At 44.3% G+C, this 288,358-nt stretch overlaps 1 protein-coding gene across 2 annotated transcripts; it reads right to left on the bottom strand.

Annotated features, from left to right (window-relative positions):
• Positions 1-70,728: 70,728 nt before the first annotated feature.
• On the bottom strand, positions 70,729-260,372 carry NAMPT (nicotinamide phosphoribosyltransferase). Of its 2 annotated transcripts, XM_069229848.1 has the most exons (12): positions 260,220-260,339; positions 213,908-214,006; positions 200,447-200,603; positions 191,459-191,562; positions 156,378-156,506; positions 156,074-156,232; positions 154,514-154,650; positions 147,645-147,870; positions 106,198-106,317; positions 105,769-105,909; positions 105,525-105,659; positions 70,729-71,656 (listed from the first exon to the last, which is right to left on the bottom strand). In XM_069229848.1, exons 2-12 carry the CDS (start codon positions 213,923-213,925, stop codon positions 71,552-71,554), a joined length of 1,431 nt encoding a protein of 476 aa, XP_069085949.1. In that variant the 5' UTR covers positions 213,926-214,006; positions 260,220-260,339; the 3' UTR covers positions 70,729-71,551. The 2 variants fall into 2 exon arrangements, with proteins under 2 accessions (XP_069085949.1, XP_069085948.1); XM_069229847.1 differs by lacking the exon at positions 213,908-214,006 and having other exon boundaries at positions 260,220-260,372.
• Between the last annotated feature and the right edge of the window lie 27,986 nt (positions 260,373-288,358).

Genomic DNA, 288,358 nt, shown 5'->3' with positions numbered 1-288,358 from the left:
GAGTGTCTGTAACTTTAAAAGGAAGGGAGGGTCTGGGACATTCAGACTTTAATTTGTTTCTGGATGACTTGAAATAGAAGGAAACATAATCCGAAACATGGTCGGAGGGAAACCACTGTGAGGAATTGGGATGATGGATTGAAGTAGGGTTAAACATGGGGTCACCATCAGCATCAACAAGATCCTTGGGTACTAAGTGAGGGGAATTTTCCTGAGGAGAAATGTTATGCCTTTTCTCCGGAGGCCCATCATAAAAGTCATCATTTAGTGTGTCTTGTAAGACATCGTCCCCATTACTGTTCGTGTCCCGTAAATGAAGAATATTAAGAGGGGAGGAAGGGAGCCCGAAGAATTCGCCTCTCGCGTTGGAGGCCCAAACTTGGTAGAAACGCCTTTTGAAAGTTCATGTGAATGAGACACACGTTTCTTACCTCTCAAAGGAGGATTAGCCTTCGGTGCGTGAAGCATTTTAGAAATGGAGGCTTCTCAATTTTTTGAAATGTCCAACATAGACACTGAAACTGCGTGTTGGACTGATTCCTTAATAAAGGATTTCAAATTATCCTTAATGGATTGACTCTGGTCATCCTCTGACAATGGAGGGAAAAAATTTGGATTTGAGAGGAAAAATGGGTAAAAACTAATGTGAAAGTGAAAGAACAGGCTGCAATCCTGTTAAACGTGAGGAAACCGGTGAGGAAGGGGTTAAAATGCCGGTTGTGAGAAAAGGGGCGACTGCCTTGGAGAGGCTGGCCGGGGGTGTGTAGTGGGCGTGCCACCAACAACAAAACGAAGGGGAAAACCCACGCCGAACAGAAACGGAGGGTAAACATGCTTTAAAATGAAGTCAAGCGTGTGACTGAAATGAAGGAAAACATGTGTAAACAAAGCCGAGCGTGTGATTTGTATGAGTGGGTGAAGCGAAGTGAGAATACCTCAGGCGCCGCTCTCAGAACGTCAATTAGAACGTTCTGAAAGCTGGCCTAAGACCCGACAGCGCAAATGAGGACGCGCTAGCGTGCATAAAAGGGAATCACCGAGCACGATAGGAACAGCAATGTACACATAAAATATATAAAAATAAAACGTACTACACAGATAAATATCCGTAATTACACTAACAAATAGAAATATATAATTGGCGAGTAGGGTACTTATCTTGACTGCGAGCAGCAAGAAAAGAGGGCTTGGTGCTCTCAGTCACGATTGTTATTATGAGGCTCGTTGCGTGATTGGTTGGCCCCATTGTGATGCATTTTTGTAGTTTATTTTCCCAGGGATTCTGGGATTTGTAGTTCTTGGCTGCTGTTTAAATAAAGCATGAAAAGATAAGCATAATACGAGCCTCCTGTCTTGTAATAAAATTGTGGATTTGAGCATTTTTAAGCAACACATGAAATGTGCTTTGCTCTTGGTAACAATTTTTGTGTGTCTAACTTGTAGACCTTAGTGGCTTGTTTACTGTAGTTAGTCAGACCCCAAACATAATCCAGATTTTAGGCTGTTAATTCCTTCAGATAGGAAACTGGAGTCACAGGTTTAAGTAGTGGTCAGCTTTCATTTGTTAAATCACGTAATGATCTCAAATATACTTAAATAAGACCTGCTAAACATATGTGTGAGGTCTTAAGACCAATGTCACTTCTTGTGATGACACTTCCTGTGAGGTTGTGATGTTACTTCCTGTGATACCACACTTGATGTCACGTGCCATGATGCCACTTGCATATTGCTACTTGGTTAGTCCCCCCCACTTCTTTTTTTAGGACATATGCCCAACCAACTGGCTGCACACCACCCCTCACCATCCAATGCGCCCAAGATAAACCTATGTCAACCCACTATTATGCAAGGCAGGAACCGGTGTTGCCCCAAAAGGTTTGATGCAACGGCAGCACACGCAGTCCTCCATATTTATGAGATTCTGCATTTGCCTTAAATGCATCGTTTTTAAAGGCTTGTATTGGGCAAAAGCTGCACCTAGACCAGCTATTCCTGCGCCATGCAAGGTAGGTGTTCCCCAGCAAAATCTCACACAAATTTACAATAGTGATATTCATGGGTTTGACAATGTGTGACGCATTGTTTGGATGTGACACGCAAAGTCAGAAATGTGCCACAAAATCTGCGCATCAGAAACCCAGGCATAGGACATGACGAAGCGGTTGTGGTATAAAAACCCAAACATCCAAAAACATCAAAAAAATTATCAAGCTCAACTACTCCATAGAGGTTGTGGTCCTGCAGCACGGAGTCGCAAGTAGACCATCACAACCACCACCAGCACCATCTAGGCAGCAAAGGAGGAGGGAGCATGTGTTCTGGCAGCGCATCTCCCTCATCGACTTCAGGGAGGATGAGTCCATCAAAGTGTACAGTCTCAGCAGGGAGTCTATAATTGAATTGCTCCACAAGATTGGGCCAAGTCTCCTGCCACCAGTTCCTCCACAGGTTAAACTGATGTATGTGCTCCACATGCTTGCATCTAGTTCCCGCCAGGTCACAACAGCCAGAGTTGCAGGAACATGACAGGCATAATTTCCTGCCTACCTACCCTCTGTCTTGGATGCCATATGCCGGCTTACACCCCAGTACTGCCTCTTCCTCAAGACCCACATAACAACAGCTGGATTACACACATGTGCAATTGATTCCCCCTGCTGAAACATCCAAACTGTACACGAACCGGAAGCACACCTACTGCATCAACGTTCAGGCCATCGCAGATCATCTTGGGATGTTCACCAATGTGCTGGCCAACTACCCTGGAAGTGAGCGTGATGCCTACATCCGCCGGCACAGTATCTTCAATGGGCGCTTCCAGAATGGCCAATATGAGAATGGCCTACTGTAGGTTAGGAAGTGAGATACTACACATTAGTGAGTTTTGGGTTTATGTGAGTTTAATTTTCATTCAAGAGAAACATACTAATTCTTGGTTTTGGGATCCAAGTCTTCTCTCCTCCATGTTCCTTTTTGGAAGGAAAGATTGCACATGTAAGTTCTAGCCCTGTAGGTAAACTAACTATGTGGGTTGTGGGGTTAAATAATTGTGCTTTGGTCCTGGGTTAACTTACCAGCGTTCGTTCTGTGTGAGGTTAGTCACTCAGGCCGCACCACAGATTAATGGTAGTATTCTTTTTTTCTACTTCCCAGACCCTCTGGGTGAGAGGGTGACATGAATGTGACCAGAAAATGAATTAAAACTAACAAAAGAAACAATAGAAGGAACCACAAATTTTAAATTCCTCTTTCTGAGGGGAAAATGCTTCTTTTGACAAGGTCTTTCACCTCTAAACAAATTTGAGCTTTTCATTAGTGTTTGATCAGGCAGAACAAGAGGAATTCCTTCCCCGTGCATATAAGTAACTTAAAGCTTGTGCCACAGAGCCCAGCAGGCTAGCAGAAATGTTCTGATCCATGGCTCAGATGACCAGGAGTTGAAGGCATCTTTTGGAGTCTCTCTGGGGACATGCAAAGCCTCTTTGTATGGTTTGGAATGGCTTCCAAAATCAGGAGCAATGGAAAACAGCACCAAGGGCCAGATGTATCAAAGCTTTTTGCATTCGCAAACGGTGCAAATGCCCGTTTGCGAATGTAAAAAGCCATTTCAGAATGTATGAAAGGCATTCTGAATGCAATTTTAAGGAATCGCAAAAACAGCGATTCCTTAAAATTGCGACACTGTTTAGAGAGTCACAAATTGCGAGTCTCTAAATTAGAAATCGCAAACAAGAAATCCTTATTTGCGATTTCTAAAGCACATGTAAGAAGCAATTCCTTAATGCAAATTGGTCATTAAGGAATCGCTATTTACCACCAGGTCCTGGTGGTAACCATGTGCAAATTTTAAAAATGCATTTTTAAAATTTACATGTAAAGCACACATGCCCTTTTGGCATGTGTGCACCTTACATGTTGTAAAAAATTATTTTAGGGTGCAGCAGAGGGGGCCTTAGGCCCCCAGCACCCTGGGGTTTTGCATTTCCAAAATAGCGATTTCCAGTTGAGAAATCGCAATTTTGGAAATGCCAAAAATTCGCAGATATGGGCCTACAGGCCCATAGGTGCGAATGGGGCCGGTATCGCAATTTGCGATTCGGTAATAGCATTTGAGATTTTTAAGAAATCGCTATTACCGAATCGCAAATGTGATACATTGCATTTTGCGAATCAGAAATAGCGATTTCTTAAAAATCGCTATTTCAAAATCGCAAAAGGCGTTCTTGGTACATCTGGCCCCAAATGCTGAGTTGCATTACTGTATCTAAGGGAGGTATTCCATGGGCGTTGTGTGGGTGTATCCATGCCACTCCCAGGGTTGATGACGTATCTCATGTATACCAAACATGGTAAACATGGGAATGCATAAATTAAATATGCCTTCCCAGGTGATGCATAACAAAGATCAATGACGTAACTCATTCAAGTCACTACCGCTTCGTATGTATGCTGCTTTCTGTGGCACGCACAGATAAAGTAATATGCCTCTAAGGATTATTTATGTGCCAGAAGGTGCCCCTTCCTGCACTAAAACAATCATGCATGCAACACAGGCACCCTTGCACCAGAGTGCAAGAGTGCCTGTGTTTGCACTAGGCAGCTCATTGTGTGCCAATGCAGGGTGAAAGGACAGGAATGTACAGAGTGGCTCAAATACTGTGCATTCCTACCCTTTCTCCGTGACACAGATCAGCCCAGCGAGGTCACTAACTATGCTGCACTGTGCCACTTGGTCAGATATCTGGCCCCTGGTGTCATGTGCACATAGTGGGAACAACTTACTGCAACATGTAGGCAATGATTTACCATTCTGTCCTACCCTAACTAATCCTGCAACTGCAGTAGCAACAGAACATCTGTGCATTGTATTGTGTCATCTCACACTGTCTGAATGGACTGATCCACATTACCTTCACTGTTAACACATCAAGATAAAAACCATGTGGTACACAAGACAACTTAACATTAGTACAAAGTGCACATGATAGCTAGGTGTGAGATGAGTGTTTCTTCAATGGGGTAACGGATATCAGTTAAACTTCAAATACATTAATGGTGTGTGAACTAATCTTGTGTTCATGTGTAAGTGTGTCACACATGGCAGAAAACATGTATGTTGACTATAGTTCCTGGAGCAACAATAGAAGAAGTAGTTGTTAATTACATTTGTGTCATGTAATGTAAGTGTAGGCCCCATTCATGTGTAAGTCAATTTAGTGTGCCAATGTGACACCAGCATTATAAAACACACATATGTCTCAGCCATACTGACAGTTTAGGTACACATATGTACATACATATCAAGCCACATTGACATATGTAACCAATGTGATAGATCACCAGTATTGTTTTGTAACTATGCTGAATTCCCTGCATACAAATCCATGTTAAACTTACAAACTCAAACACAATACTGTCAAACACGTCATACACCAGTAACTATTATAGAATGAAATGCAACCAGGGCAAGGTATCACAATGTACCCAGGATCCCTATCTCGACATTCTCAAGCCACATCAATGATGACAGAATAAAGGCATTTAACTACAGAATGTCCTATAAGGTAGAATCACATACATACATGTGGAAAATTAAAGTATTGGTTCCACATCTGTAGTAAAAAGCTACTTGTGTCTAACATCAGTGTGTCTTACATAAAAATGGCCCACATTAACATATCTATGTGTCCATCTAAGTTCTGACAACAAGCATTAGCTGAAGGATGGCACCAAAATGTATAACTACCCATGTCATATATTGCAAATGCAGGCAAATACTTTGCTTCATGGATCCACCTGTGTTCAAAGAGAGCTTATAATCACACTTTGGCCAAAGCATCCCCTCGGCCCACTCACTTAACGGGCAGATACACACCAGGATCCAGCCTAAATGATATTACGAAGTAGTGAATACCAAGTAGGTATAATTACTTACCTGTATGTAGCATGTAGAGACTTTGAGTGTAGATAGAGGTAGATCCTTGGTCTTGATGAAAAGCACAGGGGAAGGCTTGAAACATGTCGACTTTTAGTAAGGTAAATACATAGTTATCCACCCTCATCTCTCCCTATTTTTAATCATACTGACTAGAGGCCCGATTAAATAATAGTTTTCCTATTAAGCAGGTATTTGTAAGGTTTCTTTCCACATATAGTAGAACCCCCACTCCTATTGTAATTTTACATCACCTTTGTACTTCTATAAGTGCTCCCACGTAATCCGTAGGTCGCAACACACCTTAATCCGCAATGGAATGGGATGGACTCTCTGATTAAACATGCCACCAAGAGAAAACAAGTGTTTTTGTCACTTTGTGGAGAGTTTTTATTAGTTTTGTAGCAAACTGACTGATTCCCAGTGTATGGTGACAGTTGTCATGGACAAAAGCCAAGTATGATGTGTACAGGTTAAAATATTATTTGTGAAGAAGGCATACATGCATGTGTGAGGATCCTCAAAACACTACACATGTGAGCCAATTTCTGGCCAGCTTGTATTATATACCACTTCTGGCCACAGTTGTCAAAAGGCACATTTAAAAGGCACAGCATAGCAATATGGTGAGACAAAAAGTGCTGAACAAATGACATTGCAATGTGTAGAATTATCCAGAGAAATAAGACAATTAAGATGTTTTTGCAAACGTCACAACAACTGAATACAGAGATGTCAAAAGTGTGAAGTGTCCATGTCAAAAGTCACACAAAAATGTATCTGTACATACACTAGCTCACTAAACATGGTGTGATGTGGAATTTGGATACGAACTTACCTCTGCATGGCAAGAGTAGGTTATCCCTGCCCAGAGTGTACAAGTGAATAGTTGAGGTGATCATAGATCTTGTATCATCCCAAAGGGGAAATTACATTTGAGTGTGTGCCATTACATAGGCTTGTGTCATGGTTAACAGTCTTCTTGGACCAGTAAGGCTGCACAAAGACCTACTCTCAGAGTAGATGTACTGCTACAGTCTTTGACAGGAGTAAGACAGAGCTCAAGTGAGTTTTGCTGCATGATGTTTATTGAACAGTAGTAGTCAACATGATCATGTGACCCTGGTTCACTGCAGTGAGCTCTATTGGTTCACTTACCTATTCAAAAGGTCTGTTGCTGTTTGTTACACCTGCCCAACATCATGTTGATCAAAATATGTGTGCATGGTAACACCATGTGACGAACACATGTATCTGTGCAACACTCACACAACACATAGGTTCCAATGTGGAAAAGTGTGCATATGGTGAACCTCTGTATGCTGGTAGAGTGTGTTCACCTTCAGGCACTCTAGTACAGACCAAAGGGAGTGTAGAACCAAACAATGTGCTATGACTGAGTGTGTGTGCTGCACTTCATGATGTTTGTGTTCAGCCGACACATGTGGATCACAGTATTGCTCCCCTAATGTCCTGTGACTGTAAGCAGAGGGGCACATAATGCCAGGTCTGTCAAGTACCAGGCAACACTAGGCACCCTAGCCCATTTGTGACAAACTGCCTGCATCATCGCAGCTACCTAAGGCCACCCAAGACTACTACAAACCACAAAAGGAACTAATTTTGAAAATTAGTCTCATCACATGACAATAATTACTTTGTTACCCTCACAATAAAGTGTCACCCAAGTAAGAAGTAAGAAGTTGAAATGTCACACATAAACACACTATGACCACTGTAATAGCACACATAGGCAAATTTAAAACTTGGCAACTATAAATCCAGAACCATTGAAAGTGTGCCTAAGGTGTGATTTCCTCCATTTCACAGTCCCCTACAGTAGATACCACACATTTAAGCCATTTGTGTGGGTCAGAACCGAAGCATCGCCCCTTTTGCACAGCACATTGCACCAGTTGCACCAGTCATAAGCCCCGTGCCAATGCCATTGCGTGGAAGTGATTGCAGAAGTGCTTATGCGCTGTGTAGGCACCGCACATTTGCCATTTCAGTAGCAATGCATCATAGAAAACTAAGCAAATCTCTGAAACAGGGGGATACACCCAAGAAATTATACAATGGGTGTGGCATCCTGCAAACTGGGAGCCTAAGAAGCCCTCGGACAGGGTGCTTTGGAATATGGCCAGGGTGTTTGGGGTAGAGCGCACCATCCACCAGCTGAATCATTGATGGGCTTCTTTGGTGTCCAGAGAGGCCGATTTGGTACATTACCTTGTATTAGAGATTGATGGCCCTGTTGGTATATATGTATGTACCACCTGCATGTAGTTTTGTAACTATCACATTTAAAAAAATTTAACCTTGTATGGGACAGATCATTTACGGTGGTCTTTACACAAATCCTAGGTAAATATGTGAAAACTACTATTTTCCTGCACCAGAGGTCTGTTAAATGTTATGTGGGTTTAATATTTAGTATGCATGCTTGTATTTTGAAAAAATGACTGGATTTCACATACATGTTTGTGAAGGGCATGATCCAAACACTTTAAAACCTGGCCCAGGTGATGTGTAAGGAGGAATGTAATGTTCAATCTCCTATGATGTTAACCTTCCCATTTGTGCTTTAGTGTTCATCACATCTAGACAGTTTAACATGGCCCTGGCAATTATATTTCATGAAGGTGGCCCTTACAGGACAGAGATGTTTACCATCTTCCAAGGCATGCACACTTGCACCATTTGGCAAGGTAGCATGCTTTGCTGCTAATCAACACTCTGAGCACCTGTGACATGAATAGTCTGATACGGTCCTTACAATGTCACATATGGGGTATACCTGTCGTTTTGCATCCCGGCACTACTTTGCCCGGCCCTGGGCCAATGGTTTTGCCTCTTTGTGTCATGGTGCAAAGGGCCCTGAGATGATGCTGCCCAGCAGTACATAAAACATTCACATGTCTGAGGCATGCTTCAGGCATGTGATGCGAGATATGTCGGAACAGCCCTGAGATGATGCTGCCCAGCAATCCACAAAACATGCATATGCCTGAGACATGCTTCAGGCATGTGATGTGAGATATGTCTGAACGTCAACATCCAGCCTCCTCTGCCATGTAAGGTGACTAGCTCACCTCTCATATCTTCATACGATGTAAACATTTATATGTGTGTCGAAAATGTCGAAAATGCCAACTCACTGGGGTGTCATAGTACTGTTCATGATAGTTAAACAGAGTCTATTTGCACTATTAACAATGCAATGTTCCAATTGTTGTCTTGTAGGTGGACCAGCAGCATACACCAGTGGGGAAGTTGCGACCTTCCGGAATCTCAACGCTACCAGTAAGTGTAATAAATACATGGGTGTAGCTCAGTAAGGATTATGTGTGATCCATGGTAGCAGTATCATTGCGATGTGTATGGCGATGTATCAATCACTTGCAAACATTTTGCACTTAGTGTACATGCACAAAAGAATTGTTCACAGAATAATGTTAAATGGGTAAGGATTTATGTCAATGTGCATGCAGGGACAATGTATCTAGGGCCACAGGAATCATTTATCTTTCCCTGCTGTGGTGATGTTTGCCCATCTTCTGGTTAGTTGCCTATAACACATGTATCATCATCTGTCACAAAATCTGCAGATGATCCAAAGAAGCAAAACGTGATGTGCAACACATGGCACAAACATTACAAACAATAGTTCCATAAATGTTGCAGAGTGAAATGAGTTAGGCTTAGCTTGTCTGGACATGGTATGCTTGGCTATATCCATATCTGAGTTTGACACTGGTGCTGATGAGGTGGAACACATTACCCAGATAGCATTACCCAGGGTAAACATTACGATCTTGTGTAATCTGAATTAGACTAAGTGACTATGCTCATACATGCTGTATACATTGAACCTCTCCTGCCACATAAGTTCAATGTGAAATACTATAGGCGTGGTCAGACATTCATACTGATCAACATTTAAGATGGTTTGTGGCACATACCTTTTCCTGTAGCTATGTTTGAATTCAAAAGACCAAAACGTACAAACTTGTTTGACCGTGTCTGCAGGTCAGCCATCACAAACAAGCAATTCTTCCTATGATAGATGCTGCTAATGTTGTTGGGATAGTGCAAACCTTTTCCTTTTATTAAGTCATGACAGAGGACATATGGTATTTCAAGAAGTGTAGCTATAAAGGTGTTATCAAATTATCAGTACTATCTTTGTTTCATCATTTGAAACCTTAATCTGAGGTATGGCTGCTGTATTCTGGCTTCAGGGGTACTCGGGCATCCCTCAGAGTAGTCCATGTTATCCATGTGTGAAACAAAGTGACAGAGAAACTTTTTATACAGATATCATGGAGCCTATAAGGATGTAGGCATGCAATTCTATTTGACCATGGTGTTGGACAAATAATTTGCGGACTGCCTGACTGATGCAGATTGTGAATGTAGATGTCCACATGGAAGGCTAAGGACATGTAGCTTGCAGGTCATGATAGGATGTCAGGAATACTACCTCAGTGCAAACAGAATTCTTTCGAGGATATTCAGTACAAGTCACCAGTCTGACCTTGGAATTGCATTGAGATGGCAAACTCATGGCCTCATATACTATATGTCCCATTTCTGGGAGACATTCATAAAATGCCAGATAGTTAGTGACTTTGCAGCAGCGTGTACAAGTCCACATGCAGGGATGCCCTGTGTCACTGACAGGTTGGATAACTTATACTGACCAGCACCAAAGCACCCACTCCTCACTCATGGTACAAGGTTCTCTGCATCATTACTTTTACAGCTGCAAATTCCAGCATGCATGCACACACTCCTGACATACGTTGCCTATATCATATTGTGCTGGGAGGAAAGCAGCCTTGGAAAATGTGTGTACAGAAACGTGTTTCTGTTAAGGTCATAGTATTACTATAGCTCCATAGCAGAAGCTAAATGTTAAATTTCCACAGTTTTTGCCTGAGTCTATATTGGTGAAGTGGGCAACAGTTATGTCTTACAGGAGGTGGCTACCCCTCTCCAACTATGTTTTTACTACCTGGCACAGAGTCAGCTAAGACAGCAATGTGTGTTGCCATGTGTATTTCCAGATGAGTAATGCAATGCAGAGGCACACATACTTGACTTGCTTAACCTAAATCATTTTACATATGTAAATGAGCAAATGACAAACCCAGTTGCATCATGCAACACCAACACCAAAGTATCCGTACCTGAACCACATGTCCAGTTTCATGATTACGACTCAGTGTCAGGAATGATATGGTTATAAGTAAATATGTGACTACACTTCCTTATTGTATACCTACACTACCAGCACTTGAGTCAGTTTGCCTTTTTGATTAAAAGATGTATTTGTACAGAAGGTATATATTGTTCATATTTCTTTCTCAGTGTTTGGGTCTGGGCTGGTCTGCCACATGTAATAGTATGACATTGTAAGCCTATTATTGCAGGCATCAACTTTAGCTGATACGTTATTCCTTTACATCCCTAGACAACATGACAGATGAAGAGGACAAACAATTTTACATCCGTTTGGAGTGATTCCGCCACATATGTCATGTCGCGAAGCCTACAAGAAGATCTGGGTCTTGTATGAAGCAATCAAGGCTGCAGAAACCTGAAATGCAGGCAGGTGGGAACACCAAAGACAGTCAAAGGCTAAAAAACGACAGGGGTGTACCAAGCAGCAGCCGGATGATCCTCAGCCATTCCAGGCCATCTTCTGCCCATCTGGTGCCAGCCACACAGGCCATAAACCCAACCCCTGCCACAGGGTCTTTATTTTTAGTACAAACCCCTGAAAAACGTATAGGAATTTAAAATCCACTCACAATACAGGAGGCCAGGGAGCTCATCAAATTTGAACTCTCCCTTGTACGTCTCCCTTTTCCCATTATTTTGCATGTTGATTAATAGTTATAGTAATTTGGGCATAGTGTAGGTTAGGACTTAGTATAGGAATAATTTAAGTAGTAGTTTTTAAGAGTGTTTTAGACTGGAAGATTTTTAAGTGGAGGGGGTTGATGTTTACTGTGTGTTATAAAAAACAAAAACAATATAAAAAACAAAATCCTAAAAATATGTATTTGTTTAGATTTACATGTATAGGTAGGGTATGTTTAGGATGTGGTTATTTTCTGTATTGTGCTGATGTATGTGTAATAAGGATAGGCGGTAGAAGTTTAACCTGTCATTTGTGTATAGTAGGTAAGATAGTTTAGGATAAGTTAAAGATATTGTAGGCTAGAGTTAAATTTAGATAGGATAGGTAGGTAGTTTAGGATAAGTTAGGATAGTGTAAGCTATTGTTAAGTTTAGTTAGTTTAGGCTAGATAGTTGTAGGTAGGTTAGATTTCATAAATTAAACGTTTTTAAATTTTCACCACTTTGTCATAATTTGCTATTTCTGTGTTCCTAGCATGGAGTACGTTGAGTACATGGTGTGCCTATTGACCTGCAGGCTTTGTCGGTAAATGTTGTTTTGTTAGAAGCATATGATGATTTGACAATCTACCTGACAACTGAGTCAAGTGTGAAGCCTTTTAAAACTTTAGCCAATGAAAGTTGGCCTCTGTTGGACATTTTACTCAGAGCACAACAGAGGCAGCATACTACTGTTGCACTCTGCGTGAAGGTGATAGTGCAAGTATAGTTGGTATAGTTTTGGGACAACAGATTACATATTCCAGACTGTGTTGAAACAACACTGATGTCTGCTAGTACCACACACACCCTTAACCATTGTGCAAATGGGTCAATATTGTTGGCTGCTTACAAATCATGAATTTATCCACACCTGCCTGAAGTACCTCCATCATCATTGATATTGACTACTTGCTAAGTGCGGCACTTCATGCATGTCACTTGGAGTACTTGCTAAGTTTCAACCACAAGAGTCTCCCATATCCTCTTCCCCTGTAGAAAGTGCTGCTTCGTTCCTGGTTCTGTGGTCTGGCCCCTATGCAGTAGTATGTGTGTACTTTGTGCAACAGATGTCATGTGTGGTTACACTCACCCTCAAGACATGTGACGTCTCTCAGGGACAGAGGAACACATTTACCCGACGTATCCCCGTGTAGCTTTTTACACCATTTATCAGTTGACTCAGAACCCTAACAGTAATCCCTTGCATTTCTTGCATACCGACATTCAAGGTATAGGACTGCCCTAGTACATCTCAGTATGGCACAGGTATGAGGAACGTTCAGAAGTCTGGGCATGAGTATCTGCATATTATCAGTGCAAGCATGATAATGTATGTACTTTAGGATCTTTTCAGTGTGAGCATTAAGGCTATCATATGTGTTTGATCATGTCGTCATGTTCACTGAGCAAGGTATATGTGAATAGCTGAAACAGTATTATTGGCTGACATGCCTCACAGTCCCCATTTTTAGAAGGATATGCATTTGTGTGTTTAGTAAGAGCTTTTCACTATGTACTAGTCAAATAACTGAAGCTTATTACCACATGTGGCTTACCAATGGAAATCTTTACATTCCACATAGTGCCATTGCAGTGGATGTACTTGATGCTGGTGCATATACAAAGAAAGCTGGTGGTAGTGACTTTAGCTCACTCTCCTTGAGATGCTCAGAAGTGGGCTTTGTTAATACACATCCACCGAGTTATAAGTTGTACTTTCTACAACAGACATAAAACACTCTGGTTTATAGGAGTGAATTTATTTGCACATGTGTGGGGGTCATCATGAGCATTTTTGCAGTCTTAATAGACCAACATTGATTGAGAGCAGAGGATGCCCAGACAGAGTCCACTTGGAAGCCATGTCATGAGACATGCAGAGGTGAGGAGAATTTCACTGAGGAGGTACAAATTACCATTAGGGAAGGAATGAGCGCATGAAAGTCCAAAGGTGGTCAAAATCAACAGGTGGCCTAACAAAGAGAACAATACTGGGCTTACAAAAGAGGTGGAATGATGTCAAACATGGGACCACTATGAAACTGGCCTGGAGGCACTGACAAATGTCATCAGGCAGATCTCTGCCGAAAACTGGTGAAGTCCACATCTTCATCCTGTGATGGGTGTTTTGCCTCTCCTGCATGTGATGGTGTTTGGATGGGACGCATCTGAGGGACACAGATATCAGGTGCCGAAGATGGGTCTCCCTTGTCCCCATGGGTATTCATCAGTGCCACTAAGGCAGCCCGGAAATCCCTGACAAGGGTCTGGTGACTTGCCAACAAGGCTACAACATTGTTACTGAGGTCACCCCTTTGTTGTTACATAGGAGTTCGACTTGCGCTTCATGGATTCCATGATGTTACGGATGGCCCCTAGCTGCGTGGCAACTTTACTGGTGTCAGAAGGCTGAAGTTGTTTTGTCTGCACCATGACACCAGCAATGTCAGCGAGGGTCTCAGCAATCAAATGGAGCCCAATGTAGGTAGGTGTCTGTAATAGCCTAAGCTGTACCCTTATTAGGTCTCAGACACCTATGGACTCCTTCTAGGGTTTCCGCTATGTTCTCCAGCCCCACCCACACCGCATTAGCCATTTGATGCTGAACTCCAACCATTGACCAATGAAACTCAACTTGGGGGTCCTCGGAGTCCTCATCTGAGATTGCACAGCTAGATGGGACCTGTCCTCTGGATAGCGTATCCTCTGGAGACCCTGCAAAGTCATCCTCACTTGGCAGACAGGAGGAGGAGATTCAATACAGTCCACGAGTTGTTGGAAGGTATCATCATCCATGTTGGGCAGGATGGTGTCCTCAACAGGCTGCTGTACAGGAGGTGTTGCTTGTCGCTCTGGAATGAGATAGGAATATATCACTATTGTTCCGTAATATATGTAGGCAAAAGCATTTTTTCTGAAATTCATACTGGTTATTTTCAGTTGTCAAATACACATGGATCAGTGGCACATATGCTGAAAAAAGTAGTTTATTCCATGTTAGACTATTGTTTCCTTACACATGGCAAACCTTAACATTGTTCAGACTAGCTCAGTATAAACAAGAGCTACCATTAGTTTAATAACACCCAACGCAACACAGCTTGTCAGCTTGCTGGCCTGCCCTGCACAACAGAGTGAGTGCAGGTAATGGGCCCTTTTTACAAAGAACATGATTTCTGTGGTTAGTGCCTACACTGATGTTTTCATTATGTTCTTAACCCCACTTCTAACACCATTGCAACGTCACCAGAGTGCCTGTATTCCTTATAGCCATGAGTTAGTACCAAAGTAGTGTCAAAGTCATGCTATTATGTTACGTTTAATTAATTATCCTGCACTCTGCCTTGCACACAGTATACCACAAACATATGCCTTTCTATACCGTCTTGCATGCAATTGTTAAAAAGCATGCCGCATAGGGGTCATATGTGTCACACATCCATGTAAGTCTACACAGCAAGCAAACTTCCTACATGGCAGGAATGGGTACGGACAGGTATACAGGATAATTCAATTTTATCCAGTAGTTTCCTAGCAGACACATTCACCTCCAGAGAACAGCACAGTAGACACTGATCCTTGTCTCTGAATGAGGTTAAGAACATCCAAATTTAAAATATGCAACATCTCAAGCTCAGTCCATTAATCTGGACCCTAGATGCTCATCTGCACAGGCCTATTAATCTCTTTACTCAGTTGTACTTCTACATGACTGTTTAGGCAATCATCGTTTAGACCAGACACTGTACTTAATCTCACATACTGATGACACCCATACCATACGATGATTCTCAGAAGACACAAACACCACCATTTGCTACATTATGCTCTTGTCCAGCATGCCTACCTGTATGTGAGAGTAATGGGTCATATTGAACTTCACTAGATGTTAGTGAGGAAAATCTGCAACATCTATCTACCCTGGTTGCACACATGATTCGGCCCAAACCCCTCACCCTCCAACCATCCTATACACTTAACCATTATCCAGGACAACTAGATCACCCATACACTTCACAAATTTCTGTTTCACCTCCACTTGCTATCACATATGTTGCAGTCAGACTTCTCTTCTTTTTTCCTACTGCCACATGGGACACCATCCCCCGGGCCCTAATCACATGTGGACTGTAGTGCACCAATTCCCTCTACCACAGAATCTCTGCACAGCTGCAACACAAGTGTTAAACTATCATACACAGTATTGCTGGAGTATTACTCAGCCTACCTTTGTGGCACACACATCACCCCTTGCATCCTTAAGCTACAATGTGCCCCTAGTCAGAGACAATGCCAGTTCAATCTGCTCCATCACACCTAAAAGGCACTACACTACTCGGGCACCACCTAGCGCACACCATCTATGCTCCCAGAAAAATATTATGGCCCTCTGCTGTGCATCACTTGCATTAACTCCTAGCCCCAATGTCCATTTGAGCAAGACAGAGTGTAGGGTTATCTCTCACATGGAAGCCAACACCTGTAAAAACCTCATCCAGCACATCAGGACAGCTGGGTGCGAAATGGTTTAGTCCAAATGACTGTACACATGGATCTTCAGCTGATTCTACTTAGTGAGCCAGAACAATCCCAGCACCGGAATACACTCTTGGATGAGAATATAGCACTCTGGCAAAGCGCAGTACTTTGTAGTCCATGTCCTTTGATGTTGTAGATTAGACCACAAGTCCCTTGATTAATTGGGCATCCTGTACTGTACTGTCCACTTGTGGAGAAGTGTGGCTCAATGGTTAGAGCGGCAGACCCTGAAGCAGAGATCTGGCTCAAGACCAGGGTTCAAGTCCTGCTTCGGCAGGTCTTGGGCTCAATTCCCCTTGACCAGATAATTCTCGCCTCGGTGCCTAATCTAATTCATGGGTCCCACTCTGCAACTCTGGGCAATAGCTTGCTTAATCTCCACAACGGCCCCAACAGCGCTTGGATGCCTGGCTTCACCCTGGGGGTGCTCAGGAGTGGGCACCTCACAGGGAAAAGCCAGGAGGGGTTCCATAGCGGTATGAGTACAGCGCCTTGAGACCCTAACGGGTGAGTAGTGCGCTATACAAGTGCTAATTTACATTTTTTTTTTTTACAAACACAACATGCATAGATGAGTGAAAGTTGGCAGAGCTGGTGATAAACATATTTGAAAGGGCAATTATTTCAGAGCTATGTGATGCATGAATTAATATGTGAGACATTACTGCTCTTTCACATGCACACAGTGCAGCACAGCAACATGACTTGCTGGACTGCGTTGTGTAACAAATCCTTTAATATGCCCCATGGTCCCTTGTTTTCTCTTACCCTGTAGTTGTTTCTGGTCTTCAAACGCAGAACCATCCTGTCCTTCAAATCCTGCCACCAACGCTGTTGGGATGAATGACACCACCTGCTCCTCCAATGTGTCCAAGTCCTCCTGGTCATCAGGTCCTCCTCCAGTCCTCATGACTGCCCTGAGATTCTTGGCCAGTTTCTCTTTAGTCCTGACCCTGTTTTTTCAACTCCAGCACTGTCCTCTTTGTGGGCCACACACTGTTGATTTTGTCCAGTGTGTATTTCCAAATGACTCCCTTCTTCCCTAATGGCAATTTGGAGGTGACAAAGAGAAGGTGTTCATTTTTGCTATAAGTATTTTGTTGTCCTCCTCACTGAAGTCGGTCCTCCTCCTCCTCCCCTGCTGCCTGGTCATCTTGGCTGGGGTTGGTATTTTTGCCCTCCTGACTTGTAAATGGTACTTCCTCATTTCCTGCATTTGTGTTGCTCTGTTGATAAAAATTTTGAAATGCGTTGGTTTTTTCATGCTTCTGTGACACAACGCACGCCTATGTGACACAATGTTAATTTGAGGCACTTACACGTTCTTTACGAAACACATCAGTTTTGCATCATGTAGGGGCCAGTTGCCTTATGCCACATTGCGTCATTTCTTTTGGAGATGCCTCAACATTTTTGACGAACCTTCAGACCGACATGGTGCGCAATTCAATAAACCTGGCACATCTATGTCACAAGGCAATGGCGCTCCACAGAGCACGTTTTTTTGATGCAACTCTGCCGCAACGCAGCATGGAAACACTTCTCATAAATATTGCCCTTAGTTTGGAAAAAAACACTGCCTGAACCATTAGACCAGCACTTGAGACAAAGGAGGCAGTCTCATACTTATCCTAGTATGAGAGCTGTGTGTTTTTTCCCACAAGTCTCCTGTATTTTACAATTATGTAGCAGCATGAGCATGCATATGCAAACTGGTGCTGCAGTTGTGTGTGTAAAGTGCTGTGGTCAGTTTGCAGGAAGGTGGCTGGGAAGTGCTAATTTGAGGCTTGGTTTGCGCGCAGCTATAAAGCTGAAGGAGGGATATTTGACCAAATGTTAATGTGGAAAATGTCAGTTTAAGGTACCCATTTTCTAAACTTTCATTACACGGTACAGAGAACCTTTCCACCAATGGAACTGAATGCATTGCGAAAAACAAGGAAAGAAACGTTAGAATTTTTTACACAGTGAATTACACTTGTTTGTAGAAAGATTAATGCTATGAAGCTTTTTTTATAGCAATACTAACGCTGAGAAGTCCGTTGAAGGCTGGTTGTGCAAGACAAATGCATGGAAATGATCAAACATCAGTGGAGGAAAGGCTTTATAATTGTATTACAGTCCCAAAAGGTAATTCGAATTACTTCAATAAAGAACCACTGTACAGGAATTGTTATGAAAATGAGATCAGTGTACAATCATCATTACTGTATGTTATGATTATTCCTGTAACAGTGATTTCCTCCTTTCTGAAGCACTGCTAGCTCACACTGGAATATGTTAATATACTACATGTTTTACCCAGTGCTTAATTTGTGCTTGTTGTTTCCGGTGCGGAGCACCGGCACTTATTTCTGAGGGCCGGCGCTTAGTTTTGTGTCTCAAGCATTTACTGCGAGCAAAAGACACGTGGGAAAGAAGGAGGAAGAGAAAAACGAAAAAGCGCCAGAAAAGGGAAAAGCAGGAAGCTGACAGAGTGAGCTGAAGGGGACAGGGAGTGGCTATAAATGGACTGAAGAGGCCCGAGGTGGCTTCAGGATTACGCTGCCTCAGTATTATGCGCTTTTAATTTCAGCAACCGCGTGTTTAAGAGGAGAGCTTTGAGCACCGGCACCTTTTTATTTACAAATTAAGGTTTTACCGCTTTCTACAAAGAACTTGTAATCAGACACAGAGATGCCCCTTGGATCATTATGCATGATGCTTGGGTTTTGCCTCATAACCGCAAATAGATTCCCTGGGTACCTGACGTTTCTTTCCATGCTTAAACTAGGAACAGATTGTCTGCTGCTGTTTTTCACAATCTCATAGGTTGCTACAGTTTAACAACAGCAAAAATACGTAACTGCTATCCTTTGATAATGTTTGTTGTTCATTAGGGTCGAGCCTGCGTTGCATGCGCTCACGCATGCGTTTCGCAGCGAGACTCTTTAGTATTTAGAAAAGGGCTCGGAGCCCTGTCAACTTCACGTCAGTGTTTTTGATTGGTTTGTGGGCTTCCCTAATAAAATCTGCTTGCTTTCATTAGTCGAAGGCACGCATATGTCATGCCTTTTCCGGTGGCTAGCCCTCCTCCAGCGAAGCGACCAAGTACAGAAAACATGCGAGGCTCGCTGTTTTCCATCGGGCTCGTGGACTTTTTTTTCTTTAATTTACGAGCCCGATCTCGCTTGGCAGAAGTCGAGCGCTTTACATACTTGATTTCACTTTTTCGGGTTATGTACATAAATGCACTTTTGACTGATAGGTGAAAAGTCGGGTTAGGAGTTTACAACGCGATCAGCTCTAACATGAGCAAACGCGAGACCCGATGCATTGTAAATGCTTGTTTTTCACACGCTCCCACCCATCGGCCTTAAAAGGGTTAGCGTCTGCGACCTATTCGCCTGCACGGATACGTTTTCGACTACTGCTTATTCTTGTCTGGCAACAATCCATCTTCTTAGACCCTTCTTATGTCTAGTCTGCACAGCTTCCAACAACCTGGAATTAGGGTGCCCACCCGTCCGTAAATTTCACGGACTGTCTGTAATTTCGCCCTGCCGTCCGTTGTCCGTGATGAAAGGCTTAACGGACGGCATTTGTCTGTAATTTTAGCCTTTCACCAGATGGACAAGGGAAGGTAGAGCGAAATTACGGGCCGATTAGTTTCCCCAGCAGGTTTCAAAGGCAGGGAGTCTCGCTTGCTCTGAGGGAAGGAGGGGCAGACAGATAAGAATCAGACCCTCTTGCTAGGGTGTCTCCTTACCTAAAGACATGCAAATGTGCATAACTGGTAAATCTGCAAATGCAAAGGGGCTTGAAAACCTGCATTGACTTTGCTAAAAGAAGTCACTTGAAGTTTTCTGGTGGCAAAGATATTTCTTTTAGAGAGGTATTGTAATGGTGTTCCAAGGTGAGCTGTGGAGTGTTTGGTTTTAATGGAGTGTTATAACATCTTTTAGTACTAGGTATAAACTGTATATTATTCAAATCTGTATTTGAGAAGCGCTTTTTTTTATTTAACTGAAATGTATTTGCAAATTTTTTGTAGCAGCTTTTATTATGATGTAATTGTATTTTTCACAGTTCTTTCAGCGACCTCAGTACCTCATAGTACTAATAAACATTGGCAAAGCCAACAGGTCTCGTCTACGAAAGAGTTATTGTCTTTGCTAGTGTGTTTTAGCCATTAGCCATGTTATACACCAGAGTAGCTGCTGTTCAGCATGGCTTAAGGTTAGTGGCATAGTTGTGTGGAGTGGAGTAGAGTGGCATAGGAGCAGTGGCGCAAGCCCAGTGGTGCAAAGTACAGTGCAGTGGGGTACAGTGCAGTTGTTTAGAGTGCAGTGGCATGGAGTAGCGTGGGACAGAGTAGAGTGGCATAAAGTGCAGTGGAGTAGAGTGGCATACAATAGAGTGGCAGAGAGAGCAATAGTGTAGAGTGGTACAGTGGCATAGATTGCAGAGTAGACTTGCGTTGCAGGGAGTGCAGTGGCGTAGTGTAGAGTGGTGCAGAGTAGAGTATAGTGCTGTAGAGTGGAGTGATGCAGAGTAGAGTGGCATAGAGTGCAGTGGCATAGAATGCAGTAATACATAGTAGATTGGTGTATAGTACAGTGGTGGAGAGTGCAACGCTGTAGAGTAGAGTGTCAGTGCAGTGATGTAGAGTGGCACAGAGTGGTGTAGAGTACAGTGGTACAGAGTAGAGGGCAGTGGAGTACAGTGCAGTTGTTTAGAGTGCATTGGCGCAGAGTGCAGTGGCATAGAGTGGCATGGGGTAGAGTTACATAGAGTGCAGTGGAGTAGCAGAGACTGCTGTAATGCAGAGTGGTGCAGTGTCAGAGTGCAGAGTAGACTCATGTGGCATAGAGTGCAGTGGTGTAGAGTGGTGCAGAAAGGAGTATTGTAGAGTGGTGTAGAGTAGAGTTTAGTGCCTAGCGTTCAGTGGCATGGAGTAGAGTGGTGTAGAGTGCAGAGTTGCAGAGTAGAGTGTCAGTGCAGTGGTGTAGAGTGGTACAGAGAACAGTGGCATAGAGTACAGTGGTTCAGCATAAAGGGCAGTGGCACACAGTGCAGTTGTTTAGAGTGCACTGGTGTAGAGTCCAGTTGCATAGAGTGGCATTGGGCAGGGTAGAGTAGCATAGAGTGCAGTAAAATAGAGTGTATTGGTGCAGAATGGACTAGTACAGAGCAGAGTGGTGTAGAGTACAGTGGCGACCAGTGCAGTGTGCGGGTGGGAAGGCTTAGCAAAGGTAGTGCAGGAGCACAGGGTTTCTTCGGGTCAGTGAGTTTACAGGTTCTGGCAGGGCAAGCGAAAGCTGTGCATGATAACCCCAGATGGTGATACATGGAATGGTCAGTAGGAAACAATGAGAAGTGTATTAAGCCTTCCTTAAAAGTATTTACTGGTAAACCCCATCTAATGCAGGTAAGGTGGGCAGAAAGCCAGTGAGCCACCCATTGGACCTGTGCAGCTGAATAATAGCATTCTAAGTCCAGAAGACCTAATCCACCCGCCGTCACAGGTAACTTTAGAGTGGAAAGAGCTACCTGATGGCACCGCAGCAACCAAATCAGATGTGTGGCCTGTCTGAAGAAGGAATGAAGGACGAGCAGGGGAAGGTTTGCAAAATAATACTATCCTTGGGGTAGCACACCATCTTTGCTAGTGCCACATGGCCCACTAAAGAAAGCAGAAGAGAAGACCAAAAAGCAAACTGGGCTTGGAGGGACCATTCGCTCTGCCGAGATTTTCATCCTGGAAATCAGTGTAAGAATGGTAGATCTTAATCACTAGATATCAAAAGGTAACTGGTTCCTAGTTCAATCTGAGATCTAATTGTATATAAAGGGGAAAACAGTGCCATATGTTTAAGAAACACTAATTACATTTTAAAATTTGTAGATTTTGTTTGTAAAATTTACATCCCAAATATTTTGAAGATTCTATGTGTACTTGACACTTAAGGATAAACCAGATCTCTAGTTTGGCTTTTGCTCAATTTCAAAACCATTTAAAGACATGGACAAAGCAGGCAATTGCCTTGCACAACCTTGCAAGGGGTCTGCCCCCTGCTCACCCTTCACAAGCACTAACAGCGGACCATTGCACCAGAAGAGTTTGGATGGGTGGATGGGTGTTGCTTGTTCGACCACTTGACAGTGCATCTTCTGTTTCGCTCCTGTGTGCAGAGACAACTCCCCAGGTACCCAATACCTTCGAATAGTCTTGGTGGACCCATCTTGTCTGACTTTAGGAATTGTCCCACCTTGTTCTTCTCTTCTTTATTTATCCAGTTGTTAGCAACAACGCTTTGAATTACTTGCTGAGGATCTCCCATTTGATCTCAATTTCATCCTCCTCTTTTATTATCTTTGATTGGTAGTCCAGTCTCCCATTTCTGAGATAAATGTAACGTCCCAGACATACACTCTAGTGCAGTGAGACTACAGACAGGTTATGGGTGCCTCACATCCTGACATTAGGTGTGAGACTGTCATCCACACCATCTACCCAGCCTCTTTAAAAAAAAAAGTTAGGTTGAAAGTCCATTGGCGGTTGGGGTAAGCCAGATGTTTTTGTTCAATTTGTTTAATTTAGCACAAGGTTAATTACCTTAATGTTTCTCATACTGTTTGCCAGGGGTTTTAAAATGTTCAGAAACATAATAAAAATGTTGCTGTTACTTTCTCTTCAAGAAAGATCGGGTAGATTTGGGTAGGGGGATGGGCTTTCCACAGTACTGAAGGGCATTAATTTACTACTGAACAAGGACGTAATGTGACACCTGAATGTAGCGTACCAGGAGGCAATCACAAAAAGACCACAGTGAATAAATAGTGCTATGTTAAAAAAGAGTAAATAAATGCACTGACAACATAGTGAGGCATGGCCTCTCTTGCGTGTGTCTGTAAAACTGACGTATGTTCTTGAATTTTTGTTCTGAATTTTGACCCTTTGTCCTGAATTTTTGTCCTGAATTTTGACCCTTTGTCCTGAATTTTTTACAGTCCTGTCCAGAATTTGCCTCAATCCCAGGTGGTCACCCTACCTGGAATCCGCAAGACATCCTTTCTGCAGGCAGCCTCAATCAGTCTAAAACAGGCACTGTTTGCATAGGACAACTGGGGGCGCTTTTTGTGGTAGTATTAAAACACATGTCTATTTAGGCCGTAGTCTCAAAAGTATATAATACATACAGCGTTTATATTACAGTAATGTTCAGCTAAAAAAACAACTAATAATCAACAGAGATCTTCAGCACATGCAGATAAAGCAAGTGTGATCTACAGCTAAAATTCATCACACTAACAGCCAACTAAAACCAGTAAAAACTGTTTTTAAAATGCATGGATCTACTTAAATCAATAGTACACCCAATTCTATCTATGTCGATGCTGCTAGTAAAAGAACTACCTAACGCGTAGGTTACATCCAAACATCGCAAATCATATGCCAATCTCAGGGCTTTAATTTGAGTCATTTGAAAATAACAGGTTTTAAAAATGTACATATTAATGTGATGAAATATATTTTTTAACCCACACTCGCAATTTCTGTCATCTATCACATCTTCCCCTAGTTTTGAACTGCATATATGGGGTTTAGGCCTACACAGAATTTCAGGAATGCTCTCCTCATCACAGGGTTCGACAGGCTTGGAAAATAGAAGTGCACCATGAAATTAATCCAGCAAGTTTTTAGTAAGCTTGTGGAGTACTTTGTGTTGAGATTGCTCAGATCCCTAACTCTTGATGCCACAATACTCCTTTCCTTTAATTCCTCTTTAGTCAGAGGCAGGGATACATCACTTTTAGAATTATCTAAATACAATACTGAGCCAAACTAGTAAGAAACTTCCTAACCTCCCTTGACCAGCATCAATCACTCTGGCAAATTTCCATCGCACACAGCATTGAAACTTTTGTTTGGGAACCAGTTAACTGTTTATGATAGAATCACACACTTACATTTGCCACTATGCTGTACCAAGAGTTCAACTTAGCTTCAATTTTTATTGCTTGAACCATGGATCATAAGCGAGGCATACTAGTTCCTTACGACATTTCCGCTCCAATTTCTCTCAATCATACATGGTGCTTAGGTGTAAAATTTCTGCCATGTGTAATATTTAAGGGGCGGAACCATAGCTTTGTATGCTATCAACACTGGTTCTGTTGAAGGCCTTTCGAAATCTATTTTACATTTTCTTTTACACCGACCCCCCCCACACACTCCCGCACACACACAGCTGCTAAAGCCCAGGGTTTTAGGGTAACCACATGCATTTTCCAAAGCAACTTTTCATTGATCAGCATACTAAGGTATTTTAGGAGAGGGCCTCTTCTACCATAAAACTCCCTGTAAACTACTTTAAGGCTTGCATTTTCTTCCCATTAGCACAGCGGCCGCAAAAGTCATAGAGGGCCAAGTGGAGGATGAAAGGGACGGGCAGGGGAAACAAAAAAAATAGAAAGAAACACTGTTATCATCGCTGCCGCCACCGCCACCTTGCTCCTCTTCTGGTGTCTCTAGCATGCACTGGGACACCAGCACAGGCTCCTCAGCAATCCTGGTGCTGCTTTCATGCTAAACCTAGCATGAAAACAGCACCAGGATTGTCCTGAGCCTCTTGGACTGCCGCTAGGATACTGCCCTGGGGTTTGTGCAGTTTCTCCAGCCCAGCTGTTCAACACAGCTGGGTTGGAGAAACCCAAGTGCACATGTGTGTTTGGCCAACCTAGGACGACTGGCCTGACACATATGCGTACTTAGGTGCACTCTCTCTTCCTCCCCCCCTACACCCCCTTCCCATGGAATAGCCACACCCATTTCTTCACACACTGGCTGTGCCATCAGATGAAGAATAAAACAATAGTAAGCTATTGTTTTATTTTTCATCTGCAGGCTCTCAGCCAGAGGGGCCATTGAGTTACCAGGATGTTCCTTTTCACCATTGTAGGAAATTAGGTTACTGATTAAGAGGGGTGAACCCCTTCTCAAGCAGCAACCACAATTCTTGTCAGGGTGAGCACAAGCAAACCCCATTGCGGAGGAGCCGCCCCTCCATTACCAGGATGTTTGTTTTCACCATTGTAGGAAATTAGAGGACTGGTTGAGAGGGGTGAATCCCTTCTCCAGCAGCAACCACAATTCTTGTCAGGGTGAGCCATGAGCAAACCCCAAATAAATCTGCGCTCAACCCTCTGGTAGCCTGGCAATGTGCAGTCAGGCTTAACTTAGAGGCAATGTGTACAGAATTTATGCAGCACTTCAAAACAGTATTAACATGAAAATACAGGAAACCCCCCCACACCAATTTAGAAAAATAGAGTACTTTTTAATAAAGAAAACAAGACCAAAATGACAAAACTCCAATTAGTAGAATTGGAGATATGACATTTTAAAGATTTCAGTGAAAATGGCACCAAAAAGCACAAAGAACCAACTGTGGAAACCTGGTTGCACTGCACACAGGACAACGTCACAAGTTCGGGCCGACTGCAATGGAGTGCAGGCCAGATAAGGGGCCTAGTTCAGCCCACTGAACAAGAATAGCTTAAATCCTGGTTTGTGGACCATTGCGATGTCGCACACCAAGAATATGTCGCATAGCCAAGGTGATGCATCAGTTCCAGGGAGCTGTAGAGCTGAGATGCAAGGCCCTCCATCGTCTTTGAGGATCGGTCAACCAGGGCTTGCAATGTGAAGTCCAGCGTCGAGGGTGCATCATGCAGTTGAAGTGCCAAATATGCTGAAATATGGGTTCCAGAAGGTAACCTGCGAGGGATATACAGAGGACAAGAACTTAGTGGCAGCTAGTGTAGTATAAGTGTTACCTGGGGAGGTATAATATGGCAGGCTGCTTACCCCAAGAGAGGAAAAGAAAGGCACCAATGTGTTCAAAACAATAATGTATACTCATGGGCTAGTACCTGAATTAGGATAAAAAAGAGGAAAGGGTCAGATTATCACAATATAGAAGAAATAGTAAGTAATAAGCGTTCAAAGATGCATTTACCCATGAATGCAGCCAGGGCTCCGAACTGAGGGGACCCATAGTGTGGCATATTTGGCAGGTCTGCAGACAGACTATGCACCCTTCTGCAAACAGTATGTATTCTTTGTTTTTTATCCAAATCCATCCCTTTACAAGGACCATTGGCTAATTATTTTTTTTCTATCAGTCCCCCAGGTTATTACAGTCCTGATGAGACCCTCATATCCTGCATAGGGTCGAAATGTGGTTGACACCAGCTACAGACAAACCTTGAATTTAAAACTAGACACTGGCAACACATACGATTGTACAAAGACATTATTATATATATATATATATATATATATATATATATATATATATACAATTGTACATAATATTATAGGTTGTCTGTGTGAAAACCAAAATATGATTATGTTTATCACTTAAACTGCTCACCTTTCTTTTGACTTTGGCTTCTTGGGGCTCTGGGCAGATACTATCTCACTTGATCATGTCATGTTGGCCTTAAATATGCTTTTGATGCTTACGTAAATGAAATGTTTTGGGTAGATTGATACTTCAACTTCATATTGGTTGTTCTTTATGATTTTTTAAGATTGAGTCTCAACAGTTCTCTCTGTTTTGATCAAATATGGGTTACTTATGATTCATTCCGTACCGGATTTCCTGCTTTATCACTTTATTTTTTTTAAATGAGTTCCATGTGAATTCTTGTTCTAACTTGAAACTTTCTAAAAGTGGCATTTTCAAAATTGTGACTTAAAATCTGACTTCACAATGAGAGAGGATTTTTCACTGCAAGTTCAAAGACACCAAACATAAATGGGTCACCTGCTCCCATTAGGAAATTATCACGTATTAGATGTTATAAGGTAACTCCAATGTTAGCCTATGGGAGAGGTAGATCCTGCAGCAGTGAAAAACAAATTTAGTAGTTTTACACTACCAGGACATGTAAAACTAAAACATACATGGCCACTTTTTAAATATACTGTACCCTGCCCTCTGGGCTGTCCAGGGCCTAACCTAGTAGTGACTTACGTATATTAATAAGCATTGGCAAAACCAGCAGGTCTTGCCTATGTGAGATGTATTGGTATGCTAATGTTTTTAAGCTATGTTGCAAACTGCATTGTCCACATTATACCACTTTTTTTCGGGTTATGGTACGCTGAAGCTAACGCTACTGTATAATATAGCTAAAAAAAACACTGACACAGCCAAAAAATCTCGCAAAGGTGAGACCTGTTGGCTTTGCCAATGCTTGGTATGAAATGCCATATGGTAAGTTATAAATATTTATATAGTGTTTACAATGGCTGAAGTGCAAATGTTATAGAATAGGGAATGCCCTTGCCAAGGTGTTATTGTGCCCAGGTTTAGAAGAACTTTAGGACCATACAAAAAACTGTCAAAATGTGCCATATAAATGCACCGAATGTAACATAAGTTGTAAGGTAGTCAGAAAAGTCCTATAGGTTACAGCTTTTATTACGGTGATGCTTTAGGTTATATGTTCCTTTGGGTGCAATGGTTACAAAAGACACAAAAACACTCCTCACTGCTTGTTAAGTAGTATAATGTAGCAATAATCTGTGTTCAGTGGGTTTCCTGGATCTTTTGGCCCCGGTACCACTGCACCTGCAGCACCATTCAAATCTTGCCACCCTAGAGCCAGTAAGGTAACTGCGCTTGTGACTGCTTGTTCAGAAGTAAAATATAGCAATAATAGGTGCTCAGTGGCTTCCTCAAGCTTTTGGCCTCTGTGCCACTGCACCTGCTTCACCATTCAAACCATGGCCCCTAATGCTTGCAAGGTAACTGCGTTGTGACTGCTTGTTCGGTGGCAGCATACAGCAATAATCAGTGCTCGGTGAGTTTCATAGAGCTTTTAGCCCCTATGCTACTGTACCTGCTGCCACCCTCAAATAATGGCCCCAGCACCTGGAAGGTGCTGCGCTTGTGACCGCTTGCCTAGTGGTAACATATACCAATAATCGGTGTGCAGTGGGTTTCCTAGAGCTTTTGGCCCCTGTGTCACTGCACCTGCTGCACCTTACAAATCATGGGCGTAGTGCCTGCAAGGTAACTGCACTTGGGACTCTTGTTCAGTGACAACATATAGCAATAATAGGCGCTCTGTGGGTTTCCCAGGGCTTTTGGCCCCTGTGCCACTGCACTTGCTGCACCACCCAAATCATGGCCCTTGTCCCTGCAAGGAAGCTGCACTTTTGAATGCTTGCTTAGTGGTAACCTATAGCAATAATCAATGTGTGTTGGGTTTCCTAGGGCTTTTGGCCCCTGTGCCACTGCACCTGCTGCACACATGGCCTTAGTGCATGCAAGGTAACTGCAGTTGTGACTGCTTGCCTAGTGGTAACATATAGCAATAATCAGTGTTTGGTGGGTTTCCTAGAGATTTTAGCCACTGTGCCCCTGCACCTGCTTCACCATCCAAATCGTAGCCTTTGGCAGCTGTGCCACTGCACCTGCTTCACCATCCAAATCATAGCCCTAGTGCCTGCAAGGTAACATGAGGAAATCATTTATATCCAGGAATGCCTGTGTTCTAAAAGAAGCACAGTTGCAGACTGAATACATAATAATTGTTTCATTAAGTCAACACAAAAGCTTTCATATAAAGTGCCTTTAAACTTATCCAACTCTCCAAAGTGAGTTGCCACAGATGTCATAAAAAAAAGCATATGCTTTACACATCAAAGTGAAAACCAAGCATTGTTAAATTATGTTACAATGTGGCTGGTTCCTTTCTGTGAAATGATTGTATCTTGTGCTTGACAGTAAATGGGCCATAAACAGTGTAAATTACCAAAAATCACCATATGTTAACCTGACGCTGAGACTGAAATGCTGTTTTGTACTTTGTTACTAAAAAGGCAGTTTCACAAATTAAATGGACTCAAAGAGGAAGACCTTTGCAAAAAATGTGCAAATGTTTTGTGCAGATGAAGCTAAAGATACCTTTTGAGATGGCTATGTCTAAAATAAAGTGAAAACAAAAGGCACCAGCAGGCTTCACGACAAAAGGGTAAGGGCTGTCACTATGAAGTCAACAGAAAGCAAAAAAAATAAATTAGGCTCCAACGAAAACATAGCTTGACATTTGACCGCAGTCTTTGCATGCTCAGCAAATGTGACAAATAAGAACAATTTAAAGGCCTGTTGACAGAAGTTTGTGGAAGTATTCAGTGAACACAGCTTCCTCATCGGTGGGGCAAACTGAACCTAAAGTGACTAAAAAAGATAAAGCCAGCAAATGGGAAGGAAAAAACATGAGTTACAAACCACAAAGCCAATGGCAAGTGACGGGCAGAATGCATCCCTAGGTCAACTTTCTGAAAAACCCCAAGATGGCTTTAGTAAACCAGATAGGCTGTAACCTTAAAAAGGACGGTTTGGGCCAGGCAAAAAAGTTTATTTTGAGAAGTCAACATGGCAGTTTAAAACGCACACACAGGCTGCAATGGCAGACCTGAGATATGTTTAAATTGCTACTTTAGTGTGTGGCACAATCAGTGCTGCAGGTCCACTAGTAGCATTTAATTTATGGGCCCTGGACACAGGTAGTACCACTTTACTAGGGTAGGGACTTACAAGTAAATTAAATATGCTAATTGGGTATCTGCCAATTCTACCATATTTTAAGAAGCACAAGCATTTTAGCAGTGGTTCGTAGTGGTAAAGCGTGCAGAGTCCGAAAGCCAGCAACAATGAAGTCAGTACAATGAGAGGGTTGAAGGCAAAAGGTTTGGGGGGAAAACGAAGCCAAGGATGCCGGGTCTAACAACCATATTTATTATGAAATAATTAGCTTTACAGTAATTGCTAAATGTTTGAAATTGTCCCTTCAAGCCTTACTTGCATGATATCCAGGATGAGATCAGCATAGTAGGCAGGTTATATTCCCTTTGCCCCTTCTTCGGTGAAAAGGAATGTGTGTTCTGTAAGGTCTTTGGCAGTTCCTTTAACACAGCTAACAAACTTGTGGGAATATTCACACCAACTAATTTTTCCCATAATAGCTATGTATTAACCATAGCAAAAGCAGATTGACAATCAACAAATCAGTAAAATGTTTTCCCTTGTATTTCTATTGCCTTTTGTCCTATCGCTCATAGACAACAATGATCGATAGTTGAGTGCTTCTCTTTAAAACTGCTGTGCTCAACTGGGATTAGATCATTGGTATCAATCCAGTCTTTCAGATATTGATCTGAGCCGATTTTAGATTATGTGCAAGCTGATTTTTATTTTGCATGCTGCAATTATCTACACAGCATCACAAACATGAATAAACAAGCATTTACAATGCAATAGGTCTCAGATTTACTTGAGTTGGAACTATTGGCATTGTAACTGCATAACTGGACTTTTTTTGCCACATTGATTAGTCAACCCTGCTCCATATTTTGGTTCTTTCTGCCACATAATTCCAGTGGCCCTGCATATAACTAAAGGGCTGGTAGGCCTACTGGAATATTATTTTTTAAGCAAGGTCCTTAAAACATAAACTACTCCCAGGTGCAAAACATAATTACTTGGCAGTTGGAACAGACGACATTGCCCGCGGGGCAATGAATAAATAATTGTACTCCAAGAATGCGTGCTTACTTGGATCACTGTCCCTTTACTGCAGTCAGGAGAGTCGAAAAAAATACCCATGATTTTTCACATGCTTGAGGGGAGCGATCTCACATGATATTAATGATCCTCAGTTAGTCTTGAACTGAAATATTAGTTATAACATATTGACCATTGTACAGCATAATCAACTGTAAGCTCTCCTCCAGGTTAGTTTAATAGATACACACACACACAAACACACAATTTCAAAGAGTCAAACGTGTGTAGTTCATCTAGTCAGGTTTCTGCTTTGCAATCACAGCTCGTATAACGTTATAAAAATAAAATTAAAAGTCCCAGAAAGCAAAGCAGAAAAATTAATTAAATGAGTGAATCACACATCGAACTAGGGAGCTGGACAACTCTACGAATACTACTCCAAGGGCCGGCTTTCAACTTTACGTTATTATAGTTGGAATGCACTCTTAAATAGTAGTGTTTCATAGTAAAAACATGGCAAAGCAAGGATTTGAGCACCTTACCTGACTTTACATCACGTATTGCAGCTACAGCTCATGAGCTGTGGATGGCTGCCTGCACAGGGTTTGGAAGTGGCCATACTGCACAAATATTGAAGGTATTTATTAAGGATTTTAGTAAAGTTGTAATATTGCAGTCAAACAAATAACTAATTATTCCTAAAGGCATAAAACAACAAAAATGTTCAAAGCAGAAAATAACTTTAAAGTGCTACGTAGTAACATGGCTGCTGCATTTAAATGTTAAGCACTAAATACTGAGGCAAAGTAATTTTAAAGCTATATCGGCCCTGTATATTCTATGTCCAGCCACTCCCGGCCCCTTCAGCTCAATGTTACAGCTGTTTTGTTTTCCATTTGTGATGTTTTTCTGTTTAGAGTGTATCTAATGTAAAACAAAATCAAAATAACCTTGGTGATTAATGTTCTTTCTGGAGAGAGAACATACTTTTGTCTAGTGAAAGCTTGGAGTCATCATGGGGTAGAGCAGAGGGTTAATGTGCCTGCTGCAAAGAACGTGTGCTAGGCAAAACACAAAGTGCATATAATGTAAACACGTCAAAATAACTCTGGAGATGTGTGTTCTTTCTGGAGCAAGAACATACTTTTGTTTAATGGAACTTGGACTCATGATAAGGTAGTGCACAGGGCAAATGTGCCTGCTGCAAAGATCGTGTAGTAGGCAGATCTCAAAGTGCATGTAATGTAAACATGTCAATATAACTCTGGCGATCAGTGTTCTTTCTGGAGAGCAAGCATTCTTTTGTTTAGGGGAAGTTTGTAGTCATCATAAAGCAGCACAGAGGGTTAATGTGCCTGCTGCAAAGACATTGCGCTAGGCAAAGCACAAAGTGCATATAATGTAAAAATGTCAAAATAACTCTGCCGATCTATGTTCTTTCTGGAGACAGAACGTACCTTTGTCTAATGGAAGCTTGGACTCATGATAAGGCAGCACACAGGGTTAATATACCTGCTGCAAAGAACGTGTACGAGGGAGATCACAAAGTGTATGTAATGTAAAACTGTCAAAATAACTATGGCGATCAATGTTGTTTCTGGAGAGAGAAAGTACTTTTGTCTAGTGGAACTTGGACTCATGGCGCCAATCAATTTCGTGCTCTGAGCGATGTGTGCGCTATGGCAATCACTGGAGGGCATACAAAAGAACAAATTGCTCTCTGATGAGCCTGGAAGCACTAGTGCTAATAAAAAACAAATACATAAATATTTACCATGCATTAACCAAGAAGGTAATCCGGTAACCTACAGATCACACAAATATAGTCCAAAAGCAAAAATGAAATGACTCTTATTTGGTAACAGTGTAAACAATTTGAGCAGCGCTCCAATACCACTGATCGAGTTCATGCGTTGAGTGCTGTGAGCGCCATGGCAGCCACGGAGTGCAGACAAAAGAAAAAAGTAGTTTACCCACGCTGAAGTATATTGACAATAATCCATGTAATAGGGTCAGTCTGCAAGGCGGTAAAAAAGCTGCCCCAAGGTGCGACAAACGTAAAGCATTTACCAATTACATCAAGTGATTTTTGAAAGGCAAGCCCAGGAATGAATGAAAGTGATGGGTGTGAGGTGGGCATGGTTAAAAGCCCACAATACTTACAACAGGTCAAAGCACTTGTATGCTCGACCTAAAAATTCAAAGCAACTAGCCTAACTATAGACTGCAATCCAATTATGTGAGAAGTGATGCGTTGTTTTTATTGTCTGTGAGCACGGCTCAGTTAGCTGTATGTTTGACCTGGAGATTAAGTGTTCGAATCACTGGTAAGGCAGACTCAGCAGTCTATCATTCCAAGGTCATTAAACTGGGTGATAGTAACATCTTATTTAGTTAGAAACAGCAGACTTTTCATATGAAGCTTTATATATGCCAGGTATTGTTATAGAAACTTGATAAATTATTATGTTTAATAAATATTTAACATGAAATGTTTTGGTCAGTCACCGCTGGTACACTGTATGTGTCCATGCAAAATGGAATGCACTTTAGGGAACTCATTCAATATTTTTTTAGGGAGGTGCTAATCGAGTTGCAAAGAGTGACCCATATGTGTGAATCCTCGCATAGTGATGGTCATCCACCCTTGCCCTGAGTGGTCCAGCTGTAAAGATGTCTGAATCCCTAATGATGATTTCACCGCAACTAACCCACAATGAAGAAAGAAAACACATATTACTAATCTACTAACTATTTAACGCTAATTTTGGGTTCTGTCATAGGAAGCCACTCACTGCAAAGTACCTCAATGCCTCATCTGGGTAGTAGGTGTTATATAACTGCAATTTACAATTATAATTTTTGTTGTTATGTGCGAACGTGGATCATGCATGTGCGCAATGACACAGGCCTGTCTCAGGGATTGTGGTCTTTTTGGACATGAGGGGCACCCAAAGCACTAGTGACAGGCTACTGCCCCTACCAGGGGTTAAGCAGCATGAGGTTCAGTAGGTGTGAACAGGCCCTCTTTACCCGTGTCAATGGAGTAAGGCATGCAGGGGGTCACTCAAAGTTCTTCTGCTGTGTGCTTCATTCATCTTAGGCCTACATCAGTTTGGTGTGGAGTGCTGCTTGGTCTATGTGTGCCTATGAATGGTACAATGCAGGGATAATGCAATGCTGTGCTGTTTGTTGTGTATATTACATGCATGTGCTGGGTGTATGTGTGCTTGTGAATGGGACACCAAATGGAATCTCTGGGTTTCTTTTTGGGAGACCCAGGACTGACTAGAGGAACATGAGAGGAGGTTGAGGAATCCCCCCAGATAGATTTATGTATTGCTGCATTCATGTAAGCTGGATCTTCAAAACACTTCAAAGGGTTTTATTCAGAAATAGGTCACTAGGGAATGTCACAGTGACAGAATGTGGCAGGGCACTAGGATCTCGCAGACACTGGTCCCTGCATTGGGCACTGGATGCAGCTTCCGGTCAGAAGGGGCAGAGCAGGAAGGACATGAGTCTCTCCTAAGGCGTACACGCACACACTCATGCAGCCACGGGGACACGTGGAGAGGCTGGGGCATCTTACATCCATGTACAAATCCTGACAATGCAAGAATAATTAATCATCTGTGTCAAGCAAATCATCTGTGTCTCCAAATGCTTGTTACTGGGCAAGAGACACAACATTTGGCTACATAGGTGAGCAAGTACCATACAGCCCAAGGAAAGAGAAGCACCGCTGCAGCCTGAACATGCGGCTGCCGATTCATTCCAAATAAGGGCTCATCCATTTCAGAGAAGAGCCCCAGAAGCCATAGAGCAGCACATTCATATACGACTGCCACCTGTCTGAGCCCAAGTGCCCCAGAAGCCGCAGCATGAGTGCAACTGTCAATTCCATTGAACAAAGGTACAAAAGTGCCCAGACGCCACAGTGGCTGCCCCCAGATGTCTGGGAAAGATCACATCACCTTGCAAGATCTCTGGGGGCCATATTGAAGTCAGGCAATGCCCCAATCAAAACAATGGGAGCAGCCATTTTGGAGTCACGCCACTCAGTGACTGCATAAGAAACAGCAAGGCAAGCCAATTTGAGGATGGGTGAGTAAAATTTTCCCATATAAGTCAATGGGAATCTACATTTCAAAGTCAGGCAAACAAAACCAACTAAGGCATCTGATAAAAATGGGATCTCTAGTTGGCAGCGGTTTGCACCATGTCCAAGTAGGGGCCCTCACTCTAGTCAGGGTAAGGAAGTCACACAGGTAAGATAACCCTTGGTCTTCCCCCTGGTAGCTTGGCACAAGCAGTCAGGCTTATCTCAGCGACAATGTGTGAAGTTTTTCTCCACCCACACAGAAACACAGTGAAAACACCAAAAAAGGACTCAATACCAGTTTAGAAAAATAGCCAATATTTATCTAGGTAAAACAAGGCCAAAACGACAAAAATCCAACATACACAAGTAAAGGTACCACTTTTTAAAGGTTTAAATGAGTCTTAATCCAGAGGAATTAATGGTTGTACCTTTTTAACACACAGTACCTAAGATGCCTCAAAAATAAAGTCAATGCAGGCCACAGAACAGGTGAGGTGCTGAAAAGCAAAGTGATGCGTCGGTTCCTCACTGCACAGGGGAGGTGATGTGTCAATTATTTTGTTGTAGGAGTGGAGATGCATCGGTTCCTTACTGGCAGGGGAGGTTATGCATCGATTCTTACTTTGCAGGAAAAGTGTGCTGATTTCCGGACACGCCGCCTCGGTTCCTTACTGGGGTGCTGGGTTGACAAGAAATTGTTGCACGGGTGGACGATGCATGAAAAGTCCAGACACACTGGACGCTATGGTGGAGCTATGGGGAAACAGGTGCTGCGACAGTTCTGCAGCCATGAGGCAGGTGCTGTGTCGATTCGTCAGCCACGGGACAGGCGCTGCATCGGGTTTTCTTTTGCACACGAGTGCGTGGATTTTCCTCTTCAGGTCACCCGCTTGCACTTCCAAGGGCCCAGGGACTGGAGTTGGCACCATTTGGCAAGTTAGGACTCTCAGCAGAAGAGCACAGGTACTGGAAGAAGAAGTCTTTGATGTCCCTGGGACTTCTTAACAGGAGGCAAACTCAGTCCAAGCCCTTGGAGAACCGTTGGAAGCAGAATGCAGAAAGCAAAGTGCAGTTCTTTCACTTCCAGGACAGAAGCGGCAAGCAGTAGGCCAGCACAGCAAAGCAACAGGCAGACTGGCAGTCCCTCCTACAGCATCCAGCTCTTCTTCCTGGCAGAATGTCCTCAGTCCAGAAGGATTCTAAAGTTGTGGTCTCAGAGGTCCAATACTTATACCCATTTCTGCCTTTGAAGTAGGTAAACTCCAAAGGAAAGTCTTTGTAGTGCACAAGACCTTCCCTTCCCTGACCTGGCCCCAGGCACACTTCAGGAGGTTGGATACTGTTTTGTGTGAGGATAGGCACAGCCCTATTCGGGTGCAAGTGTCAGCTCCTCCCACCACTCCAGCATCGGAAGACCCATCAGGAAATGCAGGGCACACCTCAGCCCCCTTTGTGTGACTATCTAGACTAAATTCACAAACAGCCCACCTGTCATTCTGACCCAGACGTGTATTCAGACAGGCAGAGGCACAGAATGGTTAAGCAAGAAAATGCCCATTTTCTAAAAGTGGCATTTTCAAACTTACACTTTTTTGGTGAAATTGGTTTTCAGATTGTATTTTTAAACTCCATTTCTCAATCTGCTCCCAATGAGAAATTACACTTAAAAGATATTTTGAGGCAATTCCCATGTTACCCTAGGGGAGAGATGAGAAACGAATTTAGCAGTATTTCACTATCAGGACATGTAGTACATGTCCTATCTTTTAATTGCACTGCACCCTGCACATGGGGTTGCCTTGGGCGTTCCTTAGGGGTGACTTACATGTAGTAAAAGGGGACATTTGGGCCTGGCAAGTGGGTGCACTTGCCAGGTCAAAATGACAGTTTAAAACTGCCAACACAGACATTGCAATGGCTGGTCTGAGACATGTTTACTTATGTGGGTGGCACTATCAGGGCTGCAGGCCCAGTAGTAGCATTTGACTTATAGGCCCTGGGCACACATGGTGCACTATACTAGGGACTTACTATTAAATCAAAATATGCCAATTATAGATAAACCAATCACCAATACATTTTAGACAGAGAACATATGCACTTTAGCACTGGATAGCAGTGGTAAAGTGCCCAGAGTCCTAAAGCCAACAATGAAGTCACACAAAATAGGAGGAAGAAGGCAAACGTTTGGGGATAACCCTGCAAATAGGGCCAGGCCCAACAGAATCAGTCAAATAAAAGGAAAAATAATTGAAAGCACAAAAGAGCCCAAGCAACTTGAATACACATAGACTATAGAGCTAGAAACATTACCATGTCTGAGGAAAGCATTCCAAGTTCTATATTTTGACACCCCCTACCATTTGACCTCACTGACTCTCAAATAAAAGTTGCTAGGTGAGAGAAATGGATGATGTGTTTCGACATTATCTATGAGCTATGTGCAAAAACTATTCGGATGAACAAGCTAGAGACCTGTTCCTTAATCTTGTAGGTGATAACGTGTAAAAACTGCTTGTAACTGTCCCATCTGAATCAATAACTACTTACAAGGGTTTGATCAAATGTCTTGCAGACAGTTTTGATCCACAGCGGAATGTTAGCTATGAACAGTACACATTCAACACAGCATGCCAGAGAGCAGATGAATCTCTTGACAACTTCACGACCCGACTGCAGAAACTGGTAACCTATTGTGAATTTGGCAAATTCAATACTGAAGAAGCAATCAGACTACGTACTATTGAAGGGTGTTACTCAGCTGGATTTCGAACAAAAATTCTAAAAGAAACCTACACAGTAGATAAAATACTAGTGCTGGCAAGAACATAAGCCAGAGCCAGATCATATGCCATCAATATGGAAAGTGGAAGACAACAAACACTGCAACAAGTTCACCGCATGGTGGGAGGCTGAAACAAACATGACAAACAGGCACCGGTACTGACCAAAAATGAGAAAATGTGCTATCGGCGAGGACTGGCATACCCACATGCTGGCACCTGCCCAGCTATGGGACAACCATGTCTATAGTACATCAGACAATCATTTTGCAAGTATTTGTAGGGGTGGATTTATAAGGCCAGAAAGGAGTTCGTCCGACAGGCCAAGGATCAACTCGAGTCATCATGCGAGACACATGGAAACATGCAATCACAGTCCTTCAACAGACTCTGACACCATCTCCGTCTGACAAAGTAATGAGTGCCTGTACCTCGTGGTGGAAGGGGCGGCGCCAGAAAGACAATCAGACGATCTACAACCAGCAGACAAAAAGGAAATAGAGAAAACAGCCATGGCAGACACCAGGGTAGGGGGGTCATACAGCTTTGTTTGTGCTGGACAGCAAAACCACATGCAACATTGTGTGTGTGTGGGAGTATGTTAAGATAAAATCCAAACACTATCGTCCTCCAAAGTTGATGTATTCACATGGGTTACTAAGAGGCCAATCAAGAACCTCAGCAAATTCATGGAGACACTCGCATACCATGACATATCAGTGCAGGAAGAGATACATGTCCTACGAGGAGACATCCCGGCATCATGCTTGTTCAGCAACATCACAGCACAACTCTTGGGAATTCTGGCCGTGACAAATGATGTGTCTGAGCACCACAACTTCTTGAATGAATACCGAGGGCTCTTCAAAGGCTGGAAAAGCTGAAAAACATTCTGGTCACCCTCCACATCAACAAAATACTCAAACCTGTAGCTTAGAATCATCGCTGGGTTCCAGTGCATCTTCAACCACAGGTGGAGAAAGAACTTAAGAGCTTACTAAACCAAGACATCATTGAACCGGCTTAAGGGCCTACTTCTTGGGAGTTTCCAATCGTTGCTGTGCCAAAGAAAAATACAAACATAATATGCATTTACGTAGATATGCATCTGTCGGACACAGCCATAGACACCCAGATCCCCACCTAGCAGTTAAAACGGAGACTGTGAGTTCTCAAAACTAGACCTCTTCAAAGACTATCACCAGATGGAACTTGACAGTCAGTCATGCTACACCACCACATTCTCCACTCACCTAGGGTTGTTCTGCTACAAACGCCTAAGCTTTGGTGTGTCATCTGCAGCTAAGATCTTTCAAGAGATGGTGAGGATAGTAATAAGGCCTATAAAACTGTCCGAACTACAGCAGCAATATTTTGCTATTAAGCTGCAGAAAAGCAGAGCATGACAAACCACCAAGGGAAGTATGCATTCAAATGGAGAAAGCTGGCCTGACACTGAATGAGGACACCTGGTCACATCTTTTTCCAGAAAGGAATGCAGCCAGATACGAGCAAAGTTGGAACTCTACACAAAACACAGGCCCTAGCTGATGTTGCAGAAGTGACGTCATTCCTAGGGCTAGCAAGCTACTCCACTAGATACATCAAAGACATTGCCACAGTTAGCACCCCACTTCGAGAACTCACCAAACAGGGCAATCATTCAACTGGACTCCAGAGTGTGAGAAGGCATTTGCGGAAATACGATCTGCTGTCACAGCTGTGGATCACCTCACTTACTTTGCTTCCCTGTGTACTGAACACACAGTGGATGCTAGCCCGGTGGGGTTGAGGGCTATTTTAGCCCAGCACAAGCCTGGTCAACATACCCAAGGCGCTTTGTTGCATATGCAAGCCAAAGCATAACAGACATGGAAAGGGCATATCCTCAACCAGGGAAAGAGAGCCCAGCCGTTGTGTGAGCGTGAACATTATCACATGTTTATTTATGGAAAGCCATCAAGCACTAATTATGACATATGGCAGCCAGAATGTGAAAAATATGCTACGCATTGAGAGGTGGGGGATACATCTGACGGACTATGACTTCATAATTGTTCACATGCCAGGGAAGAATCACAACCCTGCTGATTACATGTCAGGACATCCTCTGCTGAGTTCAAAACAGCCACCTTCCATGGCCAAAGAATACATACATTTTGGGCTGCAGCAAAATACTTAAACCTAGATTACTGTGGAAGAACTGGTCAAAAAACACATTGAGCGATGTCACGCTGGAAGCAGTGAAAAGTATCATGAAGCAACAGAGGTGGAGGAACATAAACTATAACAGCCAAGTCAGTGATGGAGTCAGCAAAGAAAATATCTTTGCATTCAAACATGTGCAAGAAGAGCTGTCTGAAAGAGAAGAGGGATACTTCTTTGAGGTACCAGGATAGTCATACCCAAGACTCTCCGCTGTCAGCCTCGCACATGAAATGCACAGAGGAGTGGTGGCAACAAAAACAAGCATTTTCAGTGCAACGGAGCTCGCATTTGCTCGAGTTGGAGGTATTTGCGTTGTAAACTCCTAACCTAACTTTTCTTGCCACACAAATTAAAAGAAAAAAGCACAGCGCGATCGTGCTATGTAAAATGCAGCGCGATCACGCTGAAATTTAAAACGAAAAAACTGAGACATGATCATGATTTGCCACCTCTGTCAGACCACTGGGAGGCCATCCAAGCAGGAGCAACTACACATGTCTGACCTCCCCGATGCCATGATGTCGACACTGACTGCGGACTTCTATGGGCTACTGGACACTAGTGAATACCTACTAGTCATCATCGATGAGTACTCTTGTTTCCCTCCAGAAACGCTGTGTCCTCCACCTCAGTTGCAGCCACACTACTTTTCCTGGATGAGATATTTGCAGCTCAGGACAATCCACTGATGCTCAAAACCAACAATGGACCCCACTTCTCAGGAGAAGAATTTCGCAGGACCAGGGTCTACTTAGGTATACATCATCGGAGGATAACGTCATTAAGGTTACAAGCCAACAGGATAGCAGAGAGTTATGGGAAACATAAGGAAGGCAGTCCAAAGAGCCAGGCTGTTGGAAAATTTCAGTTGACCAATCACGTGCCAAGAACTTTAGGACAACCGCAACACTTCACACAGCACAACAGGGCGATTCCCGTCAGAACTGGTGCTGGGAAGAAACAGCAGAACATGTTTGCCTCACCTGGAGGACAAGGCCCTGCCAGAACACTGCACCATGGTCGTGCATGACCAGGAGGCCAAGGGAAAGCTGCAATGGCAGGCAGACACACAACGTCAAGTGACCACTTCGAAGCTCAAGCCTGGAGACCTAGTCCTCGTGTGCCAGCGTCAAACACAGAAGTCAGACAGCGCCTTCTCAAGCCAGCCTCTGACAATAATGAACGTGAAGGGGACGATGATCATGGCAGCAGCAAGGCCCTACTCCAAAACCAGCTTTCACTTCAAGGAGTTTCTCATGTAGGATCATGATGAAGGAGAGGGGAGTAAGGACACTCAAAAGCCGATCTGGAGCAGTGCCACCCGAAGATCAGAAGTATTGGCTCCTCCCAGTGGTGATGGCTTGTCTCTTGTCGAAGAAGAAGTATTTGGGCCAGGCACCCAGCGTCACCCAACTCAAGAGAGCTCAAGCCCATTGCGGTTGATCTGGACGCCGGAACGACTGATTGAAGAAATATAATGTGCAGTGATAGGACATAACTGTCTATTTGGATAGCTACTGGTTCCATTTCTTTTCTTTCTCTCTCTCACCCTTCTTTCTTTTCTTTGGCAAAGTGGTAAGATGTCGCATTGACAGAATGTGGCAGTGCACCTGGACCCCGCACACACTAGTCACTGCATTGGACACTGGATGCTGCTTCCAATCAGGAGGTGCAGCGCAGGAAATACAGGGGTCTCTCCCTAAAGTGCGCACATACACGCAGCCACAGGGACAAGAGAAGAGGCTGGGGCCTCTTACATCCATGTATTGATTCCAAAAATGCAAGACTCAAGAATCATCTGTGCCAACCTTCCTGTCTCCGAGTGCTTCTTTCTGGGCAGAGGACAAGACAGGGAGGGTGTGAACCTCTAGGCACTTCCATGGCCTCTATTGTGGAGTTTCAGACTGCTTCTTGGAGAACAGGCAAAGGAGTGGGTCACTTTAAAAGGAGGCAGACCCTTACATAAACTTCAAAGACCTAGACCATAAATCACATTTGGTCTCTGGAAAAGGACAGTATGAAAGGGAGCTTGAGCATCAGAAACTTGTCAACTGCCATTCAGGGCAGTGCGGAGAACAGAAGCACTGCAAGACTTCTGCCTCTGACTAGGACTGGAGGCCAAGACCTGCTGGTCTCCCAACTGGGTGAGGGACATAGCAATGGCTTCTGCGCATTAGCAGGTTGTTCCACTGGACTCTGAGGAGACCTCCCTCCCCTTCCACAAGTGATGGTACTGAGCTGTATGTAGGTCCCACACCAGCTTCATAGTCAGTTTACCTTCAAACTTTTCAGCGCCATCAGGAGTGGATGATCTGTAACCAATTGGAAGAATGACAGGGTGTGAGATCTAACTTAGATCCTTTTCAGAAGCCTAAATATCATCTCAACAGAACATGGATGAGAGGGCAGGGAGGAATCTGCTCTTCGAATATTCACCAGAAAAAGTGTTAACAAAGGTAAGTTACTTGTTCTTATGATAGATACTTCTAACCAAATATTCTTTAAGTTTTGAATACATGCCAAAGCAGCCCTTCTAAAAAGGTGGAGGGTCTGAGGTATAGACTTACACCAAGAGTCCCTGGGTGAATTGACTCCTTAACTTTTTAATCCTGTCCACTGAAGACAACAATAAGACTTTAGTCTACCAAAAGGCAGTTTTTATTCTGGTTAATTTACCACTTACCTCTCTTCTGCGCCATTGATATATCTGACCCAATATATAACCTGGCAATCAAAATGATGGTAAAAAGGCCAAGCTGAAGGGGAGGGGACAAGCACAAGAAGAGAAAGGCAAGCAATTGAATAAGAAGCAAGCAAGTAAATGAGAGCGACAATAAAGCAAACAAACTTAACAATTGGTGAACCTTAATCCCAACGTCTCTAGTAGGCAAGTAACTTGCAAGCAAAGCCAGCCTTAAAGAGAGTGCAAGAGCCATACATTTTTATCTCATCACAGAGAAGGGAGTTTCACAAGGAATGAGTGCATAAAGAATTACATATAATTTCAGGATTTCCATTGGAAAGACATTAGAATATGAAAGGAAAATACTGTTTTGAAGCATTTACCATGTATGTATGCATGCTAGCCTAACCTGACAGCCAGAGAAACGAAAAGTAGTGATAGGTAAATAAATAATTCCATGCAATAAAAACTTAAATGGGACTCTGCAGGAGATAAGGGTATGCTCTCCATTCATTGACTTGAAATAAGACTGTAGACTGTTCCTTTTTTAAACCTAGTTTGCTGGCATGCAGTGAGATTATAAGGTGGAAAAAGAGAGGTCTCATTCATCAAAGGCGAAGGCACTATATAACAGTTAAGTGTTTGTAAGGCCCAACTAGATTGTGTTAAAGGACACATTTGAGTTTGTCCTTGCGGCAGAGTGCAATCCTTCATTTAGAATATTTAAAGCATAAGTAATAATGCAGACACTATAGACGTGTTTAGATAGAGCCTGGAAACCATTATCTATGACTTTAATTGTTTGCTCTATAATTCCCTTGAACACTTATCTCTTTCTTTAAGCTTGGTCTTTTTCCATGGCTGCACATATCAGTGTTCCATCAAACATTTTTCTCTGGAAGCATTAGTATCTGGAACTGAAAGTCACTCAAATCCATCTTGTCACTTATTTTCAACATGCACTGCTTCATAGAGCTGAGACTCGGTTTTGACAACCACTGCTGGTACAGCCAATGTACAGTATATGTGGTCTATGTAACAGGAGAATGATTAGAATAACAAGGGTCTGCAGCACCAGGCAAGAACGTTTGTATACACACATTATCATCCTGGACTAGTTCTCACATTTTTGGGAGCCAAAATAGGAAGCACTCAAGTCCAAACCTGTATATAAATAAAGTTCTGTATATAATCCGTAGTTTAATAGGTATATTCAGGTTCTTCTTTAATGTTTCATAGTATCATTCACTTCAAAGCCAGCCACTTCTAAGCCAACGCGTGTTTCGTCTGGGTAAACATCTCCCCAATGACTTCTTCAGGGCTTGTCACAGCTGTCATGTCAAACTCAGTATCTTGCCTCTACTTGTTGTATGTAATCCGCGTATCCTAAACTCCTTCGATTCACTATGTACATTTGTCTCGTATTCTGTAGTCCTTAGTCTTAGAGTAGATTTGATTGTGCCGACCGTATAACTTTTCCTCTCCTCGCGTACTCGGAACACTTTGTATGGAGTATGGCTATTTAGTACTAATCCAGGCAAGTAATTGGGTCTCTCTGAGCCCTGTATTGGTTACAGTATAATGACAAATCTGAATACAACACCTTAGCAGTCAAGGCTTGTTTAAGCATGGCTTTGTTGACTATTCTAGCCTACAGGGATACTATAATATCAGCTACAGGTCCATAGCAGACACAGCATCCACAAACATTTTAGCTGCAAACACAGGTCCATTGTCTGAATGAAAGGTATAAACTGCTCCCATCACTACAAAGCACTACAAGCCTTTTACAACTGCTAAAGCAGTGGCAACCTTTTTTTCGCCAAACCCACAGAAATCTGAGCAGGAATTAACAACAAGCAATATAGATTTGTATTGATTAACAGTTGTCAACGGGCAAACCCAGTTGAGGTACATGATACAGAGGGGTTTATCAGATATTGTAAGGGGCATTAGCACTGATCTTACAACACCGGAATGTTTCATCTTTAAATCTGTTTAGGTGCCAATACGGTAAGTCCACATTGTATCGCTGTACACAGAATGTGGAATCTATTGCAATGAGTGTGGAAACTATTGGTTCAGTCCTCTGAAAGTCTAGTGTGATTATGTAGTGCCTCAAAGATTTAATCTTGAATGTCTGCCAGCACTGATGAACAAAGCATGAAATATTTTTGTTTAGTGACAACTGCAGGCTGTGCAGAGCCTTCAGTATAGAACACGCTATTATACTTATGTACGGGTAATATAAGTCAAGTTGGAGGGATAGCCTGTGGATATTGTAGAAATGTCAGTGTTCTGAGTGTGGAATCAACTTAAATTTTATATCAGTGGAGTTTTGCATTGAGGTGCATTGCAACCAGTGCCAAGCATAGCATACTAGGGATACTTGCTTTAGTAGCTACTTTGAGTGTTGGTATAAAGGAAACTACTATATTCTGTTTTCCATGTGCCAGACCCAATTTTTTTAGCATGGCTGTCTGCACAGCCATGAGAACTCTCTTATTCCGTACTTATCGGTCCTGAAAAAGAGTGCTTCCTCAAATCATATAAGGGCTTGATTTGCTCTGCCGTATGCAAAAGACCTTACAAATTCAAGAACACAAAGGGCTTGTAATTTTTTCAATGTATTTGAAAGCAGTAATATGGCACATATTTCTAACAAATCTGGCACCTGCCCCTTACCTTCACATATGAATCAAAGACCTAAAAAGATTACATTGAGGCATGCTATTTTTGACATGAAAAACTTTATTTTACATCCATGTCCAGCTAGGATAATCATAATTTTGTTACCCTTGTCTAGGTCTGTATTTAAGAAATCATCAGTCACGTATCCTCATCAATGTATGACAACACATCAGGATCTTCTTGTAAACGTTTCATTATTCTTGCTGCAAAAAAAATATTTTATATTCCTGTAGGAATCTTGTATAATACTAATGAGTACTACCAAATGTAAAGGCAGTCAAATATTGCAATTTGGGAACTATATTTCAACTAACAAAATCCATATTGACTGACCAAAGTTGCTGTCTTAATTTTTTCAAACTAAATTTATCATCATCCCAGTGTTGTGTGCATTTTGCACTGCATGCATGCATACATTCAGAATTCTATAGTTGCGTATAATCATATAAGAGTTGTCTCCTGCCTCATTTCATCATCAGAAAAAGAGGAGTGTTCATGGTCGAGTGATATAGCACCATCACACCCTGGTATTGTAATTGGTCTGGCATGACACTTCTAATTTAATGGCTATTCAGCCTGTAACTGTGGTTCACTCCAAAAGGGAACATTTTTGGTACATAGTCTCTATTCCACCCACTTGATTTGTATATATTATAGGAGTCTGCTTTAAAGTCCACTTGTGTGCATACTTGTCCATGAGATTCACAGGCAATAAAGTGGAACATGCTTCATGTATTACTGTCTCTCTACTTGTCTACCCATTACAAAGGTTGGAAGCCAGTTATCCTAAGCAGGGATGATCTCAAAAGCATCTGATAAACGTGACTCTAATATGGCTTTTATTGTGTGCAATATATCATCCTCTATCTATATTTCCACACAATAAACTCAAACTAGGGAGTTTAAGTGCCCATCTTGAGCTTCTATCTGAATGTATTCTTCAGTTGGTGTCATGGACAGACGTTCTATGAGAATTTAGCAAACTATAGTTATTTCTGTAGTGCAGTCGAGAAGTGCTACTGCCCTTATGCTATTCTGTAAAATACTTGCTGTCCCTGAAAAGTTACTTCTTACCAAGTCAGCTGCTTTCTTCTTCTTACGAACTTTTGGTTCCGAACCTTTCTCTTCCTTCTTTATACTAGACTCAATGTCACAATTTTCTTTTCTCACTTCTGTCCTACCTACTCATCTTTCCTACAATACTCAATAAATCTGCTCCTTTCATCTTTTTCTATGTCCTTTTCCAGAATCATGCCAATAACAGAAAGAAAAGATATCAGTATACTGGTCCGTTTTTATAATTTTCCACGGTCCATGAAACTGTAAACCACCCCTTCCCGACACCAACAGTGAAGGGCAGCCAATCCTGCTTTGAATTTCAACTTTCTGCCTCTTCTTTGCTTTTGGAGCTTTCTCCTTTACCGTACCTAATGACTCAGTCTTAGATGTACGTAGCAGCTTTGAAGAGCAAATATATACGGTAGCTCAACATATGAATGTGTATATGTCTGAAATAATTTTAGGTAGTTCATGTACACAAATAGCATCCAGACACAAGTGTATGTACAACAAAGCCACCTTCCTCCCCTAACCCCCTGAAATGTTTCTAAGAACTATCAAAGAGGTGTCAAAGTTACCTATTAACATCATACCAAAATCAACTGCCGGAGCAGCACAATGGTTCATTTTGTATTTGTTTCAGAACATCCAGTAATACTGCCAAAGACTGTATGCCATGTGTATTACTGTATTTATACTAGCAAATATAGCTCTCGTCACCCCCATGCCCCATGTAGTGCAACTGTCTGCTTGTGGCACCATACTAAGTGGGAACACACAGGCCCTCATTATGGCCTTGGCGGGTGGCTGAAGCCGCCCGCCAAGATCGGACCGCCGGGCGGCCGCCAATGTCGCCGCACCACCACCGCGGCCATTTGGAGATCCCCGCTGGGCTGGTGGGCGGAAACCTAGTTTCCACCCGCCGGCCCAGCGGGTTTCTCGGCCACAACACAGGAGCCAGCTCCAAATGGAGCCGGCAGTGTTGCGGCTGTGCGACGGGTGTAGTTGCACCGTCGCGCTTTTCACTGTCTGTTATGCAGACAGTGAAAAGCAGCACGGGGCCCTGTTAGGGGGCCCCTGCACTGCCCATGCCAGTGGCATGGGCAATGCAGGGGCCCCGCGACTCCCAGTACCACCCGCCTTTTCCTGGCGGTTTGGCAGTAGGGAGACTCGTAATCCCCTGGGCATCGCTGCTAGCTAATCCATTGTGGCGGGAAAACGCCGGCCCCAGCGGTGCGACCGCGGCCCTTCCGCTGCGCTCGTAATGACCTGGGAAGCACCGCCAGCCTGTTGGCGGTGCTTCCGTCATATCAGCCCTGGCGGTCTTGTACCGCCAGGGTTGTAATGACCCCCATAGTCCAGATTCTTGGAGTTGTGTACAAAGATAGACTGTTTTTAACAGATTTGTTTTACGGGCAGTCCGAAATAAGAATCCATTTTGCTTAGAAGGCACTTTGTCTAGACCTTTGTTTGTAGCCTGCAGACTAATTCCTGCATTTGTGGCAGTGGCTGCACAACTGCGGGGCTATGTTAGCTCCTCATGTTAGTAATAAATACTGTCAAATTAATCTCTATTCAGTCACTAACTCATTAAATGACTGTCTCAATTAAGCTTGATTCAAGATTCTGGTGTCCACGTGTAGTGCATAATCAACCAATACTGGGCAGGTAGGTCCTGGAATGCTTAAATGACCCATTCTAAAAGACTCCACCACATGTAATTCTTCCCTTTCAAACCATAATGAGCATTTGTGCAAGCCCATGAGGATTTATGGTCTATCATAGGGTATTTGGTTTGCAGGAACTGGGAAAGCGTATGTGATAAACTGTGTGGTGCTTTGATCTGCTGGATCAAACTTTAGCCACGAGTAAAATATTTGAAAAGGGTAAGCTGGACTCCCTGTAACCACTAAAATTACTTCACCCCCTGCCTTAGGGAAACCTGAATGGACCTCTAAAGTATGTCATTATCCGAGCAGTTGACATTTTACTAAATATTCAGAATAAGATTCAAAATTCAGTCAGAAAAAAACCTTTTACTGATCAAGCACTGTCTAAAATTAGGGAGGAGATAAATACTAGAACTGATGCACAGGTTAATTATCTTCCGCAGCACCTTATCTGGAAGAGGCTCTATCTAGCAGACTGGAACAAAACGTTTGCAAGCATAACCCCTTCATGCCAGTAGATGGCGTCATACATCTCTGCATCATCGGGCACATTGGAAGGGACATATTCAGTGCCTCCATAGGTGCCACCACAGCGCACTATCAGTTCCTTCTTCACCACTTTCCACGTCAGGAACACAGAGCCATGATGAGGTCCTTAGAAGGGTGACCCTCCTACTAATCATTTTGTGAAGCGGGGAGGATCTGTAAGGACTCTGTGGCTAGACAGAGTCTCTGCCTGATAAGGGGTTACAAAAGGTAAGTAACTTGTTCATCTGATAGAGACTTCTCAACACAGATTCCTTACCTTATAATAAGTATCAAAGCAATGCCTCCCAGGGGTTGGGTCTGCAAAATCAATTTAAACCAGAAGTCCTGCAGGATTTTGAAAAGTGCCTGTCAGTATTCAGGCAGTAGTGCTTGGTGAACAAGTGCAGAGATGACTATGTTGCTGTCTGACAGATTTCCAGGACAGAGACACTTCATGCTATCTCAGTGGTCACAGCCTTAGCCCAGAACATTCAACCTCCCCTGGATGACCTATCATTTCCGGGATAGGCTCGGTCTTAGAATCATTATGTATTTTTTGTGATCATTTTTCACAACCAGTGGTACAAGAGACACCTACTTTCTTGAAAGATACTACTGCAGTCCTCAACCTCATCGATCAGATTAATGCTACTGAACAAGTCCAGGTCTTGATCAGTTTGGCTGTAGAATCCCTCTACACAAATATCCAGCAGGAAGCTACCTTGCAGGTTACAGAGGGTTTCCTATCAAGGCAGACTTCTACCCTTTCGACTCCGATCTCTTTCATTATGCAGTGTGCGTCTCTAGCTCTGACTGAGAATTATTTTAAATTCGAAGATCAACTCTATCATCAAATACGAGGTACCTCAATGGGAAGCACATTTGCGCCTAGCCGGTCTTTATATGCATCACTTTGAAGAATCATTTATACTTAGGGATTCTAATCCTTTTATGGACAACATCAAACTTTGGCATCGCTACATAGATGACATCCTTATCATCTGGCACGGCACCATTGATTTGGTGACAGACTTCATCACTTGGGTTAATACTCTTGACCCGTTTTTGAGATTTTCCTCCACTGTGTCCTCTAAACAACTCTCTTTTATGGACCTCTTGATTTCCATTCACAATGGTAAATTGGAGACAACGACCTTCCACAAGCATACAGACCGCAATAATTTACTTCTATATGACAGTCACCACCCAAAATCACTAAGGGATAATTTACCCTACGGGCAGTTCCTGAGGTTACGTCGTAACTGCAGCACGACATCACGTTTTGAAACACAAGCAGACGATTTATCTCGGAAACTGCGGAATAGACATTACCCTCCACGCATAATCAACTTAACCCACAAACGGGCCCAGAACAACCATAGGGAAGCCCTTCTGGCACCCACATCAAACCATTCAGACAGTCGCCTCACCTGTGTTTCCACTTATACCCCTATATCCAATACTATCAAGAAGCTGATTAATAAGCGATGGTCAATACTCTGTAGTGGCGGGCTCGACATTCCAAAACCTTATTTGCATTCAAACGCACTGATAACATCAAGCATATGGTAGTGCGTACCCGCCACTGAGTACAGACTCCGGAAAGGAGACAAACTACTCTATGGCAACTACTGCCAGTGAAGGGACATCATCCCTGTGGTAATTGCAATATCTGCACTTTAACTACACACACAGAGGTCTTTGATCTACAACCATTTGGATGGTGGTACCTCAAGAAACATACAAACTGTAACACTCGCAATTGTATCGATATGATTCAGTGCCTTTGCCAGTTACGTTATGTTGGGATGACAACATGCCCAGTCAAAGTTAGGATAAACGAACATCGAAGTAATGTCAGATGTGGACGCTTCACTACCAAATTAAGTACCCACTTTCATGAGTGCAAACTCAGACAAGATGAATTATGGTGGGTAGTACTGGAATCTCTCAGCAATATCAGTAACCCACTCAGACTTTTTGAGAGAGAGCGACATTGGGTATTTAGACTAGAGAGTGATACCCAAGGGCTAAATGATGATATCCCATGGACCTCGTTTTTTTTTTTTAAACTAGTGTTTGGGATGTCTCCTTCATTGAAGACAAACAATTTGACTGATATATAGCCATTTTTTTTCATTTTCGGCTTTAAAAAACAATAAACTAATTTTTTATTCTGTGATCAATTTTTCCTTGACATCTTGGCCTTTTTAAGGCCTTATTTTTATAATTGACAGCATCTTTTTCAGCTAATCACAAATTTTATTCCTTGTGATTATAAACATTGCACTCTAGCGAACTATGCAGAGACTTGATATCTCCAAAAACTTTATAACGTTCGTTTTCTTATTCCCTTTTTGGTCTCATAGGTTCAGTTGCATCTTTTGTTATTTATTTACATTAGCTGTTGATTTTATTTTCTACATGTGCTCTCTGTTATTTCTGTAATGTGTTTTCCTGTAATGTGTTGGCACGATTGTCTGGAACTGAGCATGGACATGCATATTGCAGTCCTTGTTCAACTCGTTTGTTCGGCCTTCCTTGTTCCCGCCCCAGTGATTTTCCTGTTTTCTATTGGTTCATGTACAGCCTTAGACGCCTTAACCGATGCATAGCTGTCCCGGTTACTACTTCCGGGACAGTGCGCACGGAGTAGGTGTCTGGCATCGGGAACTCTACGTACAAGTTAGTGGCAATATTGCCTGTAACGCACATTGATAACCGGCAATTGAGATCCTTTGATCGCCATTCACGCCGGATCATTATGTGAGTAGTACATATCCCGGTTTTGTGTTTTTTTTTTTTAAGCTTTTCTTTTTTTCATTATTGAATTGGTCCACGTACTTCCGTGAACCTTCTAATGTCACAGGATGTGTTTTTCTGACTTTTCCTGTTAGGATTACTTTGGCTAAGTAGGTAACCAGCAACTAGTGTTGAAGGAGCATATAGCTTGCTCTATTGTTGTTTTTGCCTGTTTCTAATGTGTGGTGCACTACCTCATGGTGAAAATCAGTAGCCACATATATGGTAACTTCGAAATAAGATAGGGCTCTGCCACTTTGGTGGAGTAGACTTGATTATCATTGCTTGGTTGTCTGTAGATACCATAACCCGGAGAGTCCGGGGTTACCAGACATTTTCCCGGTTGACATGTATATTTTTCTTTTCACCAGCATCTCTGCATTTTTTGTGTTCCTTTTTAGCTGGACTTTTGTAACTAATTTGACAGCTGACTTTTATTTGCTTCTCTTTCTCATTGTAATCTATTATTTGCCTGATGTACCCATGGCAGATTTCTTTCAAATAAAGGTTCTACACATGTTTAGTTCCAGATTTTGATATTGACCTGTTGTTGCATATGCTCTCTCATCTTTGTATTTAGAATTGTGATTCCCAAGGTCCGCTAGATCCCAAGGAACTCGTTCCCAAGGAAGGGAGGGTAAGGAGTTTGTTAATTTACCTAATAGTGCATGGTTTTGTTTAGCACACAACTATTACAAGGTTTTTCCACAATGTCACTGGTTGTTTTTCAATAGATGCGGACCAGTTTGCTCAAATAATGTCTAGATGTAACGTTTTCTTCTTTTTTTTGTTACACAGGTTCTTCCATTTAGGTTACTTACGATGTAGTGTTCATGTGAACATAATCTACACTTCGATCACTCTTAGGGGTAGGTAGTAACACTTAAAAAATTAAAAGTAACACTAGGAGGTCCTTGAGCCAATTTTATTCTGGATTTTGTTTTCTTCTGCTTTTTCCTTCAGGATAGCTCTAGATATAGTCCTAACCCTTACTTTTGACACATACTGTTGTTAAAGATCTCCAGCAGAACGCCCCCTGAGGGGGCCCATCAGACATTGCAGCCCCAGTCTGATGTGGAGCAGGCCCTATGATGAAGCATGCCATCCCATGGATGTGTGAGGGCTTGCTCCTTCCAGTATTTAAACTGTCGGTACTGAACCTGTGTCTTCACATTTAACATGTAGGAACGGTGTACTCTTTTTTGATACATTTAGTAATGTGGGAGACTGGACCTCTATTAATCTCCCTGTCTCCCCCACTTTTTTTGTTTTGCTAGACAGAGTCTCTGCCTGATAAAGGGTTACCAAAGGTAAGTAACTTGTTCATCTGATAGAGACTTCTCAACACAGATTCCTTACCTTATAAGTATCCAAGCAATGCCTCCCAGGGGTTGGGTCTGCAAAATCAATTTAAACCAGAGGTCCTGCAGGATTTTGAAAAGTGCCTGTCAGTATTCAGGAAGTAGTGCTTGGTGAACAAGTGCAGAGATGACTATGTTGCTGTCGGACAGATTTCCAGGACAGCGACGCTGCAAGCTATCTCAGTGGTCACAGCCTTAGCCCTGGTGGAATGAGCACACAGGCCCTCAGGGGGGTTGTTTCTTGGTCAATGTGTAGCAGATCGTTATGCAGAGTACTATCCATCTTGAGGTTTCCCATTTCAGCACAGCCTTCCCTTTCCTGGCCTGATGTACCCTATGAAGGACTGATCATTCACCAGGAACACTTTTGTGTAATCGCGGTAGAACGACAATTCTCTTTTTGGTTGAGAAAGTGGAGTCTCTCCTTTTTAAAAGGATGAGGTGGAGCAAAGAAGTTAGGGAATTATATGGAAAGAAGGCACAACCTTCAGGAGGAAGGAGGCATGTGTCAGGTGTGCCATATTTTCCGGGGAGAAGATGGCATAAGGAGGGTGCACAGAGTGTGCCTGCAATTCACTGAACCTCCTGGCCCATGTAATAGCCGCTAGAAAAGCAATCTTGATGGTTAATAACCTGACAATGCAGTTCTGTAGCAGCTCAAAGGAAGCAACCATCACAAAGGTCAGGACCAGGCTTAAGTCCCACAGGGGCATGATGAATGGCATTGGAGGAAACATGTAGTAAACCTTTGAGGAACCTAGATAAAACAGGTGACTGGGACGAAGAAGGTTGGGCAGGCAAACACAAAAATGCTGGAATGGCTGATAAATAGTCACTACCTGTGTCCAGATTAGAGCCATGCTGGGCCAAGGAACTTGAGAAAGGGGTGCAGAGAGAAGAATGATGTTCCTAGGTGCACACCATGCCACACATTTATCACAGTGGCAGGCACAAACAGACTTGTTGGAGGGATGACCAGACTGCCACAATAACATCATAGACTCCGCAGAAGGTTGAAATTGTCAACTATTTCCACTCAATGTACACATATGAAGGTGGAGGGTGCGCAGGTTCGGGTGCATCACACTCACTTGTTGCTGCGACAAAAGATCCTCCTGAAGAGGCAGCCTGATCGGAGAACCAATACTCATGCTTAACAGCTCAGGATACTATACACTCCGTGCCCAATTGGGAGTTACAAGAATGACTTGGGCCCAGCCGTTCTTGAACTTTTAGTGAACTCTGAGCAGGAGTGGTATTGGTAGAAGGGCATCCAGGACGCTAGAGCTCCACTTGAGACGATAAGAGTCCCAAGCAAGTGCAGCCTTGGAAACTCCAGCATGCAGAACTGATGACATTGTGTTTCCTGCAGTGGCAAATAGATCTAACGTAGGTTCTCCCCACTCTTGAAAGAGACCCTGCACCACCTCCGGATGGAGATGACATTCGAAATCTGCTAGACATCAATAGCTAAGTCTGTCCACCCTGTCGTTCAGAGAACCTGCCAGATGTTGAACCACAAAGGACATTACCTCACGTTCCAGACATGTCCAGAGGCACAGGGCCTCTTGACAAAGGGTCCAAAACCCCCACCCCGTCCGGTTTGTTGCAATACCACATGGCAGTGTCCATGAAAACCTGCACAAGCCTTCCCTTGTTCTAAGAAAGAAAGGCTTTTAATGCCAAGCTGATTACCCAAACATCTAACAGCTTGATATGAAGCCCCAACTACACCGGAGACCAGAGTCCTCTGCTGTTCATCACTCCCAAATGGCCAGCCCAGCCCAGGAGTGTTTGTCACTACAGCAAGCTCTAGGTGGGTAAGGGAGCACAATCTGTTGCTGACCCAGTTGCAGTTCGTTAGCCACCACTGCAGGTCTTTTACAGTTCACTCTGAGATCTGGACTATGTTGAAAAGGTTACCCTGATGCTTTGTCCATTGGAACTGCAGGTTGCACTGCAGAGCCTGCATATGCCAACTGGCATGTGCCACAAGCAGGATTCAGGAGACATGAAGCCCAACACCCTCAGTCAGTCTCACCGAAATTCAGGATAGTGGCTGAAACATCGCTATCATAGCCTGAATATCCTGGTCTCGTTGTTTGGGAGAATAGGCCCGAAACTGCAGTGGGTCCATGGAGCATTCTGAGAGGGAGTTAGATGTGACTTTGGCACATTGACAGTGAACCGCCAGGGAGTGCAGAAGGTCTGCCACAGTCTGGAGGTAGGAGACAACTGCCTGGAGACATGCCACCTTCTGCGTCACCGTTGAGGTAGACTGGAACCCCCAACCTGCACAGATGTGCTGCACTCACCACCGTCACCTTGGTGAACACCCCAGTGGTGCTGGTGAGGCCAAAGGGGAACACAGAAAAGTGCTTTTGGCTCACCTTGAACGCAGATAGCTCTTGTGGGCAGGCAGGCCAGGGATATGGAAATATGCATGTAATTCATATACGCATCAAATCCAAAGAATGGGCATAGTCACCACAGTTCTGTTCCAAAGTCAAGCAGTTCCCAACAAAGGGTGGTAGGGAACATGCCAAGATTGACTTCAGAGTTGGAGGCTTGCACCAGCAAGCTCTCCAGGGTGGAATGCTGGGTAGGAAACTGGGGTCCCAAGGAGCAGGGTGATGGTGGCGGGCAGTTGTCCTGCGCACAGAAGTCCTTGTGCACATCTGGTACCAGGACCCGAGTAGGGCCATCAACAAGGGCTCCATTAAAAGTGAGTAAAGGTTCAGAAGTGGAAACTCCTGGCTGAAACACCGATTTCAAGACATTCATCTTGGCTGCCACTGACTCTGGCCACCCTATGAGCCACCATAGTGAATGAGGCAGCCGTTTCCATAGTCACTGTAAGAGGAGAGACCAAGCCAGTGTCCAATAACTGGCATTTGCCCGTTCCTCATCCCAGTTGTCCTCAGTATCACCTACGGATGCTGGTATCCATAAGGGTCCTCAGAACACTCCCTTTCTTTTCCCTCTCCAGGTCTGTTGAATGTAAAGGAGCCAACTCCAACCCAAAGGGTATGGTCCTTGTGGCGCCAGAACCAGCAAACCATGCCTTTCCAGCTCAGTGTTGGAAATACCAACGGGTGTGACGCCACTGTGGGTCATTGGTTGCGCCAGCAGCATTGGTACTGGAGTGGGGACTGAAGAAGATCATGGTCTTGCAGGTGGAACTCCAGATCGAACAGGCCTGACTTGCATTGATTGAGAACTGTCAGGGTACTTCAGTTTGATTTCCTCAGGAGCAGAAGATAACTCCTCAGTCCCAAACCCAGACTGCACACACGTTTGAACCTTCATATTGAGCACCCTGGAAGGGGAATGGGATTTAGAGAGACTGCCTCAGAGATGATGTATGTCAATACTCAGTCTGCCTCCTCACATCTATGATTGGATGACGGCAACTGGAAAAAGTTACATTCACAATTACTAGGGACACACTATATCGGCTACTATGCTTTCTATTCTATTAACCTTTATTTTCTCTAATAATTGTTATTCTCACTTGCCCTGAGCTCCCTGAGGTCTTGCGTCTCTCTATTAGTGTATCTGATTATTATTCATTTGATAATGAACTTCATTGAATTGGTGTCCATTAAACACAAAGAGTTTCTCAGCACTTTCTTAATTAATTTGTTGGGTTGATATATATATATATATATATATATATATATATATATATATAAAGCGAGAGATAGTTACTTTTTGGTTGACTTAGAATTGATAAGGTATATTTTCTTTTGACTGTCTTATAAATGCTGTATTTGTAAATGCTTACTTGTTATAGTTTGTTTCTTCCATAAGCTCGATAGAGCTGTCAAGAACTTTTGTATTTGTAAATGCTCATTTGTTATAGTTTGTTTCTTCAATGAGATCGATGGAGCTGTCTGGGACTTTGGTATTGGTAAATGTTTATTCGTTATTGTTTGTTTCTTCAATAAGCTCGATAGAGCAGTCAAGTACTTTGGAGCCTGTAAATGCTTATCACTATTGTACGTTCCTGCCAAACACTCTCAATAGCTGCAATACTTGTTCTCCTCGGACTATACATATAGCGATTAACTGTAAAATTGCATTCGACATTTAGTTTTCCTCAAAAGACGCTTACCTTTAAAGTGCGCTCTCTCCACACAGCTGATTCCTGTCAAACATCAGTTGAAGTGTGAAGCTTCCAAGCGGCGACTGCGTATCCTACCAACTAAACTGAATGCAACACTAGTACTGCAACGTAACCTTCTGGACTCGCATCGGCCATCTTGGATTGCTCTCTTTGACTCTTTGCTTGTATTAAACGTAATACTGCTTGGCAAACCTTCTTCCAGTTAGGATCTCGCTGTCTCCACTGTGGATAACTTTTTGCCTGCATTCTTATTGCTTTTCTTAGACATTTCACTGATTCAGCATGGCAAGTTTGTGTGGTCATGACAGTACTTCCCCTCAAGGAACAGTTCTCCAATTTAGGTTTGTTTGGATAGGTTCTGTAAAAGTTTCTTATTAATCTTGAGGCATGTACGTAATGATGTGGCTCCCAAGATCGTTCCTCTGGACCATAACCTTTCCAATCAATTAGATAATATAGTTGGCCTTTACGTATTTTGTAATCTAGAATTTGATTGACCTCATACTCTTCTGCAGAGCTAATCTGAATAGGACTCGGAGGGGTGTTTCGATGTAAATTTGGAGGACTGTTTTTCAGTAAGGAAACATGGAAAACTAGATGTATCTTTAGATGTGATGGCAGCTGCAATTTAACTGCCACTGGATTAATCATCTTGTCTATTTTAAATGGGCCTATGAATCGTGGCTGAAATTTGCGGTTTCTTTTGAGGTGTAAATGACGAGTTGATAGCCAAACTTTGTCTCCTTTTGCAAAAATCAGACTTTCCCTTCTTTTCCTATCTGCCTGAGCCTTATATGAGTCTTTCACTTGGATGATGTTTCTTCTAGCGCTAACTAACATGGTCTGCAATCTCTTCACCCTCTCTTCTACTGCAGATATCGTCAATACCTAAAAATTACATTAGGATGCCTTCCTTGATTTATATAAAAGGGGGCGAACCCAGTGGTGAAATGAACAGCATTATTATAAACAAATTCAGCTGCCCAAACCAACTCTGGACATTCCTTCTCTTGATCAAATAAATAGAGTCTTAAATATTGTTCTAATTCTTGATTCACTCTCTCTGTTTGCCCCTGTCGGCGATGATAACCGATAGAGTACTTTGACTCAATTCCTAATTGCTTAGTAAAGGCCTTCCAAAAGCGAGAAACAAATTGGGACGCCCGGTCAGAAACAAGAATTTTTGAAATCCCATGAGCGCATATTGTATGCTGTGTAAACAACTGAGCAACTTGTGGGGCTCGAGGAATTTCTTTTAAAGGAATGAAATGTGCCATTTTAGTGAGAAAGTGTCCACAAAAACTAAGATAGTATTAAAACCTTGACTTGACCTTGACCCACTAAGGGAGATCCACTATGAGATCCATAGTAACAGTATGCCAAGGATGGGGTGCTGTGGGCAAGGGTCTTAAAAGACCTTATGGAACTGTTCTGCTGGATTTTCCTCTTAGACATTTGTCAAAAGTTGACACATATTGCCTTTTCTGAGTTTTCATTTGTGGCCACCAAAAATTAAATTGTATCAAATTCTGAGTCTTTTGAATTACTTTATGTCCAGCCAACCGGTCATCAGGACAGGCCTGAAGAATGTTTTCTTGCAGCTCCACAGTTGCCACATACAGTGCACCTTTATAATATGGCAAGCCATTCTTGATTTCTCTCTCCGGGTCTTCTTTGGACCACTTCAGCATTCCTTCAGGTGTTAAGTTTTCTTAGATTTCTTTGGTCAAATCTTCATACAGTATGGTTGATATAAACTTCTCTTGTGGAATGATCAGATCTTTTTTCTGGAAGCTCTTTAGATGTACCAATATCAATTTGAGAAAGAGCATCTGCCTTGCCATTTGCTTTTCCTGGTCTAAAGGTGATAAAATCGAAGTCTTCAAAATAAAGGGACCAACGCAGTGGTCTTGCTGTTAATGTTCGAGCTGATCTTAAAATTTTTAGATTTCAGTGGCCTGTGTAGACGGTCACTTTATGCTTAGCTCCCAAAATATAACGTCTCCACTCACGAAAGGTTCTTTGACTGCCAACAGCTCCTTATCTGCAATTGAATAGTTTATCTCTGGTGGAGTTCATTTTCATGAGAAATAAGCAACGGGATGTAATTGACCTATATCTTTCTGATGCTGAGAAAGAATATCTCCTGTGGCAGCGTCTGAAGCATCTGCCTCCACATAATAAGGCTCATCTGGATTGGGGTGGAGTAATATTGGAGCTGTGATGAAGGAGTTTTTCAAAAAATTAAAAGCATCATCTGCTTCTTTTGTCCACTCAAACTTCACTCCTTTCTTTAAGAAACAAGTAATGGGAGTAACTGTTTTAGAAAACTTTGATATGAATCTTCGATAAAAATAGGCAAACCCCAAGAAACTCTTGATTCCCTTGACTTTACAAGGAGAAGGCCAATTTTGTACTGCTATCTTAGCTGGGTCCATACTAAATCCTTCCGATGACAAAATGAATCCAAAGAACTCTACTCGTTCTACATGAAATGCACACTTCTCCAACTTCACATAAAGATGGTGCTCCTGTAGTCTTGTGAGGAGGGATTGAACATGGGAAACATGTTTCTTCTGATTGTCAGAAAAGATCAGAACATCATCAATAAATACCACAGCAATTCTCGTAATATGTCATTAAGGAAATGCTTGAAAGCTGTGGGAGCATTGCATAAACCATAAGGCATCACTTGATATTCAAATAATCCATATCAAGTCCGAAAGGCTGTTTTCCATTCATCTCCAGAAGCCACTCGTATCAAATGATATGCTCCTCGCAAATCCAATTTGGTGTAAATTTCAGCATTTTTTACTAGGTCTAATAGAACTGACACCAAAGTCAGCGGGTATCGATTCTTGATGGTAACCTGATTGAGGGCTCAGTAATCAATGCAAGTTTGAAGTCCCCATCCTTCTCAGCTATGAAAAATAGTGGGGATGAAAACAGGGATTGAGAAAGGCGAATAAACCCATTAGCAAGATATTGATCCAAATACTCCTTCAAATGTTGGTTCTCTGTTTCAGTCAATGCATATATTCGGCTACATGGCAATATTGCTCCCGGCTCTAGTTCAATCTTGCAGTCATAAGGTCAGTGTGGCGGCAATTTCTCAGCCTCTTTTTTGTCAAAGACTGCAACTAAACCTTCATATTCTTTCGGGATTTAGTTTGTTTCAAGTGTACAGATCATTGGAGAATGTGATGATAAGCAGGCCGCTTGGGACTTTGTGAACGCTTCTGCTTCACCATGAAAGCAATTCTCTTTACAATAGGAGGAATTCATTTCGATTGTTCTCTTACTCCAATCAATTTGAGGATTATATTCAGTAAGCCAGGGCAGACCCAGAATTAGTTGAAATTGTGGAGCATCTATTAAATTGCAAATTATCTGTTCCTGATGTCCACCAAAGCCTTGCAATTCAATTGGTTCGGTTTCATGAGTAACTGGACCTGAAGAAAGACTGTTACCATCCAAAGGTCTTACTATATCAATAGTTGATTTCTTAACTAATCGAATTCCCATCTTACGAGCGTATTTTATGTCACAAAAATTGCTGTAGCTCCAGAATCAATCATAACTGATATTCCCTAAATTTCCTTCTCAGGTGTCTTAACTGATACAGTTTGTACCAAATGTGGCGCTGCTGTCTGTAAGGTATTTGCCACTCGCTCTTCTGAGGGAGTTGTCTTGGGTTCTGCTTTCATCAGCGCAACTCCCCCTACTGATGAAGCTGGCCTTTTCCCGACTGAATAGTCTTTGGTTTCTTGGGACAGTTTTTAACAAAATGTCTGGATGCGCCACAGTATAAACAGTTGATTCATTCTTTTTTCTTTCTCTTCCTTAGATAACAGACCTCCAATAGAACTGATTTGCATAGGCTCTTCCACTGTTATCCCTTCTCCTACTCTCATATAATTTTTTACCTGATCAAATCTCGGAGGAAGAGGACAATAATCTCTTCTCTTTTCTGCTTTTCGTTCTGTTAACCGATGATCAACCTGCAGTTCAAGATCAATTCGCTCTTAGGTTTCAGTGGGTCTATTTTGAATTAGCGCCAAGGCATCTTTCAATTAATCCTTCAACACACAATAAAATATGGCAGCTCTATATGATTCTGGCCAAGCGGTTTCTACCATGAGTTTATTGAAGTGAGCCAGATAGGCTACTAGATCTTTATTACCTTGCCTTATTTCCAATAGCTCATTGTCAGTGGTCTGAGCTGCAGTTCGGCGATCAAATATTCTTAAGAATTCTTCTTTGAAATTTTGAAAATTATTTAAAACAGGATAATTTCTGGAAACTATTGGCATGGAACATGCAGCTGCATCATCTGTCAGATAAGAATATAAATGCCACCTTGGACTGGTCTTAGGAAAAAATGATGGGTCTACATAAAAAAAAAAATGCAATGAGCATTGAGTTAGAAATATTTGCGCCTTATTTGGATCTCCACCAAAACGCTCAGGTTGGGCCAGAGGAATAATAGGGGAAATAGCATGGATCACTTGAGTGGATGTACCTGTGGACTGTGAAGGGCTAGGTGTCTGAAAACACAGAATCACTAGACTTGGATGTGTTTCCTAACTCATTTATTCATTGTTTTATTTGGACTGTTTCTTCTATGGTTTTATTGAATTGTTTCTGCAGTCCTTCCAAAATAGTGGCTAATGCCTTTACAACAATTCCTTCTGCCATTCTTCTCAGGAGGACATCGGTTTCCCTAAAGTTAGGGTGGCACTTCAATCTGTCAGGGTACCTCAGTTTGATTTCCTCAGGAGCAGAAAATAACTCCTCAGTCCCAACCCAGACTACTCACAACAAGTTTGAACCTTCGTATTGAGCACCCTTGAAGGGGAATGGGATTTAGAGAGACTGCCTCAGAGATGATGTACGTCAATACTCAGTCTGCCTCCTCACGTCTATGACTGGATGACGGCACCTGAAAAAAGTAACATTCACAATTACTAGGGACACACTATTTCAGCTACTAAGCTTTCTATTCTATTGACCTTTATTTTCTCTAATAATTAATGTTATTCTCACTCACCCTGAGGTCTTGCTTCTCTCTAATGGTGTATTTGGATATTATTGATGTGATAATGAACTTTGTTGAATGGATGTCAATTAAACATGAAGAGCTTCTCAGCACTTTCTTCATTAATTTGTTGGATTGCTACATATATAATATATAGTTCTTTTTTGGTTGAGTTAGAATTGATAAGGTATATTTCCCCTTGACTGTCTTATAAGTGCTGTATTTGTAGATGCTTATTTGTTATAGTTAATTTCTTCCATAAGCTCGATAGCGCTGTCAAGACCTTTTGTATTAGTAAATGTTTATTCATTATTGTTCGTTTTTTCAATAAGCTTGATGGAGCGGTCTAGGACTTTGGTAAATGTTTATTCGTTATTGTTCGTTTCTTCAATAAGCTCGATAGAGCTGTGAAGGACTTTGGAGTCTGTAAATGCTTATTCGCTATTGTACATTCATGCCAAAAACTTAGTAGAATTTCCAACCCTCTCGATAGCTGCAATACTTGTTCTCCTTGGACTATACCTGTAGCGGTTAACTGTTATCTGTAAACTTGCATTCAACATTTGGTTTTCCTCAAAAAGATGTTTACCTCGAAAGCGCGCTCTCTCCATACAGCTGATTCCTGTCAAATCTCAGTTGAAGTTTGAAGCTTCCAAGCAGCATGCGCATATCCTAGCAACTAAACTGAATGCAACACTAGTACTGCAACTTAACCTTCTGGACTCGCGTCGGCCATCTTGGATTTCTCTCTTTGACTCTTTCCTTGTATTAAACGTAATACTGCTTGGCAAACCTTCTTCCAGCTAGGATGTCACTGTCTCCACTGTGGATACCTTTTTGCCTGCATTCTTATTGCTTTTCTTAGACGTTTCACTGATTCAGCATGGCAAGTTTGTGTGGTCATGACAAGAACCCACCAGCGGTTGGGGGGCCTCCTTCTGAGTGCCGAAGGCGCTCCAGAGGGGTCAGGCTACTCAAATGTGAGGTTATGGCCTCAAAGAATTGTTTCAGCTGAAAGGGGAATCACTTTGCTCAAGGAAAGTTAGGCAAGAGTGGAGTGGACCCTGTTTAAGGCTCTGCTGAAGTGCAGGGCTTAGATTGCTGATGCACCTGCATCTCGTCCAAGGATTTAGACAGGTAAGAAGTCGAAGATCTGACTTTTTGGACTTCCTACGGTGGGAAAAGCCTGATGACATCGATCATGATTAGGACTGAGAGGTGCAGCTGCACGGAGTCTTGGGATTTTCTGTGCGACGAGGATTGTGGGCATCACAGGGCCCTCTGATTCTGGTCAGCAAAGAGCTTGAGGGAATGCTTCGGGTGCACGGCGCAGCAGTCTTTACAAGTCTTGGAGGTGTGGTTCATCTCCAAGCTTCACAGACAAATGTGGCCCCTGTCATAGACATCTGCCTGGGACAGGCACCACATGGTTTGACGCCAGTAGGTTTCTATGGTGACAACCGCATTACACCAGGAGAGAAATCTCTAGAAAAAAAGTTCAACAAAATTAAAAAAGCGACTGATAGCTCTTCACAGATCAGCGCTATCTGGCTCAGAAAGAACTGAAGTCAGTGTGCCGGAGTGGTGCCTTTATAGGCACCGCACATATTACTTCCGGTGTGGCTGACGTAGAGCCAAACAACGTCACATAGAGGCAGGCAGGGGTACTGCTAAAAAATATCCAAATCCAGTCTGACGCCTGGTGAACATTGAGTTAAGGAATCTGCAGCTAGAAGTCTGTATCATATGTCTTTGCATTATGTTTTAATAATTGCTACATAGTTGTTTGTGACTTATAAGAATACAGGTCCACTGTGACGAAGTCCCAGTTCTACTTAACGAACGCCCCAAGAATTACCTGGCGATAATGCAAATCGAGTAATGATCAATACTGTCACAACCTGACAGGAACACATTTATAGAGTAGTGGGTTCTGAAACACTTATTCCCCCCCAAACGATGCACATACACATACACACATACACACACACACACACACACAAGAAAGCTGCACTATATCTTTTTAAAAGGCTTTATTAAATATTGAAGCCTATTTTGAATACAAAAAATATGAATGAACATTATGGTAGATATAAAAAATGATGGTGACAATAATACCTGCAATACACAAAAATACAATGAAAACAGGCACCATATTAGATGGCAATCAATGAATATATTTGCTCCAAAATGCTGCAACAAGTCACCTAGATGGTCTTTATCATGCATAGCTTTTGTACACAGTCAATAATTTCTGAGTCTGGCACCATGCATTTGGCAGTGTGGTAAGGATTTGTGGTTGTTATGATGTACTGCTCCTCTCTCTACTAAAATGCCAGTTTATCGGTACATACTGATTCCAACTATTATGACAAAAAAACCTACCTTCTAAGTTGTGAAAAGGAACATGTGAATTTTATTCCACATTTGCCGAAATCTACTACGTTTTTATCTTTAAATACTTTTATAGGAATATATAAAATAGTAACTAAGTTACTATTAACTTAGAGCAAAGCAACACCATACTGTAAAAACATGCATTTTAACAAGATAACGTATGTATGAATAACATAAGAGACTCTACTGTAGGAAAAATGCAAAGCATATGAAATTCACTTTTTAGAACTAGCAAAGCCAATAAAAAGTTGGTCATCCACTCAGTCCTCGTGTGTAGTCAATGTGAAAGCTAAGAACAGTTTTAAGGTCCAGTGGGTGAAGCCTCTCCTACTTCTAAAAGAGGGGAGGGAAAAAAAAAAAAGCAGGGACAGTGTTGGACTGTCCCACGTGAAAGGATGACAGCAATTTAGGCAAAAAGGAAGCACACGGTTACAGTACTAATGTATCCTGGAAACAAATGGTGTCAATTTTTTTGGTCAGTAATTTCAGGGAACAACCATGTGCAGGCTCGAAGTGCATGCACATTAAAAATGTAATTACCGAGCTCAGGTCCATCTGAGGCAGAATGAAAGATCCAGCTAGAATGTTTTGTGTCCCTTCAAAGAGCAAATCATAATTGGCGACTTAAATAATGTAGGGTGATCAGGCAAATGTATGGAGGCTGAGGCAGTTGCTGAGGAATAGATCCCCGGTAAAGTTCCCAGGAGTCAGGTGCGGGGCCAAAAAGGCTGTATCTTTAGGTGGAGGCCTATAATGTTTAGCCCTGGAAAATAAAGCACAGCTTAGACCAAGCTACCATCAATGTTTTTGGCAGTAATTACTCTAGTGTGAAAGCTCCAAGATGGCAAGATTTGTCAGTGGGTTCACCAATGTCTCAATTGTAGGTAACTGTAAATTCAACACTTCTGCTGCTCAGCAGACAACTATCATGAAAGACACCCTCTTTATTGGAAGACCCTGGTAGGGGATCTAACTCTGTCAGGGAGATGTACCTAAGACACTGGCATTCTGAAAATCAAAAGGGCAGCAACAGTGTAATGTGGGGTGGGAGGAGTAAATAGTAAATCTTATCATCACATTAATATTTTGATGCTCTATAAAGGTGTCTGGAAACAAGTTAAAAAGGTTTGCAGCCTATGATAGTGCTTTGGTTGAGGGAAAGGCTGGGAATCATCTTAAGCTGGAGACTGGGAATTAGTAACATCATAGTGAGCCACAGGCCTGGCACGAGCTGGGGTGGTTGGAATGGAAGAAGGTCCCGGGTGCATGATTGTAGGCACAGGTTGGTACTAGTAAGAAGTTGGGTGGCGGCCCAACAGGGTAAGACCTGCTTGTGTGAGTCCAGCTAGAGGCCCCTCATGGCTCCATGGCTCTCCAGAGCCTATACTCTGAAAAGTTGCAGCATGGTGTCCCGTTCTCCTAGTCGGGATTGACAACAGCCTGGAGGCCTCAGGAAGTGCCAAGACCAGTCTTGGAACAAGCTGCGAGTCGGGTCTTTTGAGTGCTCACTCCAAGACTTCTGGATCAGAAGTTGTAATACAGAGACGAGTACTGCTTGGACTTCCCAGAAGACTGCTACATGAAGCAAGATTGGGATCTTGACTGGGCCTAAGACTTAGAGTGGGTCTGCTGTTTTGAGCTCTACCCACCTCACTTTTGTGCTCAGTGACAGTTTATCTCCCAACTCCATGACTGCCTTCGGCAGCAGCAGATAACATATTTCATAGGACTCCAAGTGGTGTTCAGACCTCAGAAACTACAGGCATCATGTGGATCCTTGACTGACATCTGTTTCTTGTAGTCACGTCATGGTTTGAAACGTGGTTTTTGGAGGGGTAATTTTCCTAGAACACGGTCTTCTGTTGAAACAAAGGAGGGAGCTGAGTTTCAGATTAACATTGAAGGCTGTAGAAAAGAAGTCACTTGCAGGTGAACAAACAGAATTTTACTAGGGTGGCACCTATTTACAGCTCTGCGCTGACACTTCCGGTGGGGCCACTTGCAGGAGTTATTGCTATAAAAAGTTCTCGAACCAGTCTGGTACCTAAGGAAAATCAAAGGTTTTTCGTTGAGCTCAAAGAGGTCCTGTCCAGTCAAAGATTTATTTAAACAGGTATCTGGCACTTTAAACAAATAAGTGAAAATGAAGGTTACATCATGCAGATTCAAACATGAATAGACAAGCTCATCGAACAGACTAATGTGCATTCAAAAGGAAGATTGGTATAGATATAAGAAGCTTGGGTTTACAAGATGAGCTGCTAAGCAAGCAGTAGTTTCAGAAATTGCTTAAACAAGTGAATCTGTACATGGTTCCCCAAAGGCAGGAGAGGAGCTAGACAGATCAAAGATGCTGGAAGAATTGTCCATGCTGATACAGTGGATCCTGAGAAAGGTAACTTGCTAGAAATGCAGTTATATTTTGCCGCTCCCCGTAGAAAAATGTTTCTGCTTCTCAGACTTCTGGAACCTCCTGTGATCGTGAGCAATTTTGTGAGGTGTTGTGCATTCTTGATGTGTTGTACCCTGTGATCAATGACCCATTTGTTGAACTGAAATCTGTCCGAGATAGGTAGCCAGTGAAGGTCATGGTGAATAGGCGGAAATTTATATGATTTTTATGGGTTCCTTGTTGCCGATTTTAGGATTGGTTTGAATGGGTATACATGAAAGATGGCGGGTCTGCCGATCTTAAGTTACCAAAATGCAGCCTGGAAATGACAAGAGCATGCATCACTATTCTGGGTAGTTCAGTAGTGATGAGCTCTCAATTTTTCTCTTAGACAATGTAGATGAAAATGTGAAGATTTTATAACTCTATTAATTTGTGTCAGGAAAGTGAGTGCGGAGTCAATTCTAAAACCTAGGGATTTAGTAAACTGAACCAGAGAAGGAAGGGAGGCCGATAGATTTAGTGAGTTGAGAAGAACAACGTTGATTTTCCACTCTGGTGGGGTCAGAAGCTGAAACTTTGTGTCCTTCAAGCATAATACAGAAAGCTATCATTCAGCCGGTCTTGCAGGCAAAAGAGTCACTTTCTTAAGAAGGTCCTGAATGTTTTGGGTTTGTAGAAAGAATGGTGTATCATCTACATATTTGTGTGAAGCAATTCTAAGTCCACATCATTTTGTCTCTATGTTGAACAGAATTGGAATTAAAATTGAGCACTGAGGCACAAAGCAACTTTGATGTGTGCTCACACTTCTATCAGATGTTTGTCTTTAAGGAAAGAAGTGAACCACTTCAATACAGTGTCCCTGAAGCACATGTGATGGACCAGAATTAAGATTGTGTTGAAGGATGCAGGTAGGTCAATGAAAACTGCAAAACAAGTATCAATCACCTCTTGCAGAATCTAATGTACACTGTTAAAGTAAACTTGAAGTTGCTGCTTATTTGCAGAAACTGGCCCTCAAATCAGACTGATAACTCACTAAACTTCTTAATACACAGTTGTGAACTGAAGAGATCTACGGCTGAAAATCTTGTAAATTAATACAAAATACTGCCATGGTCATGCCTGGTGCAGCAGCTTTATGTCCATAGTCATAACTTTACTTTCCATCTCGTAAGGATATCATGCTGTAAGAGTATAGTACAACATGTTACTGAAGGAAAGCTGGAACATTCTTTTTCAAGTCTTTAGACAGCCTTTCCAGTGGTGTTGGTCTATTGCTTTAAGCGAGGTGGTTGAAAAGCATATTAAAATGGTTAAGGAAGTAGTGAAACCAGTTAAAGCAAATTGTGGTCTTGGCAGCATTGTTACACAGTAAATTACAATGAAGCAATTTAGTGCACATAAGGATCTGGTATCATTAAGCTAAAGCTTTATAAAAACAAATGTCAAGGTGATGTCAACTGTTGTTTAGTGGGTAGCACTTTGGCAAACATGTGGCTTTAGAAGGTGACTGTTTTGGGGGTTGTTGCAATGTATTGATAAAAGCAAGTTTTACGTTTAGTTGAAAAGGTTTTTTGCAGAAAAGTGCTGTTTGGAGTACAATAAAGCTGGCTGATTACAGCATATCGGTGTGTTGGTGTGTTTGGTGTTCTATTGTGTACTATCTGGGTTCTTGTGTATTATTCTTTGGATATGGATGATGTTTGCAGAACAGAAATATTATGATAATGTGGCAAATACTAGGCAACAGGGTTGTGGACATTTCTGCCATTTTGCTTTCCCTGCAGAGACCATGAATAATTTCTCTGCTGGATGAACTACCAGATTGAAGGATATGGTTAATACTCATTTCAGTTGATCATTTATTAAAATGTACCATTAGCATGAAATTATCACCAATATAACATATGATATATTAACATTTTTTGCTTTTATTTAATCACTGGCATTTGTACAGGAACACCATAGTAACTACGAAGATAATTTATTTGTTCGTACCCATCACTCTTTATGTTTGTGTTTAGTTCAGTGACTCATATTGATGTGTTGTTAATTTGACAGATGCGAGACAGGTTCAACCATGTAAGAAAAGAGGTAGGCAGTGATTAAAAAAAAAATACTATTTTTTAAATTATAGGCCACAGCTCGTTAATACCGTATTTACAACTGTACAAAAGCACTGCCTGAAAACATTTGAGCCACATGGATACTGTTGTCACCTATTTGAATAATATATTTGATTCACTTTTATTACAGTGTAATGATCATTATTCTGTACATACAATATAAGAGCAGGAAAGATGATGTCCAAGGCTAACAAAAACAGGGGTGTGTGCAGGTTTGATGACTACTTAATATGAGCTACCGTTAGGGAAAATATAAAACACATTTGAACTGTCGAGGACAGTCATTAAGGAGGCACACGGTTTTGATTTACAGAGGTTTTAGCAAGAGTCATTACAAGAAAAGCAAAAGCACGTAAAAAAAAGAATTTACAAAATATAGACACAGCATTTGAAAGCAAAGACAAGTAGCCACTGAGACTCAAATCAGCAGAAATAGTTTACTACGAAACTGAACAAACAAATTTATTAATGAAAAAAATCTAAATGTTTTAACAATCTTACATGTGCTTGTCTGTTACTGTGTGAAAGGGTTGGGATGTTGTGCAAGCACTTGAAGTCAAAGAATATTTTACAACAACAGTAAACAGTCTTCAAAGGTTAGTGAAAATGCACGTCTACAGAACAGCTTTTTGTGTTTGGCCTGTGGAGATGTTAAAGGTAATTATGAATGATTCAGAAATAAAGACTTCTGGAAAGCGGTATAGAAACTGAATTCAATCAAAATTAACAAAAATAATGACAAACAATCATTAAATTAATTGGATACAAAGAAACCGAACTGCATTTACACTCGAATTGGTTTGGAATTGAAATACAAAAATGAGTTACATGAAGTTAACAGCCATCATATCTGTTGGTACTTGACCTCCACTTTACAATAGTTTTTAAACACCAATCACAAAATGTTGCAAATATACACTTTAAGAATTAAAATAGATTTTCTCTGCATTATCTAGTTTTTTTTTTGAGTCAATGAGAACTTTATATTTATACATATATATATATATTAATTATATATTCTATGATACAACTCAATATTTTACTATTGACTGTTCGCCCTACACAAAAAACAATCCAAGGGTGAACAGAAATGCCTTACATGAAATACAGTTATGTTGATTTCCATAAAAAATGTAATCTGATTAGGGAAATCTACAATACAAACTCCTGTTCAAGTGAAAGAGAAAAACACATTTGATGGTTCAAAATGAAATATTAATTGCAATAACAACCACAATTGTCAGTTGCTTATAAATTTCAAATGTATCCCCGATTATAGTTCTTAACTATTGGTTATCAGATTTCTACTGAAAAGGATGTGTGTTAAAGTAGGTTTTCCACAAAGTGCTTTCTAGAGTTCAATAGGAACATTACATATTAAGGCATCCTAATGTCCTATCTCAAATATTTTCCATGTAATGGGAGGAACTTACTTTATTATGGCAAGATGAAGATTAGAACTTGTGAAACAAACAGATGCAGCCCTAGTTTTTCTGGGTGATATTCTGTCTTCCAGCAAGGCAAATAGAGTCCATTCATGATAAGTGCCATGGGTTCTTGATGCTCACTAGAAACTCAAGTAACTACTGATAATGTCCTAAATGTGCAGACAGGATCTGTACAGTCAGATTTAAAAGGTGCCACTTACATATTTTCCTGACATTTAAAACACTTTCTCTAAATACCCAACCATCCAGTTTGAAAGCATAAACAATGACAAAAATAAAAAAAAGTGCACAATATTATCTAGTATTATACTGTAAAACTACAATATTGTAAAAAAACAGCACAAATTTAGACCTTTTATTTTAAAAAATGTAAAATGTTTCTACATGAGTGCACGTCTATAATAAGAAGTGGGGGAAGGGCAGTATAGATAGTTTAAGCCCTGGGCTCATAAAAACCTCAAGTGCATATTAGGACATAGAGGCTACATAGTGACAAAAAGAGGAACTGCAGGAGGTAATTTGCATTTGACAATTACATAAATATATATGATATTCAAAAAATGCAATACAGAATTACAAGTGAAATGGTCAGGCATATAGACATCAGAATACAGTGAGGTTGGACACTAGCTCATCTAACAAGGGTAAAACCGAAACCACACTTTACAAGCGGCAGAAAGGTCTAACCTAGTTTTGGAAAGGCTATGGTACAGTTGATGATTACCGAAAAGAACAAGTTATTGTGTCCCTTTCCTTAAAAATTGGAAAACATTGAAAAATTAGAAAAAAAATAATTGATGTTTTAAATACAACATACACATTTGTACAAAATACAAATACCATACAATAATTGTAAAGTAATAGCTGATGAAAACTATCCATATGTGACAAGTATGCATATAAAAAGATTTCCCTAATGTCATCTGTGAAATGACCAATACCAGATTAAATTACAATATACACTAAAATACTAAAGAAGTATTTATTATACATTTTGAGTTGCAGTTCTTGCTTTACCCTTTAAAAAAAAAAAAAGAGGGCAGAATGTCCACAAATAAAATATTTGGATATCATTCTTCTGCAATACAACCACACTGATATGTACAATAAACCTGTTATAGACACACTTCTAATACAGACAGTCATGGGCTTAAAGTCCATAAAATCATATTTCCAGTTCATCACTTTTCAGTCGAGCGTTGTCTCTTACATCATCAAAAGAGTAACTCTTTGTAACTTTGCCATTCTTAAAGACAGTATGAAGGAGGTCCTGCAATAAGATCAAAAGAGATTTGATTAGAATAAAACTCTCCATCTCAAATAAATATTGAGATTACTTTAAAACCACCCTACAGCAAAATAATGTTTTCAATCAAAACCCCTTGTTAATTGTTCGGTGCATGAAAAGAAACACAATTACAGTGGGGTCAAGACACCATTTGAAAGATAGAGAGGAAAGCAGAAAGAAAGGCGGGGAGAATGACAGAAACCCAGATAAAAAGTATGGACAAATTAATTGTGAGGAAGAGGGAAAAAAAAAGTGAAAACATGCCTGCTAGTTAAGAATGGAACAAAATATGTATCAAAAGTACAACATTAGAGCAAGCACTGGCACACCTGGCATTAAGAAAATTAACACCATCTCAAGCTCGCTTGACTGAAAAGACATGAACTCCCAAATGAAGAGCAGGACTACTCTGGGGGGAAGAGGAAGTGTGCAAAAAAAAAAAAAAACTGAAATTTGCCAAAGGTTGTCTGCTTGCCTCCTTGCAGACCATTCAAGTTACACAATGTCGTGGCCTATGAGAGACAGTAATTGTCTAATGTATTGCACTAAAAGTACCATAATATTTGTATGAAGCACTTCATCGTCTCAACGAGGTGCCAAAGCAGAAAAGCAGTTATATGGTTACATGGGGCTAGGCTCAGTGTCTCATATGTTGAGTAGTTCATCGAAACAAACGGAATAATGTTGAGGACTCAACAATTCAGAAGTTAAAAGTTACATTGCTTTTGTTGCCACTCACAATATACTCACCATAACAAGCTTTTTTTGAAGACACCATTATGCTTCATTATGCACTTTTTTTTGCATTTGCCAAAAGGCATAAACTTCCTTTTGAGAGTTCAATGTGATGCGTCATAATAAAGGCGTCGCCGTGGATTACGGTCGGTGCGGAACTGCTCTAAAGTCAGTATTCTTTTGGCTTGGATTGTTTCACACAGCTGTTGCAATATCCTGTCTAGTTTGGAGCTTAGTTGCAATTTCAAGAGGCACTAAATATGTGCAATGACCACTATTTTTGAGAGCTCTGCATTTTGCAAACAGTGCCTTTCATGTAATCTGCTCTTAATGGTACCCTGCACATTCCACTGGCATCTGTTCTCAGGCATTTCTTCAGCACTCGCATTAAAATAAAGATAGTAACAGAAATCTTGCCACTGCTAACATAAATATGATTACAACGCAAAGAAACAAAAACTGCATTACACACACCTTGGACACCAGGTCCTGACAATCAACTGCTACTTGCACACAACTGTAGGTATGTACAGAGCCTTTAAGCTCCCTCGCTCCACTACAGAAGCTGCTTGAGAAAGGAACAGCCAAAGCAGGAGTGGGTGGATTTTCTTGGTCTATGCAGCTCATTTCTGACACTACCCTGCAAGTAACTATGCTAGGCAATAAAAGGCAGATGGGTCAGCTGATTAAACAAACAGTAGTGTCTGAACAGAATCTACAGATGTGAAACGTAAATCCCACCAAAGCAGTCTGGAGCGACTGGCAAAATTAAAAACCACGCCGATGAATAAAAAAAACGAAAAAAGTAATGAGGAAGATAACCAAGGATGAGTGATGGGTGTGCTTTAAGATCTTTTACATATATTTTTTTAAACAGTAGACTTGCAAGCGACCTTGCATGCAGTCTCAGGAAAAATATAAAGAGAGGTGCTAAAAGCTCAGCCTCCTCCAGTTCTCAGCTTTCAACCTGTTTCAGAGACAGAATAACGATGAAGAAAAAAGTTACAATAAGCAGAAAAATAATGCGTATATCTATGGGCAAGACAAGAATTGCAGCACCATTGCTATTTGCCTGTGACCTTTTCTTTAATTAAGAATCTCACAATGAAGTGTATACTTTAACAGATTGTCAAATCATGAGACTCTCAAAGAATAAAGCTACAGAGCAGCGAATCACAGCCTGAAAAAGCTTTCTGATAGAAACTTCCAACTAAACTTTACCTTGTGAATTGCTGCCAGACTGGTTCCGGACCCATTCACAACAATTCCCTTACACATCTACACGTGAAGTGCTCTGCGTCGGATCTGCCCAGCCCTGGACATGTTGTTGGGCCACTATAAAAGCAACAACTTTGTGCGCTGACATAAGTTCTAATCTTTCCACACCTGCTAATGTGAATCTGGAACTCTCGAATCTGGTCGTTCCTGGCAGAGTTTTTTTTCCTACAAAATGTGTGCAGGCAATGTTGCCAGCTAAAATAACTGGGTTTAAGCTACGGTGATTAGAAGGAGGGCTTGAATTCATCCTGCCAACCCAGGAGATCAAAACTACCATCCTGACAGAAGTCACTAAACCTGCACAATCTATTTAGGAGTCTCTGGTCCTCATTAACAAGGCATTAAGTGATGTGTTGGTAGGCACGTGGTCTAAACCAGGATCCAGTCAATAGGCAGGAGGTGACACAGAATAAACCAGCTCCCAGGGATCCAGACTTCCTCTTGCAGCATCCAGCTCCAGATAGCCTTGTCGTCAAACCATCAAGCCACTTGAACCCCGTCTGACTGGTATTCAAAAAGAATAGAGAATTTTGCCAAGTGGATGTTCTTATCGACCAGCCTCGCCCTTTGGTCGGTAAACACCATATGCCTCCTTGACAAATATATGCACATATTCTGGGAGAAAATAATGGATATTTTGCCAATGGTCTCAGACAATGTCTGTTACAGCTTACAGAAACTGATCTTGGAAGGGCAGGATGTGGCCAAACCCTCAATTAAGTCTGGACACTACCAACTGTACAGCAGTCTGCACCAGTGGGGTGCTCAGGCAAAACTCCGGAATACGCTCCATGGCCTTTTCTGTGAATGTCCAATAATGTTTTGGGCATGCCCTTAGAGGGCTCTAGCAAAGACCATTGCCCGTTCTCTGGGCTTAGCTCCACCAACTTGGCAGTTTCCACAGCATCATCGCCCCTATCAAAGCTTTGGTAGTGGCTACCTGCAGAGGCGGAGAATACCCACTTCAGTAGCCACAAGCCTTATTTATACTCCTGTTGAGGTCAAGGATTGGGCAGTCAACAACCAGGCTCCCAGGGCCAAGGAGATGCCCAAATCCAAACCCCTCCCCTAGCAGCCACCGCAAAACCACTTTAACTCTTGGCCAAAGGAGCAATACCGAGGATGCCGGAATCAGAAATTTGGACTGGTTGTCACTTTCTTTACATTCAGGTGCCGGAAAAGGATGGAGGCCTCTGCAGTATCAGAGACCTTTACCCTCCAAGCTTCTTACTCTGAAAGGACATGTTCAAAGTGCTCAGTCTGGTCCAAGTCCTGTCTTCCATGAATCCAGAGGACTGGAAGGTCATGTTGGGCTTGTAGGAAGCATATTTTCACATGCCAGTCCTGCAGTCCCACATGTTACCCATGTCAGGATGGCTGAGAGCACCTTCAGTTTTTAGTGCTCCCTTTTGGCTTTATCAGTGCACCCTGGATGTTCACAAAGTTATTGGTGGTTGAGGCCTATCTGTGGAAGTTGGGAATGCTCGTCTTCCGATTATGCAGTGACTGGTTGCTCAAGCTGGGCTCATCTCAAGCAGTTGTAAACCATCTCCAGACAATGTTCGAACTGTTGACATTGTTATGGGTTTCCATCAGTGTGCCAAAGTCATATCGGACTCCTTCACAACAGCTCCCCTTTGCTGGAGCCTTCCTGGATACGGGTCGGCTCTGAGGATTCTTGGCCTCCTGTATCCTTCTCGTGCACCATGCCAGGTGACATGTCAGCTCTGAAGTCTCAGTGGGCTCAGCACCAAGGTTATCTGTCACATTCCATCCAGGTGCCGAAGGAGACTGAGAAACCTGTGTGGCGGCAATCGGATCGCACAGAGATCAGTAATAAACTGACATCAGCGAGAAGGAGACGCCTCTATAGTGGGCCGGCTTCATGTCTGGGCTGTGACGGCACTGCACACCACCACCTGGAGACGTGTGAGGGAATTACTGCAAACGTTTGCAGACCTGGCACCTGTAGAAATTCACAATGTGAGGAATCTGTAGTTATGAGTCTACCAGAAAAGCAGTTACCAAAACTAAGTAACTTGTTAATTAGGAGCGCTTCAGACTACTTGAGAATCTGTTTTATGATCTGTCATGGTGGGGAAGGGTGGGAGGAGGGACAGGGGCTTGAAGTGTGCAGTTGCCCTGATCACACAGTATGGAAGATGATATCGCAGAAATACCTCAATGTTTGAGTGAGCTACAACAGCTGGTATGACTTATGTCCAATATAGGTTTGCCTCAAACAAGTCGGCCTCATTACTCAAACCGCTATTCCAGATAGCCTTGTGTGCAATGTAGCTACTTGTGAATGAGTGCAAGAGGGAGTCAGCAAATAGGCCCCATACCACACCTCTCTAATAAGAGAACATCTTTCCACTTTGAGAATAAGAATCACAGTATGCAATCTAATCAGCTGTGAATGAGGGGGTCTGCCATTGACAATTGCGGTCCAGCAGCCACCACTGCAAATCTTTTGCTGTCTCCTCAGAAATCTAGACTTGATCGGCGAGACCACCCTGATGTGGTTCACACTGGGACTTCAGATCCGACTACACATCCTGCATATGCCACCTGACACCTCAGAGTTGTCCTCACTGAGATCCAGGACAGAGGTTGAAACACTAGGATCATAGACTGAATGCCCTGAACTCTCTTTTCTGGGGTAAGAATATGAAACTGTACTGTGTTCAGAATGGTTTTGATGAAGGGGTCAGGTGTGGCTTCAGCATATGAAACCCCAAGAATGTTAGGAGGCTTGCTGTAGTCCGGATGACAACAGCCTGTGGCAATCCCGCCATCAACAGCCAGTCATCGAGGTAGGGGAAGCCTGGGACCCTTGACATCTGATGATATGCTGCCATCACTGCCACCACTTTCAGGAACACCTGAGTGGCGCTAGTAAGGACAAAAGGGAGCACTGAAAACGCTCTTGGCCTACCGGTAACGCATGTGGGTCTACAGGACAGGGATGTGGAAATGAGCATCCTGTAGGTCCAATGCTATCATCATGTCTCCAGGATAGAGAGCAGACAGAACCTCTGCCAGAGTGAGCATTTTGACATTTCCACAGAACGGTACTGAGAGGGCGAAGCTCTAAAATGGGACGATGCCCAATCCTTTTTCAGCATTAGTAAGTATTGGAAATAAAAACTACACTACTTCTGTGCTAGTACTCTCTATGGCTCCTTTGGCCAAAAGAGTCTGGACTTCCAGCTGTAAGAAAGACATATGGTCCTCCGTCAGCTGGTCTGAGGATGGTGGAAGGTATGGAAAGGTGCTCAGAAATGATAAAGCGTGACTCCCCCTGAACAATTTGGAGGATCCTCTTTCCTGAAATTATTCTGGCGTCTTGGAAAAAATGTAGGATACTCCCTCCAACAAGGTGGCGGCTGTGAGCCCTCAAGGGTGCACAAAAGAGGCTTAGGGAGTGCAGCACCTGGGACACAAAAGTCTTGTCTGTGCACTGTCCCTGTTGCCCTCTCCTGTGGGCACTGCGGCCACCAAAAGATTAGGGTGATTGGTTTGCCAATTGAGGCTGTTGCCGATACATGAAGCCCCCATCATAGCCATGGAGAGGGCAAATTTGTTGATGCGGCTGGCAGGTGTGAGCAGTGTGGCCCAGAGAGTGCACTGCACCCTTGCATTCTCTGAAGCACACTGAGGCAGAGTCTCCTTTTGTCCCCGAAAAGTCGAAAAACATCAAATAGCACCCCCATATTGCTTGTCTGGATGTCATTCAAAATGCAAATGAACCGCGACCATATGAGCTGACCTAAGCCCACACTAGTGGCGAAAGCTCTACTCAGACAATCAGTGGTGTCCAGCCCACCACAAGTAGTGAATTTGGCCGCATTATGACCACCATGCATGGCCAGAAAAAGGATTGTATGGCCTTGTTCCACAACCTTGGGCAATAACTGCACTGCTGAGTCCCACAAGGCATGAGAAGAGCGCCTAAGAGGCAGCTGGCATTCACAGAGCACAGGGCCAAGCTTGTTGAGGAGGAGAACATCTTTTTACTAAATGTTTATCTTTTCCAACTTCCTGTCAGGGGTAGTAGTGGGAAAGTAGTTCGGATTTACTTTACTGGTCAGAGCCTGCCACACACAAGGCTCTCGGGTGCAGAGTCAGAAAATCTGGGCTGTCCGCACTATGGGGGTGGTGTGTTAGGGAATGCCTCTTTTTGCATGATAACCCTCAAAGTTTTGAACTGATGCTGCTGTTTTTTTGACTGGAAGTGCATACAGACCTCAGTGCCAGTGCGCTGATCCTTAAAGGTTTATGTTTGATTGACTTATGCCCAACTGGCATATGTTAACTTGCTTATAAGTCCCTAGTATATGGCATAAAGGGTACCTGGGGCCTAGAAGTTAAAGTCACCACTAAGGTAGGCCTATCGAGCCCTTAAGACAGGGTGCTGTATATTAAAAAGTAGGACATGTATGTTTATGTCCTAACTATAAAACCTTAAACTGTTGTTTTTACTGTGGAAAGGCTAGAAAGCCCCATTGACAAGTACAGGGTTACATGGTGCCATGTGGCTGTGCTAGCTCCTGAATGGGACTATGAAAGGTAGTACTTTGAGTTATCAAGAAAATAATTACATTAAACCCAACTTGGTAAGGAATCTGCAACTAGAGAAGTATGTCTCTACCAGATACATTGTTATTGAAGGTAAGTAACTTGTCCATCTCATAGAGACTTCTAGTTGCAGATTACTTAGAATCGATACCCAAGCATTACCATCCTCGGTGGTGAGCTACAAACCGAGATCATACTAGGAAGTCTTACAAAATCGAACGACCAAGGTAGACATCTCTGCGGACCGGACTGTCCAGACAGTAATGCTTTGTAAACATTTGCAGGGATGCTCACATTGCTGCCTGGCAGATATCCAGGACAGAAACTTCACGTGCTAAAGCTGTGGTAGCAGCAGTAGCTCTGGTGGAGTGAGCGCACAATCCCTCAGGGGGTTGCTTTGCCAAAGCGTAGCACATTTTGCTGCACAGTAGTGCCCATCGTGAGATGGTACGCTTTTGCATTGCCTTCCCTTTCTTCACACCCACATATCTAACAAAGAGTTGATCATCCACCCGGAAATCTTTGGTACGATTGAGGTAGAACGCCAACGCTCTTTTTGGATCCAGACAGTGGAGTCTCTCCTCCTCATGAGAAGGATGTGGAGTTGCGTAAAAAGTAGGCAAAGTGATGGACTGGCTTACATGAAAAGGTGGAACTACTTTGGGAAGGAAGGAGGCCCTCGTACATAGCACCACTTTGTCAAGGTAAAAAGACAAAAATGGGGGCTTTGAAAAAAAAAAAAAGCCTGAAGCTCACTCACTCTGCGAACAGAAGTGACGGCAACAAGAAATGCCGTTTTGAGAGTATGGAGCCGCAAAGGACATTTGTGTAACAGCTGAAAAGGCGCACACATCAAGTAAGTAAGGACAAGACTGAGGTCCCACTGAGGCATGATAAACGGAGTGGGAGGAAACAAATGGGTGAGTCCCTTGAGGAATCTACCAACAATAGGAGACTCAAAAAGGGAAGGTTGGACTGGCAATCTAAGAAAGGACAAGATAACCTTTAAGGGTGACCAAGGCAGAGCCCTTCTGGGCTAAAGAAAGGCTAAACAAAAGAACCTCAGAGAGAGGAGCATAGAGGGGATCAACAAACTTGTTGGTACACCATGCCATAAATTTATGCCAACGACAGGCGTATACCGTTTTGGTGGAGGGACACCTGGCTGCCAAGATAACATCACAGACTTCGGGTGGAAAGTCAAAAGCTGTCAAATGCCGCCGCTCAATATCCATGCATGAAGGCGAAGACTTGACAGGTCCGGGTGAAGGACCATCCCCTGATGCTGCAACAGAAGATCCTCCCAAAGTGGTAGTCTGACTGGAAGATCTGTGGCCATGCTTAGTAGCCCTGGATACCATACTATCCATGCCCAGTTTGGAGCCACAAGGATTACTTAAGCCCAGTTGTTCTTGATCTTCAGAACTCTGGACAGAAGTGGTATAGGCAGGAAGGCATAAAGGGGGCCTGAGTTCCACTCTAAATGAAGTGTCAGAGTGACTGCCGCCTTGGAAACTCCAACACACAAAACAGCTGACATTGCGCTTTCTCTGCAGAGACTAACAGATCTAACCAAGGCTCTCCCCACTGCTGAAAAAGACCTTGTGCCACCTCCGGATGGAGACGCCATTCATGATAGACTATGCATCGAAGGCCAAGTTAGTCTGCTCTGGCGTTCAGAGAGCCCACCAGATGTTGAACCATCAGGGTAATGCCCTGATGTGCCAGCCGTGTCAGGAGGAGCAGAGCCTCTGGACAAAGGGTCCAGGACCCTACTCCGCCCTGCTTGTTGCAATACCATATGGAGGTAGTGTGGCCCGTGAACACCAGCACCACTTTCCCTTTGCGAGAGGGAAGGAATGCTTTCAATGCAAGCCTGATCGCTGGAGCTCCAGAAGATTGATATGGAGTCCAGACTCCACCGGAGACCAGAGACCTCTGATCTCCGCCTCTCCCATGTGCCACCCCAGCCCAAGAGTGACGTGTCTGTCACTACTGTCAGATCTGTTTGGGGAAGGGAGAGGGATCTGCTGCTGACCCAATCTGGATTCGAAAACCACCACTGCAGATCTTTCACAGTCCCCTTCAAGATCTGGACCATGTCAGAGAGATTCCCTTGATGCTGTGCCCACTGGAACTTCAAGTCCCACTGCGTAGTCTGCACATGCCATCTGGCATGTGTCACTAGCAGGATGCCGGAGGCCATGATGCCCAGCAGCTTCAGAGTCATTCTCACTGAAACCTAGGATAGAGGCTGAAACATCGAAACATCAGAATCATAGCCTGAAGATCCTGGACTCACTTTTCGGGAGGATAGGCCCAAAACTGTACTGTGTCCAGAACAGCTCTGATAAAAGGGAGTATCTTAGTGGGAGTCAGGTGTAACTTTGGCATATTTAGAGGGAACCGCTGCGTGTGCAGAAGGTTTGCCGTAGTCTGAAGGTGGGAGACAATTTTCTGGGGGGTGTCCACCTTCAACAGACAGTTGTCGAGGTAGGGGGAAGGCTGAAACCCCTAACCTGTGCATATGAGCTGTAACCACCACCATCACTTTCCGTCCGCCTCATTCTGGACATCCCACGCTGCGACCACATTTCCCCCCACCTCAGAGACCTTCACTGTCTACCAGTATCAAAGAGGATCATCTTCAAACTCCTCATCCACACACACAAGGCCCTCCATGACACAGGCCCAGCCTACCTCAACGACAGACTCACCTTCCACACCCCCACCCGCAATCTTCGCTCCGCCAGCCTTGCCCTCACCTCCATCCGCCACACCACTGCCAGAGGAATATCCTTCTCTCGCCTAGCTGGCAAGACCTGGAACTCCCGACAGCTCCACCTTCGCCAGACCCAAGACCTCTTGACATTCAGGAAACGCCTCAAGACATGGCTCTATGACCAATAGCTCCCCCCCCCCAGCGCCTTGAGACCCTAACGGGCGATTAGTGTGCTCTATAAATCATTGATTGATTGATTGACTTTCGTGAACACCCGAGGGGCACTGAGACGGCTGAAGAGGAACACAGTAAATTGAAAGTGCTCGTGACCTAACACGAATCGCAGGTAGTGTCTGTGTCTAGGGTATGCAAGACAGGGATAATGAAATAAGTGTCCTTCAAGTTCAACGCTACCATCCAGTCTATAGGGTCCAAGGCAGACAGGACCTGAGCCAGAATCAGCATGCTTACCTTCTCCTTCTTGAGGAATAGATTGAAGACCTGAAGGTCTAGGATAGGACATAAGTCCTTGTCCTTTTTTGGGCATCAGAAAGTAGTGGGAATAACAACCACAACCTAATTCTGGTGAAGAGACCATTTCTAAGACTCCTTTGGCCAAGAGAGTCATAACTTCCTTACAGAGATGTGCCGGAAGTCCCTCTGGTAAGCGACTCTAGGATGGGGGCATGGCCGGAGGGGCAGTCTCAAAGGGGAGGGAGTAGCCCCTTTGGATGACCTGCAAAACCCAACTGTACGTAGTGATGAAATCCCAGTGGGGCAGGTGATGGTGAATCCTGCTGTCAACATGGATGGCACTGTGCTGGGAAAGGGACGCAACAGGGAGCCCCCTTCAGTGGCCACAAAAGGGGCGAAAGGCGGACTTCTGGGGACGAGGGGCAGTCGAAAGGCTGAGGGACCTGCTGCAGCCCGGGACTCCTCAGTAAATGAGAACTTCTGATCAGGTCAGGAGGACGGCCCAGAAGACACCCCAGTATGGAAAAGGAGAGCACGGGGGACGCGGGCTGCTCCACCTGACGACGGCAGACGATCTCCACGACGAGATAAAAGACTAGGGACGCAGCACACTCCATACAGTAGCACAGACCAAACTTGGTGCACGGAAGCCTATAAGGAACTGGGGGAAGAGGCAGCCGGACTCCAACGGCGAGAGGGAATAGGAAAGAGCCCCAGAAGATGGGTAGGACTGGTCAGAAGAGAGACATGGAACAAAGAAGTGGGACTTGCACGGAAGAGATGATGGACCGGCTGGGACCAAAGAATACCTCTCCTAAAGAACAGAGCGGGGGATCCCACGCTTCAGGATGTACTGTGAGCAATAACAGCCTCCCAGGTAGCCCTGGAAGGAAAAATTGATGCTCTAGCCACAGACCTCAATGTACTTAGGGACGACCACCGCCGCTTGGATGAAAAGGTTGCCACTACAGACAGGCAGCTAAAGGAGCTGCTGCCACAGGTTAAAGATACTACTACGAGGACATAGCCGATGGAGAAGCGAATCCGGGCCTTGCCCTTCATTTGTATTGGTGATCCTTGATCAGGGCGGTAAGACGGAGGTCGGGCTGGGCCCCCGATCCAGTTGTCGAAGGCATTCGAGTTCTTGGGCCAAATTTTAATGTTGAGAGATTTTATCTTGTGCGTGTGAATGCGCTCTTGGTTTTTCTGGCATTTACATGGTGACATTCGAATCGGCAAGACGCGCGATTCATTCCTCATGTTTAACCTTCGATACTCATTGTGCGCAACCATTGCTTGGTAGTTGCATGGTGGCATTCGAATCGGCAAGACGCACAATTAATTTCCTTGCATTTAAATCTTGATACGCATTATGCGCAAGCATTTCTTGGCATTTACATGGTGACATTCGAATCGGCAAGACGCGCGATTCATTCCCGCAATTAAAACTTGATGTTTCAGATCGCTTGCAGTGTGCGCAATCATTTCATGGCATTTGCATATTCTTGTTGAATTCAGCAATGTGCGCGACTCATGTTTCTGCATTTAAAACTAAGTGTTAAAATTCTAGATGTTACATTATATGTGCATAATATGACCTGACTGTGTGAGCATCTTTTAATTTTTAAGAATCAAATGTTTTTAACTGTTTGGGGGACATTTTAACTTTTAAGAGTCTTCTGGCTTTTCTCATTCTAGGGGGAATTTCGTTTTAATTTCGTTTTAATACATAAAGGGATTGGGATTAATCGATTTTTTTCCTCTTGTGGATTTACAAGTATTGGGGGCATATTCCTGTTCCTGTGTCTGTGTTTTTGGGACTTTTGTTGATTCCCTGCTTTTTAGCAACCTTGGGACCCGTGTTCAGTGGTTCCCGGTTGCTTACTCTTTTTTTGTTTTTTTCTTCTCCCCACTTCCTGGCCAAAGGCAAGCCCGTCTGCGCCCGTCCGCACCCTGAAGCGCACAGAGCCCAGAAATGCTGTTCCTTTTACCACAGACAGGTTAGTTTATTCTCCCCTGCAGCTCCACGCACTTAGAGGGGCACAACCTGGACTACCTCCTTTAGTATCCCCTGGGTCCTCTGCCTCTTCTTTCTGCCCGACCTGCCCCAGCACCTGTAAGGCTGTCTCACCCCCCGCTTCGTACCCATTTGTAACCTGTAAATTTCTGCTCCTTAACTGTCGGTCTTTACCAGCTCATTCCCTTCACATATATACCCTCATAGAAGATCTGTCCCCTGACGCCCTGTTCCTCACCGAAACCTGGTTGGGCAATGACTCAGCAGCAGATATCTGCAATTCTTTACCCTCCACCTACTCTATGGTGCATGTAGATCGTCTCCATGGAAGAGGTGGCGGCTTAGCCATTATCTACAAAAATAACCTTCGGTGTACCACCCTCCCCTCTGATATCCCGGAGTGTGAAAGCTTAATTTTCTCCCTTCACCTCTCCCCTACCTTTACTTTCTCAGGTTTGCTTCTCTACCGACCCCCAGGACCCTGTACCTGTTTTTTAGATTCCCTGCCGGAAGTTGCAGCGAGTCTTATCTGTAAATCCCCTAACTTTACTATCCTTGGGGATTTCAACATCCATCTTGATAATGGAAATTGTCCACACGCAAGGTCTCTACTTGCGTCTCTCTCTGCGCTTGATTTAAATCAACACGTAATAGGACCTACCCATACCAAAGGCCATATGCTGGACCTTTTATTCAGTAATCTCCCTGTCCTCACCACTCTGCCATCCCAGCCTCTAACCTGGACGGATCATTGCCTTCTATCTTTCTTTTTCCCCTGCAATGTTACTCCAGTTGTGCAGTCTACCCCCCCTACTTTTGGTCGCATTTGGTCAAAACTGGCCCTTGTGGAGTGGCGGGCTGCTCTCCAGACCTCCTTGGGGGCCAGCACCCCCTCCATTTCTGCAGATTCATTTAATAAATGGATTTCCTCCTCTTTGGATAGTATTCTGCCCATCAAATTGAGATCTAACAAGCCCCCCCACAAGGCCAAACCCTGGTTTTCACCTTGTTTGCTAGAACTAAAAAAAATGTGCAAAAGGTTAGAAAGAGCTTGGAGAAAGAATTACAGTCTCATTGATAGAGAAATATATAGGCAATCCGTCAGACTCTACCATCAAAACATCAAAGCCGCCCAGTCCTCCTACTATGGATTAAGAATAGAAAGCTCCTCCTGTTCACAAAAGGAAATTTTTCAGATTTTTAAGGAATTAACTATAACCCCTATGCCCTCTCCTCCCACAGAACCCTCCACTGAATATAGTAATCTTTTGGCATCTCATTTTAATGACAAAGTCATTAAGATATACTCTGGGTTCCCTTCTCCTCCTCCCCCAGGTACAGTAGAGCACCAAATGATGGATCCCTCCCTCTCCGGAACCACATTAACTGTCTTCACACCTCTTACTGATACTGCTCCCACTAAACTTCTTCTTCAGATTAAATCGGGCTCCCCCCTGGACCCCGCTCCTCCCCCCATCCTCTCACGAGTTTCAGATATTGTTGTACCTCCCCTCACAGAAATACTGAATCGTTCCCTATCGTTAGGTCTTCTCCCCCCTCTTTTTAAGCATGCCATTATTAAGCCTCTGTTAAAAAAACCGAAACTGGACCCATCTCTGCTGGAGAATTATAGACCCATTGCTCTTCTCCCTATTTCAACAAAAATTTTGGAGAAACACGTTAATCACCAATTAACCAGCTACTTAGAGACCCATGAACTCCTCCACCCCACCCAAATGGGTTTTAGAGCCCATCATAGCACGGAGTCAGCTCTCCTTGCAGTGACTGAGTCAGCCAGGCAGCTTTTGGACCAAGGGTCCCATGTGGCCATGATTCTGCTTGATCTCAGCGCTGCTTTTGATACAGTGGACCACAACCTTCTCTGCCGCAGGCTCTCAGAATTGGGGATAGGAGGCCTGGCATTGTCCTGGCTGTCCGCTTTTGTCAAAGACAGATCTTTTCAAGTCCTGGATCGAGCCTACTTCTCTGACATTTTTCCTTTGACTTATGGAGTTCCCCAGGGCTCTTCTTTGAGCCCAACTCTTTTTAATGTCTATTTATCCCCGCTGGCTAAGGTGATCGCTCCCTACAATTTGTCTTTGGTCACCTACGCCGACGATACTCAAGTTGTGGTGTCCCTATCCAGCTCCGGGGACTCGTCGGCAGCTAACCTCTCGTGCTGTATGAAAGACATTGGAGCTTGGATGGTCCAGTCTAAGCTCAAATTCAATGACAGAAAGTCAGAAGTCATCGTACTAGGCAATTCCCCCCCCAGCTCTTTCGCTTCCGCTGTACTCTGAGGCTTTCAATAATCTTCCTCCCCCTAAGGACCAGGTAAAAAGCCTTGGTTTCTGGGTGGATTCTCGTCTGACCATGGATTATCAAGCAAAAAGAGTCCTCTATATGCTTTGGCATCTTAAGAGTTCTTAGGAAAATCTCGATTCTTCTTCCCCCTATGGCCAGAAGAATCCTCGTTCAAACTCTTATCCTCTCCCGGTTGGATTATGGGAACTCACTTTTTCTCAGCGCCCCGGCTTATGTTATAAAAAGGCTACAAACAGTCCAGAACGCAGCCGCCCGGCTTCTTGTCAATCTTCCCAGACATGTATCCGCTAAACCTGCTCTTTCCTCGCTTCATTGGCTCCCCTTCAAGCAACGTACCTATTTTAAGGCCCTATGCATTGTTCATAGAGCTCTTCAACATAAGGGTTCAATGTTCTTTAGAAAGCGGCTATGTCTTTATGTTCCTTCTCGAAGTCTGAGGTCCTCCTCCTCTCGTCTTGTGACCATCTTGAGGTCTAAGAGAGCTTGGGGGGCCAACTCCTTCCTTACCAAGGCCGCCCGTCTTTGGAATGATCTTCCTTCCGATCTACGTCAGGAACATTCAGAACTACTTTTTAGGAAAAAACTCAAGACTATTCTTTTCTGTAGGTAGCGCTCTCAACTCTCCTAGTGACAGCACCGGTCAGGTTAGGTTAGCGCTGGGATGCCATCGGGTCACTACGCGCTTTATAAATTCTTAAACTAAACTAAACTAAACTAATAAGTCCTTTAATACAACTCCTATTGTGTTCCAGACAACGTTCGGATTATTTTATTGTCCTCATGCAAACAGGCCATGTTTGATTTTGAAAACATAATTCTAGAGGGTTCTTATATTCCTAGTCAATGTGTAACATTTCATTAATAGGTTGATTGAGAAATTGTATTAATCATTCTTGATTCCTTCCCAGGAAACCGGACATCTTGAGGCCTAGTTATTTAGTCCATGCTGAAGTTATCCATGGTTACAGTATGACAATGCTTAGAATCATAGTCTAGTAAAGATTAATGTGATATAATCTTGATATTGTGTGTTTTAACCTTTTATTTCCTACAGTTCTCCTTCACAGCTGTTCCAATCCTAATCCCCTTCTCCCCCGCTTGGGCTCTCTCAGTCTCTGTGATTCATCTAACAGAGTCTTAGAGCTGTCTAGTGGTGGACATGTTGGGAACGTGCGCAGACCCCGATAATATGGTCTCCCTGACACTACTCATACTTCTCTCACTTACATGAGCTCCATGTCAGATTGGATGTATTTTTTTTGTACCCCGGAGACCTTTTTGCTTATATCTAATGCTGAGTATTTGGCCCACACTGTTTCCGATCATAATCCTCTCCTGCTGTCTCGGAGGTGGGGCTCGCCCCCTCCTCGCATCCCCACTTGGAGACTGAAGCCAGAATCATTAGAAGATGCTTATTTTCAGGGGGAGTTGAAACAACATATCACCCAATTCTTCAACGATAATGAGGCCTCGACTAGTGGTCCCTTGATTGAATGGGATGCTTTTAAGGTAGTAGTGAGGGGGAGGTGCATAGCGGGGGCAGTGGGGGTGCGTAGGACCCTTCTTACTGAGCTGGCAGAAGCTAAGCTGAGAGAGGCAGAAAAAGTTAGACCTGAAAACCCACTTATACAACACTCCTTACTAGAGCTTAGAGCAACAGTTGCAGAATGTGTAGAGCATCTCCGATGCTTTGATTACAGAAATTACCTCACCAGAGCACACGGGGAGAGATAGACAGGACGGGCCGGATGTTGGCATGGGTGGTGTCACAACCTCATAGGAACTCAACCATACTTGACATTATTTCAGAACAAGGGGAGCATATATACGACCAGGAACAAATTAATGCACACTTTATGACCTACTATGAACGACTATACACAAGTAAACTCAAATATGACAGAGACGCTACTGTGTGGTACTTATCCCAGATGCAACTTCAGTCACTATCGCCAGATGTTGCAGAGCAGCTGGGTGGGGCCATTACACAGACGGAACTCATGAAGGCCAGTGGGGATTTAGCGAGGGGGAAAACACCAGGGATGGATGGCCTCCCTGTTGAATTTTATGCCTCATACATACTCATTAGTTCCGCGGTTGGAAATTTTGTATCGGACCGCGAAGGAGCAAGGAGTATTACCAGCATCAGCGCGGGAAGCGATAACAATACCCTTGCTAAAAGCTGGGGAAAATCATACGGAGACGGGGCGTACAGGCCTCTTTCTATGTCGAACCTGGATTATAAGGTCCTAAGTAAGATTTTAGCCACTAGACTGCTCCCATATATGACAACCTTAATACAACCAGATCAGGTGGGATTTGTTACCGGGCGGAATATTCGGATAACATTCGCAGATTGGTAGCAATCATGAGGGATCAGAATGTGGATGGTACAACAGCCGGGGTTCTGGCAGTAGACATAGAAAAAGCCTTTGACAGTCTAGATGGGATTTTCTCTATGCGGTGATGGCTCGGCTCAGATTGGGGCCCGAGTATATTGCTTGGGTAAGACTGCTGTATACCAAACCTACTGCCAGAGTACGTACTGGACGGACAATATCCCGAAATTATACAGTTGAGTGGGGAACTAGACAGGGGTGCCCTCTGTTACCACTGCTTTTTGCGGTGGCAATGGCACCATTGGCGGCTATGGCGAGAAACGGTGGAGGAGGTCCCGGAATACTAGCAGGGGGCGAGAGACACTAGATAGCCTTATATGTGGATGACGTACTGATATTTTTGAAAGATGTACACAGGGATTTACCACGGGCACAGCAGATGCTTGCTCAGTTCGACAGACTCTCTGGATTAGGAGTGAACTGGGATAAAACTGGTTTGATCCCTTTCAGATTATCAGTGGCGCCTCTGTTGGTGCTGGGAATGGTCAAGTGGATGCCGAGCTGTCTTCCTTATTTGGGGGTTAAGATCTTTCACGACCCGCAAGATATTCTAGAGAGTAATGTGGGGGGCTCACTGAGGTCACTAAGGTCCAGTATGTCCTTTTGGCAAACCCTGCCTTTATCTGTTGCAGGAAGAGTAGCAATTCTTAAAATGATAATGTCACCACAACTATTATACCATTTTACTGTCCTCCCGGTGTGGATATCCAAGGCCATATTTAAAGAGCTTGAGTCAATGGTTGTTGCATTTCTGTGGGGTGGTGGAAGGAGGAGAGTGGCCTTGGTCAAACTGCTGAGGCACTCCACGGACGGAGGGCTGGCGGTTCTGGATTTTGAAGCTTACTACTTAGCAGCGCAGCTCCAATGGTTGGCACAACGGATTGCAAGTAGAGCAGAACCGGAGGCGAGAGTACATCCGTCCACCCCTACAGGGGCTAGGATATTTGAGGTATTGTTGGGATGCCCGGGTGATGGGAGACTAGATTCCCTCAGAATTTTTAATTTTGACTCAATGCTGGAAAAGGTTCCTTTGCAAAATTAAGATTAAAACCCCATATTCCCCAGAGCTCCCTCTGCTGCCATTGCGGGCTTTGCCTCATCGGGCGATTGGGGGGGGGGGGGGGGGGGGGGGACTTCAGGCTTGGGTGGAGGCAGGAATTCAGACGGTGGGAACATTGTTTAAAACGGGGACACGGTTACCCTTCGATGCCCTCAGAGCAGAATTCGAGTTACCAAGAGGTCACTTCTTACTGTATGGTGCCATTGCGGCCAGTATTCGTAGGCATTGGCGGGGAGTAATGGGCGAGCCTCCTAATCAGTACATATTTGGTGACATCCTCTGGTAAATATAAAGCAGTGTCAAACCTATACAGCAGGATTCAAGCTGACAGGTTCCTACCCCTGACCCAACTTAAATTGACATGGGAGGAGGACCTGGGGACTGACATCACTGATGGGGACAGGGGGCGCATCCTAGAGGGGATTCCCAAATCAACCCAAAATGCCAGGTTTAAACTTATTAACTTTTATGTACTACATCGGGCATACCTTACTCCCTCCCGGATCAATAGGTACTTTGGAACTGCAGGAGTAGGATGCCCGAGATGTGGATTGACGGGAGCGGAATTTAAACATATGTTCTGGGACTGCTCTCAGGTGGCGGTATTCTGGACGACGGTGTGCAGGATCGTGGCTACAACCATAGAAAGGGAAATCTCCTGTACAATGGGCCATTGCCTGCTTGGATGGTTCTCACATTCTGCCAAGTACAAGGTTACTAACAAGTTTCAAGACCTGGCCTATGTGTTGGCACAAAGGGAAATCGTGATGTCCTGGAAGGACCCAGTAGGTCCGAGAATACCCCAATGGACAAGAGAATTAACCAGGTGGGTTGGGTGTGAGGGGAGAATTCTACACGGGGAGGTCAGGAGAGGGCTGAGACCACCAGAAGTGGCGCAGGGCTGGGAAATAGTGTTGGAAGCCCTTAGGGAGGAAACCCGGGTGGATCCTGACCCTGACAGAGGGGCTGCTGGATAGGTAATTGAACCACACTTGTGTTCCACTACTGAGGGTCTTTGCTCACAACTACAGGTTCAGGAGGTATGAGTGCGTAGAGGGAGTTCATTATCCTCATATATAGTGAGTGGAATCTCATATCCTGCACATGACACATCTAGGTGCACTGTAGCTACGACACGGTACGGTTGGCTCACCTAAGGGGGGGGAGGGGAGGTAGGGTGGAAGGGATCGGAATTCCTAGGATCAAGATTGTCTTTAGGCATTAGATAATAGGATTATTTTGTATTGTATTGTACTGTATTATGTCTATCCACCAACGGCTAAATAAAACTACAATAAAATGTGTTAAAAAAAATAATATATATATATAAAAAAAAAAAAAAAAAAAAAAAAAAAAAAAAAAGAGGCGGCACCTATGTACGACCCCAACATCGTCACGGTGACCACGATGCAAACGATGGACGTGGAGTCAACCAACGTCACCTGACATCACTCAAGGTTACTGCTCGAAGAAAAATCTCTGGATCCAGTCTGACACCTGGGGGAAATTCTAAGGTAAGAAATCTGCCACTAGAAGTCTCTATCAGATTAATGTAACATTTGAGTACAAGGCAACTTTAGAAAGTTGCTATTCTGTTGCCCAAAGTTTTCCAGCGGCCACTCGTAGTTGAATGACTCCAAGGAAAGGACACAATACAGACCAGCCGTTAGAAGAGGTTTTAACTCTACCTGGCCAGAAGCCACACCGGGTGAGAGTCCAAAAACTGAGCTTCAAAGGGAAAGCTGTCTTTGAAGGGCAAATTATGTGCACACTCAGGAGAGGCTACTCTTTTGTTCTCATAAACAGGTTAGCATCTGAGACAGCAAGGAGTAAGCAGTTGACAACCTGATTTTCCCATGGGTGTGTAGCCTTCTAGGGTGGGCTAACAAGCTCCACACCCCGAGAGAAGGGTTCTGTCATCTTGGGAGTGGGAAGAATACTGTACTCTGGGATAGCTAGATGTCACACTTTGCAAACAGTGCCTAGAAGCACAAAGCACCAACTGTGATTATCTGGTCACACCAGACCAGGCAAAAGGTCACAGTTCAGGTTGACCCCAATAGAGAGCGGGCTAGAAACAGGGAGTAGGCTAGGCCTGGTGAACAAAGTACCTTAAATCCTGGTTTGGGTTCTGCAGAGAAAACAAGCAAGTGCAGTTACCAACTTGGCTGGCTGATTTCTTCAGCTTTTGTAGCCCTAATGCTGTAACAGAAGTCAGCCAACTGACTTTTGGAGTTCACCACTTCTGTCTGTGGCTCAGAGATTAATTTTCCTCGAGCAGGGAACCACAGGCACACTCCTCTTTGTTAGCGGAGGAGCATCTCTTTGCCAGGTCCAGGGAACAGCAGGGCAGTCCTTCGGTCCTCTCAACAGTGCAGACATGATCTGAAGTCTGGGTGCGAGGGTGCTACTTTCATGCCCACAACTTGCCCTTGAGGATACAGTGGTTATTAGCCAATGGGATTCCATGTCTCCTTCTGCCTGATGACTTCCTGCAATGTGTGGCATCTAGCTATCCCAGAGTGCAATATTCTTACTACTCCCAAGATAGCAGAACCCTTCTCCCAATATGTGGAGCTTGGAAGCCCACCCTAGAAGTGCAAGGTGCCGGGTCTAAGGTGGTGTGAGACTTTTCTGTCCCTGTGACTCTAATCAGGAGGCCAGCCAACTAGCCCTTAGAGTTAATTTGGTGGTCCTGGTTCAGTCCTTTTCACTGAGGCAGCAGAGCAACAGGGGTGTAGTCCTTCTTGCAGAGCAGCACAGTAGTCCTTCCGAGTCTTCCACAGGTCCAGAGACGTACTGAAAAGTTGGGCCTTAGGGTCCATTATTTATATCTGGCACCCATTTTGAAGAAGGAGATGGTTCTGGAGGTTTGCACCCCCCAGAGGTGTTTGGAATTTCCTCCCTCCCTGGCCTGGCCCCAGCTTGACTGGGTGTCACAAAAGACTAGTGTCAAAACCCTTTATGAGTGCACAGGGAAGAGCATGTGTGGTGTGCAAGTGTGGTTGGTGACAACTCCTCCTCCTCATGGGGTCAGAGATGGCACATTCTGCCAGCTACTATTCCACTTTGTCACACTGTCTGGGAGCAATACACAAAGACCAACTACAAAGACCGGCTACACCTAGTCATGTGCCCCAGGAACAGGCTGCAGGCACCAAATGGTTGGGACAAGAAAACGGCAACTTTCTAAAAGTGGCATTTACATAATTGTGACTTAAAATCCAAGTTTACCAGTAAATAGCGTTTTAAATTAGAATTCTTTAGACATCAAACTCTACATTCCTACTTGCACTCAATTATAAGCTAGAACCTATTAAATGTAATAAGGTAACCAAATGTCATCTAATGGGAGAGGTAGGCCTTGTAGTAGTGAAAAACAAATTTAAGGGTTTTTCAATACCAGGAAACGTAAAAATAAAAAGTACCTGTCCAACTTTTCAAATACACTCCGCTCTGCCCTGTGGATTGTTTAGGGCATACCCTAGAGTTCACATATGCATTAAAAAGGTTTATTTTGCCAGGTCGGAACAGTTTACACCTGCACACACAAGCTGCAGTGACACTCCTGGGACAGGCTTAAAAGGCTATTTAAATGGGTGGCACAATTATTGCTGTGGGCCCTCTAGTAGCATTTAATTTACAGGCACTGGGAGGGCAACCTGAAGGCCCAATGATGATGAGATTATGATAGATGAGACGAGGCAGAGTCCCACTTGGACTTCTTAGATTTACCAGATGACTTAGACTGCAAAGATTATCTGTTGCAGCAGCGACATCAGGAGCGGGACCTAGAGCTACTTTTAGAACTCAACAGATCTTGGTGTTGGGTCTGGTGGTGTTTCCCCATGATGAGATTCACCTCTTGGTCTCAAGATGGCCTTGGGGAATGTGAAAGCACATTCACTGCAGTCCTTAGAGTCATGGTCTGACCCTAGGCACCACAGGAAAACCACATGTGGGTCAGTCACAGACATTTGTTTTCAACACTGCCCACAGAGTTTGTACCCTGCAGGGGTCCTGCTTAAAAGTTTCTGGATCCAGTCTGATACCTGGGAAGTATAGAAGTCTCTGTTAGAACACATCTGCTACAATCCATAACATGATATCGCACTCTATAGATGGTTGCACCTCAGGAGTTAATTTAGTGAAATACCCTGAAGGAATTTAGTTTCAATCAATCAATCAATCTTTGTATAGTGCAGCACTAAAACTCCTTGTGGGATATCTGGGCACCGGGGTTGAGAAGTCTAATTCGAAGACCCAGGTTTGAGTTTTCTTCTGAAGTCTGCCAGGTGCTGCTCGTAGGTGGAGGGGCAGGTCGTCCCAGGTCTTGGCAGCAATGTTGAAAAAGGTGCGGCCATTGCTGTCGCTGAGATGGGTGGGGGTGGGGGGGGGGGGGAAATGGGGAAGAGGTTGGAGACCCAGGGAGGTGGGCTGCAGGTGTATAGCAGGCTGATGGAAGTTCATGCAGTGGTTGAGTCTTGCTAGTGTGTTCTGTATGGTCTGGAGTATCTTGAGGAGCTGGAAGGAGATACCCGAGTAGAATGCATTGCTGTAGTCCAGTCGACTGGTGATGAGGGACTGGGTGACAACCTTTCTGGAGTTGACAGGCATCAATGTGAAGATTCTGAGCAGCACATGGAGAGTGTGGAAGCAGGAAGAGGAGACTGTGTTGATTTGTTACTTCATAGTGAGTTTGCTGCTGAGGATGATGCCAAGGTTGCGTGCATGGTATGATGGAGCGGGTGTGGGTCCGAGCTCAGACAAACACCAGCTGTTGTCCCAAATGGATATTTTTCTCTTGAAGCTCAGTACTTCTGTCTTACCTGGTTCTTATCCAGTTGAAGACACTGGTCATGGCATTGTGAAAGTTTGTTCTAGTGGTGGTGGTGGGGTGGGGTGAGGAGTGGGGGGAGTTTTGGTAAGTGAGTGAATGAGTTGTGTGTTGTCTGTGTAGGATATGATGTTGAATCCATGGGATTTGACGATGTCAGTGAGGAGAGTCATGTAAGTGTTGAACAGGGTGGGGCTGAGCGACAATCCTTGGGGTATACCGCAGATGTTATTCTTTTGTTCAGAATTGAAGGGAGGTAGGCGGATTCTCTGCATATGTCCTCTAAAGGAGGCAATCCACTCGAAGGGCGTTCTCCTGGATGCTGATGCTGTTGAATCTGTTGATAAGGTTGTGGCGGGAAACTGTGTTGAGTGCTGCTGATGGATTGAGGAGTATCAGGGTTGCTGTTTTCCCTGCGATTGAGGAGGGCTTTGATATCTTAGGTGGCTGAGATCAGTGCAGTCTCCGTGCTGTGGTTGGTGCGGAATCCCCATAAGGGAGGCATCAAGCAAGTTGCTTCTCTCCAGGTATTCGGTGAACTGGTGGTTGTTGGCCTTTGTGAGTACTTTGGCAGGGTACGAGAGCAGAGAGATTGAGTGGTAATTTTTTGTGCTCGCTGGGTTAGTGGACGATTTCTTAGTGGAGGGGTCTGACCTCTGCATGTTTCCATCTGTCAGGGAAGGCAGTCGTGGTGATGGAGGGGTTAAGGATGCTGGAAAGTGGTTCCAAGGTTGGAAAAAAAAAAAAAATGGTGGGGGCATGAGTCGGTGGGGACTCCAGAGTGGACTGAGGACATGATGGCTTTGTGATCTGCGTGGGGAGCAGAGTCCAAGTAGTGATCGCTTATTTGGTGTGCGTGGGTGGGCCAAGGCAGCTGAGGTTGAGGTCTGTGGGTTGGGGAGTTGAAGTTGTTGTAGATGGTGGCTTATGTTTTTAAACAGTCTCTATGATCCAACTGAAAGAAGTGATGGAAAAAGGAAGCAAATTCCTTTGCTATATCTAGAGAGCGTTGGGGGCGTGGCCAAGATAGCGACTGCACCAGATGCATATAGAGAAGATCCGTGCAGCCCGGCCCATAAACAACATCCTGATAACACATTAAACTCCGCTGACACATGAATCATCCGGGAAACGTTGGAGGTGATCAATATCTAAGCACTGGCTCATCGCTTTGCAGCGAATGCTGTGGGGAGCCAGAGGATATAGCCATGGGGGGGGTGGGGGGGCACCTGACTCAACCAGCGATCCTCTGGCCGCCGTGCACAGGTCAGTGCGCAGAATGGCAGATGCTGCGGGGTGGCCCGCTGAAGTGCTGCACCCAGTGAACTGTGGACTCCAGGCCTGCAATCCTGCCTCCGCCGCTTGTGTCCTCGCGAGGTTAGTGGGACGCACAGCACCTCGCCACCACAGACGTCCCTGTGATTTAAATTGTGCTTCGGACACGAATTGGCACCGTTCACGCCCGCCAGTCCCATGGGGGCCTATCCACGACACACACACAAAACCTAAGACAGAGTGCATCGCACTCTTAGATCTCAGATGTTTAGCACTGTCTGCACTCGACCACCCCAGAGTACACGTTTCACTCCGGAGTGCACAACACTCATACTAAAATAGACCTTTTTTACTGCAACTCCGACGCTCTTTCAAGAGTTGGTAGCGCTGAATATCTTAGACGTACGTTATCGGACCACTTTCCCCTGCCACTCCAACTAACATGGGGCATCGGATGCCCGAGCATACCCACATGGCGCATACCGATGTTGGCTTTATGAGACAAAATATTCAGCAATACCTTGCTCGATCATCTCACCATGTACTTCAAGATTGATTGGGGTACTGCATCCAATGCTGGTATCGAATGGGATGCATTCAAGGTAGTACTTCGGGGCCAAGAAATAAAGATAACATACAGCCCTAAACAACCGCTGCGCCAAGAGCTACAAACACTCGAAACAGACATACATCGGTTTGAACGGAGGCTACTGGAAGACCAGGCGGTGGCCCCCATATATACACATGGACAAGACTTGAATGTAGGGATACATTGGATTGGTTGGGCTAGCTGGACCACAGGATATACCAGGTGAAAAACATGTAGAGGGCAACAAGGCAGGCAAGCTCCTTGCCGGCTCAAACGCCTGGACTCTCCTCGAGTCCCTATCATCACCATACGGGCAGTCACACTCATTAAAACACAGGAGTCCATTTATTCTGCCTTTTGCTTATATTACTCTAAATTATATTCACTAAGACAGACAAGGGAAGACCGTATCAGGGCGTTCATGGACATTACCCTTTTGCCTCGTCTACAGGCGTCTTTGTGCACGGAGTTAGAGGCCCCTCTCAAGGCCAACAAGATCACTGAGGCGATAAAACCTGTGCACAAGCACTTTTCATTAGGTTTAGGTTAGGGACATTACCACTTCGCTCATTTACTAGCAAATGGACAAATCTTGGTGACGATAGTGACTTATGTCCAATGGGATGTGGAGTTACCGAGCATTTGGCCCATGTTTTATTTTGTTGCCCTGCGTATCGTAAGCAAAGAGCAAGTTGGCTTATTCCGCTTTGTAGATCCATGGTCCTTGTGTGTGGGTCAGTTGCCTTTAGGATTTTGAAGTTGAGTGCCCATGGTAAAGTGGCATGTCCATTGGCAAATTTCCTGAAGGCTATTTAGCCAATCAGACAAAAATTATTAAAGTTAAGAGCATATCACTCAACTTAACATAATTTTTCCATGAGATAGCAAGTAACAGCTGACTGTCAATTTTTGGTGTAGAAACTAATGTGTTGTGGTCTGCACTAACTTTTTCACATTGTTATGTATTTGACTATTCATGTATTTTAAACTAGGGCTATGCTGTGTTGATGTCCTGTTTTATTGAAACTGCTCCTTTTTTTTTATTACTCATTTTAGTATTATGTTTTAGCATGATGTATATTGTGTATTTATGTGCTTTGATGGTATTAATTTGCTGAATAAAGCTATCTATCTATCAAAAAAAAAAAAAAGAAGAATGGTGCGCGGAAAAACACCTGGGTTAGGACGGTTGGCCAACTGAGTTTTACTCCACATACCAATCACAACTCACCCCCCAGGTGCAGAAGGTATTGAACTCAGCTTACTCAGTGGGGATACTGCCTGTCTCTAAGCGTGAGGCGATCTTGGTGGTTCTGCCTAAACCAGATAGGGACCCACTATTGATTGGGTCCTATCACCCCCTAGCCTTGCTAAAGGCAGACTATAAGTTCCCTGGTAAGGTGCTGGTGAACTACTTGATCCCTGTAATTCAAGGCATAATCCACCAGAACCAGAATGGATTCATTCCTGATAGGAACACGTTCATGAACCTACAATGCCTTTTCATGTTTATGGGGTGGGTGAGGTCTACCGGTGCTCACTCTTGAGTTGCAGCACTAGACATAGAAAAAGCATTCGACACTCTAAGCTGGGGATACCTGCAGCACACCCTCAAGCGAATGGGAATTGGTTCTCGATTTCTCTAATGGATAACCCTTCTCTATAATAACTCATTGGAGCGAATCAAAACTGGATAGATCATCTCAGGCCCGTTCAATATTGAGCGGGGCACTCATCAGGGTAGTCCACTTTCGCCACTGTTGTTTGCACTGGTGATGGAGCCCCTGGTGTGCGCTCCAAGGGTATGTGCTCCGGAGTGGGGACTACAAACAGAGGACAGGTGGCATATAATTTTAATATATGCTGATGATGCCTAGGTATGTCTACGCGATGATGAGACAGTATTGAATCAGTTAATGGACCTCCTGCAGAAATTTGGAGAGGCAAAGGGCCTGCAAACGTGGGAGAAATCTCGGTTGTTCCCCCTCGCGCTCTTCCACTTCCACTTCCCCCACTCTCATAGGCATGTAATTCCATTAAGTATTTGGGCATCAGAATAAACCACTCGGAGAAAGACCTGATAAATGGCGACATAGGAAGGGCTCTCACTGGAGTACGTATGTCCCTGAGTTTCTGGACTTCCCTCCCTCTCTCCCCGGTGGGTAGACTAGCCATCTCAAAACTTTTAGTACTCCCAGGGCTCTTATATTTCTTTTCTGCTATCCCCCACCAGCTCCCTCGAGGATTGTTTGCGTAAATGAATTCTTTGCTGATGGCACTAATATGGGGCAACGAATGACGCCGGCTGGCCCTAGCAAAAATTTATGCACCACAGGATAAGAGTGGGATGGGAGCCCCAAACTTTGAATATTACTACGTGGCTGCTCAACTCCAATGGCCCATGAGATGGGTGGTGGGCCAGAATAATTACAAATTGGGGAAATGGCCTCACCTCTCCAGATATTGCACTGGCTCTTAGGTACGAATGTAGTCACCTGCAATGGGCAACAATGTTTTACTGCAAGTCGCCAAGAAATGTTGGTCCACTTACACACGTACAAAGCACTCCGGTCTCCCTTATGCCCCAAATCTATCTCTTTGGGCGCTGCCAGGATGCTCGGAGTTATACTCGTGCCCGGATGCAGCCTCTTAGGTGGAGGCAGGCCTCACTGATTGGGGAGACCTATTTACTGACTGAATATTGAGCACATTTGAGAATCTGGTGAAGCCAGAAGCTTCCAAATTGCTCCAGGTGCTACTGACACTTGGGAGGGCACCAAAAGCAGTCACCAGCCTTTATGGCTCCTTGTGTGCGGACAGGGAACAACCCTTACACGTCCTTAAAGCATACTGGGACAAATGCCTCAACATAACCTTCACGGACAAGCAATGGACAGTGCTCACAAGCGTCGAAAATCATTTCCACCAAGTCCAGGCTGAAATACACATAGTTCAACTACCTAGACCACACCTATCTTGCTCTGAAGCATATAGTGTGGATATACATGGTAGGAGCAGACACGTGCCTGAGCTACCAGGAACACAATGCCGATTTTGTGCATGTGGTATGGTCCTGCACACACCTCGACCTCTACTTGGCAGACATAACCAGGCTTCTTACTCCATTAGCGGGACATCAATTTCAGAAGGAGGGACTACACTACCTCCTGTGGGTTACCTCGTGTGCGGCGTAACGCAAGCCCCTCACCAAATGTATAGACTTTGCGTTGGTCTTGGCGAAGCGCAGACTGGCGATGTGCTGGAAGTCGTCTATCCCCCCCTCTCACCAGGTCGTGGATCTCAGACCTACGTGCCCAAATCATGGCAGAACATCAGGCCCTCACCATCTTGCAAAAACATGGCACACCGCCGGCCAGACATTAAGACTGGCAGGGCTATCTGGAAAAGTTGGAAAGGCATACCAACACTGACACTCACTAGCAGAAACAGCAGCGTATTTTCAAAGTTACTCCCTCCTAGGCCACAGACACTGCCCCAAAATCGCAGCTCCCCTCTCCCAAGACGTTATTAAAAAGGAGTACAGCAATACACAACCCATATAGTACATCCAACACACTAGGTCCCATTGAGTAAATACTCTCCTTGGATCCCATTCTCAACCCCAAACTTCCACTAGTGATTTCTCACACCCCCATAATGCAACAAACACTTTGCACGATCTTGCACCTACATACCAGAGTTTAATTAGTTAAGTTCACCCAATTAGTATTGATATTGTAGATATGTAAGCTAAGTCACAAGAATCGTTCAGCATCTGCTGTGTAACGTATGCCAAATTGGATCAGGCGCTATTATGTATAGGATCTGTTTGTACAGGCAACTTAACCTCATAACAAACAGGAATTTCAAACTAGTACGTACTCGTATGGTTAATGCAAAGTTTGATTTATAATTGCGGGTTCAAATCGCTATATACTAATAAAAAATTATTATAAAAAAAATCTAGAGTGTTTGAATGAATATTTACAATTGTCCTCACTGATGACTAGTCTCCCTGTGTCACTGCACAGGTAATATATACCCATCCTGCTTTCTATCTATTCACAATACCGCTGCTTAAGTAAAAGACTGCATTCACCACCTGAGAGGTGAAAAGGGAGACAAAACGAAATGTTTCATTTTACACATCTTTCTGTAGATTTTCAGCAAGTACAGGTAGTACTGTTCACAAAGCATCCTTTTCAAAATTACTTTGAGTCTATTCAGCTGTTTTTCATGAAATTGCATTCTATCTCATCACATAACCTGTCAGAGTAGATTTTCCGGCAGCACGGTGTTTGAACTCAACCCACTGAAACTGCCCTTTCTTCAAGCAGCTTATATTTAATATGGTTTATAGAACATTGTTTCACACGCAATGGTACCTTCCCCAAGCTCAGCCTGAGCAGTACAGGAACACCAAACAACCCACTTCCAGAGTAGAACAGTCTTGAATGACTGGTGATTAAGAAAAAATAATCTGAATGCTACTGTCATGAAGTGAAGGCAACTATTCATCACCTGAAAATTTCAAATGTCAGACACCTCAAGCTAATGTGTCAGGGCAGGTGTTATGAGTAACCAGTCAGACAAAGTAAAGTATACATTTTTCGAACAGTGCACTGTTAGAAGGATGAACTTTGAACTATGCAAAGTGTTCATTTACAATTTTTATAGCTCAATTGGAACTTCTGAACCTGCACTATATTTGTCTGTTCCCCTTACAAATAGAGAAAGGTCTCTTGTCGTCTCAAAGCCGGCACGGTTTGGCAGCTCCTGTGCTTCTGGGGTTTTAATAGTTCTTTTGGAGGCCTTGTCCAACCATGCCCATGTGATGTGTCTTTGTCCCATTTTAGTTTTTTTTGTACATTTTTTAATCACCAGTTTAGATATTTTCTGAAATCTTTTTTTAAATAAGCCGGTGCACCGCAAATGTAGAGCGGCGCTCGCTATTCCACTTAAAACTGCTGAACAGCAATGAAATATGCCTGAGAGTAAGCTCCTTCCTCCGAGCCAATGTGAAATGCGGAAAGTCAATGGAAGGGTAGCTTGGGATATGGCCATGTTTATGTGGTCTGTCTACATAATTTGTTAAGGATACTTGTTGGTGGTTTTATGAATATGCCGGGTCTATTAGCTAACTTTATGTATGTTTTGTCTTAATATTTGTATATTTAATAGGTATGTTTGTTCAGAGCAGTTTATGCCCCTTTGTAAATATGGTTGTGTTGATTAATGCTGCTATAATGCTTAATTATAAATTATAGCGGATCCAAAAACAAGTTTTACTATGACACTGTATGTTTGAAATTGTCTGGACCTCTCTTTTATGGTCATAATAAGGCTGAATAAAGATTTTGATAATGATGATGATGGGTAACTAATCAGACAAAGTCAAGAGGAAGGCCCCTGAGAGTTCAAAGGAAAAAGTAGAATCTTCAAGCGATTATTTGCCAGGCTTTTTATGCAGGGATCCACTGTTCCAGGGTAGGTTCAAATGTTTTGGGGGGAAAAACTACAGGTGTGTGATTGAATCTCATACGGTTGTTGCAGTGGAGAGGGCTTCAGCAGGAGAAAATTGGCAGATCAGAGTGGCATCAATACACTGGTGAATATTGTACATTGGAACTCCGGTGTTCATTGTGCATGGTACAAACAGGATGTAATTGTTCTTAAAGTATTTGCCCACTGACATACGTGGGGGTATATCCAATATGTCTCCCAGAGTCATCTTTTCTCCTCCAATAATATGACTGTTAAAATAAATAAAGAGATCCGTAGGTTTGCTGACTCAGGCCTAGATGGCTTCCATCAAAGTGGAAACCCAGTGACTATAGTGGTCTTGATGGCACAAAGTTCTTGGCAGTTTCTCACCAAATATTATAGCCCCTCCACTGAGAAGTCCTTACCAGTCATTCCTGTGCCACTGACAAATATGGGTATTTGTTCTCTAAGTGAATAGTGTCCACAGTTTCCTGCTCTCACATGGCCTGAGAGGCAACAATGCTTTACCAAATGATGAGGTGGGAAGACTTATCCCAAAGGTTTCTGCCTCCTGTGTGTCTTCATATCTGCAGAAGTATTTAAACAATATTATCAACCAATGATGTCAACTTTAAAGTACTAGACATAACTGATTCCTAGAGATGTGATAATGGCATTATGGAGCTCCATGGGATGTCAGCCATTTTACTTATGGTTCAGCTTTGCCTCTCCGAAGGCACCATTAAAGGACAATGTTTTAGTGGTTTGGTTGGTGCTGGTCTCTTTAGAGGCTGCTTATAGTTTGACATTTCTGTCCAAGCCAATGCTTCCCTGAAGGTTAATCAGTGGGTTTCAGTGGGTACTCAGGGAAGTATTCAGGGTTGATTTAGAATGTTTAGGGGAGACTGCCCTCTTTGAAAACATACTCCAAACATCGTCCAAAGTACTAACCTCAGCATCTCCTATGCCATCCTCATGAAACAAGTTGGTATCAGGATCCTCTTCTGGCTCATTATTCCTATGCGTGGAATAGAGGGCACCATGCACATTTGATTCAATGAGGTAGAGTTTAAGGATGGACCTTACAAAATTCTACTGAACTGGGGTCTGGCAAAAGTGTTCAGCTTAGTAAATTAGGTTGTCAGAGAAGTAAGCACAAGTAAAGCGGGGCAGGGGGGAGTTTGGGGGAGGGGAGAATATGTAGGAAACACCCAACCGCTGGTTAATTTGGACAAACACTTCTTGGGCCACGCCATGATCTGAAGTGTACTCCCTGTGTTGTTCCCCAGTACTCACAAGCAGAGGGAGCAGGAGCCAAGTATTTCACAACCTGTTGTGTAGGATACAAAAAGGCCACTGGTCATGGGATCTGTCAGAGCATTGAGCAGCTAAAGCTTCCTAAGTCAACACTTACTTCAAGTGTGCTGCTTTTTAGGCTTCTTGGGTACCAGCGAATTGGCCCCAGAGATCTGACAGTAGTCATATGCTTCTGCTTTTTCTGCATGAAAAAAGCCATGAAGCAGGAAAGGCTCCTACGCTCTTACTGGCTATTCTAAAGTAGATAAAACCACGGTATAAGAGCAGACCGAAGGTTTGGCCTCCTGCACAAATGGGACTTTTAATATGGTCACATGAATACATATGGTTGCTTCTCCAATGTAACTTTTTAGCTCCAAAGGTTTAAGAAACTAGGCCTGTTTGACACGCAAAGATCTGCAATGTACAACACAATCCAGTAATAACAAATGGGGTAGTAAGAGGAATTGTATTAAATCTAATGAGGTTCTGCCTCCATATTACTAATGTTGTGTCACATAGAACTTGCAGGTTCTGGCTCTACTGAAAACATAAACCAATCAAGAGCCTTAGTGTGCATATGAAACTGTCAAGGTTTATTACGAAAATGACTCCTAGAGCCAATGTTGTTTTGTTTGTTTGAAAAGATATTTAGAAAAAAGGATGAGACCCCCCTAGCCCACATTAGGCGACATGCTTCATCATCAGAGTCCTTCTGCTGGTATTCAGCGGGCTCTTCCAGGGCTCTTTTGTGTCTTATGCATCTGGAAGGTAAGGTGGGCAAAACCAAGCGTTTCTCTATCAAGTGTTAAAACTATTAGGATAGGTGATAATCAAATGCTTGGTCTCAAAATGTGGTGCCTAGCCAATTCAAGATTAAAAACCAACTAGGAGGTCAACCAACTATTGATACGGAGAATGGGCTTTCCTCCTATGAGGCTCCAAGTATGAGGTCGCCTATACCTCTCAATGCCCCATATATGGATGACCTGCTCAGATAGTGTGAAGGGAGGGCAACGTGTGATGGATATCAAGCAGCAAAACAATTTTAAAAGTTGACGGACTTTTTTGCAGCATAATTCGGTTATATACTCACCAGCTCTGCACAGTTTGCTAAGTGACACTTCATTCTGCAGTGGAAGAGGTTAAAGTTTGAGCAATATTCAGCACAGCTTATCAAATGTGTGTTGTAGTAAGTAACCCGGCAAAGTAATGCTTTATATATCTGGGCATGAAATGCCATGTTGAAACTATGTGCTACTTGACAAGGAACAGAAGCTGAAACAGTCACTGAAGCAGGGACAGCCACTGCGCTCACGATCTTCATTAAAGCATTTTCAAACCTGTTTCCAACATAACTGCAGACACTGAATCACCAACCCTGTTATTCCTGCTATAGCAATAGAATTGATGCCCAAAAAACAATCAATTTCCTGAATACCATGTTATTTTGAATGCATAAAGTTGCAGGTAGACCCTCTTAAGAGCATTCATTATGGCTTTTAAAAGGCCGGTAATGCAAGACGTTGATTAGTATAATAATAAAACATATGGCCTTATGTTTATCCCAAACAATAGTATTTTGCACCAGTTTTCTGACATTGGCTAAATTATCTTTAATGTTTGTTTTTTTATGCTTAAAATGTAATGCTGCCAGAACATATTGCTACGAAATCACCTTGAGTAGAGTTGCTCACCCATTGGTCTCACTGTCCCATAATTGGATAGAATTGGAAAGTATGCTGAGTAATTAACTTCCTGATTACCTGCATTGGTTTTCTGTTGCTCCCTTGTGAAGTAATGTTTTCACTCATTCCCAAACTAATAATAATTGATTTGCTTCTAATTTCTTGTTATTGATATTGTACTCATTACCCCTTTTCGGGAAGCAATTACTTTCCATGTTGTGGAAAACACCTAATCGCTATATGGCCGTGTTCTGTATTAGAGTTTTTGTAGTCCCTGTTTGCAAGTGGCAGCATCTCTGTAGTACTACCTCCTCCGCCTCTGGAGTAACACTAATTGCTTCGTTTCCCAAATCAAAGCCCAAAACTAATTAAAGACTCGTTGTATTTCCATTGAAATTTCATGTGCTACATTGAGCAACAATTAAAACTGTTTTCTCCATATCTTAAGAAGTTACTCCACATGAACACCAAAACTGCCCATAATCCGAATCACTGATATATGATACGATGGCCAGGAGGACAGAGTTGTGAAAAAAAATCTTCAATATTCCAAGTGTCTTCTGCCTTTGGAACGCCATTTTCCTTCAGATTAAACCCAATGATGGTAAAACAGTCTGAAAAGGTGACCAACATGTGAGGCTTGATTGATGCTCGGTGGACATAGGAGAGCCTCACAGCAGACATGACCAAGGCAGATGGCCAAATCTGTAAACAGTGAGGCAACAAAAAAAAACAGGACTGAACCACTAAGTGCCAGGATCCTTGAGAGCATGTGAAGGTAAAATATTCATGCTACAGATCAATAACGAACTTGGTTTGATGAAGTATAGCTCTACAGGAGGCACCCCAAAGTTTAAAATGTTTGAGGTAATTTTCAACTAAATCTCAACATGCTGTTGGGGTCTGGAGACACTATCAACCAGGAGACTAAACTTGCATAAACCTCTTTTTAGATAAAGAAACGAAACAAACATACCCATACATTTCGAAATTCACCTTAAATACAATAAATGTAGTGTTTGATCTCTATACCCAAGTTAGTGTAAGAACACTATTAAAACAAGAAACAAATGGTGCAAACAATACATACCGGCCCGTATCCTTCAAGATCTCCTTTTCCTTCTTCAAGAGTAACATATTCGCCGGAAGAGGTCATATGCAAAGACAAGCGACCTTTTTTGGATCGTTTGTTGGGATCAGCAACAGGGTCTTTGTAGACATTTACCTACAATAAGACATACAAAACTCATTAACGGTAAGGCCCAAATATTTTCTACAATGTAAACAGTGAGTAAAGTCTGCACTGCTGAGCTATAAAATATTTCAGGACATACCCCAAGGCCATTGGTCACAACATGACTGCATTTGAACGAACAGTTCAAAAGATCTCTTGTTAATTTCTGCAGCAAGGCTCCACCAGAACCAAAGGCGATATTTTCAATGCTCCATCTGTGCTGCTTCATTCCTTCCACAATCTAGAAGAAGAAAAATATGTAACTTAAATTGTGAGACAACCATACTTTTCAGTTGAGCAGAGGTTGGACTCTTAAGGATTCTTATGGCAAAAATAGGAAAAATGCAACATATGGGGGGAGTACAAGGCATCCGTCTAGGAAACTCAGGAATGCACTCAAAATCAATGCATGCAAAGTGGCTAAATGGTAAAAGAACCAATCTGAGACAAAGAGGTGTTGCATGGTTGAAATTAAAAAAGGGACTAAGTGCCCGGGGGCTAAACAGTAACCTAAAACAACACTGCTTACTTGTTGCAGAGTGTTGATATCCACACCATCACCTTGGATTACTCGGATGTAAGGTGGTAACACTTTGTAGCCTTTTGCATTTTCTGTTGTAGGAAACTTTCTGTCGAGGATCTGTAAAACCTATTAAAAAGGAATATATTTCCATTAATGAGTTTAAAAAAAACATACTTGACTTGGTTAAATAGAAAACTGGTGACCTGTTAAGAGCCATTGGGAAAAATGTTAATATCCAATTTGTTAATATGCCCTTTAATGAATTAAAATAAAACATTCATTTTTTCTTATGAAAAAAAATAGGTCGTTTTGGATCACTTTTCTGAGATTTTCAGAAAGATTTGGTGATTTTTCTTTTATCATAATTAATTAACAAGTTTGGCATCACATCAACAGTAACTATTTACATTTTTTAAATAAATGTCAAAAACGCGACTTATGGGCAGTACTAAATAATAACTGATGTAAGCATTATGTAAACGGGACACCTCCACAGTAATCATAAGGGCAAATGATAAAAGGCAGCCTCAAAAAAGGACACCAAAATAATATGCTTTGTTTCAGTTATTTGATGTTAAACTTAACCTTGATAATTAAGCAGGAGTTCTGTCATGCTACTACACAAAGTGTCCCATATCATGGGGAAAGTGGGAGGTAGCAGATCCCGACACTATGTGAGTCAAACAAGAAATATGAAAAATATACCCCTGCCCTGCCTGTCAGGATGCAATCAATGAGGCTTAACAAAAGGAAGCTCCTTCTAGCCTTAATTATACTTCGAGCACAGAAGCATTCTTCCATTTAGCAAGAAGACCCTCCCAATAGGGCTATGCATCCAGTGTCAAGCTGGGCACACAAGTAATTGTTCTTTAGTAAGATCTTAGGTAGTACAAATGTTTCTAAAATCCCTAGAAATATCCACGTCACGCACTCAAGAAGAACTTCTTCAGCCTCAGAAGAAATACCAGATAACATCTTATCCTCTTTCTTTGCCTTCCATTTTCCAGCATTGGCATCTTCAGGTCTAGTGTCAATACAATATCGGTGGCCCTTTGCTTAAAGGGATCATCTGTAGGCTCTCCAATGTCTGCCCTCTGTTTTTGCGCTCCATCTCTTTTGTTATACTTTGAGCACACAACCACGTGCCCCTTCAGTGACCGATCCACTTCTCCATAGTGTAGGTCTTTTTCCTTAATTCGGGACAGGGAGCAGGTATCGGCCACAGAAACAGCTTCTCACCCCTTTGACGAGTCTTCTTCATCAAGGGCCTCGGATTCTACTTGATCCTCCTCGTACACAGCACTTTATAGGTGGCAAGAAAGAAAACACTTTGGGGCCTATTCACAAAGGTAACCAACACTTGTGAGTAATTTACTCTTACACGTTTGAGTAACTTTAAACTCTTTGTGAATAGACAAAAGTAGTAAAGTTACTCAGAAGTGGTGACTTGCATGTCTCCACCCCCGCCCCTCCCCAGTTTAGGGGTAGGGTCAGAATAATCGTAATTTATGACTGTATAGTTTTAACATGTAACTTATATCCATATAATCGTCTAGTGGTATCTCGTGGTATCTCCACCGTGGGGACAGGACTCCCCATGGCAGTGAATAGGAAACCTCTACACGTGGGGCAGAACCTCCACAGACAGGGGAGAGACATCTAAATGGCAGTGAATAGGAAAATGAAATACACCTAAAACAAATCAGACACACGTGACAATTCCTTACAACCACATAATTACTGCCCAAATCGTAATGTACTGTTTCTTTACTCCTTAGTGGAGAGAGGGTAGAAAAAGTAGGTCTTCAGGATTCAGATGGTTGGAGTTCTTCCTGGAGGGCCAAATCAATATCTCTATCTCACCCTCCTCGAGAAGGAAAGCCTCTCCAAAAGGAAACACAATCTAATTTATGGGATGTCACTTTGGGCCAACCATAATGTGGTGCCAGGTAACCCTTCCCACAATAGCTAGCTGCCTAGTTTTCCAGGTACATTTGTGACAAGGTAAGAAAGGCTTGTTTTTTTCTTTTAATTCTGGGACTTGAAGTCCTAGTTTTATACTGGGTTAAAAAAGACTAAAAGTGCCAGAAGTCTACAAAGAAAAAACGAAAGAAAAACTTGACTGGCCTAGCAAGTCACACATGGACCTGGAAAACATGGCAGGTGGGAGTCTACCTCTAAGAAACCAAACCTACAAGCACTTATCCATATCCGCCCTACACTCATACCTGTATTGTTAGTGATACATCACATATGTACACCTTATGAATACCCTGTGACATAAACCCCAAAAAAGCATACATTTGTGTTAATGCTTATTTTACTAGTCTTAATACAGCCGGATTGGTTGCTTAAACTGGGGCAGAGATTCTTGGAACTCTTGCAGGCCAGACCAAAGGCCAAGTGTTGCAATGCACATGACTTAGACAGCTATATTTTTATGAAACCAATCGGACTAACAATAGAGATTATTCTTTTCACTTTTTTTTTTTTATCCAAAAGAGAAATGTCAACAAATATTTTGACATGTCTTAATTGTACTCAAATCTAACCTGGTTAAGTACACTGGTACACTAATAAATTATACTAATTATAATTTTTCATTCTAAGGCTCTTTGTTGCTGTCCCATCCTCCACCTGCCACAACACTGTCTTTTGTACTATCATACCGGACTGGTACCACAATGGTATGTTTGATCTCTTCTCTTTTGCTCAGGATTTAATATCTATCTTTATAATTCAAATAGTAGCTGTATGTCTTTTCTCACATCCCTGTTGGCACCTCCAAGTTACAATATTCACAACCAGCACTGCTCACCAAGAAGAGGCAGAGAAGCACAGGGTGGCACAGTAGGAGGACCTGGACTAAGAGTCTATTGTTGCCCCAACATACAAAGTTTTCAAGAAGGCCACTTAACAGCAAAGCAGCAGGGTTTCTCCTAAATCCCTTCTGGGATTGTCAGTCCCCAGCCACTAGACAAAAAGCACAGATGCTGCTTGTGCCTATGAAGCAGTCACATCCACAATCCTCAAATCACAGGTCTTCCTGTACAATCTCCTACACACTCATTCCACTACGGTGCATCTCTGGTTTTCTCTCAATGACTTGAGGGACAGCACACCCCTGGTGTGGAGCAGGTATCCTCAATTCAGAAATCTTCCCCATTCAACCTCCAAGATGTCACCCTATTCCTTGCTGATTAACCAGCTGACCATGTCAGATGGCCACAAATGCTGTGGTTGACACGGACTAATGCCAGTCACTGGGAATATCAACAGAGTAATGTGCAGCTGGATATACATTCTCGGAGGGCTATTCTCAGTGAGATCACAGACTCCCTTAATGGACCCGCTCAGATGATTGACAGGCAAACCTGTGCCTTGGGTCATTCAGTGAAATGTTACTAAGACCACAGCAAAGATCCACCAAGAACATGTGAGAACTTTTAGAGAAGACAATGAAAGACACCATGATTTGGCTCGGAAGATGAGAGAGGCAACAGACTAATTGTTAAACTCCTATGTCAATGCTTGCAGGAGATTCTACAAGGACAAATGTTTATTTTGACCTTAGTCTTTAAACATCATGAAAACCATTCTAAATATAATCATCCTATTACACATAAAAACAAATAAAATCATATTGCACTAACTAAACCTAATTTTTTGTGTGAAACTTTTTATTAACTTTTCCCGTGCAGTTAAATAGGGGCACCTTGGCCCTCCATGGTCAAAACAAACAGCAATAGACATAGCAGCATTGGTAATCGGTATTGTTACAAAACGTGTCTCATAAATAGACATTAAGGAAGGAAACACATACAGGGCGGATGTTTGGACATGGATGCCTCCCCATTTCAATATCCATGGGAACCCCAAATTAATTATTAAGTGTCCATGGTTTATCTGGAATTGGGTCCAGGTGCATCCCTCCTGCCTCCGCCCCACCAATCTGTATTTTATAATACTTTTGGGGGCATCCCCTTGCTACATATACAACCTTTTCCAATCCCATTCAGAAATCCATACTTCCGGCCCACCTCTTGATTGAGGGGGCGTGTGCCTCCTTCCATGCCTTTGCGATATCCCTCTTGGCAAGCACCAAGCCCAACCACAAGAGCATTTGATACTGTGTGCCTACCAGCCCCTCAGTGATGTGCAGAAGGATCAATTTTGTATCCCTTGGAATTTCCTAGCCCAATACCACCCCCAATTGTCTTAGGACTCTCTCCCAGAAACTGGTGAGTACAGAGCAGTTCGAAAACTTGTTAATTAAATTTCCTGGTGTATTCCCCCACAGCGCAAGCAAGCGCTGGTGGCCAGAAAGCCAATACGGTGAAGGTGCACCCTGGTATAATAAGTGTGATGGAGCAATATAAACCGAATGTGCCTGAATTGTGAAGCTATGGCTGTCTCGTTGGGTGCCTCCAATCATCATTGTCCAGGTCCCCTAGATCTGTTTCCCAGGCCCTACGCACCATCTTCATGGGATCCGACAATTCCGTGAGGACACATCTGAACCATCATAATAACTGCATTTTTGCACACTTTTTATTAGACTGTAACGTAGATTAGAATTGTTTTTATTGGATTGTATAATCTCTGAGTTTTATGTGATATGATAGGAATGTCGTTTTAAATGTGTATTTTATTCATGCAACACTTGTCATTTGTCTGCATTTTTATATGTCTTTTTATGGATTACAAAAAAATTCAAATAAAGATTTATTCAATAAAGTAGTTTTGAAAAAAGCCTATGATTTGTCCGTTCAGCACATACAGATTAAACTTGCTTGAAAAGACACAGGCCTTGGAGTTCTTCAGGAAAATTCTCTTGAAGGCTTTATTTAAAAAAATCACTTATATACTCAAGTGGAAGAACCCAGAGGGTTAAAGAACAAATCTATGTTTTTGACTTACCTTAGTACCATCCCGAGAGAAATCTTAAGCTTCGAGCAGACTGTATTTTTAGCTACTTGTCCACTAGAAAACCAGCAGGAATATTATAATATTATATTCAAACAACAACACTAAGCACTGAGAGATTCGCAAACTGACAAGAGTCATAAAACAGGCTGATAAAGGGGACGCAATCATGATTTGGTCAAAAGAGGATTGATTCCCTTACTGAGGAGCATAGACAAGTCTTAGATCAGAATTCTACTTAAAACCTCCCTGGATCTAACCAAAACTATTCAAAGCGAAATCTTTGAGATTCTGCAGGATGGATTTGACAATGGCTACATTGGTCCTAAAGAATTTAAATTCTTCAAAAAACAACCCCCGATTCCCAGTTACTTCTTGCAAAAAGTCCATAAAGATGCATGAAACCTTCAGGGCAACCAATCGTTTCAGGGTGTACTTCACTCTTGGAACGGATTTAAAAAAAAATGGGCTATTTTCCTTCACCCATTTATTTCAAAAGCACCATCTTCCTTGAGAGATACAACTGATTTCATAACAAAGATAGAAGGGCTGGAGCATGATCATCAGACACAATGGTGGCCACCCTTGATGTGGTTTTGTTGTACACACAAATTCCAAAGATGATGGGAGAAGTGATTTAGTATTATCTGGATCAAAGACAGAAACCACACTCTGCGTCTCAATAAAGTTTGTTGATCTGGCACATACCTCCATCAAAAAAGAGTTTTTTTCAAATCAGAGGGACTGCAATGTGTTGTTCTTTTACCCCATAGGTGGCAATACTGTTTATGGCGCAAATTTAGGGGAAGTATATTTACAACAAATAACCCTTTCAAGAGTCAAGTTATATGTTGGTTTTGATTGATCAACAACTCATTCTGCATTAAGACAGGTCACGAAGAATCCCTAGATCAATTTCACCAGTTGTTAAGCAACCGAACTCGACTCAAAGTTCAGCATGAATAAGAAGGAAAATAAAAAATAGATTACCTTTCTTGATGTCTAAGTGAAAACTTCAGATCAAAGTTCAGTAATTAATTTGTTCAGAAGATCAACAGATAAAAACAGTGTTCTCCATTACAATAGCTTCCACTCAAGGAATCTTAGGGAAAACCTGCCACATGGGCAGTTTTTAGGAATCCGTCGCAACTGCACGAACAGAGAAGATTAGTTACATGATGCTTAAATACTGATAATGATATTAAAAGGCAAAGGCTATCCTGTGAAATTAGAAAAAAAAAAAAAAAAAAAAATCACTAAAAAAGGTCCATGGTATACCACTCGAGATACACTATTAGAGAAAAAAAAGATAGAACAATCTAAGAACAACTTATTTGCGTTTCTACATATTGTCCTCAGACTAACCACTTCAAAGAGGTTATTCAACAGAACTGGCATTTACTATCCAAACCAGAAAATCCCTTAGAAAAATCTGTTGTGAAGAATTTCAGCATTGGGAAACACCTTGTAAGAGCATGTACTTATGGGGCAACAACACTTAAAGGTACACTGAGAGAACACTGGAAGAAGTTACCACCTATAGAAGGACACCACAAAAATGTTGCTTGTGAACAAACAGTGGATATTACGGAATTAACACTAGATAATATCCGGTGGAACCATGTACAATTCTCAAATTATAAGACAAGGAAATTTGTGCATGGTATCATATATCCGTGCAAAAAACTATATTTGGAAAAAAAAAACAGGAAATACATCAGAGGATTATCCATCATAACTCGAGGATTTACTGTCAAATTTTATCAGCCCCTTGTTTTTTTTTTTTAAATATCTTTTTATTGGCATTTAGTTAATTAGACAAACAAAATACACTACAGACTAGGTCATCTTCACATGGTAGCAATCTGTTGAGAGCTTAAGAACAGGTTGTACATACTTGGTATCAGCTGTTGCATTTACTGACATACATTTGTGCAGAGTACATTCCCAAATCCCTGCAATCTGTGGAGCAGTTTACAGTTTAGTGTTGCTGCCCATCAGCAACATCCCTAATACACAATGGTTAGATTAGCCCGAGCCTTGTCTCTGGGCTCTCTCTAATGTTTTCCTGTGTCACGAGTCTTAACCCCTTCGGTGGCAGGCCTTTCCCCCTCAGGTGCAAAGCCTTTTTTTGGATATTTGGGGCAGTTTGCCCTTAGGCCCTCATAACTTTTTGTTCACATAAGCTACCCAGGCCAAATTTGCGTCCTTTTTTTTCCCAACATCCTAGGGATTCTAGAGGTACCCATACTTTGTGGGTTCCCCTGAAGAAGACCAAGAAATTAGACAAAATACAGCAAACAATTCGTTTTTTTTTCTCCAAAACAATTGGAAAAAAGGGCTGCAGAAGAAGGCTTGTGGACTTTTCCCTGAAAATGGTATCAACAAAGGGTTTGCGGTGCTAAAATCAGCAGCTTCCCAGCTTTCAGGAACAGGTAGACTTGAATCAGAAAACCCAATTTTTCAACACAATTTTGGCATTTAATTTTTTTTTGTGCTTTCAGCCTCCTTCAGTTAGTGACAGAAATGGGTGTGAAACCAATGCTGGATCCCAGAAAGCTAAACATTTCTGAAACGCAGAGTAAATTCTGAATTCAGCAAGGGGTAATTTGTGTAGATCCTGCAAGGTTTTCCTACAGAAAATAAGAGCTGAATTTTTTTTATTTTATTGAAATGGAGGTAAAAAAAACAGCCATTTTTCTCAACGTTTTACTCTAACTTTTTCCTGCGATGTCAGATTTTAGAAAGTAATATACCGTTACGTCTTCTAGTTGCGGGGATATATAGGGCTTGTAGGTTCATCAAGAACCCTAGGTACCCAGAGCCAATAAATTAGCTGCACCTTGCAATGGGTTTTCATTCTATACCGGGTAAACAGCAATTCATTTGCTGAAATATAAAGAGTGAAAAATAGGTATCAAGAAAACCTTTGTATTTCCAAAATGGGCACAAGATAAGGTATTGAGAAGCAGTGGATATTTGCACATCTCTAAATTCAGGGGTGCCCACACTAGCATGTGAATTACAGGGCATTTCTCAAATAGAATTATTTTTAACACACTGTCTTACATTTGTAAGGACAAAATGTAGAGAAAGATAAGGGGCAATAACACTTGCTTTGCTATTCTGTGTTCCCCCAAGTCTCCCAATACAAATGGTACCTCACTTGCGTGGGCAGGCCTAATGCTCGCAACAGGAAACGCAACATGGACCCATCAAATTTTTACATTGAATCAGATGTGTTTTTTGCAAAGTGCCTAGCTGTAGATTTTCGCCTTTAGCTCAGCCGGCACCTAGGGAAACCAACCAAACCTGTGCATTTTTTTTAAAACTAGACACCTAGGGGAATCCAGGATGGGGTGACTTGTGGGGTTCTCACCATGTTCTGTTACCCAGAATCCTTTGCAAACCTCAAAGTCTGGCTTAAAAAAAAAAAACTTTTTCCTCACATTTCAGTGACAGAAAGTTCTGGATTATGAGAGGAGCCACAAGTCTCCCGATACAAATGGTACCCCGCTTGTGTGGGTAGGCCTAGTGCCCGTGAAAGGAACTGCCCCGGTAAAGATTATACCTCAATAGTGTAGGTGTGCTAAGTGCCTGTGACAGGGAAGAGTCAAAAACATGTCAAAATTGAGGGGGAACCAAAGCGGGCCCAAAAGGGCCGTTAAAAAAAAAAAAAAATTGGGCTGGCAAGTGGGGCAGAATTTTTATCGGTATAGATGAGACAATGCTGGGTGGTAGGAATTTTTTGTGGATTCCTGCAGATTCCGGAAGGTTCCATCACAAAAATGTGGAAAAAATGTGTGATTTCCAGCAACGTTGGAGGTTTGCAGGGCATTGTGAGTAAGAAAATGGTGTGGGGTGCATGTGAAGCACACCACCCTGGACGCATCCAGATGTTTAGATTTCAGATGTGTCTAGGTCTTGTGGATTTTTCTACATGGCAGCGTCCCAAAGTCCAAAATGTGCAGCCCTCACCATTCCAAGCGGGACGATTTCGAGAGTTAGCCAAGCTCTCATGGAACAAATGTAAAACCAAAACCCAAAATAATCAAATGCCCTCTCGCTTGCCATGGGATAAGATGTTTTAGTGTTCGGGGGGGGGGAGAGGTGAAAGACAATTACTCCTTTTAGTTGGGGTGGGGGCATAACCATGTCATACTGGTTGGTAGCAGCCACCATCACAATGTTTTGGTTTTTAAATTCCCTGGCATCTAGGAGACTTTCTGCCCATATACCCCCCTCCCACCCCCCCCAACCGGGTGTGGATCGGGGCTATTTGCCCCATCTGCACACTGAAGCATGCACCTACACACTGTCCTACCCTTCTCACTGAAACTAGATGTACCAGGTTGCTAGAGGAAGATGGCAATTCCCTACCACAGTGAAAGCGACCCACTCCTCATTTGCTGTGCTTTGGCTCCTTTCCTTGACTGTAGTAACACTAGAGTATGCATCCTGAATTCCAGCCAACATAATGCAATGAGCTCACCAGGATAGCGAGCCTACAAACTTTGGTAAGGGAACAATAGGAAAATGCCACTCAGCTTTGGTGCAGACCTTCCACCTTCAAAAAAAGAAAATGCACGTTCTCTGATTGTCCCTGGGCATACCACCCTGGGCACCACATGAGCTGAAACAGACTGTTCCATAGCCATTACTTGGTTCACCTCAAAACCGAGAAGGTCTGTTTACCAGCCAACAGAGATGGTAAGAAGAGCTAAGAGGTCAACAAACTGGACCCAAGTTCAAGGAAAGCCTGTGGAACCACCTTGGTTGCTTGCCTGTGGGGAGAAGGAAAACCCATCTACTTACCTGCCTGCACTATGAGCAAGAGGAGCAGGATTGTGTGTGCCACAGAAAGACCCGATCCACATTTAGAGAGCCAAAGTACATTTAGCCTGAAATGGACCAATTACCACCAACTAAAGGTGGTCCTCCGTGCCAGCTGGGAGTGCCTCAGATGCAATTAAATCTCCACTGAGGTCGGTGGACTGGCTGCTAGATCAAAGTCTGGGTACCAAAATCTCTGCCCATATCCTGCTAACCATTCTTTAAAGGATACAAGTTGTTACAAACACAACCAAATAGGCTAACATTGACCGATCTGCAATGCCTAGCATAAGGGAACTGTATTTGTTGAAGTTCCTCTCCTTTAGTCTGCTTGGTTTTCTGATTTTCCTTGCTGTTAGAACTGCTGCTTGCTTCTCCCTCCTGCTTGCTGAAATTTGGTTTTGATGGACTTAGGACTATGTTCACCTTACCACTGTTAACCAGTGCTAAAGTGCTTATTCTCACTCCCATGAACATGGTAACATTGAGATTACAACCAATTGGCACAGTTAAATTACTTATAAGTCCCTACTGAAGTGGTACATGTACCCAGGGCCTGTAAATTACATGCTATAAACGGGTCTGCAGCCCTTACTGTACCACCTACTCAATTTGCCCATTAAAACATCTAATGCCTGCCACTGCAGATTGTGTGCAGTTTTACCTGCAAATCCGAACTTGGAAAAATAAGTATTTTTGCCAGACCTAAACCTACCCCTTTTAATATATATGGAAAATGTCACTTACCCAGTGTACATCTGTTTGTGGCATGAGACGCTGCAGATTCACATGCTGTGCACTGTTCCTGCCATATAGTGTTTGGCTCGGAGTGTTACAAGTTGTTTTTCTTCAAAGAAGTCTTTTTGAACCACGGGTACGAGTGACTCCTCCCTTTCGGCTCCATTGCGCATGGGCGTCTACTCCATTTTAGATTGTTTTCCCCGCAAAGGGTGAGGTAGGAGTTGGTAAAGTGAGGATACTAGAGGTGCCCATGCAATGGAGTAGAAATGTATGTACATAGTGTGCAGTAAAAGAATATTTATTTACATATTTACAATTTTCATGCAACTAAAAACGGCTACAGGCTCCCGGGGAGGTGGGAGGGCGCATGTGAATCTGCAGCGTCTCCTGCCACAAACAGATGTACACTGGGTAAGGGAAATTTTCTGTTCAATGGCATGTGTAGCTGCAGATACACATGCTGTGCATAGACTACAAAGCAGTAATCTCCCCAAAAGCGGTGGTCAGCCTGTAGGAGTTGAAGTTGTCTGAAATAATGTTCTTAATACAGCCTGTCCTACTGTGGCTTGTTGTGTTGCTAACACATCTACACAATAGTGCTTGGTAAATGTATGAGGCGTAGACCAGGTGGCTGTCTTACAAATTTCGGTCATTGGTATATTACCAAGAAAAGCCATTGTGGCACCCTTCTTTCTAGTGGAGTGTGCCCTCGGTGTAATGGGTAATTCTCTTTTAGCTTTAAGGTAACAGGTATGAATGCATTAACTATCCATCTGGCAACTCCTTGTTTGGATATAGGGTTACCTGCATGAGGTTTTTGGAAAGCTACGAACAATTGTTTTGTTTTACGAAATTGTTTCGTTCTGTCAATGTAATAAATTAGTGCTCTTTTTATGTCTAATGTATGCAATGCCCTTTCAGCTACTGAGTCTGGTTGTGGAAAGAAGACTGGTAGTTCCACAGTTTGGTTTAGATGGAATGGTGATATGACTTTTGGATTTGTACGGAGAACCACTTTATGTTTATGTATTTGTATAAAGGGTTCTTGAAAAGTAAATGCTTGTATTTCACTAACTCTTCGGAGTGATGTGATGGCTATCAGAAAGGCTAGTAACCAAGTTAGAAATTGGATTTGACAAGAATGCATAGGTTCGAATGGTGGGCCCATGAGTCGTGTTAATACAATATTAAGGTTCCACAAAGGTACTGGTGGTGTCCTTGGGGGTATGATTCTTTTTAGTCCTTCCATAAAAGGCTTTAATAACTGGGATTCTAAAAAGCAATGTTGTATGTTTAATCTGCAGATAAGCAGATATTGCAGGGAGATGGATTTTAATGGAAGAGAAAGCTAGATTAGACTTTTCTAAGTGTAGTAAATAACTTACAATGTTTTGTGTGGAGGCTTCTAGTGGCCTAATTTGATTAGCCTCACCGTAGCAAACAAATCTTTTCCATTTGTTCGCGTAACAATGTCTTGTTGTGGGTTTTATTGCTTGTTTAATGACCTCCATACACTCTCGTGAAAGGTTTAAATATCCGAATTCTAAGACTTCAGGAGCCAGATTGCTAGGTTGAGCGATGCTGGATTCGGGTGTCTGATCTGTTGATTGTGTTGTGTCAACAGATCTGGTCTGTTTGGTAGTTTGATGTGGGGTACTACTGATAAGTACAACAGTGTTGTGTACCACGGTTGACGAGCCCACGTTGGTGCTATAAGTATTAGTTTGAGTTTGTTGTGACTCAGTTTGTTGACCAGATAAGAAATGGGCGGGAGAGGGGGGAAAAGCGTAACTAAATATCCCTGACCAGCTGATCCATAGAGCATTGCCCTTGGACTGAGGGTGTGGATACCGGGACGCGAAGTTTTGGCATTTTGGATTTTCTTTTGTTGCAAATAGATCTATGTTTGGTGTCCCCCATCGGTAGAAGTGATCCTGTAGGATCTGGGGATGTATTTCCCATTCGTGAGTTTGCTGTTGATCTCGACTGAGATTGTCGGCTAACTGATTTTGAATGCCTGGTATGTATTGTGCTATCAGGCGAATGTTGTTGTGAATTGCCCAGTGCCAAAGTCTTTGTGCTAAGAGACACAGCTGTGACGAGTGTCCCCCCGTTTGTTTAGATAATACATTGTTGTCGTATTGTCTGTCTTGACAAGAATGTGTTTGTGGGCTATCAGTGGTTGAAACGCTTTTAATGCTAGAAATACCGCTAGCAGTTCGAAGTGATTTATGTGAAGTAGTTTTTGTTGACCATGGAAGCATCTGCTGTAATAATGGCGTGAGGCACTGGGTCTTGAAAAGGCCGCCCTTTGTTTAAATTTATAGGGTTCCACCATTGAAGCGAAGAGTGTGTTTGGCGGTCTATCAACACTAGATCTTGTAGCTGACCCTGTGCTTGCGCCCATTGTTTTGCTAGGCACTGTTGTAAGGGCCGCATGTGTAGTCTTGCGTTTGTGACAATAGCTATGCATGAGGACATCATGCCTAGTAGTTTCATTACAAACCTTACTGTGTAGTGTTGGTCTGGTTGCATGCTTGATCTTACATTTTGGAACGATTGAACTCTTTGTGGACTTGGAGTGGCAATTGCTCTTTGTGTGTTGTGTGTTGCTCCCAAGTATTGTTGTATTGGGGTTGGTTGTAAATGTGATTTTTGGTAATTTATAGAAAACCCTAGTTTGTGGAGAGTATCTATTACATATTGCGTGTGATTTTGACATTGTTGTTGATTGTTGGCTTTTATTAGCCAATCGTTTAGATACGGGAATACATGCATGTGATTTCTCCTTATATGAGCTGCTGCTACTACGGCTAGGCACTTTGTAAATACGCATCCTTTCGATCCAGTGTTGTCATATATTCCCCTTGTTTTAGTAAAGGGACTACATCCTGTAGTATTACCATGTGGAAATGATCTGATTTGATGAAGAGATTCAGTGTTCTGAGATCTAAAATAGGCCTGAACGTTTTGGCTTTCTTTGGGATGAGGAAATACAGGGAGTAAACCCCGGTTCCTCTCTGGTGATAAGGTACCAGTTCTATGGCTTCTTTTGCTAGTAGTGCTTGGACTTCTATTTGTAATAGGTCTAAGTGTTGTATTGACATTTTGTGCATTCTTGGGGGAACATCGAAGGAATCTTGTGAACTCTATGCAGTAACCATGTTGGATAATTGAGAGAGCCCACGTGTCTGTGGTAATGTGTGTCCAATTGTGGTGGTATTTCGTTAATTGCCCCCCCCCCGCCCCCCCACTGGTGATGTGTGTTGGGGAAGTGTGACATTGAAGTCACTGCTTGCTACCAGGGGTCTGCTTGGTAGGCTGGAATTTCCCTCTTCCTCTGGGAACTGTCCTCTGTAGGAACCACGAAACCCCCCTCTCTGGTACTGAGATTGGTAAGTGGGTTTTGTTTGGGAGGTAGATGGTTCTGATGGTTGCTATCTAAACCCTCCCCTAAATTGTGGTTTCCTAAATGTTCCCCTGTATTGAGAGGAGTAAAGCGTGCCCATGGCTTTGGCCGTGTCCATGTCTTTCTTCATTTTTTCTATTGCGGTATCCACTTCCGGGCCGAATAGTTGATGTTGATTAAACGGCATATTTAATACCGCTTGCTGTATCTCTGCTTTAAACCCAGAACTTCGCAGCCATGCATGTCTCCTAATTGTTACTGCTGTATTTACAGTTTGTGCCGCTGTATCAGCAGAGTCTATTGCAGAGCGGATCTGGTCATTTGATATTGCCTGTCCCTCTTCAACCACTTGTTGGGCATGTTTTTGATGCTCTTTGGGGAGGTTCTGGATGATGTCTTGCATCTCGTCCCAATGTGCTCGGTCGTATCGGGCAAGGAGAGCTTGTGAGTTGGCAATTCGCCACTGATTGGCTGCCTGCGATGCCACTCTTTTCCCAGCCGCGTAGAATTTACGACATTCCTTATCGGGGTGGCGCATCCCCTGATGACTGCGAGTTAGCCCGTTTTCTTGCAGCCCCTACAACCACTGAGTCCGGAGGGAGCTGTTGTGTAATAAACACAGGGTCTGACGGGGGCGGTTTATATTTTTTCTCGACCCTTGGCGTGATTGCTCTCCCTTTCACTGGTTCTTGGATAACCTGTTGTGCATGTTTAAGCATGCCCGGTAACACTGGCAGGCTTTGATATGATGCATGCGTGGATGCCAGAGTGTTAAACAGGAAGTCGTCTTCCACCGGTTCTGAGTGCATTGTTACATTGTGAAATGTTGCTGCTCTAGCCAGTACCTGCGTGTAGGACGTACTGTCCTCTGGTGGCGAAGGTTTTGTCAGATAACACTCTGGACTATTGTCCGAAACTAGTGGGTCGTATAGATCCCAGGGGTCCGCATCATCTTGAGTCATCCCAGTATGTGTGGGTGACTGTGCCATTGGTGTACCCACTGGTGACAACTGTGGAGATTGAAGTGGGGACGTTTGTGGTGAGAACTGTGGGGATGGTGATCTTTGTCTAACCACTTTGGCCTTTGGTTGCATCTTAGTCTCGTGAAAAGTCAGTTTTCTTTTGGACTTGAGCGGAGGGATAGTTTGTATCTTACCTGTATGTTTCTGGAATTCTAGCCTTCGCTGAGTTTGATCGTACTCTTCTAGATCCAGTTCCTGCTCAAATCTGTGCTTTTCTTTGAGCTGTAGAGAGAGCCCCTGCTCTTCCGTGTGGGATGCCTTTTTCGGCTCCGAAGCTGTTTTTTTCGGTATCGAAACCCTGATGGAGATTGTTGGTTTCGACTCAGAGTGGCTTTTTCGAGGTTTACTCGATTCGATTATTCGATACCGACTCTTTTCGGTGCCGGTTTCTCGACCGGAGTCGGAGGTCTTCGGCACTGATTTGGCCTTTTTCGGTGCCGATGTTACTTGGTCACCGTCTTTTCTGTGGGCTGAGCCATAGCCTTCCGGCAGTGGCGTCCCCGAGGCCTTTGGTTTCTTGACCTGACCTTGGGTGTGGGACGGGGCAGGTGTACTCACTTTTTGTGCCGCCGTTGGTGGTTGATCCCCGTCGGATTCATCCGAGTCCGAACCCTGGATGGATATCCGCATCTCTTCTTCCTCGTTGTCGAGATGCTGCGACTGTTTCAACGCCATCTGTAACCGTCTTGCGCGTCGATCTCTTAAGGTCTTCTTGGATCGAAACGCTTTGCAGGCCTCGCAAGTATCCTCTCTGTGTTGGGGCGATAAACACAGGTTACAGACCCGATGCTGGTCTGTGTAAGGATACTTGGCGTGGCACTTCGGACAGAAACGGAAAGGGGTCCGGTCCATTAGTTCTTTGTCGACAGGTGTGGTTGGGCCGACCAGGCCTTGATTAAGTGTGGAAGCCCCGAAGGGCCGCCGAAGCGGTCTTGTTGTCTGTGCCGATACTAAACCGGTCCTGAACGCAAACAATACCAACAAGTTTCGATGATTTTCTAAGTTTCCCCGATTCGAATTACGGAGCGAAGAGGAACACGTCCGAACCCGAAGGCGGAAAAAAAACAATCTAAGATGGAGTCGACGCCCATGCGCAATGGAGCCGAAAGGGAGGAGCCACTCGGTCCCGTGACTCGAAAAGACTCCTTTGAAGAAAAACCAACTTGTAACACTCCGAGCCCAAAACTAGATGGCAGGATAATGCATAGCATGTGTATCTGCAGCTGCACATGCTATTGAACATACATACATATATATATACACATATACATACAGATATATATATATATATGTCACCCCTAAAGTAGGCTATATTAGCCCACAGGGCAGGGCACAGTGTAATTAAACACATGACAAGTACGTTTAAGTTTTACATGTCCTGGTAGTGGAAAATTCCTATATGTGTTTTCCAATATTGTTACATCTCCCATTGCGCAGCTTCCTTTTCAATCTTTTGTTATTGTTTGGGGTGCCCTGTCCCACCCAGACAGCCCATTCCAGTCAGCAGCGGCTGGCTCCCTAGCCCACCAGGTGTCTCCTTTGCTGGAGCAGGAGGCCGCAAAACTTTTCCATGGCCTGCTTCTGCAAGTACGGTGTACTTCCTTTGGTGGCTGCAGGAGCACCCCACCAGTGACACTGCAGATAAACCAGTAAACAATACTGACCTTACCTAGGAGTGCCCTCTAATATTATAAGGCCTACCCCAGGACAACATCTAACCATGTAGACCCCCTCCAGAAGCACCAGGCTGCCTGTGCAGAATTACAGGACTGCACTCAACAGGAGTCACAAGTGCAGCCCACACACGTGTCCATATGTAATCAGCCCAGGACCTTCACTTAATTACCATGTGATTACCATTGGCACGACTCGGGTAGGGAGACTCACCCACAATAAAAGTAAAAAAACTGGGTGATCAAAAGCACCCACTTGGCTCCACGGTTCATGCAAGGAACCCGATGTGAAGAGGGAATGCCAATGTATGCCTTGAAGACGTAGAAGGAGTGTTGCACATGGATGCCAACGTGCTTGGAGGTAAGAACTTGGGGGCCAAAAGCAAATACTTGCCATAGAAGACCGACTTAAAGTTGACTGATGACTGAATATTGGAGATACAGGGCTCTTGTAGTGGACTTTAAAGGATTTACCATCGCTCAATAGGGGATTTGCTGCTACAACACTCCTGTTAGCCAAAGACCCACAGTGATGAATTAGTATGGGAACAACTACAGACTGTAAGAATGGCAACAAAAGTGTGCCTTTTGCAACGTTGGTTCTCATAATTATGGCAAGCTAATGCCACCTAACCTCAGGCCTAAAATATATAGGGAGCCTGCCAGTCTCACTGGGCAATATGCCAAGCTCAGGAGCATGCATGGGAGGAGACAGAGATCAAAGGGTACAGTAAAGACTGAACTAAGCGCACAACTGAAAGTAAGCAATGCAATTGGAAGGGTAAATAGCTCTACTAAATATGCAACTCTGTTCCATGCTAATGTCAAAAAATCAGCAAACAGAATATCTAACTATAGTAATGTATCTTGGAACCTACTGCTGCTAAACTTGTATAATGTATGTAATCCCTACATTGTTGAATAATATATGGGAATATTGTTGATTGCATTAATCCGCTTTCTCTTATTTTGTTTCTGCTAGAGATATTAAAACTTAATAAAAATGATAAAAAAGAAGCATCCAGCAACACGCTCTTTTAGATGGGCATTCCATAATCTACCATACACCTCTGGAATGCTGCCTCACAAGGTAAGATCTGCCAGCAACAAATCTAAATCAGGGCCACAGAGATTTAATAAAGATACAACAACAGTCCAGCAACATGGTTAAACACACCCACTTTGAACTTACAACCTAGTGGTGCAAAATGGCTGAAAGGTAACAGGTCAGCAAGTACAAAAGAAAATAGATGGAAATGATTGATTTAGACTTTCAGGATGCAGCATGACAGTTATTTGGCATGCAGGACACTAAATGGTTAACCGGAACGCCAGAGTGCTGCAGGTAAATTCTTCCTAGGTTATCTTTATTTCCTTGTCTTGTCATACTTCTATACCCTTACTTGAGCGTAAAATGTTTGGGCCACTGTTGAATTTATTTGTGGACCCTAGAAAATTCAGAATCGGCTTAGAACAGATGTGTGGCTTTTTTTGCATTTATTGTGAAATGTTGTGACAGGAACCGGATATTCAAATGCAAGACAAGCATTGCTAAGAGTTGTTCCTCCTTGCCAGCTAACTGTCTAGATAAGATAAGCATGCATTCCTGCCAGCAGCTAGCATAGCCAGACACTTGGTAAATACTCTGGTTGCGGACTTGAGCTTGAAAAGGAAAAACAGAGAATTGATAAAGCGTTTCATCTCCTACAGACCACAAGTACTGTCAATGTCTTGGCAACTTCATTTTGTGAACTGCTGCTTGTGAACTTTCTTTTTCTTAATCTATTCTATAGTTGATTGGAAAAAAAACTGTAAATCTGGCCAAACGCTTTTGTACCAACGCTCGCTACATCAATAATTTCCATAAATATCCATTAGCCACATAGTACTGGAAGCAGTGCTGGTATTCTGTCACCTGAAAACTATTTGCGACTTTTTTTTTTTTTTTTTAATATGTCTTTATTGCTTTTATACATAAGATAGTATAAATCACAACCCATTAATATATTCCCCAACCGTGTAATCCCTCCCTCCCCCCGTCGTGCACTGAGTACATTGAATACAGATCTTTTGCCGGCCAGTCTCTGTGGTCCTGAGGTAGGTCAAAGTTTCAACGTGTTCATGGAGCAACTGTAGCAATCTGTTCGGAGTCTGAGCCCGAGATAGAGTTGTCTTCCTCCGTAGTAGGGGCGTCCACCTTCTTTAACTTATCCTGCAGTAAGTCCCAATGTGTGGCATTCTCCCTGGGTCTTTGGCCCCGTAGGGCTTCTTTCATTAACACAGTACTCTCTATTTCCACCCACTTTTCTAGTGCACCTTGCCATCTACTTGCTACTGGGCCCCCTGGGTCTTTCCAGTGTGAGGTTCTCTCTCTTTTTGCTAATATCAGGGCCAAGTCTATGAATTTGTTCGAAGTTTTATGTGACGAGGGGCGCAGGAAATCCCCTACAATTGCTGCTAAGGGGTTTGGAGTTAGAGGCCTTTCAGTAGAGCTGGCTATTATCCTGAATACTTCTGTCCAGTAGGAAAAAATCTGAGAGCAGTTCCATAACATGTGCATTAGGTCTGCCGCTGGTTCGGAGCATCGCTGGCAGAAAGAGTTATTTGCGTTATATATTTTGGTTATCATTTGGGGGGTAAGATAGACTCTATGGAAAATGTACATGTTTATCAGTTTAAATCTTGCATTCCTAGAAACGTTGTAGACATGGGCTGCTATTCTGGTCCACTGGGTATCTTCCAATGGCGTATCAAGATCAGTTTGCCATTTTGCTTTGATTTTGTTAAGTGGAGTGCAGATGCTGTTCTGCATGAGTTTATATGTCCCTGAGATTATTCCCCAATGGAGCAGAGGAGTTCGCAAACCCAGTGGATCGGGGGTTTGTTAATGCCTGCACCCCATAGTTTTTGGATAATTCTAATGAGGGCACCATAGGTGAGAAATAATCCAGGTGGGAGGGTAAATCTGTCCTGCAGTTCTGCAAAGGAGCTCAGTTTCCCATTAAGAAACAGGTCGCCTAAATTGGTAATATTGAAAAGGGCTAATTTATTAATATGTTTGGTGATTTGAGTACCTGGTGGGCAGTTCAAAGACTCTAGAGGTATCTTAGTGGCGTAAGGGGTCTTAGTGTGCGAGCGTTTGAGGTAGAGATCCCAGCAATATCTAGCGGCTTCACACTCCAAAGGGAGAGGCTCTTTTGATTTCTTGTGGTTCAATACTATACGGAAGATTTTTTCATAGCGAACAGTTTAAAGATATCTGTAGATCTTTTTCAACTGCGGGTTTATTAGTCAGTTTCGCTAGCCATTGAAACTGTCCCGCCCAATAGTAAATTTCTAGGTTACGCGCAGCTAGTCCTCCCTCTGATGTAGGTCTTTGTAGCGTGTGCAATGCAATTCTGTGTCTGTTAGGTCCCCATATAAAGCTTGCAATTAAAGAGTTTGTGTTCTTAAATACCGAACTTGGGATTATTAGAGGGAGCGTAGAGAAGTAATACAGGAGTCTGGGCAGTACTATCATTTTAAGCAAAGCAACTCTTCCTGCGACTGTAAGAGGCAGGGTGCTCCAGAATTGCATGCTAGATTTGATTCCCCTAATTGTTCCATGTATATTCCCTTCTAGCATATCTTCAACTGAGTGATAGATGTTGACTCCTAGATATTTAACCCCTTCGCTGCCAGGCCTTTTCCTCCTCCTGTGCCAGGCCTTTTTTTGCCTATTTGGGGCAGTTCGCGCTTAGGCCCTCATAACTTTTTGTCCACATAAGCTAACCAAGCCAAATTTGCGTCCTTTTTTTTCCAACATCCTAGGGATTCTAGAGGTACCCAGACTTCGTGGGTTCACCTGAAGGAGGCCAAGAAATTAGCCAAAATACAGTGAAAATTTTGTTTTTTTTTAAAAAATGGAAAAAAATGGCTGCAGAAGGCTTGTGGTTTTTCCCCTGAAAATGGCATCAACAAAGGGTTTGCGGTGCTAAACTCAGCAGCTTCCCAGCTTTCAGGAACAGGCAGACTTGAATCAGACAACCCCATTTTTCAACACTATTTTGGCATTTTACTGGGACATACCCCATTTTTGCAATTTTTTGTGCTTTCAGCCTCCTTCCAGTCAGTGACAGAAATGGGCATGAAACCAATGCTGGATCCCAGAAACCTAAACATTTCTGAAAAGTAGACAACATTCTGAATTCAGCAAGGGGTCATTTGTGTAGATTATACAAGGGTTTCCTACAGAAAATAACAACTGAAAAATAAGAATATTGAAATTGAGGTGAAAAAAACATCAATTTTTATCTACGTTTTACTCTGTAACTTTTCCCTGCAATGTCAGATTATCGAAAGCAATATACCGTTACGTCTGCTGGACTCCTCTGGTTGCGGGGATATATAGGGCTTGTAGGTTCATCAAGAACCCTAGGTACCCAGAGCCAATAAATGAGCTGCACCCTGCAGTGCGTTTTCATTCTATACCGGGTATACAGCAATTCATTTGCTGAAATATAAAGAGTCAAAAATAGCTATCAAGAAAACCTTTGTATTTCCAAAAAGGGCACAAGATAAGGTGTTGAGGAGCAGTGGTTATTTGCACTTCTCTGAATTCCGGGGTGACCATACTAGCATGTGAATTACAGGGCATTTCTCAAATAGATGTCTTTTTTACACACTCTCCTATATTTGGAAGGAAAAAATGTAGAGAAAGACAAAAGGCAATAACACTTGTTTTGCTAATCTATGTTCCCCCAAGTCTCCCGATAAAAATGATACCTCACTTGTGTGGGTAGGCCTAGCGCCCGCGACAGGAAACACCCCAAAACGCAACGTGGACACATCCCATTTTTTTTTAAAGAAAACAGAGGTGTTTTTTGCAAAGTGCCTACCTGTAGATTTTGGCCTCTAGCTCAGCTGGCACCTAGGGAAACCTACCAAACCTGTGCATTTTAGAAAACTAGAGACCTAGGGGAATCCAAGATGGGGTGACTTGTGGGGCTCTGACCAGGTTCTGTTACCCAGAATCCTTTGCAAACCTCAAAATTTGGCTGAAAAAAACACATGTTCCTCACATTTCTGTGGCAGAAAGTTCTGGAATCTGAGAGGAGCCACAAATTTCCTTCCACCCAGCGTACCCCCAAGTCTCCCTATAAAAATGGATACCTCACTCGTGTGGGTAGGCCTAGCGCCCGTGACAGGAAACGCCCCAAAACGCAACGTGGACACATCCCATTTTTTTTAAAGAAAACAGAGGTGTTTTTTGCAAAGTGCCTACCTGTAGATTTTGGCCTCTAGCTCAGCTGGCACCTAGGGAAACCTACCAAACCTGTGCATTTTTGAAAACTAGAGACCTAGGGGAATCCAAGATGGGGTGACTTGTGGGGCTCTGACCAGGTTCTGTTACCCAGAATCCTTTGCAAACCTCAAAATTTGGCTAAAAAAAAAAACACATGTTCCTCACATTTCTGTGGCAGAAAGTTCTGGAATCTGAGAGGAGCCACAAATGTCCTTCCACCCAGCGTTCCCCTAAGTCTCTCGATAAAAATGGTACCTCACTTCTGTGGGTAGGCCTAGCGCCCACGAAAGGAAATGGCCCAAAACACAACATGGACACAACATATTTTTTCACAGAAAACACAGGTGTTTTTTGCAAAGTGCCTACCTGTGGATTTTGGCCTCTAGCTCAGCCAAGGGGGGAGGGGGGTGGGGGGGTGGGGGGGTGGCAGAAATGCCCTAAAATAAATTTGACCCCCCCCCCCAAACCCCCCCTGCCCGGGAGCGGCCCTTGCATACGGGGTCGCTCCCCCTGCGTGACATTGGCACCAAAAAACAAATCCGAAAATCGGCCAATCTGCCCGGGGCAGAAATGGTCTAAATACAATTTGCCCCCCAGGGCCGCGACCCTTGCCTGATGGGTCGCTCCCCATCTCTAAAAAAACAAAAAAACAAAAAAAAAAGCAGAGCTTCCAGCGCGATGGGGGAGGCCCCTGTGACAAATCAGCGCGCGCCGACGTCACGGGGGGGGTGGGGTGTTGGGGGGGGGGGGTGTTGGGGGGGGGGGACTTTCAAGCATTTCTATCACCCCAGGAAGATCGGCACTCAGGTTCTTGAGGAAAAGTAGCATGTCATCAGCATAGAGGGCTATGTGATGTGTCCAATTATTAATCAGGATGACCTCATAGTATCTTTTGGATCTAGCAGTTTGTGCAAGGGGTTCGACCACTATAGCGAATAGAAGGGGGGGAAGAGTGGGCAGCCCTGTCTGGTCCCCCTTCCCATGGTGAAGGGCTCGGAAATGGTGCAACCCATACGAACTCTCGCTGTGGGGTTTGTGTACAATAATTTCGTCCATCGAGTGAAGCCCTCTCCCAGGCCCAGTTTTAACATTACTTGTTCCAGGTAATCCCACCTCAAGCTATCAAAGGCTTTTTCAATGTCTATTGAGATTATTGCTGCGTGTGGTATGGAATTAGGCATGGAGTGGAGAATGGAGACTAGGCGTCTGATATTTTGCTCTGTACTGCGAAGAGGGATGAAGCCCGATTGAGCCTGATGAATCAATGAAGACATGAAGGGTAAGAGTCTGTTAGCTAGTATCCTGCTTAAAATTTTGTAATCTAGGTTCAGCATAGAGAGAGGACGGTATGAGCAGACATCTGTGGCAGGTTTTCCAGGTTTCAGTAATGGGACCATTATGGCTTCGTTGGTGGATTGAGGTAATTTATTATTATGCCACGCTTCTGTATATAATGTGCAGAGTCTAGGTGCTAGTGTATCCTGATATAATTGATAGAACTCTGATGGAAGGCCGTCTGCTCCCAGTACTTTGCCCTTCGCCATGCTTTGTATTGCAGCTTTAATTTCCGCTATCGAGATAGGGGCGGCTAGGGTTGCACTCTCTTCTATTCCCAGTCTAGGGAGGGCAAGTGACTTCAATTCTGTGATCTGAGAGCTATTAATTGAATCAGTGGGTGGGGCATAAAGGGAGGAGTAGTATTCATAAAAGCAGGTGTTAATTTCTTTTTGGCTGAGTACTCTGTCACCTGGGGTCCTCTCAATTTCGAGTATAATAGTTTGTTGTTTGGAGGGTTTGGCTAACCACGCCAATAGAGCGCCTGCCTTATCTCCTTCAGCGTGCGGTCTACTTAAGTACTGTTTGTAGTTGAAGTGAGATAGTCTGAAATTTACTTCCACTATTTTTGTTTTAGTTTCCCACAAAAGAGGGAGCAGCTCAGGGTGTGAGGGAAGGTTGGGTTATGTGATTCGTAGGGAGTCTTCAAGTTTTTTAAGCTCAGAATCGATAGCTCTTTGCACACCTACACTTTCCCCGATACAATTGCCTCTGGTTACTATTTTAAAGGTTTCTAATATTCTAGTGGAAGCTGTTCCTGCATTTAGTTTGAAGTAGTCTTGAATGCTATTGTGGAGGAAGTGTTTAAAGGCATCGTCTTCTAAGGATTCCGCTCCCAATCTCCATGAGGGGATCACGGGTTTTTCCCTATGCCAGTCTAATGGAATCAGTAATGGATTGTAGTCTGAAATGGTACGGCTCAGGTATTCAGCCGAGACTATGACGGGTAGTAGCTCTGGGGAGACTAGTACGGTGTCTAGTCTAACTTGTAGATCATGTACTGCTGAATAGAAGGAGTATTCTCTATTATGCTGGTTGAGGTGTCTCCAGCAGTCTCTAATTTGCCAGTGTTGTTGCCATTCCTCAAAAGCTTTAGCAGTTTTTAGTGTTTGAATATGTGGGGGGGGGGGGGGGGTGCGATCTGTCCATATTGATATCTGTTATGCAGTTAAAGTCCCCACCTATTTTTTGGGGGTTCGCTAGGATTGGACTCAGCTCCCTAGACAGTGTCAAAGAATTTCTTTTGATCCTGGTATGACGTATCCACACCATAACTCCTCTTGCAAACGCCGAGTAATTAGTAGCAAATATTTGGCCTCTCCATCTCTTCCTAAGCGCCCTAACCTCCTGTTCTAGCAAATTAGTTTCCTGCAGAATAGCAATGTGGGCTCCTCTGCGTTTAAGGTAGCTGTACACCCTATATCGCTTGGCAATATTATTTAACCCCCTGACATTCCAGGTTATTAATTTGTATTTTGAACTCATAGTCTTGATTTACTAGTTGTTGGCTACTATTAGGGGACGAATCCAAGAGTAGTTTGCTGCTACCAAAAGCTAACAGGTGTTTAGGACTTGAGATATTGACCATTCTAGGCCTCAGTGCACGTATGCCCCCTAAAACTAACTGAATAAACATAACTCCCAACTCCCCAGGACCAGTTACTAAAACTCTTCCCGTCCAAACTGTTAACAATCCTATTCTAATATCCTATTCTTTCGGTTTCGCGAATGATGGGTGATCACATTCTCAAAACCTACAATGAGTTAGTATGCAAATTCCAGTCCACATTATTTTTCCCTGCAGCTGGGTGTGGGCCTCAAATCGACTACTCCATCTATGGGACTCACTTATTGGCCAAAGCAAAGTTTGGAAAGAAACAAGTGAGGCAATGAGTAGGACTGGAGAGCACTGAGAAAAGAGAAGGAGCATTGTTCAAAGTTGCATACGACGATGGCACACTCTCATTCAAGGTAGTATGAGAAAGTCTATTGACTGTGAGGGATGGAAAACATGCCATTTCGGTTTATACCTCTGTATCAGGCAAAGCTGGGACAATCAGAGTGCCACAGTCTCAATGTGCCATAAACATAGTAAGGCACATTACAGTGCTATTGAGTCTTGGTATCCAAGCAAACTGGCATGTGAGGAGTTCAAGAGTGGTGTCAGGCAAGGAGCCTGTAACAATTTGGAGTATCAGACCTGTGGAAAGAAGGGCCATGTCAACGAAATTGCTGATAACCAGGTATTAGTTGTCAAATTTGTACGAAGTCGATCTTCACCCACTCAAGTACTAAGTTTTCACCTCAGACGTAAACACAAACCCTTGAATCGCAGGCTTGACAGCAGAGATGAATGGACAAACTCACTCCGAGACTGAATTCCAGAAGTCAGATCCCAAAAGTCGGCCTTGGGGCGAAAGGAGAGTTTGACTCAATGTTCAGAGCTGATTAACCTGGGAAATCCAAAACTAAAAGATAAATCAGCTTCAGAGTGTAGCAAACGTCAGTCTGAGAAACATGGCTGGCCTCTAAATGAACCATCAAGGAGAGTGGTACAGCTCCAAAAACCGTTGAAAGGATTCTGGACACATTCAGATGCAGTCGCCTGTTAGAAAATGTTCTTGCACATACACATCTGCTTAGGGCAAATATGTCTGTGGCACTGCTGGAGCAGGGCATGTGCATATTTCAGCACAAATCCTCTTTAAAATAAAGCATAGAGATATGCACATAGCACACTCCTCATTCCTCCATGACAATCTTGAACCAGCAGAGGTGTGAGCAGAAAAAGATGCAATGCAGTCAGGTGACAAAAGTGTTCTGTTAGCACTGTAAGCCATTGTATTCCAGGTCCGATATAAGCCATAAGCAGTGCTGCACATGATTACTCTCGGAGGGGTAGAAATAGAACTGAAGGGATCACATGTATGGGTCCTTTACAACCATATTGTGAAACCTGCTCCCATGGGTGACATGGGAGAGCTGGAAATGGAGCCTGGCTTGTTTCAAACAGACCTCCTCCTCACTTAACCCTCCACACACACAGCTCATGGAAGCTAACTCAATAAAATGAAGTTGGCAACAGAAATCCAGTACTGCAAAAGCCCTTATTTCCTAGCCACGCCCTCGTCCCTCTTCTCTTTTATAAATTGGGGTCAAAGAAATTTGGCTGCCGAAGTGCAAGCTGCAATTTACCACTTCCAAAGATTCAGGTGTATTTACAAAAGGAAAATGTTACTTAACCAGTAAGCATCTGTTTGTGGCTTGAAGTGCTGTAGGTTCACATGCTCTGCATACGTCTGCCATCAAGTGTCCGAAAGGTTGCACATTGTTTTTCTTTAAAAAGTATTTTGAGTCACAACGTATAGTGATTCCTCCTCTCAGTTGTAATGCGCATGAGCATCAACTCCATTGTTCGATTTTTTATCCCACAGGCTTGTGAGAAAGGAGTTAAAGTAAAGAGTGAGAAAGGTAAGAAGAACATGCATATGAATGTATAGAAAAGACTGCAATGGCCACAGGTATCAGGGGAGGCAGGTGGGAGCATGTGAATCCACAGCACTACATGCCACAAACAAATGCTTACTGGGTAAATAACATATTGCATGCTAAAATATCCACACAATAATGTTTAGTGAAGGTGTGTGGAGTAGACCATGTAGCTGCCTTACATATGTCAGGTATGGGAATGTTACTGTAGGGAGCTGGCTCTGTATTGAAAATGTCACTTACCCAGTGTACATCTGTTCGTGGCATCAGTCGCTGTAGATTCGCATGTTTTGCATAGCTCGCCATCTGGTGTTGGGCCGGAGTGTTACAAGTTGTTTTTCTTCGAAGAAGTCTTTCGAGTCACGGGACCGAGTGACTCCTCCTTTTGTCTCCATTGCGCATGGGCGTCGACTCCATCTTCGATTGTTTTTCCCCCGCAGAGGGTGAGGTAGGAGTTGAATTGTAGTAATAGTGCCCATGCAATGGAGTGACTAAGTATGTACTTATTTAAGGTTGAAATGATATATATACAAATAGTTGAAGGTAACTTCCGAACTGCTACAGGCTCCCGGGGAGGCGGGTGGGCACATGCGAATCTACAGCGACTGATGCCACGAACAGATGTACACTGGGTAAGTGACATTTTCAGTTCGATGGCATCTGTCGCTGTAGATACGCATGTTTTGCATAGACTAGTAAGCAGTTATCTCCCCAAAAGCGGTGGCTCAGCCTGTAGGAGTGGAAGTAGTCTGAAACAATGTTCTTAATACGGATTGACCTACTGTGGCTTGTTGTGCGGATAACACGTCTACACAGTAGTGCTTGGTGAATGTGTGAGGCGTAGACCATGTGGCTGCCTTACATATTTCTTGCATTGGGATGTTTCCTAGAAAGGCCATGGTAGCACCTTTCTTTCTGGTTGAGTGTGCCCTTGGTGTAATGGGCAGCTGTCGTTTAGCTTTAAGGTAGCAGATTTGGATGCATTTAACTATCCATCTGGCTATACCTTGTTTTGATATTGGGTTTCCTGCATGAGGTTTTTGAAATGCAATAAATAGTTGTTTAGTCTTTCTGATGTTCTTTGTTCTGTCAATGTAATCCAATAATGCTCTTTTGACATCTAATGTATGTAGTGCCCTCTCAGCTACGGTATCTGGCTGTGGAAAGAACACTGGAAGTTCCACTGTTTGATTTAGATGGAACAGTGAAATAACCTTTGGTAAAAATTTTGGATTAGTCCTTAGGACGACCTTATTCTTGTGTAGTTGTATAAAAGGTTCTTGTATTGTAAACGCCTGAATCTCGCTTACTCTTCTTAGGAAAGTAATGGCGATGAGAAATGCAACCTTCCAGGTTAGGAACTGTATTTCGCAGGAGTGCATGGGTTCAAAAGGTGGACCCATAAGTCTCGTTAGGACAACATTTAGGTTCCATGAAGGAACAGGTGGTGTTCTTGGTGGTATAATTCTCTTAAGGCCCTCCATGAATGCTTTAATGACTGGTATCCTATATAGGGAAGTTGAATAGGTAGTCTGCAGGTATGCAGATATTGCTGCAAGGTGTATTTTAATGGAAGAGAAAGCCAGGTTAGATTTTTGTAAGTGAAGCAAGTAACCCACTACATGTTTTGGAGTCGTGTGTAATGGTTGGATTTGATTAATATGGCAGTAGCAAACAAACCTCTTCCATTTACTTGCATAGCAGTGCCTGGTGGATGGCCTTCTGGCTTGCTTTATGACTTCCATACATTCTTGGGTAAGTTGTAAGTGCCCGAATTCTAGGATTTCAGGAGCCAAACTGCTAGATTCAGCGATGCTGGATCTGGGTGTCTGATCTTTTGGTTGTGTTGTGTCAATAGATCTGGCCTGTTGGGCAATTTGATGTGGGGTACTACTGATAGGTCTAGCAGCGTTGTGTACCAGGGTTGCCTTGCCCAAGTTGGTGCTATTAATATGAGTTTGAGTTTGTTTTGACTGAGTTTGTTTACCAGATAAGGAAGGAGAGGGAGAGGAGGAAAAGCGTAAGCAAATATCCCTGACCAGTTCATCCATAGGGCATTGCCTTGGGACTGCTTGTGTGGGTATCTGGATGCGAAGTTTTGGCATTTTGCGTTCTCCTTCGTCGCAAACAAGTCTATTTGAGGTGTTCCCCAGAGTTTGAAATAGGTGTTCAGAATTTGGGGGTGAATTTCCCATTCGTGGACCTGTTGGTGATCTCGAGAGAGATTGTCTGCGAGTTGATTCTGAATCCCTGGTATAAATTGTGCTATTAGGCGAATTTGGTTGTGAATTGCCCAACGCCAAATTTTTTGTGCTAGCAGACTTAACTGCGTGGAGTGTGTCCCCCCTTGTTTGTTTAGATAATACATTGTTGTCATGTTGTCTGTTTTGACGAGAATGTATTTGTGAACTATTATTGGTTGGAAAGCTTTTAGTGCTTGAAAAACTGCTAGCAGTTCTAGGTGATTTATATGCAGTTTTGTTTGATGTACGTTCCATTGTCCTTGTATGCTGTGTTGATCGAGGTGTGCTCCCCACCCTGTCATGGAAGCATCTGTTGTTATTACGTATTGTGGCACTGGGTCTTGGAAAGGCCGCCCTTTGTTTAAATTTATGTTGTTCCACCATAGAAGCGAGAGGTAAGTTTGGCGGTCTATTAACACCAGATCGAGAAGATGACCCTGTGCTTGTGACCACTGTGATGCTAGGCACTGTTGTAAGGGCCTCATGTGCAGTCTTGCGTTTGGGACAATGGCTATGCATGAAGACATCATGCCTAGGAGTTGTAATATCATCTTTGCTTGTATCTTTTGTGTTGGATACATGAGTTGTATGATGTTGTTGAAATTTTGAATTCTTTGGGGACTTGGAGTGGCTACTCCTTTTGTTGAGTCTATTATGGCTCCTAGGTATTGTTGTACCTTGCATGGCAGAATGTTGGATTTCGTGAAGTTGACGGTGAACATTAGTTTGAAGAGGGTTTGTATGATCTGATTTGTGTGGTTTGAGCACTCTATTAACGAATGGGCCTTGATTAGCCAGTCGTCTAGATATGGGAACACATGTATTTGCTGCCTTCTGATGTGTGCAGCGACTACTGCTAGACATTTGGTAAAGACTCTTGGTGCGGTTGTTAATCCGAAAGGCAATACCTTGAATTGGTAATGTATTCCTTTGAATACAAACCTTAGGTATTTCCTGTGCGATGGGTGTATTGGTATATGGAAATACGCGTCTTTGAGGTCTAAAGTTGTCATGTAGTCGTGTAGTTTTAGCAACGGTAACACTTCTTGTAGTGTGACCATGTGAAAGTGGTCTGATTTGATGAATGTGTTTACTATTCTGAGGTCTAGGATTGGTCTCAGCGTTTTGTCCTTCTTTGGTATCAGAAAGTACAGTGAGTAAACTCCTGTGTTTATTTGTGTGTTTGGTACTAATTCGATTGCATTCTTCTGCAATAGTGCCTGCACTTCTATCTCCAGGAGATTGGAATGATGTTTTGTCAAATTTTGTGCTTTTGGTGGTATGTTTGGAGGGAATTGTAGAAATTCTATGCAATAACCATGTCGGATAATTGCTAGAACCCAAGTGTCTGTAGTGATTTCCTCCCATGCTTTGTAATAATTACCTATTCTTCCCCCCACTGGTGTTGTGTGGAGGGGGTGAGTGACATGTGAGTCACTGCTTAGTAGTAGGGGTTTTGGAGCTTTGAAATTTTCCCCTATTCCTAGGGAATTGCCCTCCTCTATATTGTCCCCGAAAACCTCCTCTGTACTGTCCCTGGTAACTGGACGGTGTTGCCTGTGAGGTGCTGGCTTGTGTGCCCTGACCCCGAAACCCCCCTCTAAAGGGTGTTTTACGGAATGTGCTGTAATTCCCTCTGCTCTGCGGAGAGTAGAGTGCGCCCATGGCTTTAGCAGTGTCCGTGTCCTTTTTGAGTTTCTCAATCGATGTGTCCACTTCTGGACCGAACAGTTCTTTTTCGTTAAAAGGCATATTGAGAACTGCTTGCTGAATCTCTGGTTTAAATCCAGACGTTCGTAGCCATGCATGCCTTCTGATAGTTACAGATGTATTAATTGTCCGTGCAGCTGTATCTGCAGCGTCCATGGAGGAGCGTATTTGGTTGTTCGAAATGTTCTGTCCCTCCTCAACCACTTGTTTTGCCCTCTTTTGTAAGTCCTTGGGCAGATGTTCAATGAGATGTTGCATCTCATCCCAATGGGCTCTGTCATAGCGCGCAAGTAGTGCCTGAGAGTTAGCGATGCGCCACTGGTTTGCAGCTTGTGCTGCGACTCTCTTACCAGCTGCATCGAACTTGCGGCTTTCTTTATCTGGGGGTGGTGCATCTCCAGATGTGTGGGAGTTGGCCCTTTTCCTAGCTGCTCCTACAACGACAGAGTCTGGTGGCAGCTGTGTAGTGATGAAAACCGGGTCTGTAGGAGGCGCCTTATACTTTTTTTCCACTCTTGGTGTGATTGCTCTACTTTTGACCGGCTCCTTAAAGATTTCTTTTGCGTGCCGGAGCATACCAGGGAGCATAGGCATGCTTTGGTAGGAGCTGTGGGTGGAGGAGAGGGTGTTGAATAAAAAGTCATCCACGACCTGTTCTGAGTGGAGGCTTACATTGTGAAATTGTGCTGCTCTAGCCACCACTTGAGAATACGCAGTGCTGTCCTCTGGTGGAGATGGCTTCGTAGGGTATGCCTCCGGGCTGTTATCTGACACTGGGGTGTCGTATAAGTCCCATGCGTCCTGATCTTGGTCACCCTGGCTCATGGTGGTGTGAGCTGGGGAATGTGATGGAGTTTGTGCTGGTGAGACGTTAATTACAGGTGGAGGAGAGGGTGGTGGAGTAACCTTTTTCACCACCTTTGTTTGTGGTGTTTGTTCAGTTTGGAACTCCAATCTTCTCTTTCTTCTAATAGGGGGAAGGGTGCTTATTTTTCCTGTCCCCTCCTGTATGAAAATACGCTTTTGCGTATGGTCTACATCAGTTGATTGTAGCTCTTCCTCAAACCTATGCTTTCGCATTTGGGAGGTTAGCGATTGCTCTTCTGTATAAGAGCCTGTAACTGGGTCGGTTGCAGTCTGTTTTGGCACCGAAACCCTGTCTGCATCTTTTTTCGGCTCCGAGGTGACTTTTTTCTTTTTCGGGGCCGAAACCTCTCGGTGTCGATCTTCGTCGGTGCCGCTGTCTCGGCGTCGAGCCGTGTCTACACCGGTATCTCGGTGTCGATGCTTGTCTCCAGCACTTTCTCGGTCCCGAGAAGGCTGCGTGCCGGTGTCTCGACCGGAGTCGGACGATCTCGGCACTGTTTGGGCCTTTTTCGGTGCCGACGGTCGGTCACCGAATTTATGTGTCGAGCCATGGCCTGGTGGCAGTGGCGTCCCCTGGGCCTTGTAAATCTTCTTCTGAGTGGTTTTCGACGTCTTACTCACGGTTTGTGTATCGTCGAATCCTTCGGAGTCCGATTCGTGGATCGAAAAGGTTCCTTCCTCTTCTTGTTCCTCGAACTCTCGGTGGGCTGTCGGCGCGGACGCCATCTGAAGTCTTCTGGCTCAACGGTCTCGGAGTGTTTTTCGGGACCGGAACGCACGACAGGCCTCGCAGGTGTCTTCACTGTGCTCAGGTGACAGGCACAGGTTACAGACCAAGTGTTGGTCTGTATAGGGGTATTTATTGTGGCATTTGGGACAGAAGCGGAACGGGGTCCGTTCCATCGGCGTTCTTCTGCACGCAGTCGGGCCGACCAGGCCCCGACGGGGGATCGAAAAACTACCCCGAAGGGCACCAGAGCTCTTCGATCTTTCGACGCGGTGTTGAATCTAACTACGCCGATCCCGAACGCAACAATACCGACGAAAATCTTCCGAAATTAGCTATCTTTCCGTTCCGAAACTCGGAGCGACAGGAACACGTCCGAACCCGATGGCGGAAAAAAAACAAATCGAAGATGGAGTCGACGCCCATGCGCAATGGAGACAAAAGGAGGAGTCACTCGGTCCTGTGACTCGAAAGACTTCTTCGAAGAAAAAACAACTTGTAACACTCCGGCCCAACACCAGATGGCGAGCTATGCAAAACATGCGTATCTACAGCGACAGATGCCATCGAACATAATATATCAAAATGAGATATGGTGTGCACAGAGTCCAGGAGTTCCCCAAGAGGCTTGACAGAGGCAACAATAGATAATACTAATGATCTTTTTGTGGTAGTGTGGTCGAGCAGTTAGGCTTATCAGAGGGTAGTGTTAAGCATTTGCTGTACACACACAAGCAATAAGTGAGAACACACACTCCAGGCCAATAGGTTTTTATATAGAAAAATATTATTTTGTTAATTTATTTTTAGACCCACAATATTCAAATTGCAGGTAAATACATTAAATGTTAGGTACTTTGCATAGATATAGTTAGAACTTTGAACCAAAACAGTAATGTACACAGTTTTTCATAAAATGGCAATAAGCTATTTTAAAAGTGGACACTGAGAAAATGTCAACAGTTTCCGGGGGAGGTAAGTACAGTTTGGTAAATATGGTAAGTAAAGCACTTACAAGTTCAGTCTCCGGGACATAGATAGCCCACCGTTGGGGGTTCAAGTCAACCCCAAACACCCAGCACCAGCAACACAGGGCCGGTCAGGTGCCGAGGTCAAAGAGGAGCCCAAATAACATGGGCGCCTATGGAGACAGGGGGTGCTCCGGTTCCAGTCTGCAAAAGGCAAAAGGTTATGGGGTACCATGCTAACAGTGGCATTTTCCTACAGTTACCTAAAAAGGCCATAGTTGCTCCTTTTTTACGAGTGCAGTGTGCTCTAGAAGTAATAGGTAGTGGCCTTTTGGCTTTAGCATAGCAAGTTTGGATACATTTAAAAAATCCCTCTTGCTATTTTGGATTCAATAATAGGATTGGTTTGTATGGAGGAGAAAAGGCAAAAGAATGTGTGAAAGTTTTCCTAAATGTTTTAATGCTATCAATGGAGAACATAAGCTCTCTCTTTACATCTCAAGTGTGAATCAGAATCAGGGTGCGGAAAAAAGACTGTCAATTCAATTTTTTGATTCATATGAAGTTGAGATACTACTTTTGGTAAAAAGTTTGGATTGGTGCTGTAGGAAGCTGGCTCTCTATATACTATATCAAAATGAGATATAGTGTGCACAGAGTCCAGGCGTTGTGCACACAAACAATAAGTGAAAACACACACTCAATGACTTAACTCCAGGCCAACAGGTTTTATATAGAAAACTATTCTTTTGTTAATTTATTTTTCAAACCACAAGATTCATTTAGCAGGTAAGAACATTAAATAAAAGGTACTTTGCATAGTAATAGTAGAGACTGAATAGATTCAATACTGTACACAGTTTTCATTAAAATGACAAAAAGCTATTTTAAGTCGACTGCACTTTTCAACTGTTCATGCGGGAGGTAAGTACAGTACAGTTTCAGAGGTAAGTACCACACTTACCGGTTCAATCTCCGTGGTATAGGTAGTCCACCGTTGGGGGTTCAAGGAAACCGGAGGCAAAATAACGTGGGTGCCTATGGAGACAGGGGGTATTCTGGTTCCAGTCTGCTGGCAGCTAAGTACCCGCATTGTTGGAGGGCAGACCAGGAGCGTTCGGAGGAGCATTGGAGGGGCCCAAAGTAGGCACACAAACCACACCCTCAGCAGCACGGGGCGGCCGGTTGCAGTGTGCAAACAGGGCGCTGGGGTATCAATAGAACTCTATGGAGGGACCCGGGGCTCACTTAGGCCGGGCACAGAGGGACCTCTCGGGCAAGCAACCGACCAGGAAAGGTTGAGGGCCGCCGGCTAGTCGTTGCTGCACTGGTGGTCAGATTCTCATGGGCCTGGGGACTGCAGGTGCAGTGCTTCTTCCGGGTGTAGGATATCTTCGTCCCGGGCAGTCGCGGTCAGGGGGTTCCTCAGGATACCCTCTGCAGGCGTCGTCGTGAGGGTGCAGGGAGGACAGCCCAGGGTGGACACGTCCTCCGAGGGTCCTCTCTGGATAACTGGTTTCTCTGGAAACGGGCCGGGGGCGTTGGGGACTCACGCTTCTGGAGTGAGGTGGGAGCCCCTTTAAAAATGGATGTCTTTTCTTCTTGTTGGGCAGAGCCACTGCCCATGGGAGTTCTTGATCCTCGGTGATGCAGGAAGTCCCCTGGAAGCTTTTCAGGGGTCGCTGGTCCTGAAGAATGTGTCGCTTCTTGGTTGCAGGGTCTTTGAAGCAGGAGACAGGCCGGTAGGGCTGGGGTCAAGTCAGTTGTCTCCTTTTCTTCTCTATGGGTTTTTCAGCTCAGCAGCCCTTCTTGTGAGGTCATCAGGAATCTGAAAAGCTGGGTTCAGGGTCGCCCCTAAATACTACATTTAGGGGGATGTTAGGGTTAGGGGGCAGTAGCCAATGGCTACTGTTCCGGAGGGTGGCTACACCCTCCTTGTGCCCACTTCCTCTGCAGAGGGGACCACATCCCTATTGGTCCTAATCCTCCAAAGCAACATGGAGGATTTCTCAAGGAGGGGGGTCACTTCAGCTCTGGTCACCTTAGGGGTGGACCTGGCTGAGGGAGTGACTCCTCGTTGATTTTTTCATTGTCCCTCTGGACTTGCCGCCAAAAGTGGGGGCTCATGCGGGGGCAGGCATCTTCACTAGCTGGAGTGCCCTGGGGCATTGTAACACCAGGCTTGAGCCTTTGCGGCTCACCGCTAGGTGTTACAGTTCCTGCAGGGGGAGGTGTCGAGCACCTCCACCCAGGACAGGCTTTGTTTTTGACCACAGAGTGCACACAGGCACTCACCCTGTGTGGTCAGAAACTCGTCTGTAAGTAGCAGGCATCAGTTGGGCTAAAATACAGGGGAGATCTCTAAGATGCCCTCTGTGTGCATTTCTCAATAAATTGGCATCAGTGTGGGTTTATTGTGCTGAGGAGTTTGATTCCAAACCTCCCAGTATTCAGTGTAGCCATTATGGTGTTGTGGAGTTCGTAATGACAAACTCCCACACCATATACTCAGTATGACTACCCTGCATTTACAATGTATAAGAATTGACTTAGACACTGTAGGGACATAGTTGTCATGCAGCTATACCCTCACCTGTGGTATAGTACACCCTGCCTTAGGGCTGTAAGGCCTGCTAGAGGGGTGGCTTACATATGCCACAGGCAGTGGGTTGTGGACTCTGAGGGGATTGCCATGTCAACTTAGTCTTTTTCTCCCCACCAGCACACACAAGGCCCGTGAGTCTAGTGAGTACAATGTTACGGTTCAAAGAAGATACTGTGGTTACCCTTACCGGAATCATGCTTTTAAGCCCTTCCATAAAAGATTAAATAACTGGGATTTTGAAAGGGGAAGAGTGCTGTCTGTTTTGAAGGTAAGCAGTTGTAGCTGCTAGATATGACCTTATGGAAGCGTATACTAATTTTGATTTCTGCAAATGAAGAAGATATAAGAGAATACCCTGCACTGGTACTTTAAAAGGGGTCCCACTGTCTGGATATACAGTAGCAGAAGCAGACAAAATGTTTCCATTCTCTGCATAACATGCTCTAGAAGAAGGTGTACATGCCTCCTTGAGAATATCCATGCATCCTTGAAGCGGTTTAAGGTACTCAAACTGTAGGACTTCAGGAGCCATTTCGCAAGGTCCAAATCCGTGGTATTTGGTTGCCTGATGTGACCATGGTTTTAAGTGTGAATGTCTGGTTTGAGGGGAAGCTTCTCATGAGGAACGGAGACAGCTCCAGCAGAGTAGTAAACCATGGCTGTCTGGCCCACGTTGGGCCACTAGTATAAATGTGACAGATAGTTGCCTGAGCTTCTGAACCAGAAACTGAAGGAGGTGGAGAGGTGGAAAAGCATAGGCAAATATCCCTGACCAGGCCATCCATACAGCATTGTCCTTGGACTGAGGGTTTGGGAACCCAGAGGCGAAGTGTGGGCATGTTCTGTTTTCTTTTGTTGCAAATAGGTCTATGTCCGAAAAAGACCCACTTTTGGAAGTAGGGGAGCAGGACTAGAGGGTGGAGTTCCCATTCTGCTGAATTTGTCAGAAGAGTTGTTGTGTGCCCCTGAGAGGTGTTCCGCAATCAGGTAAATGTTGTGGTGAATGGTCCAATGCCAAATTGTCTGTGAAAGGCGAGAGTCAGAGACTAACTCCCCACCCTTGGGTCTGCACATAACACATTGTTGTTGTGTTATCTGTGCATATTAAGGGCTACCTTGCTGATTAAGTGAACTAAAAACGCTTTGAGCACTAGGTGAACAGGTAGAAGCTCTAGGTAACTGATGCCCATAGTATGATATGTAGGTTTCTAGAGACCCAGGACTGCGAGATCCTGAAGTTGAGCAACCCACCCTGTCAGAATGATATGTGGAAAAGGGTCCAGGAAAGGCCGCCCCTTCAAGAGACTGGTTATGTTCTACCACTGTAGAGAGTGATGGGTGGAGCTGTCTACCAACACGAGATCTTGTAGGAGACCCGGTGCCCGAAACCACTGGTGTGCTAGACATTCCTGCAATGGACACATGTGAAGACCGGTATGTGGCACTATGGCAATGCAAAAAGCCATCATGCCCAGAAGCCTCATGACACATTTTATTATGACTTGGTGATTGAGGAGGAAATAGGAGAGTTGTGTCTGAAAGTTCTGTATCCTTGCAGCATTGGGGTTGGCTAGCCCTAGTTGCGTGTTCAGAATGGCCCCTAGATAGGGCTGGATCTGAACAGGATTCAGGTGTGACTTTTGGAAATTGATAGTCTAATTGATGAAGCAAGTCTATGGTGACTTGAGTGTGATGCAGACATTGTGTGAGGGAACTGGCTTTGATAAGCCAGTCTCCCAGATATGGGAAGGTGTGGATATTTTCTCTGCACAAGTGAGCTGTGACAACTGGCAGGCATTTTGTGAAGACTTTTGGGGCAGTTGGGACCCCAAAGGGAAGTACTTTGAATTGGTAATGATGTCCTGCTATCAGAAATCTGAGGTATTTACGATGTGCTGAGGATATAGGAATGTGAAAGTAGGCATCCTTTAGATCTAAAGCTGAGAGAAAGAAACCTTGAAACAATGGGATTACGTCCTAAAGTGTGACCATGTGACAATGTTCTGCCAGGATGTAATGATTTAAGGCCTGAGATCTAGAACAGGCCTTTGGGAACATCCTCCTTGTGGATGACAAAATATAGGAAGTACACTCCTGCTCCTTGATGGTGCAGAGGAACTGGTTCTATCCGTTCTTTGCTTAGTAGGGCCTGCACTTCCTGTTTGAGCACAATGATATGTTCTGCTGAAAGCTTGTGAGTGCAAGGGGGAATGTTTGGAGGTGTGGAAATTAGCTCCAGGCAGTAACCAAGTTGGATAATATCCAACACCTATTGATCTGTTGTGATATTTTGCCAGTGATGGAAAAAGAACTGAAGACGTCCTCCAACAGGTGTTGGGTAGCCAGAGGGAAAATTAAGGGAGTCACTGCTTGGAGGCAGTGGACTAGCCTCTAGGCGAGTGTGTTTTCCCCCAGCCTCTGTTATTATTTCCCCTGTAAGGACCTTTGCAAAATCCACTATGGTAGGATGAGTGAGGTTGGGTTTTTTACTAAGACGAGAAGTGTCCGTGGCTGATGATTTGAAGGCTGTTTTATGTAATGGCCTACAAAAAGCCCCATGTGAAGCACAGGTTTGGAGAGCTCCCATGGGCATGGCCACCTCACTATCTTTGTTCATTTTCTCAAGTGCTTCATCGCCCTGTGGGCCAAAAAGGTGCTCCTTATCAAAAGGCACATTAAGGATGGTATGTTGTAGCTCTGGTTTAAAACCAGAAATGAGTAGCCATGCATGTGAGCATAAGAGGACACTAGTATTGATGCCTCGAGCATTTGTGTCTGCAGAGTCCAAGGCACAGCAAATGGAAGAGTTAGAAATAAGCTGCCCTTCACTAACAATTTGTTGTCCTTTTTTCCTGTGTTCCTCTGGGAGATACTGGAGGAGCTCCTCTATTTCATCCCAATGGGCATAGCCTTATCTAGCAAACAGGTCTTGTGTTCTAGTGATGTGCCAATGGTTGGCTGCTTGAGCAGCAAAATGTTTGCCAGAGGCATCAATCAGCTTACTCTCCTAGTCAGGAGGCTGAGCACCAACAGCTGCTTGCGAGTTCACTCTCTTTCTCGCACTGGGGACCACCAAGAAATCTGCAGGGATCTGACCCCTAATGAAAATTAGGTGTGAGGGGGAAGCTTTGTACTTCTTTTCTATACATGTATTGCTTATGCATGCCCTAGCAGTATCTTTAAAAATATCCTCTGTCAGCCTCATCATACCCTTAAGCATGGGAAGGTAATGTGTGGCTTAATGGTATGTAGCAAGGGTTTCAAACAAAAAAATCATCCACAATTGGCTCTTTTTTTTAGGGGCACTTGATGGTAAGTAGCTGCCCTCCTAATGAGTTCCTGAAAGAAGTAGTATCATCCGGTGGGGATGGTCTAACTGGGTAGACATCAGTATTGGTGTATGGGTCGATGACCTACTGGGACCATGGGTCTCTGTCAAAAGGCATAGTATCATCCCGTCTCAAGAATGTTATGGAAAGTGAGGGGAACCCTGTGTTGTGATGTCAAGAGGGTCAACCCTGAGAATGAGGATGCAAGGGAGGAGGTGGTGGTGGTGGAGGTGAGGTTGGTGGTGGAGAAAAAGGTAGAGGAGTGTTATGTCAGCAGAGTCTCTATCCAGTCTTTTGTGCTCGCATGAAGCGTAGGAATGGCAGTGGCTTCCTCAAAAGTAAGCCGCATCTTTGAAGGTGTAGAAACGACAGCTTTAACCAAGACACATCCCATATAAGGTTGAATATGAAGCTGCGATTGTTTGGTATCGAGCTGCTGCTTCATTTTGGGGAGGATAGGCTCAGTAAAAGTAGTCGCCTCCAAAGGTGCAGTAGATCGGACATGGTGTCTTGGAGTCCGACAATATCTGTCTCGAACTCTTGCCGCATCTCGTGACAACAAGCTCTTCAATCTCTCAGGGTTTTCTTAAATTGAGAAGACTAGCAAGCCTTGCAGTCCTCCTCATTGTGATCCAGAGACAAATAGAGGTTGCAGACCTGGTGCTGGTCGGTCCGCGGGAAATTCGCGTGGCACTCAGGACAAAAACAGAAGGGAGTGCGTTCCATCAAAGGTTCATATTCGATACATTGAAACCAAGAAAATAGCGGCCCACAGGGCCTTTGACAAAGCACGTAGGTCGGACGGGTAGTGCCTTAGATCCCAGAACGTTGAAGACAGGAAATACACGTTTGAAAGACAATATCCATGCTATGGGAGGTATCCTGACCAAAAGAGTCCAAAAAGATCTTGATCCGGAGCTGGGCGAAAACACAACCGAACCCAACAGCGGAAGAAAAGAGATAACAATGGAGTTGAAGCTCATGAGCAGTACCAGCAAGAGGAGGAGTCACTATACCTTGTGACTCGGAAGACTTTTCGAAGAAAAACAACCTGCAACCTTCCAGACTCAAAACTAGATGTCAGAAGTATGAAGAGCATGTGTATCTACAGCCACACGTCATCAAACATTATGTTCGTGAAGCTGTAACAAAATAATAAATGAAGAGTGAGACAACAATTATAGGAAAATTATTTAAAGGGATAAAATACCACCTGCTGTAGATTATCGGAATATTGCAAGTCAATGAGGAGTTCAACAACCATATAGAGGAACGAGGCAAAAAGGCAGAGTTCCTTTATATGATTATGGAGGTCCGAGGTGACTTACAATATCCTTATAATGTACACAAGGGGTTACCTTATCCCATATAATACATGGTCTCATCATCACCCTTCCCACAAACCATTTAAAATCTTGGGTTTAGCTCTTTCATATGAAAGAGCGAGCATGTTTGCAAACATGAAGAATACAAATAAAACCTCTAGTGCAAAATTAAACACATCACAAACTGTTAGATATTTGTTGCAAACAGATATTAGAAACATTTCAATACAAGTCTGCTTTAATAAAAAAAAAAAAAACTGCAGTCGCTCGGAATGTGCAGAATATGTAGGAACATGCAGAAAGATTCTATTTTTTCCTCTGAGGAGTGCAAAAAATAAACTTATTCTCTCTGCTTGCATTGTAAGCGATTAAAACAGAGCAGAAGAAAAAAAAGCTCTGTCATCTTTTCTTTATGAATGGTGACTGAGCGCATCACAAGTCGCCAATTATAAGGAAATTAGAGACGGGCGTTTATACAAGGATTGCAGAATCCCATATAATATACAAGGGTACATTCCACAGATTTCCCAGAAGGGAAGCAGCATATATTAAACTTCTTGAAAATATGGCTTATTTCATGGTAAGACATGTGAATAGGTACAAGCAGATGTGAATCAGTAAGAAACAGGAGGTAGTAAATAAAGATTAGATAATACGTTCAAATATAAAATATCTGAACAACAAAAAAAAGCATTTGAAATAGAGAACGCCTTACAAAAATATTTATAGGAAAGCCAACATATAGATACCCACACCAATCTCAATCACTTGTGTTACAAGGAGACGAATAGACAGAAATTTTTTAAAAAATAACAGTTTCTCCCATGTCTTGTCTCTCAGGTGTGTGAAACTGAAGCATATTTTCCTTCCACTGTAAGTAAATACAACAACGTTCATTTGGCAGGCCCATGACCAATCTTGTCTTTGCAACAAAGGCTAGGTATTAGTGTACAAAAAAGATCATTACCTTTAATACTGTATCAAGAGGATCTCCAGAGTCAGGCCTTATTATCAAAGGTGCATCTGCACTTCTAGATTCAATTAAATGCCTCAGGTCTTCACCCCAAATCTTTTCACATGCATTATAAATGTCATAGCTATCGCTGACCACGGACACTGGCACTGATGAAAACTGTGTCACAATGTGTTCGAAGGCATCCTTTTCATGATCTTTTCCCCAGGCTGTAATAGTGCTAAAAGAGCAAATGTGCATATCAAAACAAACATAAAATGGAGCATATTTATTTCACAATCTCAAATACAATTTTTTGTGACAGACCATACCTCAATGTTCATATGCCACTTACGGGGGAGACTTTATTCAAGCCACAAGGCGTCATATTACATAACAAATCATAAACCTATATGGCGGCCAATATAATGCAAACCTAAGCTGTAATGCCAAGCACCCACAATAAAACAGCAATGTGTATATGCAAAAAACACGTAGAAGCTTAAAATACTAGAGCTCTATCATGCAATCCACCTAATGCGGATTGGGTGAGGCCTAGACATTACCTGTGATGATGAGCTAGCGGTCTGAACAGTCCAGGGGGCATATCAGGCTGGGTGCGAGCCAGCAGCCGAAAAAAAGCCAAGGGGAAGTGGGAGAAGGGGGGTTCTGCTGATGAGGACAGAGGAAAAGGAAGATTTTTTTTTTTTAAATAAATAAAAAAAAATAACCTTACCTTTGTCGCAGTTCCCGCCGACTCCCGATGCCTCACTCCTCTTCTGGTGTCCCAGCATTCACTGTGACAGCAGCACAGGCTCCTCAGCAATCCTGGTGCTGCTTTCATGCAAAACCTAGCATGAAAGCAGCGTCAGGATTGGTCTGAGTGGAAGTGACTGCCACTCCTGACACAGCCCTGGGATCAGTGTAGTTTCTCCAGCCCGGTTGTTAAACACAACCAAGCTGGAGAAATTCAAGTGCGCACATGTGTTTGGCTGGCCAGAGACGGCCGGCCACGTGGCCGGCCAGCCAAACACACATGCGCACTTAGGTGCACTCTCTCCTCATCCCACCTCCCATGGCACAGCCCCGCCTCTCTCTGTACTGCTAGCTGAGTGTAGTGTAACTATTGTTTTATTTTTCATTTCCTGGCTCTTGGCGAAGGGAACGACACTCTTCCGCCATTGCAGGGGAGCTGCCCCTGGTACAAGCAGGTGTGAAATGTATACATCATCCATGAGGATGTTGGGCTGTTAGTATATCTTTGTGCACTGGAGTTCAGGCAAAATGTCTTACCATTTCCCCTAAAGGGTTTCCTTGATGCTGGAGGCAACTAAGTTAGCCCAGACATCCAGCAATACCATTCTCAGCCATCTTGATTTTCTGTCTCGAGATACTCCAACGTGACTAGCTCTAATACTACAACAGATTGGAAGAAAGCTTGCTGTGCAAAATAGTCACACTGTACACATATTTTGTTTGGAATTTCAAAAAAATCCAATGTTTTTAGCTCTGATGACCCGGCTCTTTGGATTGTTGGTGTGATCAAGTTCCCAAATAACAGTGAAAATACACTGGGACTCTAAGTTGCTTCTATTAAAGATGGCATCCCGAGAAACTGAGCAAGGATGGTATGGTTTCTCTCATTCCTGACAAACCATGACAAGCACTGGTATTAGAAGACAGTTGTCTGGATAAAAGGAGCATCTCTGCAGCTTAAATATGTTTTGGTCTCTTGCGCAAACAGGTTCAAGGCCCAAAGCAAGCAAGCAGCTGAAGGCCCAAAGCAAGTGGAAGGTGCTTCACCATTTATACATGCTAGAGTAGGTTATAAAAGTAACACAAGACGTTCTTTTGGGAGTGCTAACACATGGAGATCTGGAATTGTCGGCCAAGTCCGGAAGCGGACAGATTAATCTAGTTTTATACAAGCTTGAATGAAATCCGGATATTATGGAGGTGATATGACAAACGTACAGACATAGACCACAAAGGAGCTGGGGATACAGTTTAATGGACAGGGCTATTCAGTAGGTTTTATTGTGTTAAATAATTTACCAATAGACTATGGGCCTCATTTTGAGTCGCACTGTAATTCTCATTCTAGAGCAATCAAGCCTATAAACTATACAGGAAAAATACACATTTGTTACTTTACCCCTTCATATTTCGCCAGGAAAAACATGTTGTAATGTGAACAGGAAAAGATGTTGGAAAAGAGGGGCAATCTGCAGTATTGGGTAGGCAAAACCTCAATACCACAGGTTCCCTCCAATTCCAAGCACAAACATTCAGAATGACGTACTAGTACTACATAGTTAATATTGCAGCCTGTGGTGCCAGTTTTTTTTCACCAGAGTGGGATTACCATACCTAAAATGGTAAGTAGCCCCACTGTTGATAGGTTTGGCGGACATTTCAATTCAAGTACCTTTTGGGTATGCCAGCATCCCATTGCAGAATCTGAGGCACAAGTATCTTGTATAAGCGGAAGATGATTTGAACACATGGAGTAGTAAGTCCCCTATGAGGGGTGTTGAGAATAGCCTGTCATTTAGGTGAAACAAACAAAGCTTAATGTTTTCAGTGTGTGCCTGGACCTGGAGGCATGAATTCAGAGGCATTTATTTTTGCAACAAGGGCCAAAGAAATGTGATTTACCTTTATTTCGCTTGACAGAGTGATTCTGGTAAAAATTCCCAAGTGCTACCTGGATGGTGGTGTACAAAGAACACTGTCCCTCACAATCGTCTGGCAAGAGCTTTTAAGGTTAAAAAACAAAAGCACACACCAGATGCTTTGCTTCTTATGATCATGAACACCCTCCGCTGAGCTGCACTCAGTTCTAACTTGGTCATGACAGGCTACGTTCAGACATCGCCTTTACCAGTGCTTTAAACTGAAATAAAGTGCAGTACCTGCTTGCTCCAGAGAAGTGTTGGTACTCTCACACTAAATGTATTTCATCAGTTTTGAGAAGTGCAGACACTCTCCTTTTGAAATTACAGAAGTGCAGGCATTCAGTACCAGAGACTACCTGCCCATTTAAAGCACTGGCCTTTACCTTTAATAATCAGGGATGCATTTTTAGACCCAATTTCATTTTTCGTTTCAAGCACGCACAAGCGCTCTAGACCATGATGTAATCTCTATGTGGGCTTCTAACCACGCTCATCACTTTCATTAGCTCGTAGGCTTGGCTTTTAAAATTTGATTGATTCCATTTAGGAAAGGCTTGCAAACGTCATGCCGTTTCCAGTGTGTAGCCCTCCTCGAGCGCACCAGTAAACTACGGAAAACATACGAGGCTCCGTGTTTTCAGGGTTTTTGGACTACTTTATCTTTTCAGCGCGATCTCACTAGGCAGAAGTCGGGCGCTTTGCATGTCATGATGACCATCGGCTCACATATGTGAAACTGTTTTACTTTTTAGTATTAGTTCATGTGGCAAGAAATGCCTGGTTAGGAGTTTACAACGCTAATAGCTCGGACGCGAGCCCCGTTGCATTGCAAATGCTCGTTTGTCTTCTGACCACCCAATAGCCACTTTTACAGTCATGGCCCCGATCGGACAAGAGCAAGTGGGAAACCGGATGTATAAAAACACCACATTGATGGATTAAATATCAGCGGGCCTTTCATGAAACACTCTGCAGTTGGAGATATATAGCAAGTGAAATGCTACGCTTAGCTGGGGAATATGGAAAACCTAGTGACTAACACTGGTAGGCAGCTCCTTTTCTCTACCTAGTGCAAACATAAAAATAACATTGAAAGGGGATCCTTGTGTGGTTAAGGTGGTATGCAAGATTTCTGATCCCGGACTGGGAGGATGTCCTGGAAAGTCCGACACATACTCCGGGGCCCTGCAATTGCTCTGTGCTCCAGTGTGTTGCTTTGCATAGGCAAGGCTAACTGGACCGGGGGACAGCAGACCTGAAGCAGAAGTTGCGCAGAACACAGCTGAAGATGTCAGGCGTATACTGGCAGTTTCCTGTCATGGAACGGATGGAGCTGTTAATCCGGTCTCACTTATAATAGAAACCCGCCTCCTTTTCTCTTTGGCAGGTCTGGCTGGCAGGGAGCAGAGCCTCGTACCATGGATCTTCTACAGCAAGTTCAGAAGCCATCATTTAGCTTATTCTATGGCAATTAATGGAGTGATGTTCCATAACTCTGCCCCATCAAAACTAAAGGCAATGGCCACCTGCAACATACGCTCTGTGCTGGTGGCTGATGTGGGCTGGCATGTGGGTGGGAGGCTGAATCGGTCTGGATATGTCACAGTGCTCTTTAGGGTACGGAGGTTCCACTCAAGTCTGCGGGTATGAACAGAGTATCAGCACTGCAGTGGAAAGAGGTGGGATATAAAAGTGCAAGAAAAAAGGTACCAGGCAGACGCTAAGGAGCAGTCCCAGGACTGTGAAAGGTCCCTCGGCATAACCTGTAGTCTTCTTTGGAGGGAAGAGGTAACTAAATCCTGCCATCTTTGGGATGAATATCACATGAAATAGTTTAAGGAGTCGTCAAGAAGCTACTGAAACTCGTGAAATATTTTTGTGGACGAATGCAAAGTTCAAAAGCAGAACTGCGAGCAAAGCAAACCACCAGTATTAAAAGAAAATATTAAGGGTTTCAGTTTACAAATAGTTACGCCGTAAAATAAGGCTTGCGCTAATTTCCCGGAATAACACACACACGGGCTTGAAGGGAGGAGAGTGGACTGTATTGGCGGGGGTGAAATAATGTCAGTATAAAAAAATAATACATGTGAGGCTAAACATCAAAATCCCCCCCTCCCCACTGCAAGTCGAAGGGGAGAGATCTTTCAATTCATCGATTAATTTCAACAACTTTCTTTAAAAAAAAAAAAAAGAGAGATTTTACAGTGTGCCAAATAGTCACTGGTTATGTATTGCAGGACTTAGGGAGTAATATTTAGTGTACAGGGTTGATTTGTGGACTGCTGACCGTCCTGCTGTTTTCACCAAGATGTTATTATGCTCGATTAGATGGCTGTAGCAAAGCCAGACTGCTGTTGTGTTTTCTGCAGTGCTAGAGGGGGTCAGATCTCGAAACTGAATGGGGTTCCTTGCCTGGGACTATCCCTGTTCCATGTGTGGCACCAGCTAAACTGCTCTAGATAGTGCTGTCCCTTATAGTCAGCCTGGACCATACCACCTGCCTGTTGTGTTCAAGTTGGTCTAGGCAGCCTCTGCCCAAGAACTCCCCACCGCACAAACCTAAAAAGCTTCAAGACAGCCAAACTGACTTCGAAATGTTGCTTTCTGAAAAGCCTGAACCTGTTGCTGAACTGCAAGCACCATTTTCTGCTTAGCTTTAAACATCTCTTTTGAGCCATTCTTAATCGGAAATGTAACTGCTGATGCTGCTGGGAGCCCTCAGCAGCCTAACGTTAGCAGGTGGTTTTCCACTTGGTCAGAGTACCTTTCTGGGGCTGTGTTCTGAGAATTCCAACAATCCCTCATCTGGGCAGAACGGCAGCAAACTGTTTCTTGATATCATATTTATTTTGCCCCAGTAAGGCGTCATATTTTAATAAGGTCTAAAATTGCAAAGCATATCCATAAGGTGCTGTCTGAGCAGAGTGGAGATGGTTTTAACCATAGAACATCTATCTGTTCAATATACAGGACAAGTAGGTTCGCCTGTCAGCCACCTCTGTTGTGGACTTCCTCACAGGACTGCCTCCTAGTCGCCTTGTTAATCTGGAGAGGGATGTTCTCAGTCAGGAAATGAGAGAAGACTGGGATGAACTCCTCAAAGGCCACGAGACTTCCAGGTCTTTGCCACCAGTTGGAGTAAAATCCTGTCAGAAGTTTATTATTTATTTCGCCCAAATGATTCAAGAAATCCAACGCTGTGACTATTTTCTTAGAGTTCTGGGCTACCAAAGGCAAAGACTGAATTGGCTTTGGTGTGTGAAAAGCTGTGGAGTAAGAATTCAAACTAAAGGGAGGTCATCAAGTCACCATTGCAGTAACACTAGCCAGAGGTGAAGGTCGTTGGGAAAAAACAAACTAAAAAAGATCTAACAGACAAGTGGGCAACAAACTCCATAGACCAAACACTATAGTTAGGCCTACTACAAAAATCATCAACATGCAGATTTGTGGAAAAGGTTTTCATTTGCAAGCAGCCATTTTGGAAAAATACAGCGAACAGTTTTGAAGTGAGCTACTACAAAGGTAGCAGTTCTGCTGTTGTTGCACAACCACAACAAGTAATTCACTGAAATTTGAGTGATTTTCTTCGATTCCTTTCGAGCAATCAACATCAGAAAAGTATTTGCCAATAGGGCATCAATATTATGGGGAAAAATACAATTCTTTATTTTCATTCCAAAGCTGCTTCCGTTAGAACAACTTGTTCTTTTCTGTAAAACATGGCCATAATTTAACAACCGAACCCATATTTTAACAATATTTTTCACGTAATTTGAACTTTCTATCCAAGGCAACCGTTGTAAAGATTTCAAGAACTTCCCAAATTTCACTGGGGAAAACTTTGCAAATTCACACACTCATAAAACAAAGCAATTCCTTTCCAATAGCGCCTGCATTTTTGCCGACGTGGAAATACAAAGCATGACAAAAAAAATAATCTTACGCATTTACTAAAATGAACACAGATGACAGATATCCTGCTCAAAAGTATTATGTTGCTGTTTCTAACGACTGGTACTAATGATGACACACACTGAGCCAATGGCAGCCCTGCATGTTAAGTGACGCTCGGCCTTAAAAATATCGCTGGTGGAATCAGGATTTTTACTCTCTCAAACAGCAGGAACCAGGTTGAACAAGTCGAGCGGCAAGTAAATTCTACGCTTAATCATTCAAAACTGCAGTTCTCAGAAACTGTACCTGTGTTCAGCGGCGGGGACAGAAAATCCAGGAACCGGGTCCTTTGTTCCATAATATCTTTTAATTAACCCAATTCCAGCAACCGTATCAGTTCCTTTAAAGTTCACTAAGTGAGCAGACGCCCCAATTCCAGCAGTCTTAAAACAAGAGAAAACCGTAATGTGCAACAACGTAAAACAAAACAGCATAACTAAAGCAAACAACTGATACGTTTTAATACCGGTACTTTATCGTAAAGATTTTTTAAATGGCCTTTTACGGTCACTTTAGCAATCAATGGAATGGTGCAAAATCTCAGATGTGCAATTTTTCGCTATTCAATCACATCCGGGGTAAAGCTGAACAATTGTGATATTCAAAGCACGGTTGTAAAACAGAGGTGTGCTTTCCGCTGACCATGTCGAGCAAAGCATCATTTATCCATCATGAGATTTTTCAATGTCTCCTAAGCCTGCAGATGAGATGCAACCGGCAAACACCACTTAAATACACAGCAAAGTAGAAATGTTAAGGAGAGAGATTAACATTAGGGCAAGGAAATCCTCTGGTGATATATATACAATCTCTATAGCACACGACGTTTTTCTAAGAAAAACACCAAAGAGCTCATTGCAGTTATTCAGTAGTAATCAAGCGAGGCCCACTGACTTGCTAGAGTATCAGTGAGAGATTGTTACAGGTGTTTCCTAGACACTACACTTTGGCGGTAACTGTCTTTCATAGGCGTATGCTCACTCCACTGACATTTGGTGCCTGTGACACAAAGTGGTGATGTATTGTTTAAAACATTCTGAGGTTTAGAAGTTGACTTATTTTTGAGAAGTAGACAAAGGATATCCAAAACTGTTCTTAATTTAACTAGACACCAATATATATGCATTTGAATCTATGGTATCATTTTATGATACCTAATACATATAGGGAGTCACTCTGGTGTGTGTGTGTATCTGATGTGTGTGTGTGTGTGTGTGTGTATATCAAAGTGGTTTAGGGAGGTACCGTAGAGGTTGCAATGAGTAGTAGCCTTCACAATATACAATGCACCACCATTTTGTAGTTTCTGGCTTGCTGGATGCACCTCATATTGTTCCTAAATGTTGTAAATTATGTAGCAATCTGATAGTAGAATTACTATTGTCCGATTTACAGCATTGCAGCCATATAGTGCAAGTTCTTCTCCAGAAGTTTTACTACTTTATATACACATTTTTCTCAATCTTACTGGTGAGTATATTAGGGAGTCATTCATATCCAAGTGTACACCAAGATGTCTATGTTTTATGCACCTGCTCAGTCACGGCAAGGACTTCCTGACTTTTGAAAAGTTACTCGGTCTGAGAGTTTAAGTGCTTCTGCAAGCAAAATTAGTTTCCCACCATTTGAAAGGATTGTGTTTACACTTAACAGGTGTGTTTGTTCCTCAGTACAGTTTGTCTTTCATGCAAGATTAAAATTTGGAGAATCGTCTACAGGAATGGTGGCACTTAGTAGTAGGATTTGATTTATGTCTCAACACACAAACAAAATAAGTTGAAGATTAAGTCAAACTGGCACGTTTACCTCTTGGGAAGACACTCCTCGGTAGCCAAAGTCATGCAATTTTAACTCCAGTCCGTCTAAAGTGCCAGAAGTCTCCATCAAATACTTGGCCAAAATCCTCTTCTGCTCCCTGGAGTTGGTGGCCACTGTGATCGGATACCAGGTCTGAACGAGTATCGTCTAAATGGGGTACAACAAACACTAAGGGTTCAGCATCGGGCCCAGTAACTAGAGCATTATTAATGATAAGTCACATTTAAACTGCGTCAAAAAGCACATCTAGTCTTAAAAAGCCACGCAAGGAAGTAAACAAATGTGAACCAACCTCAACCCAATTTGTAAGCCAGAAACACTCGGGATCCGTGTTTTCCACAGTGAAGAGAACGTTTCCTCTGGGAATCACGCTGCCCTCAGGAACAGCTTTCACTTCCACGGGAAGGTGGCCATCGTACTTCTAAACGAAAAAAAAACCCAACATATCCATTTAATAAAAAATAGCGAGTCTGCATGAAGGGATCCCAATTAATATACACTATACTTTTAAATGAGGAGGGAAGTTAAACAAGGAGGGGGAAAAAGACAACCGCATTTCAGAAAACAAGGTCAATTGGTGGTTAAACAAGTATTGGCATAGCTGGGCTATGCATTTTTCTTCAGTCAATAATAAAAATGTTACCGACCGCTAATGGCATTCTTCTATTGTTAGTTGTCTTCCCCAGGAGCTGAGAGATCTCAGAAAATGTAATAACAACTAAAAATAACAACTTTTTTTATATCAATCCTGGATCCCAAATACACCACTAGTAACACCCCAGAAATCAATTCTCCAAGACAAGTATTTCAGTCAGCATGTTGCAGCATAAACTTCAATGCATTCTTCTTTGAGATCCAGCCGGAGGGGCTGGACGGGCCAGTTATTGCAAGGCGATGGATAACCATGATGGAGACGTTACAGGACACGTATATCCCACTTTTGGCTCCACTACAGCATCTTCCTCCGGTCCTCGTGTATAGAATAGCAAACGGTGCCCTGTATAAGATAAGAGGGGGACAGGTCTCCAAAAGTGGTCTGGTCCCCCAGGGCGGCCACATGTGAATGACACAAGAGGATTATTAGATGTGTGCACTGTCCTCCATGTGGCTGCTCAGCACATCTCTAGCAAAAAAATATGCCTTAATGATGATATTTCCTGTAGAGTGAGCTTTGGGACACCCAAATGGAGACTGATTTACCCTTAAACAGAACATCTGTGACAATAGAAAAATCCATTTAAAAATGCAGTTTCAAGTCAACTGAGCACTGGTCACGAGCCTACTATTAGGTTCTTGTTTGTGCAAGTGAAGCCAGAAAGCAGTGTCATAGTGAGAACCATTGAAAACATGACCGATTCAAAGCTAGTGAAAAGTCAGCTCTCCAGCAATCTGTGGAACAGAAGGCCGGCTGAAGGAACTAAACAACAGCAAATTCCACAGTTGGTCAGCCATTACAGAGAAGGGATTAATCTCAGTCTCCACAGGGGAATGATTAACATTTTGGGTCTGATAGTAAAAGAATATACACACACACAAGCATGCACCATGCTCTACAAACCATCTGTGCACAGATGTGAAACTAATAGGTTTGTCCATCGGATGCAAGAGAAGCGGATGTCTTAGAGATCGGACTACACGAATGACTACTTACTTTTAGATCTGGAGTGATACACTTTTACAGCCATAAACACCCTGGCACTGAACCTTGGCAAGGTGGCCCAGCCCGCAGGTCCACTCTCCCCTCTCCTGAATATGGCCTAGTGGCTTCAGTGATGCCACGACGACTCCCTGTGTCCCTCATGATTGGGTCCTTCTGGGAACTGATACAGAAAGGTTACTTCTAAAAGTACAGCCACCACCACCCCCAATGCAGCAGCCTGGCCCAGGAAATTAAACTAACAATGACTGCCCGGGACAGTTTAATTTCCTGATTTCAAATCTGTGCTTCTTGCATGTGTCACATGGCCCATGAGGAACAATCAAGTCAAACCGAATGCTGTGTTCAGGGTCACCCCAACAAAGGGAGACGCAAAATGTGCTTAATTTGCTTTTATGTAATTACACAAAATCTCTAGCATAATTATGAGGAAGTATAATTATGAGAAATGCTAGTTAATCATTGCATGCCTACTTTTGCTGCTTTTTGTGCTCAGACGGTGTTTTAATGATGGTTTTCGAAGTACTGTAGTGTTTGTTGGACACAAGCCAAGTCTGGAGAAAACTAGAGCTCCAATTATCATTTTCTAAAAACACAACTATACTTTCTCATATTGTTTTGACCAGCAAACCAGGCCCGAAAAGGGTTAACACAAGTTTCTAATTAGCTGGCACAGACAGTATGCACGTTTCCATTTTTGGCGTTTCATACCGAAGATTCCATATAAAGATACATTTATTAAAACCGACTTCAAAAAAACGTGTTTGAAACCATGATTCCTTGATTAATCTTCACCAAGCTCTGCATGTGACATCACAAGTGGGAGGGGAAGGGGGGTCTCAAAGAGGCAATTTGCATTTATGTTTCACTGTAGTTAACAAGTGCCAGCTGTAAGGACAAATCAGGAATCTGGAATTCTTTATGTAAATTACAATGTACTCTGCACTCTAAGGATGTGACACAGGATTCCAAAGTTCTGGCGATCCTGGGCCTGACGGTGTATTTTAATGTGCCCCAAGGTCTTGAGAATGGCCTCGTCTTCGGAGTGACTAAATTCTCTTTTCCAGTCAACACCTCAGCATGTTCACAGGTACATTAAAAAAAAGAGCCACAGAGCAATAAAGAGTTTACCCACGAGGGTGGAAACCTGAAAATAATGCTAGATTATATATTTTCAAAATGTGCAACTTGGGCCCTAGACCATAAAACTGTGTGTTGTCTTTGCCAACTGCACTTGGTATTTGCAAAGTTTGTTTACCAAGGAACGTCCTTGTGCATCCGTTCTTTGCCTGTTCATGTTTCCCCTCAGAGTGGGGTCATCTCTCCAGAGCAATGGTACCTCATGGGTCCCAGTGACGTCTCTCTCTAGCTGAGAATCAGGATTTGTATGATTACTTCAGACAATCTGGTGATGTGTTCAGCAGGGGCTAGATTTCAATGGGGTGCAGATCACCTGGCTTTAAATTAAAGGGGCTGCGTGGAAAGCGAGCAGAGCACTGAAGCCATGACTTAAAGACGCAAGCACCGGCCAATCAGAGGAGCAGGTTGGGAGGACACCAGACGGAATTAAAGAGAAGCGTCCCTATTGTGAGGGGGCAAATAAGCACTGAGATTTTAAGAGCCTGGGGCAAAGCCATTAAAGAGGTTTTGCTTTTTTAAAAAGGCATCGCTTGGAGCAAGCACTATTATAAAGTTAAGAGGGCATCAATTGTAACGATTCTGCCAGTCTTTCGGATGAAGGAACATTTATCACGCTGATGATCGGAAGCACACGCATTTACTAAGAAAGTGGGAATAGCAGGGTCAGATAGAGGGCGGGAAGAGAGGATTGGCACGGGGAGATTAAGTGCTTTACAGAACATAATTAAAAGCAAGTACCTCTGCTGGCACACAGGGAGAAGGGTGCAACAGATGTGAGGAGATAACAATAATTACAGCCCTGTTTACATAAAAAGAAGTTGGCGTTGGAGCAACTGAAAACATCAAGCACTTAGTCCCTAAACAGATGCTACAATGGGACAAGTGGAAGGCTAGAAGTTCTGCGGCACTGCTCCGTGGGAGTGAACAACCAACGAAAAGGAAGGACAAAAAAAAGATTAACCACTTGGAAGTAAGGATTTTCAAAGGACAATGAAAGGAACAAATGAAAAGCAATGGGTGAGCTTTAAGCCCACAAAGTATGTGCAACATGTCTTGAAGAGACAATGCAAGAGCTGCCTAGGCTCAATCTAAATACTGTTTCCTTGCAAATAAATGTGCAAGTCCATTTTCTCTGCATACATACCCAAATCGACTAAGTGCCTTCTGTGCAGAGGGGAGGGTCATTCCGACATTTGCAACCTATTTTCATAGCTGAAATTATGTGAAATGTAAGCATCAAGGGTGCACTAGCGTTTTCCCTATGTATGCACTGGCTGCCTTGAGCCACATGGATGAAGAGTAAGCCTTTACGGACCTTTAATCAAGCTGGCTTGATTCCAGAATTTTGCTTTATACAAAATTTGTGACAGTGACATTTTGTAATACACTATTTTGTACAAAACGTTTTTTTTGTGTTTTTTTTTTTTTTTTTTTAAACACAAGATACACAGTTGGGTAAAAAAAAAAAAAAGTCGTTTGTGTTCTTACCACGTACTTAGCTATGAAACTGAGATCCTGTACACTCATGTATTTTTAGTATTAATGGTGTACAGGACCTGCAATGCAAACTAGAGCTGCATTTGTCCCTGGCCTCAGCTATGTCACGAATCCCCTACGTTACAGGCACCGTTCAAGTGGCATCACTCTAAATCCTGTGAACAATGGATGCACACAAATTTGTGTTGGTCAAACCTCCAACTCCAACTCCAACTCACATGCCCAAATTTTGCTAAGGGCTTGGTGCATGTGTGCAAATCAATTTGTGCACACATACTACTTTAAAAGTGCATTTCAACTGCAAAGCTTTCTTCTTGTATTGGTCTAGGAGAAAAACATTGTGAATGATGCCCATCGGTATTTGTTCTGATAAAGCAGTCACAAAAGTACAGTATGGGTGAAGTTGGATAATCTAACACTCAAGACAAATATACCAAAGCCAAACAACATTTTTATTTAGTAAACAGGGAGGGCATTTAACAGCATGATGGACATGTAATCCTTTTATTGTGGTGTAGGGTTAGGATAGTTGTGGGGAAGATATTTCCTCCCCCAAATACAAGTTAAGAAAAGTGGAATATTGCAAACAATTCTTTCTAAAGATACTCAGAGTTTAGGATACAAACCTTATTAAAAAGTCAATATATTATGCAAGGCAAGTATCTCAAAAACCGGAAACACCATCCTGATTAGTAATGATTGAAAAGGTGCAGTACCCTATGAAGTCTAAATGTATAAACAGATTTGTAAGGGTATTCCTTGGGCAGATGAGAGTAGAAAGAAAAGAAAATGTTACTTACCCTGTAAGCATCTGTTCATAGCATGTGTTGAGTAGATACATATGATAGGCATAATCATCAACCTAGTGTCGCACTCAGACGTTTGCAAATGTATTTCTTCGAGGAAGTCTTTCAAGTCACTATGTGCAGTGACTTCTCCCTTAGTTAGCAATGCACATGGGCATCGTCTCCTTGTTAAATTCTTATTTCCCACCATCAGATTCACAACAACTGAGATAGGTGTTCGGCGCTTGCAGCACTTTCCTTTGTGCCCATTCAGTCGCCTTTTGACTCTGGGAGCAGCAGAAGAAAATCGACTCAGCAATAGCTTTGTTTTCTTCGGATGGCATTCAGCATACACCTACCTTCTTCAGTGCCTCACTGTAAGGGCCTCAGGCCCTCTTCGTGGCTTTATGCCGCTTGTCTCAAGGACTTTGTCGCCAAGAACATGTGAATAGTTACTGAATGGACATTTTCCAGTACTGCCCACAGTGTCACTCCAAATTTCCGTGGACTGACTACCATAACTCACTAAACTCTACCTCTCTCCAGACCACGACAAGACCACAGATGAGCCTGTCTCACCTTCCAGTCAAAGAAGACCCTTCAGTACAGACTTGAGCCAAGGCGGGCCCATTGGAAGATGCAGAGGGAAAAGTCAGGAGACTTCCAGGACATCGTTGGGGCCATAGACCCAAGGAAGTCAAATAAGAAGCAAGGAAGTCAAATAAGAAGCAACCCCTTGGTAGTCCAGGTCAACCAGTCATCTTCCAGGTCTGAGGCAGCTTTTTAATTTAAAAACGTAATGCATGTTAGCCCCAGTTCCTTAAAGTATATTAACTTCACCATTCACTTCAATGGTGCATACATTTCTTTTGCAAAAGCAACAAATTAGTTTTTTCTCTGTATTTAATATCTTTATTACTAACCATTGGCACTGACACTTTGTCAGCATGTGATCAGGGCCAGAAGTGGCTTCTTGCAGTCACACTTCAGGCTGCCTCCTCAAGTCCAGGGCACTGCAGTCATGTTAATGTTTGTAGCAGTGTACTGGCTCTCCTAAATTTCCTCCTTTAAAGGTCTGCTTGTGCACTGTCACACAAAATATGAGTCCAAGTCTGTCCCCAAATGATTGCTAGCAGGGGATGCAGCATTTTAAAAACGTATGAATGTTTGCCAGTGTCATCTGCAGATACGGCACTGGAGTCTAATAGTAAGATTTGTGTCCCATATAAAAAAACATCATATGTATTAACAAATACAATGTTATACAATTCCATTTATCTTGCATTTCATTCTGATTTGTGCCCTCTCCGTTCTCAAAACAATGCCCTCGGTACTTCCTAAGATCATACATCCCCTTTCAGGAGATCCAGTCACGAACAGAAGAGGTGCATGTACACGCGCACTTCACTGCACTGTAACATAGAAATCCCACAATTTAATTACCATGGATTAACCTTTACACCCTGCACCCCTTCAAGGCCAAAGCACACAAGCCTCTCAAACCTCTCTGAACTGGTTATCAACTAGCAAGGATGGTAGGGAGAAATCCTGCTACAAACGTCATCATCACAATATATCGACAATTGGCTATCTCCTGTTGGAACGTAAAGACCAACAATAAGAGAGTTGATCTCTTAATTATAGCATATGTCTCAAAGCATCCTACAGACATACAGGAGCATGGAAAACCAATCATGTTCATTAACACCCCATCAACTTACAAAGATGGAACCAAGGATATGTGCAAGAGTGCCTAATATGTAGACTAATTATTTATGGTCTACTTATTTTCACACAAGTGAGGCACATTTGGACAAGCATGTATCCTTAGGATTTTGGAATAAAAGTTACTTTGATGAATGAATACTGGGTCTCAATTTTGCTTTCATTACATTACTTGACTTGCACTGTCAGAATCCTTGCTAGGCCCTCTTAGGAAAGACAGTATTTTGCATTGCCAACTGTACTTTTGTGTACTAGGTAGATCTGTGACTGCATGTCTGAAGGATATCTTTTGATCGAGCTCAGTGCAGGAGGCCTCAGTTGCTTACGGTGTCAAGTCAATGATAACAGTTAGAGACCGGATTGGTACTCTACGAAAAATAAATGTTTAGTTTGTTTCCTAAGAGAATACTACAGCTCTCCAGGCAGCGCTAATCAGTTTTTTGCTTGCCACTCATTTCATCTACAGTGCTCTGCATCTTACGTGGGCACCTCCTCTAAAACAGGAGACCATTATGACATGCGGTGTCCGGTGTGCATCATTGTTTAACCATTCCAAGATGGCCAACATGTTGATTCTAAATGTACTGGCCACTTTAAACAATGATGGACTGTTTACAATGCCTCTGTAAAACAGACACTCACTGCTATGTTTAATTTCATTATTGTAAGCATATACTTTTTTCTAATAGTATTTCATTTAATTTATCATGCATATGTTGTTGATAATGTAGGTTTTCTTGTAGTTGTGTCAGAAAGTGAATGCAAGAATGAGTGGATGGACGAGTGATGCATACATGCAAAGATGAGTGACAGAGTGCATGTATGATGCCTTGCTGTCTGCCTAACCTATCACTGATACAAAAGAAAGTTTTCAGTAAGCCAAACATACTCGTATTGCCAATCCTTGTTTAGATTTACACACAAGTAGGTGGATTCCTTTGGGTTAGGGTATCTTACAAAATGCAACATTGTTATCTCTTAATGATTAAGCGCTTTTCGTTCTCTGGACTTTTCTCACAGTTGCTTGGAAGAGTTTTATTTACTCTTGTTCACCAGTCTTTCTTTCCATACAGAACACCTGGTGCCTGGCCACTCGAGGGTTTGAAGTAAAATAGTCTAAATGGCAACAATACCAAGAGTTGAAGTTTCTCGAGAACCACTTTGGTAACCATAATGACAGAGAAACATTTAAAAGGTCCACTGCATAGGCCTTAACTGAGCAGTTAGATACATTTGGCAGTTATTTTCACTATTGTGGACTCTTCACTTCTGCAGTTACATGAAGTAATTAAAAAGGCGCATGATTTTCAGTCTGATGAGTAAGAGAAAAATGTGCATTCTGGTCATACTGGATTGACAGTACCACAGAGCTTTGTTAACTTTACAAACTCTGGAAGAGTCCTACTTGGCTGACTGTTTGATAGAGATTAAAAACATCAGCAGCTGGGATTAACCCTTTTCCACTAGTGATGAAGTGGTTGAATTAGGTATGTTTGCGATAAGGGAGGATTGCAGGCAAGGGACAAATCATGTAATAAGAAGTCACTGAAGTAACTCACAAGTTTTACTAGCAGTGGACTGTCCTGGCTTATTACTAAAGCATTTCTCGATGTACAAGATTATTTAATCACCATAAATATTTCACAAATCCCTAGCTTCAAATGGTTCAAAGGGCCCTAATGTGCCAAAAGACTTGTCCCAAATGGTGGTCTTTAATTTTACGATGAGACCTTCGTACAAATAGGTTGCATTGCAAAAATTCTGGTCAAAGAGGGTCTTAAAATAACCTACCTAATGAATCTTAATTAGACAAGTTTCTCTCTGCCAGCCCCTGTGATTGGCTACAAAAACAGGGAAGGTGGCCTGCAAGGAAAAGAAGACCATCATCTGTGTTTGCATTCCTAAATGGGAAACGTTTTATTTTGATACAGCCCACATTCCTTACAGGTACCAATACGGCTTTAACAAATAAATACATAAATAAAAGTTACCCATTTGGGAAGACAGCAGGGGCATCAAACCGTGACCTCTTGACACACTGCTTTCCACGGGCCCTACCGCTTATTCCCTTCTTCTTTCCAACAGAAAAATATAAATGTTTACAAGACAAAGCACAGTATCATAGCCCAATCAGGTTTCGACCATTTAGATATCCGTGCAACAGGCATTTTACAAAAATGCTGCGCAGTAAAAATATATTTTGTGTAAGACTACAACTGTGAGAAAGTAGCCTCTTTCTAGCCTTGTTACCCCCACTTTTGGCCTGTTTGTGAGTGTATGTCAGGGTGTTTTCACTGTCTCACTGGGATCCTGCTAGCCAGGGTCCAGTGCTCATAGTGAAAACCCTATGTTCTCAGTATGTTTGTTATGTGTCACTGGGACCCTGCTAGTCAGGACCCCAGTGCTCATAAGTTTGTGGACTATATGTATGTGTTCCCTGTGTGGTGCCTAACTGTCTCACTGAGGCTCTGCTGACCAGAACCTCAGTGGTTATGCTCTCTCATTTCTTTCAAATTGTCACTAACAGGCTAGTGACCAATTTTACCAATTTACATTGGCTTACTGGAACACCCTTATAATTCCCTAGTATATGGTACTGAGGTACCCAGGGTATTGGGGTTCCAGGAGATCCCTATGGGCTGCAGCATTTCTTTTGCCACCCATAGGGAGCTCTGACAATTCTTACACAGGCCTGCGTGAAATAACGTCCACGTTATTTCACAGCCATTTTACACTGCACTTAAGTAACTTATAAGTCACCTATATGTCGAACCTTTACCTGGTAAAGGTTAGGTGCAAAGTTACTTAGTGTGAGGGCACCCTGGCACTAGCCAAGGTGCCCCCCACATTGTTCAGGGCAAATTCCCCGGACTTTGTGAGTGCGGGGACACCATTACACGCGTGCACTACACATAGGTCACTACCTATGTGTAGCTTCACAATGGTAACTCCGAATATGGCCATGTAACAGGTCTATGATCATGGAATTGCCCCCTCTATGCCATCCTGGCATAGTTGGCACAATCCCAGTGGTCTGTAGCACAGACCCTGGTACTGCCAAACTGCCTTTTCAGGGGTTTCACTGCAGCTGCTGCCAACCCCTCAGACAGGTTTCTGCCCTCCTGGGGTCCAGCCAGGCTTGTCCCAGGATGGCAGAACAAAGGACTTCCTCTGAGAGAGGGTGTTACACCCTCTCCCCTTGGAAAATGGTGTGAAGGCAGGGGAGGAGTAGACTCCCCCAGCCTCTGGAAATGTTTTCATGGGCACATTTGGTGCCCATTTCTGCATAAGCCAGTCTACACCGGTTCAGGGACCCCTTAGCCCTGCTCTGGCGCGAAACTGGACAAAGGAAAGGGGAGTGACCACTCCCCTGACCTGCACCTCCCCTGGGAGGTGTCCAGAGCTCCTCCAGTGTGCTCCAGACCACTGCCATCTTGGAAACAGAGGTGCTGCTGGCACACTGGACTGCTCTGAGTGGCCAGGGCCAGCAGGTAATGTCAGAGACTCCTTCTGATAGGCTCCTTCAGGTGTTGCTAGCCTATCTTCTCTCCTAAGTAGCCAAACCCTCTTTTCTGGCTATTTAGGGTCTCTGCCTTGGGGATTTCCTTAGATAACGAATGCAAGAGCTCATCAGAGTTCCTCTGCATCTCTCTCTTCACCTTCTGCCAAGGAATCGACTGCTGACCGCGCTGGAAGCCTGCAAAACTGCAACAAAGTAGCAAAGACGACTACTGCAACTCTGTAACGCTGATCCTGCCGCCATCTCGACTGTTTTCCTGGTGGTGCATGATGTGGGGGTAGTCTGCCTCCTCTCTGCACTAGAAGCTCCAAAGAAATCTCCCGTGGGTCGACGGAATCTTCCCCCTGCAACCGCAGGCACCAAAGAACTCCATCACCGGTCCCCTGGGTCTCCTCTCAGCACGACGAGCGAGGTCCCTTGAATCCAGCAACTCTGTCCAAGTGACTCCCACAGTCCAGTGACTCTTCAGTCCAAGTTTGGTGGAGGTAAGTCCTTGCCTCCCCACGCCAGACTGCATTGCTGGGAACTGCGACTTTTGCAGCTACTCCGGCCTCTGTGCACTTCCGGCGGAAATCCTTTGTGCACAGCCAAGCCTGGGTCCACGGCACTCTAACCTGCATTGCACGACTTTCTAAGTTGGTCTCCGGCGACGTGGGACTCCTTTGTGCAACTTCGGGTGAGCACCGTTTCACTCTAAGTGCCTGTTCCGGCACTTCTGCGGGTGCTGCCTGCTTCTGAGAGGGCTCCTTGTCTTGCTCGACGCCTCCTCTGTCCCCAGACGCAATTGGCGACATCCTGGTCCCTCCTGGGCCACAGCAGCATCCAAAAACGCTAACCGCACGACTTGCAGCTAGCAAGGCTTGTTGGCGATCTTTCGGCGGGAAAACACGTCTGCACGACTCTCCACGGCGTGGGGGATCCATCCTCCAAAGGGGAAGTCTCTAACCCTTGTCGTTCCTGCAGAATCCTCAGCTTCTACTGTCCAGTAGCAGCTTCTTTGCACCCACAGCTGGCATTTCCTGGGCATCTGCCCATCTCCGACTTGCTTGTGACTTTTGGACTTGGTCCCCTTGTTCCACAGGTACCCTCGACTGGAAATCCATTGTTGTTGCATTGATGGTTTGTGTCTTTCCTGCAGAATTCCCCTATCACGACTTATCTGTCCTTTGGGGAACTTTAGTGCACTTTGCACTCACTTTTCAGGGTCTTGGGGTGGGCTATTTTTCTAACCCTCACTATTTTCTAATAGTCCCAGCGACCCTCTACAAGGTCACATAGGTTTGGGGTCCATTCGTGGTTCGCATTCCACTTTTGGAGTATATGGTTTGTGTCGCCCCTATCCCTATGTGTCCCCATTGCATCCTATTGTAACTATACATTGTTTGCACTGTTTTCTAAGACAATACTGCATATTTTTGGTACATATATTTTGTGTATATTTGCTATCCTCATACTGAGGGTACACTCTGAGATACTTTGGCATATTGTCATAAAAATAAAGTACCTTTATTTTTAGTATATCTGTGTATTGTGTTTTCTTATGATATTGTGCAAGTGACACTAGTGGTACTGTAGAAGCTTCACTCGTCTCCTAGATCAGCCTAAGCTGCTCTGCTAAGCTACCATTATCTATCAGCCTATGCTGCTAGACACCCTATACACTAATAAGGGATAACTGGGCCTGGTGCAAGGTGCAAGTACCCCTTGGTACTCACTACAAGCCAGTCCAACCTCCTACAACAACAGACACCCATTTCATACCACTTGAGTATTTCTCCATTTCTGAGAAAAGAAGCGATTGTCATCTACTGTTCATTTCATGCAAAAAAATAAGAAAACCACAGACTATACAACTATAATGAAAAATATCCACTGGCAAAATACTGACCATATTTCGAGACGTTTTCAATTCCTAAATCCACTCAAACTCACTACCTGCCTATTGCAGGTCTGGGTTAATTTGCTATTCCAACTACTTTAGAGTGATTCAGTACTCCAGCTTGATAATGGGAACTGGAGTACATTTACATTTTGTGATCAACATTTGGTTGCATTGACATACCGCTTAAACACTATTCTACTTTTAAGATTTTAATTTATTCAATTAATTTAAATTCTCATGCGATACTTATAAAATTACTACCCGTGGCTTTAATCCCTAATGAATCATTCATGTAGCGATTAGCATATCCACACTGCATTGTGCCTAAGGTAAGGTAGCAGCTGACTGGCCATTTGCTGATCGAATTTCACACCTTTTACAATCCACATACTGGGTGAGAGCTCAAAAGCGCAACACTCATTCACTGCTCACTTCTGCAATGGGGAGCTTTACAGGTTGGGTTGAGACAAACTACATTGATTTGCTCTTTAATTACTTGCAGATGATTCAATTAAGGACCATCTTGGAGTAATGCTGGTACACTTTCCTAACCTATGAACATTTATTAGGTATGCTAGAGAAGGCTTAATCAAGCCCCTTTGATAAGCTGGTTCAGGATTTATAAAGCTCTGCAGCCTTATATTATTTATTGAAAAAAACTCATATTATTGGGTCTCCCCAAACCCAACATTGCAATGATACTGAAGTATCAGGAGTACTTCATCTCAAGAACTGTCAAGGAGCATGGAGCAACAGGTTTGTGAGGATGAGAAGTTTATGAGCTCAGTCACTTCGGTCCTAAAAAGAAAGCATGAAAGACTAAAATATAACGTTTCACAGTTCTCGTCTAAAATTATGGTAACTGATGCAGCAATGTCATTTGTTGAGCAACTGAAGTGAGCAAGAGTCCTACTTCCTGTTTCCATGGTTTGCTCAACTCTGTGCAGTGAGGTAACTTGCCTGGGTTCTTGGTTGGATGTATGCCAGGTGCCGTTCTTTATGTTTTTGCATTTGGGTGAATGAATACAGATTTTTTCACCTACGTGTATTGATAGCTTTTTGGAGGATACTGACTGGCTATAAAGAGACATCTGTGGACCTCAACGAACTCGTTCCGTAGGAGGTTGCTACTATGGTGCTGTTTTGTGCCCAAGAGGAGGTGGACCTCAGTGGACACTGGCTGTGAGCTACAAATTTGTCCTGTTACAGCTGGGGCCATCCTCCTCGCCGCTCGATGTGAGAACGTTTGCACCTCCAGGTGATAGCAGAATGACATCAGTGTGTACTGGAGAGAAGGCTGGCTTCTGGCACTGCACAAGGAGCTGGAGTGGGACTGAGGGGTACTGCAGCAAAATGGAAGTAGAGTGGCAGCCATCTGACTGAGTTTCACTATTATGTCAGTACACTGGCCTGCTCTTCAAGATCGCCTCAACTGTCTGGCTATGCATCACAGCAGGAATGTAATCGGGCCCAGAAAGGAGCTGATGCAATCTAGGAAGGAGTACTCTTAAGACTTGGCATGAAGGTCTTAATGACATGAGTTCTGAAGACAGGCTGATATTCTCCATTTTGCCCCCCCAAAAAAAAAAAACTTCGGATTTTGAAGATGAAATAAGTAGCAGACACCATGTTGGAAACATATGGTGACAATAAATTACATGTTGAAAAAGAGAGACCATCATATGGATTCTTAAGATGGGCAGTTAGCCTCTATCACCAATTATGCACTCCATAGTGATAAAATGTATAAAATCTTACATTGGTTCATACTTCTATTACTCTTGCTGTTACGGAAATCTCTAGAACTTTGAGAAATGTACTCTCCCCTAGTTAGGTGGCTCCCGTAACCCAGGGAGCTGGTTACCTGCTAAACCACCCTTTTTTTAAACATGATGTAATGGTTGCAATATATGTAAATTTGGTAAAAACAAGAAGAAAAGCTTCAAGTACAACACAGATAAGGAATATGAGACTGAACACTTAATCAACTGTAACATCCAATTTGCAGTTTGTGTGGTTGGTTGTATGTGTAAGTTGATTTATGTTGGTAGCACACTTCATGTTTGAAGTTTCAGATCCAAGAACATGCTAAGGCATTGAAAAAATGGGGGCACCAAGTACCTCATGACTCTTCATTACATGAGAAAAACAGGGACTATCCAATTTGTAGTGTCATGGAACAGATCATACATACCAATTAATAATAGAAGAGGTGGTGACAGGATGTTACTTTCAAGTTCAAATTGAATCTAAATGGATAGGTCTTTTAAGGAAACATGAAAATGGCCACAATGCGGACAATGAATTTCACTATTCTCTTTGAAGACTTGCATTATATGATTAACAATGAACACTTCTAGTATATATAGGGGGAAAAATATTAGAAATGTATCTGTCGCACAGTGGATTGAGTTTGCTTAAGGTATTTTTTGATTTGGAGTATTTAAGATGATGTGGTATGCCCTATATAGCGACTGATTGGCCGAGTCTATTAATTATAGCCTATAATGACTCATGGTGCTTAGAAAATATTTCCCTTACTGTGGGGGTTCAAGAGATTAGTATATAATAATGGGACTTAGAAGTATGGATTATTGTATGCATTCTATGTCGTATTGTTGATATATGTCAACTACATGTTTGGCACTGGATTTATACTGACTTCTTTCAACATCGATCAATTACATTTTTTGACATGATTAAATACAGCACATCATGTTGAGACCGTGCAACTTGACATAGATTTGTAATTTGCTTGAGTATATGCGACATATTAACTATAATTTTAGTGAAATATATATAGAACATTGATTTTATTATTGTTGAGAACGTGTGACATGCCGATTTCTAGTGAATTATTGCTTGAATCTTTTTATTTCATTTACATATATAAAAATACAAATACACATCTTATACATCAATTACAGGATGGGAGTTAGAGTTACAATATCTAGGACATAACATTTCTGTTTTTCTTTGCACCCCCACCCCCCAGTCGTTTTGGTTGGTAGTAAATCCAGTATCTATTGGCAGTTAGGATGTACAATCACGGCTGAGGTGGTTGTACATTAGGATTACTATATATCACATGCCACCAACGTACGGGGTGGTTATCAGCATGAGAGAGATGATATATCACTATATCTTTTTGGCAGGTGGCAGGACCGCACAGCAAAGAGAATAAAATTCAGCATAAATTTCATATACAACAACACAACAGGAACCTTGGCTAGAGTCTGTTTCCAGGCCGCTCACCTACTCCCTCCATACACCGCTGCATCTTCACCCAGTCACTTAAATGAAACACGCCAGCGTACCACCTCAGCACCCCACATGCATAGCCCTCCATGCTTCTATCGAAGGGGGCTCTGCAGATTTCCATCTCCTGGTGATGAGTCGCTTAGCCGTCAAGAGGTCCAGATCTAGAAATCTCATGGACGCCTTATGATTTTTAGCTCTGGGGAAAAGGCCCAAGATACATGTCTCCCACGTGGCTAGCTGAGAGCATACCTTGCAAATCGATAGTAGCGCAGACACTGCACGCCAATAAGTGCCTAATTAGGGATAGGACCACAGCATGTGTTACAAAGTTGGCCGCTACGAACGCACAGCTGAGCAAGCTGCATCCGTGCACTGAAAGTATTGGTTAATCTTCGCTGGTGTAAGATAAGCTCTAAGGAGGATATAGAATTGGACCAGACGAAACCGTTCATTGTGCAGAATGTTAGTGTGGCTTTTCAAGTCAGCTTCCCATTCCTTATCCATAAAGGGCCTATCCAGGTCACCTTCCCAACCAGCCTGCAGCGAAGCACAGGTGTGTACTCTGTGTGCGGAGCACATCTGTGAGCCATCGTACTAAATGGCCACCACGCTACATAGTGCTGAGACAGCAATGCTATCAGGTAGTTATACAATATGAAATGTCCCAGCGACAGGCCTGCCTCCTCTGCTAGTGTATCAAATCGGGCAAATAGGCCTCCCAGCGTATGCAATTCTGCAGCGTGCCAAGGCTCCAGCTCCGTCGAAGTCGTGTGTCGCGTTCAGCACAGCCTGCTATAGTAGGTCCAGAGCCAGTGCATAAGGAGTAATTGCGTGTGTGAGACACAGACTCCTACAGTAACAATGATGTGCCACATCCACCAGGGGTAAGTTTGGTGCCCTAGTTCGCGCGGTTGGGTGGGACAGATGTAACGCCTACAATAGAACCAGGGCTGTGTCACCGCTGCTGTGTCTGACAGCTGGAGTCCGGAGAGCCACCTGGCTACCCATTACAGCTGGGAGGCCAGATAGTATTGCTCCATGTTAGGTACCGCCAGTCTGCCCTTTTCTAGTGAGGAGTATAACTGCAACTTTCTCAGGATATTGGAAATGTCCCTGAAATACAGGAGGATATAATCTGCGACACAATGGACACAATATGCCTACCATCCCTTAACAGGATAGTCCAGAATTCCCCCTTGTCGGCATAGTTCTGCCGCCAGGGGCTCTATCGCCAGCGAGAACAGCAGCGGGGAAAGGGGACAACCCTGCAGAGTCCCCCTGACGACCTTAATCAGCTCCGAGATAGTTGAGCCAGTTCTAACCCTGAACTGTGAACACTTATACAGCAGCTTCACTAGTCTTAGAAAGCCTGGGCCAAATCCTAACTGGCGCAGCACCGCAAATAAGAAGGGCCATTCCAGTGAATCGAAGGCCTTCACCAAGTCCAGCACCAGGCAGCCGTCTAAGGCCAGCCCTGAACAGAGTACTTCATGACCCGAAACAGGTGCCTGAAATTCAGGGAAGTGCTACACGCCCGAACAAAGCCTTTCTGGTCAGTGTGGATCAAGTGAGGTACTAAAGGTGACAGCCGCATCTCTAACAGTTTAGCCCGGATTTTATCATCTGTGTTAAGCATCTCCAGAGGTCTGTATGATCCCAGCTCCGCAGGGTTTCTGCCCGGCTTAAGGAGGGAAGTATGCAACGATTCCTGTTGGGACACTGTCAGGAATGCCGCTGACAGGGCTGCTTCAAATCACCGCAGCAGACAAGGTGCAATCACAGAGGAATATGTCTTATAAATCTCTGACCGGAGGCAGTCAAGACCTGGGCTTTTACCAGCAGCCAAAGTGCATATACTGTCCTGTATCTCTGCTAAGGTTAATGGCTAACCTAATTCCCCCCGCTGCTCTTCTATGAGGCAGGGCAGCAGAAGCAGGGAAAGAACTCCTTGAAATTTGTAGGCCCTGCCAGTGCCCTCGATTGGTAAAGGGTTGCGTAGTAATGTGTCAGCTCATCATGTATCTCGCCCTGGGTGTATAGCGTACCGCCCATCACTGAACGCCGCTCTAGAATAGGGGTGCACCTTTGCTCCTGAAGAATCAACCAGGCCAATAACCTGCCAGATTTATCAGCCACAGCGTGCGTGCGTGCTGAATGAGCTGCATAATTCAGACAGCACATCCTCTCCACCAGGGATAGGTGTTCTGCCCTCTTATTTGCTAGTATACGGGTCCCTAGAGAGCCCTGCATGACACATTTTTCATATTGCAACAGTGTTTTCGCCACTCAGGTTATGTCGCGCTCAATGGACTTACGCATGCTCCACTGTGTGCCCAGGCTTTGTCCTTGTATGTAAAACCTTGAACACATCCCACTCATTGAGCCCAGATGAGGCCGTGCCAGGATTATGGTCAAAATATTCAGCGATAGCTGTGCAAAGCGATGCCCTAAAGTTGCATCTTCTAGTATCTTCGGCCAGAGCCGCCAGGTGGGAACAGCAGAGACGGATGTCTCCCAGCCCATTTGTAGGTGTTGGGAATTGTGTTCGGAGTGTGTGTGGCCAAGGTAATCAGTCTGCAGCTTCACGGAGCACAGGTTGTCTGACCAAAGTATTCTATCAAGTTGCACATGCAGCTGGTGTAGAGCTGGGAAAAACAAATAGACTCTCGCCTCAGCATTGCGGTGTGGCCATAAGTCCACAAGCCTCCAGTGCTAGAGCCATTCTTTCAGTGAACGTGCAGCAGCAACAGTCCAAGCCATCAACCCTGTATGTAGTGACAGCAAGCGTCAGAAAATTATCACGCAGCACCATTACAAGTCTAAATCATGTCATCTGCCGTCTGAGGAGACACAGTAGGAAAGGTCATGGACCCAGTGTATGAGAGGGTTCCACCAAAAGAGTCACTGTCTGCATCAGAGTCACTGAGTTATTTTTCAGTGTCTGAAATAGTCATCGGCTCCCTGATAGCCAAAGCTGTCTGCAGTGTGTGACATTGTTCCTGGATGATGTGCTCCAAGTCCGGAGCATGGCCTTGCCGCACAGGGGATATTTCACAATGTCGGCAGCTCCTACGCCTGCGAGGTTTTGGATTCCACTGCTCCTTCCACTCTGTCATTAATTCTTGTTGGTTGATTAATCCCGACAAGTCATTCCCATGCCGCTTCGGGGGTGCCAAAGAAGTGCGTCTACCCCTGCGCTACAACTCACAGTCTGGCAGGAAAGAGGGGGAGGAGTATGTCAGGCCGAGTGCCCGCAGCTTGCGTTTCACAGATAAAAAGGAGCCCCTCTGCCTTTGTACGGCAATGGTGTAGTCTGGAAACATCACTTTACCATTGTCTACCTGAAGGACCGGGAGAGATTGCACCACTCGCAGTATGGTATCTCGGTCTACAAAATTTAACAATCAAAACAGGAATGGTCTTGGGTCTGCACTTGGCATTCGGGGTCTCGCTGGGAAGCGATGAGCATGTTCAACTGAGAAGAATTGCGCAAGAGCCTCCACGGGTACCAGTTCACGTATCCATTTCTCTACATAGGAAACAGCATCAGCACCTTCCGCTCCTGCTGGAAGGCCCACGACTCAAATATTATTTCTCCTTGTGTGTCCCTTTGCGTCCTCCACCCGGTGAACCAGTGCTAGGACATTGTTGGTTAATTCCAGCTGTGAGGTGTCCATCTGATTAGTCTTAGGAGCGAGTCTTGTCAACCAGTTTACGATGGTCTGCGTGCAGTAGATCGAGGTCACTTGTTACCTTATCGATTCTGTTCTCCAGCGATGTTTGTGTCTGCTCAAGAGTTCCACCAATACATTCTACAGCTGCCAGTTCCACATCTAGTTTATGACTACTGGAGGTTAAGGCTTTGGCATCTGCGACCTGCTCCCTGTTCCATAACGAAGATGACCCAATTTGGCGGCAGAAGGGATCTGGCTAGCCCAGGTCACAGCACCGGGTGAGCAGAAATGCAGCAAAGCAGTTATAGTTCATTAGGCAAACAGCCCCTACCATTCCTATACTCTCGGTTCGTCCTTCTGCGGCTTTCACACAGCGGAGGGTGGTTCGCAGGTACCTTCTCACTGCAGGTGCTCGGCAACATGTCTGTGCTGCAGGATCATCAGCAAGCGCAACAGCATGAGCAGCCCCCTTTCAAGTGGCCACAACCTCAATTCTCCACATTGCTCTCTCCAGCCGAAGATTTCTTAAGGCAAAGGCCCTCCTCTGCAGCAAAAACAACTGCCAGCTATAGACTTCTTTTCAGGAGCCTCCCTCACCAGATCAGGGGATTCCTAAGGTCACAGCCTCTTCAGTGCCCCCCCTCGCATCCACCCACCCCAAGATCCTGTGTCCAGGGATTCACTCAGCAAGGGTCGGGGGCCAAGCGGAAGTCAAGGTCCGGTCGCTGCAGCCATGGCCAGTAACGCCGCAGCTGGCTGCTCAGTTTTTTTCAGGTCCTCCACGCTGTCAATGCTCGAAGAATTGGAGGGTGGAGGGGAGCAGAGACTAGGCCTGTGCGTGGGAGTGCTTATCGGTTGAACAAGGCCCCAGCACGTAGGCCCCACTCCAGGCTTAACCCAGCCGCACACCACCGCTACCCCTCCCCTTGCCCCCAGAGGCCCACTCACTGCCCCCAGTCTTTCCATGGGTCACCTGCCCATCCACAACAGGTCCCAGTCAGGTCTACGGCGTGACCGCAGCCAGCCACCTCCGCTCGCGGCAGCTAAGCGCAACCCTCAGCATTTTCCTCGCCGTCTGTTTGTGCTCAGGCGGCGCTGCTCCTCACATCCAGTGGCCACATCCAGCTTCCCTCATCTACAGCAAGTATCGATCCGGTCCCCAGGGCCACGCCGGTCGTCAGTCCTACAGCACCCAGCTGCCCGTCTGTCTGCAGATAAATGACGGATTAGCAGGGCGTCACCGCGGAGCTATTCTAGACCGTGACCGCCATCTTGGCTGGCCAGGCCAAGCCAAGCCCCCGCCGATTTCTAGTGAATTCTATAGAGAGAGAAAGAACATACAGGGTTGCTTTACCTTCTGGGGCCAACTTTTCACTCCAATCACAAATTGATATTTATCAAACAGAAGGCAAGCCACAGGACAAAGGACAATGATCTGATCCACTGCACTGACATTGCAGTAAGTCAATATAAAATTGTATATTTAGACAGAGGTTAAGGTCGCAGTCAATTTAGTTCACTTTAGTCACTCAAAGATGGTGCCAAACTTGGCTTACCTTTTGGTCATGCTGGGGTGTTACACACCACGTTTAGGGAGGAGAATATAGGGAGGCTGACTAATGGTGGTGTTCCCCTTTCGCATCAGAATGGTATGAGTCAATTTTGATATAGGACACGGACTTTGGTAAGTACAATTTAGGATTCTCAGTAATTAGGATACTGCGCATATAACTTAGCGATGTGATCAATGCATTGACAAGTGCATGTTATTTTAGTACTTTGATGTCTAGTCGGGACACATGCTCGCCATGTACTGATATGTTGAAACATACATTTGTCAACAGGGGTGTGAATGATATAGTAATCAAACAAAGCCTGTTCGGGAATGTTTTTGCAGGACTGCACCAGTAAAAGCAGTGGCCCAATTGAAAAAATTGTGGGGAGTGGCAGAAATTCCACCATTTTGAAAAGATAGCTTGGTAAAAATACTAGTTGAGTCTCTTGCTGCTGGGGGAGGCAACCCATGCTATTATTTCTGTTTTGTTACTTGTAACATGGTTTCTCGTATGCCCAAGGTGGGGCTGGATCAAGTAAATTTTCTTTTTGTTCTTTTAGCATTTATCGTTTCTGATTGGTGCTCAATTATGTACAAGAATATTTTTTTCTATTCTACTAGGTGTCAACAGTGACCCTTTCTTTACTTCAACACAGTGAAGAATATCTGTGAATCACCATACTGTTACAGGTTTGAAAGCTGGGAACTACTCATTCTAGATCACAAAGCACAGTGATGGTGCAGGGAACACATTAGCATGTATGCAGACTGAATGAACCTTGATGATAATGATGGATTTACAGTTTACATGGTATATGACATTGATGTCTTTATTTAGAGACTTTAACTGTGTGAGGTATTACCTCAGGTCGTTTAGGTTATTTAAGTGCAACTCTCATTATGATATTAAATTAGACCATTTTTTGCCATAGTAATGAAGGCCAATGTCTAGGCGATCAAAAATGTAGTGGTTATGGATTTTGATAAGACGTGTTGCTCTCTTCTCTTGGGGGACATATGAATGCAAACTGTTGTAATCAAAAGTATTGTAATTAAATTGCTAGTAACTGTGCAAAAACACACAAGGAGTCAGGCTACAGGTATCCTGACCCCAGATGACACAAAGGGGTCCCTTAGGGACCCCTAGTGGGCATAAAACTGCCTAATTATTTTTCGTCCAATCCGCAGGTCCTCCTTGGGACTCAGCGAGGCCCTCCATGTAAATACACGATGGAGCCACTGATCCAGGGAAAAATTGACACAACAACAAAAGAAACACCGACTGTATTCAACCCCATGAGGTTTGGGGCAGCCAACCCCTGCCACACATGGCCTTTGGCCATGTGCAGCACTGATTAACACACACATTAATATAAACAAAGAATAGAAATTCACACAAAAAAACAAAGGTTACAGGGTCGTTATAGTTAAGTTGAAGTTTAACCTGTACAACTCCATAGAAATTCAGCAGTTCTAGTTAAACTTATCTGAAGAAACTATAACTCGTGCCAGAAAGTAACTTTAGACAATGAGTGATAGTTCTTATGCATAAGTATAACTAGAATTATAACTAAAACTGCTGAATTTCTATGGTTTTGTATGGGTAAAATGTCAACATAAATATAACGTCCCTGTGACCTTTGGTTTCTTTCAGTGAAAAAAAAAAAAGAAATATATAGATAGATATTTTTTTTCACTAGTTACAGCCCTGAGGAAGTTCAGAAGAAAAAAACGTGTTAGCTGTGGCTGTGCTTCATGTTATATAAGATAAGACAATTATTTGTAAACCAATAAAGAGGAAACAAGAAATATTAGAACATTCGAACGTTGGCAGCTCCATTGAAAACAATGGAGTGCTGCGGGCTTTTACTGGCTGGTAAAAGCCCGCAGCGCCAACATTCCAATGTTCGCTTTGTTCACAGCAACAGCTGTGAACAAAGCCTCACGGAGCCCGAGGGGATTTTAATCCCCTCGGGCTCCGTGAGCAATTTGTTTTTTTTAATAGAACATTCTGCCCTGAGTGGCAGAATGTTCTAATAGCCTTAGAACCCGCCGTAGCGGGCTCTACCGGCTATTAAAGGCCATTTAACGCGCGAGTGGGCCTTTAATAGCCTGTAGAGCCCGCTACGGCGGGTTCTAAGGCTATAATATTGCCTGATTTACAGAACTGGGTGCATCTATTTTTTTTCCAACATGTTGGACCGTGATTGTTAAGGGTTATTGATAGAGATTGGTACACTAACTCACAAAGTGTTTTCACATGGCTTGCAACGTTGAGCAAATTAAAGATAGGGTGCAGTAATGAAAATGTCACTTACCCAGTGTACATCTGTTCGTGGCATCAGTCGCTGTAGATTCGCATGTTTTGCATAGCTCGCCATCTGGTGTTGGGCCGGAGTGTTACAAGTTGTTTTTCTTCGAAGAAGTCTTTCGAGTCACGGGACCGAGTGACTCCTCCTTTTGTCTCCATTGCGCATGGGCGTCGACTCCATCTTCGATTGTTTTTCCCCGCAGAGGGTGAGGTAGGAGTTGAATTGTAGTAATAGTGCCCATGCAATGGAGTGACTAAGTATGTACCTATTTAAGGTTGAGATGATACATATACAAATAGTTGAAGGTAACTTCCAAACTGCTACAGGCTCCCGGGGAGGCGGGTGGGCACATGCGAATCTACAGCGACTGATGCCACGAACAGATGTACACTGGGTAAGTGACATTTTCAGTTCGATGGCAACTGTCGCTGTAGATACGCATGTTTTGCATAGACTAGTAAGCAGTTATCTCCCCAAAAGCGGTGGCTCAGCCTGTAGGAGTGGAAGTAGTTTGAAATAATGTTCTTAATACGGCTTGACCTACTGTGGCTTGTTGTGCGGATAACACGTCTACACAGTAGTGCTTGGTGAATGTGTGAGGCGTAGACCATGTGGCTGCCTTACATATTTCTTGCATTGGGATGTTTCCTAGAAAGGCCATGGTAGCACCTTTCTTTCTGGTTGAGTGTGCCCTTGGTGTAATGGGCAGCTGTCGTTTAGCTTTAAGGTAGCAGATTTGGATGCATTTAACTATCCATCTGGCTATACCTTGTTTTGATATTGGGTTTCCTGCATGAGGTTTTTGAAATGCAATAAATAGTTGTTTAGTCTTTCTGATGTTCTTTGTTCTGTCAATGTAATACATTAATGCTCTTTTGACATCTAATGTATGTAGTGCCCTTTCAGCTACAGTATCTGGCTGTGGAAAGAACACTGGAAGTTCCACTGTTTGATTTAGATGGAACGGTGAAATAACCTTTGGCAAAAATTTAGGATTAGTCCTTAGAACGACCTTATTCTTGTGTAGTTGTATAAAAGGTTCTTGTATTGTAAACGCCTGAATCTCGCTTACTCTTCTTAGGGAAGTAATGGCGATGAGAAATGCAACCATCCAGGTTAGGAACTGTATTTCGCAGGAGTGCATGGGTTCAAAAGGTGGACCCATAAGTCTAGTTAGGACAACATTTAGGTTCCATGAAGGAACAGGTGGTGTTCTTGGTGGTATAATTCTCCTAAGGCCCTCCATGAATGCTTTAATGACTGGTATCTTATATAGGGAAGTTGAATAGGTAGTCTGCAGGTATGCAGATATTGCTGCAAGGTGTATTTTAATGGAAGAGAAAGCCAGGTTAGATTTTTGTAAGTGAAGCAAGTAACCCACTACATGTTCTGGAATTGTGTGTAATGGTTGTATTTGATTAATATGGCAGTAGCAAACAAACCTCTTCCATTTACTTGCATAGCAGTGCCTGGTGGATGGCCTTCTGGCTTGCTTTATGACTTCCATACATTCTTGGGTAAGTTGTAAGTGCCCGAATTCTAGGATTTCAGGAGCCAGATTGCTAGATTCAGCGATGCTGGATCTGGGTGTCTGATCTTTTGGTTGTGTTGTGTCAACAGATCTGGCCTGTTGGGCAATTTGATGCAGGGTACTACTGATAGGTCTAGCAGCGTTGTGTACCAGGGTTGCCTTGCCCAAGTTGGTGCTATTAATATGAGTTTGAGTTTGTTTTGACTGAGTTTGTTTACCAGGTAAGGAAGGAGAGGGAGAGGAGGAAAAGCATAAGCAAATATCCCTGACCAGTTCATCCATAGGGCATTGCCTTGGGACTGTTTGTGTGGGTATCTGGATGCGAAGTTTTGGCATTTTGCGTTCTCCTTCGTCACAAACAAGTCTATCTGAGGTGTTCCCCAGAGTTTGAAATAGGTGTTCAGAATTTGGGGGTGAATTTCCCATTCGTGGACCTGTTGGTGATCGAGAGAGATTGTCTGAGAGTTGATTTTGGATCCCTGGTATAAATTGTGCTATTAGGCGAATTTGGTTGTGAATTGCCCAACGCCAAATTTTTTGTGCTAGCAGGCTTAACTGCGTGGAGTGCGTCCCCCCTTGCTTGTTTAGATAATACATTGTTGTCATGTTGTCTGTCTTGACGAGAATGTATTTGTGAACTATTATTGGTTGGAAAGCTTTTAGTGCTTGAAAAACTGCTAGAAGTTCTAGGCGATTTATATGCAGTTTTGTTTGATGTACGTTCCATTGTCCTTGTATGCTGTGTTGATCGAGGTGTGCTCCCCACCCTGTCATGGAAGCATCTGTTGTTATTACGTATTGTGGCACTGGGTCTTGGAAAGGCCGCCCTTTGTTTAAATTTATGTTGTTCCACCACAGAAGCGAGAGGTAAGTTTGGCGGTCTATTAACACCAGATCTAGAAGATGACCCTGTGCTTGAGACCACTGTGATGCTAGGCACTGTTGTAAGGGCCTCATGTGCAGTCTTGCATTTGGGACAATGGCTATGCATGAAGACATCATGCCTAGGAGTTGTAATACCATCTTTGCTTGCATCTTTTGTGTTGGATACATGCGTTGTATGATGGTGTTGAAATTTTGAATTCTTTGGGGACTTGGAGTGGCTACTCCTTTTGTTGTGTCTATTATGGCTCCTAGGTATTGTTGTACCTTGCACGGCAGAATGTTGGATTTTGTGAAGTTGACGGTGAACCCTAGTTTGAAGAGGGTTTGTATGATCTGATTTGTGTGATTTGAGCACTCTATTAACGAATGGGCCTTGATTAGCCAGTCGTCTAGATATGGGAACACATGTATTTGCTGCCTTCTGATGTGTGCAGCGACTACCGCTAGACATTTGGTAAAGACTCTTGGTGCGGTTGTTAATCCGAAAGGCAGTACCTTGAATTGGTAATGTATTCCTTTGAATACAAACCTTAGGTATTTCCTGTGCGATGGGTGTATTGGTATATGGAAATACGCGTCCTTGAGGTCTAAAGTTGACATGTAGTCGTGTAGTTTTAGCAATGGTAATACTTCTTGTAGTGTGACCATGTGAAAATGGTCTGATCTGATGAATGTGTTCACTATTCTGAGGTCTAGGATTGGTCTCAGCGTTTTGTCCTTCTTTGGTATCAGAAAGTACAGTGAGTAAACTCCTGTGTTTATTTGTGTGTTTGGCACTAATTCGATTGCATTCTTTTGCAATAGTGCCTGCACTTCTATCTCCAGGAGATTGGAATGATGTTTTGTCAAATGTTGTGCTTTTGGTGGTATGTTTGGAGGGAATTGTAGAAATTCTATGCAATAACCATGTTGGATAATTGCTAGAACCCAAGTGTCTGTAGTGATTTCCTCCCATGCTTTGTAATAATGACTTATTCTTCCCCCCACTGGTGTTGTGTGGAGGGGGTGAGTGACATGTGAGTCACTGCTTAGTAGTAGGGGTTTTGGGGCTTTGAAATTTTCCTCTATTCCTAGGGAATTGCCCTCCTCTATTTTGTCCCCGAAAACCTCCTCTGTACTGTCCCTGGTAACTGGACGGTGTTGCCTGTGAGGTGCTGGCTTGTGTGCTCTGACCCCGAAACCCCCCTCTAAAGGGTGTTTTACGGAATGTGCTGTAATTCCCTCTGCTCTGCGGGGAGTAGAGTGCGCCCATGGCTTTAGCAGTGTCCGTGTCCTTTTTGAGTTTCTCAATCGCTGTGTCCACTTCTGGACCGAACAGTTCTTTTTCGTTAAAAGGCATATTGAGAACTGCTTGCTGACTCTCTGGTTTAAATCCAGACGTTCGGAGCCATGCATGCCTTCTGATAGTTACAGATGTATTAATTGTCCGTGCAGCTGTATCTGCAGCGTCCATGGAGGAGCGGATTTGGTTGTTGGAAATGGTCTGTCCCTCCTCAACCACTTGTTTTGCCCTATTTTGTATGTCCTTGGGCAGATGGTCAATGAGATGTTGCATCTCATCCCAATGGGCTCTGTCATAGCGCGCAAGTAGTGCCTGGGAGTTAGCGATGCGCCACTGGTTTGCAGCTTGTGCTGGGACTCTCTTACCAGCTGCATCGAACTTGCGGCTTTCTTTATCTGGGGGTGGTGCATCTCCGGATGTGTGGGAGTTGGCCCTTTTCCTAGCTGCTCCTACAACGACAGAGTCTGGTGGCAGCTGTGTAGTGATGAAAGCCGGGTCTGTAGGAGGCACCTTATACTTTTTTTTCCACTCTTGGTGTGATTGCCCTACTTTTGACCGGCTCCTTAAAGATTTCTTTTGCGTGCCGGAGCATACCAGGGAGCATAGGCAGGCTTTGGTAGGAGCTGTGGGTGGAGGAGAGTGTGTTGAATAAAAAGTCATCCTCGACCTGTTCTGAGTGGAGGCTTACATTGTGAAATTGTGCTGCTCTAGCCACCACTTGAGAGTACGCAGTGCTGTCCTCTGGTGGAGATGGCTTCGTAGGGTATGCCTCCGGACTGTTATCTGACACTGGGGCGTCGTATAAGTCCCATGCGTCTTGATCTTGGTCACCCTGGCTCATGGTGGTGTGAGCTGGGGAATGTGATGGAGTTTGTGCTGGTGAGACGTTAATCACAGGTGGAGGAGAGGGTGGTGGGGTAACTTTTTTCACCACTTTTGTTTGTGGTGTTTGTTCAGTTTGGAACTCCAATCTTCTCTTTCTTCTAATAGGAGGAAGGGTGCTTATTTTTCCTGTCCCCTGCTGTATGAAAATACGCTTTTGCGTATGGTCTACATCAGTTGAGTGTAGCTCTTCCTCAAACCTATGCTTTTGCATTTGGGAGGTTAGCGAGTGCTCTTCTGTATAAGAGCCTGAAACTGGGTCGGTTGCAGTTTGTTTTGGCACCGAAACCCTGTCTGCATCTTTTTTCGGCTCCGAGGTGACTTTTTTCTTTTTCGGGGCCGAAACCTCTCGGCGTCTATCTTCTTCGGTGCCGCTTTCTCGGCGTCGAGCCGTGTCTACACCGGTATCTCGGTGTCGATGCTGGTCTCCAGCACTTTCTCGGTCCCGAGAAGGCTGCGTGCCGGTGTCTCGACCGGAGTCGGACGATCTCGGCACTGTTTGGGCCTTTTTCGGTGCCGACGGTCGGTCACCGAATTTATGGGTCAAGCCATGGCCTGGTGGCAGTGGCGTCCCCTGGGCCTTGTAAATCTTCTTCTGAGTGGTTTTCGACGTCTTACTCACGGTTTGTGTATCGTCGAATCCTTCGGAGTCCGATTCTTGGATCGAAAAGGTTCCCTCCTCTTCTTGTTCCTCGAACTCCCGGTGGGCTGTCGGCGCGGACGCCATCTAAAGTCTTCTGGCTTGACGGTCTCGGAGTGTTTTTCGGGACCGGAACGCACGACAGGCCTCGCAGGTGTCTTCACTGTGCTCAGGTGACAGGCACAGGTTGCAGACCAAGTGTTGGTCTGTATAGGGGTATTTATTGTGGCATTTGGGACAGAAACGGAACGGGGTCCGTTCCATCGGCGTTCTTCTGCACGCGGTCGGGCCGACCAGGCCCCGACGGGGGATCGAAAAAATTACCCCGAAGGGCACCGGAGCTCTTCGATCTTAGACGCGGTGTTGAATCTAACTACGCCGATCCCGAACGCAACAATACCGACGAAAATCTTCAGAAATTAGCTATCTTTCCGTTCCGAAACTCGGAGCGACAGGAACACGTCCGAACCCGATGGCGGAAAAAAAACAATCGAAGATGGAGTCGACGCCCATGCGCAATGGAGACAAAAGGAGGAGTCACTCGGTCCCGTGACTCGAAAGACTTCTTCGAAGAAAAACAACTTGTAACACTCCAGCCCAACACCAGATGGCGAGCTATGCAAAACATGCGTATCTACAGCGACAGATGCCATCGAACCTAACCTTATTGCAAAGTCACTAAATGAGGAAAATGGTGGTGGGTGAATGAGTACTCTCTCCAATTAGAGATGTCCAAACAAAGGAATCAGTGGTACGGAGGTAAAGCCCATGCAATTCCCTGTGGCACTTATTGATAGGGCACTGCACATGGACCAAGGGAGTGGAAACTGGGAGGTGAAGTTAAGGCATTTTGAGTTGTTGTGCCCAGAGAACAGATCCTGTGTTAAGGTCCACCAAATGTGGTACTGGTGGTTGAGAACTTAAGAGTTGCCACCCCATTCATAACTTTCTTGGTATTGTCAGGTGAGGAGATCAGCAAAGTTATTACTCACCCCCGGGAGCTGCTACACCAACTGTTGTATTTAATGATTGTGGCCCAATGCCACACTGCTTGGGTCAGTCTGGACAATTTGGAGAACGTGTATACTCCTATTTTTGCATGTAATACACGGTGGTCATATTGTATGTTCTTACTAGGATCACTTAAGAAATGCTCAAAGTGCTAACTGTACCGCCATTAGCGCCAGCACATTGATGTGGAAGAGACGCTCCTACGGGGATTGTTGACCATGAAAGGTAAGGTCACGATGTCAGCTCCAAAACATGTGAGGGATGAGTCTGTGCCAAGGGTCACCTGCGGCTGGGAGTAGAGAAACAATCTATCCAGTAATATGCTATCCTTATAGTGCCATTGTAGTCTGTGTGAAACTTAAGGCTCCAACAAAACAGAATCTTCCTATAAACAGTCGCTTGTGACTATTGTCTGGCCAGACGCTCTTGTACAGGAAGCATGCATCACCCTGTATTTGCAATTAGGGCAATACAGGACACCATCATTTCCAACAGCCTTGCTTCTTCCCACTGGTACAGGACGTAACATCTGGTAAACAAGAATCTGAAATGCCATCACTCTTGCCTGTGGGGTACACTTTCTCAGCCACTGCAAATGCAAGGCTCTGATGGGGGACGGAGGCAGGACTTGTCGATACTGATTGCAAAGCGCAGTAGAATTAGTAGTATCATCTGATAAGTGTGGGTGAGGCATTGCTTGTGATTCATCCCCTATGAAAGCAAGTCACCCAGATAGGTCACAACCACTAGGCATTTTGTAAACGCTTGCAGTGCTGTAGTGACACTGAAAGTTAAGGTCCTTATAATGGTAAAGAACCTCAGGCGCAAGTGATGAGCCCGATATAGGGAGAGTTTGAGTATCACCATTTAGCCCACAGTGTCAGAAAAGGAATGACTCAGGAATTCATTGCCATTCTGTAGTCACTGGATGTGACACCGTAGTTCAGCGCTTTCAGATCCAATATCGTGTGTACAGGGTTTCGTCAAGTACAAGACGTACAACTATTGTCCACACTGGTGTTCTGGCACTATTTCTATTATGCCTTTGAGAAGGGGACAGTGAGCACTGTTTCTAGCAAGTGGTTGTGCAGGCCCTTGCTTTTGCAGAAGTGGGACTAGAAACTGGAGAGAGCACCCACTGATGGAGATACATCGAGTCTTCCACGATAGGTTTTGAGTGGTTGAAGAGATCATTGTTTTGGGGGCAAGGAAAGCCCCTCACAAGTGTTGTCCCCGCTTGAACTGCTGATGCCTTTCATGAAAGGACGGTTGTGGTTGGAAAAATTGCCTTGGAGTGCAGCACTTGCCTTTGGGTGCCAGGTGGGGTTGTGTCCACTGAAACACCGATTTGTTGTTTATGTTTAGAGCCACCTATTACTTTAACCTTATTTTTTAAACATCTTCAACGTTTCAACCAAAACGAGTTCTGAACAGGGGCTGGCTGTCATGGAGAAAGTCTATGGGATGCGTCTGAGCCTCTGGTCAGAAGCCAGAAACCCTGAGTCAGCATGGCGACACAGGAGGCTACTGGTCGATCTGCCTGGAGGCAGAGTCTGCCGAGTCCAAGGAGCGCCTAATGCTGCTAAGACAGATGATCTTACAGTCCTGCGTGCTCTCTTCTGCCATCCTCCTGTGCGGATCAGGGAGATGTTGCAAGATTTCTTCTTGCTCTTCCCACTAGTGACTATCATAGCATGCCAATAGGGCCACGGAACTAGCAATTTGCCACTGCACTGCCACACCCAGCACATCTCCATCTCTTGCAGCATTGACAGTCTTACTTTTTTTGTCAAGAAGTTGTGCTCCCCATGCACCGTTTCCAAGCTGTGCACACCACTGGAGAGTTTGGTGGCATAAGACCTGAAAGAACAATAGGTCTTGAGGAAGAGGCTTGAATTTACTCTCTACTTGTGGCATACCTACCCTAACTTACATTACGTTTTAAGTTCTCGTACGAGTACTGGAGCACTGTCTTTAAAATGGGCAAGAACCGAGTGCTCCTCTCAGTTTTGAAAACTGTCTCTTTGAAGAAGTTATCAGCTCTGCCGCCTCAAAAATGAACCTGCATTTTTTATGGACTGGCTGCCTAGAATGAGGACAATATTTGAAAGTAAGGCCAGTGCTAGGGAGAATATATTGTTCTCGATTCTTATGGGTTTGCAGCTAACGAGACAGCTGTCAAACGGTGTTATTCTTTCCAGGACGTTATCTCACCACTCTCTGGTAGGAGCCAAACTGGCTCTTTCCACTCCCGGCCCAGCCTCTAGAATGTGGGGTTTACATCGAGAGGCACTGTATTTGAACATCTCCCGAGAATAGAAGTAGAGTCCGTTTTCTAAATCAAACAATGGTTTCGTAGAGTGTGCATGTAGGCTTTGGCAGACATTAAAGGTTTAGCTGCCACTATGCATCTCTATGGAACGTGGGATTCTCAAAACTATTTGAAGTACTACGAGCAGGCTGGGGAATATGCTTAAGCGATTTGAAAATTCATATGCAGGTACTAAGACAGTGCTTTAGAGTATGCTGCTCAGATCATATCTCACAAGGCATATTAGAAGGCATTCTTCACTAGACTGCTGATGTCCTCCACCAGAGCTGCACTCATTACAGAGTTATTAAAATCGGGTAATCCTGCCGCAGCGTTCTCTTCACACAGGCTGCTTTCTTTCATCAAGGCTAAGATACTAGCCAAGTGGTTAGAATGTAGATGCTTCTAATATAGACCTTTTTGGTCCTTCCAGATCAATCAATTTTCATACAGATCAGAACTACAAGGAAAAATTTGATAAGCCTCTACTCTACAATCCTTCAAAACGTGGATCTGCAAGTCCCAAAAGTAGTGACAGCTCTGGATAACGTGAAGGTATTTGCCTTAGTCGAGTGGCCCTTTATCTTTATGATTAGGATCGGGTTACGCTGCTCTCAGTGCTAAGATTTGTTAATAGTACTTGCGGAGGACATTCATCCAAGTAGAAATACCACCTAGCTAGGTCAGATCTCAGCTCTGCCTTTTGCAATGGCCTATGAGTCACTGGCGTCTTTCATACAAGTGCCGAACTTAAAAACAAAAACAAAACAAAAAACACAAAAAATATCAACCTTTTAGCTGAGAATATTCTGCCTAAGGTTAACTATCCCCAGGTTGCCTTGGCTCCTACCATTTCTGATTTTTGCTAATTTAGCATACACTCTTGGCTATGAACTAAGTGAAAACAATCTGAGCTGAAGCCCCTAGTGCCTGCCACCCAACTGGTGCTGGTTGAGTCCCCACTACATTGGTGCACGACGCCCTTAAGCTAAGTACAAGTGACAGTTACTACTGATGCAATTTCAATGTATGAATAAAACTACGTAGCCATACTGGCTGAGTTTGAAGCAAACATTGCTGTGTGGAAAAGGCTAACAGTCTACGTAGGTCGCAATTCCCTCACAAAGCTCATGGTACTACTTAAGCTGTTCTACATCTTACAGAATTTTCCAGTTATTATTCCTCGGTGGTATTTTATTTTTACCGTATAGTAAGCTATTACACGTCTAATCGGGGTGGTATTTTCTACTAGAGTGAGTTAGGTGTGTCTGCTGGTACAAGAAGGAAAGGGGGCCTAACAGTACCAAGTTTGGTCAAAGCTGGGGGATAAAAGCAATAGGAGAATTGTATATTATTGGGTTTTCCTGATGCTTGACTAGATGGAGTGTTTTATTATTATTGTTTATGAGAATTCTCATTAAGGGAGCTACACAGCTTTGCAAGGCACTGAAAGACTCCAAACTGGTGTGCTAGACTTACCTCTGACAACTAGAAAGGTCTCGTGGAAAATATGCTATTTTGTTGACTTTTTTTCTCTACAAAAGGTCTAAATTACTAGCATTCTTGGGAGGTCCCGTGATTGCATGCACTTACAGGTTCTCAGTGGGCTAATATGTGTTTAAATGACCAAAAATATGTCTGTAAATCATGCTACTACTGCATTTAAATTCCTTCATCAGACCTACCTCAAATTCCATTACAGTGATCCTATCATTTCACATCCCCAAAACCTGCCCTAGGTGTAGTATGAGAGGTTCAGGACTCCTGCACTTGAGCTGACTGTCTCCATGATTTTGCATTTCGAAAAAGGGAAATTATTCGGGAATATGCCAATTTCTAAGTCCGACAAATACCAGGTGTTACTAGTTCCCAATTTAAATGGCCATGGAAGGCGAAAGGTAGCATTGATCATGCTGATAATCAAAGTTTTGATGGTCATGTGAGCAAATGCCAGCAGTGTGCCCTTTACGCACCAAAATATCATTCAGATTACAAAAAATGGTAAGCACAATTTACCACTATTGTGCAAAAACCTCTGCAACCCTCACCTTGATTGCCTCAAAGGATAGAAAACAGATGTAGTCAGCCTTCCCCCGTGCATTATCTAACAGTGACATGCCTAACATTGCACCATATACAAACTTCCAATTAACAGAACGAGACTAGACCTATCTAAATTTGAGACACAATCAAACTTTATCCTCTGCTGATTTTACACAACTGCCTCTCAATTTGCCGGTTGTGTAAACACAGGTAACTGGATTGCACCTGCTCAAGCAATAAAAGATTTAATATTTGGATTTTAAGAGCCTTCCTTGGGAGTTTTTCAAATGTCTTGGTTATATCAGCTGCTACCGGTGTGACAAAGTTGTGTGGTTGTCCCAAGAAATTGCTAAGTTTTGTTTGTGTCCATCTTGGTAAAACTAGTAGAATACATGTTATGGGAAACAGTAAAAGTTGTGTGAACTGCAGAGTTTGTGCAAATCATATTTATCTGCTCCTGGCACAGAATCGCTGTATACACCTTTCTAAGCCTATAAGAAAGTGACCCTGTTATGCCGATTTAAAGATGAAGGTTATTTTTCAACTCTCCTAGTAAAGAGTTATAATTGCACTCTATGGTGGCTCCGATGCGTCTAGTGCATAAAAAAAAAAAAAAAACACTAAGAGGGTCATTCTGACCCTGGCGGCCGGTGGCCGCCAGGGCCACCGACCACGGGAGCACCGCCAACAGGCTGGCGGTGCTCCAACGAGCATTCTGACCGCGGCGGTTCAGCCGCGGTCAGAAGCGGAAAGTCAGCGGTCTCCCGCTGACTTTCCGCTGCTCGTTTGAATCCTCCATGGCTGCGGAGCGCGCTCCGCAGCCATGAGGATTCTGACCCCCCCCTACCGCCATCCTGTTCATTGCGGGAAAGCCGCCATGAACAGGATGGCGGTAGGGGGGGTCGCGGGGCCCCTGGGGGCCCCTGCCGTGCCCATGCCAGTGGCATGGGCACGGCAGGGGCCCCCGTAAGAGGGCCCCGCAAAGTATTTCAGTGTCTGCCTTGCAGACACTGAAATACGCGACGGGTGCCACTGCACCCGTCGCACCTTCCCACTCCGCCGGCTCGATTACGAGCCGGCATCCTCGTGGGAAGGTCGTTTTCCCCTGGGCTGGCGGGCCGTTTTTCAGCAACCGCCCGCCAGCCCAGGGGAAAACTCGTAATACCCGCCGCGGTCTTTTGACCGCGGCGCGGTATTTTGGAGGGCGGCATCCTGGCGGGCGGCCTACGCCGCCCGCCAGGGTCATAATGAGGCCCTAAGTGTACGACCAATCTGCATCAATTACCTTTTTTAAACAGAAGAGTTAATGTAAATACTTGGTATCCACTTTGTTTATGTGCGATTTAAGGTTTCCCCCCTCTCCAATTACATTCAATGCATTGTCCAGTCCCTATGTCAGATTAAAATGAGCTGATCTGTAGTTGCAGATCAACTAAACAATTAATACTGTGACCTTGAGTAAGTGATTCTTCAATGAGTATACCCAATCCTCAGAGGTTCAAAGAGCTGACAGTACCCAATCTGTGGAGTAGACATCACTACGAAGAGAGTACTGAATAACTGATACCGCAAAAGAGGAAAGGCCTGTACCTTGAAAACACAACTCAATCCTCCTTTCAGGCAAAGGTATTTTGTGGGTTTGTTTAAATCGGCTTCCTTTTAGTGTAACTTACACAGGCCTCAAAATACATTAGCGCAATAACATTGCCGCTGAGCAGACAGTACAGTGGAACTTGTGGGTAGCACAAACGTTAAATCACAGCCAGAGTGGGTGCTATACCTCAAGGATATAATTCCATCCCTTTTCATTAAATACGTCATGCTGGAAGTGCTCTTTGTACACCTCTTTGGCCTCTTGAATCTTCTCCTTAGTCACCACCCTACCTGAAATAAAAAGAAGGATCCAGTTAAGCCAATGTGCTTCTGAAACGATACGGCACAAATTGGGTCAGTATTCACAGTATGCGGTTCACATTGGGTTTGTAGATTATGATACATGAGTGCACACTAAAAAAAGTCATGGGGTCTGTTTGAATCCATCGTGGCTCAAGGAGGTTTTTAGAGGGTGTCTGTTCACACTGTGGCTCAATTAAGAATTTAGGGCTTTTGATTGCACTCTCTGGTTTGTGGAAGTGGATACAGGTCATTGAGGAATCTGCTTGGACTCGGAACGCTTTGGAGACTCCGGGTTCTTCCAAGTAAACCCCAGGATAATGAGTGCCCCAACTGCAGCCATACTTTTAAATGCCTTGAACTCGGGCAGTAGGGCAGACTGTGTTCTAAGGAAAGCAAGATATGTGGCATCTCAGTGACAATGGCATATTTTAAGTTGTGGGGGTTTATCACTTATCTGAAAATTGCGAAAGCAACTTCCAAACTGGTTCAGAGAACACAAAATGTCAGGAACGTGAGCAACACTTAGAAGCCAGTGGGGCTACCACAGGATAGAGTGTCCATTGTTTTAAGCTCTGCGCTATTACAGAAAGTGGGAGCAAACGAACGAGTTACTTACCTTCGGTAACGACTTTTCTGGTGGATACATTAGCTACCTGTGGATTCCTCACCTAATGAATACTCCTATGGCGCCAGCATTCGACGGAAATCTTCTTCCCAGCTTCTGCACGTTGATGAGGACGTCACATTAGCCCACGCGACGCCGTCTGACGTCATACAGGCAATAAGAGGTCCTCGCCGACGTGCCGACGTCAGTACCAACATTTTTTACGTGCATGAGAACAATATCCCTATGCAATGAGAGATCAAAGCAACATCTGACAACATTGTAAAATACACAACATTTCAATGAAAAGGCCATAGATTTAATAGATCTCTTGTTTCTTTCCAAAACAAAACATTCATATAAATCAAATATGTATATACGCAAGGAAATATATATGTACATGAACAAGTATCCATATATACAAAATCTATTACAGCCCCAAAGACCAAGAGGAGCACACTCAAGGATTACTTGGTGAGACCAAAAAGGCAACGGGGAGGCGGGTGGGACCGTGAGGAATCCACAGGTAGCTAATGTATCCACCAGAAAAGTCGTTACCGAAGGTAAGTAACTCGTTCTTCTGATGGATACAACTACCTGTGGATTCCTCACCTAATGAATAGAGTCCCAAAGCAGTACCACGCCCGGTGGTGGGTGCCTGTATGGTCAAACCAAGAAATCCTGCAGCACTGACCGTGCAAAATGGCCGTCCCTTCTGACCTCAGAGTCCAAGCAGTAATGCTTCGCAAAAGTGTGAAGGGACGACCAAGTTGCGGCCTTGCAGATGTCGACCACAGGAACACCTCTGGCCAAGGCTGAAGTGGCCGATTTAGTTCTGGTGGAATGAGCTCTAATACCATCAGGAGGATCCTTCTTTGCTAAAGAGTAACACATTTTAATGCAAAGAACAACCCACCTGGAGAGTGTTCTCTTGTGGACTGCCTTTCCTCTCCTCTTGCCCACGTATCCGATGAACAGCTGGTCCTCCAGCCTGAAATCCTTCGTTCTATCAATGTTGAAACTCAACGCCCTCTTTGGGTCCAATCGATGCAGTCTCTCTTCCTCCTTCGAAGGATGAGGCGGAGGATAGAACGTGGACAAAGTAATTGTCTGGGCCAAATGGAAGGGTGAAACAACCTTCGGGAGGAAATCAACCTTGGTCCTCAACACCACCTTATCCCCATAAAAAGCTATATAAGGAGGTTTTACCGATAAGGCCTGCAACTCACTCACTCTCCTTGCAGATGTTATAGCCACCAGGAAGACTGTTTTAATAACTAAGTACCTTAATGGACAAGAATGCATAGGCTCGAAAGGGGACCCCATAAGGAAAGTCAGGACCAAGGACAAATCCCATTTAGGCACAACGAATGGTTTTGGAGGATATTTATTTAGAAGACCTTTCAAGAATCGAAGAACAATAGGGGATTTCAATAACGAAGGTTGGTCTGGAAGACAAATGAAGGCTGACAAGACAGACAAATAACCTTTAATAGTAGCCACTGCACAACCTTCTTGCGCTAGTGACAAAGCAAAAGACAAAACATCTGACAGATAAGCATGTAAGGGATCAATCTGTCTCTCTCCACACCACATAACAAATTTAGACCACCTATTAGCGTAGATAGATTTAGTGGAGTGTCGCCTGGCCGCTAATATAACATCCACTACATCAGGCGGGAGAGAGAAGGAACTCAGGTTGCCCCGTTCAATCTCCAGGCATGTAGGTGCAGACTCTGGAGGTTGGGGTGTAAAACCTGCCCCTGCGACTGCGAGAGGAGGTCTGCCCTGAGAGGGAGACGGAGCGGAGGGCACAGCGAGAGTTGGAGAAGGTCGGAATACCACACCCTCCTTGGCCAATCCGGAGCTATTAAGATGACTTGAGCCCGGTCTTGGCGAATTTTCCTCAATACTCAAGGAATCCAGGGTATGGGGGGAAACGCGTAAAGCAAGTGGTCGCACCAGGTTATCTGAAACGCGTCCCCAACGCTCCCTGCACCGGATACTGGAGGCTGCAGAAAAACGGACAGTGCGCGTTCTCCCGAGTGGCAAACAGATCTATCCGAGGAAAACCCCACATCTGGAAGATTAAACGGACTTGATCTGGATGGAGACGCCACTCGTGGTCGGCCGAGAAATGGCGACTGAGACTGTCCGCACGTACATTCAAGACCCTGGCCAGATGATTTGCTACCAAGCAAATCTGATGGTCCTTTGCCCAGGACCATAGTCGAAGAGCTTCTCTTCAGAGAAGGTACGACCCTACTCCTCCCTGTTTGTTTATGTACCACATCGCGGTAGTATTGTCCGTCAGGACCTGTACCGACTGACCACGAAGGGAAGGGAGGAAGGCCTTGAGAGCCAGACGTACAGCCCGCAAATCCAACAGATTGATATGAAAAATCTGTTCCTCTGGAGACCAAAGCCCTTTGATCTCCAGATCCCCCAGATGAGCTCCCCACCCTAGAGTGGAAGCATCCGTTATAACCGTGGTCACTGGTGGTGACTGCGCGAACGGCTTTCCATGTGAAAGATTGTTGCCCGCAATCCACCACTTCAAGTCCACAGCAGCATCTCTGGAGATCCTGACAACACCTTCGAGATCTCCTTTGTGTTGAGACCACTGCCTTCGGAGGCACCACTGAAGAGCCCTCATGTGCCAGCGAGCATGCGTGACCAATAGTATGCAGGAGGCAAACAGACCGAGCAGACGAAGGACCTTGAGGACTGGAACTACCGCTCCATTTCGAAACATTGGAACCAACTCCTGAATATCTTGAATCCGCTGAGGCGGAGGAAAGGCTCGATTCAATGTTGTGTCCAGTACTGCCCCTATGAACAGGAGGCGCTGAGAGGGCTCCAGGTGAGATTTGGGCACGTTCACCGAAAAGCCCAGGTCGAACAACAACTGGGTTGTTGACTGCAGATGAAGCGATACAAGCTCTGGGGACTTGGCTTTGATCAACCAGTCGTCCAAGTAAGGGAATACTGCTATCCCCTTCCTTCTGAGCTCTGCCGCAACCACCGACATCACCTTTGTGAAGACTCGAGGTGCTGAAGTAAGACCAAACAGGAGGACCGCAAACTGATAGTGCTGCTACCCTACCACAAACCGGAGATACTTCCTGTGCGACTTGAGTATCGGGATATGAAAATAAGCATCCTGCAAGTCGACAGACACCATCCAATCTCCCTTGTTCAACGCCAAAAGCACCTGAGCTAGGGTCAGCATCTTGAACTTTTCCTGTTTGAGGAACCAATTCAAGATCCTCAGATCCAGGATTGGTCTCAACCGACCATCCTTCTTGGGAATCAGGAAGTACCTTGAGTAACAACCTCGACCCCTTTCCTGCTCTGGGACCAACTCCACTGCACCCTTTGAAAGGAGGATTTGAACCTCCTGTTCTAACAACAGGAGGTGTTCTTCTGAACAATAAGATGGGCGGGGCGGGATGGGGGGCGGAAACTCCCGAAAGGGAAGGGTGTAGCCTTTTCCCACAATGCTGATAACCCAAGTATCCGATGTAATCGTCTCCCACTTGTGGAGAAAATGCCGTAACCTTCCCCCTACAGGAGAGGAGTGAGTGGGAAATGGTGGAAGCCTAAGGCTGCTTTCCCTGCTGCACCCCTCCAGAGGACGAGAAAGAGGCAGAGTGCTGCTGAGAGGCTCCCCTGGTGCGGGCCCTACCCCTCCCTCTAAATGATCTATAGGGGAGGGAAGAGGTGGGTTGCTGGAATTTCCCCTGAAAGGAAGAGGAGGAAGAGCCACGTCCAAATCCACGAAACCTCCTGAAAAATCTGGAGGAGATAGAAGAAGGGGCTTGTAGTCCTAATGATTTGGCTGTGGCCCTGCTTTCTTTGAACCTCTCCAGGGCCGAATCCGCCTTGGGCCCAAACAGTTTGTCCCCATCAAACGTCCGCAGAGAACCCTGAGTTGCGGAGCCAGGCCTGTCTCCTTGCCACCACAGCCGTGCCCATCGCCCTAGCCACCGAGTCGGTCGTATCCAACCCAGACTGGATAATCTGGGTTGCGGCAGCCTGGGCATCCGAGACAATGTTCAAAAGTCTCTGGGGAAGCTCCGTATATATGAAGATGATATGTCGTCCATAAGAGCATGGATGTATCTCCCCAGAATGCAATTCGCGTTGGTGGCCTTCAATGCCATACTGCAAGACGAAAATATCTTCTTAGATTGCACATCCAACTTTTTGGAGTCCCTGTCCCCTGGTACCGTCGGGAAAGATCCAGGCGCTGACCTAGAGGAACAGGAGGCTTGCACCACCAAGCTCTCCGGCGTAGGGTGTCTAGACAGAAAGCCAGGGACACATGGCGCAGCCCAATATCTCCTGGCCACAGCCCTATGAACAGCCGAGGAAGATACTGGCTTCTTCCACACCTCTAACACCGGATCAAGCAAAGCCTCATTGAATGGCAAAAGAGGCTCAGCTGCAGCAGAGGCCGGATGTAGTACCTCAGTCAGCAAATTCTGCTTCGCCTCTGCCACCGGCAAAGGCAAGTCCAGAAAGTTAGCTGCCTTTCTTACCACAGCGTGAAAGGTAGCAGCCTCCTCCGTATACTCCCCTGGAGATGATAGGTCCCACTCAGGGGAAGTATCCAGCCCACTGGCTGTATCCAGACCATGAAGTCCATCACCAGAGTCCTCAACCTCTCCTTCCTCCAAGACTCGTTGGTACTCTTGCTCTTCCAAAAGACGGAGAGCACGCCTTCTCGAGTGCAGTCTTTCTTCGATACGCAGAGTCGACATGGCCTCCGCCGAAGTCAAGGATCGGCGCCGATCTCCGGAACCATCCGACGCCATGTCCAGCGCCACAGGCAGCTTTGGCGCCGAAGTCGGAGCCGGACGAAGAAAGTCACGTCTTGGAGTCTCCAATGGACCCGCCGGGGTCACAGGACGAAATCCTGAAGTCGACGGGATGGAAATCTCCGGGGCCAAAACCTCTGGAGCCACCGGAGCAGCCACCGGCGCCGAGCCCACATTCCCTAAAGGGAGAAAGGGCATAAAGGGTGCCGGCCGTAGAGGCGCAGGACCACCCAAGGAAAAAGCCAACGGCCCCGAAGGACCAGCCGGAGCACCTCCTGGAGCCATCTGCTGAAAGATGGTATACATTGCATTCAGAAATGCGGTATTATCGGCTCCAGGGGCTGGAAAAGCTGGATATTGGGGTGCCTGGATCGACGGCGACCCCGACGCCAGCCTCGACGTCTGTGGCGCTGGAGAAAACACCTGAGGCTGCATCACCTCGATCACAGAAGCCTGACCAGGCGAAGTCGGTGACGCCGGAGATGGCAACGGCGTCGATGGATGTGGCGTGACCGTGGGACTGACCTCCCAAGTCTTCCGACGCCGAGCCGAAGGCGACCTCGAACGAGACTCCTTGCTGGAATGGCGCCGGGAATCCCTACGGCGCCGGGAGTCTCGATGACGCCGATGAGACCTTGGTGAAGAAGACTTCTTATGATGTTTTTTCTCTTTCCTTTTCGACTTTGCCATGAATAGTTTATCCTCACGTTCGTTCAGGGCCTTCGGATTCATGTGCTGACATGACTCACATGTTGCGACGTCGTGGTCGGAGCTTAAACACCATAAACAGTCGGAGTGAGGATCAGTAACAGACATCTTGCCTCCACACTCTCGACAGGGCTTGAAACCCGACTTCCTCTGAGACATAATTACCACAGAGAAAATCCACGCAGCAGAAAATACACTGTAACTATGAAAGTAACAGTAGCTCCCTCGAAGATAACCGTTTCGAATGCACGGAAAAAAGGGAACTGACGTCGGCGAGGACCTCCTATTGCCTGTATGACGTCAGACGGCGTCGCGTGGGCTAATGTGACGTCCTCGTCAACGTGCAGAAGCTGGGAAGAAGATTTCCGTCGAATGCTGGCGCCAGGGGAGTATTCATTAGGTGAGGAATCCACAGGTAGTTGTATCCATCAGAAATAATAAATCAGCACCAAAAAGAGCAGTGTTGACTGTCTTGTTCCCACTGTATGAGATGACAAGCGATACCTGACATATTTCAGCATCTTTCTTTGCCTCCATCTCTCCATCCCTTACATGGAGTCAAAATTACAATAAAAAGTCATAACATGCCTAAGCGAACACTTGCAACCCACGGAACATATCGTGGGGCAGTATTCTGAATGTCTAATGGAACCATGGGTTGAGATCCAGCCAATTGCTCAATTATTCGAAACTAATACAAGCTCAAGAAAGGCCTACCTCATGCTTCTAGATGGAAACTACAAAAATGTTAAACTATACCAGCCAACATGTTCAAAGGGAACTGGGCCATACATTTCTTCCTAGTTGAAAGGGAATGAAGCACACATGCTGTGGGATTCAAACGCCAGAGGAGGTCTGGGTGTGAGTGGACTTCAAGCATTAGCATGATGTCACCTTGTGTACTTACAGTGCCCAAACGGGCTACAAGTTATTGGCTTTAGGGGCCAATACTTATCGAAGATTGGAAGGAAACCTGAACCAACCAAAGAACAAAGAAGCAGCTAAGCTTTCCCCTTTGCCATTGGTTTGTTTGGTGAGCCTGGTGCAGGTATTCACAGTTCAGAACAGTTGAAAGTATAATGGCGCTAGACGCAGTTGCACTTAGGGCCACCACTGCAACACTACTAAGAGGAAGTTGTTTCAATAAGACAACAAAACCTTAATTGTAGTGGGGTGGGGAGTTCTCAGACTAGGGACATGTAGGCTGTCATTTTCAGAATGGGGAAAGGTTAGCCCACAAGAAGACCACCATCTTGAGCAGCTCATGACAGTGTCCCAAATGGACACCCTTGTTTCACCATCCAGTTACGGACATAAACACACTCCTGCGCACAGAGTTGTGCAAGGAACCCCAATTATTGGTGGATGGGCTGATATGAACTATAACCTCTGACATCAACTCCTGTCATCTCGTAGCCTGAGATGGTGGAAGTGTGGCCACCCACACTTAGGTTGGGGAAACACGTTTAGTGACCACCTGACAGCAGCAGGCTATCAAGTTTACTAGAGGAAAAACATGGAGATAGGTTGGGGGGGGTGAACGAACAGGCCAGGATGTAGCAGATTTTCCAATTAAAGCAGACGATTTTCGTCACAACAAATTACACCACACATGCCATTTAGACTGGATGGGCTATGCCATGCAATGTCAAGATAAAGATATTCACACACTGTGGATACAACCAAATGTTATTTATGGAACCTTATTTGAAGAGACAGCTAGGGGTGGGGTGGGGTACAGTCCGAAGTGGTCCACGGGGCAGCAGTTTCATCATGCTGCTAGGGATAATCGGTACCTTGAAAGATGCTGTGGATGCGGCGGTGGAGGATGAACATGGAGAAGATGGGTAAGTTATGAATAACAGTGAATAGATTCATGATTTTGCAAATTACTGCTCTTCTTTTTGTATTACTGTTTCCCACTTTACAGCCCTTCTCTGATGCATACAGTGATTTGCAATTCTGTTCCACTACTGTGCGTATACTATAAACTTCAAAAACAAAACAGTCATTTTCAAAGCCAATAAGGATGGCAGTGGCAAGCCTGCGAGGACTTGGTTTCTTTTTTAGCAAGCATATGCAATAAACACTGAAAGAAATACAATGTAAAAGTGTGCCTTCTAAAGGTGTCAAGCATGTGTAACCCAAAGAAAAAAAAAAAAAAAACACACCTCTCAGATTTTTTTTTTTTTTAATGCAAGTAAATCAGAGATTGGCCTGTTGGTCCTGGCAGTTAAGTGGCCTATTTTTTAGGAGGCTCTGCACATGCGCACGTGAAAAATTTACTCACAGTGAAGAGGTACAATGGTTGAAGTCTACATATACTATGGTGGGTGGAAGCAAAAAATGTGAATGACACTTTATTGGATGAATGGAGAACACCAAAAGTCCTTCAGTGTACATACATATACATTTGGTTATATTATAAACTTTTTGCAAAACATAAGGCTGGGGAGACAGCTGCTATGATCTTTAGGCTTGCTCTAAAAAGAAACCATTGTGAGGATAAGGAAAGACTTCTATAACAATAAACATGCAGTCACAACTGCAGTCGCCACATGCAAAGCTATATGTAGTATAAACAGGTTGTTAAAAGGTGAAAACAGCGCGCTCCCACATGAAATATATTTCCCATCTCCATCTAAAAAATATAAAATTCATGACATCGTGGACGAAAACAACGTGCATGGCTTTCACAATTCAAAACCAAACTTTCCTATGCACTCATAGTGAATACCTTTTAAGTACTTTTTAAGGATATACTGCAAGCCGTAGAAGACTGTTTCCTCATACTTCACTTTTTTTATCTTGGCGTTTTCAGTCTTCTTTTCTCGGCACTCAAAGTAGGAGTACACTTTGGTTGTATTGGGAGGATACTGTCTGTAGTGGGTAACCTACGTGAAGAGAGAAAAACAACGTAAAAACTAGGCTGAATAACAAGAAAAAATAGAATCAGACGGGGGTGCAAAGTGACATTATTCCGACTCGGTGAACCCACTACAGCCTGAAAAATAAACGTTCTAAGCAAAACGCAAGGTTTGTTGGTTTGCCCTCATTCCTCTGGGATTAAGCGAGACATAAACCCGCCACCCTCTCATTCGGTTTTACTTGCAGAGTTGTAGAAGGCAATGTTTGGCGGACCGGCTTGTGGGCCGCATCGAAATTTCAGTGGTGCGTACGGGCGTTTAGCAACATTCTTGAAATGCCAGGAATCGATAGAAAATAGGATTCATTTATGGTAGGTGCAACATCGGGGTTGCGTGCCGCAGATACACAGTATGCTTTTTTTGTTCTTCTTATTAGATTGACGTACTTAACCAAATGAGATAAAATTCCTAAAACGTATAGACTACAATTAATGGATGTGTAGAAAATAAGGGCCGGCAGCCTGGCTTCAAAGATCGCAGAAAGGACTTTGAGCACATGCTTTCAGTGGGTCCGGGTTACCGGGTGCATTTTCTTCACTTGCTTTACATGTCATTAGCTTTAACTGTTTGTCAGTACTGGACTTTCAAGTTCCACAACGAAATTCCACTTAAAAGATGACCAACAATGACTTTTCATGACGTAAGTAAAGAGTTGTATTTGCCTGCAGATTTTCTGCGCTCAACAGTTACTCTGGCCGTGGTGTAGAATTAGCGGGTGAAACATATTGTAGTTGATACACATGCATGATATTACCGGCAGTCTGGTAAGACATTTTAAACCAGGTAGGAACATTGTTTCTGTCGGCTTTTCCAACGACACATTCGCCGGCATAAGGCTGCCGTTGCAACCAGACACTGCTGGAAATAAATGTTAAGCGTTTCGGGATACTATACTTTTTCCCCCATTGGCGCAATTTCTGCCAACTCCTACAAAATGGGCTATCTCTACCAGTCCATCCTGCAAATTTTATATTGTCAATTACAAAATAAACACTATAATAAACACTTAGGGCCATATGTACAAACACATTTTCCCATAGACACAAAATGGGTAAAACCCTTTGCTACATCTGCACAGGTAAGAACTTTGCATTTTCTGCATGGTCTTCCCAGATTGTTAATCTTTTGCTAGACCTATATTTTTGCTACCTTTGGAACTATAACCAGCGGTAAAATGCTTGTGTTCCCCCATTAAACATGGTTGAATTGACATATTCCTAAGTGATATATGGAACTTGCTTACAAGTCCCTACTTCATGGTACAAAGCGTACCCAAGGCTTGGAAGTTAAATGCCGCTAGTGGACTGCTACGTTTATTGTGCCATCCACTACGCTGGCACTGCAAACATGGCAAACATGGCTTCAGGCATGAACAGCACATCCTGACTGCAACCGTGTAAAAACTGAAATTTGGCATGTCAAAATACACCCTTTTAAATAAACCTCTTTTTAAAACATTAATGTCATCCCTCTGTAAGTCCTTGAGGCCCACAAAGCAGGGTACATGATATATAAAAGTAGGACAAGTGGAAATTTAATGTTAACATGTCCTTACAGAGACTAGAACACAAAAGCTATTTTTCCATCGTGTCGAAAACCAGAGAACTGATAAAAATCCAAATACTGTATCTCAGGAATATGACTAGCTAGAGAAATAATTAAACAGCTATTTTAATAGTCATTAAAACTCCAATTCAATAGTGAAGTAAGATTTTTCAAAAATAGTAAAGAAAGGTAACTTCTAGAAAGTTACCCTGAACCTGCTTGAAATGTCAGAAAGCTAACTAGCACCAGCCTGAGATTAGACTTTGAATATGTGTGAAGAAGGTATGAAATGCATCGCAGGAGCAAGTGATAAGCTGCCCTGAATGGGCAGATAGAACTGCTCTGAGCTCAGCAGTATGTTGAAGGTGTTGAAGGTGGGGCTTTGGGCCTACTTTTGACAGCGCAATGTGAAATCCGGCTTGAGAGGTCTTATGAGCCACTTGTAACACTTGAAAGGGAGAGAACACAATGGCAAGGCAATTCGTGGATATCCTCTATCTGTTTGATATAAAATCCTACTTTTGTCCTATCAGACTTCTGTCTGGTTTTATTGTGGGTACAGTGGCTGCTGTAGCGATGGATGTGGGAAGTCACTAGGATTACCGTAGCACACTGGTTCCCAACCTTTTGACTGTGGGCCCCCACTAGATCATTACTAGAACCCGTGAACACCCACTGAATCATTATTGGAATTGAGGGATGCCCCCACTGAGTCATAACTGGAAGCCGGGGACCCAGGCCTAAACATGGTTGATGATCTGAACAGCAAAACAATACATACAAAATACAGAAACAAACATTCTATCAAACATCTACACAAATGGTAACACATTTTATTTAATTTGCATAAAAATTAACTAAAAAATGAAAATGTTAATTTGACAAGGAAGGTTGGCGTTTTCCTAAATTCAATTGAAGCTACACATCATCCATACTATATTCTGTTTGATGTACCTGCACTGCTCCCTCGAATCAATCTGAGGATACCAATTTCATTTTTAGCCTCCAATTGCAAATTCCTTGACGTTTATAATACATTTTAAAATTTCCAGTAGTACATTTAGCCACTTTATTTAAATACACTTTATCATCTGTCAATTTTAGTTAATTTTCGAAGCAGTTATGGACCCCTTGAGGAGGCTTAGCGGACCCCCCCAGAGGTCCTTGGACCACAGGTTGGGAACCCCTGCAATAGTACACTTCCCAGACACCCTCCCTGCTCTCAAAACCCAGGTTTAGCATGGTAGAAGACTTCTGCCATCTTTGAAATGTCCAAAGTGCCCTGGGAACCTGTACCCCATTAGTCAGGGCGAGGCAAGGTGTCATCCGTACCCACTCGCAACTGCCAGGCATAAATGTGGCACAGTCAGAACACTTTCTGGACCTGAAAAAGACCAGAGGAGAACTGGACCTGTTTATTACCCGCGAGGAGCCCTGAAGGACTGGACCTTCTCTACCCTTCACCCAGGACAAATAAGTGGCCTCAAGGCTCATAAGGCTGACCTGTTCAAACAACAGGGATGAAACACACTACAAGAGTTCTTTCCTGCAACCATCAACTCACCAGTGGCAATAGGACCTGGACTCTACCCTGTTGTTGGCCTCTGCCTGACACCATGTGAGTCTCCAAATGCCTCCATGAGGTTTTGGGGGGCGTTAGAAGTGTATTCCTCTGGTGCACTGGGAATTAAAGGACCTAGTTAGAAGATAAAATCTTTGATCAGTACAAACTTGGTTGGTGTGTCCGACCCATGCTCCATTGTGATCTGCGTCAAACTGTCCAAGTCCCTGTCTACTGTGATCACTGATTATCACCGGTGCTTTGTGGAGCTATTTCTACTTAAAACATTCATATCTCTGGTTTCCCTTAATGGATTTTTGTCATTTTGGTATCAGTTTGTTAATTTAAATTTACTCTATTCTTTTAATTTGTTTTGGATTTTTATTGTTTTGTATTTTGACTTTATTACTGTTTTGGTACTGCATAAATACTTTACACATTTCCCCAAGTTACGCCTGTCAGCTTTGTGCCAGAGCTATGATGGGGTTGATTTAGCGCAGGCTAATTTAGTAACTTCGAGGGTTCACCCTGACAGAGTTGCACTTATTACCTGTGTAATCTTACACTATAGTTTACAAATATCTGGAAAATCTGTCAATGACATCCTTTGGACATGTGTGCTGCACACCCTTTTCACACCATTCTTTCCCAGACACACAAGGACCACATTCCACAAGCTAGTCTTTAAAAAAAAAATTGATGACTTCCCCGGAACAGTTCCTAAAGCCACAGGACCCATGTGTCAATCCCTCAAAGATGGAAGAAAAAAAAAAACAGTGACCCCCTATAGCAATCTCATTAATGCAGGATCTCTTACACCGGTTCACCACCCAAATGTCTTAGCCTTCACCAAAGAAGTCCACAGGGAATGCTTCCCTGGCAAGAGACTGACCCCCGAAGGCCTCTACAAAGAGGTGGGAAAAAAGTACACAGGACGAGCCAGCCCATTCCAGTAACTGCTTCTTTTAACAGCTCCCTACAATATAATGAAGTCTCAACAACCTAACACACTTACAGATCAACCGCCTTCAGAGAAAACCCTGTTCGATCAAGTTACAATTACCAGCACACTGCTGGCCCCCTGGAATAATAACATCCCAGAGGGGGAAGAAAAAAAAAGAAAAAAAAAAAAAGGGGGTTCACTTTACAACGCTAGAACACACTTTAGAGTGAATAAAATCTGAGACACAAAACCAACTTGCTAGATGCAGCAGACCTGTGCTCAAGCAGAATGTTTATCTTCACCAATTTCTCATACCCCTTTGATATTGTACACTACAATATGCACAACCTTCACATCCCATCAGTGGCATACATATTCGTTCATTTCCCCAACTGTGAAAGTTCTCACATGTGGAGATCCTCACAAGGTCCCTCCCCCCCCCCCAGGTACCTATTTAATTAACATCTCCAGTAAAAGTCTCAGAATCTCTTTAAATCTCATGATCTCCACTTCCTTGCACATGGTGATGCAAATAAACATACTTTTCAAAGGACAATATGGGCAATTTTTCGAAACTTCCAAAGGCTCAGTTACAATAGAGCTTTGAATGAACCAAAACAGTGTCAAACTCTACAGCTGAAGTTGGTAAACAAGCCCTAATTACACCAACTTAAATTTCGAAGAGAGGGCAAAGCAAAATATTTCTCTGAGACTAAATTCAACATTAAGCCAAGAGGTCTAGACATGAGATGTAAACCTAACTCTCATTACTCATACAGGTGCAGTAGTATACATACAAATACATACCATTACCAAAAGTATCAAAAGAAATCCCTCAAAAGCTCATCCCGTTCATTCCTCCACAAGACCACCATATGACACGAGCTCTAGTTAATGCATGCCTGAAGTGCAGAAGACTGTATCTGGCATCCACAAATTTCAAACTAACAAGACTCAAAATGCTACAATGTGACTCATCTTTGAACAAAGGTAGCACAATACCTAACAAACTTCAATGACACCTCACCAAAACCAGAATTTTGTTTAACAAAAATGCTTAGAAGCATACTCATAAGTTCAAGATAACCAACTTTTAAGAACAGCCTGCTCTGATCAAGCAAATGTCCTAAAACCTAAGGCAAGCAAAAAGAAGACATTATACTCTGGCAGTTTAATTGTCAAAAGGCTGGACCTTGAGATGCTCTGTGTTAGTATGGTACACTTTTCAAGCACAGTAAGCGCTACATACATGCAATTACAATACATCACAGTAAACATGAATGATCCTCCATATCAACCTTTGCAAAATATGTTGTATTTCAAAGGAAAATTACTAGCATGCTGCTATATATGGTCAAAATGGAAATGTATGTTAAATTTAACTCAGACCATATTTGGTAATAACAAAAAACCACTACGAGCAACGGACAAATAAACGTGATTAAGAAGGAGTAATACACCATGACTGAACAAATACAAAAAACTGTTAAAAAAGTGTTTTACTATGGATTTACTAACATACAGAGAAAAGCCACGCATTTTCATTCATGCAGTAATTAATTTAGGGCAGCAGTTGGCTATCATGTGTGAACACATGCCATCTAACAGCTACAGATAAATGACTTGATAGTCAAGAAACCACCAACTATAAATGCAAAAGCCTAAATGTAACAGTGAAAATCACCAGTGAAGAGTCCTTAGGTAACTTATAGGTTAAAGAAAAAATGCTAAACAAAGCTAATGGTAGCCCAACTAGAACATGTTTTTCACTGTTGTATTGAACTTTCACCAAATATAATAAAGTTTTATTGATTTGGAGCCTGGGATAGCAGGTAGGTCATGGATTTCCTATCACTTTAGCTGAAACGGAACTATGTGGAAACATACAAGACCAAACGTTGAATCTAGGCTATGACACAGTGCTGCTCTACTATATAAGCAAGAGATTAAAATTCAGAAACTGAGGAATTAGAACACCTTGTTCTAAAACCCTGAACTTCAGCATGGACGTGGAGTACAATGGGGAGGGAAAGGATGATGTTCTTGAGTTTGAGCAAATGAACATTATCAGAGAGATCTAGGAACCAGAGGCAGGAAAGGACCTCTAGCCTGCCCGGTTTCTGCCCAGTATAACCGTGGAGAACATATTTTGCTTCAGTTCCACTTGCCCATTCTGAACACATATCTGTAACTGTATGTGAAATCGTCTTAGAATATAAAGGTGACTCCATGCTTTTCACAATCGACATGTCAGGTCTACTGCCTTTATCATAACTTTTCATAATAAATAATCAGGCCTGTAACCATTATTATTGACTTGTCACCGTAACAACACCGATGCACTGTGTTGGGCAGGTCTTCCCACTAGGCAACCATCAGGAATACCATAATAAAAATAAAATTATGTACAAAATTACAGTGGTCAAAACAATAGAAAACCCCTACTAACACTGTCAATCAAGGATTACCACAATGCAAATCTTTTACCCCCATGGTTTGTTCGGGTGGGTCAATGCTTAATCTGAGCCTGTGGTTGCACCTAGGGCCCACTAGCACTCCTTATTGGGGAACCAGCGCTTACTTTCCCTCTACAGACTTTGATCCGAGCAAGAGAGATAAAAACACAAAAGAGAATGAGGAGGAAGAGAAACACTGAAACACAGTGGAAGATGGAGAGATCAGGAGTGAAAAACAACCTGCAAGAGTGAGATAAAGGGACAGGAAGTATCTGGTGTTGACTAAACAGGCCTCAGCTGGAACTAGACTCTGCACCCTTGGTATTCAGCACCCAGGCATTTGATAGAGACACCTGTCGGATTCGGATCAAAACTCTGGGCTGTGGCACTTGATCTTTTTCAAATTATGCACTGGGTAGGCAACCAAAACCCTTTGCCTGCAGTGGTGAACTGCAGGCTTCAGTGAAACAAAATACCTGATGCAGACTTTAGCACAGTGTAACAACAATCCACCCTTAAAAGCCTATTGCCTTTAACACATGCACTTCAGAACAAGTAAGACCTACTTGTTTTGCCATTACTTTCATTATATATATATATATATATATATATATATATATATATATATATATATATTATATATTATATATATATTGCACCTAATGAAATAAACAGTTTTGCCCGATGAACTGATAAGGTCTATCACCTTTACTATTGGCAGGATACAGTATCCAACACATACCTACTGAAGTGCTCACAACCTGGCAATCATCAGGCATACAGTTATAAAATATGGGCATAAGATTACAAATCTGCACAGAACTACAGTTGGCAAAACAATATACAATTCCTCTCAATAGGGCCCAACTGGAATATCTGTTTTCAAACCAACAGATAATAGGACTGTGTCAAGATTTTCATGAGTTGCAAGACCTAATTCAAACAGTTATGAAGACCAATACATATAACATCTAAGAAGTTGGTTATAACACAACATGACACGTAACCTGCGGTTTTCAATCCCTTGCTTAGAAATGGGTAGCACAGCAGATGGCTCCATAATAAAAAAAACTGGTAAATTTTCAATTATGGATTTTTCTTACTGTTTTACTTTTAGGTCAGTCTAGTTCTATTGCTTCCACTTCCCATAGCACTATATTAAATGTGAGTGAATTTTGTGCTCTCTCAGCCACCTCCCCACTAGTCATGGTCTTGAATCTTGTATTAGGAGACATTTAGGCATTAAGGGCCTGATTTAGATCTGGTCTGTAATGATCCAGCCCAAACCCTTCCGCAGCCTTGGCAGTCCACCCGCCAGATTTAGATATTGGCGGTCCCATAGATGATAGCCCACTGAGTCCTGCTAACTCTGCCAAGACTTCACACCCACAGTGACGGCAACATAGAAAACAGAGGATGACGGCTCGGGGGCACTGCAGTCATATATAGGTCAGTACTTTTTTTTTTAGATCAGTGTGACATGCATATGTCAGGGACACGACTGGGTCAGACATGGATGCGAACACACTGGTACGTTATACCCTCACACATATCGCACATAAACACAACTGCCATTTTGGTGTTAGTATATATTGCCAAATGAATGCTGGCACCACAATGACACTAGAATTACACTTGCCAACTGTGTACAAGTGGCACATTGCAAGGGGACCTGCACATGTCATGTTGTGTGTCCAGTTGTATATGTGGGTTAATACATGTATGTGTGTGCACGATGCGAGTGGCTGGTTGCGGTGGAGGAAGCTTGAGTGGGTGATGTGACTGTCAGAATGTCTACAACTTGCATATGGATTTGATGTGTGTGTTGTGATGCTGCGTGCAGCATTCATGTGATTGTTGTGTGGCGGTCGTAATTGTGTTGACTGTTGTGGTTGTGTCGTGTGGGGGTGCAATAGTATGTATGTTGTGTCATGAATGTGCATCAATGCGTGTTTGCCACACGTGCATGTTGTGATGCAATGGCAATGGATACGAGAGTGTATGTGGTGTGTGAAGCAGGTGTAAACATATGGGTAAGATACAGTGTGTGTCTATGTGAAACTACTGTCCGATGTCCACTGGGTCCAGCGATTGTCTCCCTCAGTCAGCAATCCGCCAGCAGTACACTGCCTATAGGACTGTAACATCTAAATCTGGTTGGCGGGAACCCGCATGCATGCCGGCTAGGAAGTACAATCCGTCGGGGCAGTCAGCGGCTCAGCCACAATACATCCAAATACGGTGAGCAGAACAACATCAACTTGGCGGTGTTCTTGGGGTCGTCCCCCTGACAGACTGGCAGTAAGACCGCCAATGACTAATTCAAGCCCTTATTTAAATATTATGACCTCCGAAATATGTGCTAGTGTTGTACAAGGCTCCTAATCTGACATACTTCAGTGTTAATATACTCCGGTGCCAGGGGAACAGACAGGGTAGGGTGATTACAAATAATCAAAGAATTATACAAATACTAAAATGGCATAATCAATCCTTAATTAGATTAAGAATTCTCTAAATCTGGCAGTATCCCCCTATTCCGCATCATCTTCTTTGTAAAAGTTAAAATCAAGCAGTACTACATGTATAGAAAATTATTATAAGGTAAGATTAAGGAAAAGGCAAGAGGAGAGCTGCATGTTTGTGTTAAAATGACTTTATGAGTGGCATTCCACAGTTGATCTTTCTGAAATGCAAACTACATATTGCCTCATGCAGGTTTTGGTACAAAAAATGAAGGCAGAAGGAAATTATATGCTAAGCGATAATGTTAAAATTGTCTTACTTACTAAAAACCATACAATAATTAACAAATTAAACACCTATTTAAAAAAAGCGAAATGACCGCTACCATGTCACTTACCCGGGTCATGCAATAAAAGGAAATATTTATCATAAGGTAATCAATTATTGATGCGTTTAAATAGAGCAATTCCACAAAGAACGTTTATCCCAATTAACTCTGCATCCATTCATACACATTCGCACCATAGAATCACTGAATTTATGTACTCATCTTGTACTCTCAACGCTAAAATAGAAGTTATACGAAGTAACTTAAAAACCACTAACAAAATGTCATGATGGCCAAGGTTAACTAAATTATTAGAGAGCTGCAAACATGGTTTAGTGACTTAATACACTTTTGTCAAATGAACTACCTTTTTTTTTTAAATATATCTTTTATTTTAGGTTTTATTGTAACAAACACATTGTGAAATAAACCACCATGACAATGGCACAGAGGTCAATCACAAGCATTCTTGTCGCAGCAAATACACATGGTGAAGTGATACAGATACAGTGGAATAGTACAGTACACAATAAAAAAAATCTCCTCATTCTCTTCTTAGGTACATAGTGACATATCAGTGACCTTTTTGCCTAAAAGGCATATCCAGTCTGATCTGTATCCGAAGGGCCCCGATCTCATTCGTCCGGCCTAGGCCATAATGTATTCAAATATCCCACACTCTGAAATTCTTTTGGAGTAGACCCTGCTTTGATACATGACATTTTCTGCGGCCATATAAAGATCCATCCCGTCACCAATGCAGATCGATGACAGGATTGGCAGATGGATCCACGGGACAGAAGTGCGCAGAAGCCTCGAGCTCAGGATCACTTGCGAAGGCACCATCATCCATAGTGCCTGGTGGAGCCAAATAGTTCACAAGAGGTGGCTCATAAGTGGCCTCTCAAATCAGCCTCAGTCTCATGGGGTATGATCGAGAATGAACCCACATTGGGAACATCAGTTTATTGTCCACAGGAGGCACAGGCGGAACAGTAAGTCTCACCAATGGTAGACACTCAAAGAGGCACAGGTGCAATGAAAAACAGGTTGAACGTATCACAGGACCGGTCGGAATGACAATGACCAATCAAGCTCCAATTCCTCCAGCCACAGACCACCAAAGGACTGTACCATGTGATCACTGCACAGCTGGGCTGGTGACAGTAGCTCCATCACTCGTTTAGCTGAGAAGGAACAACCACTGCATATTAGGAACAGCAGTAGCAGTATCCCACCAATCAGTGCCAACGCCAAAGGAAAGCCACCAAACAGACTTGAGAAGAGTGAATTGATGGCTGATGAAATGACTCCGAAGACAGTATGGAAGATGGAAACAAATCCAGACCCAACAGCCTTAAAGAAATGTACAATCCCAGTAGTGCTCAAGGCATTGAATATTCTGAAGACCAGCTCTCCAAAGTGCCTGGGGAAGTTGGTATTTAATAGGGATTGTATCTTGGCTGATGTTCTTGCTATTTGGAGAGCATACATCTCTCTGGCCAATGTCAACACCTCTTGTTTTTGGAACAGTAGTGCCTTTAGTCTGCTAAGCTTGTCATAATTTACATTAGCAGTGTCAATGTGAGGCCACAACTTTGCTACTCTTATCTCTTGTGGGAGGGGGAACAGAACATGTCCACAACAAGTTACAATTTGAGAGACTGAAATTGCACAACCAATTCCTGGTCTCATTCTGCAGCGGCTGATTGTTCAGGACCACATAACTTACATTCTAAAGTATATGAAATGCTGGACAAATCAAAAGAACGGGAGTACCCTTTAAAAAGCATGCCAAGTTGGCGAACCCAGCATTGCAAAAAGCCGTGAAGTGACACCTAGCAACTTGTATCTGCCCACAGCAAAATATTTCTAACATTTTGTGAAACAGAAAGGTGGAAATTTGGCAGCTTTACAACTTTATGTACGAGCCATACTGCTGAGGGACTTTCTGCTATTGTGAAAGACAGCTTTTCTAACTTTTTTTTATGTTGAGTCTGGTGTAACCAGCTTCCTTTTTAGCCATTATCTATTGTTCCCTGGAAAAATTAAAAGCAGCAAACAAGTCACTACTGTTAATGTATTTCCATGGGACTATGCTAATTTTCAGAACCCGTAATGTCTAACCTAACTGCATAATGGAACGCACCTGACTTTTCCAATGATGTAAGAGGGACATGTCTACTGCAGAAGACACTATGGCCCTCATTCTGACCTTGGCGGGCGGCGGAGGCCGGCTGCCAAAGTCCCGCCGTCAGGTTACCGTTCCGCGGTCGAAAGACCGCAGCGGTAATTCTGACTTTCCCGCTGGGCTGGCGGGCGGTCGCCTTCAGACCGCCAGCCAGCCCAGTGGGAAAGAGGCTTCCACGATGAAGCCGGCTCGGAATCGAGCCGGCGGAGTGGAAGCTGTGCGACGGGTGCAGTTGCACCCGTCGCGTATTTCACTGTCTGCGCAGCAGACAGTGAAATACATGTAGGGGCCCTCTTACGGGGGCCCCTGTAATGCCCATGCCAGTGGCATGGGCACTGCAGGGGCCCCCAGGGGCCCCGCGACCCCCCCTACCGCCATCCGGATCTCGGCGGTCCGACCGCCGGGATCTGGATGGCGGTAGGGGGGGTCGGAATCCCCGCGGCGGTGCAGCAAGCTGCGCCGCCGCGGAGGATTCAATGGGGCGGCGGTACACTGGCGGGACCCCGCCAGTGGTGCCGGTCCGACCGCGGCGGTCGGAATCCCCATTGGAGCACCGCCGGCCTGTCGGCGGTGCTCCCGCGGTCCTCCGCCCTGACGGTCAAAGACCGCCAGGGTCAGAATGACCACCTATGTTGTTAAGAGTGTGTATTCTATTGGACAGAGTATTCATGCCATTATCGACAACAGCTAAAGCCTTTTTCATATTTCCCTTAACTATTTGCCTATCTATTTGCAGCTGCTTCCATTTAAAAAGGCTTCCATATTTCATTGTACATGGCATACAAGAATAGTTTATAGAGTGGCTTTCTAGGACCTAGTAAGAAATCTTGCAATTCTACTTCTGATAGGAGACTAAGATGCTCCTTAACTGCTGCTAAGTTGTTAGTGCGTAAGAATTGTTGGCACAGTTTACTTACACTGGATGTGGTTACTATACCAGAGTGTTGACATGAGAAATAGCAAGGGTCCGGTCGGCTTATCCTGAAACTCCCTGAATAATTAACAAAATGCACCTGACACCCAAGTGTGTCCATTGGCCACAATAACCACCCACTGGGACTTGAAAGTGTGAAATTATAGGTACCACATTGAAGCCAAGCATTCAGTTCTTCCTCTGTGACATTTAGGAAGGATTGCCAATCGGTGAATTTGGCTGGTGTGAGGATGATGCGCGCATTCATTTCTTTTAATTTTACTAATCCTAGGCAGGATGTTTATTGAATTGTCTCATTCAAAAATATAATTTAGGGAGGAGTAAGGCTTCCATGCCCTAAATTTGCCAATCTTGTGTTCCCTATACACCTTTCACATCAATAGTGCTTTTCCAGTATTCATAACCTTCAACAGCAAGTCGAGAAGCAAAAGAATCTAAATAGATTAATTTGGTGTCAGTCCCCAAAACTTTCCATACTTTAGAAGGTGGCAATTTGAAGTAATGTGACTCTGCATGTGTAGGGTCATGCCCATAAAAGTATGCACATTTGTCAGTATGTTTTCGGCTTCCCCACAGGTGGAGTAGAGCAATGGTCCCACTTTGTGTAGTTAAATACTGATTTATGTCTAGTTGCTCGGTGCAGATAGTAATGTCCCCAATGGTTATAACAGAACATTTCCCCATAATTCACTGTGTTCATATGTACATCATCACTTTCAAATACAGTATAGTCCTGCAGCTCAGCAAGCACAGAATCAACTGTTTGAACATCCCAGTCATCTGAAACAACATCAGGTGTAATTACATCAGTCATTGAAAGTTTGAATACATAAGGAATTTGTATTACCTCAGTAGGCCCGTACATATCAAAAGGAACTTTATCCCAAACAATCCCATCTGGAATTGGTACTGCTGAAATGTTCACAAGGGACAAGTCTCTTCAGACCTTATGTGAGGAAAGATAGGGTGTTAGAACTTCATACACTGGCTCAACAGAAGAGCGTTCAGGAAGATAATGACCATTTATCAAGAGAAAGAAAACAGTCACAAAACCAATCCTTAACAGAAAGGCAAGCAATGTCAGAAATATCCACAGATAATACTATGGATAAACCAAATAGTTATTTTTAAGCCATATGTACAGCTTACGTGTCTTTGAAACAGTTTCAGTTGCAGAGGTAGATGAAGTTGTAGAAAAAAGTCATCAAGGTCGATGAAATATCCAGAAACAGTATCTTTGAACACAGGCGTCGAGGCACTACTGGTGGATGGATACACTTCGTATGGAGGTTCATAGCAGACGGTGTCATCAGTTTGAGCTGCAATGGAGTAGAAGACAGCTACATCTTGGACAGGTCTTGTTGGTGAAGTGGTAACAGAAATCAGCAGACTCTCATTGTTTGCCCTCCCCATGCTGGAAGAGGCATTCATAGCATTGTTGTACATGCTGGTGTGTCCAGAAGTGTTACTGTTTCTTCTTCAGTGAGGTATATCCTGTTGGGTAGTGGGAGGAAACTGGGCACTACCTAAGGAACTCCTGGGTCTAATGTGCAGGATCAGCCACATAATGCAATTTTATGTTGGTGATGGAGACAAATCTCTTCCCTTTGGAACCTGGCAGTGGTGGTATGATGACAGTTCTAGTGCCTCGAGTTCCCAGGACCGGAACACCAGTGCGCTGTAAGATGGGCCGAATTCCTTCTTGACAGCATTCTCACAAACCAGATCCTCAACTTTAGGAATCCAGCCGGTAGAAGTTGTTGGCAAATAACCTATTCCTAAGGTGGCAGCAATGGTGGATGAATTATCACAAAATTGCTGAAGCTCCTGTAAGACAGTGAGATGTTCATTTATGTCAAAAGGTGTGCCTGCTGCCACCATATCAGGGACACCTAGATCTGGGACATACATAGATATCCCAAAGATGAAGCCAACTGCGGTCTGACCCTAATACTCTAGCTGTTAAGGACTGCTTAAGTTCATGATTCGTCCTCTTCACAACAGAATTACCCTCGGGCTGATGTGGAGACGAGTAATGGAGTTCAACACCCATCGTCCTCGTGGTGTCACTGAATGCCCCAGAGGCAAAAGCAAGGCCCTGGTCAGTGTGGAATGCTGCAACCACATATGTACCGATAGACCAGCAAGTTTTTAAAAAAGTTTTTTATAACAGTTTGAGCGTCAGCCGACCGCTGTGGCTATACCCACAAGAATCTATAACAAGAATGAACAGCGACTAAGCTGTATTTGTATGCACCATCAGGTTGTAAGGGACCACAATGGTCCAGGTACACACCTTGTAGTGGCCTACTGGACACTAAGAGGGATGTCTATTGGCAGGCATTTCATTTCTAAGCCCTTTATTCGCCGGCAAATGTCCCAGCAAAGGAAATATTGCTTGGTCTGTTTGTACAGACCCAGCCACCAGAAGCATTTGGTGATAGGGTGATATTGTGGCCACAACACCAGCATGAGCAGATTCGAAATCATCATGCGCTGCTTTGTTGAGATCTAATCTCTGGTCCTGGTTGGGAATCACTCAATCTCGAACCCAAAGAATTGTCGCAAAGGCAACATTCTGTGCACTGAGATGGTAAAAATATTTAGTAGGGCATGCTTTTGGAAGAGGCTCGCCTTCAACCGAAGCTTTCACGACTGCCTGAATTTCATTTTTTAATCTCTTCTGAGAACGAGTCACTGCAGAAACAGAAGCAGTAGCTACTGCGGATTTGGCTGCTTCATCAGCCAAGGTGTTTCTAATATTGTGTACTCATACACTTTGGTGGCCCAATGTATGCACTACATGGGCATCCGACAGCGTATCCTTAAGATCAGCATCCCTCCCCGGCAGAGTTCTGTGTTTTATGGTATTTCCCTTTGAGTCTCTGAACTTGTTCAACCACCAATGATTGAGATAATCATTGTAGGACTGGACGCAGTAATACGAATCACACGCAATCAATGTGATATGTTCTAGATCCACATGTTCCAGTGCCAAGATGAGCGCTTTGAGTTCAGCCAATTGTGCTGTGCAGTCCCCCAGGTTCTGCATGTAGGTATTCTCAGGATGGAATACACCATCCTTCATCACTCCACTCATGGCTGCGCAAGCAGCTGAGAATTGATGTTTTTTTACCTACAGCTGGTTGTGCTAAACCATCAGTGTAAATGACAGTATGATATCTGTCAAGTGGCAAGATATTAAGAAGTGCGAGGTACTCCTGTTCATATTGGAGAAATTCTTGTGTTTGAAGTTTTGGGTCAAAGATGTAATCAACATCAGTGGCAGTCAGGGAGATTGCCCAATAAATCCAGCATGGATGTTATGCGTTAGCATTGGGAACGCTTGCTTTGGAGAGCCTCTAAAGCCGGCACCGGAGTAATGACAATAATGCATTTCCCTTGGGCAAGTAGCCTCCCCTTGATGACTCCCATCTGTACAGCAATCTGATTTTTTTCTGTGGGTGCAAAACATTGTTCTGCATTGGAAAATAAATGTGATTTATATGCTACGGGCACCTTGTTGCCCTCATTAAAGGTGACATAGGTGAACCCAATGGCACCAGCAATTATTCTGATGACCACATTTGTTTTGTGGTCACATGTGTGTAAGTGTTTTGCTTCTAGCATGTCTTAATGCAATCCCAGGGATGTGGAATTCCTATCGCCCAACGCCCGGGACATCTTGTTTGGGGTCAAGGGCAACAAGATTTTATGTTTACTTTGTCCTTGGGACAAGTAGGCCCAACCCCCTGCAGCACAAACCCTTTGGTTGCCTGTTTACAGAGAGTGGAATTCTCTGCAGTTGAGGTAATGTGTTTCCAAAAGATAATGCTGTTCGAACTTGTATTTATGGTTCATTATTTGAAAGCCTCCATTATTAGGGTGAGTACTGTAAATAAATGTTTTAAGGTCACACTTCACTACTGACGTTGGTTCCAGTACAAAAAAAAAAAAAAACGTGTACACACATGTTTGAAAAGTTTAGGCTAAGAGGATAAGTATAATGCTCCCAGAATGCTCTCTGATTATATGCAAATGAAGTGTCATTTAGTAAAATGTGTTGATGCATGCTAGTATTTCCCAAAAATATTTTTCTAATGGAAAATCAGTGTAACCATTTTCAACACGATTATGGGAAGCATGAAAATAAACATACACTGACAAAGCCAACTGATCTGACATATTTTTTATAAGTCTTTTAGTTTCATCAATGCGTGTCTTGTTTTGACATGGCTTTTGTAACACTTTATTGTTGTGGGAGCTACCAGGCCCTCAACATTGTAACAAACATTGGCAAAACCCCCCCAAAAAGTTTTTGAACTCTTAAAGCACACGTTGCCACCAGCGGCATAACAAAGGCCCTGCAGCCACCCTCCAGGGGGCCCCTCCAGCACAGCACCTGCCCTGAGTGAGTCTGGAGAGGGGACTCCTCCATGTTCTTTGCAAAGGGGCACCCTCCAGTTTCGTTACGTCACTGATTGCCACTGTAGTGCCTGACACTGAACAAAACTACTTTGTGTGGCAATATGCTCCTTGTGGAAGAGCAGAATGCGATCACGCACAGTAAAGCCAGCCGAAAGAGAGAGAAATAGAAGTTTAATAAAAACAAAATGTCTTTGTTAACACCAGACCTAATTAGGGACCAAGACCCATATGTAGGTAGCTTTTTGCATGTCGCAAACAGCGACTTTCGCTGTTTGCGACATGCACAAAGCACATTGCGATGCACAAACCCAGTTTTGCGATTCAGTAACCTGGTTACCGAATCACAAAACGGGTTTGCGACTCGCAATTAGTAAGGGGTGTTCCCTTCCTAATTGCAACTCGCAGTGCAATGTAGGATTGTTTTGTGACCGCGAACGCGGGCGCAAACCAATCGCAGTTTGCACCCATTTCAAATGGGTGCTAACACTTTCGCAAAAGGGAAGGAATCCCCATGGGACCCCTTCCCCATTGTGAATGTCACTGTAAACATTTTTTCAGAGCAGGCCGGACCTCTGCTTGCTCTGAAAAAATGAAACGAAAACGTTTCATTTTTCGTTTTTGTTATGCATCTCGTTTTCCTTTAAGGAAAACGGGCTGCATTACAAAAACAAACCAAAAAAACTGCTTTATTGAAAAGCAGTCACAGACATGGTGGTCTGCTGTCTCCAGCAGGCCACCATTCGCGAGGGGGTCGCAAATTGCAACCCACCTCATGATTATTCATGAGGTGGGCATTTGCGAAGCCCTTGCGAATCACAGATGGTGTCAAGGACACCATCCTACATTTGGATTTGCGACTCGCAATTTGCAGGTCACAAATCTGAACCTACCTAAATGTGGCCCCAAATTCTTAAAGAAAGTCACAAAAGTGCACCCACGGTATATGTCGTAATCCTATAAAATATTTGTGAACTGTATTTTAGCATGGGTAAATACGATGTGTAGATTTGCTCATGTGAAAATCTATTGAGCATTTGCAAGTTCATTTTCCCTCCAGCCACTTTCTTCCCAACCCTGGAAGAAGTTCTAATTCTGCCATTGTCAGGAGTAAATGTCCAACCTTTCTTATTATGGGAAAATATTAGAGAGAAGCTGGTAAAAATCTTTAAAACATGCAGGCTAGTAGGTTTGCAGACTCAAAGGCATTCCAGCCCTGGAACTATTGCTTACTGCTTCCTCCAGCCCCAGTATGCAGATCTGCAGAAAAGTGGCAAAATAAGGAAATTGCTACAGTAGGGATTGAAACTCCAAGTATTCAAGCCCTACTATGGTAGTAGCCCTGGCATAATCAGAGGCTTAATTGCTGCCATAATTTGTCGCCACACTTCATGGCACCAAAGGGACAAGTAGATCTTTTTACAGGACAAGTAGATTTGAGAAGCAACCTGTCCCCTGGACAAGTAGATATTTTAATAAATTCCACACCCCTGAATCCTCAAAGAAGGTTCATGTGTTCAACTGTCCAGTGTCTGCTTGAGAAATCTGGGTGAATAAGTAACAGTGGTTTGATGCATTGTGCATAATCAGGACTGTATGCTCCTCCAAAGTTAAAGAAACTAAATAAAGACTGGTGTTTCTTGACAGTGCTTGGTGGTTGAAGTTGAGCACATTTTTCTAAAAAGTGCGGGCCAGGCTCTTGCCCTCATTTGATAGCTTGTGTCCTAGGAACAATATACTGAGAAAGGGTATTTTAGTTTTCTTAAAATTGAATTTGTAGCCAAGGTTTGGGAACCCTAGAACGATCCGATCAACCCTGGCAAGATTAATGTTGAGGTCGTTATCTGTGAGATAGATGTCATCCACATAGGACAACGTCTCTGGATCAATATCATGCAATATTAATGTTACATGGGCTGAGAACAACCGTAGGCTGTTCTTATAGCCCGAGGGCAAACAACAAACTTTTTTGTGAGCCAAATGAGAACGCACTCAGGTCCCGACTCTCATGCGCTAAGTTTTGGGAGAAAAAAACACTGGAAATATCAAAGGTTGTTTTGTATTTTTCACAAACTATGTTGTTAATTAGTGTGGTGCTGTGTGAGTTTTGTAGTGCATATGTGCATGTATAGTTCTTTAAGTGTCTGTAATCTGAATCTATTCTATTCTATATGAATGGTCTGGTTTTGCAACGGAGAATAATGGGTTATTCATTGCAGAAACACAGGGCTCAATTGCTCCCCGATACTCGAGCTAAGTGAGGATCTCTCTCACTGGAGCTTTAGTCTCATGTTTGATAGGATACTGGGGCTGATGTAGATATGATAGATATTACATGGTAGGGGTAATCCTTATCCCACCCTACATGGTTGCGGTATAGCACCGGTGCCTGCGCCAACGCCCAGTCAACTGTGAAGGCTTCTTTTACTGCTTCCGGAACAGGATCGGGAGAAAGAAAGCAAAATTACATCTTCCCCATGTGGGAGCTTATGGACGTGTTCGGGTGGCCAGTCTGTTTCTGCCAATAGGATATCACAATTAAGTGAATCCCAGAAAATTACACTAATAGTGAGCTGTATGTCTCCATCAATCTGGATATTTAAATCATAAACTCTGTCGGATGGGAGGGCACACCCGTCGCAGTCTCGACTGCAAGAAAGTCATTAGTTGCTGTCGCATTCAGATGATCTTTCATAGTCTGGAGACATATTGTGACTTTTGCCACGCTGACCAGCAGGGTCACAGTCTACGTCTTGTTCTTCAGCAATGTTCTCAAGTTTGCTAGCATGTTTAACTGAAATTGCTGCCACCTTTTTCTTGTAAATTGTGGCTTTTGTTGTGGGGATTGGTCTTCTTTCTTGCCTGAAGACCGATGTAAGACCTTCTGTTTCACGTAGTCAGGACGTTGCTCTGATTGGCCAACTCTCTCACTACGTCTATCCCGTGTGTCCTGAAAGGAACGAGTGGGACGTGAATCAGTATATTTGTTTGGTGCATTTTATGTATCTCTATTCCTGAGATTATAGCTCCATTCAGAGCTCTTCAGATGTGGAGAGTCTGCTCTCTGACTTTGTCTTTATTTTTATTTTTTATTCCTGTGTTTTTTAGAACCCTTTTGTGCTTGTTTAGTACCTTCCTTAGGGGTAGTACTCTGAATTTATGGCTTTTTCCACTTGCCTCCCAAACTATCCCACCCTATACTAATATAGGTATCGGAAATAATTTTCAGGAGTTGATGCTCCTGTTCCAACTGTGGAATTTACCAGAGCCGCTGGTGTATAGCCAACACTACTACTTCCCCTTTAATGTTACTGAGTATTATTAAGGAGACTGTGTCGAAGTTATGCATCAGTTTCATTCCCAAATCCAGGGTTGGAGCAGTCCTGTGCTCATTTTGAATTTGTTTTAACACTTTCAGTAAATTGGCAAGTGTCAGGGTACCATGCGTGGTAGTGTAAATTGCAACAAAGACTGTACCCCATGTGGTGCATTCGTCCCACTAAGGAACCATGCCATATGGCAAGCACATTGTTAGAATTTTATGTTTATCTTGGGCTCCCACATGAGGAAATACTGCTTCCAGCGGGTTTGCTTTTTTTTTCTGCACTATCCAGAACAGAATCTTCTCACTTTCTGTTGGCACTTTGCCCATGATAGAATACGGTTTGTGTGTTAATCCCAATAACGGCCAATTGGCGACCAGCAGTTCAAAGTCCACATAGCGAATTGTACTAATCGTCTGTATAGTTGTACTAGCTCATTATAAAGTGTGCGTATGTCTGCGAATTGTAGTGCCTGTACACCAGGATGTGGCGTGTATGTCGCAAACATTGGCCACGCTGGTCCATCATTACATAAGGGATCTAGGGCCAGATGTAGAAAGATTCCAAATTGCGATTTGCAATTTGCGAGTCCCTGCGACTCGCAAATTGCAAGTCGCAATTTGGAATGCAGAAAGGTGTCTCAGACACCTTCTGCAACTCGCTATGGGGTCGCAAAGACCCACCTCATAAATATTTATGAGGTGGGTCGCAGTTTGCGACCCCATAGCGAGTCTAGGCACTCACGGGGATGGTGGCCTGCTGGAGACAGCAGACCACCATCTCCGTGACTGCTTTTAAATAAAGCAGTTTTTTTTTTCTCTTTGCAGCCCGTTTTCCTTAAAGGAAAACGAGCTGCAAATAGAAAAAAATACCGAAACCTTTTGTTTCGGTTTTTTTCAGAGTAGACAGTGGTCCATAGGATCACTGCCTGCTCTGAAAAAATAATTTTGTGAGCATTCACAAAGGGGAAGGGGTCCCGTGGGGACCCCTTCCCCTTTGCGAATGAGTTACCATCCACTTCAAGTGGATGGTAACTGCGAGTTGATTTCAACTTAAATCACGGTGCGAGTCGCAAATAGGAAGGGAACACCCCTTCCTATTTGCGAGTCGGAAACACATTTTGCGAGTCGGTTCCGACTCGCAAAATGTGTTTCTGCATCGCTTGAGGGCTTTTGCACCTCGCAAACGGCGTTTTTCGCCGTTTGCGAGGTGCAAAAGCCTACCTACATCTGGCCCCTAATCTCATGTGTTTTATTACATGGGGTAGGGCGCCACTGAACCGATTTTGATGTTCTTAATAGGAATCTCTAGATACCAATAAGCTTGGTACCGCCGCAGTATGTTGGCTATTTTATACTTGTGAAATGTATGTGTTCTGTCATCTTTTTCAGGAAAGGTGACCCATGAATAGAATATTTGTTTGGTAAGCTTCATGAGCTTCCACGATAAATGTGACATCCCTGCCCTCATCTGTTAAGCCATGGGCTGTTACATGTTGTGTTAATGTGTATCTGACATTTTCCGATATGTCTATGGCGTTAGCCATGTTGAATAGTGGGAAAAGAGAAGGAACAGCAAATGAGGAGAAAGACCCTTTAAGAGTTCAAGCCTGAACAGCTTAGTTAGGTGCTTCCTATTTAAGCAAGGAGGATTATCCCTAAGATGTCTCTGTATAAGGCTATTTAGGGTACCTGCTGTTTGTGAGACAGAGATACTCAGGATATCTGTATATTAGTGCCAAAACACCATCGCTGGTAGCACCATATCGTAGTTGGACTGTCTAGGCGCGACTGCTGGTTTAAAGATGATAAAAGGCGACTGAGTCACTCCTATAACAAGTCGCAATTGTCGACCCAACCCTCCCAGCTCACAAGCAGTACCTCACCAAAAACCCAAACAGTAAAAGGAGATTTCTGCCAGCCTTACGTACGGACTCTCGATTGCAATATCTCAGAAGAGTCGTAATGGAACGGAAGTTATGCTTTTATCTTGTTTGCAATAGGTCTCAGTCACACACAGGCAATGAAGGAGATGCAAGAGAGTTTTCAATATATTTATTGAAAAGCCTGCATTCCACGGTACAATGCATGAGCTGCGATGATTAAGATAACGAACAATAAAAGAAGCATAACTGTGGAGATGAGAGTCGTGAATACAAAGACCCCCACCGTCTTGCAATAATCATGAAATGCAAAATCTCTAGCATAGAAAACCTAATCCCTAACCTAATGAGAGCTAGGTATGATAAACCTAAACTGCCAGTACCGTGTCCATGAGAAGCGCCCCTCAACTTGTTACCTTGAAATGAGGTCTCTAGGTCAGGCTCTGTGGGGACATGAAGGGGAGTTCAGCAGCATAGATGGCGTAGATAACCTTGTTTGTGTGAGATGTACTTGATACAGATCATGTAGGGCCCCTGATGCAGGTACGTTCCCAAACAATTGTAAGGAGGCACACTTGTGGCGGCAATTATGTAAACAATCCCCCAACAAGTGTACATTATGTTCCTGTCCCAGGTAAGTGAGAAAGGGACATGATGTGAATACTTGCGTACATCCATTGATTGTGATGCCGATAGTGACGCCTTCACAGAGTATCACTGATAATGCAAATCAAACATTTCTCTTACTATAGACAATAGCAGCCATTTTAATGGACTAAGAGAGCAAGCTAAGTATGTTAAAAGTCACTAGATGATGGGGCACAGGCCTGCAAGATAAACGCTGAGCTAATCTCCTGAGTCCCAATAAAGGCTAATATGGATTCACTACACAGTCCATTATCTCTGTATCTCAGAGCACACCATAACACATATATAAAATCCCCTCTGTTATCTTGACATCTCAGACACTTCAGGGCCGGTGTTCTACCCATTGTGTGAGGTTTGTTTCTATCATAGTATACCCTATGCAGGATTTTATATTGGATTGGACGCAACTGAGCCTTGACAGCTACCTCCCTGGGATGAATAAAGGCCGCTTCCCAATCGGTCTTCCATATCTCCCACAGTATGTGTGTACCGCTCCCTAAGGTGGATTAGGGTGTCTGGCAAGTTATATTGTTTAAGGTCCTGTAGATTAAGGATTTAGCGCTTTTAGACAGCCGTTCTTGCAGCAGCCTCCCCTCCAGGGAGGCATAGTCAGGTATTTTAGTGTCCGGTACCCCTTCGCTAACTATGCATGCCTCAGTTGTGTGTACTTTAAGAACTGAGATTTATGTAGGTTGTATTCCTTCCAAAATGTTGCCAGAGATTTAAACTCCCCACCTTCCAGGATGTCCCCAATCGTCGAGATGCTGAGTAGATCGCATGATCCAAACCTTTCAGTTTACCTACTTCTTTAAGCCATACTCCGTGCCATAAGGGTGGTTCTTTGGTTACCTTTCAAGCCCATCCAATCCTTCTTGTTGCTCTGTCCCAAACCTGCGGAGTAACCTGGGTCGCCAGGACTAGTCTCCATAGAGGAAGTGTAGGGGAGAGCAGGGCTCAATATGTGTCCTCTCTAATGTATGTATGGTGGTTTTGTGACATGTACACAATCATTGTTGAGAATTAGGTGCGCTGCCCAATACTAAGCTTCTACATCTGGGAGAACAAGCCCATCCATTTTAAGGGATGCCTTGTAGAGTCCACAGACCTATTCTAGGGGGTCCACCCTTCCATTCTAGCAATCTCATTTCCCCGGCTAGGTCTGTAAAGATGGTCTTGGGGAGCAGGAAGTATATATTCTGTAGTGCATGTAGTAACTGGGGTAGGGTGATCATCTTGGAGGGCCACCCTTCCCAGCAGTGTGGGAGGGAGGTCCTTCCACCCTCCTTCAGGAAGTTAAATATTACTTTCCCCAGATTTCTCTTGTGACAGGTCTCTCTGTGGGGTGTCTTAAATATTCCTAGGTACTGTAAGCCCCCTGGAGCTACCCTCGGATTTCCTGGCAAAAAGGGTAGTCTTGGACATGTCCTGGGGAATAAGTTGTGGATTTATCCCAGTTAATTCTATAGCCCAAATGTTGTCCGTAGTCCTCTACCAGATGAAATCAAACTGGAACAGTTGTTTGTGGGTCGGTGACATAGAGAAGGATATCATCTGCATAAAAGGAAATGTTCTTCTCCATGACGTCTCCAGGTGCAATCCAGAAACCCTTAATGTCGGGGCGTGCACGGGTGTTATGCGCCAAGGATTCCATCGTCAAAGCAAACAGAAGGGGGACACAGGGAGGCCCTGTTGGGTCCCCCTCGCAAATGGAAATTCAGGGGACATTTTCACACCAACTTTAACTGTTGCTACCGGTTCGTTATAGGGTACCGACACCCAGTTCTGAAATTTGGGTCAAAAGCCAAATTCAAGTAATGTGCAGCTGAGGAAGGGCCAGTGTACTACATCAAATGCTTTCTCTGCGTTCAATGACAGAAATATGTGGTGGGAGGGATGACCTATCTCGGACTTCCAACATCCAATTGTGTGTTCGGACCAGATTCAGTCAGGTGGAATGGCCTAGAATGAATCCCGGCTGATTGTCATGAATGAGAGATGGGATGACCCGTTGCAAGCATGTCGCCAGGATCATGGCAAGGGTTTTAACTTCTGTATTTAGTAACAAGATTAGACGGTATGATTTGCACCTTTCTCTGGGTTTGTCCTTATGGAGGACAGTTATTTCGAAGTTCCAAGGAGAGCATGCCTATTTTGTGATATAGATTTAACAGGTGTTGAGGTTGGGGGGGGGGGGTAGCATATCCAGCATCACTTTTAAAACTCCGCAGGGATGCAATTTGGTCCCGGGGTTACACCTGTCCTCAGCTTAGAGACATGACATGTACTTCTGTCGATGTGAGGCCTTCGTTTAAGTCCATTACTGCGTCTGCCTCCAGTACTTGAGTGGGCGTGTCTTGCAGATACCCATTGAATTCAGTGGGGTCACGGAGGGGGAGGGCCTCGCAAAATGACCTATTGTAGGAGGCTGGCTCAGTTTATGGTGTGCACCTATAGTGAGGCACCCTATACGGAGTCCACGCAACCTTTAGTGATAGTGAATAGGTGTCCAGATAGCAGAAGCTTTCCAGGGGTAGCTGAGGCCAGCAGCTAAAGCTTATCCAGGAGGAATGTCAAGCACTTGCAAAACCACAGTTGCCAGACAATGACTTGGTCACAAAAAAAGAACCACACAAGTGTTGCAAAAATAAAGGATACTTTATTACAGCACTACTACTAAACTGACATTGATATATCTCCCTTTTGGAGTTATTACATACAATTAAACACATAAAATAACCATCAGAAAAGCATAGAAATATACAGGGCCTAGGGGAGCGCCAAACCATATATTTTCAAAGTGGAATGTAAAAGTGGAACTCCAGCCATGGTAAGGGTAGTGGTTAGCTAGGGTCAGTTAGGAACACCAGAGGTAAGTACAGTAAGTGACCCCAGCAACCAGGAGTAAGTCCGTTACCTACTCAGTTGTCCTATAGGCTAAAACAGAGAGTAGTGGTTGGAATTTTTGTAATTCAGGACCATTCCCAGTGGACCCAGAGGAAACCAGCAGGCAAGAGGATGGAGGGAGAGTGCCCCTACCTCAGGATCCCCAGAAGATAGCAGTACCTACACCAGAGACTTGGATGCAGAGGGATGAAGCAACTCTCTCTGCAGACTGTGGATGCCTCGGATTGTCCAGCTGCTTTCACGCCCCGTGGACCAGGCTGGTGGAACCCAGGGACGGGGTCCAGATGTGGAGGACCTGCAAAGGAAGGGGACAGAGTCCAGCACCCAAAAAGGTGCCCAGGTGGGGCAGGTGGCAATGCCTACCCTCCTGAAGATGGAGGAAGATCTAAGGAACCCCATGACAGGAGCTGATCTTCGGTTTGCAGAGTGCGCTTCTTGGAGCCTGAAGATCTCCCAGAGGAAGAGTCAAAAAGCCTTGGCAGGTGCAACAGTCGCTGTGCACAGGGGTACTGGTCCAGGGAAGGAGCAAGGGCCTATAGTCTCCCAACTTAAACAGAAGACCAGCAGGACCCGGAGAAGGCCACAGACTCACCACCTGTGAAGCAGGATCTTTGGACATCCAGGGACAGCCAACCTCACCAACTGGTTGACGTTCCCTTGAGGTGCCTGCGGTTGCAGGTGAGTTACTACTTCACTCCAAGGGAGATTCCTTTGTGCTTCATGGTGCAAGCAGAGTCCTTGTGACCTTGGAGGAAGCACAGCTTTGGATGTTGAAGAAATATTGCAGGATCCGGAGAAACAATATTGAAATCGGAGCCTTCCCACCAGAAGCAGACTTGTTTGGTTCTAGGCAAAGACCAGCAGCGGTTGCAGAGGTCAGGGGCAGAAGTTGTCTGGCAGAAAGTTCCTCTTATAGTGTTGCTTGACAAATCTGAGGACCCGTCCACGAGGGCACCCTTAAATAACGCTAAAAGTGGGTTGATCATTCTCTGCAGTAACCCAACTATCAGAGGAGTCCGGGTCGTCTCCTACCTAGCCTAACCAACCAGATACTCCCAGGGTCCTCTGCACATCCTATTTTCAAGATGGCAGAATCAAGTGGCCACCTGGCAGGACTCTGGGCACCTGCCTAGGGGAGGAGCTGGACAGGGGTGTGATCACTCCCCTGTCCTTTGTGTAGTTTCACGCCACAGCGGCAAGCGGTGGTTCCTGAACTGGTGCAAAACGGATTATGCAATGAGAGCCCCAAATGTGCCCTTCAAAGCAGTCTGGTGGTGCTAAGAGACCTTAGACACCTAATACACACAGAGAGGTGGTCACACCTCTCCCTTGCAGGAATTATTTTGTTCAGCTTCTCTGGCTTGAGTCTGGCTCATCAGCAGAACAGTGTCTGGGGTCAGTAGCAGTGCAGGCTGGCAGCTCGACCCCGTATGGCTGCACAGGCAGAACTGGGGGATCCCCTAGGGAATCCTCAAAGTACATGGTATCATGCAACTAACATTGGAATCGGTGTAGTTTTATAATTTCAACATGTTTGGTATCAAACATGCCTAGATTCAGAGTAGCCATTATTTAGTTGGACCACTCGCACATACCTTAAGAGGGCTTCCCCACAGTTACAGAGTCCAGAAATAGACCTGGAGTCTGTAGGGGTACCCTGCTCATGCAGGGAGGGGTACCCTCACACTTGCACCCTGCCCTTGGGTTGAAGGGCCTACCAGAGTGGTGACTTATGTCTAAGTGCAGTGGTTAGGTTTGGCAGTGAAAGAGTGCATGCAACCTTTCACGCAGGCTTCAATGGCAGGCCTGCAGTGACAGTTTGCATGGGCTCCTATGGGTGGCATAATACATGCTGCAACCTATATGGGACTCCTGGTGCACCAATGCCCTGGTAACCTAGGGACACACAGGGGTGCATCAGTATGCCAATTGTGGGTGTGAAAAGTCAAACAACTAAATTCAGGGGAGAGAGCACAGTCACTGGGGTCCTGGTTTGCAGGATCCCAGTGAACTACAGTCCAAACACACTGACATCAGGCAAAAAGTGGGGGTAGCTATGCCAGAAAGACCTATAGTAAGAAGCAAACGCCTTGACTTTCTGTGGTGTGGATAACACCCTCGCCATCACATAGAAATGTACTGATCTAGCTTCTGCTTCCTTTTTTTGCTACACCAGGCTAGGAGCTTTCCGGCCGTGTCACCTACATCATAGAGCCAGTGTAGCATCGCTTGTCTTTGCATTTTTGCATTAACCTGTGTTGGGTCGCAGTATTCTGCATGTAAAGTCTCGAGCTGCTTAAGGACCGTGGGTTCCACTGTAGTTATAGGTTGTTCCTTTAAGTGTAGTAACTGTCTCTCTAGGCATTCTATTCTCACAGACTCCTTTATTTTTTTATTTTTTATTTTTTTGGGAGATCAGATTTTGATCCCTGTCCTTCAATACAGTCTTATATGCCTCCCATAAAGTAATATGAGAAGTAACAGACTCCTTGTTCTCGGCAATGAGGAGTTCTGTGTCTGCCCTCAAGTCCTAATCTACCTCTTTGTCCAGAAGATCCCAGACATTATAATTCCACCCCGTCTGTGACTGTCTAGAATTTATCCCCAATTTGACCAATAAAAGAGAGTGGTCTGTTAGGCCCCCAGGGCGGGTATGCTGCCTGTGTCACAGGCCCCATCTCGTCCGTGGGCATACATACATAGTCTTAGCTTGAGTAGACCTTATATGCACCAGAAAAGCAAGAGAACTGTCGATCTCATGGGTGTTTATGTCGCCATAGGTCCAACACTCCCTTAGTTTCTACAAAGTGGCCCAACAGAGCGTGTTGTATCATTGTTGCGTGGGTTGCATACTTATCTACTGATGTATGCACAGCATCATTAAAATCCCCACCTATAATATGAAGGCACATGCATGTTTCTATGAGGATATCTGCCTCCTTGTCTAGTGTAGGGGCCTGCAGTCAAGATCGCCACCCCCCAGGAACCCAAAGTGTGCCCTGCATGAGCTAGTGTTGCATATGGCCTTCTTCCAAAAAAGCGGCATTGAGAGCCCTGTAGGCGTGTTTCCTGCAACATCACTATGTCTGGTTGTATATGTTTGATATACTGTGCCACCAGTCACCACTTAACTTTATTTCCCAGGCGGCGGACAGTGTAATTAAAGGTTCTATAGACATTGTTTATCAGAGTGTACATATCTCCCAGGATTTATGCATTGCTGCATGTGTGTGTCCTCTAGAAACAAACTGTGACAACTTAAGAAAATATGAATCAATGATGTTCGTCCCTACCCAACCAACACCCCCCACCCCACTGTCCACTGCCTCCCGGCAACACACAACCACATCAAACAAAACTGTGTGCAAGAAGAATAGGAGAGGGTCTGTCACCCACCCTTTACAGACACTCAAAATCCCAACCCCGCAATACTCATAAAAACATGAAGAGAACTACAAAAGAATAGGTCAGGGAGGTGGGGAATAAGGGATAGGAGAAAGAGAAAGAAGAGGGGGGTAAGGAAAGAGAGAGGCATGGAAGATGTGAAAAGGCTGGAAGTAGAAGCACTCAGTGTACCACCAAATTCTTCTGTAATATATCATGGTGGGCCGAAGTGTGTCCCATGCTCGAGCTCTGACTTTTAGTGACATTGTCAGGGGTCCTGTTGCTCTATATCCAGGTGTTGTATTTGCATTGACTGTCTCTGGCTGTTTGTGTCCTTTTCTAGTGCCGTGATCTGTCACAAGTGGGTGTGGGCTTTCAGAGCCAGTAGACTGCTCATCTTCTCCAGATTTCTATGGGGTGGTCCTTAATAAGGCAGATTGCCAGAGCTTTTTAGTGTCTGTCTCTGTTCGCCCTCCATGTCATGCGTCCCGCTCTTTTCATGGTGTACAGAGTCCCCCTTGCCACCGGATGTCGACACTGTCCAGTCTCCCACTTCGTTGCAGGCTGCTTTTGGGTCTGGTGCCCAACTCTCAGGACAATCGTTGTCCTGCGTCTGCAGTCATCTGTGGAGGGAAGCGGGGCTGTTCCTCCTCTGGCCTCTCAAAGAAGACTGATCGTGCCTGGTAAAGAACTTTGAGCTTAGCAGGGAACATAAGCATGTACTAAAGCTGCAGGGCTCTTAACTGTGTCTTTACAGAATCAAAGGTTTGGCGTTGGCACCGGACCTCTTGGCTACAATCGGGGAACATGATCCTCATGTTGTCAAACCTTATTTCAGCTTTACAACGTGTCTTCCGAAGTATCAGGTCGTGATCAAGAAAATTAAGGAAGCTTGCTATGATTTGACGAGACGGGCCCTTGGGGGTGGCCTACCACCCAGGCCTCTATGTGCTCGCTCTATCGCTAAGCACAAGGAGAACTGATCCGATGGGATTGTGCCCCCCAGTCAGCTGCTCAGGAACTCAGCCACATTTGTACCCCTGACCTCTTCTGGAAAGCCTCAAAGCAGAGGTTGTTCCTTCTCACTCTGTTTTACGCGTCTTCAAGATGCCTTTAGCTTTAGTGTAGTGGTCTATTTTGCCCTGGCGGGGTTGTGTGGTATCTCGGTCTTTGGTCAGGTCTCCCAGGAGTTCAGGCCCACTCCCGCCTCATTTACTGTACACAGTGGGTCCTCAGTACTAATAGTGTCTGTTAGTGACCTTCGATGTTTGTGTACAAAGCTCAGAACAGCACAGGGCGAAAGGAATAGTTCATGCATCACCTGGAATGTCAAAATGCGGCCTTACGAACATTCACAAGCCATCCATGAAGCCAATATATATGCTTGCGGGGCCAGTCTTCGTGGTGGCCTTTGCCATTTAGTACCCCACACACCCTTAAGTTGTGTTTCAGAGGCCCAGTTTACTGTATTTGTCAGGCACCAGGACCTTCAAATAATCCAGGATCGCAGCCAGACCTTTTCTAATTGGAAATCTTTTCCAGGGGTGTGAATAGGGGCGAGGCACTATGAATGCCAGGGGTGATATTGCACCTTCTCACCGCCCTAGTATCTTAGGCATGCCTAGTCATGTAGGATATGTTGGTCTCGTATATGTCCTTGATACTTAGTGAGGTTAAAATTTGCCAAGTGCAACATCAGAAAGACTCAAGGACATTTACGAGACCAATATAACCTATGTGACTGGACAAGATTAACAGAAGCAGCGGTCATCTTTGCGGGACACTGATACAAAAAGAGGCCTCGCCCAAGATCAATCACTAGTCAATGAGGTTTCATGCTTGTGTTAGGAACTTGGCAGAGTGCTCCCTACAGAGAAGAGTATGTGCTCCATTTGGTGCAGACCAGGTGTAAAGGAGTTTCAGATCCATATTAAAGAACTTTCTAGATTTGGCAGCAAGTCTGTATTTTGCTGATTCTGGACTATGATGCAAGGGTGCCTTGGAAAAGACGTTTGTTCCAATCAATAGGCAGCATACTTCGCTCCAAACATCTGCTGAACTTTGGCTGTAAAGACTTTTGTGCACAGAATAGAAAACATTTGTACAAGTTTAAGATACATTTCTTGTATAGTATGCCTTTGAAACCAGTGTTTCCTTGAACAAAGTTCTAACAATTTTCTCCCTCTGCAGGGTCTCCGCTCCGTGCCTTCCTCCATCCTAATGACCACATCCCTTCAAGCGCCAGGGAGTCACACACCCTACCAAGGTAACCAGTAGACTTTAGACCTGCTTTGCTGAAAGGTACAGGTTTTCCTATTTTCGAAAGATCATAATTCCCTGAACTCTCATGAAAACACTACTGAACTAATCATTCATCATTTGCAGGATCAATCAATTAATGATTTGTAAAGCCCGGCTACTCAACCATGAGGGTCTCAAGGTGCTGGGGGGAGGGGGGGGGGGGAAGGGGGGGGGGGGGGGGGTGCTGAAGATCAGTTGAAGAGCCAGGGCTTGAGGTCCTTCCTGAACTGTGACAGGGTGGAGGATTGCCTAAGGTGGATGGGGAGGGTGTTCCAGATCTTGGCGGCGACGTGAGAGAAGGATCTTCCTCCGGCTGTGGTTTTCCAGATGCGGAGGAACGTTGGCAGGGGCCTGGTCGGCGGAGCGGAGTTGTCTGGCAGGAGTGTAGAAGGAGAGTCTGTGGTTGAGGTAGGCTGGTCCAGCATCGTGTAGGGCCTTGTAGGCGTGGGTCATGAGCTTGAAGGTGATTCTCTTTTCGATAGGCAGCCAGTGTAGGTCTCTCAGAAGGGCAGAGGTGTGGCTGTGTCGTGGGGCATTCTTGATGAGACGGGCGGAGGCGTACTGGATGTGTTGTAGTCTATTCCGGGTCTTGACGGCTGTTCCGGTGTGGAGTGCTTTGCCGTAGTTGAGGCGGCTGATGACGAGAGCCTGTGTGACTGTCCTTCTGGCTTCGGTGGGGATCCACTTGTAGATTTTTCGAAGCATGTGCAGGGTGTGGAAGCAACCAGATGAGACAGCGCTCACCTGTCGGTCCACGGAGAGCGATGAGTCTAAAATGACACAGAGGTTGTGGGCGTGGGCGATGGGGGCGTTTCCGAGGGCGGTGGGCCACCAGGACGCGTTCCAGGCAGAGGGTGTGGAGCCGAGGACGAGGACTTCTGTTTTGTCCAAGTTCAGTTTGAGTCAACTATTTTCATCCAGGCGACGACTGCTTTCATTCCTTCATGGAAATTGTTCTTGGCGGTGGTCGGGTTGTTGGTGAGGGAGACTATTAGTTGGGTGTCGTCGGTGTAGGAGACGATGTTGAGTGCGTGGCTTCTGACGATGGCGGTCAGTGGGGTCATGTAGAGGTTGAGACTCAGTGGGGATCCTTGGGGGATGCCACAGCTGATCTTGGTGGCTTCCGAGAGAAAAGGGGGGAGTCGAACCTTCTTTGTTCCGCCGGTGAGGAACAAAGAGAGAGTCATTGCATTGCTGAATCTCGGATGCTGGCGTTGTGGAGACAGGTGCATAGCGTGTCTTGCAAGGCTGTTTCGAAGGCAGCAGAAAGTTCCTAGAAGATAAGGACCACGGTCTTGCCTCTGTCGAGGAGGGTGCGGATGCCATCTGTGGCAGCGAGGAGGGCGGTCTCGTGCTATGGTTGCTTCTGAATCCTGACTGAGAGGGGTCCAGGATGTTGTTTATCAGCTGCCCTCTCGATGACTTTGGCCGGAAAGGGGAGCAGGCAGATGGGCCAGTAGTTCTTGAGGTCTGTCGGGTCAGCAGTGGGTTTCTTCAGTAGAGGTTTGATCTCGGCGTGTTTCCAACTCTCTGGGAAGGTGGCAGTTTCGAAGGAGCGGTTGATGTATGTCAGAGTTTGAGTGCCATGATGTCGCTGGCTTTTTTGAAGATGTGGTGAGGGCAGGGGTCGGTGGGTGCTCCTGAGAGGATGGTTGCTATGATGTTACGGGTCTCATTGTCGGTAATGTTGTTCCAGCGGAGGATGGCGGGGGCATGGTGATGCTTCGGTCCACAGGTCGTGGGGGGCCCCTGGGTGGAGAAGCTGTCGTAAATGTCTGCGATCTTGCGATGGAAGTAGTTGGCGAGGTTTTTGCAGAGTTCTTGCGACGGGGGATTTCGGTGGAGTTGGAGAACTCTTTGATGTCGGTGAAAAGTTCTTTGCTATTGTGGGCGTTTTTATTGATGCGTTGTTGCAGGGCGAGTTTTTTGGTGGTCCTAATGAGCTGGTGGTGATGTTTGACGGTGTATTTGAAGGTTTCGTGATTTGTGGGGGGTCTTGTCAGTGCACCATTTCCTCTCCAGATGTCTGCAGACCTGCTTCGATTCTTTGAGTGTGGGTGGGAACCAGTTTGCTTTCTTGGCTGTGCCTCTGTAGTGAGGTATCTTGAAGTGGGGGGTGAGGGTGCTGGAGCAGTCGGTGATCCATTTGTGGAGGTTGTGTGCGGCAGTGATGACGTCCTCGTCAGCTGGGGTGGGGGGGATGTTGCGTTGAGGCTGGCGGTGAGCTGGGCTTCAGTGACCTTGTTCAAATTTCTGTGGGAAGTTGGCAACCGATGGGTTTATGAAGGTGAAGTGAATGCTGCAGTGGTCTGTCCACTGGAGTTCAGTGGTGTGGCCGACGGAGCTGTGGTTGCTGCCAGAGAAAATGGAGTCCAGTGAGTGACTGGCCGAGTGAGAGGGTGCGGTGACGAGTTGCTTAAGTCAGAGGTTGGCGAGGTTTTCGATCAGGGTGGTGGAGGAGTTGTCTGGGTTTTCCAGGTGGAAGTTGAGGTCCTCCAGTAGGATGTAGTCCTTGGATGTAAGAGCATGGGTGGAGGCTAGGTCAGCAATGGTGTTGCACAATGATGGGTGGGGGCCCACCTGCCTGTAGATGAGGGTGCCCCGCAGGGTGGTGTTAGGGTTGGTTCCAATCTGGAAGTGGAGGAGGATCTACTCCCCAAGGTCCCCTTCCTAACCGCCCCCCCCCCCTTTAATTTTGTCATGGTTGCCATTACAGTACTTGTGGCTACCACACCAGGGTAAAGTGTGGTGTATGATGCCACTCTGCTCCAGTATCAAAAGTATACCAGCTCTGACAAACTGCATATCACATTTATTATAATTCCTTCCTTCCTTTTATGCTTGATTAATTCTTCCAAAAACTGCATTATCCAACAAATAAACTGTGTTTCAGAAAATTTAACTATTTGAGTTGACTATCAAATTAAGATGTTAAACACCTGCACAGTCCTCTCGACCTCTTCTTATGGTATAACATCAACTAGCTATGGTATACCTGCAGGAAGATTTTTTGAATTATCTATATTTACAGTAATACTTAGTTATGGATTCTACAAAATGATCAGAGTACCTGTCTATGTTTGTACTCAAGCTATTCTCTCGTCCCAAATACCATTTAATTATCCAAACTCAGACTTTCACTCGTCACATACATCTGCATAACCCTCATTACCATGTTCCTGCTCTCATCTCAATCTCACCAGTCATACTGAGCACTGAAGTTTGCACTTTCAATCTTTATTTATTCAATCTTTATTTATTTATTAAAGACGTCATTAATTTTAATAGCTGTTAATAGCTGGGCAAGGCTATCTTGTGGCCACAGGCCTGAGCGCTCAAAAGATTTACAAGTGTTGTGTCACACCCGTGTATTTAGGGCACCTGAAAAAACAGGGTTGGATCTTAAAACCATTACCACTGGTTCTAGCTTTTGATCATGGACTAATATATTAAATATTGATAGCCAGTGAGCCTGAAGAAAGACTTTTTGAATTATTTATATTTACAGTAATAGTTAGTTGTGGATTCTACAACATTATCTGAGTACTTTATCTTTGCCTTGTGCTTTACAAAGGTAGTAAAGATTTGATGTGTAGACTGCTTTAGTTGATTATATTTTAGAGTCTTTTAAAGCATACACTGTCAACCAAATATCCCTTTTGTGTCTCAGCTACAGTAGCGATTAGCTGCACAGGGTTGAAGGAAGAAGGGCAAGAATGAAGCAAGATATACCTTTGACCCTCCACAGCAAAGGATGCCTATTGCAGATCACCAGGGGTGGGGTGTGCCAGAGCATTCTATGTTTATACTCAAGCTAATCTCTCGTCCCAAATACCATCTCATTCTCCAGACTCAGACTTTCAGTCGTCACATAAAATCTGCATAATCCTCATAACCATGTTCCTGCTCTCATCTCAGTTTCACCAGTCATACTGATCACTGAACAAGAAGTAATTAATTTTAATAGCTGTTAATAGCTGGGCAAGGCTATCTTATGGCTACAGTCCTAAGCGCTCACTGGATTTATAAGTGTTGTGTCACACTGGTGTATTTAGGACACCTGAAAAGGCAGAGTTGGCTCTTTAAACCAATTCAACTGGTTCTAGCTTTTGATCGTGGAATAATATATTAAATATTGATAGCCTGTGTGACAAGTAATTATTTTACAAAGTCCAAATTGAAACTAAAACGAGCACTATCAAACTATAAAACAGGTAGACTTTGCCAAAGTAGAATTGTACTGCAAATCTAAGCAGCAGAAAATGTATCTAACTAAATTGTCAAACAGGTTAGGTCACTCCACTCATTCAATTACAGGTCCTCTGCTATCACGTAATCACAAAAGCTTATGGCTCAGCTCACTCACTACTTAGAAGATACAATTAGTCCCAACTGTGCCTTGCTAGTTTCCCTGAGAGATGAGTCAGAGTCTATTGTACAGTGTGCCTTCATTCATCTATATCTGCATCTTACCAGGACATATGTCTAGTTCTCTCTCTCTCTCTCTCTCTCTCTCTCTTACCCTCTTCTCTTGCTCCCTCTCTAAAGCCTGGATGAGCCACATTTGATTCCTTAGTTAGACTACTTTGAAGCCCTGTCCCAGTGACAATTTATATATACATTGCTGCCTCTATTACGTTGGGATCTCCCCTGGACCCAATTCCTACAACGCTTTAGAATATGGCACAGCACCTGTTGGAGGTTTGTAAAAACTCCTTAATCAATGTCTAAATAACAGGCTGGAAATGGCCAGAATTGCCCCTCTGCTGTAGAACCATAATGAAGGCCAGACTATTTTTTCCAAACTTTTTTTTGGTCCCATTTCTCTTCTTCCTTTCCTGTTAAAATATAGGAAAACTATGTCAACTCTGCTCTCTGGCTTCTTGGAAAACCACATTCTTGAGCCTGTACAGTCAGGATTTCATCCAGCACACAGCACCTGAACTGCCCTACTGGTGATTTTAGATGACCTAATATGGTCAGCAGATAAGAGCTAAGGCAACAGGATCCAACTTATCAATATGTCTGCAGAATCTGACATGGTGTCAAACTCCTTTCTTCTTTTTAGACATGTGGAGGCCGGAACTGGAAGAAAACCTTAACAATGATGCAAATCCTATTTAGAAGATAGACGCCAAGCAGTCTATCATTCTACTTGTATGTCACCTTTCAGAGCAGGTCAAGGGAACCCACACGGGTCCACACTTAGACCAACCTTGTGCAACATGTACATACATCCATTGGCTCCTCTAGTTATGTCTGTCGGTATGACCCGTGTGAATAATGTGGATGACCTCAACTGATCTTTGAATCCTGTACGGCTGCCGGGAAATACCATCAGGCCAAAGGTACAATGGGAATGGGGAGCGTTGCCCCAAGTCGCGCCGGGGAGCGGGGTGAACTGAGATCTATACCTGGTGCTAGAGCTGGTCTCAGTCTGCCGAGCGCCCTGCCAAAACTGGAGAGCTGGTGTAGCTACTGTTGGGCAGGGCATGAGGCCATTGCGGTGAAGAGGTTGATTTTCTCTACTGGGTCGCGCTCACAATACTGCCGCTCTATAAAGATGCTAACAGTGAAGGTACTGCACTTTAAATACCACTGCTGCTGTACCCTGTGGCCCCCCACCACAAACTGAATTCACTTTGCTGGGCCACAGACTGCAGGGAGTGGTCTACTTATTTCAGGGACATACATGATTCCATTGGGCCTGTTCACTACTACCAGCCATCACAATCTGGAATACTGTGGCACCCAATAACATTCACTTGGCACTCCACTTAAGTACAATCCATAATTGACCATTAGAACACCGTCTACAATGCCACAATTACTAGTTAATTGCCCCGGCTGCTTGGCTGGATCGACAACATATCTACCTAGGGTCCTCCTCTCACTGCATCAGCTGCACGCCCATCATTCGTAAGGACTTGGTGATTCACCCACGCACACTGCCAGTACCCGGGACTGCTTGTGCTGAGGTGCGCCTATACTCATGGCCATCATCAAGTGGGTCCCAGTAACATTTCACTCGTCCGTGGCACAGCTAAGGTGACTAAGATGGGACACAAACAACCAAATATAAGATTACCTCTCAGTCATGCTACATTCTCAAAGCTAGCATCAGCCGCAAAGGAACAACATGAGCACTCTACTTCACTGGAGGACAAATTGGACACAGTGCTGGTAGCGATTGAACAAACCAAATCCTCGCTGGAAACCAAAATCAACATGGTAGTGTCGGATCTCAGTTTAATTGCAGATCACCGGAAACTTGTGACTAAAGTTACAGCAACCAAACAAGCCATTGCTATACTACAACCAAAAGTCAAAACCATGACGTCCTCCCTTCAAACCCTTTCTGATCGAGTACATGCCGCCTCTCTGATCAAGTACACAAATACACACCCTCTCTGATCAAGTACACAAATGCGCATCAAGGATGCGGAGGGGAGATCCTGCAGGAGCAACATTCACGTGGTGTGTCTCCCGGAGGGCATTGAGGGACATGATGAGGTAGCTTATACAGAATCATGGTAATGTGAACCACTTCCAGCGGAAGACTTATCGAGTTCCACTCCCCCCACCAAGAGAGCCCATCGCATCCCAATACGTAGATCCCCGTCTGGAGCAAACCCTCGTCCCATGGTGATCTGATTTCTGCAATTCTGAGACCGAGACTGTGCCGCGGGAGACACAACTTCTTTTTGAGATGTGAGCTGGCAACACCAAAATATTCTTTCCGGACTACACACTTGTGGTACAGCGACAACGAGGTTCCTTCCTCATTGGCAGGACCTGTCTCTGGGAATTGGATCTCAGATATTCACTGCTGTTCCCAGCAAAATTACGTGTTGTAGTAAAGGCATTACACTTTTCTTCACATCCCGAGGCCACATGGAAATGACTGGAAGAGACTGGCCTTGACGGACTAAAGCCCTCTGCTCTAAAACAACAACGTACGCAACACAGAACCCGCCAGAAAACATATCGCTCCTCACAAACAGCAACAGATCTTGAACAGATCAATGCGGAATGTTGTCAGGCAATGAAGGAGGCTGCTGCCATTAATAACACGCCCCGCTGTTCTAGCCCAAACTGGAGAGATCACAATCATCTGATGAAGAGAGATTGATTGCTATACTGCCATCTGGCTGTGATTTGATTCCCCCGTCAAATGTCACCACACAAGCAGCGGACACTGTCATCTAGTACCACAGCGCATGCTATTCAGTCCCAGCCTGCTCTATCACACACAAGATTACCAACAACAAGAGTGTGACCTACTCTTTCATTCATCAACAAAGACATACGACCATCAGATATGGATTCACCTCTGCGCACTTTGGATAACAACTAGACCTGAACACACCAGTCACGCTTTACTGGATGAGCAGTCATCCAAACTTACCCAAGACAACTGGGGTGGCCCCTCGAAACACATACTATATTCACTTGCAACTGAAGTCCTCGCTGCCACCTATCTTCCCCCTTAACGTTATCTCTTTAATTCAACATCTTAGTGCTTGCATGTTTTGTTTTCTATCTTTTAAGTTCCTTGCTGCTGCCATGCATACAAACCAAACTTGCTATCCTTCACATGGCTCACACATCTGTTGCTCCTAACTATTCTTACTTAATGTCTCCCATAGAGGTGTCCTGGTCCAACAAGATATGGTATTATGACCCCCCCCCCATTAAAGTGTTGCCCTGGAATGTGCACGATATTCACACCCCCAGTAGTCGTTATGTAATATACTCATATCTCTGACAACATGCCATACACATTGCTCTACTGCAGGAATCACACCCGACAACCTTGGAAGTCAACAGACTTAGACAGCAATGGTGTGGCCAAATATATTCCACTAACTACTCTTCCTAAGCTTGCAGGGCCCGGATATGGATTTATGTTGGGGTCCAGTTTCAGTGAACAATGTCATATCAGACCTTGAGGGCAGCAGATATGTTTTTGTGAAGGGCCACCTAAATGACACCCATGTACTCATTGGAAGCATTTATGCTCCCAACACAGATCAGACCTCCTTTTTAAAGCAACTACCAGGAACCCTATATCCCTGGGTGGGGGGGGTGCCTTGGCTAATAGGGTGTGTGTGTGTGTGTGTGTGTGTGTGTGTGTGTGTGTGTGTGGTGGGGGGGGGGGGGAGGATTTCAATAGTGTATTAGATGTGACACTTGATCACTCCTTTTCACTTCTATCCCATGCAAAAGCAACCTCCAATGCTCGCTCTCTCACTAGCTGGATGCACAGCTGGGACCTACTTGACATTTGGTGCCCACAAAATGTTTCCACTAGCGTTTACTCCTTTTATTCAGCCCCACACGGATTACAAGTATGCATCGACACACTACTCTGTACCCCCAAGCTTGCACAATATGTAGTACAGACAAATTATCTGGGTCCTATGCACTTGGATCACAATACTCAGTTTCTCCAACTAGACTTAGACCCCGGCGCTCCTTCGGTACCCACATTGTGACCACAACCGGCGGCACTTGAGGATGCCACATTCCAAAAGTCTGTCAAACAAACAATAGTTAACTACTTTTAACACAATGAGGGCTCCGTGAATGCATGCTCCACGGAATGGGACGCCTTTAAGGTGACTCTTCATGGACATTGGATGGGGCTGACATGGAACATACGTAAGCAATTAGATAGGGAGATGGCAGCGGTGGAGTGACGACAATTTCGTCCCCAACAATCACTTGTCACTTACTGCGACCCATCAGGAACACACAGCACTCCTAGAAAAACTACACTGCCTCAATTGCGGCACATTCAGCTAAAACACATGCCACAGCTGACAGGGTGTGTTCCCTCTCAGCCTGGTTAATGTGACAAGAGAGACCCCCCCCCCCCCAGCACCTCATAGAAGCCTTAAGAATCAAAAGGACACACTACTGTACACCCAACGAGAAATTCATAATGACTGCATGATCATTACATCAGCTTATATTGTTGTGACAAGGATATTTGCCCAACCACTATTGACTTATTTCTATCTGAACTATCCTTGCCTCAGGGTATGCTGGATCAGCGGTTAGAGCTTAATGAACCCATTACGCTACTGGAGATCCAAAATGCCATTAAAACCCTAGCTACAGGTAAGACCTCTGGCCCCGATGGATTAGCATCAGAATTTTACAAAGCATACACCCCATTACTGGCACCCAGACTGCTATGCCTGTATGAGGAAGCCCTGGATACAGTATGTCTCCCTAACTCACTACGAGACGCATTTCTCATCTCCGTACCAAAGCCACATGAAGACCCAACACATCTTCATTCATACAGGCCACTAGCGCACCCGAGTTCTGATGATAAAATATTAGTTAAAATCATAGTGGATCAACTTGCACCGCTGGTCCCAATCTAGGTCCACGAGGACCAAAATGAATTTGTGCCGCTTCACGCTACATCACCGAATCTGCCACAATTTTTTCAGCTCCTAAAGCATGCACGAGCAAGGTGGCTCCAGGCAGCCTGCCTGGTACTTGTCCTGGAAAAGGCTTATGATTCACTAGAGTGGCCCTTCCTACTCAGGGTCTTGACTAGAAGGGGTCTAGGTACTCACCTCCGGAAAATAGTTAATCTATTATACACTTCACCAAGGGCCAGGGTATGAACGGGACCTCCGATATCTGCACCTATCAATACTGAAAGAGGCACACGACAATGATGTCCCCTTTCCCCGCTCCTCTTTGCCCTAGATATGGAACCCCAGCCCATAGCTCTTGGTGCACAGGGGCATAGGGAATACCCTTGGGCAATGGCAGAACATGTGGTGTCCCTTTACGTGGACGATCTCCTGGATTACCTATGCAACCTTTCACGTATTCCCACAACCCATTACCACCATACTCAATACTTTTGCGGCACTGTCCAGACTTCAGGTTAACTCGTCCAAATCATGCCTTTTTCCATTTTTGACCACTTCATCGAACCCCGGCCCACTCCTCACTGCCCCTTCTCTTATCTGGCAACCAGTCACCCTTAGAGATCTTGAAATCCAAGTCTTTCATACAGATGACGATTTAATAGAAGGCAATCTAACACACACTATATCATCCATTTATTCACAGATAACCTTCTGGAGAACTCTCCCTCGGTCAATGACGGGGCGAGTAGCCCTCTTAAAAATGGTTGCACTACCTCGTATGATCTTCTTTTTTGTGACTCTCCCTCTGTATGTCGCAGCCTCATTCTTTCACTCTTTTGAACGCACCATCTGAGAATTTATATGGCATGGCTCCTGCTGTAGGGTGGCACTTACCAAACTATACAGAGCCACAGGTCAGGGTGGACTGGCCCACCCTAACTTCAAACTATACTATCCTGCTGCCCAATTGCAATGAGTATGGCTAGCTGCTTGGAACCAGACTGACACAGCCACATTAACCTCGCCTTGGAAACTCACTGACTTATTTCACCCATGTACTAAACATTCCATAGCCAAAGCCTCGCTATTACATACAGATTATCAATGGTTCCGTAGAAGCCCTTATCTCACCAGAAAGACGATTCCCTGTGCACCAGCCATTGCCCTTTTGGGGACGCCACTTGGACCCCACAGCACTCTGCTAGTAGAGTTGCACTCCCCACCCCCCCTCCCCCCCGGCATGCTGCAGGAATTCACACACTATGTGATCGTTAGGACAATCACATTCTCCTTCCATACGATGCCCTGATGGCGGAATGCGGTTTGCCTGCCGAAGGATTTCTGTTACATCGCTCCATGACCACCATGCGGAGACAGACATTGGGGGAAATAACCCAAGCACCTTCTATACACCTGACACTGCAATATTTGCATGTATTTGGCACCAGTAGACATTTTGGCTGGCAGACTCCTTAAGGCATGACACCTCCCCGCCACTCACATTACTCCACAAACAATGGGAAACCACTTGGGGCACTCCATACACTGATAAGCAATGGTCCACCTTACTAAAAGGCTCACAAAGTACCACGCAATACCAGCCTACGCATCATCCAGTATTATATAGTCCATCATACCTATCTAACACCTGCTAAAATCAACCATTATTTTCACCGAACAGATGCAGAATGCCCTCGCTGCCACCTTTTGGACGCTGACCTGTTGCACATGTTGTCGTCAAGTCCCAACTTACAGCACTACTGGACAGAGCAGATGCAGCGGTTACTGCATTCTGTAGGCTGCATAGTCCCCCTCATGTGGGGAAACTTGCATACTCAGACTCTTCCATCGAGCTAAAAACAATTGTGTCACCCCTAGATTTTTAGTTCTAGGTCTCATACTGCCCAAAAGACTAGTCACGCGTAGATGGAAATCACCCAATACGCCATGCTACAAGGCCTGGTCACAGTCAATGACTGTTTGGGCACAAGCAGAGCAAGTTGCTCTCCTTCGGGAAGATGCCCTGTGCCTCCGCAGATACGCCATAGCCACTAGTTAGGATGCAATACTGGTTGACTTACACCTTACTAACACGTTTTGGACACAGGTCCGAACTGTCACTGTGAAGAGAGATAAATACGGAGAGAATTCATCGCCACTTTATTAACCGCTTACATGGCCCCAGAGTCTGCATGCGTAATAGATCATAATTCTACAAACCAACGGGCAGTTACCCCTTTGAAACACTTGAAATCAGATCTACCGGATACCCCTCTGCTCCACTACACAGATGTATCAATAACACTGCTGAACAACCGAATGCAGGACCTCCGAACTATTTACCTATTTCTTAATATTTTAGCCCCTATTTAATTACCACTATTCAGATTTTATTGCAAAATGATTGAACTGTCCTTTGTTGACACATGTAACTAAACTGCAGACAACATTAAACATGCAGCTGTGCTTCAATCAGATGGGTTAAACTCTGCATGTTACACTAGTGAAATACCTTTATTGTGTTTTCTATTATTGTAACCCGGATGATATATTATAGCTGACTTCAACTACTATACTGTATAAGCTATCAAGCAAGATCATACATGTACTCATCTGTAAACACTGTTGTCCAGACTGTATTATTGTAAAGGTGTTACTGGAACTAAAAACAAACACAGATTCAAACAAAAGCAAATGAATGCCTAACATCCTGAATTCGCATTCACCATGTCCTCATTAATTAAATGACAGCATTGACGTGCGCACTGAGCCAACTGATATCTGATCCAGAGACAACTCTGTCCTTAAAGAGTGAGCTCAGAATCCACTTAGTTTGTTGCCCCCGATATAATGTCTGTGGTGAGTCGGAGCCACTCATATCAACTGCACCTCTTGGCGGCAGTCAGAGTGTGACAGACGTGCTGTGAGACAGAATATTTTGCACATGCACAGTGTGCAGCAATAGCTGCAATGGAATTGTAATGTGTTTATTTGAGAAAGGCCACAGGGTATTTTTCCCAAACACATTGCAGGCAATGCCTTCTATGGGCCAATGCTCTAATAGCCTTATATCCTGCCATAACCGTTGGCGCGGGCCTTTAACGATGGAGCAGACTTTTAGTGGCCAGTATGGCCGCTATGGTGGGCTATAAGGCTATATTGTTGCGCATCCCCTTCCCCCTAGATAGTGGTTAGAAACAATTCTTAGTCGCTTTGACCACTGCAATTCTCCATAGGTTGTGTGGAACAAGCTTCAATGTATCCACAACATAGCTCCCAACTTGGATCATGGCCTGCTTCGTCATCTTCTGTTCTATGCATGCTACAATGGTTGGTAAAAGGCTTACTTTTAATTCTTTGTTATTAAAATTATTATTTTTAATTCTTTATTACTTTTAAATATTTTATTCTTCACAGCCTTTGTGTGGAGTGATGCTCCTCAACAGTGGAGTAGTTTCCAACCTAGAGCACCCACAAAAGAGGCATACAGATGTGTGAAATATCTGAACCTGGCTATGAACAGCCACAGAGACAGTGACCAGGAAGGAGACAATAGGGTGGTATTATCCTAAATACCCTTTTCACTCAGAACAATCAAGACCGAGGGCCCCTTCACCCCACCAATTGGCAGTGCTACAGGAAGACTAATCAGCAGCCCCTTTCAGCACACAGACATAATTGAATTGTTGTAGGAACCGAGTCTGCTTTGTCCTCAATCTACTGTCTACGTTTCCTTCCTCCTGCATTTCTCCTGATACACGATCACCGTCTGGGGAAAAACATCACCCCCATCTTGTGCACAAGAACAAGCCAGGGGCTTTCAAATTAGAACCTACAGCCCTCCATCACGCCACTTTCCTTATGCATAAAGTACATATATACATGACAATGGCCATCTACACCAGCACGCCCAACATTCACTTGCATGGGATTAAGTCACAGGGTAGAAATCGGACAGCGAATTGGGAAGCTGCCGTCAGCCAGTGACAAATATCTATTTTTTTTTTTTTTTTTTTTAAGTGAGTGAAAAAAACTTTAAGGCCAGAATAATAAAGATAGATCATTAAAGGAGAACCTCTCTTTTTTCGGTGTCAACTCCCCTTGTGCAAAATATAGATACTGTACTAAGGTTGGGATAATTCACACTATGTTTAGAAGCTCCGCCCTAGGCTTGGCACACAGCAAGTTCAGGTTCCTAATGTTTAAATGATATGTACACTTCGGAATCACAGTTTTAAGCTGTCTGCCCCAGATATGGAACACTATATATAATGTTGTTTCTTTCGACAGCTTACATCTTCCAATTGCTTGCTGTCTCAGAAAGCCTTCTCCCACAAAACTCCTAAAACCCTGCATGGAAAATTGACCTGAACATACTCCAATTTGATTCCTCTCCTATCCTATCCTTTCCTTTCTTCTTCTTCTTATCTCTTCATGCCTTGTATTTCTGAGTATAGCCTCAATTCAGTTTCATGCCTGTCTGCCTTAATCCTTACTGTAATGCTGCAGTTGGCTGATATCTCATTGCTTAGATCACAACCTCTCTCTTCTCTTTAAACCCATTTCCCTGTATGCCAAGATTACCTAATCTTCACCAGTCTATCATACCAACCATTTAACTGAAACAACATAGCCCCCACTAATTTTCACACCTAACTGGTATTAATATAATCTACCACAAAGTAATGGAATAAATGCATGCAATTTCCTTCTTGACAGCACATGACTAATCGCAATAACTATTAGATTAACCGCTAACAAGGGTTCCGGAGTAGTGTTCTACTCGCTGTAAAGCGATTCTACACACGATCAGGGGTAGTTAGCGCTATATAAATACAATTATACATCATGGGAGTTAAAGCTAGTGCCACTGAATTCAGAGTGTCTTTCAGATCCTTTTTGAATACTATGTACTTGGGACTTATTCTAGATCTAGACAGAGGGAGTCAGGTTGAGAGAGTGATTTTGGTGATTAAGGTGGGGCAGATAAATTGTGCATGGAGACAAAAACTGAGGCTGTAGGAGCGCATTTTAACACCCAAACAAGAAGTATTGGATTATGTTTCCTTTCTTTGCTTTCACGATAACTGTGCTTTTAATAGTAATATTCAGCAAACTCTCACAGAAAGGAATGCAACCCCCTATAACAGTGGTTCCCTACCAGTGGTCCGGGGACCCGCAAAGTCTCCTCAGGGAGTCCGTGACTGCTTAGAAAATGAAATAACTTTAACTGATTAGGTCCCCAGCTTTCAGTAATGTCTCAGTGAGGGGGGTTCTCGGATTCCAAAAATGATTTAGAGGGGGTCCTGGTGTTCCAGTAATGATAAGGGGGGGGGGGGGGGGTCAACAGAAGTTAAAAGGTTGGGAACCTCTGCCCTATAAATTAACTGCAAGCTAAGGATGTAGGGAAATGGTTGAGCTACAACCCAGACCAGTAAAGCTATCAGACTTTTGATGCCTCAGAGGTCTTTTTTGGGAAATACATTTTCCATACCCTTCGAAAGAACAGTCATTTATCTAGAGTCGATCGAGATCCTAATGCCAGCTGTGTAACTTTTATGCACCAACAAATGGAACAAGTTAAACACAGAACTTAAGGGCTCCCACTCTGCCAACCCCCCCCAAAACTCAGCTTGCGACGCAAACCCTGCTCTATACGATTCCAGATTCAAACATCTTTAGGGTACACCCAAAAAAGCACCAGTGAATAAGACAACTTGCTTAAAGAAGCTTCCGAGAAATAAAAAAGATAATTCCAGGACTAGATTGGAATCCTCAGCCAACAAGCCAAGCAAGCCACTCTGTAGGAATGTTTTTTGTTCTATGCAGCAATCTGAAAATGACTAAGAGAAAAGCATTGTATGATCAGGATTGTACATAGCCGGTTTTGGGCTCAGGAAGCACCTTCTTCTAATGGGAGATACCTCACCAACTCCTCAACACAGGATATTTTTAGGTCTATTTAACCCCAACCTGACCCTCCTCCTCCACCCAAGCCAGAATCGGGCTTCACTCGTGAGCCTTTTGTGCTTGAATTAACCGACTGCCATAACTTCTACTAGGACTTTAATGTTACATTACGCATCGGGGCAAACCTGCAACTACAGGACAAGAAGGACCTACACTCTGCTTCACTAATGCACTATCATTAAAATTAAGTTATCATGGAATAACTACAGATAATAACTAGGTGGACTTTTATTTGATTTCTCCTGGTTTCACCTGTGGATAATTTAGGAGCCCCTGATTAATACATAATTACGTTTTGGCCGCCTGGTCACTAGAATGCTTTGTTTTTTGCTCAATTATTTTTACATCCCCTGGCATATCCGGAAAGTGTACTTTTTGAGTCTGGTCAAGAGCAAGTTAAGTATATATGTAAAGAACTGGCATCACTCACTTAAGTCATCCCTGAGTCATGTAGTATAAGGAGAAGCAAATAGGATGGATGGGCCCCATCACAATCACACACAGTCTCTGAGAAAATATGCGGAAGCCTACATAGTTGCAAAGTTTTACAAAAGCTCCAATGAGCTTAGGCCACTCTTAATTAACTCTTCTGACATTCCAGAATAAAGTGGATTGGGCTCGGGAGACTTACTCTTCAAAGTGCAAAGATGTAAAAGGTTTTTTGCATGAATAGGCTCTCCTTTGATCAGTAGCAAGACGTAGACAAAAGTATTACCTTTGAAACTGTATGAAATAATAGGATAATCATGTTCTACTCAGACAGCGGATAACGTGTGTAGCTGCTGATATGTAGTTTAACAAACGTTTATCTAAGTGGGAATTTAGGGAACAATACTTCTCAAAAGAGACTGCACAAAGAGTTCAGAAAACTTAAGAGATCATCACAAGGAAGAGAACCAGTATTTCGATTAAAAAAACTACCATAAGCCTAAGAAAAACAAACCTACAGTTATAGCATTTGTCACAAACGCGACTAATCCCACAAAAGGATCTTAGGCAGCGCTGGCCATCTGTCGGGTTAGTTTAGTGAAACAAATATAATTTTTTTTAAAAATCTACTGGTTTAGATATGTTCAAACGAAACAGTTTGGTGGTGTAAAAATGCCTTTAAATGTTGTGACAGACTCGCAGTGAAAGAAAACAAAGTCATCATTTGTAACTTGAGAATACCAAATGGTATTACTAATAATTCATCACTTCTCATGCATATGAGGCACGAGTTGAACATATAGGAACTGGTGTAACTGGTCGCACCACACTGGCGTCAACTGTTAAACTCAACCCTTCGATTCCCCACCCCCCCATTCGACCCCCCTCGGATTACATAGTTTATTGCATTACCTAGACAAAGAAAAAAGCCACATGCATTCTTACATAAAAAGTAATCTCACCCAGTTAAGACGGTGTTGATTTCGAAGAATGAAAGACGGTCACAGGGCCTGCTAGAGACTAAACAACATGGCATGCCTATTTATCACGATGACAAAGCAGGTTTCTGCTTTGAGCTGATTAAACACTGAAGATGAATGTAAAAATTTATAAATAAGCAAATCACTCCAAGAGTCTTATTCTGAGGGCCACAGGAGCCAACACTAAACACAAATTTAACAAATCAGTATTAAACCCAATTTTGTTTAACCTGCAGGGTTGATGCATCAGCTTTGAAGCTACCTTTGCAACTGCATAAAACAATGGGGATAGTCATATTCTGCTGAGACTGCGATAAAGTATGTAGCTGCTGATCAGTAGTTTTCAACAACATTAGCAACATTCTTATTAATTGGGAATTTAGGGAAGAATGCTTCTTAAAAGACTGTATAAGTGCTTCAGAAAGTTTAACAGATCATCGCAAGGCAGCAAAACCAGTAATTTGCTTAACACTACAATAAGCCAAAGAAAGGAAAGAAAAACCATGCAAGAGACAAAACCTGAGGGCCACAGGAGCGAACAGTAAACAAAACAAGAAGCAATTCAATAATAAACCACATTCTGTTTAGTCAGAGAAAGCTACAATCCCTTAATTTCTGCTGGAAATGTGTGGCTGTACACCTCATAGTGAAACGGTTGTCACGTTTCCATTATAGAGACCAGCCTCAAAACTGAAACCTTCCAATCCAATAAAATTACCCGAGAACCTGTCTTTCAAAAATACTGAGTTTCTTCAATGATTTCAAAAATATACCAAGGAAGGAAGGTCCTCCTCATCCTTCCATGATGGGTCTTCCCTCACAAATCCTGGAACAAAACCAGCTCAGATGTGTATCTTTATTATCCAATTCAACAGTGTTCAGTTCACTCCACACTTGTATCAGCTCCACTACCTTCCACCAACCTTCCATTTTTTTCATGTTTTTGGTCAACCTTTTCTCGCGTCAGTCTCTCCATGTACTGCACGTGATGCAAGCCTATGCTCATTCGTATCTTTCGGATCTACTGCTCGTGTTTATATTTTAGGTGACCTGAGTACCATAGAATATCTACTGAATTGTAAAACAGAAGCCAACATGCTGACCATAACATGTCGCCTTTGTATCCTCACCAGATATCTTGCTGCTGTTGTCATTTCAAATCCAAGAAGATTCAAGCCTGAGGCAAGTGTTTGATTTGAAATGTCAAAACTTGTTTCTCCGAATTGCAATTACAGTGCAGTTCCCTCGCAATGTGTCAGATATTTGTACCTATTAGATACAAATATAAACAAGCATTTGCAATGCAACGGGTCTCGCGTTTGCGCATGTTAGAGCTGATCGCGTTGTAAACTCCTAACCCGACTTTTCATCCATCGGCAAAAGTGCTTTTATGTACGTAACCCGAAAAAGTGAAATTAACTGTGTAAAGCGCTCGACTTCTGCCAAGCGAAATCGCGCTAGGAAAACAGAGAAAAAGTAGTCCACGATCCGATAGAAAAAAGCGAGCCTCACGCCACCGGAAAAGGCATGACGTATGCGTGCCTTCGACTAATGAAAGCAAGCGGATTTTACTAGGCAAGTTCACGAACCAATGAAAAACACTGACGTGACATCGACAGGGCTCCGAGCCCTTTTCTAAACACTACAGCGTCTTGCTGCAATACGCATGCAACGCAGGCTCGACCCTAAAAAGGGAGAAAAGTAAGTGGACAGTGGAGACGGGGTTTTACTGCCAATGAACTGTGAAAAAGAAATTGTCTAGGAGAGACAATCCTGAAGACAACATACTGAGAATTTAAGGAAAATCGGGTAACAAGAGGAAAGGGGAATGCAGTCAAGTGGGTGGTTCCAGATAAAATTACATTTCCCTGTATATTTCCAAGAATTGCCTTTACATTAGGCTACAAGCTCTTAATTTGGCACATAGGGACATCGGTTTTGTTGGATGCCTGCAAGACTTCTTGTTGGCTTCATCTGTTCTGCAGCGTGCATTGCACTATCTGTGAACAGCTCAGAGACAACGTGGAGCATTTTCAAGATCACATCTTATTTCTTCTTATGAAGTTATCGCAGGGAACTGTAGCTGGGAGGACATAAATATGAAAGAGAAGGACTTCCTTACTGCACACCAATTTCATTGTCGGATGTCTAGTGAATGTTTATTAAAGGTCTACCTCCTCCAAATGTGACCTTATGTTCCCTGAACTTTGTAGCTAGAATTCTAAATTTGGTAACAATTGAGAAAGGTGCTTAAAAAAGGTGTGAATAATCCAAATAAAGAGAGAAACAGTAAAGCATTTTAGGACACAAATCATAGCACATGCAACAACACATCAATACTTGTGTCACTGGCGAATGGGTAAAAAAACGTATGCTATGCTTTAAGGCAAAGTGAGTGGGCAGTGAGTCTGAGCTGGGCAAAGAGGCTTCATCCCCTGGTATCTGTGTGACATTAGTGTGCAACGCCTGGAGTGTTGCTTAGAGTGAGATTTGGCCAACACTTAGGGTTCTGTGTGAATCGAAAAAGACCTACATGTTTCCAGTGACCAAGGGCCCACCCGCCCCTTGTTCTGCCCAGCAGACATACCCTGGACCCCACACACACCTTTTACTACCTAAGTATACAGATCTTCCATGACCTAGAAGATCTTTGAGAGGGGAACCTAGGGAGGGCTGTCAGATCTTTGAGATCCAGTGTCTCCTTTTGGCGCACCCTCCAGCTGCCTGTTATGGCACGTATACCATTGTCTAAAATGATCAAGTTGCCGAGACTACTATACTTCTTTGCCAACCTCCAGGAGTAGATATAAGCAGCATGGTTTAAGAAACTAAATATGCTCATTTGGGATTATGGGCACCAGAGAGTGGCCCTCACCATACCCTTCACCCTCATCGGATCAGGACTATCTATGGGGAAGACCCCTGTGACTGCCTCCGCTGCGCAGCACCAGACCCCCGCAGCAGCCATATGACTTGGGGATGCCTAGAGGTGCGTGTTCTGGGACGACTGAACAGAACACTGGGTAGGTCACTTGCCAATACCCCGGGTGTTTGCTTACTGGGCCTTAACCACCGCCCTGCCCCCTAGAAAGTGGGAAATAGGTTTGTAGACCAGCCCTGATCCTGGCAAAGAGGCAGGTGGCTATGGCCTGGAAGTCACCCAGGAGACCCAACACTGAAGGGTGAGTCAGAGATGCTGCAGTGGGCAAGGGCAGAGGAAAGAGCACTGCAGAGAGAGGAAGCAAACGATGTCAGGCTTAGACCTAAGGCACATCTATGGTCGGAAGTGGTGGAGGAATGGGAGTCCCCCAAAATAGAGGCCAATTCAGAGGGAAAAGAGCTGAACGCACTAACAAACGAGGAGGAAACAGCAGACAATCCAGGACCTCCCCTGATTAACCCTCTGAGCCCTGCACCAACCCACCCCCCACTCCCACAGGGACACCATCCCCACAAACAGTACACAGTGACCACTGGGTATACACTCCACTACTGACCATAAGCACACAGAGATGGAGTTATTTGCTTACAAAAATGCTATGCTGAGTTTGAATTTATAACTGGCATACATTACTCATGGAAGATGCACCCAAGCTCCTAACCCCGGAACTAGACACTCCTCCCATCAAAGCATGAGAAATGTGTGATATGCCTCATATGCAGGAATGGACTGTATAAAGCTTTACTGTAAATGAAGATGCACATACTTATAAAACACTGTACTGGAACTTAGAGGATGCAATGGAATGCTAAAATGCTAATAAAAAAAATGTTTAAAAATATAAAGAGTCACTGCACCGAATGATAATGTGACTGAAAGACAGGACTTCGGCCTTTGAGTGGGTATCCAAAACGCATCACCCGGACAGACTTCTGGCCACACCAACCACGTGCCTCTGATTTTGCCTCAGAGAAGCAAAAAAGCTGTTGTCGAATGGATAGCGACAATGGTGCGGGGATGGATGCACGGGACAGAGCATGTACTTGGACATCAAATCATTACTGTAAACTATATTCATTTAATTGCACATTTCTAAAGTACTAAAACTACACAAGGGCATTAAGACTGTCACAAAAAAGGGACAGTGTATGTCCAGAATAGCAGAAGTTTAAATTTCTTCCCAAAGGCAAAGAGATCATTAATCTGTTGCATCTCTTTCGAAGGCGATGCCTTCTCTGTTATGGAGCAGAACACTTGATTGTTGAGGATGCACTGCTGCAGACTATCGGAATTGGAGGAGGAAATAGCAGAAATTATCCTGTTTCGATAATTGTGTACAGAAACACCAATGAACGCTAGCAGACAAAGTTTATTCCAGAAAGACATCTACCTAAGTGGAGTAAGAGGTAGGTGTAAGTGAGATCATTCTTTTCAGGAGCGGTCAGTGAGGTATGGGAAGTAACTGAATCTATGACAGTAAAGTGAAGATTATTTTAAGTAAGTACAAGGTACATGGTAGTCTAGTGGCCTAGGGTGGATAAAACTGAAAATGACCAGGGGTGTGGAATTTATTAAAATATCTACTTGTCCAGGGGACAGGTTGCTTCTCAAATCTACTTGTCCTGTAAAAAGATCTACTTGTCCCTTTGGTGCCATGTAGTGTGGCGACAAATTATGGCAGCAATCTCATTATGTAAGAGCTCTGATAATAGCCTCTCTGATTATGCCAGGGCTACTACCATAGTAGGGCTTGAATACTTGCGTTTCAATCCCTACTGTAGCAATTTCCTTATTTTGCCACCTTTCTGCAGATCTGCATACTGGGGCTGGAGGAAGCAGTAAGCAATAGTTCCAGGGCTGGAATGCCTTTGAGTCTGCAAACCTACTAACCTGCATGTTTTAAAGATATTCACCAGCTTCTCTCTAATATTTTCCCATAATAAGAAAGGTTGGACATTTACTCCTGACAATGGCAGAATTAGAACTTCTTCCAGGGTTGGGAAGAAAGTGGCTGGAGGGAAAATGAACTTGCAAATGCTCAATAGATTTTCACATGAGCAAATCTACACATGCGTATTTACCCATGCTAAAATACAGTTCACCAATATTTGATAGGGGTACGACATATACCATGGGTGCACTTTTGTGACTTTAAGAATTTGGGGCCACATGTAGGTAGGTTCAGATTTGCGACCCACAAATTGCGAGTCAGAGCGACTCGCAATTTGAGATTTGCAAATCCGAATGTAGGATGGTGTCCCTGACACCATCTGTGATTCGCAAGGGCTTCGCAAATGCCCACCTAATGAATAATCATGAGGTTGGGTCGCATTTTTCGACCCCCTTGTGAATGGCGGCCCTCAAAGGGATAGTGGCCTGCTGGAGACAGCAGACCACCATGTCTGTGACTGCTTTTCAATAAAGCAGTTTTTTGTTGTTGTTTTTTTTGTAATGCAGCCCGTTTTCCTTAAAGGAAAACGAGATGCATTACGAAAACGAAAAATGAAACGTTTTCGTTTCATTTGCCTACTCCGAAAAAATGTTTACAGTGACATTCACAATGGGGAAGGGGTCCCATTGGGACTCCTTCCCTTTTGCGAAAGTGTTAGCACCCATTTGAAATGGGTGCAAACTGCGATTGGTTTGCGCCCGCGGTCACAAAACAATCCTACATTGCACTGCTAGTCGCAATTAGGAAGGGAACACCCCTTCCAAATTGCGAGTCGCAAGCCCGTTTTGCGATTCGGTAACCAGGTTACCGAACCACAAAACTGGGTTTGTGCATCGCAATGTGCTTTTTGCACATCGCAAACAGCGAAAGTCGCTGTTTGCGACATGCAAAAAGCTACCTACATGTGGGTCTTGGTCCCTAATTAGGTCTGGTGTTAACTAAGACATTTTGTTTTTATTAAACTTCTATTTCTCTCTCTTTCGGCTGGCTTTACTATGAGTGATCGCATTCTGCTCTTCCACAAGGAGCATATTGGCACACAAAGTAGTTTTGTTCAGTGTCAGGAACTACAGTGGCAATCAGCGACGTAACGAAACTGGAGGGTGCCCCTTTGCAAAGAACATGGAGGAGCCCCCTCTCCAGACTCACTCAGGGCAGGTGCTGTGCTGAAGGGGCCCCCTGGAGGGCGGCTGCGGGCCGTTGTTATGCCACTGGTGGCAAATTGTGCTTTCAGATTTCAAAAACTTTTTGGTTTTTTTTTTGCCAGTGTTTGTTACAATGTTGAGGGCCTGGTCGCTCCCACAACAATAAAGTGTTACAAAAGCCATGTCAAAACAAGACACGCATTGATGAAACTAAAAGACTTATAAAAATATGTGAGATCAGTTGGCTTTGTCAGTGTTTGTTTATTTTCATGCTTCCCATAATCGTGTTGAAAATGGTTACACTGATTTTCCATTAGAAATATTTTTGGGAAATACTAGCATGCATCAACACATTTTACTAAATGACATTTCATTTGCATATAATCAGAGAGCATTCTGGGAGCATTATACTTAGCCTCATAGCCTAAACTTTTCAAACATGTGTATACACGTCTTTTTTTTTTTAGTACTGGAACCAACGTCAGTAGTGAAGTGTGACCTTAAAACATTTACTTACAGCACTCACCCTAATAATGAAGGTTTTCAAATAATGAACCATAAATACAAGTTGGAACAGCATTATCTTTTGGTAACACATTACCTCAACTGCAGAGAGTTCCACTCTCTGTAAACAGGCAGCCAAAGGGTTTGTGCTGCAGAGGGTTGGGCCTACTTGTCCCAAGGACAAAGTACACATAAAAACTTGTTGCCCTTGACCCCAAACAAGATGTCCCGGGCGGACACAGTAATGGTTTGTGCAATACGCTAGGAACTTACGAAGACGAATGTGTGGAAATATCAAGTATGACATGGAGGAAACTACTGCAGATTCCAGTGGGCTAAAGAGTTCCATAGCAAAGCAGATAATATTTGGGATTGCTCCTACATAGAGTGATACAATCTGTAGTACTACCACACGAACAGTGACAGATTCTTTGAGTCACTGCTTTCCAGACAAGGTTATCCAGATCCACTGGAAGCAATAACATACCCAGACCATCTCACGAGAAACGCAAGTGTCCTTGAAGACTAAAGGTACTAACCATGTATTAACAACCTGATATCACCCAGTGACTAATGGGCAAGAAAAAGAGACAACAAATGTTGAAGTAACTTCGGCTAGCCAATTACAGTGGCTTACATGGGACTGTACAGAGAGGGCGACCGAGTGTACCACACAACATTAAGTAATAGGTAAGTCACTGTGGTTGTTGTAGGGACAGTATAGTGACACTGGTGGATTAAAGGCAACAAATAGGCATTAGCATTTTACTGAGACATTTATGGTCTAGCAAAGTCATTACAAACTCTAAAAGGAGGACAAATCGATTGGTTCAGATCACTTGGCATGGCAGTATCTGTGAATGCAATCCAGTTTGATGGCTGTGGAAGGATGAAAGGCCAAGCTGACCTTGCTGGGAGCTCAACTTGTTCCAAATCACCGACACAGAAGTAAGAAGTATGGCTAACTAATATGCCCTGTTGCATGATGGCGGATATCTTACAAGAAAGGTGGCCAACTTGGCCTTTTCCCACCTTGACTGACCAGTAGGGACTAGGAAACTTTTGGAAAAATGATTGGCAAATGTGGAGTAAGGGCAGATGTTGCCGTACACTGGCAGGTATGGTGCATCACTGGTGGATTTGGAACAGCTACATTGTGAGGTGTGCTAGAGAACACAGGCATCCTAAAAAGCAGAGGTGGGCTAGTTAACAAGCAGAGCCGAGCCAAGGGGTTCTTGCGTGAGATCCCATGCAAGAGCAGAGTCATGAAAATAACTGACGTAAATCATTCAACAAAGTAAAAGATATGATAAAGCCTCTTCAACATTCAGAAAAAGTTATTGCTTTAAGATACAAAAGTATTTCACCTTGGCACATACGCTTTTATCACTGTATTGAAAGGCATTTATTACAAGTGATAATTTTCAAACATTAACCTACAACCTTTCCTGCCCTAACAGCAATACAATTAGTGAACTAATGGGGCAAGTCAGCTGCCATGTGTTATAGTCTATTAATTCAAACATAAGAGGTTTTATACAGCACACATCCAGAAGTCACGTATTTGAAGGCCCTCTCATATGTGATAAAGAAGAGCAACTGCTGGCAAACTTAGTAAGTCTCGTCTTCCGGACCTATTGGCTTTGAGAATGTTTGGTGATGCTGTACAGCATCGGCAAGACGCTTTTCAGCATGGCCACAAGAAAAACAATCTTATGCAATACAATGGGTCTCGTATTTGCTCAAGGTAGAGCTATTAGCGTTGTAAATTCCTAACTGGACTGTTCTTGCCACACAAACTGAAAATGAAAAGTAAAACAGTTGACATAAGCCAACCTATTCAATGTGCGGCCATGAGTGCGAACATAGACAGACGAAAGGAAAAAAGTTTGATCGCAGTCAAAGTGATGGACCAAAGTGCAATTATACATGTAACAGGGACGATGGCGGTAACAAAACCACCCAAAGGAGGGACAAACAAAAAGCAGTTACCAACGAAAACAAAGGATTTTTAAAAGGAAAGCCCATGAATGAGTGATAGTGATGGGTGTGCAGTGGGCGTGGTTAAAAGCCCGGATGTATACCAACACGTCAGAAAAGCAGCGCTTGCACGTTGCTATGCTTAACCTAAAAATGAGGTGACGCAGGCCTAGGCATGTGCATGATCGTGACATATACCTGCACATGCATCATTATGCATGACACACCTATAAAATGAGAGACACCTTTTTTATGTTCAACCTACCTATAGCGCAGCAAATTACAAAACATACTGTAGGCTTACCAAGACATTACTAAGACCTAAAGACTGCCAACTGCTTACTATCGGCTTATTTTATTGTAATTTATTTGCTTGTTTTCTATTCAATGGCTTTCCTTGTGGCAGCATGTCATTTTGTGTTTGTACCAACTATGGAACACAGCTGCCTTACAATCTCTTTAATTAGCTGGCTTGAATGCTTCCACTAAATGCTTTTGGGGAATTGCTTTTTTTCTTTTTGTTTAAGCACTCAACGAAAGTGCATGTTTTCCAGCTTTCTCCCTTGAATGCTTTTCTACCCCCCATGTGGTTCTTCCCCCACTTGTCTTGTGCTGCACTCTCGCGTCTGTGTGCTACTCCCCCGCTGCATGTTGCTCTTTTTCACCTGTGTTGCTCCCCCACCACTCTGCAACCTGTTCATTTTTTAATAAAAAAAGCAGTTTTGTGGTAAAGTTTTAAAAAATGCTTATGCACTACTTTTTTTTTTTTTTTTTTTTAACTGATCCATCTCGGATTAGTAAATAAAAAGCAAAAATATTTACATCTGTGTCATTTTGTAAGTGCATGCGTGAGTGTTGAACTACAAAATGACATGGACGCTTCATCATGACACTTTTTTTTTTTTTTTTTTTTAAGTCATGCTGCACCGCAGCCGCGATGTGTTACAGCACGGCTAAAAACATCTGCAGTCAATAGGTCTCACTGGCAAGACTGACTGGTTTTGCCAGTGCTTGTTTTTTTTTTTTAATTTGCCAATCTAAGATGGATCGGTCGATTTTTAAAAATGTAAAAAGATTTCACAAAAACGCCTTGAAGTGATGAGAAAAAAAAAAACACGAATTAAAAAATGAAAAAAAAAAAAAAAGATGGTGGGGGTGAGGGACCAGGAACGGGAGTGAACGTGGAGGAAAATCAGCACATAAGGGAGAGCAATACGAGGGTGAGGGAGAAGTACATGAGAAAGAATGCAACTCTGGGGGATGGGGATGGGAGTTTGGCAAGAGTAAGCGCAGGAGAGAACTTGCAACACAGGAGACATCAACACAGCGTAGGGCATCGATATTTGACAGAAGGGAGAACTGAGCGCTTACGATTGATGTGCCGGTGGGAGGCGGAAGCCACAGGAAAGTGTGGCCTGTTTTGGGCTCAAGTGTCAAAGAGGTGAGCCAAAGCCAGGCATTGGGATCGAACCATCTCTGGCTCGCCCACCTATTCTGGGCAGTGGTATGTCAGAGTGTCCAGCAAGATTCCGTTGAAGAAGGTGGCCAGTGCGTTTGATTAAAAAAAAGTGAAGCAGGGCGTGTACAAGGTTATCAGTGTGGTGCCGAACGAAGCTAAAGACAAGATCATTTCAGTACGGGATAAAGTTGTGGATGGGCACAGGATCTCTGTGGTTGTCTTGTTCGGTTTCTTTAAAAAGGATGAGGATAATTGACAAAAAGTTGTGGGCAGTGTAACATGATGAGATACGTTTGTAAGATGCGGCTACGTAAGGGTGCTGTGTGGGACGTTATAGGCGAAACAATCGAAGTGAGTTGTGAGCAAGTTACAGTGTTTTCCATTCCCCGAGTCGGGTTCTGTAATAAGTTCGATCTAGAAGTGAAAGAAAACAGGATGTGTACTGGGAAAATTTTAAAACCCACACTGCATGATTTATCTATTAAAGAAAAGCTTAAGCGTGGGATTGCAAAACGTCAAAGCAAACGGTGCATAGACTGTGTGCTCCGACTAAAAGGGCGCCCCGTGCACCTTTCCGTAGGCGTGATCTGCTAACTCCTTCAATAGGAAGGGAAGATTTGCTTAAGTTTCATTTCAACCGAAGACTGGTTGCTTTCGTTTTCCAATCGGAAATAGCAATTCTGGGAACAGAAGCCGTAGCCCTGGACATCTAGCGGGAAGTCCGGTGATGGAAACCCCCATACCCTGTATTGTCTATGAAGGCAGGGGTCAAGGGTCGCTATAACTTGCACCTGTCAAACTCCCAAGTTGCCTTTGGGATGGGAAGTGAGTGGAGGGAGGGAGGTAAGGATTGCTAGAGCAGAATAGGGTTTGAGAAGGAGGGATCAGAATTGCTGGAGCAAGACTCGTAGCTGCAGCGGGGTCTGATGCAGGTAGGTGTGATCTCTCCGTCCTGGTCAGGTCACCGGAGGCAAACAGGGCATGCAATGGTGAAGGGCAGAGGGTCAGCTGCACTGTGACACACGGGTTGACACATTTTCCTATTGGATGACCCCGGTTCTCATCGCTACCCCGTTCCTGCAGCATGTACCCAAGCACGGTGAAATGGAACTACTTCCCTTTTTGGCCCAGAATACTAGAGGACGCAACATGGGGAGATCGCCCCGGGAGCAAGAGTCCCTGGGGGTAACTGTGCATGCCTTCCCTTCCCCCCCCCCCCCCGTTAGGACTGCCCGCAAAGGCAAATCTGTCAGGTTCGCTCAAGGGGGTGTACACTATGCCCAGCTACGCCTTTACGTAGATCAATGCCGGGTGGTGCTTACAGATTTGTTCAATACCGTGTCTCTCTCAGCCATGCAGCGTGTACCCTGAATTAAGCAGGAACTGCACTCTGCGAGCCGGCTAGTGATTTCTGACCCCGCGATGATGCTCTGGCCGCCGGTTACATTCCTATTCGCATCTCCCAAGGTCGGCGGACTCCCTGCCAGAAACCCACCTGCCCACTCCAACCCACCGTGAGAGAGGGGTCTCACCTTGTATGAGTCGGTAGCCAGCAAGATATTAAACTCGCCCTCTCTGCCTTCCATCTTGAACTGCGCAGCCCGGAGCCGTCAATGTGTGCCTGTCCCGGTCACCCGCGTGAACAGCACAGTGGCCCCCAAGCCCCCGCCCCCGAGACCAAGTCCGGCCCGCAGAGCAAGCACAACCCTTCAGGCGAAGCTGGACTGAAACAGGCCACGCCCGCAAAACAATGTGGGTGCACCAACGGGCTAACTATGAAAACAGAAAGCCACAAGGCCAACTGTAGAAATGTCACGCATGATGGAAAGCCAGCAGTCGAAATGACACATAGCTACTGAAAAACTTTACTCTAAAATCCAGAAAATATATTATTCACTTGTCAGTCAAGCGTTATATGCCATTCTACATTATTTTATTATACGTAGGATGTACAAGAATCTCACGGTTCATTAATTCATATTTCAAGAAATATAGATTTGACGATCCAAATACAAAGTTTTAATTAACAGTCCCCTCAAATATGTTGTACAGTTTTGAAATGAAGGTGGCCTAGCCCATTTCAATGGTCGCCTGTCTTTTCTGCACGCATCCTATCAACTTACGCCCCGCCCACAGCCACCGCCTCCCACACCACTGGCAGGCGCGGACAAAGGAGGAGGGTAGCGCACGTGACGTCAAAGGCCATGTCGAAGGGTACCTCCAGTTTAATCATGTAAGGGAGGTGGGGCTCGTGTGTGACGTTACCTGACAAGCCGCCCTCAGCGCGTGCTGAAGGGCGGCAGCCTAGCTGACGACAGTTCATTTGTCTTTCGGTTTCGTTTCTCTTCGAGTATGGCGGAAACGCTTTTTGTTGGAATAAACCCAACATATTGAAGCGGCACACCCATCCCATAGCAGCTCACGCGCGTGCAGAGCGCGGACTTTCGTTTCGCTGTCTTTAGTTCTTTCTTAACCGCTTGTTTTACAGGCTGGCCTTATGGGCTCCATGTCAGGACTTTGGGCAGAGTCCATATGTGCCGGGGTAGGTGGAGGAGAAGCTCGCGTTAGTAAACGTTGGGCACGGGCATGTAGTAGTTAGAGCATATTGCTTTAAAGTTGTTGGTTGACAGTAGAGGAGGGCGAACCAAAAATTTAAATAAATCTTTTTTTTTTCATTTCCAAGACACACACAGTATAGAAATATAGTCTGAAAATGCAATACAATAATCAGTCCTGAATTTCAAATTCTATTTCAGGACTGGAAGCTCCGATTATGCTATCTCTCTCTTTACTGTCCAAATATAGCAGCCAATCAGTTAACAGTTAACAAAAAAACCACACATCCCATGATGCTTCAATACAGTATCGCATGCCCCAAGCACCAACCACAACCTCTGTCCATAAATAGCATGACACCAAATGTCACTTCCTCTTTCTTTGCTGCTGCAGCAGATAAGTACTATTCGTTTTTACCTCTTGTTTGTTTTATAATAATTATGGTGCCATGTATGTTTGCTTTTTGATACTGTCAGTGACGCTATTTCGCTCGCTCATTTATTGTATTTAGCGCTTCGTGTGCTACTGCACTATCGGCTTCATGCTGATTTTTTTGTGCCCCTTTTTTGTGGAGTAGCAGTGCAGAGTGCTATGCGTGTCGTCTTTCTTTCAGTTTTCTCTTTTCACAGTACGCGCACGCTGTTTCACTAGCCGATCCTTTCGGTTTCATTCTCTCTGGAGATCGGCTCTTGTTTGCAGCACGTATTCCCCCTGTGCTCCCTGACGCCAGCGTGTACTAAACGCCTGGGTTGTAAAATCTTAGAAAGCTTGGCCTAGAGTGTTTTACAGGCTGCTCCCTCCACGCCTTATTGGGCTCCACATTTTTTCTATCTGCCTGTAAGGGGTTTTTCACTCCCCCTTTTACTTATTGCTATTTAATATTACTTATACTTTTGATTGATCCATATTAACATCATGGCTCAATGGAATGAGCAGGAAGCAGGGTACTTCCCTGAAGACCATGGTAACCAGCTGGAGGTTAACCTGGTGGAAGCCCTTGATACTAGGGTTCAGCAGTCAGTTAATGATGCCCTAATGAGAGCGTTAAGGCCCTTTTTGGGCCAACTTTTTGACTATGCCCGCTCCCAGGGTTGGCTTCACGGGCAGCAACCCCTCTCTGAAGGGACTAAAGCAAAGTCCAAGTCTAAAACAAAAAAGTTAGAGGGAACTGATGCTCCTTTTGGGGACTTACATGCTGACTTATTTGAAAAACTGCGTAAAAAGCAAGCTACCGAACATAACTATAGTTCAAGAAAAGATTCTACCTTCTCCCCATCCTCTTCGGATAAGGATTCCTCTTCTAAGGATTCTGATGACTCAGAGGCTCTGTGTCCCAGTAAAAAACTAAAGAAACAGACACCTCCTCTTCAGGTGTTGGATTTTGACCCCACTGAGATTGTACTCCCCAGATCATCCAACTGGGTCCCGTCCTCTGAAGTAGCACAATTAGACGATAAAGTGTCTGACACTCCTGAAATTGACCCCACCATGGTCCCTTTCATGAAAACATTTGTGAAAGATCCAAAGTAAGGACTGGATAGGTCTTGGCGCCTCTGTCAGGATAAACTTCTAGATTTAAGAGGTCCATTAACTAAGATCCTGGATATGACTTTTCTTGCCAAGGAGTCTGACACTCCTGTGGACACTGATGTACTGATTGGATATGCTCAGCGAGCCATTTGTCAACTGGGCAATACTAACTGCGCAATCTCTTCGAAACGCAGAAAATCTATTCTCATGCGAATTGACCCGAAACTAGCTGATTTAGCCTCTTCTGGGGCAGGCCCAGCTGCGGATGGACTTCTTTTTGGATCCGCTTTTATCAAGGAGCTGGCCAAGTTTTGTTCTACTTTTTCTTCTCTTGATAAGGCGCAAATGTCCCTTAAAAAGGTTTTCAAACAAGGCCTTTTTGTCAGGGCCGGTCGTTATGGAGGACGTATGCCCTGCCGAGGAGCTTTCACATGTCCTCAAAACTATTATCCCAGAGGGAGAGGTGGTTGGAATGGAGACCAATCTGATTCTACTTTCTACCCCACTCACTCCAGAGGAGGTCGGTCCAGATTTCGCAGAGGACCCTGTAGGGGACAACAAGGAGCAATCCAAGAAGCTGGTTACTCAGGTGAGCATTATACCCTATTCTCAGGTGCTTCTTGGGGGCAGAGTGGGATTGTTTCTAGACAACTGGAAACACATTTCTGGGGATCTTTGGATTCTTCAGACAGTTTTGGGCTTTCATCTAGAGTTTATCGGTACTCCGACACAACTATCCCCTCCTCTTCAAATTACTTTTTCCCGCGCAGATCAGACTTTTATAGACATAGAGGTTCAAGCTTTGTTAGACAAAGGAGCAGTACATTTTTCAGCTCATCGCCCTTCCATTTTTCTCAGCCTCATTTTTGTAGTAGACAAAAAAGGAGGGGGTCATCGTCTAGTATTGAATCTAAAGGATTTAAACTATTGGATATTGTACAGGCATTTAAAAATGGAATGGATTCACATGCTAAGGGATATTCTACTAGAAGGAGACTCATGGTCCGCCTGGACCTAAAGGATGCTTACCTTTCGATTCCCGTCGAATCCTAGTTCGTTTTTAATGGGATAACAGGAGTTAGCTTAGCCTCTGGCTTGCAGACTCGTGCCCCCGTCACCTAGTGACTTTTAACCTTCTTAGCTTGCTCTGTCTTAGCCCATTTAATTATTTAATTCTTCTAAGATGGCTGCCTTATTTATAGTTAGGCCACTTGTTATGAGTTACATTATCAGCGTCACCGCACTAAGGCGTCAAGATCAAGCAACAAAGACAAACAAACAGTAGGTGTTCACACTTAGGTATTTTCCCTCTCTATACTTTTGAGGGATTGTTTATATTAATTGCCGTCCCAAGCATGTCTGTTTTCTATTGTTTGGGAACACATCTACGTCGGGGTCCTTGTAGGTCTGTATAAATACATCACACTTTAGACAGATAATCAGAGGGATTCCGACCAGAGGGCATCGCCACCATCACTGATACCGATGCTGCACGCCGTCTTGACGCTGACCCAGTCTTTGTTTCCCTGCGGAGTCTGAGATAGAGACCTCATTCCAAGGTAACACGGGTTGGGGGCTCCTCTCATGGACATGGCATTGGCAGATTAGGTTTAGCAAACCCAGCTCTCCTTTAGGTAGGAGGTTAGGCTTCTCATATTAATGTAGTAGGTCATATTACATCTCTTATGTCTTTTCTATGCATTGCAAGATGGTGGGGGTCTTTGTAATAATGACTCTCGTCTTCACAATTCTGGTCCTTGCATTATTCATTATCCTAATCATTGCAGCCCATGCAACTTATTGCGAATTGCAGTTATGTTAAATAAAAACCATTGAAACTTTACTGCATCTTTGTCATTGCCTGTGTTTGTATGAGACATGATATATCTGTGAGAAAAGGGTAATCTCCGTTTAACCAAGACACTCCCTGAGATGTCTTATTCTCGAGTCCATGCATAAAGGCTGCCACAGATCACCTTTTACTATTGTGTTTCTGGTGAGGTGCTGCTAGTGAGCCGGTAAGGTTGGGACAACAGTTGTGTCTTGTTGTAGGAAAGGCATAGTCACCTACAAACAAAAGTAGTGTCATCCTTTAACCAGCAGTCTTGCCCAGAGCAAGAGTCCAAACTACGACACCGTCTTCCTTCCTCACAGGAGATTTCTGCAATTTCTTTGGAAGTGCCAATGTCTGGAATTCAATGCACTTCCGTTTGGCCTGTTGTCGGCCCCTTGGTGCTTCAACAAAACTGTTAAGACCAGTGATGGAATGGTTGAGGTTAAAGGGAGTTCGATTGATCATCTATCTAGATGATATCTTATTGATGGCTCAGGACCTTCAATCCCTTCTGACTCATTTAGACTGGACCATCAGTCTTTTACAGGATTTGGGTTTCCTTATCAATGTGCATAAGTCGTTATTGAAACCGACCCAAGTGATAGAAGTTCTGGGATTCAAGATAGACTCAGTCCGCTCCCAACTAATTCTTCCCTCGCAAAAGATTTGCAATATCAAGAGGCAGCTGAGGTCTGCATTGTCCAGTCCGACAATTTCTTTGAGGAGCATTGCCAGAATAGTGGGTCTTCTGGCCTCATCTATTCAGGCAATCTTTCCAGTCCCCCTTCATTACTGTGCTTTGCAGAGACTCAAAATCATACATCTGCTACAAGGTCTGAGTTATTCGGAACTGATTCCTTTAACCATAGAGGTCAAGTCAGAGATTCATTGGTGGCTCCAGCACATGGAAGCCTGAAATGGCATGGCCATTTTCGGCTCTCACCCAGAGGCGATGATCGAATCAGACGCCAGTCAGTGGGGTTGGGGAGCCCGTTGTGGTTCCCTAATGACCACGGGACGATGGTCAAAATTGGAACAAACTCTTCATATCACTTGTCTGGAACTCCTAGCGAGCTCTCTTGCAATAAAGAGTCTTTCTCCTCAGAAGAGGCATACTGCTGAGGATGGACAACATCTCAGCGGTGCGGTATGTCAACAACCTAGGGGGGACGAAGTCCAGGATCCTGGCAGAGATTGTCAAGGATTTCTGGCAGTACTGTCTAAATCATCATCTGATTGTCCTCGCAGAATATCTCCTGGGAGTTCAGAATACAATAGCGGACTGGAATTCCAGATTTCTGACGGATTCCAGCAACTGGAGACTGGATCCAGTGATTTTCTTTCAGATAATAAGAGAATGGGGCCCTTGCAAAGTGGATCTTTTTGCATCTTGCCTCAACTCTCAGATATCAAAATTCTTCAGCTGGCGCCCGTATCCTCTGGCTCTGGTAACAGATGCCTTTCTTCAGGATTGGTCCCAATTTCAGGGGTATGCCTTTCCTCCTTTTCTGATGATATCCAGGGTCCTGTCTCAGGTTTGGAGACAGAAAGCAGACATTATATTGGTGACTCCATTTTGGAGAGCTCAACCTTAGTTCCCAATTGCTCTACAGTTAGCTTGTGCTCACCCGCTTCTCATTCCTCCTCGTCAGGATCTTCTCTTGAGCCTGGAAGGCCTTCAACATCCACTTATCATATCAGGAAAACTGACATTGATGGCTTGGATGGTTTGAGGTTGAGATGGAATTCCCCAGGTCTTTCGCAACAAGCTGCAGATTTCATCAGGCAGGCTTGGGCCTCTGGCCCTCATAAAAGATATTCATCAGCATGGCGCAGATGGAATGGTTGGTGTGATGGAAGGGGTATTAATCCTGTGGAGTCAGACTTTGAGATGATTGTCAACTTTATAGCAGAGCTGGCTGGTTCAAGTTTGGCTTATAGAACTATTAATAATTTTAGATCAGCCATTTCAGCTGGCCATGTTCATATTGATGGTAAACCTGTAGGTGAGCATCCTCTGGTCTGTAAATTATTGAGGGGTATTTGTTTAGCTAACACTCCTCAAACCAGATATTCGGTCTTGTGGGATGTGAACATTGTCTTAAGATTTTTAGACGTGTGGCCTGCCAATAAATATATGTCTCGTAAACAGATTTTAGCAAAACTGACTATGTTATTATGTCTGATTTCCTGTAAGAGAGTATCAGATGTCAAAGCTTTGGATTTGGCTGGGAGGGTTTATTCTCCTGAAGGTGTTACTTTTACTATTACCAGAAGAACAAAAACTAATTGCCAGACAGTAACTTATCCCATGTATCCGGATAGTTAAAAACTATGTGTAGTTCAATTTATCAGGTGGTTACAGACGAATTTAGGCAGGTTGCTAATGGCCAGTTACTAATTTCCTTGCAAAAACCTTTTAAACCAGTTTCATCAGCCACTCTATCAAGATGGATGAGATGGTTAATGAGTGAAGCAGGTATAGATACCAGTCAGTTTGGAGCTCATTCTGTTAGAGGTGCTATGGCCTCCAAGACATATGCCTTAGGTTCTCGTTTGGAGGGCATTATGAAGGCAGCTGACTGGTCTTCTGAATATACGTTTAGAAAATGTTATCATAAACCTGTGGTAGATGTTGCTACAGTGGTAATTGGACAGCTTTAAACGAGCATAATCGGAGCCTCTGGTCCTGAAATAGAATAAAAAAATGTCTAGCTTACACGTCAAGAATTTTCAATTCTATTAAGGACACAGAGGCGAGGATTATACCTTCCTTGAAGACATTGTTATGTCATGTATTAAAAAAATATGTATATCACTTTGACACTATATCGATTGTATTTTGCCCTCCTTTATTAATATATTAGATACTTCAAGGTATTATTGACTATTTTAACCTTATGAGATATTACTTTCTATTGTTTTATGTTTTAGGGTCTGATCAGAAGACTACCTGAAGTTCTTTCCGCTTGTGTGTAGATGAAGTCACCTATATGCGGCTCAGTTCCTTTAGAGTTTCTGCAACTCCTGGCTCCTGTTGCGCTCTTTTGGTGTTTCCAGATCTAATTTGGAGGATCGATGGAACTTCAACTACGTAAGAAGTTTTGTTTCGGAAGTTTAAGGATTATCTGACTTTGACAAAGAAAGAGGAAGTGACATTTAGGATCATACTATTTATGGACAGAGGTCGTGGTTGGTGATTATGGCATGTGATACTGTATTGAAGCATCATGGGATGTGTAGTTTTTTTTTTGTTAACTGTTAACTGATTGGCTGCTATATTTGGACAGTAAAGAGAGAGATAGCATAATCCACACCTCTGTGTCCTTAATAGAATTGAAAATTCTTGACGCGTAAGCTAGAAATTCTTTTATTCGTCTCCTAAAAAACCCTTCCATTATTTTACAATACAATTGTGTTCGAACAGCTTCATTGCAACTTTAAAACCTTCCTTCGGTTGGCATATTTATCATTAAAATACTCAAATTAATAACTTCATAAAGGGCTCGATGAATTAATACTGATGATTTTCTCTTGTTATACAATTTATAATTCTCTTTTTTGAATAAGCAAGATGTCCTTTGCAATGGGAATAACGCAAACTAATTGCTTAATTACCCATAAGGTTGCCTGAACATCACAGCCTGATCTCAGACCATTCCTCAGAAAGTAAGGGCGCAGGAAGCTTTTCCTTTCATTTAAACATAATGGACAATCTAACAACAAATGTTTTACGGAGTATTTTGTTTGTACTTAAAGGGTAACAGCCATTATTATCCAGCACCATCCTTTTGAGACAGCGTATCCTCCATCTAGGCTCTACCCCAATATTGAATTGTAAAATTATGTTCCTTACTCGTTTCTCTGGGAGGTGACATAGATAAAGAAAGACATGTCTGTTTCAAGCTATTATAAGGTATGACTAACAGAGTTTTTTAAATGAGATACTGTTAATCACTAGCGGAAGAGTAGATTTTCCCTCTTTCCCCTAAGGGCTCTCTTTAGCTGGTTTCCTGCCATTTCAACAGCAACATCTGTTACACCAAATGCCATACCAATTTCCATCACTGTTGACATTATTGTCAAGGGAATTTATTTTCAGACATCATTCTACAGTGCATTTTCATTATTGATAGTTTATATCTGATGTCATCATGTCTGAGGTCCTGGACTGAACACAGTGCTCGCGATCTAGCGATCACAGTTCAGGATTCAAGATTGAACTTTAAGCTAACTGCCTGCAACAATTTATTTTTAGGGAGCAATAAGAATCTCTTCAAACAGAGACTCTAATGAGTCCCAGTCACAACTCTGACCAAAGGCCAACTGTTTGGCCCCATAGAGGACCTGCAGGACCTACTTCCTAGCAATGGCCTTCATGAGCGGGTCAACGGCTAGCCCCTAGTACCTCAGATTAAGTCTCCTCAGAGCATTTGGTGTACTTGATACAGTAGTTCTCACCATTGTAAAATTATTTCCCCACCTTAAATTCCAAGCAAAGGTAATTCCCAGATATTTGTACTCATTTACCTGCTCCAAGGGGAGGAATTAAGACCCCACTAGTATCTTTTGGTTTTATCAATGTTGACCACCAAAGAGTTGGCCACACGGTAGTCATTTAAGGCGTATAACTTCCTTTTCAATCATAAAGGTGTCAAATCCATCACAACTGAGTCGCCAATGTACATAAGACAATAGGTATGCACCCTTCCAATTCTGGGGAAAATGAGTTATGTGTTCCTAATGCATCAAGGAGATCATAAATAAATAAACTAAAAAATAAATGTCTTGGGAGGTACACAGCCTTGTCTTACCCCACTAGTCACCAGGATTTTGTCTGTTAAATTTCTTGGCCCATCTAGATAGACCTGTATATAATTACTTTCATGAAGTGTCTGGATCATGGTCAACAGGTCCTCAGTGATATTCCATCTTTCTGGTTTTTCCCATAGGATTTTGCAATCTACCTTGCCAAATGCGGCTTTAAAGTCAACAAAGCAACAGCGTAGTTTACCAGCTGTGCTTATTGCCACGTTGGCAACACCCTAGAGTGTAAAACAGTGGTCTACTATCCTCCTAAATACCCTAAATGGTAATTACTGCACAATATAATATAATCTTGTGGAATGTGAAACGCTATAAGGTCTTCTCCTATCGCACCCATCGTGGCATACAAATAGCTCTCCTCCAAGAATCTCATATCATACAGAAGGAAGGATTTGGAGATGGAGATGGAGAGGCCATGAATATTTTACTACTTACTCAGCCTTCACCAGAGGGACACTTATTTGGATCAGATCAGGAGTGCCCTTCCAATAAATTGTCCACATGGTCGACTCTGAGGGGTGATACGTTGCTGTAACAGGCGGATTATATGGGAGAGATATAATGCTGATAAATATATATGCCCCGAATCCGAGCCAAACAAGTTTCTTCTCAGACCAGTCTTGCCATCTTGCTTCTTACTTGGTAGGTGAGGTGCTGACGGGGTGATTTTAATTGTAAAGGGGACTCAACGCTGGACAGATCCCACCGCCCACTAGACAATTCACCAGTTCACAAGTTAGTGCAATCCTTCACCTCCTGGCAGAAAAACTGGAATTTGTTAGATTCTTGGCTTACAATGTTCCCACAAGATAGGGACTATTATTACTATTCATCTCTACACTATCCACTTGTATGACTGTATAAATTCCTCTGCACCTCATCAACTCACCAGTGCATACATGATATGGAATATATAGCAAGGACGATATCTGACCACAATCCAGTGCTATTACACTTACAATGGAGAGATATCCCACCTGATGCCCACTTAGAAATTGAGCCCAGACTCCCTGACAGTCCCCAATTCAGGGAACAAATAGAACATTACACACAACAATATTTTGCTGATAATAAAGGGACTACTAATACAAGAAGCATTGAATGGGATGCTTTTAAAACAGCCCTGAGAGGACATTGTATGGCTGAAATAGTCAAGATCAGTAGAACCTTGCTCAGAGATGTACAGTCTGCTGAAACCACTCTAAGAAACTTAGAACAAGACATACCAGAAGCCCTAGTTGATCAGCTCACAGTCCCAGAGGTTAAAGAGAAGGTAGCTAAACAAGTAGAATGTCTCTGTTGCTTTGAAAAAAAAATTACATTACAAAGCCAGTCAAATACTAGCCTGGTTGGTGAACACCACTAAAAGAGGCATCCCCATAGTTGAAATAGAGGCAGAATCAGGGGAGCTATTACACAGACAAATAAACATTAATAGGGAATTTTATACTTACTATTCAACCCTATACAAACCACAGGTCAGAGAAATAGATACCTTCCTCACACTGCTTCTATTTCCTTCATTATCGCCTGAGGAAGCCGAGCAACTAGGAGGAAATATTACAATACCTGAGATGAGAGCTGCCATTAAGCAAATGGCAAGAGGGAAAAACTCCTGGTACCGACGGTTTCCCGATTGAGATTTATGCCACATACACCGATCTGCTGGCTCCTGCATTAGTGGATCTATTCAATGAAGCTAAGACATTAAAAGTGCTCCCTACTACTGCGAGGGAAGTACTTACTGTACCACTGTTAAAACCAGGGAAACCACTCCAAGATAGCAAAGCATATCGCCCCCTATCGATATTAAATGTAGATTACAAAACATTAAGTAGAATCTTAGCCTCTAGATTCCTCCCACAAATGACCAAGCTGATCCATCCAGATCAAGGAGGGTTCACACCAGGCTGTAATACAGCATTGAATATTCGGCGACTACTACTGATACTGGAAAAAAACTCCCAACACAGATGCTCATGTGGCTGTTCTTACAGTGGATGTCGAAAAAGCTTTTGACAGCTTGGAATGGAACTACCTCATTTAGGTCATGCAACACTTTCACCTAGGTGTGGGCTTTTTGAACTGGATCAAGCTACTCTGCTAGAGCTCTAGAGCTCGAGTAAAGACTGGCAAACGCATCTCTGAGGGTTATGGCATGGAATGCAGCACCGGACAGGGCTACCTTTACTTTTTGCATTGGCTAGGGACCCCAGAGCAATTAGGGCGAGAAGCGGACAAAAGTACCAGAGCCCGGTCATTCTGAGAAAACAACAGTCTATGGCTATCAGTGCTGATGACCTGCTGCTGTTCCTACACGACAGCCAAAGGGACCTTCAGAGTGCCCGGGAACTCTTAGAAGAGTATGGATCCATTACTGGGTTAAAGGTTAATTGGGTAAAATCCAGCTTATTCCCCGTACATCCTGGAACACCTCCCTCCTCCCCACAGTGTGCACCTTGATAAGGGAACCTGACTGTATAACGTATCTGGAGACAAGAATTTACCATGCACCTTCCACCATCTTAAATGGCAATATCTGTCAAGCGATTGGTACCTTCAAACACAATATGGCTTTGTGGAGTACACTCCTTTTATCGGTAATGGGTAGAGTGGCATTACTTAAAATAATAGTCTTACCCAGACTACTGTACTATTTTACATCCTTACCTACCAAACTCTACTGTGCCCTTTTTAAAGAGCTAGACTCGATGGTCATAGCCTTCAGATGGGGAGCAAGCCGCAGACAATTATCTTTAGCCAACCTGCAACGATCCACTGGGGCTGGGGGCCCAGCAGTGCCAGATTTGGAAACCTATGCTGGACAGTTAAAATATTTTACACAGTGGATAAGGAGACGCCAAATGCCCCAACCATGAACAGCGTCTAGATACCCCAGATAACTCCTCAATGCTGAAACTCCTACTGAGCTTGAAAAGGCAAAAGCAGCAACTGACAACAGAATAGTAAGTAGTTGCTTACTGTTGGTATAGATGTTTACAAAAAACTAAGACTATAATCCCATTTTTCTTGGACTTACCAATAGAATTTCCGTCCGTCTCCCCCACCCCGAGGAGGTATATGGAATGGGCTCCTACACTTCAAAGAAGCAGGAATCACCACAATAGGTGATCTATATAGAGGGGGCACACTACTTTCATTTGAAGACCTGAAAACGGAGATGACTTACACGCATGACACTTTCTATTCCATTGGGCATTGACAGCTGCAGTGAGGAAGCATTGGAGATTAGGCCTCGCTGAACTACCCACACTTAGCGGATGCTCAGATGTAGAAACCGCATTCAGAACATTCAAAGCCGTTACCTGCCTCTATTGAAGAATACGATTGGATATCCTCCAACCACTGCTCTCTTCCCATCTGAAATAGGAAGATGATATAGGGTTCCCTATAGGTGATAAAAGCTGGGTGACCATCCTCAAACGGTCACCCAAAATATCAAAGAAGGCTAGGTTCAAATTAATACATTTTTATATCTTGCATTGCGGCTCACCTCACTCCAGAGCGAATCAATAACATTTTTAACTTAACTGATACTAAATGCCGAAGATGCGGCCTCACTGGGGTGGAATTTTCGCACATGTTGTGGTCCTGTCCGACTCTTATACACTGCCTGCAGGAGATCACCAATACTCTATTGGACATAATACAGAGAGAGACATACCACAGGACCCTTCATACTGCCTGTTGAGTAATTTTCCCCACACATTCACAGCTATGTAACCAGCAAATTCCTAGAGCTTGGCTTCACTCTGGCTAGAAGAGCAAACACTTGTAATTATGGGCCCTAAGGTAACTATGCGGAAGCAGGAGTTATTAAAGAGGGCTGGATATGAAGTCGAAGCCTTACTGGTTAAAACCCACTGGGATTGTCGCCCATTAGAATTGGCCAGAGCTTGGGAGTGACTGGTTCAAAACCATAGGCAATTGATAACCCCTCCAAGAGAATCCACAGTGCACTCCCCTAAAAACTACCAGAGGTGACTGAACAGTACTTGAACTATAACTCGGGGAACTGACTCACCCGAACCATAATGAGTTATTACTGACCATTACTTACCATACGACCTATACCTTTTATTACAGTGGAAACAAATTCAAACTTATTACCCACTTTTGTGTGCAGGAGGGATATAGGGAGGGATAGGTGACATTGAGATTAGCATGCATTACACATATATGTGATATTGTACCATTCTGAACAGAATTACGCTTAAATGAGTCATGTACGAACATGCTTTAGATTTCCTGTTGTAAAACTAATAACATCTGTTTAAAAATCAAAAAACAAATATACCCCTAAGCCCATCACCAATACAAACTACAACTTCACTGCTAATGTCTATCTTAAATGGCTCTCTTAATTTGGCCTCTATAATCAAGACCGTTAGCCTATGTTGATAAACAGCTGGTAAGGTCAGTACATGTTCTCTGTTATATCCAAGAGCACACTTATACACCAGTTCGATCCCATAATGGTCACTTATCCCCAGGTCAATAACTTAGAAATAAGCCAACACACCAAAGTGTTCGATTGAAACAAAGACATATGCCCTCATTATGACATTGGCGGTAAATTCCAAATACCACCTCGGTGACTGCTGCAAACATACCACTGCGAACATCCGTCTGGCAGACTTTGACATACACACACAAAACCGACAAAAACCAGTCACAACCACAAATCCTCCAGACTCACTGAACGGGATAAAGTGTTGGAACTAGCACCCATACCGTTACACCACCAAAACAACGCCCTCCAAATAATGACCCACGAATCACCACAGCGGACATTCAGCGGGGGTAAACCATTGGCGGTGCACACCGCCAAGGTGGGAATGGCCACCCAAATACAAAACAATACAAGATTGGCCAGGAGAAAAAACCCAAACCTGACACAAATACACACACCCCACACACCCACCAACAGCACTATAAAACACACCCCCACAACACCCAGAAACCTTTGCAAATATGAGAAGACTGCTACACCTTGCCTTGTCAATCCCAGAGACAACTGTGCACACATACCACAACTACCCATACATCCGTCACGCACCACACACTGCACACCCCACCACATCACACATTACCCTCTGCAAAACACACAGCACACAACACCCATGTCCCCACAAAGGCACCCCAGTTTCACTGAGGAGGAGTTGCAGGTCATGGTGGAGGAAATAGTCACAGCTGTTTGGAGCACAGGTACAGCAGATCTCTATTGCCTGGAAGATGGAGCTATGGCGGAGAATTGTGGGTATGGTTAATGCCGTGGGACAACATTCACGCACAAGAGACGACATTCGGAAGAGGTGGAATGACCTACGGGGGAAGGTGTGTTTCATTGCAGCAAGGCACCAGCTCGCCATCAGGAGGACTGGTGGTGGACCCCCTCTGCCTCCCCCACAACTGACAGCATGGGAGGAGCAAGTCTTGGCAATACTGCATCCTGAAGGACTCGCTGGAGTAGCCGGAGGACTGGACACTGGTGAGTCACCAATGACATCCTGCCACCCCCACACCTGCATGCCATAACACCCTCACCCTCACTCCCTTTGCCCAACTCCATCCCACACAGTGCACTACCCCAATTACCACACTAAGGCCCTCATTACAACATTGGCGGTAAATGCCGCTTACCGCCGTGCAGAAGACCGCCAACACACCTCTGCGGCGGCAGAATTCCACTACAGCTATTACGACCCACAGCTCGGAATCCGCCATAATACAGACACCCACACAAGTCTGCCACACCAAAGGTCAGTGATAAACTGGTGAAAACAAAACCTCCACCGTCACGCCAGCAGTAATACGCCCACACTATCACAACCCACGAATCACGTGGCGGTCTTTCAACCGCGGTATTCCATTGGCGATACACACCGCCGCGCTCAAAATACACACACATTTAGAAAACACAACCACATTGGACAAATCGAAATACACACACCACTCCCACACACCCAATCCAATATAAAACACACACCCACATCACCCACAAAGCCTTACTACCAAAAATTCCGAAAGAAGGCCAGAGAGAGACACCACCAGAAACAACACTAGCATCCGCAGACACACAACATCATCACTCACACAATATCCACACACCTCAGACAACACGCAACAACACATCCCCTCACACATTACAACACACACCACCTCACACATCACCCACACCACATCATGGCACCACAACGACACCCCAGGTTCTCTGAGGAGGAGCTCAGGGTCATGGTGGAGGAAATCGACGGGGTAGAGCCACAGCTATTCGGATCACAGGTGCAGCACACCTCCATTGCAAGGAATATGGAGCTATGGCGCAGAATCGTCGACAGGGTCAACGCAGTGGGACAGCATCCAAGAACACGGGATGACATCAGGAAGAGGTAGAACGACCTACGGGGGAAGGTGCGTTCCGTGGTCTCAAGACACCAGATTGCAGTACAGAGGACTGGCGGTGGACCCCCACAACTAACAACATGGGAGGAGCAAGTCTTGGCAATACTGCATCCTGAGGGCCTCGCAGGAGTAGCAGGAGGAATGGACTCTGGTAAGTCAACTCTTAACTATTATATCCCCCACCCCACCTGCATGCCATCACATACCCCCACCCCCACCCTCACCCCATCACTCCAACACCTCACATATGTCCCACTATCACCACCCACCCATCCCAACACCAAGCCCAGCATGCAACACCAAAGCAGGGACACCCATCACCAAAGCATGTCCACTACAGATACCCACACAGACCCCAAACCAAATATCACACAAGGACCTAGACAAGAATGCAAGCACTGGAGTACAGGGTCACTCACCCATTGCACACGATGGCACACACACATGCAATAATCATACCTTTACACCCCTGCAGGACCCCTACCCAACGTACAGGAGGTTCCAGACATATCCAGTCCCCCCACAGAAGAGGCCCACAGTGATGACAGCATCTCTGCACAACTGGATCAAGATGACCAGCCTGGCCCATCTGGGACCTTGGGACAGTTGGTTCCCCTGACACTGGCACAAGTCACCACAGAGCCTCCCCCCTCAGGAAACACAAGCACAGCACCCACCCAGCGGGCCCATCCCTCTGTCCCCAGGACACGTCAAGCAGCAGTGTGTCCACCACTACAGGGAACCCAGACAAACCAACCACCCCAAGAAAATCAGGGACTTGGGGGCAGTTGCAGTGGGCACACAGTTCAGGGGATAGAAGAACAGGAAAACAGGGGAACTGGGAGGACAGCATTGCAACGGGGAGGACAGGCCCAGGGAACCCACTCTCCAAGAGGCCCTCTCCAACATCATTGGAGCGTACCATCATTCCCAGGAGACGATGGCAACGGTACTGGCCAACTTTCAGGAGACCCAGCGGCTGCAGGAGGAACACTATCTGGGTATCAGGGAGGAACTGAAGTCCATTAACACCACCCTGGTCACTGTTGTAGGGGTTGTGAAGGGCCTTGTCAACACCAGGAGGAACACTGTGGCACAACAAGGGGCCCCTGACACTAGCCTGGATGATGAACAGTCCTCCACCTCTGCCGGCGCTAGTGGACAGGAGGCACCGCCACAGGACCACGACACCAGCACCCCACCCCCTGCAGATGGAGAGCCACCCCGCAAACGGTCCCTGAGATCCAGGAACAAGACAGAGAACATTGCCAAGACCCCCGCCAGGAAATGAGACCCCCCTGAATGTCACCCTTCTGTCCCACTTTGTCACCCTGTCCATCCTTCAACTGCCCTTGCTCCACTTCCTATGCCCCTTTAGACAATGCACCTGTGAAACAAATAGACTGGACTCTGCCATGGACATTCCTCCACCATCATCCCTACCCATTTTACAACCCCCTCCACTTATTTTCACAGAAATAAACACACATCAATCACAAAACAATCTGGAGTCAGTCTGTGCTTTCACTATTGTGTAATTGTAATAACTATGGAATATAGCAATGTCAATTTAATTGTCCACATACCGTTGAAACATAGCTGTAGGTCTGGAGGAAATATAGCAGAGGGCACAAAGTGGGACCCACATCAGTTAAATGGAAAGTCAAAGTGACAAGTCAGGGTCCATACACTGGGTGAAAATGACAGACTTCTGATAGCTCAAACAATAGTATGAGATGTGTGAGGCAGTGACATCTTCTTACCTGTGTCTCACTGCAAGTATTTCTGGATACCGTTGTTTCTGTTGTCGATATCCTCTTCTTCTGCCTCCTGTTCTTCACTGTCACAGGCTCCACAGCTGCCACAAGACCTGCAGCTGGACCATCCTCCTGCAGAAAAGGCACCTGTCGTCGCAAAGGCAGGTTGTGCAGCATACAGCAGGCCACGATGATCTGGCACACCTTCTTTGGTGAGTAGTAGAGAGAACCACCTGTCATATGGAGGCACCGGAACCTGGCCTTCAGGAGGCCGAAGGTCCATTCGATCACCCTCCTAGTTCGCCCATGTGCCTCATTGTAGCGTTCCTCTGCCCTTGTCCTGGGATATCTCACTGGGGTCAGTAGCCATGACAGGTTGGGGTACCCAGAGTCACCTGCAAATTTTGAGGGACAACTGTTAGACACACACTAACCCATAGGGACAACCCCATGCCCAGACACCTATTCACATTGTATAGGGTCCTTGTCCGCACCTATTAGCCACACACGGTGCCTCTGGAGTTGCCACATCACATAAGGGATGCTGCATTTCCTCAGAATGTAAGTGTCATGCACTGAGCCAGGAAATTTGGCATTCACATGGGAGATGCACTGGTCGGCCAAACACACCATCTGCACATTCATCGAATGATAGCTTTTCCGGTTTCTGTACACCTTTTCACTCCTGCGTGGGGGTACCAAGGACACATGTGTCCCATCAATCGCACCTATGATGTTGGGGATATGTCCCAGGGCATAGAAGTCACCTTTCACTGTAGGCAAATCCTCCACCTGAGGGAAAACAATGTAGCTGCGCATGTGTTTCAGGAGGGCAGACAACACTCTGGACAGCACGTTAGAGAACATTGGCTGGGACATCCCAGATGCAATGGCCACTGTTGTTTGAAAATACCCACTTGCCAGGAAATGGAGTACTGACAGGACCTGTAAAAGAGGGGGTATCCCTGTGGGATGGCGGATAGCTGACATCAGGTCTGGCTCCAACTGGGCACACAGTTCATGGATTGTTGCACGATCAAGTCTGTAGGTGACTATTACGTGCTCTCTTCCATTGTCGACAGGTCCACCAGCGGTCTGTACACCGGAGGATGTTGCCATCTCGTCACCTGCCCCAGCGGACGTGCCCTATGGAGGAGAACAGTGAGCAGAGAGTCAGCCTACACTGAGGCATCACAAAATGTCATTTGCACACATTTATTAATCCGCAATGTGCCTGTTACTGTGTGTATGCAAGGCCTAGATAGGTGTGACACAGTTATTATTAATGCCATGTGGCCCCCTGAAATGGCGGCTGTCTGACCTGTAAAGTGGGACAAGGGGATATGAGGTAACTGCGCTGGCGTTCTACACCGTCGCGGTAGGCGGTCGAAGACCGCGGCGCAATCCTGCATTGGTTAACATTGGACCATATGGTCTGAGGAGCCAATGACGATGTACGCCGGCGGTGACGGTACGCACTGCCTCGGACGTGACCGCCATTTTCTGTCTGTTCACTCCGTGAGGAGGCTATTGACCTCCTAGGATCCCTCACTGTTGGGCAGTCTACCATTCTGAATGCCATCCAGGGTGTTGAGAGGCAGTTGCAACAAACAAATGCATACCTGGAGGGCATTAATTCTGGCGTGGCAGCCCAACAGAGAGCATTTCAGGCTCTGGCCTCAGCACTGATGGCAGCCATTGTCCCTGTGTCCAGCCTCCCCTCTCCAACTTCCTCCACCCAGACCCAATCCCCTGTGCCTCAGCCTATCCCAAGCACACCATCAGACCAGCATGCACACACCTCAACACACAAAAGTGACTCAGGCAAACATAAGCACCACACATCCCACAGGCACTCACACAAGCATCATACCCATGCACACATACCAACATCCAAAGCCTCCACTGTGTCCCCCTCCTCCACGTCTCCCTCCTCCCTCCCAGTCTCGTCTCGACTCACACCTGCATGCACTACATCTTCAGCCACTACCTCCATCACCAGCACGCCCATCACCACACACCGCTCATGTGCACTCACCACCCCCACTACCATTCACAGATCCCCTGTGTCCTCTACCAGTGTGTCAGTGAGCCCTCCTCCCAAAGTACACAAACGCAGGCACACACCTCACAACAGCCTCCAGCCTCCAGTCCATGCACCTTCACCCAAATTCAGCAGACGTACACCTCCTACAACCACTACCTCTTCCTCCACTCCCAAACTACCCACCCCAGTGTGTCTAAAAAACTTCTCCTGGCTAATATTGACCTCTTCCCTACACCTCCCCCCACCCGTCCGTCCCCTAAGGCCAGGCTTTCCAGGTCCCAACCCAGCACCTCAGCCACCACATCCCCAGGCACAGTGGTGACAGCAACTGTGGGCTATTGGAGTGCGCCAACCATCAGGGCTGCCAGTGTGCCATGGAGCGAGGGCAAGGACATTCTGCCACCTGCCTAGCTAAAAAAGTTGCCCACATCCCGGAGGGAGAAGCAGAAAACACCTGCCACCAAGGGGTTAGGGAAAACGAAAGGGGATAGTGGCAAGACAGCTGCGCCATCATCAAAGGTGGGGAAGGGCCAAAAACTGAAGGGCAGGTCAGGAGAGGGCATGGTGGCACCGACTGAGGGACCAGTGTCACACCTTCTTTCCACGTCGACGGCAACCTTTACGATGGAGAAGACCGCCACCTGCACTGCCACCTGCACCGCCGCCAGCACCGCTGCCACAGAGCCCGCCGCCAGCACCGCTGTCACTGACACCACCGCAAGCACCGCCAGCGGCCTCGCGACATCCTGAGCCAGTGGCACCACCGCAGACATGGCTGCCATCCCTAGTGGTCAGTCAACCTAGGCTGGTGGTGAGCTCCAGGAGCCTGGGCAGCTTCCATGAAGCATCACTTTCAGTGGAGAAAGGCATCCACTACCTCTGTCCTTGTGCACCAGGGGGAGGACAGGCCCAGGGAAGCAACTGCCCAGAAGGCGCTCAAAAATGTCCTGGGGGCATACCAACTACCCCAGGACAGTATGGGTCAGGTGCTCAACATCATGCTGGAGAACCAGCAGCTGCAGGGGGAACACCACCAGGAGGTCATGCAACAATTGCAGGCCTTGAATATCACCATGGCCTCCATTGCAGGGATGCTGGGTGACAAAGCGAACATCATGTGGGAGTACACAGCACACCAGCGGGCCCCTATCACTAGCCAGGGTACTGACCAGCCCTCCATATCTGCTGCAGCTATTGGACAGGAGGCCCTGCCACAGGACTCACAGGCCACCAGCACCCCTGCCCCTGCAGAAGGTGAACCACCCTGCAAACATACCCTGCGACCCAGACAGGCACCAGAGACAGTTGCCAAGACCAAGACCACCACCAGGAAATGTCCCCCTTGTGTTCCACTGTGTCACCCTAGTCATTTTGAACTGCCATTGCTCCTACTTTTATGGCCCCTTGGACACTGGACCTGTGCTACAAACAGATTGGCCCACTACACTGGACTTTTCCCAACCATCACCCCACCCTATTGCACTTTGCATTGTATACCTAATTTAAAAATAAACACCCTTGGACACAACTTGAGTAATAGTGCTTTATAAGAAAGACATGTACAGTGTATTGAACTGCATGATTCTGTGCGAATATCCTGTAATTTGTGAATCTATCCAACAAATGTGTCTCAGCAGTCCGTACACATCACAACATTACAGTGTTGTAACCACACCAACATCTGCAATAAGGGAAGGCATAGGTGCCATTCAGTTGGGATGCAAAGGTATTGATTGGCATCATACTACACCCACACAGCACATCACTTAAATGGAGAAATGCAAAGATCAACAGTCTTAACAGAGTGTCATTGGAAGTACTGATGAATGATACGTGTCCCGTTGTCCCCATCCTCCTCTTCTTCCTCCTTTTCACTGCCCTCTGTGTCCACTGCTGCCACAGGTGCATTGTCAGCCCCCTTCTCCTGCAGATAGGGCACATGGCGTCTGAGGGCCAAATTGTGCAGCACGCAGCACACCACAACAATCTTGCAGACCTTCTCAGAGGAGTAGCATAGGGATCCACCTATCATATGGAGGCACCTGAACCTGGCCTTCAGGAGACCGAAGGTGCGTTCCACAATCATCCTGGTATGCCCATAAGCATCATTATACCTATTCTCAACCCCTATACTCGGATTCCTAACAGGGCTCAAGAGCCAGTTCAGGTTTGGGTAGCCGAAGTCACCTGGAAGAAGTTAGGGACACACATTAGCTTTAACAATGGCATGGGGTATACTCCTGTAGGAATACACAGACATACATTTGGTGGGGACTCAAGCTCACCTATGAGCCACACTCTGTGCCTCTGTAGTCGTGCCATCAGCTGTGGGATGCTGCTATTCCTCAGGCCAAAGGCATCATGCACAGATCCAGGTTACTTGGCAGTGACGTGGGAGATGCACTGGTCAGCAAGGCACATCATCTGGACATTGAGAGAGTGGAAACTCTTCCTATTCCTGTACACCTGTTCATTGGCCCTGGGAGGGACTAAGGCAAGATGGGTCCCGTCAATGGCCCCAATCACATGTGGAATGTGTCCCATTGCGTAGAATCCAGCCTTCACAGTGGGCAAATCATCACCTGGGGGAATGCGATGTAGCTGCACATGTGTTTGAGCAAGGCAGCCAAAACCCTTCGAAACACAATAGAGAACCTAGGCTGTGACATTCCTACAGCCAAGCCCACAGTCACCTGGAAACAACCTGTTGCCAGAAAATGGACAGCTGATAGTACCTGCACAAGAGGGGGAATTACTGTGGTGAAAAGGATAGCAGGTAGCAAATCAGGCTACGATTGTGCACACAGCTCTGTGATAGTGGCCCTGTCCAGACGATAGGTGAGTATGATGTGCCTGTCCTCCAGTGTAGCCAAGTCCACAAGGGGTCTGTAAACGGGTGCTTGCCTCTTCCTCCTATTCCTCCGCAGTGGTTGGTACCTAAGTGAGCCAAAAGTAAAAAGTAAAAAGGTTGTGACAACAGGACCTGTGGGCACACATCAGAGTACACAGAGCATGTATGTATGTTGGATGCTAGAAATGTCTAGGTGTGTACAGTCGACACCAATGATGCACATTTTAATTCAGTACATGAGAACTAGCAGTAGCAAATAGAGACAGGTGGAAGTGACTGCACTTTTCTGGCGTTAGGCGTCATGACAGAAAGCTGTCTGCATCCCCATGCAATTCCTCATTGGATAACATGGGGCTCTATGGAGTATAGGAACCAATGCTGATCAACACCGGGGGTGACGGTGTTCACTGCCGCAGACGTGACCGCCATTTTCTTTCTACCACTTCACTTGATTTCTGACTTTCCACTGGACTACATCTCCACTGCGTGTGCTGCTGTGACCTGTGTCTGGAACCTGCCATGGCACGTGCAACAGGGGAAAGGGTCCTAGCCTTCACGTCGGAGGAATTGGATAGGCTTGTGGATGGGGTCCTACCCCTGTATGGGCAGCTGTATGGGCCTCCAGACCAGCAGGTGAGTACATTATGGGTACGTTGCATGCAGTGTGTCATTTGGGGTGGTATGGCAGCAGGCAATGTGAATGAAGAGGTATGGGTCATGTGTGTGCTTGATGAGGGGCAAGTTCAGTATGCAGGCCATATGTGTGACAGGCTGGATTGTATGGTTCACGGTGTCCTTCTGTCTGTGTTTCCTCTGCAGGTCATCGCCCATCAGAAGAAGGGGTTCTGACAAGCCATCTCCAAGGACGTGCGGACCCTGGGGGTCCATAGCTGGCAGAGCACCCACCTCAGGAAATGGTGGGAGGACCTGAGACGCTCGGCCCAGAAGACTACGGAGGTCTAGTTGGGGACGGCCTCCTAATGAGGGAGGGGTGCCTGTCAGAGCCTGACCCCCCTAATAGCCCGCATACTGGCGGTGGCCTACCCAGAGCTGGATGGGTGCTTCAGCGCAGCACAGCAGCCACAAAGGGGTGAGTACAGTGTGTGTGTGATATTCATTATTTGCTGCATGGCATGGGAATTGGATGCAGGGTTCTAGTCAGTAGATGCCCCAGTATGCCAGTTTAGACATTGCTGCATGGCTTTGCTTAGGTATGTAGGGTGGTATGCATATTTGGAATTGCTAGGTAGCTAGCTTGCCATGGCAGACAGGGCTTAGTTGGTCCCAGTAGGTGTGCAGATGGTAGTGTCAGTCAGCCATAGTGAATGCCATCCATGGGCTGGCATCCCAGATGCAACAATGTAATGCCTTCCTGGAGGGCATTCACGGTGGCTTGGCAGCCCTACAGAGATCATTTCAGGCTCTGGCATCCTCTCTGATGGCAGCCAGTGTCCCTGTTTCTTCCGTCCCCCCTCCAACTACTTCTTCCCAGTCCCTGTCTCCTCTCCCCCAACCCATTCTATGCACACATTCTGACAAGCATGCATCCAAAACCAACAACAGACAGGACTCACACAGACAAACACAGGCACCATACTTCAGTCCACAAGCACACAAGCACAAGCACACACAAAGCCAACACACATCATCCACTGCCTCCACTGTCTCCCCATCCTCCTCCTTCCTGACAGTCACATCAGCACTCACACCTGCATGCACAGCATCAACTGTCCCAGATCCTGCCACTTGCACAACCTTGCTCATAGTCACCACAACAGCAGACCCACAGACATGTACCCCACACACCACATGCGCAGTCACCACCACTACCATCACCACCTCATGCAGCACACCCACCTCACGTACAGACACCACCGCAACATGCATCCACATGTCCTGTTTGTCCTCCCCCACCCTGTCTGCCCCCTAAAGACACACAAACGCTCCCACTCAGACCCCTAACAGCCATCCACCTCACACACGTACACTGTCCATGCACCTGCACCCAAGTTCAAGACCTGCCCAGTCTTGCCCGTAAGAGAAAAGGCCCACCCCCCAGCCCAGTACCTTCAGCTCCAAATCAACTCCTGTTCCTTCCCCTAAGTGTACTCCTGCCACTAAGGTGAAGAAAGGTGGTGCTCCGGCCCCCCCGTCCCAAGGCCACTCCTCTGCCCTTAAGCTAGAAGGGCAAGGACCCACCCCCTCCCAAACCCAAGCCCAAAGACCGTACTACGAAGAAGAACTCCCCCCACCCTCCACCCCCTGAGTTGCCTGCCTACTGTCACAATGATGCCCCTTCCCAGTGGAGTGACTGGGTTGTCAGGAGTCAAGTTGGGCTTTGGACGTTGCCCTGTGGCAGATTGGACTGGACAATGGCTCTTTGTATTTAGTTGCCTCAATTGTTGTTGTGTTGCGAAATACAGAGGTTGGACCTAAGGTATGTGTCCTGACTTTCTGTACTTCTGGCTGATGTTGCTGTTGTTTACGCTGCTGTTGGCGTTGCTATGTCATAATATGGTGGTCAGATCCTTGTCTTCCGCCTGCCTGGAGATGGCTACCGCCGTGTTCAGTGGTCGTACCGCACTGGCGGTTTGGGTGGTACATTGGCTGTCTATGGGAGGGATTACCGCCATGGTAATAATTTGGCGGTCATTACCGCTGGCCTGGCGGCGGTACTACTGCCATCGCCGGGGTGGCGGTCAGCTGACCGCCAATGTCATAATGACCCCTATAGTCTATAGGGGTTTTGTTTATATCACACCTGAATGTAGCAGCCACAGGGTAGTTGCTATAAACCGTCCATTCAGATTGATCAGACCATGTTGGGCAAGGATTACTGTTAACTCATGTGTATTGTTATCAAATGTTATTCTTTCTGTGGTATATCATAACACCTCAAGGCATCCTGAACTCAATGGCCAAAGAAGGTTTGTGGAATTATTTAAACTAAAATCTCCTGCTTAAACAACATTGGTTGAAGGGTATTGACTACAAAGAGCTTGCAAGTCTTGGTCCATTTTAACTTTAAACAATTAATTCCCAAACATCCTACAGTTCGAAGGAATATACACATTGAAACAAACTGTAACGTCTTTGCCATATTTAAATTTTCTAATTGAATTGAACAGGTTGAAAGCCAAGTATAAGATGTTTCTAATTTAATAGCTCTTTCAACACTAAGGTGCTCATTATGACTTTGGTGGTTTCCGGGCAAGACCAATGTGCAGAATACCACCACCATACTGTCGGTGCTGGCAGTACAGTGACCGCCATATTACGAGTCACAAAGTGAAAATCACCCAAATACAGCCACAAATTCAACACCGCCAGGCTGACCAACGGCAAAAGAGTGACTGTCCGACCACTAGCCCCCTCCACACCGACACCATTCTGTCCACCCTATTATGTGTCAGTTTTCTACCCAGCGGTCCATGCACGGTGGAACACGATTGGCGGTGCGCACCACCACAGTTCAAAAAGGTGCCACCAATCGTAGTTAACACCACATTGGACAGTTTGAGTACCCCACACTTGAACCACATACACAAACCACACACACACCTGTTCACGACACTAAAAAACACCCCACCAGACACACACACACAATCCCTTGCGATTCCTATGAACAGCACACAGATACAAACCATTCACACAGATCCCATACACCACAGGCACCTTTACACTGCACACTCAGCACACACCACACAACTGCACATATTGCACTAGGCACACATCACACTCACACACCAACACCACAACCCACCTGCATCCACATCCAATCACCCTCACCCCACCAACCACCCCACACTGCACCCTACACGCACTTCACTACCCCACACAACATGGCATGTCAAAAGCACCCACATTTCACTGACAATAAGTTGAGGGTCATGGTAGATGAAACCGTCAGGGTAGAGCCACACCTGTTCAGAGCCCGGGTCCAGCAAACATCGTTGGCAAGGAAAACAGAGTTATGGCAGAGGATCGTAGAGAGTGTCAACTCAGTTGGCACACATCCACGCACAAGGGAGGACATCAGGAAGAGATGGAACTACCTTAGGGGGAAGGTGCATTCCATGGCATCCAGGCACCAGATCACCCGGAACAAGACTGGCAGGGGACCCCCTCCTCCACCCCTTGAGTTAACATCCCGGGAGGAGAAGTTCTTGGACCTCAGGCCCCCTGAGGGCCTGACTGGAATCATCATAGGGTTCGACTCTGGTAAGTCAACAATACCCCCCAGGCATAAGCCACTCCTGCCCAGCATGCATGCCCACCACCTATCACTCCCCAATCCACCCCATCCCACACTTCTGCACCACCCAGGTACCCCACACCCCTCCCCTGCATGCCACACTACTCATCTGCCACCATCACCCCTAAAAACACAGATACCGAGCACAATGCCAAGCACCACAACTCCCACAATGCATCCTTCCTACACATCAAAGGATCACAGTCCCACTTCATAGTGAAACACCTGCATGGAATACCGTACCACATGCCACACCAACCGGTTGCCTTGACTGCATTCCAACACATGGCAATGACAGCAATGCTAGCCACCATCCTCAACCATCAATGGCACAATCCACGTCCCCCAAACAATGTCTGCAGTACTGCAGCTGTCATTGCCATCACTGGGAAGCAAGTCAGGCTACACCATGCATCACACGATGCGGCTAACAAGTACATCTCCTAAATGTCACTATCTCTCTTTCCATCCACAGGTCCCGCTGCCACTGCCAGCGGATGCCAGGGTCAGACAGCCATCCCCAGGATGAAGGCCCCATTGGAAGTCTGGACTGTCACAACTTGCGTGGTCCATCTGGGATGACTAGTCAGCCCACACCCAACAGCCCCACCCTGGACACACCGGACTCCCCCTCCCATGTGGAAACTACACTGCAGCCAGCCTTTCGTCCCCAAACCAGTGCCCCAGGGATGGGTCAATCAGAAGTGTGCCCCACAGTACAGGGGCCAGAGTAAAGGGCACACACCCAAGACAATGATGATCCTGCTGCTACCGGGAGTGGGCACACTGTGCCAGGGGCACAGGAACAGGGGGTCAAGGGTAGTGGGAGGGAACTTGTGGTCCAAGGGATGGGGCAGCCACAACAATAGACTGGCCAGGTGGCCCTCTCCCAAGTCCTGGTTGCATACCACCACACCAGGACACAATGGGCCAAATCCTCAGGACCATGCAGGAGAACCAGAGGCTGCAGAGGGAACACCTTTAGGAGGCCATGCAGCAGTGGCAGGCCCTCAAGGCCACCATGTCCTCCATTGCAGTGGTCCTGAAGAACTGACCAGCATTCTGTGTGAGTCTTCCACCCACCAGAATGCCACTTCCACTAGCCACATCCCAACATAGCCCTCCACTTCAGTGGCAACTAGTGGAATGGAGGCACTGCCAGAGGACCCGCAGACAACTAGCACCCCTCCCCCTGTAGCTGAGGAACCCCCAAGCAAGCGAGGACGTCCAACCAGACATCCTGCAGGAACTGATGCCAAGATTAACACCACTGCCAGGAAGTGACCCTCTCCTGAACATTCTCCCATGTGTGTCACTGAGACACCCTGTTGACTGTTCCCTGTCATCTCTCCATTTTCCCACGGCCCCCTATTCTGGACCTCGACTACCCACAGCTGGGCTAACTACACTGATGATTTCACCCACCATGACCCCACTGATCACCCCTTGCACATGTCAATCACAAATAAACACTATGGGGATCATTATGACCCTGGCGGTGAGTGGTAATGTGGCGGCCGTACCACCAACAGGCTGGCAGTACATACCGGCACATTATGAGAATGGCGGGTTGGCTGCAGCCAACCCGCTA

This window comes from Pleurodeles waltl, chromosome 4_1 (assembly GCF_031143425.1).
Source record: "Pleurodeles waltl isolate 20211129_DDA chromosome 4_1, aPleWal1.hap1.20221129, whole genome shotgun sequence".
Classification (NCBI taxonomy): domain Eukaryota; kingdom Metazoa; phylum Chordata; class Amphibia; order Caudata; family Salamandridae; genus Pleurodeles; species Pleurodeles waltl.
This window is presented reverse-complemented; position numbering and strand designations above follow the sequence as displayed.

What these genes read in the sequence shown, in the direction of transcription:
- NAMPT (XM_069229847.1), bottom strand. Translation starts at nt 260,273, where the DNA reads ATGGAAGGCAGAGAGGGCGAGTTTAATATCTTGCTGGCTACCGACTCA. An exon ending in GGCTTACAAATTGGGTTGAG is followed by an intron (nt 156,233 to 156,377) that starts GTTGGTTCACAT and finishes TACCCCATTTAG; the next exon opens with ACGATACTCGTTCAGACCTG. An exon ending in ATATCAACACTCTGCAACAA is followed by an intron (nt 105,910 to 106,197) that starts GTAAGCAGTGTT and finishes TTCTTCTTCTAG; the next exon opens with ATTGTGGAAGGAATGAAGCA.